This window comes from Lissotriton vulgaris, chromosome 7, assembly GCF_964263255.1.
Source record: "Lissotriton vulgaris chromosome 7, aLisVul1.2, whole genome shotgun sequence".
NCBI classification, from domain to species: domain Eukaryota; kingdom Metazoa; phylum Chordata; class Amphibia; order Caudata; family Salamandridae; genus Lissotriton; species Lissotriton vulgaris.
The window spans coordinates 1,741,312,492-1,741,600,849 of NC_141695.1; the positions used below are offsets into that span (position 1 = coordinate 1,741,312,492).

Genomic DNA, 288,358 nt, shown 5'->3' on the forward strand with positions numbered 1-288,358 from the left:
AAGCAGTACTCTATGATCGCATCTCCTTCACTGATATACAGTAAAGTCGGTCCCACTCTGATACTTAATGACCCACCGCCACACTGCTTCCAGTACATATCTCACAAAGTGGTGTAATGGACGTATCACACCCACTGCTACGTGACGCAATATCTCTCACACCGCTAACCAAAGAAATACGCAACATTGCTACACAACGGCATATCCCATTTACTCCCAAACAATGACATATCTCCCACACTGCTGCAAAACAAAATAATGACCACACTGCTGCCCAGGAAATATCCCAACACACAACACAATATCCTCTACACTGCTACACATTAGCATATCTACCACACTGCTATACATGAAATATCCCACACACAACGCCATCTCCTCCACACTGCAGCAGCGGCTCCTCCACAATGGCGGAGGAGCATCGCCTCACTGCCTGGCTCAGAGACAGCAAAGGAAAAAAAGAACAATGCTCTTGCATCCTTTCATTTGGTACTTGCCGGCTCTGAGCCAGTGCTGTAGGGAGGTCCGGGGCTGAGGCATAGGAGTGGGGAGGAGAAGTGCTACATGCACTCCTTAAGTGCTCATGTGTGTTTGGCCAACAGTCTCAGGCCGACCAAAACAAACATTTGCACTTAGGTTTCTCCAGCCTGGCTGCACTGAGCATTATTAGGACCTCCCTAACAGTATTTGTGTAAGACAGTCATGCTGCTCTTGAGTGGTCAGTTATTAAAGATAAAGTGCAGGAGAGCTCATCTGCACGGACTCCCTGACTCTTCACTGGTGACTTTCTCAGGTCCTCTCAGTGTGCCTGCACCCACGGTTCAAGCAGCCGGAAGACCCCTGTGATCCAAGTCTGTGGGACTGGTGCTGGTGAGCCGACTCTTCACCTAAATCCACAAATCCACCAATGAGGAGATATAAGTGGAATCTCAAAGTACCAAAACAATAGTTATTGGTTGGCATTTGACAAAAGGATAATATTCTAATTATTCCTAATCTTAAAGAGAGATCAAATTCTATATTTTCAAATATGCCCTGAACACCCTTCTGCTTTAACAGAAAGATCTCCATCCTTTACCCCACACACACCAGAGGGACAGGGCTCGATTCTCCCGACTCACTTCCAGAATTATCTGACATCTCCGCATAGACCTGGATTTCTTACTTGATGTCCACCTAGACCTCACAGTTGAAGTGCATAATCACGATCCATTATTCTACCCAAAGTCTGACAATCTACCTATCTTGACTCTGTCCATCCCTTCCTAGTGCTCTGAAGTGGCCACAAGATGGAATGCCAACACTATGTACACCTGCTTAAATAAAACAGACACAAATCTGTGTGGTATTCGACGACTACAAGGCTCTGGTGGCTGGTTACCAAGCACAGTCCTGGGGACGTGTAGAGGCCACAAACTGTCAGAACCCCCCAAAACAAGTGCCAAACACAAAACAACATGACACCCACATAGGGCAGAGGTATCCCAACTAGTTTGAGAGTGAGCATGTTCCTATAGCAACTTAGAATTTGTAGGTCATAGATTGAGTCAAATACAGGTAGGACGGGTCTATCAATGAAAGAGTCTCTTGTACACATGGAGGAATCCCAGTGCTCCTCTGAGGCTGGAGAAAAAAGAAAGAGTAATCCAAAAAGACAAAGGCCTTTGTACTCGTTCAATACTGTTTCTACCGCTGTACTTAGGAGGTATTAAAAGAGCCTACTCAGTAGTACTCAATGTACTCACCTTGGAAGGATGGAAGGCTGATTCATCCTTGGCAGGATTTGAACTCTTGGCCTCCAGCTTACCCCATGTTACTGCAGCTGGTCTACATCTCACTGTTAACCCAACAGATGTTCAAGACCACTGAACTATCTTACTGGATATTCAAGGCCATGGCCCCTGTCCACCACTGGGTCAGGGGATCATAAGGCAGATTTAAAGAGGGGCATTGTAAGGGGCAGTGCACAGTCCTGTCTCTCTGGCAAATCCTTGACCCATTTATGAAACAGTTTATGAAACTGCCAATCAGCACCAGTTCTGGACAGCTGGGCGCCAGATCTTCCTGGTTTCTCAGAATGCTCGCTCCTTCAGTCGGGCCTCCACACAAGTGTCCATTACCTGGCCATATGCTCTGCCTCTCTTGGCCATCAATTCTCCTGTCCACACCATAGCAGCGTTGAAATCTTCCTCCTCCAAGCTAGAGCAGCAGCTTCTGCCATCTCATCTGGTCCTAGGCTTAGAGGGCCAGAGAAACGAGTAATGACCGCTCTACTGAAACATCTTTTAAGGACTTTAAGATATAGAAAGCATTGTGTTGGTTACTCCAAAGAAGGGTGCTGTCTCGAAATGCATCACGTTGCATATAACAGAGGTTTAACATAATTAGTAGTACTACAGTTGTAATACTCACGTACTACAAAATGTTATCCACTGTGGGAAATTGGGTTACTTGTTGAGGGGGTGAAACCAGGGCCGGACTGGGAACAGAAACCGGCCCTGGCAAACTGCTCAGCTGCCCCTCCTGGGGTGAGGGGGAGTGCAGCCGAGCAGTTTGCGAGGGCCGGTTTCGGCCGAGTTTGTTACCGGGGGCTGAAATTGCCGACCCCGGTAACAAAAACGGCCCCCCAGAGGCCCGAAACCGGCCCCCACCCTAGCGGCCTACCGGGGAAACGCCCGGTGCCCGCTATGGCCAGTCCGGCCCTGGGTGAAACCCTACTCAAGCAGCAAAGACAATCATTGTCAGTGTGAGGCACAAGCGAACCCCACAATAACATGTGCTCAGTAGAACCAGAGATATGAATTTTTAAAGATTTGAGGGAACAATTGCGCCAAAATGCACAAAGCGACACTAGCGGCTATCTAGTTGTGCGAGACCGGGGGAGAGTCACCAGTTCAGGCTGATCACTATAGTGTGCCAGTCAGACACAAAGGCCAAAATAGTAGAGCTGAAAAGTTAGCTTTTCAGTCCAGCACCAAGAGTCCTGTTCACGGAGGAGAGAGCAGGGAGGTGATGCAGATTATCGTTGCTGTAGCGAAAAGAGCACGCTGGGCATTGCGGAAGGCCGTTGCTGGAGCAGGAAGATATTTTTTTAATCACAAGTGGTCACCAGGGCTTCGTGTTGGTGCTCCATGTGAGCTGTCGGTGCTGTAGCACGTAGAGTTGTACTATTGGATCTTCACGCGCCAGACTGTGCGAGTGAAAAGGATTCAGCGCCAAGTGACCTATCCCCGGTATCTGAGAGCCCAAAAACTTACATTCCGCATCTCTGAGGCCACACCAAGGGTCCAGAACCTGAGGGGCATCACTTGGGGGGCCAGTGGCTTGCTCCAGATGTATCTGGGTGCTGGGACAGGTGGTTGGGATCCTCTTATGTCCTTGTGGCTCAGAACAGAAGGCAAACAGACTAGGCCTTAGAGTAATCCTGAGAGTCCTGGTTTCAAGTGCAGATCCAAGTCCCGCTGACTCAAGCCACAGGGCTGCAGGGCATCAGGGCAGAAATCCAGCAAAGCAGTAGTCCAGCAAGGCAACAGTCCAGCAGGGCAACAGTCCAGCCGGGGGGGGGGGGGGGGGCAATGCTTTCAGTAGCACAACAATCCTTCTTCTTTCCAGATTATCCACAGGTCCAGAAGTTTGCCAAAGAGTTGGTGTCTGAGGTCTCTATTTACACCATATGCCTATGTTGACGATGGAGAACCTTCTTGAGGTTTCCACCCCCTGAGGTGTCAGGCATACCCTACCTCCCTGTCCTGGCCAAGCCATGTCTGGGGTCACAATGAACTAGTGACAAGCCCTTTGTGAGAGTGCCTAGGCACAGTCATTTTGATGAGCAAGTGTGGCAGGTGACAGCTCCTCCCCCTTGTTAACTCAGAGTGGCCCATCCTGCCAGCGCCTATCTTCCCTTTGTGTCACTGACTGTCTGAGAGCCTTACACGAAGACCAACTGCTAGCTCCACCCAGTCATGTGACCCAGGATCAGACTGCAGGCCATAAATAGATAGAACAAGAAAATACCAACTTTCTAAAAGTATTATAACAACAAAATTAACTTTGCCACTTTTACAAAGTTATCTGTTCAAGGGGTTTGGTCTAAATACAGACCGCTAGAAAGTGCCTAACAATATTGCATTTATCGTGGCCAGCAGTTGAACCGGTTTATTACTTCCCTTCCAAATGGGTTGTATATCCTTTCAAGTTTTTTTCTAGAAACAATAAAATGAACGGTCTGAGTGATGTCACTTCTTTGAGCAATTCCCAAAAGCGCTCACGTTTACGTTTTTTACACTGACTCAAAAATCTTTTGAGTTACATCCTTTAAAAAGACTAAATGAATAGTAAATAAATATTACAGACCATAGAATTCATTGAAGTCTGTCTAAGTGAAAAGCAGCAGTTCAAATGACAGTTAGTTAATTTTTTTATTGTAATATTGTTAGGCCCTTTCTAGCTGTAGGTATTTGGACCTATACCCTAAACGTGACATTTTCAGGATTGTGATTAAAATCCCGACTTTACCATTAACGAGGGCTCTTAATTACGATTCTTTAGATGCCAATTTCGACCTGTCTACCTGATCCCAATTGGAAATTAAAGCTTACTAAATGTAATAAGGCAATTCCAATATTATCCGATGGGAGAGGTAGGTCTTGCTGTAGTGAAATACAAATGTAAGAGTTATTCACTACAAGCACATGTAAAACTTACAAGTACTTATCAAACCTTTAAACGCTCTGCACTCTTCCCTCTGGTCTGTCCAGGTCCTACTATAGTGCTGACTGATATGTATTAAAAAGGAAGGTTTGGGCCTGGGAAGACCTCATCCTGGGATCATCACCCTCCGCCTGGGATGACTCCTGGTGGCCCCCAGCCCAGGGCACCGCTCCCAAACCGACGGACCACGCACGCAACCTGGGCTTCATCCTGGACTCCTCCCTGTCAATGACCAGACAAGTCAACGCCGTCTCATCCTCGTGCTACAACACCCTGCGCATGCTCCGCAAGATCTTCAGATGGATCCCCACGGAAACCAGGAAGACCGTCACCCAGGCACTCGTCACCAGCCAACTGGACTACGGGAACACCTTCTACGCCGGAACCACCGCGAAACTTCAAAAAAGACTCCAACGCATCCAGAACGCCTCCGCCCAACTCATCCTCGACATCCCCCGACACAGCGACATCACCAGACACCTGAGAGACCTGCACTGGCTCCTCGTCAGCAAGAGAATCACATTCAGACTCCTCACCCACGCACACAAGGCTCTCCACGACCTGAGCCCCAAGTACCTCAACGACCGCATGACCTTCTACACACCCACCCGCCAGCTACAATCGAGTGGCCACACACTCGCCACCGTACCACGCATCCGCAGAGCCACCGCCGGAGGAAGATCCTTCTCCTACCTGGCAGCCAAGACGTGGAACTCCCTCCCCACCCACCTTGGGCGAACCCAGGACCATCTCACCTTCAGGAAGCAGCTAAAGACCTGGCTGGTCGAGCAGTAACTTTCCCCTCCCCCAGCACCTTGAGACCCTCTTGGGTGAGTAGTGCGCTATACAAATGACGTGATTGATTGATTGATTGATGGAAAAAGGTTTATTTTGTCAGCTCAACATGGCAGTTTAAAACACTCAGAGGCTGCACATTAGGCCTGAGGAATGTTTAAAGGGCTACATACGTGGGTGGCACAATAAGTGTTGCAGACCCACTAGTATCATTTAATTTATGAGCCCTGGCCACAGGTAGAACCGCTTTACTAGGGACTTACCAGTAAATTTAATATGGCAATTTCTCACAAGCCAATTCTACCGTGTTTAAAGGAGAGAGCACAGGCACTTTAGCACTGCTTAGCAGTGGTAAAGAGCACAGAGCCCCAAAGGTAAAAATAATTCATCAAATATAGGAGTAGTGAAGGCAAAAGGTTTGGGGTGACCCTGCAGAAAGGGCCAAGTCTAACATCCAGTAACCCATTTCTCTATAATTTATCCTGGGGATCAGTCTGCAACATAGAGGAGGTCTCTGTCAAGTGTGCTGAATGTCAAATACGGTGACATAGTCAAAATTAATAGACAGCATACCACGTGGTAGACTCATAGGCGCCAGTGCTGGTAATTAAGTGCCAGTGCTGAGCACCGTCAACCGCTGGCTCAAATTAAGCACTGTCAGTAATGGACTGTGAGCCACGTCATTGTATAATCCTACGTGCCCCCCACTATATGTAAACCAGAAACACTCTCCCTGAGCGATCACATGTATGTCTTCCCAAAAACTCAATGCGACTTTCTATGCCATGTTGATGGAAAGTCCCAGGGCTCTGTCCATCAGTGCATCACTCTCTGTGTCGCCAGGTGTTTGATGTCCTCAGCAGCCTGCAGTTCAGTTTCCTGTTCCCATAGGTCTTGGGAGCATATAGTGCCCTATGGATTCTCCTACATGGTCTCCTGTCCACCTGGGATATTTGCACAGATCCTCTTCAAGTCCTTCTTGTGTGCAGGACCCCTGGAAATAACCATCCTATTTTTAAGTGAGCGAATTTATATTGCAAGATTCCAACTAAAATAAACAGAAAGTGCACGAGTGGAGGACATTGTAATAGAGAATAAAGCCACAGCCCATGAGAGTCAGAATTGACGGAGGTTTGAGACCCAAGTTTACAGTAAGGGCAACACGAGACCCCTGTGCTAACCTTAATTTTATTTCTGGCTTAGCAATAGACCAGGTACACTCAGGCCTTAATTTGTAATAAATAAATAAATAAACACATATGTAAATGCATACAGTGCTGGACAAGCCTTTTTATCTACTAGGCATTTCCCCGGTAGGTTGGAGGCCGGGTTTGAAAGCCTTTTATATCTTAAGCATGTAAAAGCACTAAGCACTATAACATAAACCTTTGTTTGCCCTGCAAATGTATACACATTTTTGCTTTTTTGCATGTTTTCTTTAATTTTACAGTTGAAAAAGCACCCTTCATAATTTATATATATTCACAGATATTTTAATTTGATTTTACATTAAAAATGTTTTCCTCATTTGTTATGATCAAAAATCCTCTTTCTTTTACAGATTTTGCCAACACTCTTTTTAATGGGCTAAGACATGCAGGCAGCAATACTGCATGCCTGCCTCTCCATGCTTGTGCTTGCAAGCACTAGCGTACTAAACCCGGTCCTATTGGTTTTGCCAGTGCTTGTTACGTTTACATTATAGTACGCTTTGTACTTATTTTTGTATGACTTCCCTTTCAGGATAGTCACCCTCGACAAGAACTTCTTGCCTGCAACTGACAAGGTGAGTGATGTGTCTGTGGTGGGTTTATTTGAACAACCGGGTTCAGGACACTGCGTGGTCCGAAACAGCTCACATCATACCTACTGCTGCCATCCGGTATGGAGTACCCTTCCATTGTCTTAGAGTAGAAAGGAAATCTGTATTGAGTGCACCACTGTAGAGCAATATGGATTTATTCTGAAAATTTATAAAGCGCATGGTTATCCCAAGGCATCCTAACGCTGGGGAAGGACCGAGGAACAGTTAGGACAGAGACGTCTTGTGAGAAATGTGTATGCAGGCACGCATGCTCAGTTCCTATCAAGATGTATGGCGAAAAGGAGGAGGGCAATCTTGGGCCGCAGCAATACAGGTAAGTGGGTTTAGTGACTAAATTTTGAGGTACCGAATATCGACTTACCAAAATATCGACTCCAAAATATAGAGGGACAGAATATAGAAAGCCTATCTACAAACAGGTAAGTCCTGAGATATCGATTCCAAAATTTAGAAAGTTAAAATATAGTTAACAAAAATATCGAATTTTTTAATGTATTAAAAATACTATAAAAGTAAATAAATAATATACACAATTAAATAAAACATAGTTAAAGTAATGTGAACAAGCTTAAAATGTAAAAATGATAAATGTAATGTAAAATTTATTTTTTAATATATATTTACTTAATAATATTATACAATAAATAATAATCTTAATTATAAACTATTTAGAACATTATGAAAGTTATATTGACTTATATATATAAATAAACATATAGTAAAGTTAGGATTTTGTCTTAAATTAGAATTTTGTCTTAAATTAGGAATTTGTCTTAAATTAGGATTTTGTCTTAAATTAAACTTAAGTTTGTCTTATGTTTTGGTCTTAAGACAAAATCCTAATTTAAGACAAAATCCTAACTTTACTACTACTAAATACCTTCTGTGAATACCAAAAGTAGTAAGTTTAGGATTTTGTCTCAGATTAGTTCTGTGAATCGTCCCCGCGGTAAGTTACTTTTTGGATAACTTTTCTTACAGAGAGTACTATACCTAGATACTACTCAGGGACATTTCCTATAAACAGGTAAGTAAAATCGTTTTAGTTAAACAGTACAATTTTAAATAATTTCTTTCGTTTTTCAAACTCCACACTTAAAAACATTTCCCAAAAAAACAGTCAATGTTATCCTATGGAGGAATATAGTATTATCGGTTTTAAGGTAAGTATTAGGTAGTGGGAGTTGAGGTTCTGGGGGTAGACTCACTGGTCCCCCAGGGTCAATGATGCACTCTTGTTACGCCCTCAGCGATACTAGGGAGGCCAGGTGCAGAGTACTGGGACGCAATGTTATCCAATGGGGGATAGGGGGCCTCCAGTTGGTGGTTGCTGGCTGCTGGCGAGCAGGACAGTTGGTTGTGGTAGCAAAGCTCTTAGACTTTAGCTCAGGGCAATGGGGATCACGGAGAACCTCCTGAGACAGCAGCTCTTGTGGTGTGGAACACTGAGGAACAGCGCAGAGGAGAAACTTCGCTTGATCCTCTAGGAGCATCTGTATAACAAACTGCACTTAAACTAATGTATGTGTATCATGTGATGTGTGAGTGTGTGGTGTGTGACAACATGTGGTCTAACAGGACAGCTGCTGTGAACTATCGGCAAGATCTAAAAATGGATAGTAGACGCAGGATATACAATGCCAAGGAGGAAGTCCACAAACTGTGACAGGTGGCAAAGAAGCCTTGAGTGCAGCACCCCATGCAAGCTGGTTCCAGACCTTGGGGACCACTTCTGGCATGGCCGGCGAGGGGTGTCAGAAGTGGCATACGTTCATGGTAATGCAAACTAGCATCAGATGGCAGTCCACAAGTGAACCTGCCCTGGACTTCTGGCAAGTGCTAAATGAGACATCAATGCTCCCACTCTCTCTGCCAATCATAATTCACAGATCTGTGGCAGCTGCCTAGAAGGACCTTCCCCTTTACGTCCTCTGTGGCAGCAGGACCCCCTCCAGACTCTTGAGCTGTGAGATTCTTGTTAATGGCCTATCACGATGCCACCAACACGGCATGGCAAGTTGTTGAGGCTACTCATTGTATTGTCACCTGTTGTGAATGTACCCTTTAAACAGGCAGACTTGTTTCAACACACCAATCATGCATTGAGCCCCCTCCTGCTGACCAATAAAGAGACACCCTGAAAAGGAAGTCCCAAGCCAGGTGGTCACAGACTTCTGGGCAGGGATCCCTCACAATTAGAGTGTCATTCCAGGCAGTGCTTGGTTTGTAAAATAATAAGTTCCAGGGACCCGACTAGGAGGTCAAGGCAGCTTGCACCACCTTTTGCCCCTGTCATCGCTGCCAATAGCGGTACAATAACATCTACTAACCATCTCTCTCGCCTGCAAGTGTGACAGTTCAATTTATTCCAGGTCCCTAAAGCTGAAGGAATGGCTGGGGAGGCAGGTATTAGTAACTTTTTATGTCTATTGTATTCATAAATAACTGTTGTTCTGTTACGCTCTAAATTAGATGAGCAGCGCCACCATGTGTAGTGTTGACAATTAAGTGCTTGTGCAGAGCACTGGAAACCAACTAAGTGCTGGTTCTGAGCACCGGAAACCACCGGATCAAATTAAGCACTAATTCCAGGGCCTGTGCTAATCCCTATGTCAGTGGAAACCGGAGTTTCTGCCCAAATACAAATCACAAGAGCGTGCACCTTGTTCACCCCAAAGGTGTGAGTTGCTATAAATGGCAGGTAAACCTGGTGGTTACCTGGACACATGAATAGCACATATTCTATGAATGTGCCCTTTGCCACAGCGGAAGGTGCATCCTGTTGCACTTGAGCCTCCATTCTGAGAACCAAAACCAGAAATATTGTAATTATTGCACACCAGGTACACATTACACCTGGCACAATCGGTATTTACCACATGTGTCGTTACCTTCCAGGGTGGGGCTGCTCATGGGATGAGACCCTTGGAGACAACACCAAGCTTGTTCATTGAGACCCTTTTTAGTTCTGGCCTGGAGACAGCTTTAGCTATCTTGCCAGCCTCATATTTTCCAAACAACTCATATTAAAATCACATTAATATATATGTTCATACAGGGGATTTTGGTCAGCCTTCATCCATTGGTCTAGTGAAGCGCCAATCAAACTTTGCTTCAACCCACCACATTATGTAACATGGAGCAACAGTTCAGCCCATTTCAGCCATTGGCTCTCTTCACTGTGAGTGACTGCAGCTTGCACAAGTGTACATCTCTCTAAAAAGTAGTTCAAGGCTGAGGGCAAAACTGCCTTCATTTCTGGCTTACATTCTTGTGTTAGTTGAACAACAATACGACACTTTGTGTATATATATATTAGTAACATAGTCAGTATATTGCCCTGTTCGTACACCCTGTGTCCTGCCAGCTTTATGTACCCTGCATCTCTGCCTGGCGTTGCTTGGGGCAAGAGCTGCGGTGAGATGCTGGAGGGCTGCGGTGAGATGCTGGAGGGCTGCGGTGAGATGCGGGAGAGCTGCGGTGAGATGCTGGAGGGCTGCAGTGAGATGCTGGGGGGCTGCGATGAGAGGCTGGGGGGCTGCAGTGAGATGCTGGAGGGCTGCGGTGAGATGCTGGGGGGCTGCGGTGAGATGCTGGAGCGCTGCGGTGAGATGCTGTGGGGCTGCAGTGAGATGCTAGAGGGCTGCGGTGAGATGCTGGAGGGCTGCGGTGAGATGCTGGAGGGCTGCAGTGAGATGCTGGAGGGCTGCTGTGAGATGCTAGAGGGCTGCGGTGAGATGCTGGAGGGCTGCGGTGAGATGCTGGAGCGCTGCGGTGAGATGCTGGAGGGCTGCAGTGAGATGCTGGAGGGCTGCGGTGAGATGCTGGAGGGCTGCAGTGAGATGCTGGAGGGCTGCAGTGAGATGCTGGAGGGCTGCTGTGAGATGCTAGAGGGCTGCAGTGAGATGCTGGAGGGCTGCTGTGAGATACTGGAGCGCTGCGGTGAGATGCTGGAGCGCGGCGGTGAGATGCTGGAGGGCTGCGGTGAGATGCTGGAGGGCTGCTGTGAGATGCTAGAGGGCTGCAGTGAGATGCTGGAGGGCTGTGGTGAGATGCTGGAGGGCTGCGGTGAGATGCTGGAGGGCTGCGGTGAGATGCTGGAGGGCAGCGGTGAGATGTAGAGGGCTGCAGTGATGAGATGCTGGAGGGCTGTGCTGAGATGCTGGGGGGCTGTGGTGAGATGCTGTAGGGCTGCAGTGAGATGCTGGAGAGCTGCAGTGAGATGCTGGAGAGCTGCAGTGAGATGCTGGAGGGCTGCGGTGAGATGCTGGAGGGCTGCGGTGAGATGCTGGAGAGCTGCCGTGAGATGCTGGAGGGCTGCAGTGAGATGCTGGGGGCTGCGGTGATGAGATGCTGGAGGGCTGCGGTGAGATGCTGGAGGGCTGCAGTGAAATGCTGGAGGGCTGCAGTGAGATGCTGGAGGGCTGCAGTGAGATGCTGGAGGGCTGCGGTGAGATGCTGGAGGGCTACGGTGAGATGCTGGAGGGCTGCAGTGAGATGCTGGAGGGCTGCGGTGAGATGCTAGAGGGCTGCAGTGAGATGCTGGAGGGCTGCGTTGAGATGCTGGAGCGCTGCGGTGAGATGCTAGAGCACTGCGGTGAGATGCCTGAGGGCTGCAGTGAGATGCTGGAGGGCTGCAGTGAGATGCTGGAGGGCTGCGGTGAGATGCTGGAGGGCTGCGGTGAGATGCTGGAGGGCTGCGGTGAGATGCTGGAGGGCTGAGATGAGATGCTGGAGGGCTGCGGTGAGATGCTGGAGGGCTGCGGTGAGATGCTGGAGGGCTGCAGTGAGATGCTGGAGGGCTGCGGTGAGATGCTGGAGGGCTGCAGTGAGATGCTGGAGGGCTGCAGTGAGATGCTGGAGCGCTGCGGTGAGATGCTGGAGGGCTGCGGTGAGATGCTGGAGGGCTGCCGTGAGATGCTGGGGGGCTGTGGTGAGATGCTGGAGAGCTGCAGTGAGATGCTGGAGGGCTGCCGTGAGATGCTGGAGAGCTGCAGTGAGATGCTGGAGGGCTGCGGTGAGATGCTGGAGGGCTGAGGTGAGATGCTGGAGGGCTGAGATGAGATGCTGTAGGGCTGCGGTGAGATGCTGGAGGGCTGCGGTGAGATGCTGGAGGGCTGCAGTGAGATGCTGGAGGGCTGCGGTGAGATGCTGGAGGGCTGCAGTGAGATGCTGGAGGGCTGCAGTGAGATGCTGGAGCGCTGCGGTGAGATGCTGGAGGGCTGCGGTGAGATGCTGGAGGGCTGCTGTGAGATGCTGGGGGGCTGTGGTGAGATGCTGTAGGGCTGCCGTGAGATGCTGGAGAGCTGCAGTGAGATGCTGGAGGGCTGCCGTGAGATGCTGGAGAGCTGCAGTGAGATGCTGGAGGGCTGCGCCACGATGCTGGAGGGCTGCGGTGAAATGGTGGAGAGATGCGCTGAGATGCTGGAGGGATGCGGTGAGATGCTGGAGGGCTGCGGTGAGATGCTTGATCGCTGCATGGAGATACTAGAGGGCTGCAGTGAGATGCTGGAGGGCTGTGGTGAGATGCTGGAGTGCTGCGGTGAGATGCTGGAGGGCTGCGGTGAGATGCTGGAGGGCTGCGTGAGATGCTAGAGGCCTGCGGTGAGATGCTAGAGGGCTGCAGTGATGAGATGCTGGAGGGCTGTGGTGAGATGCTGGGGGGCTGTGGTGAGATGCTGTAGGGCTGCAGTGAGATGCTGGAGAGCTGCGGTGAGATGCTGGAGAGCTGCGGTGAGATGCTGGAGGGCTGCGGTGAGATGCTGGAGGGCTGCGGTGAGATGCTGGAGAGCTGCCGTGAGATGCTGGAGGGCTGCAGTGAGATGCTGGGGGCTGCGGTGATGAGATGCTGGAGGGCTGCGGTGAGATGCTGGAGGGCTGCAGTGAAATGCTGGAGGGCTGCAGTGAGATGCTGGAGGGCTGCAGTGAGATGCTGGAGGGCTGCGGTGAGATGCTGGAGGGCTACGGTGAGATGCTGGGGGGCTGCAGTGAGATGCTGGAGGCTTGCGGTGAGATGCTAGAGGGCTGCAGTGAGATGCTGGAGGGCTGCGTTGAGATGCTGGAGCGCTGCGGCGAGATGCTGGAGCACTGCGGTGAGATGCCTGAGGGCTGCAGTGAGATGCTGAAGGGCTGCAGTGAGATGCTGGAGGGCTGCGGTGAGATGCTGGAGGGCTGCGGTGAGATGCTGGAGGGCTGCGGTGAGATGCTGGAGGGCTGCGGTGAGATGCTGGAGGGCTGAGATGAGATGCTGGAGGGCTGCGGTGAGATGCTGGAGGGCTGCGGTGAGATGCTGGAGGGCAGCAGTGAGATGCTGGAGGGCTGCGGTGAGATGCTGGAGGGCTGCAGTGAGATGCTGGAGGGCTGCAGTGAGATGCTGGAGCGCTGCGGTGAGATGCTGGAGGGCTGCGGTGAGATGCTGGAGGGCTGCGGTGAGATGCTGGGGGGCTGTGGTGAGATGCTGTAGGGCTGCCGTGAGATGCTGTAGAGCTGCAGTGAGATGCTGGAGGGCTGCCGTGAGATGCTGGAGAGCTGCAGTGAGATGCTGGAGGGCTGCGGTGAGATGCTGGAGGGCTGCGGTGAGATGCTGGAGGGCTGAGATGAGATGCTGGAGGGCTGCGGTGAGATGCTGGAGGGCTGCGGTGAGATGCTGGAGGGCTGCAGTGAGATGCTGGAGGGCTGCGGTGAGATGCTGGAGGGCTGCAGTGAGATGCTGGAGGGCTGCAGTGAGATGCTGGAGCGCTGCGGTGAGATGCTGGAGGGCTGCGGTGAGATGCTGGAGGGCTGCGGTGAGATGCTGTAGGGCTGCCGTGAGATGCTGGAGAGCTGCAGTGAGATGCTGGAGGGCTGCCGTGAGATGCTGGAGAGCTGCAGTGAGATGCTGGAGGGCTGCGCCACGATGCTGGAGGGCTGCGGTGAAATGGTGGAGAGATGCGCTGAGATGCTGGAGGGATGCGGTGAGATGCTGGAGGGCTGCGGTGAGATGCTTGATCGCTGCATGGAGATACTAGAGGGCTGCTGTGAGATGCTGGAGGGCTGCAGTGAGATGCTGGAGGGCTGCCGTGAGATGCTGGAGAGCTGCAGTGAGATGCTGGAGGGCTGCGCCACGATGCTGGAGGGCTGCGGTGAAATGGTGGAGAGATGCGCTGAGATGCTGGAGGGATGCGGTGAGATGCTGGAGGGCTGCGGTGAGATGCTTGATCGCTGCATGGAGATACTAGAGAGCTGCAGTGAGATGCTGGAGGGCTGTGGTGAGATGCTGGAGTGCTGCGGTGAGATGCTGGAGGGCTGCGGTGAGATGCTGGAGGGCTGCGTGAGATGCTAGAGGCCTGCGGTGAGATGCTAGAGGGCTGCAGTGATGAGATGCTGGAGGGCTGTGGTGAGATGCTGGGGGGCTGTGGTGAGATGCTGTAGGGCTGCAGTGAGATGCTGGAGAGCTGCGGTGAGATGCTGGAGGGCTGCGGTGAGATGCTGGAGGGCTGCAGTGAGATGCTGGAGAGCTGCCGTGAGATGCTGGAGGGCTGCAGTGAGATGCTGGGGGCTGCGGTGATGAGATGCTGGAGGGCTGCGGTGAGATGCTGGAGGGCTGCAGTGAAATGCTGGAGGGCTGCAGTGAGATGCTGGAGGGCTGCAGTGAGATGCTGGAGGGCTGCGGTGAGATGCTGGAGGGCTACGGTGAGATGCTGGGGGGCTGCAGTGAGATGCTGGAGGCTTGCGGTGAGATGCTAGAGGGCTGCAGTGAGATGCTGGAGGGCTGCGTTGAGATGCTGGAGCGCTGCGGCGAGATGCTGGAGCACTGCGGTGAGATGCCTGAGGGCTGCAGTGAGATGCTGAAGGGCTGCAGTGAGATGCTGGATGGGCTGCGGTGAGATGCTGGAGGGCTGCGGTGAGATGCTGGAGGGCTGCAGTGAGATGCTGGAGGGCTGCGGTGAGATGCTGGAGGGCTGAGATGAGATGCTGGAGGGCTGCGGTGAGATGCTGGAGGGCTGCGGTGAGATGCTGGAGGGCAGCAGTGAGATGCTGGAGGGCTGCGGTGAGATGCTGGAGGGCTGCAGTGAGATGCTGGAGGGCTGCAGTGAGATGCTGGAGCGCTGCGGTGAGATGCTGGAGGGCTGCGGTGAGATGCTGGAGGGCTGCGGTGAGATGCTGGGGGGCTGTGGTGAGATGCTGTAGGGCTGCCGTGAGATGCTGGAGAGCTGCAGTGAGATGCTGGAGGGCTGCGGTGAGATGCTGGAGGGCTGCGGTGAGATGCTGGAGGGCTGAGATGAGATGCTGGAGGGCTGCGGTGAGATGCTGGAGGGCTGCGGTGAGATGCTGGAGGGCTGCAGTGAGATGCTGGAGGGCTGCGGTGAGATGCTGGAGGGCTGCAGTGAGATGCTGGAGGGCTGCAGTGAGATGCTGGAGCGCTGCGGTGAGATGCTGGAGGGCTGCGGTGAGATGCTGGAGGGCTGCGGTGAGATGCTGTAGGGCTGCCGTGAGATGCTGGAGAGCTGCAGTGAGATGCTGGAGGGCTGCCGTGAGATGCTGGAGAGCTGCAGTGAGATACTGGAGGGCTGCGCCACGATGCTGGAGGGCTGCGGTGAAATGGTGGAGAGATGCGCTGAGATGCTGGAGGGATGCGGTGAGATGCTGGAGGGCTGCGGTGAGATGCTTGATCGCTGCATGGAGATACTAGAGGGCTGCTGTGAGATGCTGGAGGGCTGCAGTGAGATGCTGGAGGGCTGCCGTGAGATGCTGGAGAGCTGCAGTGAGATGCTGGAGGGCTGCGCCACGATGCTGGAGGGCTGCGGTGAAATGGTGGAGAGATGCGCTGAGATGCTGGAGGGATGCGGTGAGATGCTGGAGGGCTGCGGTGAGATGCTTGATCGCTGCATGGAGATACTAGAGGGCTGCAGTGAGATGCTGGAGGGCTGCGGTGAGATGCTGGAGGGATGCGGTGAGATGCTGAAGGGCTGCGGTGAGATGCTGGAGGGCTGCATGAGATGCTAGAGGGCTGCGGTGAGATGCTGGAAGGCTGCGGTGAGATGCTGGAGGGCTGCAGTGAGATGCTGAAGGGCTGCGGTGAGATGCTAGAGGGCTGCGGTGAGATGCTGGAGGGCTGCGGTGAGACGCTGGAGGGCTGCGGTGAGATGCTGGAGCGCTGCGGTGAGATGCTGGAGCGCTGCGGTGAGATGCTGGAGGGCTGCGGTGAGATGCTGGAGGCCTGCTGTGAGATGCTAGAGGGCTGCAGTGAGATGCTGGAGGGCTGTGGTGAGATGCTGGAGGGCTGTGGTGAGATGCTGGAGGGCTGCGGTGAGATGCTGGAGGGCAGCGGTGAGATGCTAGAGGGCTGCAGTGATGAGATGCTGGAGGGCTGTGGTGAGATGCTGGGGGGCTGTGGTGAGATGCTGTAGGGCTGCGGTGAGATGCTGGAGAGCTGCGGTGAGATGCTGGAGAGCTGCGGTGAGATGCTGGAGGGCTGCAGTGAAATGCTGGAGGGCTGCGGTGAGATGCTGGAGGGCTGCAGTGAGATGCTGGAGGGCTGCGGTGAGATGCTGGAGGGCTACAGTGAGATGCTGGAGGGCTGCAGTGAGATGCTGGAGGGCTGCGGTGCGATGCTGGAGGGCTGCAGTGAGATGCTGGAGGGCTGCGTTGAGATGTTGGAGCGCTGCGGTGAGATGCTGGAGTGCTGCGGTGAGATGCCTGAGGGCTGCAGTGAGATGCTGGAGGGCTGCAGTGAGATGCTGGAGCGCTGCGGTGAGATGCCTGAGGGCTGCAGTGAGATGCTGGAGGGCTGCAGTGAGATGCTGGAGGGCTGCAGTGAGATGCTGGAGGGCTGCGGTGAGATGCTGGAGGGCTGCGGTGAGATGCTGGAGGGCTGCGGTGAGATGCTGGAGGGCTGCGGTGAAATGCTGGAGGGCTGAGGTGAGATGCTGGAGCGCTGCGGTGAGATGCTGGAGGGCTGCGGTGAGATGCTGGAGGCCTGCTGTGAGATGCTAGAGGGCTGCAGTGAGATGCTGGAGGGCTGTGGTGAGATGCTGGAGGGCTGTGGTGAGATGCTGGAGGGCTGCGGTGAGATGCTGGAGGGCAGCGGTGAGATGCTAGAGGGCTGCAGTGATGAGATGCTGGAGGGCTGTGGTGAGATGCTGGGGGCTGTGGTGAGATGCTGTAGGGCTGCGGTGAGATGCTGGAGAGCTGCGGTGAGATGCTGGAGAGCTGCAGTGAGATGCTGGAGGGCTGCAGTGAAATGCTGGAGGGCTGCGGTGAGATGCTGGAGGGCTGCAGTGAGATGCTGGAGGGCTGCAGTGAGATGCTGGAGGGCTGCTGTGAGATGCTGGAGGGCTGCGGTGAGATGCTGGAGGGCTGCGGTGAGATGCTGTAGGGCTGCGGTGAGATGCTGGAGAGCTGCGGTGAGATGCTGGAGCGCTGCTGTGAGATGCTGGAGGGCTGCTGTGAGATGCTGGAGGGCTGCGGTGAGATGCTGGAGGGCTGCTGTGAGATGCTGTAGGGCTGCGGTGAGATGCTGGAGGGCTGCTGTGAGATGCTGGAGGGCTGCGGTGAGATGCTGGAGGGCTGCGGTGAGATGCTGGAGGGCTGCAGTGAGATGCTGGAGGGCTGAGGTGAGATGCTTGGGGGCTGCGGTGAGATGCTGGAGGGCTGCGGTGAGATGCTGGAGAGCTGCAGTGAGATGCTGGAGGGCTGCGGTGAGATGCTGGAGCACTGCGGTGAGATGCTGGAGGGCTGCGGTGAGATGCTGGAGGGCTGCGGTGACATGCTGGAGGGCTGCGGTGAGATGCTGGAGAGCTGCAGTGAGATGCTGGAGGGCTGCAGTGAGATGCTGGAGCGCTGCGGTGAGATGCTGGAGGGCTGCGTGAGATGCTGGAGGGCTGCGGTGAGATGCTGGAGGGCTGAGGTGAGATGCTGGGGGGCTGCGGTGAGATGCTGGAGTGCTGCGATGAGATGCTGGAGCGCTGCGGTGAGATGCTGGAGGGCTGAGGTGAGATGCTGGAGGGCTGCGGTGAGATGCTGGAGGGCAGCAGTAAGATGCTGGAGGGCTGCAGTGAGATGCTGGGGGGCAGCGGTGAGATGCTGGAGGGCTGTGGTGAGATGCTGGAGGGCTGCGGTGAGATGCTGGAGGGCTGCAGTGAGATGCTGGAGCGCTGAGGTGAGATGCTGGAGCGCTGCGGTGAGATGCTGGAGGGCTGCATGAGATGCTGGAGGGCTGCAGTGAGATGCTGGAGGGCTGCAGTGAGATGCTGGAGGGCTGCGGTGAGATGCTGGAGGGCTGCAGTGAGATGCTGGAGGGCTGCGGTGAGATGCTGGAGGGCTGCGGTGAGGTGCTGGAGAGATGACCTGAGATGCTGGAGGGCTGCGGTGAGATGCTGGAGGGCTGCGGTGAGATGCTGGAGGGCAGCTGTGAAATGCTGGAGGGCTGCGGTGAGATGCTGGAGGGCTGCAGTGAGATGCTGGAGGGCTGCGGTGAGATGCTGGAGGGCTGCGTTAGATGCTAGAGGGCTGCGGTGAGATGCTGGAAGGCTGCGGTGAGATGCTGGAGGGCTGCAGTGAGATGCTGGAGGGCTGCAGTGAGATGCTAGAGGGCTGCGGTGAGATGCTGGAGGGCTGCGGTGAGATGCTGGAGGGCTGCGGTGAGATGCTGGAGGGCTGCAGTGAGATGCTGGAGGGCTGCGGTGAGATGCTGGAGGGCTGCAGTGAGGTGCTGGAGGGCTGTGGTGAGATGCTGGAGGGCTGCGGTGAGATGCTGGAGGGCTGCGGTGAGATGCTGGAGGGCAGCTGTGAGATGCTGGAGGGCTGCGGTGAGATGCTGGAGGGCTGCGGTGAGATACTGGAGGGCTGCAGTGAGATGCTGGAGGACTGCGGTGAGATGCTGGAGGGCTGCAGTGAGATGCTGGAGGGCTGCGGTGAGATGCTGGAGGGCTGCAGTGAGATGCTGGAGGGCTGCGGTGAGATGCTGGAGGGCTGCGGTGAGGTGCTGGAGGGCTGCGGTGAGATGCTGGAGGGCTGCGGTGAGATGCTGGAGGGCTGCGGTGAGATGCTGGAGGGCAGCTGTGAGATGCTGCTGTCTTTGTCCTGAACTCACATCTCATTATCAGCGCGTTTCTGCTGCAGACACATTCTTTGCAGGTTCCTCTGTGTGCTCTTGGGCGGATATTTGCGCAGCACGTAGAATTGTGTCCATGCCAACAAACCTACAGTTGAAAGTGTGCTGTGCGCCGGATTTCTAAAGAACATCCTGCTGACGTCACTGAAGCTGCTCCCGAGTCTTCCAAGCGCTAATACTTCAAAGTAGTTTCAGTCTAAACTTGAGAAGGCGCATTTGGAACAAGGCAGCTCTCGTCTTCCTTCTGGGCAAGGCGGTGTTTGCAGTCATGGCTCAGGGCCTACAGATCTGGTGCAAACATTTACACGAGAGAAAGTCTGTTTCTTAAAATGGAGGTGAGACTAACCAGAAACAGACCCAGATGCAGTGCTTAATTTGCAAAAAAATAAGTGCATGGGCTCTCATCAGGAGGCCACTGCACCTTGTCCCACACATTGACCCTGCCAGCGCCGCCAATGATAGTAACAACACAAAAGCTATAAGAATGGCTTGGGTGGCAAGTAATAATCATTTTTCATGTATATTGAGTTAATAATTAACTGTTGTTGTGGTCTTCTCTAAATTAGCCAGACACTGCCACCTTGTGACAGACTGTCACAGGCCCCGGTTTTGACAAGTAAGTGCCGGTGACGAATCGCTATTTTGGACTCACTTCGCCGGCGTGTCCCAGATGCGGCCTCCTAGACTCAGACTTCCTACACGCACTCTGGAACTGCGCCCACCTCGCCTCGTACTGGTCAGCGGTCACTGACATACTGACGGCGGCTGCAGGCGAAACTCTCCCCAGGACGTGGGAAGTATGCCTACTGGGACTCTACAAGAGAACCAAGCAGATCAAGCTGCGGGCACGCTTTTGGGACTTAGGCCTCATTACGGCTAAGCGCCTCATTACGAAACGGTAGAAAAACGCCACTCCACTGCGCCCTGCGGACTGGCGTCGCTCTTTTGGCAACTGGGCCTGTGCGGAGAGTGTGTCACTACACAGAGAGGAGACCGCTGGCCTGCGGAAATACCCGATCGCCCAAGACTGGGACGCTGCCCTGATCGCGTACCACCGGGCGTATGCCCAGGCCGGTATTGATTGCCACCTCGACGCGGACTAGAAGGGGCCCAGTTACTTGCTATCCATGTAGGACACGGAATTTGCCCCCCCCCACTGCCGCGCCCCCCCGCCGCCTGCCCCGACTGCTGAGATCTTGCACAATGAGAGCTGTCCCCTGCCGCTCCCCGCCGCTGCCCTTCCCCCCCCGCTTCCCCCCCTCCTCCGCCCTGCAGCCGCAGCGACACCACATCCTCAACCACCCCCGCCCCTGCGCAGCCCATACAGGGTGCACCACACATAGCTAGGGATCTAGATACATTACCACACACACGTATACTAGTCCAACAGTTGTTGAGATGTTTCTCCCTCCCCCACTTCTTTTATTTCCCAGTTATATCTTTTGGATGACGCAGAGACTGTTGATAGTGTACACTCGCTAATACTCGATCCCCCCTCCTCACTTCCGTATCACACCATGTCAACTGGATGCTTCCATGTACAGGAGGCGGAAACCCAGTGACCCATATGACTACGGGGGATATGATCCTGCACCAGCTTACTACTGTGCTAAACAGGGAACACAACTTAATACAAGGACTGTTAGATTTCTTAAACACCCTGGTCCTTGCGCAGTGCTACGAGCCGCGAGCACTGCGGCACGAGACATTTCCTAGCACCGCTACTTGTGAATTAATGCATTTCCACTGGCTACTGTTTATTTTCACTCGTATATAATTAACATGTCATTATGTGCTGATAGCCAAGTACCGTTTGTAGTAATGATTCCTTGTTATGACACTGTGTAACTACTGCTTAACTCATCTGTGAAACTAAATAAAGTTTGGGACCATTGGTCTTAAAAAAAAAAATTTTAAAAAAAAAAGTAAGTGCCGGTGACGAGCACCGGAAACCACCGGCTCAAATTAAGCACTGCCCAGATGCACATTGGAAAATCAATCCACAGCCTCCCACTTAGTGATAATCATTATAAAGTTATTCATAACATAAGCAGGCTATTACAGCTGGAAGCACACAGCAGGAGCACCACACCGTTAGCCAAAACGTAAGTGCATTGAAAGCCATGTAATGTTACATGCTCTCTTGATTTTTTTCTTAGAGAACTTTAGGAAACTTTTTACTTAATCAGTGCCATGTTAACTTCTTGGGATCATGGGAGCACTATGGTCTGAGTGCCAACCCATTAGCCCTAAAATCAAATCCTAGCTTCCCTGTCAGACAACACTATGATGCTGGGCAATTACCTTGATTCCAAGTGTGTCACTTCCCATTATCTGGCATGAAGTGCTACATAAGTAACTGGAAATATAGGATAATAGTACTGTGAGACATACTGAGTACTGCGAGGCTACACAGCAACAGCGCTCCACGGTCAGGACTTAGCAGTGACATCCACAAATATAGTGCTGTGAGGCCAATCAACGATGTAGCTCACACCCAGAAACACGAGACCTGTGCACAAACAGCACTGTGAATCCACAGCTCCTATGTTGGGGATCAGTACTTTATTCAGTTGTCTTTTTATGTGCATTTTGACACTTATCGTTTTATTGTATAACGTGTCAAAAAATGCACTTACAGAATAATTTGAAGGCTGTGCATAAACTCCACACTGGGCTGGGTCATAGACAAGTCTCTGAGACATGTGTCCCAGGATCACGGCGAGGCTTCCGCCTAAGGAGCAGTGTGGGGCCTGTGCAGAAGCGCCCCCATGAGGCCAGGCTGTGCATAGACTTGGGTTAAGGTGGCGCTGTCACTTAAACACTTATCGCTGAGACATGAGGTGACCAGCACTTCACAACTTCGAATTCAGGCTAGCCCACTCAGCCTTACATTCTTCAGACGTCAGTACATTGGATATTAATACATTGTGTAATGGTAACATCTGTTATGCACATCTATAAAGGAAGGCAGAAGTTTGCTTCTGAAAGCTCTATAAAACAAGCATTTGCAATGCAATTGGTCTCGCCTTTGGGACCTTATATGTATTTAACTATGCAGCACATTAGCATGGGTGCTGAAACATCTACTGTTCTTTAACATGGAGGGAAAGTAAGCACCAAACTGCATGACACAACAGGTATGGGAACACATCGAGAGAAATATTGCCTTTCAGTATAGTCCAAAGCTCTGTTTTTAGTATAAAATCAGGGCCTTTGGTGGTCATATCACTGAAAATACAAGATTTGAAAAATATATTGCTGTCTACGGGTGCTTGTGGAAGACAATTTCTATGAACTGGAATCTAGAGAATGCTAAAGGGATTCTGGGATTTTACTGCCCTCTGCTGGTTGTTGTCAGAAAAAGAAAAAAAAGAAAGTCCCTCAGCAGAAAGCTGTTCTGGTACTTACTGACCTCTGTTGGTATTTTTCTAACAAGACAGTTAAATAAATGCAGTTGAACAAGCAGAAAGCAATTATGGTATTTGATTGACCTCTACTGGTCGTTTTCTATCCAGGAAGTTAAATAGAGGCAGTTGAACAAAAAAATAAGTGCGGAAGCAAATAAATCCTAGGGCTGATCTCCAGAGCCCACAAAGTACATACACATACAAGTATATACTAAAGTATATACAAGAGGTCTCGAATGCTCCACCTAAAAATAACTTACTTTAAACTGACCTGGGAGGCCTGTGTCCAAGTTTCACTATGATGTTTGCAAAAAAAACAAGACTACAGTTCCTGGGTACACAAATGCAACACTGTGATGTCTGCATTATAAGTCACATTAATCGCATGTTTTAGGTCGAGCCTGAGTCAGCGCGCATGCGCTACTCAGTGAGACTGCTGTACTAGAGTATGGAAGAGAAGCTACGACCACTCTCCGCCATTGTAGAACATCTATATTGTGGCATTAATTGCTCATTATATAATGCAGAATTTTGTAAACCGCCATGCTTTCATTTGAAACTGAAACTTGTGGGTGATGTTTTGATATGTGTCCTGTCTCATAGTTGGCAGGAAGTACTGCCATATTTAGAGTCATTTGCAGTGCTTTAAATGGACAGGCACGGGCAGGTACTCAGTATCTGCACTTCTATAATTTTGAAGGGTGATTATGGACACTTCTCCGAAAAGGACTAATGGTTTTAATGCGTGAGTTTCAAGCACTTTCAATAAGAAACGCGTACTCTGGGATAGTGAGTACCTACACTCAGGGCTTTAAGTGGGCCGGTTCTCACCGGTGCTGAGCACCTGCAGTTTTTTAAAGGGGCCTCGAAATCGGTCTCTATCGGGCTATGTTTTGTGCCCTGGCACAGGCAGTCCGTTTTTTTCCAGACTGCAGTGACAGCAGGCACATTGATGTGCGCTGCTCACACTGCTCACTTCTCACTAGTGAAGAAGTTACAGAATGACGTCATGCCAGGTGAGCGTTGTACCGGAAGGGAAGTCCTTTAAAGAGAGTCATTTTCTCTCTGGATTTCCCTTCTCTTTTTGAAAGGTGGCTTGCACTCAGTTGCAGTTCATAGTTATCGAGCTCCTGGCAAAATAAGTAGGAGGACGCCGTCCACCCGCGTGGTACCCCGACTCGGGCCCTGATGTTAGGCGTATCTCCTGTGCCTTGTTTGCCCGGACGCAAGTCCCCTCCAAAATCACTCTCGGGAAGATGTTCTCTACATGAATGTTAGGATTGTCTCCTTGTGCCTTGTATGCCCGCTCCCTCTGGTCTGAGATTGCTGCTCCTTGCCTCTACGTTTAAAGATAAAATAAAACAAATAACATCAAACTACCATAAGACAGGCGCTTGTGTTTCTGTCTGTGTACTCTGTGTCAATTCAAAGGTACATGCTGGGACAAGTAGTATTCCCGTTGGACATTGGCTGAGGGTTGCAGCATGATTTTTAGTATTTTCTCAGCAGCTTTGTACTTTTTTTTGCTCTTAGGTGGGAAAAGCAAACACTGGGGCATTCTCCCAGATAAACATACAGATGATGTAGTGGTTGTCTTGTTTGCCCTGCTGGGTGTCAGGCATTGGTGGTCAACTTCTTAAATTGGTGATGTAGGGTGATAATAAAGAGAACAGCAACTTAGTTGCTCCCCAGACACAGAAAGAAGTGTGTCCCTTCATTTACATTTAATGAGCTTTGAATTAATATATGGGAAATGCTGGTTACCAATGGCTATTGCAGGATGGGACTCTGCTGATGCCAAGGCGGCTTATGTTATCCTAACCTGGCTAACGAATACACTTGTGACAAAATACTTTACACACCAGCAGTGTTTGTCAGTGATTGAAGTCACCATGCAGGCTAACCATGCTGACAAGTCTATTCCTCTTAATATGTAAGGGTGGCAGTGCTCAGGTTATTTACGGTTGTGCTGTTTCTGCAGAACTTACATACAAGCCATGCTTCAGTGAAACATACTGCATACCTTTATTCAGGTGTGCTCTAGATGACAGAATAAATATTATAACCGAATTAGGAATGGAAAAACCAAAAAACATATCATGATTGTTTATCCTAAAGGATTTCTAATGTGTTTGCAGTATGAAAAACATTACTTTGGTGCTGTAGGTGAAAAACATTGGAGTGTAACCCCCTTCCAGAAAAAAAAATAGGACAGGAAGAAGCATGTGCATTCACCGGAATTGATTTGCATTCAATTACATACAAGCACTACATGTCTCTAGGATATGTATACTCTCTCTGTGAGTAAGGTATGTTGGACTAGTTTGTCACTACATTTATGTTGTAAAACATACAGTTGCCATCACATACATCCACTTCACTCCAAAACACAAAAGTAAAACACATTTCCATTGCAACACCAATAGCTCTAACTCTAAAAAAAAAAAAATGCGAGACCTATTGCATTGCAAATGCTTGTTTTTTTTAAAGTGAGACTTACACATTGACTACACTATTAGGCCAAATTAACAATGGGATTCTTATGTCCAAATAGAATTCTGAACGCTGTGAGGGCTGTTCACGAGTAGCATAGCAAAGTGTGTGCACTAGTAATAGTGTGAGCCCAGAGCTTCATATCAGGGGTGAGCTGTTAATCAGTTCAATTTTTTTATGCAATCAGACTTTTGTCCAATCTTGTCTCTACCACTGTCACACCATGATTTTTCCTCTCTGTACCTCTCCTTCAACGTCTCTCTTCATCTCTGTCAATATTTCCCATCACTAGCATGAGTGCATGAAGAAAGAGTGACAGAGGGGCATATTATCAACAGCTAACGATATTTATCTCTAAAGAAGCTTAGCGACATTTTTTTATCACCAAGCATCGCCGGATTTTATCGCAGAGATAACGTGCTATTTGCAACGTTTATCTCCAATGCAAAAAAATATCCGGCGATAGCGGCGAAATGCGTGAATATCGCTGGAAAACCCACGATATTCATGTATTAACGCCAATAGGGTCTTAACCTGAATATCCACCTCCCATTGGATATACAGGTTAAGAACTGGTCTGAGCAGGCGTTCGTTTTCAGCGATATTCGCGCTTAGCATGAATTTTTTATAGGCGTAGGGACGTTAGCGACAGCTTTCCGTCGCTAACTGGTTGGGTACGCCTACTTTACATGTCATTAGCGATAAATATCGCTGACATGCAAAGCGGGCCCCAAACCGCTCGCTATCATCTAAAAGCTGTCGCTAACTGGTGTTAGCGACAGCTTGCTAATAGGGCGATGAAATTATCGCCGCTTTGCAGCTGAAAACGGCTGCAAAAGCGGCGATGATTTCATTTTGCCCGCCTCAAAAATATGCCCCATAGTGCCTGTGCCATATGCACTCTTTTTAGACTCTTTTTAGAAGACACAGGTACCCACGCGCCCTTAACTACTCATCTGCGCCAAAAACTGAGGGTTGTGCCAGCAAACACCCTCCCTGACATTAATTGCAGGGATAATCCGTATCCCAACACAAGAGAGAGCGCCACAGACTCGAAAGAAGAGCCCCAATCCTACGAGGCACATAAAGGACACCTTATTAACTGGAAAAACCTGTACTTGGGTTATGAAACCTGCAAAAGTGCCGTTTTCTTTTTAGGGTTTTAAAATCAAATAAATGCTTGAGGCTAAATGAAGCATTTCGTGTTCCTGGTTTCACTGGGGGTTTGATAGACCGTATATTCATGACGTCATGAACTGTGTTCAAGTTGTATGGCTTTTATTCAGTGCAAATGGTAAATTGCGTTGCAAAAGGCACTCTTTTGCTACAGTTTAAAACACCAAGGCCCTCATTTATGAAGTCCTTGCGCCACTGGTGCGTCACTTTTTCCTATTTTCAAAGTGACGCACCGGCAGCGTAAGACCTTCATAAATAAGGCCCTATATGCAGAGGGAGATTCTTTCTAGCGCCTTGCTGTAATATGTGGATGTAGGCTGAGAAATGTTTCCAGATTACTTTCAGGGGTAATGTGCCTGGTGCCTCAGTAACATATAAATCCTCAAAGTTACCTACTCACAGACTAATGCATCCATCCTCACACTCAACCATCCATCCACCTACCTACCCATCCTCATACTCACTCATTTATCCATGCACCCTCTCACCCCTTCATCCACACACCCAGCTGTACACTCATAAACCCATCAAGCCATTCACTTGGAGATACGTCCACCCATCTATTTACTAACCCACCCACTAGCCTACTCATACATTCACCCATCACCTCACCAATTTACCCATCCACCAATCGATCTTAGCTTCCACTCACTTACTCATCCATCCACCCACCCACTCAGGCATCAAAAATCCATCTGTCCACTCCGTCCCACATCCACTCACTCTCCGATCTATCAATTCACCTGTCTACATCCCCACACACTCACTAACTCACCCATCCAAAAAGCACCTTTATCGGTAACAAAGACCAAGACGTACTTCATTTATGAATGCTTATTCTTATCTTTAAAAGTGGTACATAGGCAATATTTGTTACGCTTTGGAAAAAATGCTACACATATGTCCTTAACTTTGTTGTATTATGAGCCATTATGTGAGGTCACACGAGGCACGTCATGCGCCTCCTTTACAGGATCCTCACAAAATATTTCGTATTTAAAAACTATTAATATAAACATAAGGGCCAGAAGTTTTTAATTGCATTATGAAGGGGCCTGAAATGAACAACTAATTGGCGCAGATAGCAAAGTAAACGAAACTGACCAGACTTTCATTTCTCTGGTGTTTACTTCTCTGGGTCCAGCTCATGGAAACATGTCTGTGGCACCCCACTTCCTGCAAACCTTGCCCTGTGCTTCAGAATACACACAGGCGCGAACACACCATGAGCCACAACGCCAGACCACATCCAAGCTGGACAGATGCACGCCTACTTCACACTGCAGAATGTAGGTCACAGAAAGCTAGGGCCATATTTACTACAAAGTGACGCAGCGCTGCGAGGCAGGGAAAGGGCAGGAACGCACCTCATTGAAAAGAATACAGCGCATTCCTGCCTTTGTCCTTGCACTGGCGCTGGTTTGGCTGCCTAGCGCCAACGCAGGCCCCCATGCACCATGGTGCAAGGATGGCTGCGTTGTAAGGAGGATTGTTTATTTTTGAAGGAAGGGGCACCTTCCTGCACAAAAACAACCCCTAGGGCATTTTCCTCTTTCTATTTGGCAGATTTATGGGGATTAGTCCTAGGGCAGTGCAGCCAGGCACCTTTATGGGGGCCCTACATCAAAGTGAAAGGACAGGAATGCACCGTATTTATCCAATACGGCGCATATCTGTCTTTTCCCCCTGCGCTTCCACCGTTTCGGCAGCCTAGGGCTAACGCCGGCACTCTTACACCATGGTGCCAGGGTGCTTGTGTTGTCAGCAGGTTTTTTTATGTGTAGGAAGGGGCACCTTCCTGCACAAAAGCTCTCATGGGAGGCTTTTTACTCTTTCTATTTGTGCTATAGAATGCAGCATGCAGGGAAAGAGGAAAAAACGAGGAGAGTAAATATATTTTTCCTTGTTGCACCTCCACTTGGCAGGTGTAAGGTTTTGGCGAATCCCCAGGTTTACATGGTATTGTAAAGCTAGGGAAGAGTCAAAATCCATGGCTGTTGCGTGGGAACACCCACCACAATGCCCATGGAATGCCTCCTCTGCACTGTCATACCTCACTCCATATATATGAGGCCCTTCAAAACCACGCATAGTGGCTTTACGTGGCCTTATACATATGATTTTGTGGGTTGCCCCACCGGAGCGTCACAAAAGGTGCTGCTTAGGTGGCACAAGTGTCTCAGAAATGTGCCTCTATGGGTGCTGCAGAATGCAGCCCACATAGAAAGAGGAAGTCATGGGGAGAAATAAAGATATTTACACCTGGGAAGGCGTGGCATTTTGGCACATTTTCAGGTCTACCACTTTCATTAACCTCATAAGAGCGTCGAACATTCAGCGCCCAGTGCTGAACGTTCGAAGAACGAATGCTGGCCCGTCGGCCAACGGTCGTGCGCAGCACTGGCAAGGTAGTGCTCCCGACGACCGTTGGCCGACGGCAGCACTTAAGGGGTTAACTTTGGGAATGTGTCAAAATCCATGGGTGTTGTGTGAGAACACCCAAGCAGCACTCATGGAACGCCTTCCTGGGGCAGAGTAACGCAACGCAGCGATTTGAGTTGTGTTGCATTACTCTGGATTTATCAAACCACTCAGCTTGCATGGCTAAATAAATCAAATTTAAGGCTTGCGTTGCGCATGCATCATGTAGCGTGGTACAAGAGCGACACAACCTCACTCATAATATGGCCCCTAATGTCTAAACGTGCCTAGTCTCTGATGCCTGCTGGTATTAAAGAAGACTGCGGAGAGGTTTCTGGAAATAATTGTTCAAATAAGACTAGATCTTGTGTAGGTGAAATTATAATATAGCTGACAAATGTCTGCAATGCAGAAAAAACTTTGCAACATCACAAGTAACAATTGTAGCAAACACGTTTTTGTGGGACATATTTTCCCTGCTTTTAAAGTTTGTAACGTTTTAAATGAGAAGTTCACGAAGCTGGTGTAAACTATCTTTGCACTCCTTTATCCTGAAGTGTTAATAATGCTATGGCAGATTAACACCACCAGGTATACCTATTTGGCACAATGTTCTGTGAGCTCATCGCAAACCAATCATAAATGGTCTCCTTTTAATCCTTAGGTTGAAATCATCTTTGCTCCCACGTGTCAGAATTCTTTATGAATTCTTTCAGTGTTTTCTGTCTGCCAGGTGTGCTTAGAGTTTGCACCTTGCAGTCACCGCTGAAAAAAACTATTTCCATTAACCGCATGCGCGCTAGCGGGTTTTCCCGCTGCACGCTGAAAATTTAAAAAACCAGCGTTACGTGACAAAGCCAGCTCGTCATGCGCGCAGGTAACGCCCATGAACAGCTGGCTTTGTCACCAGCATCGAAGGGGTTAAACGTTACTGCTAGACCTGACAGCCTTTGGGTGGCCTTCCCCCAACTTTTTCCCTGCTTCTCCCCTTTTTTCTGGACTTCTTTTTGCTGGTATTCATACTCTGATCACGTTACCACTGCTAACCAGTGCTAAAGTGCATGTGTTCTCTCCTTTAAACATGTTATGATTGACTTTCACATGTTTGGTATACTTTATTTACCTTTAAATCCCTTGCCAAGTGGCTTAACTGGGTCCATATACCCAGGGCCTGTAAATGTGATTTTACTAGTGGACCTGCGTAGAAAGAACAATTGATTGAAATAATGCTGAAATGTCAGGCCCTCCCTAGACCAGAAACAAGAATCCTGTGACCGCTTTCTGGATATCACCCCATATCAGCCAGACTGGCGTGACTCCAGTGGCATGGAGAGCACAGGACCCATGTCTGTGCATGCCCATCCAGCACAGGGGGACAAATGCAAAAAGAATAATTGATGACAGAATGCTGAACAATGTCAAACATATATCCCAGTACAGAGATCGGGCCTAAATCCATTGTTTGTTTGCTCCCCATGCCATTCCAGTTTAAACCCAGCCAAATGCAAATCAGACTTTACCCTTCTCCCCGTGGGAACAGTCCAGCCCGAACTGCGTGGCCAGGTCCTCCCTGACACTGCTGCACTGATTGTGCCACCCACACCAGTAGCCTTTGAAACCTGTCTCAGACCTGCCATTACAGGCCCTGCGTGTGCGGTTTATTTTCACTTTGACTTGGCATTTAAAACTACTTTCCAAGCCTTAAACTCCCCTTTTATTACATATAATTCACCCCTAAGGAAGACCCACGGTAACCCAAAGGGCAGGGTGCTAGGTAAGTAAAACATAGGACATGTACATTCATGTGTTACATGTCCTGGTACTACTATGAGGCATACTCCACTCATAGGCTAGCATTGGGAATTTTGTAATACACTTTTAAGATATAATTCCTGATCAGAGAGGAGAAGCTTTTTCATGTTTCATATGTTTGGAATGGTCTTGATAAATCCTCTTTCCTGGTGAAGTTGGATTTAACATTGCTTTTTTAGAAATGTTTTAGAAAGTGGACATTTCTCTGCTCTTAGCTCTTTTTGTGCCTTACAGACAGACTCCAATACACATCTGGGTTGGGTGACAGTCAAAATGTCATGGTTTATTAGGCTACCTTACAAGATCTTTCCCCAGGTAGTGCTACCCCAGTTCCTTGCCTGTGTTTGCCGTCATTGGGTTGTTAGAAAGTGGCACCACTTACAGTTTTGACGATTTGTCGACACTTGACTGAATACAGTAAATTTTAATATATGCATCCTTAATTTCTTAATATATTTTATGTATGTTATTTTTTCTTACTTTACCAGGAGACTCTCATTGTACTGTCAATTTTTAGATGTGTGAATTAATACTCCAAGGGTACAAGCAACACTAGGACACTAACCCCTCATTTGGAAGGTCATATCTTGGTTCTGACTGGAGGCGAGGGTCTGCAAGTGTGAAGGACACACAAAAGGACCTCGAGGACTTGTTTGAGCTTTGGGAAGCAGCTGTTGAGTAGGGGTCTTTAGAGCTCCCAGCGTACCTAATTTAAGATGTGTACGAATGGGTGTGAAACCATCAAACAATCTCTTTACATTGAGATGGGAAGCGGTGTCCCTACCATAGTGTCTGCTGATGCACAGCTACTGGATACCCAGTGTCAAGGTCCAAGCACAGCTGCAGCTCATCGGCTCCTCAGTGTTTTCCATGCAACTATTGGAAACACCATGATGAAAAGCAATTTCCGGCTGATCCGACGGCAACCCAGGATGTCACATTCAAGTGTAGTGCTGGCCAGGCATTTTAGTTCATATCAGTTGCACAAAAAAGGTAAAAACTATGTGGATTGTTCTGAGAAGTAACAGCCTGTGTTTCCAAGAGCTGCATTTTTTAATTTAATCGTGGAAATAACCAGAGATCACAGAAAAACGTGCCTGCTAATGAGGACTGGCATTAGTCCGTTGATGTCCGAGGTCCCGATTACAAGTTTGGAGGGCCGGTTTCCCCATCACAAATGTGACAGATATCCCGTCCGCCATATTACAATTTGCATTATACTCCATTGGATACAATGGAACTCATAATATGGCCGACAGGATATCCGTCACATTGGTGATGGAGCAACTCATCCGCCAAACTCGTAATCAGTACCTTAATGTTTCTGGATTGGAACCAACCTTTACAACATGGACATTACACCGCGATACCGTCACAATGCTGTAATTACAACGACCGCGTTGTTACAACACAGTGCCATTACAAGGCAAGTCGTTACAACGACTTGCTCTAGATGGTGCTCTAGACTAAGGAACTGTATGATTTAGGATTCCAACACCTTCTCTACTGTTGCACACACTGGATTTGGAATAGTAAATCATACTATTCCTTTTCTTTTTTTTTTTTAGTCCTCATCTCACCTTTCAAGCCTCTGGGGGTCTTACGAAGCTGCTCTTACAATCTGTGGACCTCCAGGCTTACCACACTCGCTTCGGTCACCCGACCGATCCCTTTGGTGAGGGAGCTAGGTGCAATCATTGGATCAATTTATATTAATCTTAAATTACGGCCCCAACTCACAAGCGGATGCCAGATGTTTAATGGCTCATCTTCCACACCCTCATATTCCAGTCGAGCCATAGCGAATGAAGCCTTGAGCCAGTCCTCCCTTTTTGGTGGCAGGGGATCTTTCCATTTCTTGCAGATTTCTCTACGAGCTAATAGTATCAAATAGATTAATAAACCTCTGTTTATCTGTGAAGCCGTCTGACAGAATTGGCCATCGGCCCCATAAAAGACCAATGACGAGTTGATAACAATATTGGTTTTAAAAATATCCCGGATAGAGCCGTCCACCTCTTTCCAAAAAGTTACCAATTCTGGACACTCTTGAAGACATGTACATCGTTGGCTAGGGATAGTGAACATCTTGGACATTTAGGAGGTGGCGCTGGAGCAAACTTGGCAATCTTGGCAGGAGTGTAATAGAGTCTATTAATTACAAAAAAATTATTCTTTTTCAAACAAGCAGGTTTGACATATTTATATAAAACCTTTAGTGAGGGCTCATATAGGGACTCTATTGAGGGCCCAAGGGGGGTTTGGTTCCATACCGCCAATAACGAAAGGATCTCAAGGTCTTCAGATTCCATTAAATGGTTATATCACACTGAGATTTCCTTCTTTTTTGGGAGGGTGGATTGACACACCCTTTCAATCTCCCCATTCCCTCTTACTTCCCCTTTTTCTGCATCATACCATGACACCAACTGTAGATATTTAAATCTAGAAAACCCTGGACCGTTCCTTGCTCTCAAGTATTCCCATGGATGAATTCCCTCAGGGCCCACCAACTCTGCCCAGGTAGTGATGCCCGCCCTCCTTATTGGTAACGCCAGACTGTCTCTGAGGCAGCCCGGTGTTCCGGGTGCATCCCAGATGGGGGCATTGTCAGAATAATAGCCTATGCCCCAACTGTGTCTAACCCTATACCACAGCTCCAAGGCTACCCTGAAAACCTTCAAACATCCCCGCTTAAAAAACTTTGGAGACGCAAACTTATATAAAAATGCCTCACCGCCTCCCCCTCCTTCAGCTCTCACCATTTCTTCTAACAACCTACCCCATGCTGACTCCTCTGGTTTCACAAGTAGCATCCAAATGCTTTTAAACTGGAATGCTACCGCGTATAGACTAACATCAGGAAGGGCAAGCCTGCCTTTCTTTAATCTGCGTCTGAGTTTCCTCCAAGCAAGTCGAACCTCTTTGTCCCCCCACACAAAACTCCCGATCTTAATCTGTACTTACTTAGGCTTTTTTTCGTAAAGGTTAAAGGTATAGAGGTAAACAGGTAAGATAGCTTAGGGAGAATGACCATCTTTACCAAATTGGTTTTCCCGTAGATGCAAACCCTTTCTGATCCGTGTGTACCAACTTCGGAACCAATTTTGCCAACCTCCATGCCAATATGCCCATAAAGATCTTATAGTCAGCATTCAGCAGGGAGATTGGACGGTATGAATTCGCCTTTTAGGGGCCTTACCAGGTTTTAAGATCAGAAAGATTGTTGCCTCCTTCTATGACTTGGGGACCCTTCCAGTAGGGGAGTAGACAGAGTTAAAAATAATACCAATAGCAGGGATCAGCACCTCTGCAAAAAGTTTATAAACTTCACTCGGGAGTGAATCTGAGCCAGCAGTTTTTTTATTCTTAGATATTTAAATTTGCTCTGATATCTCCTCCGGAGTAAAAGGAGCATGTAGTTCATTCCTGCTTTCTTCCGACAGGATGGGCAGATGTTTATTAATAAAGAATGACTGAATAGAGCTCGGGGAAGGTGCCAGATCCTCTCTGTAAAGATCTGAAAAAAGGGAGAGAAGACAGGATTGCATATTCTCCATCCTGCTTGAAATCTCCCCACTGTTATTTATGATCAGTGCTTTGATGTTATTCCTGGCACGATCAGTTCTAGCTTTCCAGGCCAATAGGGCTTCGGCTTTCTCCCCATATTCAAAGTTTTGCATATTTTTGGTATTCCATTGCGCTCTACATTTTGCATCCAACTTCCCTCTATATTCCAGTCTTACCTCGACTAAGTCCTTCAGGACTTGCGAGAAACGCTCAGAATCCCCACTACGTAACCTGTGTCTCTCACTCCCCAACTTGCTTATCTTTCCCTCAATACTCTTTAGTGCCTCTGCCTCCACCTTATTCTTAAAACAAATAATACCATGGAGCTTCCCCCTTAAACAAGCTTTATACGCGTCCCAAATAAAATCCATAGTCGTAGAACCCATGTTTAAAGGAAAAAATTCCAAAGAGGAAACCTGCACTGCCTCAATAACTTCAGGGTCAAGAAGCTTGGCCCTATTTATTGTCCATCTCGGCAGCTGCTGCGGCAACCCTTTGTTCTGATATGTAAATTGTACAGGTGCATGGTAAGAGAGGTGGCTTGGCAAGACAGAAATCCCCTCTAGGCTCTCCAAAGACGATCTATCTGAAAATATATAATCAATTCTCGAGGAATGACTGTATTTTTTACTATAAAACATAAAACCCTGTTGTTCTCCTCTTTGGGCCCTCCATAGATCAGCCAGATCCAAATCATGTATCATATTCAATACGGCTCGACGTATCTTTATGGCTCCTACATAGCGACTCAAATTGGATCTGTCTTTCGACGGATCCAACAAAACATTAAAATCCCCCCCAATAACATAAGGTGGTGATTCCAAAGTCAATATTGACTGTAATTTATATATGTAGGTCGGGTCATCTACGTTTGGGCCGTAGAATGAGGTACACACTAAGTCTACGTTCTCAAATGCTAATTGAGCCACCAACCACCTCCCAGAAGAATCTGATTGTGTTTTTTTACAGAACAGAGGACGCCTTGTTTGACCAGGATCGCCACACCTCTACTCTGAGACGTCTGATGCGACACGCTAAAACATTTTATCCAAGGGACCTTGGAGAAAATTGAACTACTTTCTATGAAGCTGAGGTGCGTTTCTTGTAATATACAAACTTGGGTGGCGGAAAGCTCCTGATACTTAAAAATTAACCTCTGCCTTCGAGGGCACCTCAACCCATTTACATTCCATGAAATAAAAACGGTCTTCCTATCCCCTAGGCCTTGATTTCCTACCATTCCCCTGCTCTACCTGTAGAACTAACTCCCCTACATGGCGTAATATTCCATACCTGCGGTTGAGATGAGGTTGATTTTTTTTCTTTTTTCCCACTGCTCCCTACCCTTGTGCCCCCTGCCCCCCTCCCCAAACCCCCAGTGCCCCAGTACCTTCTCTTCCCATGAGGAACCCTCCTTTCCAATAGGCTGAGCCTATTCAGCCCTCTCGCCCCCGTGGGAAAAAAATAAGAACTTCTAAACTAACTAGACTCCTACTAGACGCGTAATTTAAGGTGCAAACTAGGAACTTCTCTATAATCCTACTTCCCCCCCGCTCGTCCCTGATCTTTACTATAAGGCCGTCCGCCTCCTCGCCAGTTCAAATCTGGTACATATGGTTATTCCACATCACCCGAAGCAGCGCTGGAAACTTCAACTGTGCCTTGGCCCCGATGCTGTTCAGCTCTTCCAACCTTTTCCCCAATTTCCACTGCCTGGTTACGGTCGTGTGAGAGATATCTGATCTTATTTCAAAGGAGAAAGGGTTAGAGCTATTAAAAAGTATGGAACCTACTTTCAGAGCGGAGGACAGGATCTGCTACTTAACAGAATATTTTAAAAAATTAACCAGGATCTTTCTGGGTTTCTGTTTGGTGGGATTCCTTCTAAATGGATCGCGGTGCACTCTTTGAATTTCATGTACAAGATCTACTTCTGGCGATCCCTTTAGCACTGTCCCCATCAAAAGAGATATTATAAACTCCTTGATGTCAGAACCCTCCAGAGCTTCCGGAACGTTCAGGATTCTTAAATTGTTCCGGCAAGAATAATTTTCTAGACGTTCAAGATCTTCTTTAAGTTCTTTATTCTGAGTAGAAAATTTAGCAAGCTTTACTTCAGTAGCACACATAGTGTTCTTAATATTAGGAATTTCCATCTCGATTGCCTCAGTCCTTAAAGTAACATCATCCAATCTCTTAAATAGCGCTTCACAGGAGGCTTGAATTGGTGCCTGATTGGCCTCAGAAGTTAAAATTCTATTGGCCATCTCCGCTTGATTAGCCTCAGACACCGTAAATTTGCAGGTGATTTCATCCTTCATAGCAAGAAGTATGTCCGCCAATGAATGTGAGGTTGTACCGGATTTACCTGCTATATCTTCCGAATCTGCATTCTTAGTAGTGACAGAGTTGTGCGCTATATCGGGTTGTGCTACTTTAGAAACATTGGGGTCATTATTTGGTTCCCTAGAGATATTTTCTACTTCTGCTTCATTGCCAACCAGTACTGAATATATATTTGACAGACGGACTTCTGGATGCATCTCGACCTCAACTGTATCTGATGACGTATCTGAACTCCCTTCCTTAGCAGGATTCAACATACTGAGAGCCCCCGAGGAGCTCCCCTGATTCAATGTTCCCGCGGGATTAACTGCAGGGATGAGCTGAGAAGAGCAAGTAGTGAATGCAGTAGTGGAAATAACTTTATAAAAGGTTTTGAGCTAAGGGGTTACTTTTATTTTAGGGAGATCTCCTTTTTTACCTTTGCCCTTACCTTTACCGGTGTCCCCCTTTTTTGTTTCAGTGCCTATACCCTCGTCAGAGGTACTCCCCTTTGTTTTACCCTGTCTTGCGTGAGCCCTTACTTCAGAGACCGAGGGGGAGACCCGTGGAGGATATACAGGCTTCTCTTTAGTTGAATCAAAAACCGCCCTAGCGCGTAATGTGTATCTATTTATCTTGGGGGCTGGGGTCTCTTCTGACCCTAATATTGCTTCTGCACTACTGGGACTAATCACACTGTAAGCACTGAGTATTCCTTCTGTATCCATACACTTAGTTAGTGCCCTATTAGTTGTTGCCCTTACTCCTTGTTGCAGGGTCAAACCCCCATATTCAGGAGTATGCACGTTATGGTGGGTTTGGTCCCTGAAGCTGATGTCCTCAATAGGTGGGAGAGATAGAGACTGCCGACTCCCTATCTTTATAGCAGCGTCTGTATTCAAAACCGCACCGCACTCCTTCGTCCTCACAACTCCCCTTGCTGGCTGGAATGAGCCGACGCTGACGCTGCCGCAAGCTCTCCCTCCTGCAACCTGGAAAAGGAGCAGGGCCGAGTCGCGTCTCTTCCGCGATCGGGCTGCTTCCTCCCAGCGCCAGCGTTTACCACAATGCGCGCCGTCCCGGTCACTCCTCACGCCACCTGCTCCTGAGGTTCGCGGGGGTCCAAAGCGAACTCGGTTAGCATCCGGAGACATACCCATCGGTACTCCAATTAGGGGGAGGGGGGATCTAAGTAAGGTGCACCGTCTGGTTATTTTTAATGGAATAAACGAGATGGAATCTTCATTTCATTGTCCCACGGGGAGCTGAGCCGCGGGTGTTTAGCTGGTGCCGCCATGTTCCTCCAATCCTGTTGTTAATCATACTATTCCTAAGTCCAGTGTGCCATCTAGAGCGAGTCATTGTACCGACTTGCGTAGTAATGGTACTGCGTTGTATCAACATGAAGGTTGTAACAGCCGCGTTGTAAAGGCACGCAATGTAATGACTCGCATAGTAAAGAGTCATATTCTTTCTGAATATATCAACCATAACAAATAGGGGTCAACCACAAACATATGAAAACATCAGGAGAGATGAAAAAGTTTTTTCAGCTGGATCACACAAGAGAAGTAGTGATAAGTACTAAAAAAGATACAGAACAGGGCACACACGCCCCAGGGAATGAGTGGGAGTACTTTGATATCTCCATGCAATGTTCTTTGCTTGGGCTGTTTCAGTATTTTGCTTGCATTTTATTTTTATTTTTAAAGTTTTATATAGCGCTAGCTCGACCCCCGTAGGTATCAGAGCGCTTTACATACACACAGTAAAACAGCAGAAGGACAATACATTACATAGTAGGCCGGCAGTAAGGAAGCCAACCACAGACAAAAATACAGCAAGGGAATATATATGCAGTGCAGCGGAGGGGAAGAAAGCAAAAAGAAAGGGCAAGAAAGACATAGTCCGGTCACCCACTATCCTTAAAAGTCCAGGGAGAGGGGAGACAACTTGGATAAAGAAGGCTAGGGTAGTTGACGTTGGTCATGAAAGCACTTGTTTAGGAGATGGAGTTTCAGGTCCCTTTTGAAACAGGAGAAGGAGGGGTTGCATCTGAGGACTCCAGGAAGAGCGTTCCATATCCTGGGAGCGATGCCAGAGAACGATCGGTATTGTTTTTCTTTTTATTTTTCACTTTCGGAGGAATAAGAAGGAGTGAGTTGGAGCTTCTTAGTGTTCTGGATTGGCCTGCTATAATCAATTTGTTGTTTAAGTAGTTGGGGGCAGGAGAGTGAAGGGTTTTGTGTGTGATGCAGGCCAGTTTATAGATACATCTCCCTTCCATGGGAAGCCAATTGAGGCAGTTGAGGGCTGGAGTGATGTGTTCAAATCTTTTAACTCCAGAAACTAGTCGAGCTGACATGTTCAGCACTGCTCTTAGAGGGGCTATGTGAGCTTTCGGAGTCCCTGTAAGGATGGCGTTCCCATAGTCGATTTTGGAGAGAACTAGGGATTGGACTACTGTCTTGAGGTCATCATGGGGTAGAAAAGGTTTCAGTTTCTTGAGGTGTTTTAGAGAGAAAAGAGCACTTTTTGCAACGTTATTGATGTGGGCCTCCATTGATAGGTTCTTGTCAAAGGTGATGCCTAGAGAATTAACTGAGTTGGATAGGGTAAGGGGCAGTTTAGGGCAACCAGCTTCTTGAACCTCTCTTGGATTGGGCATGGTCACTTTTTGGAGAGAATACGATTAGTTCCGTTTTGTCTGGGTTGAGCTTTAAGTGGTTAGCGTAGAACCACATTTGCATCTTGGTTAGGGTGGTATTGAGGAGTTGGATGTCACTGGGAGACTTGATCCTGAAATAGATTTGGGTGTCGTCCGCGTAAAGGTGGTAATTCACTCTGGCTTTTTTCAATATGATTGTTAGGGGCTCCATGAAGAGATTGAAGAGGAACAGGGAGAGGATCGAGCCTTGCGGGACCCCAAGTGTAACTTTATTTGGTTTTGAGAGACAGGAGTTAATTTTAATTTGCTGCGAGCGGTGTTGAAGGAAGGAGGTGAACCATTTAAGTACTGTGCCATTGATGCCGGACCGTTTCGACAGGGTCTCCAAAAGGGCTGGATGGTTTACTGTGTCGAATGCAGCAGATAGGTCAATAAGGATGAGTAGGCAGGCATCTCCTTTGTCTAGGACCTTGTGAATGTCGTCGGCGACGTTGAGCATAGGTGTTTCATTGCTCAGAAGTACACTTCTGAGAAACTGAGGTTTAGGAATATTTAATGAAAATTGACAGGTTTGACAGCATAATGACTAATGTTGGACACTGGGAAAATGTGGTATTTTCTTTTTGGTGACTTGTGCTCCATTTAACTTAGTAAAAGCAAACAATTTTAATATGTGGAATAAAATAGAAGATTGTCTGTTCAGCATTTTTGATAGGAAAGGAAAGAAACTTGGCCACACGTGTGAAGGCACTTCATCCGAGGGCCAACAGTCGAAACGTGAGAAAAGTCAACAGAAATATATTTTTCTGCAAAACACAGAGATGGAGTGGTGTGGCTCACTGGTTAGAGGCGGCAGACCTGGGAGCAGAGGACGGCCCGGGACCAGGGTTCAATTCCCGACGCGGCAGGGTCGTTGACCAGGTGCAGTGGACTCGATAATTCTCACCTCGGTGCCTAATCTAACCAGGGATCACACTCGGCAACTCTGGGCATTAGCTTGCCTCATCTCCACAATGGCCCCCCACATATGCCGGGGATGCCTGGTTTCACCTTGGAGATTCCCAGTGGGGACTACCTCACAGGGAAAGCCAGGACGGGTTCCCCAGCGGTCTATTGCGCAGAGATACTCCTTCGGGAGTCGATTCTAGCACATTGGAAACCCACAATTAATTAATTAATTAATCGCCAGGATGGAGACCATCTGGTGGTCCTGTGAAATTCCATAAGTATATTATGGAAATACCAAATCATTTTGAATTGCAGTTGATGACCTGCAATTTGCTAGGGGCACCTTGAAAAGCTGCCTGGAAGTGGATTCTGGACAACTTATCCTGAAATTTCCTGAATACACTGCAGAGGGCACTTTGAGAGATGGCGCCTGTCACAGGTATTATACATTGGTGTTACCTGATCCTGGCAGATGCACTGAACATAGGACCTGGACATGCGTGGGGATTACCTGGCTATGTTGTATCTGCTGCCTAGCACAGGAAGTCTTGTCTATGATTACTCTCCTACTTCACCTTTACCTACCAAAGCCCTCCTACCATGTTTGGCCAAAGATTGTAACTCTCAGCATACAAATTCTCTTTCTTCTCCTTCATCTCCTCCACTGGGCTGCCACAATTCAGCAGCCTTGAGATCTGCAATTTTTGAATGCTTACATTGCATTGTGGGTCTGCTTTTGTAGTTTGCACCAGGATCAATCCGCTTCCAATTGATGATATTTCAGAAGTGCAAATTTTCTGTTTCTATGCCGTTACAGTTTGCAACTGGTTTGCATTTATGTTTTGTGTTTTTATTTTTGGAAATCGTAATTCCCCGGCACATTTTGCAAATCTGTTATTTAATTGTCCTACTGCGATATTCAAAACAAAAACATGTTTTGCAAGGTTATTAACATGGCAGTGAGCAGTTTTGGAGATTGCAAAATGGTCTGTGACGTCACCGTTCCATTCATAATTCACACTGATTACCAAAAGTGTAGCCCCCTACCAACCTTTTGTAAGCCAAAAAGATGACCTAAGAGTTGGGTGGAGCCAAAAGGGTTGCCTTTGGACTATAATTGGACCTGAGAGTGGTGTTGTACCTCCAGACAGTCAGTAAAAGCACTTTGTCCTTGTGTTACCATTTTCAATGCAAGAGTTTTTCTGCAGCACGCAGGGAAAATGGAAAATTATGCTGGAAATTATCAGGCCTCAATTTGCTATCAGAAGATAAACGTTATCCTGGTCAAAAGGGCCCCACAGCCACGCTACACAGTTAACTACAAATGTAAGAAAGGGACGCTTTCTTGCTAACCCAACACATTTGATCTGACAAAATACCAGATATCTGGAATGGAATATTTGGTCATTTCAACATTACTGGTTAAAACCAGTGAGGCCCTGAGGAAGCCACGTGAATAATAAATAAGTCGCGAAACACGTGTTGGCCAAGTGTCGAAGTTTTGATAGTATCCAAAAGAAAAAGATATTGGATCCTTTACCTCAAAGTGTAGAAAGTTTGATGGAACAAGCAGTTTGCTTTGGAATTCACAAATATATATTTTTAAAATGTAAGCTTTCTCATTGACGAACTAAGTTAATAAGACCTTAAACTCCTTTTGTCTTTCTACTGTAGTCTCCTATCCTACCTTCCAATTGTCATGAAGTTTTCAATTTTAGAAAGAATCTAACCATTATTAGTAATAATTTCCAGGTACTCTCTATTACCTATTAAGCTGGACTAGATGTTGTGAGACCACAGGATTCAACAAGCCTCCGTGAGCATCTTCTACCTGCAGGAAGTGGTCTCACAGGCTTTTGATGTGGTCAGACACAGGGGTTGCATCAGGTGGGCGGGAAGTGTTGTTCAAATGCACAGGATATGGGGGGCACAGTGGGCTGCCACAAACAGCGCTCAGAGTACGGGGCCCTGGAAGGAAACGCAGTGTAGCGCCAAAGAAATGAAAGTGAGCGGGTTTCGTTTACGCCTTCGCCAAGGCATAAAGCATCTATTATGTTTGTGAAAAAAGCAAACAGAAGCTGAGACAATGAAAAGAAACCCTGCCACCCCACTTTAGAACCATTTGCTTTTCTAAATCGAAATAGCGCGTGGAAATGGCTCAGACTATAAGCAAAGCCTAGTGAATATTTGTATTCATGTGCAATCCCCCCCTCCCCCACAATGGTGTAATGTTGCACGTGAGTAAATATGACTTAAAAGATGGGGCATCGATATTCAAGGACAGGGTTTCCCTGGGCAGTGTGGGAACACCCAGAAATTCGAGAGAATGTGTGCTATTAGCGATGTTTATCTCAAATGCGATAAAATAGCGGCTTAATGCGTGAATATCGCTGGAAATCCAGCGATATTCAGGCATTAACGCCAATAGGGTCTTAACCTAAATATCCAACTACCATTGGAAATACAGGTTAGGAAGTGGTCTGAGCAGGCGTTAGTTTTCAGCGATATTCGCGCTCAGCGCAAATTATTTTATCGCTACGCCTGCATTGATAATAGGCGATAGCGATGTTAGCGACTGCTTTCAGTCGCTAACAGGTTGGGTACGCCCACTTTGCATGTCATTAGCGATAAATATCGCTGACATGCACAGCGGGCCCCAAACCACTCGCTATCGCCTACAAACTGTCGCTAACTAATGTTAGCGACAGCTTGCTAATAGGGCAATGAAATTATCGCCACTTCTCGGCCGAAAACGACCGCAAAAGCGGCGATAATTTCATATCGCCCGCCTTGCTAATAAGCCCTGTGGTTCTCCCAAACTCCTTTCCAGCTGCTCCCCATTTTGGGAATGGTCAGAGTCCATAATCTCTTTCCAGATGTGTTCGCCTAACAATGTGCTGAGCACACATACCCTTGTTAGCCACACAGCTGTTTTTTCTGAGCTGTAATATAGTAGATGTTATGTTATGTTATGTTATAGGTTGTTTTGTAGCGCGCTCTGCTACTGGGGAGTATCCTGGCGCGTTGCGGAGGTGACCAAACATAACACAGAGAGACAGCCTAGACCTAACAAACAAACAGATGGGTCTTGAGATCCTTCTTAAACTTGGATAGACACTGGGCGGTACGCAAATGAAGAGGGAGAACATTCCAAGCCTTCGCAGTTACCACAGAAATAGATTGGCCGCCCAGCCTAGCCCGCTTATAGCGGGGAAGAGTCAGTTTGGCCAGCGAGGCTGACCTGAGACAGCGAGAGGGAGTGTAGAAAGAGAAGCGCTTCCTCAGGTAGCCGGGGCCAAGCTCGTGGACAGCTCTAAATGACAGCACGAGAGATTTGAACATAATTCTCTGAGCTACAGGAAGCCAGTGAAGTGCGCGCATGTGTGACCGAACACTCTGCCATTTCGGAATGCTAAACAAAAGGCGGACCGCGGCGTTCTGGACAACCTGCAGTCGTTTGACCAGATACGCCGGGATACCACAAAACAAAGCATTAGCATAGTCCAATCTGGACAAGATGAGGGCACGCGCAACCAATTCCCTAGCTTCTCTGGGCAGCAGAGGGAAGAATTTTCTTAAAGCCCTTAGCGTAGCAAAACAGGTCCCTGACAGCTTCTTGATATGGTTCTCAAATCTGAGGTCTTCTCCAAACCAAATTCCGAGGTTCTTAGCCGGGCCTCCCATCACCTTGGGACTAGGAAAATCAGGGGGCCACAACTCATTCTTAAAGTTGGAGGGGAAGGACCCATAGAAGAGGACCTCTGACTTATCCTCGTTGCATTTAAGCTGGGCCATCGCCAGCCAATGAAACACCGAGGAAAGACAGAGGTGAACAGCCGTTGTATCCAGCTGGTCATCCGGCCAGGTAAAGAGCAGCTGGGTGTCATCAGCGTATCCGATTACCTTAGCCCCAAGCTGTTCGGCCAGGTATATCACAGGGGTGATGTAGGCGTTAAACATCAACGGGCTCAAAGTGGAGCCCTGAGGGACCCCTGTGCAGAGTGGTTTGGCCTTTGAGGCAAACGGCGGCATCCATACTTGCTGCGTCCTATCAGAAAGGAAGGATGACAACCAAGCCAGTAACCTGCCGCCAATGCCAATCTCAGACAGTCTAGCAAGGAGGAGATTATGGGGGACGGTATCGAACGCGGCAGAGAGGTCTAAAAGAATCAGGACCGCTCTGCCGCCACCATCCAAGCACTCTCGAATGGCCTCCGTCACCTCCACCAAAGCTGTCTCTGTGCTAAAGGCCGCTCTGAACCCTGACTGCGCCGGGTGCAGGGCATTGGATTTTTCGATAAAGCTGTCCAGTTGGCGAAAAGCCACCTTCTCACAGATCTTCGCCAGGGCAGGTAGCAAAGATATAGGACGATAATTCCCCGGTACCGTAACCTCAAGCCCTGACTTCTTCAGTAAAGGGAGCAGCATAGCTTGCTTCCAGCATCCCGGAACCGTGGCAGAAGACAGTGAAAGGTTCACAATCTGGGTGACCTCAGTACATACAGTAGACGCCACTCCAGAGAGAACCCGGGCAGGGCAAGGGTCAGAAGGTGAGCCCGATTTCAGGGACTGAAGGAGAGCCTGGACATCAGGCTCCTCTGCCTCTGAAAAATCCAGAAACTGCTGTGCGGGGCAGTGGACTGTTTGAGAGGCAGTAGTCATCAGAATATTGCCTGTGGGCAAGGCAGCGAGCAAATCCCTTTGAATTTTTTCAATTTTTTTCACTGAAAAAACAGCATAGCTCCTCGCACCATTGAGAAGAAGAGGGAAGCAGTGGTGAGTCTGCCACAGGGGATAAAAAGCTTTTGACAATAGAAAAGATCTCACGGCTATTGTTACTAGCTTTAGCAATCCTCCCAGCATAGTAACCGCCCTTAGCTAATCTGATGGCGGCATGATATTCCCTCTGGGCAGTCCTCAGGATTGCTTTAGCCTCTGGCTGATAGTCTCGTCTCCAAGCCCGCTCTAATTTCTTACAGCCACGTTTCAAATCCCTTAGATCGGGCGAAAACCATGGCTGAGAAGGGATGCAGCGAGGTCGGGACGGGGCATTATGCTTTGTGGATTCTTTGACCGCACATTCCATCCACCCATTAAAGCCACTAACCGCCTCTACCAGCTCCCCGCTGATTATTGGTCGGGACTCAATTAAGGCTCGCTCAAAGGAGGCAATGTTGATCTTTGGAGGGAGGTCCAGGACCGGACCCGTGCTCACTCTATCGAGTCCATCCACCTGCCAGGCAAAACGGACCAGTTTGTGGTCGGACCACGTCACTCTATCCGATCTAAGTGCCACAATGGGAAAGTTGTCAGCAGTAACTGTAACACTAGGTCCCAAGGTCCGCTATGGATGGCATTTATTTAGTTAGGTGAGTGAATACCAATAAGACAAGCATTTGCAATGCAATGGGTCTCGCCTTTAGCACCTTATATGTATTAAGCTATGCAGCACATTAGCCTGGGTGCTGAAACATCTACTGTTCTTTAACATGGTGGAAAGTAAGCACCAAATTGCGTGACACACCAGGTATGGGAATACATGAAGAGAAATATTGCCTTTCAGGAGGAAATGGTAAAGTCCAAAGCTCTGTTTTTAATATAAAATTAGGGCCTTCGGTGGTCATATCACAGAAAATACAAGATTTGAAAAAATATTACTGTCTACGGGTGCTTGTGGAAGACAATTTCTATGAACTGGAATCTAGAGAATGCTAAAGTGATTCTGGTTCTTTACTGACCTCAAGAAAGTTAAATAGAGGCTGTCGCCAGAAAAATGAAAAAAAGAAAGTCCCTCAGCAGAAAGCAATTCTGATATTTTACTGACCTCTACTGGTCCGTTTTCATTAAGACAGTTAAATAGAGACAGTTGAAGAGAAAAAAAGTCCCTAAGAGGAAGTAGACAAGTCCTAGCTAGGGCAGATCTCCAGAGCCCACAAAGTACATACACATATAAGTATAACCCCGAGCATCCACAAATCAATCAAATCGATTCTGGACCTTAAGCACCTCCTTCACATCACTGAACTCTCCTTCTCTAATCTACGGCTCTCACAGAATGCAACCCATATCCCCCTCACGATGCCCCTCCTCCACCCTCTACCACTGTCCCTGAGACACTTGCGCCCTCATAAGCAACCGTGCCACCTCTCTGAGCAGAAAATCCTTGCTCTCCTTCACACCTACAAACCCACCCATGGCACGCTTAATCCCTCAGAACTCATGGAGGAAGAAGTGGCGGACCTCCTCAGTAGCTACGACTCGGCCCTGAAATCCCCATGCCCCTTAAACCTGAGGGGAGAACACCCTATCTGCACGGTTGCAATAACCCTAACAGATCTGCTAACCTCTGCATCAGAGGGGTGGTCAATAGCAACGTAGCTAAAGTTCCCACCTCCACTTCTACATTCGACACCCACTCCTACCCCTCCCTAGCCGGCCTCCTAATTAACTGACGGAAAGCTGTAAAGCATGCATCTGATGTCGCCGACCTCATCCTGAGTCATAAATCCAACCTAGCGGTCTTAACTGAATCTTGGCTCAAGGACTCCTCATCGCCCTACCTCGACCTCTTAGTCCCGCCCAACTATAACATCGTAAGGCTGGACCGTCGGTCAAAGAAAAAAGGGGGTGACATTGCCTGTATATACCGTTCTAACCTCCTTGTTATGGAACTGCCAGTGGTCCCCTCGGACTCCTGCGAATATGTCGCACTCTGGATTTCAAATAACACCTCACAGCTGTGCAAACTTCACATCTTTTACCACCCCCCTGGCAAGAACGACACCTTTACGGACCTTCTCATGGAAATCATCACAGCCAAGGTGCCCCCAAACTCTAATGCCATTTTCCTTGGCGATTTTAACTTGCATTGGAATGATCCTAAGGACCCTCAGGTCAATGCCATCAGAGACTTCTTGGATGACAAGCCCTTACCCAAGCCTGCTCCCTTCCCACTCATTCGAAAGGTGCCACCCTAGACTGGATCATTGATAAGGAATCTCCATTGATCCTTGTGATTGGTATGATCACCACGCCATCACCTTCCTCCTGCCCAGCACCCATAAATCATGGACACCTCAACCTGTGATTCCCAAACAATGGGTTAGGGACACCAAAAACCTCGACCACGAGAAACTGGCAGCGCGTTGTGAGTCTGACCTCCCCCCCCTGCACATCGGTCTCCAATCTAGCGGACCATTATTCCTCCACCATAACCGACATTCTAGATGACCTGGCACCTCTAAAATTAAAAAGAACCCAGATCAAGGACCGGTTCAATGGATCCCTTAACAATAAGAGGAGATCCCTTCGACAGATGGAACGAATATGGAAACAACACCCATCTGCAGCACATCTTAAACTCCTTCGACAGGCCAGAAATACCTACAATAAGATATTCCTTAACACTAAAAAATAATTTCTCAGGACTGAACTGGAGAACGCCAAAAATCGACCTCGCAAGCTGTTCGACTTGATCAAACACCAATCCAACAAACTAACAAAAACTGCCAAAGAAACACCCAAACCCCTAATACCAAGCGAGGAATTCTCCACTTTCTTCTGTGAAAAAATCTCTGCTCTAGGAAATGAACTTAAATCCCCATCCCATCGCCAAAATCAAAATCAGCCAGCTCCACCTCCTCTCTCCGCATTGTCCTCCCAAACCTCACCACAAAACCGAGCGCACTGGTCCAACTTTAAAGTCTATGACAATCACTCTATCTCGCAAATTCTTGCCTCCTTAAAACCGAACCATCACTTTAATTTCCTCTCCCCTCTAACTGCCTAGCTGTCGCCTCTCAGGCTATCATCCCTTCCTGGACCGCAATAATCAACTCCTCCCTCCTACAGGGCTCAATCCCTGATTCGCTCAAGACTGGCCAAGTTGTTCCCATCCTAAAAAAGCCCACGCTGGACCCTGCCGCCGCTGAGAACTATAGACCCATATCTAACATCCCACTCCTTGCCAAAGTTCTGGAAAATGTGTGCAACAGCAACTAAGTCTACATGTCAACAACTTTCACTTGCTAGATGACTTCCAATCAGGGTTCAGACCTGGGCACAGCACGGAAACCACCCTCCTCCACATTGTGGATGACGCCCTCCAAGTCCTAGACCTAGGCAAAACCTGTCTCCTAATCCTTCTAGATCTTTCCTCCGCCTTTGATACGGTGAACCACGAAATTCTCCTAGAACGCCTCAAACTCAGGATGGGATTGGATGGCACCGTCCTTAAATGGTTTAGATCCTTCCTCTGAAACCGCTCACAGAGAGTCCTCATCAATGGTGATCTATCCGCCCCTTCACCCGTTTCTGTTGGAGTCCCACAAGGATCAACCCTCTTGCCCACCCTCTTCAACCTTTACCTTGAACCGCTAACCGAGGTGCTACATGACGCCAACATCTCCTACCTTATGTACGCCGACGATACACAGGTCTACATAAAAACCTCTTCCCATGAGGACATTCTCTCCCTTAACGAGGCCCTGAAGCCGACAGTCCATTGGCTCACTGCCAACCAGCTGACACTCAATGCAAATAAAACCAAATTTCTTCTGATCTCCCCTCCCAAACCCAATCCAGACATCCAGGAATTGATCTAGACCATCACGGCACTAAACTGCCCTCCTACCATTGTTGATTCAGCGAAATCCCCTGGAATAACCCTTGAAAGCAGCTTGAAAATGAAAGACCATATAAACTCTATGGCCAAAACGGCTAGATTCCACCTGAGCTACCTAAGAACCCTAAAACCCTTCCTTGATGCGTCCGAGCTTAAAACGGCAACCCAGGCCCTAATCATTTCCAGACTTGAATATAGATGCTTTACTCTTTCAGGGCTTCCCAAGAACTCTCTGGCCCCATTGGAAGCCTGCCTGAAAACCGCCGCCAGACTCCTAACAGGCTAAAAAAAAAAGTGACTACATCTCTCCTCAACTCAAAGCACTGAACTGGCTTCCCCTAGAGGCCAGAATACAATTTAAACTGGCCTGCATTACTCACAAAGCTCTGTTCTCCATTTCCCTTCATTTCTCGCACAAAAACTCGTGATATCCAGAGAAATCAGAAACTCCCGATCTGCCAAAGACCTACTGCTGCAACCAGCACACTTTGGGAAGAAAAAAACCTACAATCGGGCCTTCTCTTGGGCCACACCAAGAATCTGGAACTCTCTCCCACCCTCCATCAGAACACTTCCGTCCTTGGCACACTTTAAAAAGGAGACCAAAGCGTTCTTAATGAGAAAATACCTCATCTAATGAATACCTTTCAATCAACCCCTCAATGAGTATGTTCTACCTTCCTGCTTTAATTATTTAACTACTTGCATATTGATCCCACACGTAGCTTGGACCATTGACGGCACGCACCTCATGTATAATGCAGCCCCTTGTATTTTTTATCTATTTGCTTTTTTTCCCACTTGTAGCTTGAACTATATACTGCGTGCTCCTCCCTTACAATGTGTCCCAAACTTTCCCAATGTGATCCCTCCTATCCTATGCTTTGTATTCCTCCCCCCTTAATCCTGTAAAGCGCTCTGATACCTTCACGGCTCTGGTTGGCGCTCTATAAAACTATAAAATAAAATAATAAATAAAATGTACCAATATATAAGTATATTACTTAGTATATACAAGAGGCATCGAATGCTCGACCTAAAGAGAGTAACATGCACCAGGTTTTGGTGACTTCACAGATATGCTATGTGTCCAGCAAGTGGGAAAAGCTTTTGTTCATGATCGCTTGGTCGGTAATAAAAAATGGGGTGCAGGCGTAGCTTGTTGAGTTACTTTAAATCCGCAAACCCTATAGGGTGATGTCACGATGACTGGATAATGTCATGAGTGATGTCCTCAATGGGGTCATTTAACATGTCATGAGTGATGTAATGTGTCAGGGCCTAAGCAGTGCATGACAGTGGAGCACGCTATAGTTAGTTCACTAAACTATGTCTGCCGAATTTCAGTGGTTTTCTAAGTGTTAGTTCTCATCTCATTTCAACAGCTAATTATAACGTCACTTTAACACATGTTTGTTTTCATTAAATTTCAGTTTTTTTGATGTAAGGTAAGATCTTACTACCATACCAAACTATAATAGCATTTTAACCTTTTCCAGTAAATAAAAATAAACAGATATATAGATAGATGGATGGATGGATAGATAGATAGATAGTGGCACTATTAAGTGCAGTGGAATGGTGTAGCCAGTTTTAAAAACTGTGGGAACAATTTTCAAACAATATGAGTGCTCAATTTACAAGCACAAATAACGTTCTCTTCTATTTTGAATCAACCGAATTCATTGACACAATATACATTTTTTACTTGTTAAAGTATTTACTTACACATTCTGCTCCACGTGAATTAGGGCCAGATGTAGGTAAAGTACATTTACCGATTCCAAAATACCGAATTTTACCGATTCGGTATTTTAGAATCGGTAAATGCTATGTAGCAAAAAAATCAGTAATAATTGTAATTACCGAATCGGTACGATTCGGTATTTACCGAATCGGCCTGGAGGCCCATAGGAATGAATGTGAATTACTGAATCGGTAAATACCGATTCGGTAAAATAGGGAAACATTCAAGGGTGGCAGGGTGTCACATTGACACCCTGTTGTACCCCAGAATAGTGCTTGTGTGCACATGTGGCACACATACATGCCCTAAGGGTATGTATGTCTACCACATGGCACTGTTGAAAATGCACAGATTTGCATTTTCAAAGGTATTCGGTATTTACCACCAACTAATAGTTGGTGGTAAATAACGAATCCCTAAAGCACAACAACACTCTTAAAAGTGCTTCCTACATGTCATTTACCGATTCGGTAAATACCGAATCGGTAAATGATGGTTCGGTAAATACCGAATCGGTAAATACCGATTCGTTATTTACCAAATCATCCCCTACATCAGAAATGGCTCGATACCAGTCGGTAAGCATGAAATTTACCGAATTTCGGGTTTAGCGACCAGTAATCTGCCACCTACATCGGGCCCTTAATCTCTAAAGAGGGAGAATTCAGAGGCATTTTAAGGACTTTGGGGGCAATGGGCCAAATGTATTTTGGGGCCTCTGTTTGAAACAACTTTGAATTTGTGATCCAATTTGAGCTCTTTCATGTCCTTTTTGGCCACGTCACTGACAGTGCACAGGCACATTGGTCCAAATTCTAAATGTGTCCACATCTAATATTCAGAGAAAGTGATGTATGTTTTTAATATTGTAACACAGAAGCAGCTCGCTACATTACTGCAAATAAGCTCCGTGACACCCTCCCATTCCTCATATGTGAGGTCCTGATTTTATCTAAATGAAACTTTTTAATGGATGTTGCATGAAACAAAGACAACATTTCTCTGCAAAATGTCGATATTGCACTACCAATCCTTACCCACATTAAAAAATAAATAAAAGGAAAACTGTACTGAAAACAATTTGTTTGAGAATTATTCAAGGTCATCAGGCTAAGCCTTTCAGCCGAACAGAGCTGGCTCTGTTCAGGGCCCCCCTGAGAGGCTGGGGCCCCCCTGAAAGGCTGGGGCCCTGGGCCAGAGCCCACTTTGCATTGGAAATTTCTCATCGGGACTGCCATGAAAGACATGGTAACACCCAAAATCATACTTTTTTGTGGGAATTCATTAAGTTTTCCACAGCCTATTTTACTCCTGGAAATAAAACCTTGATTCTGGTAAGACAGAAGTAAATCAGTTTCTAGGCTGGTTATGGGAAAGATATATCTTCAAAATTGGTGGGTGTAAAATGGAAGGGGTTTTGCAGGGGGAAATGTTTTTTGATAATTAATCAATGAAAGGGGGTTGTTGGTTCCAACATGAAGGGGGATTTTGCTTTTAGTGAGATGAGTTTTAGTTCTAAATGTTTCAAAATAAACGAAGCTGCCAGCCAAACTTTCTATCATAGTTCAGGACATTTCAGGCCATTGCGAAAAATGTGTTTGTGGTGCACCACCTCCGCCCACAACTGATGCACATCAGATCAAGCGTGCATGCATGCCTAGAGCCAACCCACTCTGCAAGACCACATCAAGGGCCACTGAGGCTGCTGCAAACTGCCTCTGAAGCGAGGAAGGACAACTTTCAATTCTGGAAAACATGACCTGTGTTCTTCTAGGTTTTACAGGTTGTACATAAAAGGACAAATAAAACATAATTTGGAGCCAGATAAAGCACGCCAACCAGGCTTCCTTTCCTTCCCTGTCTACTGAAAGCTAACAGACAATGCTTATTCTTCAAATTTTACCCTTGTTTTTGGAGTGCAGTGACTTAAATCGGCCCAACATATGGCTAAGTTAATTACATTATCTGTCTACTACTGCGTTTCAAGAATCTCCGGGCCCGATTCACAGAACTAACTGAAGACAAAATCCTAAACTTAATACTTTTGATATTCACAGAAGTTAGGATTTTGTCTTAAGTTTGTCTTAAGTTTGTCTTAAGACAGACTTAAGACAAAATCCTAACTTAAGTCTGTCTTAAGACAACCTTAAGACAAAATCCTAACTTCTGTGAATACCAAAAGTAGTAAGTTTAGGATTTTGTCTTAAGTTAGTTCTGTGAATCGGGCCCTCCCCCTCCAGTCTCATATTGTGATCTCTAGTTGTAGATTTATTTACTCTTCAGTGCAATATGCAGTTTCTTACTCTTTGCTGTGTTCTGGTGGGTCTCTAGACTACTTCCATATACACATACTTCTCTTTGATACCAGTATATACATATTTTGATTTCTGTGCCTCCCAAAGTGTGATGGAAATTAGACACATGACAAAGGCCTCTGTATCTACTGTCTCATTAGCTTTGTAACTGAGAGAAGGAGGTGTCTAGATTGTGTATAAGAATGGGGCTGATATGTATACCTAAGTTGTTTTGAAAATGTGGCAGTGGTGAAGCTGAACAACAATGTATATTAATTTGACATTTACTTAGCTCTTTAAATAAATGGAATACACGTCTTATACATATCTCCTACAAGTTCTCAACAACACATTAGTTCTAAAAAGGTCATAACCCATATTTAGTTATTGCAGGGGCTGATACACACTATACACCACTTGTAATCAGTTCAAAGGAATTACATATTGTGGAAAAGACTTGACATCGATGTTGCATCTATCTAGATAGAACAACCTGAGCGCAAAAGTATAAGAACCTGCTGCTTTTTTCTGGGTCCTGGAAGATTAAATACATTACAAGTGACCACCCAGTCAATGCTGCTCTATATCAACTAATTGGGAAGTATTAGCCTAAAATGTTAAGACATTCCCAGTGTCTACAAAAGTAGACTTGTTTACTGCTTAGCACGGTATGGCCCGCTGCTGCGGTAAGTGCCCTCCCTCTCACTTAGTGCGGGGACACGCCGGGATGGCGTAACCATGCGCTTTATAAAGGTCTTTATTATTATAGAATATTTTAGCTCCATATGTATTAATTAATCTTGATTAAAAGCATTTAAAATGTATGTTTGATTCGTTTTGATTGATTCTTCATCATATTAATTTGAAATGCCATCAAGAAGTACACATACATGTATCAACATACATCCAAAACCTTTGAACAACATTTTGCTTTTATGTGTAATACCCTTATTATCTAGAGTGTTAGCTTGAAATATCTTCCATTACCTAATGTAATCAAGTTTTTAGTCTATTTACCTAAGCCCCTTTGTCCACAGTGCTTGAATGGGAAACAGCCATTACAACACAGCCCGAACCAAGCTGTGCCTTTACAACGCGGTCCAAACCACGGATGTGTCTTTACAAGACAGTCCTCTTCCACGTAAGGTGTTACAATGACTTGCCCTAGGGAAAGTGTTGTTGGAGTGATGTTGGGCTTTAAGTTCAACACCTTGCCTACTGTCGCGGAGACTGGTGTTGGGATAGTAAACTATACCATTCCAAAGTCCAGAGCTTTCTCTAAGGCAAGTCGTTGCCATGACTTGCATGGTAAACAAATGAGTTGGAAGAATGCATTCGTGGTTCGGACCGCGTTGTAGAGGCATGTGTGGTTTGAACATACAACTTATGTAAATAGGTTTAAAAACTAGCAGATTAAATATAAAGCAGGAACCATCAATATGCAATGAACTTTCAAAGGGAGGCAAAGGCTCCGACAACACATACTGCTCGTTCAGTGCTTCATACGGTGTTGGGTTAAGTGAAAGATTTCCCTGAAATGGAAGGCTACTCAACAGCTTGGTGTTAGTTATGAAATGAAGGGGAATGTGCAGGGGAGGAGGGGGCTGATTAATGTATAGGAAACATTGGAATTCTTAATGAGAGAAAACCTTCCGAAAGTGGCACTGGGAGATAGATAAATTAAAATATTTTAAAATAATATAAAAAAAGTATAAAGTTAGAACTGGTCAGTATGGCTGAGATACCCGCCACCCCCTCTCAACACAATCCCCAAGGATGGGAAACCGGAAACGGTTCTGAACTTTTGGAAGGCGGGAGGGAGTGACCCTCCCGGCCGTATTTATTAAAATATGAAACAAAATCAAAACATTAAAATAACAGTTTCATATTATGTACAATTTCATTTCCACATTACGATGTTTGGCTAACCTTAACAGATCTCTAATACAAAGGTTCTCCTAGCCGAACTAACATCCTACAAAACATTTGACTTGAAATTGTACATCCTAACGTTAAGGGCCAACGGCAAGGTCGTAACCGGTGTCAGATCCCTAAACCAGAAATACCCCCTTCACTTGTGAGGGGAGCGACCGCACAGAGGCGTACCTCAAGTGCATCTACCAATTTCCCTTGGACTTGACGGGGGCCCCAATGAACTCAACGCCATTTAACGGTCGTCCGAGGACTCGTGTGAGGTGTCTAAAAGGTAGCGTAAACCCCCTCCCAAACCCCACACAACTTACCCCATCTGCCGTCGCAGATGTCCTGGCCCCGGGAAATTCCCCAGGAGGGCCCATAGCCCCTCCTATCAAGGAAGGGGCCTTGACCGCCTTTCCTTTCCTTCCGGCGGCCCATCCTTAGAAGGGACCGCCTCCCCGTTGAGGGGCCAATGGCCACCTCCCCCGAGCGCTCCCATCCGTAATGGGTGACGCCCCCCCATAGGGATCTTCCAATTACTGCTCACCGATCATGACCTTACCGCCCGACCAAAATAAATACGACAATTTACCTAAAATACTAAATTACAGAACAACCATAACTATTACAAGCATGATTACTGATCAACACTAGTGCAGAATTACTTTATTTGAAAAACATACTGAAAATGACCATTCTTTATTGCATACTCAAAATATCACGACAATCATCACAACCTGCAAGAAATAGAGTTACCACATCGAAACTTTATTCAAAACAACTCGCTGTCCTCAGGGGCTGGTGGGTGGGTCAAACTTGGCTCTTCGTTCCGTCTCGAGCTCACGTGCAGCGGGAGGTGCAGCTTCAGAGCACAGGAACAAGAGGATGCTTTCCTGGCTTGTTGCTCCTTTTATCCGTCTTCGGGCGGGCGTAAACCCGCCCCCGCCTGCCTCAGAGGGCGTGGCCGGCCGCTTCAGTGTCTAGGACAACCCACTCCAGGGCGGGAAAAGGCGCGCCCCGGCTACGCCGCTTCGGGCATACCAGCCGAGACTCGCCTCCCGCCCAAGATGGCTTCCCGGGGGGATCGGGGTACTCCACCATACGTTCGGGGGGACCGAATGGTCGCCCCTTTCCATTATTCTGATACAAGTAACATAACCAAAAAAGGTTGGTCTGAGAGTAGAACATGTGAGAGCATAGAGAAAGGTCCTGGAGCAGAGCAAAGAAAAAGCTACAAAGACATAGATTATATATTGTGGTAGACAGTATAATGCCATTATTTATCATTCGACCTTAAAGCAGCTGAAGAACATGAATGTGGAAAAATAAAGTATATGATGGTGTCTATAACAGGTCTGCTAACAGAAGCCATGCATATATCATTGCATTTCTGCTACATGATTTAAGATACATTGATGTCTAAAGTGGAAGTGACAAATTGTATATTTTAGCTACCACCCTCTTAATCCAGTCTTGGGGTTGGTGGAGTACATTTGAGAGCCTTGGGTCTGATTTCGAATGCGGCAGATGGGTTATTCCATCACAAGCATGATGGCTATCTCATTCCCCGTATTACATGGGTCTAACATCCTGACATGTGGAACAGGCAGGAAAGGATATCTGTAGCTTTTGTGATGGAGAACCCACCTGTCAAACTCCTAATCAGGCCCTTTACACTCTCATGCAATATTCTTAATTTATTTCAGTGTATTCGGTGGGGAGAACCTCCTGCTTTCAATGGGCCTTCTCACTCTTTATGTATTGGCCGGCTGCTGAAGCTTTGCAGTCATATTTCTGGCCTATCTATTTTTTTTCTATTTTCTCAACTACAATACTACATGTTTAAGTACAGGTCTTAGCCTGTTTGACTTTGCACATGTGTTCGACCTGGCCCTCTCTTCAGGGTCACCTCCAAACCTTTTGCCTTCTCCCCCCCTGTTTTGCCGAGTTAATATTTGTTAGATTTCTCAACTCTGTGCACATTAATATTTCTAACAGGTGCCAAAGTGCCTTTGCTCTGTCCTTTAAACATGGTAAAAGTGACTTTCACCCAATAGGTGCATTTATTTACTTGTAAGTCCCTGGTAAAATGGTGCTACATGTACCAAGGGCCTGTAAATAAAATGCCACTAGTGAGCCTGCAGCACTTGTTGTGCCACCACCTTAAGTAGACCTTTTAAAAAAATGTCTCGGCCGCCTATTGCATCCAGCTTCTGCAGTTTTAAATTGTCTTTTTGACCTGGCAAAATAAACCATTTGTTAGGCCTAAAACCTCCTTTTTAACACATATACGTCACCCCCCCAGAGTAGACATTAAACAGCCTATATGACAGGATGCATTGTTTTTAAAAAGTTGAACATGTACATTTAAGTTTTACATGTCCTGATAGTGATAAACTCTTAAATTAAGTTTTCGCTATTGCAAGGCCTACCACTCCCATAGGGTAATACTGGGTTACCCTATTACATTTAATAAATGATAACGTTTGTTAGGCAGCGGGTTGAAATATCATGGTTGGTGTCTGAGGAATTGCAGTTTAAAAACCTCTTTAATGATAACGTCAGATTTTAAGTCACTGTTCATAAAATAACACTTTTGGAAAAGTGGCAGTTACTTAACCTAAGCATTTGGTGCCTGCAGCCTGTTTTCTTGGTCACATGATGAGGTGTAGTTGGCAGTTGGCCGTTGTGTATTCCTCCCAAATAGTATCATGTTAAAGGACCCGGGTGTTGGCAAAATGGGCCATCCTGACTGAATGAGGGAGTTAGAGCTGTCACCTTAAACCCACAACCACCAGATTGACTCCAAGGGATTGCTTATTGGCCTCCTGTTCGGAACCACGGGGCCATAAGCTCCAGAGACATGCCCAGCTGCCCAGGCTCCACTGGACCTGGGTTTGCCCTGCTGCTGACCTCTGCTGGAATGAGTCATGATCCCATAGCGGGCCCTCCAGGTCCTAAACCCTTTGTTGGCATCACAACCGACATAGTGTGATGCAGCTTAATGTAGAACCTCGCATTACAGCCCTTGCAATTCCTCATCAGACCTGATGCAGTGAGGCCTAACTGGATACAGGACCTCACATCACAGCCCTCACAGCTCCTCATTGGAACTAATGCACTAGGACTCAACTCGATGCAGGACTTTGCATGCCAGCAATCGCTGCTCCTTATTGGAACCCACGCAGCACAACGCAAGGCTCCACATCAAGGACATGAGGTAAAATTCTCAGTGGGACATACCTGGGCCCAGTATACGGTCCCGACTAGATAGCCACAGGTATTGTGCATAAACGTTGATATTACATATCTCTGGTTTTACTGATTGGATTTTTGTCATTTTTATATCAAATAATGTATTAAATGCTACTCTATTGTTCTAAATTGTTCGGATATTACTGTCTGATTATTGTATACATATCTTATACATTGCCTCAGAGTTAAGCCTGACTGCTATTGTGCCAAGCTACCAGAGGTTAAGCACAGGTTAATTAGTGACTTTTTGTGGTTCACTTTGACAAGTATTGAGGCTGCTACACTCAACCAACAGCACAATTCTTCACAATTCAGACAGTGGAGAAGTGTGGCTCAATGGTTAGAGGAGGCATACCCGGAAGCTGAGGTCAGACCCGGGGCAAGGGTTCAATTCCCGACGCGGCAGGGTCTGAGCCCAAGTGTCCACGGACTCGATAATTCTCACTTCGGTGCCTGCTCGAATCATGGGTTCACACTCTGCAACTCTGGGCATTAGCTTGCTTAATCTCCACTACGCCCCCCCCGCGGCGGGATGCCTGGCTTTCACCTTGGGGATGCCCAGTACGGGTTATCTCACAGGGAAAAGCCAGGACGGGTTCCCAATGCAAGCGCCGGGACACCCCGTTGGGGTAGCCGTGCGCTATATAAGACACACAAAAAAAAAAAATTCTTAACAGCATGTCTGCTAGGGGATACACAGGCTCCCCGTATAGTCACATATCCATGCCATCAAGCCTTTTCTCAACCTCACTTTATGCAGAGACGAAGCTAGATTTTAATGGTATGGAGGTTTAGTGTGCCACTTCTGGATCCTTAACTAGATACTCCATCTATCGCTTTCTTTTTGCTCCCACGTCTACTGATTCATAAGAACAGAAAAAAAAATGGAGAGGATAGACAATTGTAACAGTCTGCTGACTTGCAGTAAAGAACATTACTTACTCTCATCTATAACAATGTATTGAAGATGTATGCATGTAATTTCACCTGTCAAAATACAGTTATTTGCTAATATACATACTCATTCTTAATTGTTCTTGCATCTTTGGCGGTAACCTTTGAATACCAGTCAACACACTGCCTTATCAAGTTGAAAATACCAGAATGATGGGTCAAAATACCCTTCAATTATTCCAAGAAAGAGATTGACCCTAGTTTTGCTCACTGTTATTAGTTGTCCAATGGGTTTTAGTGAAGCAAATGTTTGTGATTGCATTTACTATAGCCTCTCTGACAGTGGCAAATTTCTTATTGTCCCAAGGGTTTGGCTCAGGTCAATTGGTGTTTGTCTGCAACCTATCTTGGGCCTTTCTAGGCATATTAACATGCAGCAATTGTTTTACAACGAGCTGGTTGTTAGACGTGTCATCCTTAGAGTGGTCTTCCTCCAAACTGTTTGCCTGATACCTCCTCTTTTCACTGATTCTTTTTGTTGGCATTAGGACTCTGAGCACTTTACCACTGCTGACATATGCTTCTCCCCTAAACATGGTAACATTGGTGTATACACTATTGTCATATTTAGCTTACTTATACGTCCCTTGTAAAGTGGTTTGCCATATATCCAGGGCCTGTAATATAAATGATACTGGTGGGCCTGCAGCATTGATTGTGCTACCCACGGAAGCACCCTTTCAAACCTGTCCCAGGCCTCAGGCAGTTTACGGCCACATTGACTTGGCATTTAAAACTACTTCATCAAAAAATTAGAGCAATAGAGGGATAACGGCCAGGTCGCCCTCCACTCACTGACCCATACACAAATGGCCTGATTAGATAGAATACTGCAGCCTTTCAATGTTATATCTACAAAGGAAAGGGGCGGGTTTTCTTTAAATCGATCTACTCCTATGTCAGGCTACGCTTGTTCAGCAGTCGTGCCCAACCCCAAGTGTTCTTTCTTTTAATTTTTTTTAATAGTTTGTCAGTCCACCATGCACATTCTCACCAATTACTGAAAGGAAAAAAGGCGTGAAAGTCGGAAAGTACCTCACGTAAACATCACCTGTAGAGCTGCTGGTTGGTTGGTACTCACCAGGATGCTCATGTTGTCATCATTGGTAACTTTCATGACAAAAAAAGAAAAGGGGATAGTGAAAATTGTGCCCAAATCTTGAAATCATGGTGGAAAAGGTGAAGGAAAATAAGGACCCCTTAAAGTGCAAAAGAAACCACTTTTCTGAACTAAAAAGAGTTGTGGTTCACTTTCTGTTTTATATACTTTAATTTCGACAGTGTCCACACTCAGATTAAAAAGGACGGCATGTTTACACCATGGTCCCCATCCTCCACAGATTGAAAAAAAGTAACTTGGATCCCCTGGAACCCAATAGCTACAGACCCATCTATAGGCTTCCATTTCTTGCCACAATACTTGAAAAGGCACTAAATGCTGAATTAATGACCTGTATTGATAATAATAAGGAAATTAGAGGAGTTGCTTTGACCTTACTACAAGATTTCTTAACAAACAGAATAAAACCATGTTGCATTGGGCAATTGCACTTCTGAACAATGTAGTCTACCATGTGTATGTTGCTCCTCAGGTGAAACTGATCAAAGTCCCTGGGGTTCTTGGTGGTGTCTTACGCCGATGGTACTCAAATAGTGGTGTCTTTACCTAAAGACTCTACAGAGGCGGGCCTCAGGTTCAGCTCATGTATGACGTAAGTTGATCATTGGATGAAAGCGAATTGCCTAAAGCTAAACTTGGGCAAAAGAGAGGGGTTAGTTTTCGGTAACAATAGATCTGTCTTGTTTCCTAGCTGGTGGCCCCAGAATATGGGACCCTTGCCTATTCCAACTCAACAGGGAAGAAACCTGGGAGTAATTTTTGATGGTAAACTCCTCTTCAATCACCAAGTTGAAGCCTAATCTTCTTCAGTTGTCTACACGCTAAAACTGATAAGGAAAATTAGACCGTTCATCCCAAATGAATTTCAAAAACTGGTCGTCACTTCTCTTGTCTGACCAAACTGGATTATGGAAGTTCACTATTTAATGGTATCAGCAAAAACCCCTCCAGAAACTACAAGTATTACAAAATGCGGCAGCAAGACTTATTGCTGGAATTCCTAAACATAAGTCAGCAGCCCAAACCTTGAGCAATTTACACTGGCTACCTATAGCAAAATGCCCCTAGTTTAAAACACTATGCATAACCTTCAAGGCCCTGCATAATTGTGGACCTAACTATTTTCGTAGTATATTAGCCTGGTAGGCGCCGAGCAGAAAGCTCAGATCCTCAGAAGCAAGGCTACTATCCAACCCTAGATCTAAACTCACGGCCTGGGGTGGCAGGAGTTTCTTTCTGAAGGCAACCACTCTTTGGAACTCTCTACCTTTAGCCATCAAACGCTGTTCTGTCCTCCTGACTTTTCGGAAGCGAGTCAAAACCTGGCTGTTCTCTCACTGACAACTAAGAATCATTCAGTCAGAACACCTTTGATCATAACATGCAGGGCGTCACTGAGGATCTGGAGTGAACGAATAGAGTACCTCTTTCAAAAGCATCCATCTAATAAAGTATTTCTAGGACCCAATGTAACCATGCCAACACTCTGGAATATTGCTGAAACCTTTGCCCTACCTACCTAAACACTGTATTTCCATCATCTCATACCCGATGACTTGTCTTAGCTTTTAAGGCAACAAACTATCTAATGCAGAATCAATAAATACAATCCAAACCCTCATATTCAAATTGAATGGCATATGGGAGTCATACCTGCTCAGCTGGCTGTGAAGTGGGTTGTCCTCCAAGTCCCCCTTGAGGGGAAATCTCTGCTTTACCTTCTTGCTTGGATTGTCCAGTAGCGATCCAGTCCGGCTGCTGATCCCAGTCAAGAGGTTGTGATTCCGGATCCACACACCACTTTCTGTTGAAGAAACTAACAAGAGGAGTAAGCTACGACCCCCCTCACAGTAATGGAGACAAGCTCTATGAGAGAACACAAAATGAAAAACTATGCCGTAACAGTAGTTTATAGTATAAAATAAAATGACCTGACTAAACTCTCACCAAGAATACAAGCAGGTGCATAGAAAAGCACATGAGAATGCCTGCAGAGTGCCTTTAAATGGATCAACAATGTTCATGGTTTAGGTCGAGCAAGCTAGTTTCCCAAATTTCGAGTCTCTGGTCACAAGGTGCGCCTTGTTTCCCCTCAGAGACGGACACATGTGGTGAACCGAAATAGCAAAGGCAAGAAAATATGGTTTTTACAGAATACTCTAGTCATAATTGAATGAATTGATTGATTGGAACTCAACAATTTCTAATTTGGTCCCCAATGGTCACAATCCAGAAATTGAAATATTCAATATTTTTGGTGATAACTATAATTTCCTTGAGAAAGTTGAAGCATGCCTATCGATCCAACTGGACATGTTGATGACTTTTAATAGTCTTGACTATGACCTATGGCTTATAACCTTCTGGAAGTGATGTAGTTGCCCAATCATTTACAGCTTATGTATCTGAAAACTAGTAGATGATCAAACTGAGCTGCATATTTCATCTGTCTATTCCAACATAATTTACTGTGCTGTAAGGCTAAATATTTTCACCTGTTACTTTCAATCTTTGCTGAAATCACTTAGGAAACCGCTGGAAAAACTGGGTTCTTGCAACTTACATGCACATGATAGCCAGCTATACATTAATTCAGAGACATTGATTAACCATATAATTATTTTCGTCACTCAAATGCAAGACTGTATAACTATTGGAACCCATCAGAGAAGTAAGCTTAGGTTATCTGGTGGGAGCAGACAGCTATGGAGCTCCAGCGCTCTCCATCTCATGCCCATGGTGGGAGCGGAGAGCTATGGAGCTCCAGCGCTCTCCATCTGGAAGCTCCTGATGGGAGCAGACATCTATGGCGCTCCAGCGCTCTCCATCTGGAAGCCCATGGAGGGAGCAGACAGCTATGGAGCTCCAGCACTGTCCATCTGGGAGCCCATATCACACTAACATCAAGGATGGAATTTCTTGGGATCTCCATTGAGAGGAGGGGACATTCCTGTGGACATCCGTCAAGTCCCCTCTTTCTCCAGACTAAAGAAGCTCCTACATTGGAAATCATCTCATTAAGTCTTGATTCCTTGATAGCAAATCACAACCAAGCACACTATTCCATCCTGTGCACTTGAATCTCTTCTTTTCCTACTGATGTTACCCTTTGCCCGTCCTTTCTTCTCTACATTCATTTTCTCTTTCCGTCAATCTTTCCTACCTCGCTCTCCTCTATCCCTTGTTCCTGTCTACTGCGACCTTAGACTCCACACAAGATTTCATACCTTACATCAGAATAAATCCCACTTTACTTCTGAGGCAGTGACGTGCTCATGGAGACTGTCTCCCCTCGATAGCTGTACATAATAGGATAAAAAACATTAAAGCCTGCTTATGTATTTAACACTTCCTTTTTAGGTCTCGCTACGACGAATACGCTAAGCGCGTTCTCGCAGCGAGAACTATAGTCGGCGTCTCAGCCAAAAAACCGACCAGGGGAGACAAGAGCTGGCCGCGCGCCCAGCATTCCCTATGGCGACGTCGGATTCCGACGCGCACCTTTGGATCGGGTCGCGCGCGTGAGCTTCTACCGTAGACAGCTCACGTGAGGTCACGCGGCCCAATCCGAAGGCGCGCGTCGGAATTGGCTCTCGCAGTCCCGCCCCTTCTCGCCGACCGGCACTCGGCCTGCACGTCTTGTTACTTCAGTTGTTACACGGTACAGCTTATTTACTCTCTAAACACTATTTTTTTTAATAGTTTCTCCCATTGCAGGCACAACATGCCTTCAATAGGGTCACTATTCAACTCTTCTGACTTTCTTATTATGCGTGGCGTATCACCCGGTCATAAAGCTTTGCCGACTTTCTTTTGTTTTGCACTCCCCGGTGTGCTCATTCAAGCACTTTCCCCCCCCCCCCGCTTCGCATTAAGGGCCCTCTCCACCCCACTCAGTATTCTTGTTAGTGTAAGTAGGATGGTGGGTCCGGTCCCTTGCCACAGCTGAGGAGGAGTCCTCAAAATACACACTAGGACGCCTCTCTAATCAGGGAAACCGGGGCTGCCTCACAGCCATGCTGGCCCAGCAGCTACTTGGCACAGCGGGCGTCACCATAAACACTCCATCTGCCATGGCCCCAACTACGGCAGAAATCGTGTCTTCCCCCAAAACTGCATCCTATCTGAGTCTGCCTATTTCATTAAAAGGTAGGCAATCCTATATCCTCTTTCTCCCCCATGTGTTGAAAGCATCGGGCTGCGCATGCTGCTTTTTTAACTTAAACAATGGCAGACGTGCAGCTCAATAGTCTTCCTCTCCCAAATCAGTCCATGGCGCCCGCTTTCAGTATAGTGGCTACACCTACATACTTACATTTACATACTTATTTCCTTCTGTTTACTAGTGCCCATGCAGCGCGTTCACATATATAGAGGCCGAGCCTCTTTCTTTACACAAACTGCGACTAAAGAAAGGTGTGCGGCCCACATTAAAGTAAAAGTGCGGCATGGGCACTTTTACCAGAAAAAAACAGCTGTTTGTCAACTTGCCAAACAGATGCTTTTTTTGTCAACGCCCCCATGCCGCGGTTTCACTTTAATGTCGAACACGCCCCTTTCTTTAGACGCGGCTTGTCTAAAGAAAGGGGCGCAGGCTTCATGAATGTGAAAGCGGCTTATGGGCGCTAGTAAAACTAAATATTTGCAGTGCAATAGGTCTCGCAATTGTGAGAGTTCAAGCTATTGCATTGCCAATAGCTTAAACTCTCGTAAATGCGAGACCTATTGCATTGCAAATGCTTGTTACGAGATGTCCCTGACCGCTCATGGGCCTAGCCTCATCATCTGTTGTAAACTTAAATGGCCTGTGCTGTTGTCATGGCATCTCTGTAAAGCGCTTTCTCGTCCTTCTAGACCACGCAGGGCTTTAAGTGGGCCGGGTCTCACCGGTATGAGCACCTGCAGTTTTTTAAAGGGGGCCTCGAAACGGGTCTCTATCGGGCTCTGTCATGTGCCCTGGCACATGCGGTCCGTTTCTTCCGGACTGCAGTGACAGAAGGCACATCGATGTGCGCTGCTCACACTGCTCACTTCTCACTAGTGAAGAAGTTACAGAATGACGTCATGCCAGGGGAGCTTGTAGGGGAAGGGAAATCCTTTAAAGAGAGTCATTTTCTCTCTGGATTTCCCTTTTCTTTTTGAATCTCAGGAGCATCAACATTGTCGTGGTGTCACCAGGGCTTTGAGTCGAAGCTTTTTCAATACTATAACAAGCCATAGTTGCTGCTTATTTATCTTATGCAACTAACAACCATTGACAAAGCCAATAGTCCTGACTTGTTGTAGGTATGATGTTACTTGTTGTATCATATATCTGGATGCAATGACAGAAACAGCAAACTACAAGTCGGGCGGCACAACAAGCTAAGCACAGATTTTTAACGTATTTGTTTGTAAGCCACGCCCCTAATTATGTTGGTCACGCCCCTTTGATAGACCCCCCCCCCCCCCCCCCGCCCCTCAGTTTTTTCATCCCACTTAAAGCCCTGAGACCAGGTTTATCAAAAACAAAAATAAAAAATATACAAATCTGCCTTCAAAGGCTGGTGCGCTCTCATTAGCCACTACTCCTTTCCATGAGGAGATTACCTGTTGAAACAACCTGTTACCCTTGTCAGATTTGTGCGCTTTTATAGCGCCTCCTTGACCTCCGGTAAGAGGGCGCTCCAGCATCACCATGAATAAAGTTACAAATAAGCGAAGTCCCCGCTTCTTGAGGAAGCAACACGTTTCTATGAAATTGGCGCCAGTGGGCGTAGCGCTTCCCCTTCTCGGAGCCCTTCTAGCGCTGTCGTCGTGTCCCCTGGTGCAGACGTGACTTCGACTCTTGGCAGGAGGTGTGTCTGCAGATCGAGCCGGCCATGGCAGGGGAGGTGGTCTACGCTGACATCAAGGTGCCCGGGGGAGCGTCACACAGCGGGCCCCCACGGCCAGCGGCTAGAAGAGCAAGTAGGTGCTGGAGGCGCTTTTTCGCCGAAAGTGTATGCCCTAAAATTGTGTTGTAGTCTTATTTGTTTGCATTTAATTGTGGTTGGATATAGTATAGCATGAACCAGACTTAAAGGCGCCGCCTGTGCTTTGCAAGAAAGCCAGTGGAACAAATGCACAGTTACTTCAATAGATTTTTATGAGGATTGCAGAATACCGTTGGCTGTGCTCTCATAGAATGCATTTTCAGTAGAAGAAGGCTTCATGCAGATCACCATGACAACTGCTTTGGAATTCTGCAGCTTTAGTGTAGCTGGCCGTGGTCTTAGTTTGTTTTGTATTTAGTTTGCTTATTGGGCGCTGCAAACATTGCTTATGTCAACCTTGTTTAGTTTTTTTTAATAGTTTGACAATTATGGGAGACACGTCAATTGGAAGATATAAACCATAAAGGGAGGAAAGGCTGCAAGATGTTGCTTGCTTGTGTAAAAACAGCAAAAGCTCATGATATCCACACGTATATGTGTATAAACCATTCTGGTACGCATGTTTCAGTCCTAAGAGTATATACGTTCATGGCCACAGCCTGTGAAAAGCTATAACTATAGGTTTACAGCCTCATAGACCGGTGTAGATTTACTTATTTTTCAATTTCACATAGTTTCCCACAGGAAGCATGAGAAGTTTGAGAACACGAGACTATAATTGGTTTCCAGACTCACTCCTGGAAAACCTTTATGCATTTCCAACTGAGAAGAGGTAGCGTCATCACATGCAAAACTCTCATAGTGACAAGTAAGCAGACGGAAATACCATCTTATTTGGGCAATAGTATTTTTTCTCTACATAGAAAATATTTTTGTCTTTAGGGAATTGGCTTCCCTCACAGTCCCATAAATGTTGGGACTTTCGCCTTCCTTTTCCCAATAAAGAAAGGGATTTAGTAAACCAACTATATTTTGGGCGGGAATGACCTGTGGTGAAGCATGAAGTTGTACAATAGGACCCTCATATCTTGTGACTCAGGAATACTGAATTATGTAGATATTGAATATTTCGTGGTATTTTGAGTCGCACCCTGATCTGCCCTTGAGAAATGGGGAATTACCCCATGTATTGCTATTTTGAATCTTTCCCCTCTATAAAGTGGCATTTTTAGGTCGATTACTAACTGGACATTTTGGCAAATATTTGCTCCTGAAATGGCCACACTGGGGAAAAAAGTCATGATTAGTTTTAATTTAGATTTTGAAAATTGACATAAGTTAGTAGCTAAACTGGGTGTTATAGCCCATTTGGTCAAAGGGCCAACATTGCAAGGCATTGCAGACCTGGAACTCCTACCACCCACCACTGTAAATTGTAAATGTAAATTGATACTTGTATAGCACACTACTCACCCGCAAGGGTCTCAAGGCGTTTGTACGAATACCACTGTGGAACCCATCCTGGCTTTCCCTGTGAGGCGTCCACTCCTGGGCACCCCCAAGGTGGAGGCCAGGCATCCTTAGCGTTGTGGGGGCCGTTGTGGAGATTAGGCAAGCTATTGCCCAGAGTTGCAGAGTGGGACTCCATGATTGGAATAGGCACCGAGGCGAGAATTATCAGGTCTGTGGAATTTTGAGCCCAAGACCCGCCGAGGCGGGAAATTGAACCCTGGCTAGATCTCTGCATCAGGGTCTGCCGCTCTAACCATTGAGCCAAACTTCTTCACTGGGAACAAATTTACTCAATAACAGTAATATGTTGCACATAAATAAACTCAGGCATAGAGGTCATAAGCTCCCCCTTTTTGTCAGAATTTAAGATTGCATTGTAGACCTGATCAAATTCCAGCTCTTTGTTTATTATGATTGTTTAAGGAAGTTTGATTTGCTGCCTTTATGCACAATAACGTTTTTAGAGCACACATGTGGAGCTTGCTTCTCAAAGAAAAAAAGGTTTGTGAGTGGAAACTCCCTGGTCCTGACTTACAGAATCAGAATCACCGATTGCATGTCCCTGGAGATTGGATTTTATCCGATGGCATTCTCCATTATTGTAGATTATCCTCAATTCTTATCACAGTGGACTGAAATGTTGATGTTCCATGAAATGTCCTTGATTGGCTCCCTGGCAAGCCAAGGGACGCACACTTTGCTTTTGGTTCTAGTCTCCATGAGCAGGGCAAAGGTGCTTGGAATCCTGGTCTTGTTGTCATGGAGTTAATATTTGCATCATTAGCATCTTGATCTTGACCGTGATGAGGGATACAGTATTAAAAACAAGTAGCAAGCTCATTATGCTTGGTGTTATATAGGTCTTTAACAGGGTTTTAGGTCCTGGCCAATGTTTGAGGTTTTGACTAAGGACAGACAGAATGGGATTTCATAATAGTCTAATAAGTCCATCACAGAAGGCCATCAACACATAAAGTCTTTTTTGGTGATAATCAATCCAAGGTAGCAGCTTTCATACATGCATTTTAAGGGAATGTTGAATCAAGCCATGATCGAGTAGAAAGTAGAAAGAAGGAGATCAGTGCATGAGAGACCTTTAGGGATTCCCTGATGAAAGTTGAAATCATCAACAAAAATGTGATTGTTTAGGCACATGTTTTGGGATTGCCCCACGATACAACACTACTGGCATACAATTCACAGGGCACTTCGAGCGACGACAAATCTTACGGACATATCCACTTGGAAAGCGTGTGCCCTCGGTTTATTCCGCAGGCGGAAATCTGAGAAGGTACAGTGCCGTTTTGCATCATTAGCCCTCCTTTTAGCGAAGCGGGGATCGGCAATGTATTGGCGAGCCCCGTCAGAGCCACCCGAGCAGCCTAGGTAGGGGCAGTTAAAAAGTGGGGCAAGGCATAAGAAGAAGTACTGAGGGAGGAAGAGGTCAAAGGAACACGAAAACATCCCATATCATTGGAGTGGGCACAACTGCTACACCAATACACCCACGAAACAACACAAGCAAATTTGCCTAGGGCCTCCCAGGCACAGTCCCCATGCTCCCCTCTCCCGGGATCAAATGGCCCATTCGCCAGACGAAATGTAAGCATGTAACTATGGGAAGGTACTACCTAGAAGCCCCGAACACTAAACTACACCGAAGGAATGCGCCAAGAACAAACCCCCCTCACCCCTCACCAGCCCCTATACATCAACACATCATGTAAAGACAGTATAGCTGGCTTGCTTCGGGACATGCCAGAACTCAGCGTAGCCACTCCCCACCCGCTTTCCCAGTTTTACCCCCACATGTTCGGACCACCAAAAGTACATCAGTAGTTGAAGAACCGACACCAACACACGTAAACACAGGCACCATAAATTAAACGCCATTATATTGCGATGCTGATGTGGGAGCGAAGTAGCAACTCCCGGGTAGTGGCCATCCATCAGGTCACACCCCAGTATGAGAGCCACTACAGATGGGACATCAGACCAGTATGATGCATATAACAAATATTGTTGTATAGTACATACCGTGCCTAACCTGCAAGGCCTCTGAAAGCTTAGCGTTACATTGTAAGATGTAACATTATTGCGGGTGTACATCAATATACATGACTTGTATCACTCTAACCTGTGTATTTTCTGAAAATGTTCAAATTCAATAAAAAATATTAAACTAAAAATGTGATTGTTGTAGGACAAAGTGATCTATGAGGTGAAGTGATCCATGTTGTGGTTGACAAACATGTGGATGACTCTTTCTGGGTGATAGATGATACTTAATCTAGTAGAATTAAAGAGAGTGTCCTTGATTTCTTTTTCATTTTTTACATTGTTATTTAGGGCCAAACTGTAACATTTATTTTTATATTTTATGCAACAGGTTGTATATTACTACATCGTCTATATCAATGTCACAAATGTCAACATACTTAAATCTTGTATCCACAAAACGGACTACCAACATTGTAGGAATATAAATATATAGATAGACGTATAGATTTACAATTCTACATTTACTTACCTAGACAATATGTTGCTAGTCGATATTAAGGAAAGTATATTATCGGCATGTGCATATCTCGTGGAATATATTATCCACCTCACCTGGGCATATCAATCTCAATTTAAATGTGAAACATTGTGGCAGTGCCACAATAAAAGCGATCTCACATAAATATATAAGTACTATAAAAGATTGTCACCTTTATCAGTATTAATACTTCCATTTTCAAGAACACTAATTTCATATCCACTTACAGATACATTATTTTTAAAATGTACTTTCGACTGAGATAACCTGCACTAATTAAAAAAAATATTTATCCTAAGAACCCATTCTGAATCTACACTATTTAGTCTTCTCACCTTGAATGTTTGTTATATGAATGCATCCTTAATTTCCACAGACACACAAATTAATCCGAAGGCACAGGGAAGCAATTACATTTACATTAAATTGTTGTTACCAATGTAATGCATTTCCCATTTCTTAATATTGTAAAAATAGTTTAATTAATTCTGGATTTGTGATAGAGGTCCCACTCTGTCACTTTTTTTCATAGTAGCAAAACTTGCCAATCTTCATTTTCATTGCCCTTCTGATGGTCTCTCATTTTTTATCTCCAATTTAAGCTATATTCCCAACATTCAAAATATAATTACACATACATTTTGTGTGATTTGTATTCTATTGCTTAGAAACCTTTAATAATGACCTGTACCGGCTGTATATTAAATATAAAATTTAATGTGTTCGGATTGACACAATATCCATACAGTTTTGATACAATATTGGTAAAACTCGGGCTGCCTGCATAACGTATGAGTCACATTTCCATTAACACAGAGTATTTTAGGCAAAGAGAAAACATTAGTTGAACACTGAACATATCATGAGTGATGAAATATATGCGGTCATAAGAACATCTAATGAGAGATGAAATATGTGAGGTCGTAGGTATTGCAAGGCAGGGGCTCGCGCTATAGGTACCTAAATAAAGTATAACTGGTAAATTTCAGTGCTTTAATATTGTATTTTAACGGATGTTTTCACCTAACCATAACCCCACCTTAACCTTTGTTTTTTCAGTGAATTTCTATGGTTGTTTTTTAACGTAAAATGAGATGTTATGTCCATCCTTAACTATACCATCACTTTGTTTGACTGTTTGGGTGTGTGAGTGGCTGTTTGGGTGTATATGTAGGTATGTGTGTAGCTGTGTGGGTGAGTGAACGCTGTGTGATTGGCTTTATGGGTGAGTGAGCGGCTGTGTGAGAAGTTGCATGGGTGGGTGAATGGGTATGTATGTTACTGTATGGGTGAGTGAGTGAGGGTCTGAATGGTTGCATGAGTGAGTGACTGGGTGTCTAAGTTACTGTATGGAAGATTGAGTGGCTGTTTGAGTGGGCGTTTGGATAAGTGAGTTGGTTTGTGAGTGGCTGTATTGGAGCGTGAGTGTGTGTGAATGGGCTGTATGGGGGAGTGAGTGGATGGGAGTGCTTGTATGGATGTGTGAATGGGTACGTAAGTGGTTGTGTGGTGTGTGAGTGAGTGTGTGAGTGCTTGTATGGGTGAGTGAGTGGCTGTGTTGAGAGGCTGTATGAGTGAGTGAGTTGGTGTGTGAGTGGCTGTATAGGTGACTACATGGGTGTGTTAGTGGCTCCATGGACCAGTGAGTGGTTGTGGTAGTACGTCTATAGGTCTGTGAAGGGATATTTGTGTGATTGTGTGGGTGTGTGACTGGGTGTATGAGAGGTTGTATGGGGGTGTGAGTGGTGTGTGAGTGGTTCTGTGCATAATGTCATCAGTGATATCGTCAGTGATGTAATTTGCAATGTCATCAGTGATGTCACTGACCATGTCATGAGTGATGTAATATGTGATGTCATAAGCAGTGCATTGCGAGGGTATAAGTTGTAGTTAGCTGAGGTAACTATACCTGCTTAATTTCTCTGGTTTTGTTGAAGTGAAATGTGAACCTAAATTTAACATATCTGTAACCTTTATTTTTAGGTTTCGACCTGGCCGTAGCACTGCGAAGCAGTGCTCCGCCCAGGCGAAAACTTTTGTTTACAGTATGGGGGACTTGAATCCGCTCCTTCTTCCATTGGCTAGCTCCATAAATGGAGGCTAGCCATTGGAAGACATCGTTGTCAATCAGTCTTTCCCAGTCAGAACGCGATTCGGGGGCGTTTCTGGGTCTTTTTTTAAGTCCCGCCCTCTCCTCTTCCCATTGGCTGGAATTTTACCTTCTAGCCAATGGGAAGGGGGGAGCACGCAAACACGCCCCCGAATCCCGAAACGACCTGTTGCTCTGTTGCAGACTTGTTTTTTGTGTGCCCGGGTTGATTTTTAATCCCAATCCGACCCTGGTGGTGATGTAGGTAAAAAAAAAGCGGCCAGTTGGCAACGTTATAATTCAAGCCTCGCAAAGAAATAACAATATAAAGCATTTCTGTGGTGTCTCATTTTGATGTGAACAGTGTAAAAAATATAATGAAACGCAGGCATTGTCATGTCTTCAAATGCTATGGAACAGCAGTTCCGAGCATGCACAAACAGCAGTGCATAAATTAATGTAAAAACATTGAAAAGGCTGCTCATGTGTAACACGAACGCGCTCGGTAAAATCTGGCATCTGCTGCTTCTGTCTCTAAGCACACGATGGGCGGACCTTATTTTCCATAGACTAGACTGCCGTAGAGCAGGGATGTTTAATCACACGTTTCCGTCCACGGTTTCCTTTTTAACTTCAATTGTATGGGTCATTTTACTCCAGGTCAGGTACCGTGTGGGCATTTCTTTAGCGTTAACGCATTTCTTAGCAATGCATGCTTCTAGGGTCGCCATTAATCCCCGTTTGTCTCAATGATAAGGAACCCAAATCGAAATCATGTCTTTCTTCCCTAAAGCCAAGTTCATGGGAGAAGTGGAAGGCTATCTCAGAAATGTGTTTAGAAATCACGAGGTATGTACTGCTCTGGCCCTCAACTATCAGTTTAATGCCTCTGCATACTTGTATCGAAACATATGCTGTGTTTGCAGCGTTTTCAACGGATAGCTGCCAAGGTTTAGTAGTGTGGCTCACTGGTTAGAGGCGGCAGACCCGAGAGCAGAGGACGGCCCGGGACCAGGGTTCGATTCCCGGCGCGGCAGGTTTCTGGACCAGGGTCAGCGGACTCGATAATTCTCTCGCCTCGGTGCCCACTCTGATCAGCGAACACACTCGGCAACTCTGGGCATTAGCTTGCCTCATCTTCACTAACGGCCCCACCAGACCGCCGGGGATGCCTGGTCTCACCCTGGAGATACCCATTAAGGGACCATCTCTCAGGGAAGCCAGGAAGGGTTTCGCAGCGGTCGAAGCGCCTTGGGACCCTACGGGTAAGTAGTGCGCTATATAAATGCCTATACAAGGTTTCAGATTGCTATGTGTGACATTTTTATCATTTCATTGCAATTATGAGTGACATTTAAATGACTATGAGTGACACTTCTCGCGATCAAAATCAAGCAACAGAGATGAGAAAAGATATAAATATCAGACATTACACCCATTGGAGCAACGAGACAGTCCAAGAAGACTTTAAAACTGCAGCAAAGCAACAGAAGTAGATGGGAATGTGCGAAGCGCTCTGCTTCTGAGCACCTCATGCCACTGACCCCCAGGAGTTCCAGCCCTCCCTGAGTTCTGGGGGGCGCCGTCCGCCCTATCATGCCTTTCACACTCCTAAGAGGACACCCAGGCTGCAAGCACAGAGAGCAGGTGCAGCTTGTGACTTTGGTGTAAATGTGAGAGGGGTTCTGCTTCTAAGCACGTCATGGCACTGGTCCCTGGCATCTCCAGCCCTTATTGAGTTCTGAGGCGCTCCCTCTGCCCTATTATGCCTCTCACACTCCTAAGGGCACACCGAGGCGACAGACACACATATAGAACTCATGGAGGGTCATGCTACATGTGTGAATGTGTGTGCTACTCTGCCTCTTAAACACACCAGTGCCAACCGGGAACTCTAGCCCTCCTTGGGTTCACTTCTGAGGCGCTCTCTCTGCCTTACTGCGCCTCTCACACCCCTAAGGGACACGCAGGCTCCAGGCACAGAGCTGCCGAAATGTAAAATTAAGAGATGAGCTGACTAAATGTAAAAGATGAGCTGACTAAATTTAAAATTAAGAGATGAGCTGACTAAATGTAAAAGATGAGCTGACTAAATTTAAAATTAAGAGATGAGCTGACTAAATTTAAAAGATGAGCTGACTAAATTTAAAATTAAGAGATGAGCTGACTAAATTTAAAATTAAGAGTGCTGACTCGTGGACCAGGCCCAGTTCTAGAGGGTGGGCCGGATGGGCCAGGCCCACCCAAAAATGAGCCTGGCCCACCCAAAAACGAATCTTGGCCTTTGCAGCGACGTCAAGAAGGCAACAGAAAAGTTGCACTATAATTAAAAAAGTTCCTCTGAACGTAATTTATCATCTCCTTCTAGGAGTTGCGTGATTGGGCCTTGGCGCTCTCTCAGGCACCCCCAATCACGCATCTCCTTTGGAAAGGTGAGTTGTGTCCCCGCCCACTTGTGGTAGAATAGGGACATGGTGAAGGGGACAAACCCCTTCTTTGGCACCAGGTGACCTTTGCGTGCTGCATGGATATTTACTTCTTTTCAGTGCTGGAGGAAAGGAGTTTGTTTATCCTGATTCACCTTTCCTAACCCCCTTCAGCTGCTTATCAGATCGGGCTGTGAGACAGATTTCCAACCCAGCGGGCAAGAGAATGTGTGGCTATTTCGTTTTTTAAAAAACCTGCAAAGGCCCAACAAGATACATACTTCATGTATGCTCCGAGAATGTGTGGCTATTTTCATATTTTTTAAATCTGTGAGGGCCCAGCAAGACACATACTTTGTGTATGCCGTGTATATTTCACTTAAATTACTTGTATCATTTTCATGACTGGCTCTGCCACAAATGCAAGACAACAGTACAAATGTCCAGTTAACTCTGGTGATTAATGGTCCTGCTGGATAGAAATCTTTTGTCTGTTTGTAGTTTTGGGATGCAGATAAACTGTAGTTTATGTGGATAGCTCAGTGGGTTACTGCCTTTGTCACAGAGATCCTTTAGTTACTTGCAGTTCATAAGTTACAGATCTAACATAGGACAGTGACATATGAACTGTATTCTAAGAGCTGCATACAAACCTGAATGATATAATTAGAACGTTTTTTGTGTATTGCGATATAGTTAGAATGTCCCCACTCTTTCATTATTCTAATGTTGCTATGAAGAGTTCGTTTTGGCAGATGTACATTTTTATCAGTAAAGACAAACCCTAACCACTGGGGTATGCTTTAAATCCTGAGTTTGTGCTTCTCCAGACCTATCCCTCTTAACACATACTGCCCACCAGTATGGCTGGCATGTGAATCCTACACCTGGTAATCCTCATTGGCTTATGTGACATTCCCTATAGGCTGATTTACATATTTGTATGATTCATTGTCTCTGCATAATGTGTGAATGATATAAAGTACTGTGAAACCCTACACTATGAGTAGCGATATACCACAAATGAAAAGCATATGAGAGTGGCTACGGAGAGATGATGGGCACTGTTGGAGGGTGGCAATAAGGGCATCCGAGGAGGAAGTGAATATGGGGAGAGTCTATGTAGAGAGGAGGGCACTGTTGAAGGGTAGCAGTGAGCTAAACAGAGGAGGAGGTCATGGAGGGCTACGCAGAGATGAGGAGCACTTTTGGAGGGTGGTAGTGAGGGAGTCTGAGGAGGGAATCATGAGGGGGAGAGGCTACAGAAAGATGAGGGGCACTGTTGGAGGGTGGTAATGAGGACATCCGGGAAGGAGGTCAATAGGGGAGAGTCTAGGGAGAGATGAGGGGCACTGGTAGAGGGTGGTAGTGTGAGAGTCTGAGGAGGAGGTCATGAGGGAGAAAGGCTACGGAGAGATGACGGGCACTGTTGGAGGGTGGTAGTAAAGAGGAAGAGGTCAATGGGGGGGCACCAATAAAGACTTCCACACCAGCGCTAAAGCCAACCCTGTCATGGCCTTTCTGTTTTTGTTTATTAAATTAGCAGTGGGGCTATTAGGGCCACTCATTTATTTATATATTTATATATTTATTGTTTTAAGTTTGAGGGGGATTTTACTCATTTTTTTTACCAATAATAATGAAAAAGGATCCGGATGGTGGCTGATATGGGGCTGGGGCCCAAGGTCAGCTGTGAGATAAGGTGCACAAGAGATGGATGGTAGAAAATGGATAATCAGGGCTGGAAGGGAGAGTGCTGCAGAGTCCGGGGTTAGGTGGCGTTAGGAATGAAGAGAGATTCTCTCTGAAGGCTGGCAACGAGGGAGGCTGAGTAGTGTTACTTGCCTGATACTCCCACCTCAGAAACCTCCTTTTCACATCAAAGGAACCTTACATGGGATGCATTTTAAAAAAGAAAAATGAAATGTCAGTTTCATTTTTTTTAGGAGCAGGCAGCAGTCCGTGAGACCACTGCTTGCTCTTAAAAAATATTTTCACATCCTTTCACAAAGGGGAAGGGCTCCCCTGGTGACCCCTTCCTCTTTCAAGTGGATTACTACCTATTTGGAGTAGGAGGTAAACTGCAAGTGTTTTGTGACTTTAATTGTGGTCGCAAAACAATGATGCATACAAATGCGGCTCGCTATTAGGAAGGGACGACCCTTGTTAATACCGTCTTGCACAATAGCGTTTGTACATGCGAGCAGGGCAGGGCCACATAGGCCCCTGGCTGGGTGGCATACTGACCAATCACAGCGCTGCTTAGAGCATTGTGATTGGCTTAGGGGAGGAAGCCTGGCTGCCTGCTTCCTGTTTTTTTTAATGAATATTATTAAATTGAACCCCTCCCCACCAGACCTCTGTGCGCGAACCCCCGCCAAACCACTATTCCTCTCCCCCACTCCCTCCCGCGAGTCGTGACTGCCGCAGTGGCCCACCCGAATGCACTCTTGGCCCACCCAAATGCACTCTTGGCCCACCCAAATAAAAATTCCTGGAGCCTGCCGGGCCTGTCGTGGACTATGCCACACACAGGCTTCTGATTTGGCAAGAAGTAGCACTACGCCACTGAGGCATACATGTCACTGACAGCCGGCAGCATTATTAAACAAATTAGGCCCCGGCGCTCCGCTTACTGACACCAAAAATAATTATATCACTGGCGTTGCCCAAGAAAAACAATTTAGTAAATGCTTGCTGTGTGACTTATGTCTCTGGATGCAGGCTCTCTCCACTCCGGGACTCCAAAAAGTACTGTAGCCTGTAGTACTGTACACTGCAGCCAGACAGATATTACTATGAGAATATAGAAAAGTGAGGGGCGCCGGTTGAGACTGGTGTAAATGCTGAGCTGAATTGCGCTCATTTCCATGATCCTGAGTGATGGCTTGAGTGTGGGTCATGTGAGAATGGCGCAGTGCGAGGAAGTTTCCAAAACTTGGCAGGAGTAGAGCCAGAGAGGGGATGGGGGGGGGACAACGCATCACGCTTCAGGTGCATCGTACTGCTTCAAGCATGCTGTATGTTTTGTACAGTACGTAGCTGTTTCTTTTTGTTTTATCGGAATACACCTAAGGCCTTTTATTTATCAAACAGCCTTGTAAAGCAGTGCAGTATTAGAAGAACTGCTCAGTACCTTTCTTGGAACCTTCCAACCTCAGCAACAAGCATTGATTAAGTCAACAAATTTGACTTTAATTTTCCAACATGTGCAACACCACCTAGGCCATTTGTACCGGATAGTTGCGAACTGTCTCCTTTTTGCAGGGACATTCCCGGTAAACTGGAGACTGTCCCGGGTTATATTCAATGTTTTAAAGGTCGGCGTCGGCTCCGCACTCTGTGACCCTGGGCAGATCACTCAATGTCCCGGTATGAATGTGACTGGTGCCAGCATCAAGCGCCCTCGGGTCGGGTTGGCGCTATATGACTGATGTGCCGCCTCTCTTTTATCACACCTGTAGACCAAGAGAAAGTGAAAGCAAAGAGGAGCCCGCAGTGTCATTTCCTGTCCGATCCACAGTCCACAGTGCTTCGAAGCCCTCGGTGCCCGTCCTGGTGCAGACCAGTGAAGCGTCTGTCCAGGGGTGTCACCCCCTCTTTATTTGTTTGTTTCGCTCCCTGTGTTTCTGTTGCTTTGATGGGCGCTGCCTGTAGTCTGACTTTAAAAGCGCTTAGAAGCCCTCGCTGTATTATTGGTTGAGGAGAGGATGTGCCGTTATGGCCAGAGCTGCCGACCTTGGAACTGGGGGCCAGGTTCGAGTCCCAGCGTCCGCTCCGCACCCTGTGATTCTGCGCAGATCACTTCACCTCCCCGTGTCCGATATATGCATGTGTACTCGTGGCTTGTGTAATGTGACCGGTGCTCGTGGAAAGCGCTTCCTGGGGTCGATTTTGCGCCCAATAAAACTGCAAGCAAAACTGATTTTCCGCCTTCTCTTGTGGCAGCTCTGTTAGTGCTTAGAAGCCTCTGAGGTGATGGACTTAAGGATCTGGAAACCCCCTGCTTCTCTAGGAGGATGAATGCTTTGGCTTCCCCTGCGGTGCTCTAGCGCCTCCAGCGGACGGATAGCGCCTCGATGACAGGAGAGGAGCTGATTTCCCAGAAAACGGAGGATTTGATGCAGAGCGGGGGGGGGGGTAACCTCTGATGTGAACTGAACAAGTCTGAGCTCAGCCCATCCCAGAACTTTAAGGCTGAGAGAAAACCCACCAATCAGAAGGCAGAACAACAGCGCGTCATCACTCCGCAGGTAGAGCCAGGCCTTTGCGTTCCCTTTTGATCCTTTTCTCAGCGCTTAGAAGCCCCCCTTAACTGTTTTTAGGTTTCGCCTTTTTTGTAGGTGGCTCTGTGTGTGGGTGGCTCTGTGTGTGGGTGGCTCTGTGTGTGGTGGCTCTGTGTGTGTGTGTGTGTGGGTGGCTCTCTGTGCGTGTGCGTGTGGGTGGCTCTCTGTGTGTGTGCGTGTGGATACAGATGCAATAGGTCTCGCATTTGCGAGAGATTACGCTATTGGCATTGTAAATGACAATGCCATTTATTTATCTGTTTTCAAAACCAACACATAAATAAAAAATTTGTCATTTACAAGGCCAATAGCTCTAACTTTTACAAAGGCGAAACCGTTGCATTGTAAATGCTTGTTTAGAAAGTTTTTGAAGTTTTTAAATTCCATTTTCTAACTATAACGGCCCTGTAACCTTTGTTTTTTTTAATTAATTTGTAACGTTTTTTGATTTTATTTCCTAAGTTTAACAAGTACATCTTTGAGAGTGAATGTGTGAGTGAGTGCATGAGTGCCTCAGTGAGTTTGTAAGTAAGGGTGAGAGTGTCACAATGGGTCTGTCAGTAGGTGTGTGAGTGTCTGAGTGGGTCTGGGAGTGGCTGCATAAGTGCCTCACTCGGTGTGTGAGTGGGTTCATTAGAGTCTGTGCGGGTCTTTCAGTGGCTGTATGAGTCTCTCACAGGCTCTGTCACTTGACACATGAGTCTCTCAGTGAGTCTCTGAGTGTGTGCATGAGTGTCTAAGTAGATCTGTGAGTGGATGCATAAGTATCTGAGTGGGTCTCTGAGTGAGAGCATCAGTGTCTGAGTGGGTCAGTAAGAGGGTGCATAAGTCTTTGAGTGGGTCTGAGACTGGGTGCATGAGTGTCTGAGTAGACCTGTGAATGGGAGCGAAAAGTGCCTGAGTCTCTGATTGGGTCTATGAGTACAAACATAAGTCACTCAGTGAGTCTGTGAGTGGGTGGATGAGAGTCAGAGTGGGTCTGTGATTGTGTGTGTGAGTCTCTGAGTAAGTCTTTGACTAGGTGCCTAAGTGTCTGAGTAGGTCTGTAAGTGGGTGTGTGAGTGTGTCACTGGGTCTCTGAGTGGGTGCATCCATGTCTGAGTGGGTCTGTGAGTAGGTGCCTGAGTCTCTGACTAAGTCTGTGATTATATATATATATATATATATATATATATATATATATATATATATATATATATATATAGAGAGAGAGAGAGAGAAAGAGCGAGAGAGAAGGGATAGAACTTTGTATGTTTTTCATAGACGAACAATTTCATTAGAAAAGCATGTCAGAGAAACATACATTTTCGTAATGGTAGTCTAAAATGGTATATTTCGAAATTTAGGCTATGCTGCTGTTTCCAGTTGTTAACATATACTGAATTGCAGATTTTACATACTTTCTGATTTCAACGTACAGTAAAATAATGTTGTTTAGTTATTCTAGGTTTTATTTTAATATAATTTTTATTTATTTATATTTTGGTAAAATAAAATTTGCTTTGAAATGTTTCTTTAAAATTGTTATGTACCTGTATTCACATACATCAGGCTAAATTGCACCAGCTTCTTTGGATATTGGCACATCTCAAAACACCAACTTTCCTATAAATCTCAGCGAGATACCAAACAAATGCCACTACAAAAGACCAAAAGAGGCTACAAGGGTGCAACAAAAGTAATTGTTTTTAGTAAAGGGGTGCCATCCAGAAAATAAAATGTGATTTTCCGTGCTTAATTTGTAAAAAGAAATACTGCCCGGGCTCATGTCAGGAGGCCACTACAGCTTGCACCACACATTGTCCCTGACATGCTGCCAAAAATAGTAACAACACAACTACTAACCATCACACTCCTACAAGTGTGACAGTTCTGTCTATTCCAGGCCCCCAAGCTATAACAATGGTGTGGGCGGGCGGAAGGTGATAGTCATTTTGAATGTCAATTGAATTAAAAATAGACTGTTGTTGTGGTCATCTCTAAATTAGCCAGACCGTGCCACTGTGTGGCAGGCTGTCACAAGTGCCATTGTTGACAATAAAGTGGCTATGCTGAGCTGTACACCACTGGCTCAAATTAACCACTGGTTATTTTGCCTGACGCTCCATCAAATCCTTGCCCACAAGTTCTATAAAATATTATGGGGCAGATTTATGTTGCCTGATGCATCTCTGCAAATCAGCAGCGATACGCCAGGAAAGATGCGGCACGCAAGTTTATCCTTGCGCCACCCATGATGCGCCGCATTTACAATGCGGCGTACCATGGCGCAGGAATAAACAGATGCGTGTCGCATCTAGGGCGTAAAGTTGGCGCAGTACTGAAGTTGTGTTGCGTGCGGCACGCAACTCCAGCACTTTTCCAACTTGCCCTGTCTGTAACGTGGTGCGTCAAGCCTTACGTCTGCTTCAAGCAGGCGCAGGGGTTTGACGCATCAGCGTTGGTAAAGTGACTCAGTGAAACTTGGTAGATTTCACTGAGTCACTTTTCAAGGGTGTTCCTGCGACGGAACGCCCCCCCTGCGTGGAAACGCCCACATGAAACCTGACGCAGGTTTCATGTGTCGCAGGCCTTTACAACATCTCCCAGATGCGTCACGTTGTAAATACCCCGCACCATGGCGCTTCTTTTGCACCGCCGCTGCATCACAAAAGTGACGCAACGGCAGCGTAAAAGAGGCGCAAGGGGCTTGTAAATCTGCCCCTTAGGCTTTTAAATCAATTCTTTGCTGTACATTTGCTGACTATTTAAGGGCAGTGGTCATAATAGGCAACCATTATTGATTCAATTGAATATTTCCTGTGGACTATCTTTAAAAAAAACTTTCATGTCTAGACATGCATCCAAAAGAATCAACAACTTAACAATTGAGCTGGCTACAACTCGTTTATTGCGGTGCTACAGCAAAAACTTGCAAAATAGCTAAGATGCATTTGTACATATGTTTCAAATACTGATGTGTTGTTATGTCAAACTTTCAATTTCACAGAGCGACAGCCATGTCCCCCATGGCACAGACCTTTGCTACGGATCAGCGGAGTACTACATATCATGGTGGTTTTTGTTGGTTTTATAGGATTTATTGCTTGGGGTAAGTGCAGATCTATTGGCTTTGCCATTGCTTATTGTTGTTCTCAGTGACATTGTCTACACACAAAGGGTACAGAAAGAAAAAGACACTACATTCCATGACCTGTATAGTCAGTAATATATCATCTTCATCCCAAACAAGCGTACCAACGCACTTCGACCTTGCTGGTCTTTCTCATGGTTGGTGACTCCTTTGATAATTTCTATATTTATATATACCGCCCGTCCTGCCTATTATGAGGCATCCTGGGATATGTAGGAAAACAATAAAATCAATATACCAAACAAATGTACAACTTAAACAAATTAAACCCCCTAATCACCAAACATCTACCTTACTGGGTTGTTGGTAGCAATAACAGTGTAGTATAATCATTATAAATGTAAAATGTCCAGTATTTGTAGAGCAAACAATTACCCGAAGGTGTCAAGGCGCTGGGGGCCGCCGGGAAGATTAAGCGAGCTATTGCCCAGAGTCACATGGTGCTGGGCAGACCCCTGCCACCGGAGCCGGCCAGGGATCGAACCATGATCCCCGGCGTCCAGCGTCAGTCGCCTTGGCCGCTGCGCCACACCTCTTTGATTATATTCAATACAATGCATTTACCAACGACCAAGATGGTTCCTTCAGGATTCTTAAAAATCATTACCTACTATTACATATAGTATATTGTGAACTGTGACCAGATTGCAATATGTTGTTATAGTTATATCTCAGGCTATATCTCAACAATATTGTCAGCCTGTCCTGTGGCTTCGCTTATCACATATATCGCATTAAATCTCACCAGATTATGATATGTTACAATTGCATTTCATGCTATCGACAATATTGTCAGACTTTGGTGCATGGTTAACCTTGATTATCACCAGAGTGTAACATATCATTAAAGTATAGTACTCTTACCCACTCAACATGTCTTAGTAATTATTTAACCGGTCCTTAAGTTATTCTGCAATGTTCTAGTTTGTTCATCATCAATACAATATCAATAATTAAGACCTTGCATCGTAACCATCCTGTCTTTATGTTACGAGAACTATCTAGATTGGAATAATATGACACTTTTTTATCACTAATGTCCTAGTCCTCATTCAAACACCCCAAGGACAGTTTTCCTAATGTCACAATACTCCTGAAAGGTGTACAAAGAGTTTTTCATCATTGTTCCATGCAAATGGGATCTTAGGGCCAGATGTAGGTAGCCCAATACCGGTCGGTAACGGCCGTTACCGACCGGCATTTAGGGTTTGAGATGCAGGAGGCAGGTTTAAGGATTCGGTAATTTACCGAACGGTAGTTTAAATACCGATTCAGTAAATTACTGAATCCTTAATGTAGGGAGCACTCAAGTGAGTGCATTTTTCATTTAAGGATTCGTTAGTTACCACCAACTACAAGTTGGTGGTAAATATCGAAAACCTTTAAAAAAGCAATTTTGCGCTTTTTTAAAAGTGCCATGTGGCAGACATACATGCCCTTAGGGCATGTATGTGTGCCACATGTGCCCCCTGCACTATTTAGGGGTGCAACAGGATGTCAATGTGACACCCTGCCACCCTTGTAAGTCTTCCCCCCATTACCGATTCGGTATTTACTGAATCGGTAATTCCCATTCATTCCTATGGGCCTCCCGTAACATTTACCAAATCATTACCTACATCACATTTACCGATTCCTAATACCGAATCAGTAAAATTCGGTATTTAGGAATCAATAATATGTGATTACCTACATCTGGCCCTTAGTTCATAGTCGAATGATGTACTCCAGTCTACGCAAAGTCCGGGTTCGATTACCTCCACGTTCATGATTCAGTACCATATCAATGCCGTAGTATCTCAATGTCCGCCAATCATCATCAGGACATTCAACCTTATGTTTTGCAATTGCATACGTCATGTCTTTATTTTTCACTGCTCTGATATGTTCCAATATCCTGTTGTTTAACATGCATGTGGTACTGCCCACATACATGAGGCTACAAGCACATTCAACTACATACACTACAAACTGTGTCCTGCAAGTAATTTTATGTTTAATTTTTATCACTTGCTTTTGACAACCCAAGATTTTCTTTATATCGATTCTGACTTTACACCCTTTACAGCTGTTACACTTGATAAAACCAAGTTGTAAACCGTCCAACCAGATCTTCATATATTGGTTAGAAAAATGGCTTTTAACCAATTTATCCTTGAGTGATGATGCTCTTCTAAAAGTTACTTGAGATTCTTTTCCCACTCGAGGACCAATATCCGAATATTTAGAGATTAAACACCAATGGTTTTTTAATATATTGCAAAGGGTTTATCCAGGCATAGGTTTTTTTTTTTTTTACAGAGTTTTATATAGAGCAAATTTGACCCGGTATCGGGTATCAGAGTGCTTTACATAGTACCAGTTCCGTTACATGAGGACACACATTCATTTTTGTTAGGCACAGGGGGCTGATTCACAGAACTAACTTAAGAGAAAATCCTAAACTTACTACTTTTGGTATTCACAGAAGTTAGGATTTTGTCTTAAGACAAACTTAAGACAGACTTAAGACAGACTTAAGTTAGGATTTTGTCTTAAGTCTGTCTTAAGTCTGTCTTAAGACAAACTTAAGACAAAATCCTAACTTCTGTGAATACCAAAAGTAGTAAATTTAGGATTTTGTCTTAAATTTCTTCTGTGAATCCGCCCCAGGGAGATTAAGTGATTTGCCCAGAATCCCAGGATGCTCAGCGTCATTGCCTAGACTCGAACCCAGTTCCCCAGATTCGAGGTCAACCACCCTGTGCTAACTGTGCTATAGGGATTAAGCTGGATCCTAACGATGAGACCCAATAGGCTAAAATCTATCTGGGGTTGAGTTCTCCTTCAGGCACAGTGGTGCTGGAATAATTTTCAGAGTGGGGGTGCAGCCACCAGTAGAGTGGCAAAGATGTGGTATGTAGCCGGTATTGCATTTTGGAAGACGCTGTTGCGAATATATTGTGAAAGCAAGTGCACTCTCATTTACAAACAGCACATTTTCCATTAAAATGGCCACTCAATTTGCACAAGCATGCAGTTTTACTTGTAAAAATATTTAACGCAGGAAGGATGATGAGCGGAAATAGGGTTCAGGGAAGATTCTCATTTGCGCATCACCAAGTACAGTGCCATGATTTTTAATTTGATTAAAATCTTTGTTTCCATCACATTTCAAAATTACAAAAAATGTATGTTCCTAAATGTTGATATATTTTAAAATATTTGTACAGTTTACAAGAATTAAAATGTTGCTGTGGTTTAGAAAGAAATGACTTTTTTCATTGTTTTCTTTCACTCTCCCTATACACCAGCAAGATTGTAACAAAGTTCACTATACAAAACCCTCTCACTTTGTAGTCAGAGAAAAATAAGTAAACACAAGCCGCCATGTTAAAAGAATAACCAGCAATTTGTCAGAAGACATAGCCTGACTCTTGACTTCTGTCTTTGAACTCAGAGCAAATTTGACAATATAAATCCAATATTTAAAGGCATCTTTAATGCTGCTTCACCTTCTGAACTCCAGTATGGTTATTGTGGGGGTGCTGCAGCACCCCCCAAACTCCTATTCCAGCACCTATGCTAAGAAGACACATGGCTTAGCAGTTCGAGCTGGACTCTTCTTTGTATTGGAAAAGGAACAAAGCCAATGTTGACACTTGTCTGTAGTGGCACATTGGGCACAAAATTGATGGACTGGAATCTGGAAAGCAGTGGTTGAGATTAATCCAAGGATTGCACTCAATACTTTTTTTCTTTAACTCAGTGAACTTCATTTATTTGTTTTTGAATTTATAAAAGCACATAAATCCCCAGAGGAAGTACTGATGCTAATATGAAGCTGACAAAGACTGAAAAGGTACAAAGAGACTACTGATAAAAAACACAGATACTTAGTTGCTTCTGAAGACTGACTGCTAAGTCTGGCTTTGGTGATAAAGAGGGAGGTGTTCCACTTAGCAGGTACCTGGAAAGCAAATGCATACCCCCATTGACGAGAAGTTTTGATCATAGGGATATGAAGAAGATAAGCCGAGGCTGACAGCACAGGGAGATTAGCGTGTGAACAATTAAATAATTAATGCAGGGCGAAGATTGTGTAGAGATTTAAAGCGATGCAAAGACTTTTAAAGATGACCGCCTTCCTCATTGACAACCATTGAAGTAATCGCGAATGTGAGCATGACAAGGGAGCCTGCAAAAACAATTTTGGACCAACGGGAGTCGATGAAGCTGGTAGACAGATAGGCCGAGTACAGAGCATCAGCATAACGAAGTAGAAGTCAGGAAGTGGGTCGGGGTAGGAATAAAAAGGCTACATTTCTCCCAGGATCTTAATTTTATGAACAAAGGAAGCAGTAATATTATCAATTTGTGGGGTAAATGATAAGGTGTCATCCAGAATGTCTCCCAGATTTCAAACACCGTGCACTGGGGAGGGCTGTGACCCGAATGTGGCCGTCCCCCTGTTATCAGTCCAAAGAAAAGATGAACCTCCTAGGATGAGCACCTCAGTCTTATCAGAATTCAGCTTCAAGCATTTAGTAGACATCTAGTAGGCCACTACTCCTCGTTCTGATAGAAGGTTTGCACATGCAGGGTCTCCATTACCATCTATTTGCAAAATAATCTCACTGGCATCTGACACAGGTTTTATGTGGCGCAGGGCTTTACAACGTGACGCATCTCCCTAGATGCATCACGTTGTAAATACCCCGCAGCATGGTGCTGGCTTTGCGCCGCTGCTGCGTCACAAAAGTGATGCAACGGCGGCGCAAAAGTGCCGTACGGGGCTTGTAAATCTGCCCCATTGTGTTCCAAAACTGCTCAACTGCAATGCTGAGGCCTTCCAAGCCGCATCCTTGCAGGACAGTTGAACTTACAAACAGTGCTGAAAACTGACTCTAGGTTCATTCCTCTTGCACCCCTAGCTATGACCCAATCAGATGTGAATCCTCCCTCAAGCTTCCATTCTCACTTACCTGTCCTTTTTTGTACCAGCCCTTAGGACGGAAGACAAAAGCACCTCAAGAATCGATTGTGCCAAACCTCCAGGTAAACACAGAATTATGTTTTATAATATTTCTATGTTAGTATTATGTGTTCCTTGCCACAGTCACACAAATTGTTAGCTCTCACAAAGCTTATGAATCTACACTTAGAGAGGCCCTGTTCTCAGTGGAGCAGATTAGATTTTTCATTGGTCCATTGCAACCAAACATAAAAAACTGTCCAGTGTACAGTGCCCGCCATGATGGGGTCTCCTACAGATACAGCGAGAAATTACCCCAACATAATCTCTGTACTGGACAGCGTCTGCTAATAAAGAAAATACCAACCGTGAAAAAGAACCGTGAAAAAGAAACACGTTTGTTTTAACCACATGGGTGCTCATGACGAGCTCAGCTCCTCATGAGGCACGGTTGCTGAGCTCGTCATAACGGCCGCAACGCTCGCACGCGGGGCTAATTCCCCTGCTGTGTGAGCATTCCACAGAAACGGGTGTGGCCATGACTAGCTCAGCTCATCATGAGCACACGGCCACCGTGCTGTGTGACGAGCAGAGCTTGTCACGAGCAGCGGGGCGTTGTGCACGCCCCCCTACCCCCAGCACAGCGGGGGAATAACCCCCGCTGCGAAGGGGTTAAAGCCTTCCCACGTCTCTTGGTTTCCGCCTGACCACCCACAAAAACCTTTGTGACAGATCCTGATTGGAGGGGGTGAGCCAACAAATTAACAGGGAGAGCCGAGCCTGAGCCGAGCCAAGGGTCTGGGTCAAATCTTAGAGCCCGTGCTCGAGCCAACCCCCTGAAAATATGTTATAAAAACCATACAACAAATCCCGTAAAATCTTCAAAGTTAAAAAAAAGTGTATTTTTGTAGCTTATGAAAGTTTTGACATTAATAGGGCACGTTATAGCACTGAACTGATAAGTATTTATTAAATGTGATTGTACATCTGGCAGTCTGATCTCACATCTTCGAAAGTGCTTTCATAAACGCATGTTAATGCAAAAAAAGAGATTAGGTGAAATAGACAATTTGCCTTAGATCACACAATGCATGTTGCAATGTATCCAGGTTTTCTGTTTCATTCTGTACAAATCAGCAAATAAATGGGTATCTATTTGTCTTTCCTTATGTTGAGGCCTTGGGGCATATTTACAACGACGTGTCTGAGTGTGGAGCTGCGCACAATTTGGCAGCATAGCACTCTGACATTTCCAATACGCAGGGATGTCAGTATTTGCAACAATACAGCACACCGCTTTGTTTTCCCTAGCACTGGCACTAAAATTAGCTGCCTAGTGCCAATGCAGGCCCCCTTGCACAATAGTGCAAGGGGGCCTGGGTCGATGGGACCATCAAGGCACAACGGCCCCAACAGTGCTGGGATGCCTGGCTTCACCTTGGGAATGCCCAGGAGTGGACATTTCACAGGGAAAAGCCAGGAAGGGCTCCTTAGCGGTATGAGTACAAGCGCCGGGAGACCCCGGTCCGGGGTAGCTGTGCGCTTTACAAGTACAACACATTTACATGTGCAAGGGTGCCTGCGTTGCAGGGAATGATTGTTTATGTGCAGGAAGGTGTCTCACCCAATCCATAATGGCGATTTGTTATGTCTAGGTGTGCAGCAGAATGCAGCACACATGAAAGCAACAAACCGTCATTATTTAATGATTGTTTATGCGCATGAAGGGACACATTCCTGCACATAAACAATCATTAATGGGGTTTTGCTCTTTCTATATGTGCTGCAGAATGCCGCACACATAGAAAAAGCAAAAAAGAGGAGAAATAAAAGCTATTGTCCTCGTTTCTCCATTCTAACGCCTGCCCATGCACCTCCTTGTAAATCTGGGGCAGCGTCAAAAAAAAAATGGGTGTTGCAGTGGAATGTCCACAGCAACACCCACTGCACGCCCCGTCCACGCTAAATGATTTGTGTAAAGGGTCTGTATTTAGAAGGCGGCGTTAAGCCTCAAAAAGTGGCTTAACGCCGCTTTGTTAATATGGATAATGGCATAGCGCCACCAGAATGTCGCTAAAAGGGATGTTCTGGTGGCGATATCCCCTTATAAATATGCCCCTTTGTTTTTACATTTCAGTGCATTCTTCTGCAGTTTTTAAAATATACCGCAAACTCAACCAGAAGGTATTGGAACATTTTACATGAGCACCAGTGACATTGCAGAAGGTAACATGCATTATTTATAGGCAAGGGGAGATGACATGATTTGCCCAGAATGATCTGAAGCGGAGACTCGACTTGGCTCCCAAGTTTCATAGTCGCCAGCTCTGGGTGTAACACCACAAAGAGGAAGCGCAGCAGAAGCAAAATGAAAGCTTGGCTTGTTATGGGCTCGAGGTTCCAACAGGACCTCGAGCTGTGCCAGAGCCAGGCTTCGGGTTCAAGTATGGCTCGAGCTTTTAGTGCTTCGCCCACCTCTAAGCTTAATACCCTTCTTGGAAAGTGAACGAAATGTATCAGCTGACCTGACATGGGGGTAAGGCATTAAAGGTAGATGTCCTGGGCTCTCTGAATTTAACACTGAGGGCCCGATTCACAGAACTAACTTAAGACAAAATCCTAAACTTACTGCTTTTGGTATTCACCGAAGTTAGGATTTTGTCTTAAGTTTGTTTTAAGACAGACTTAAGACAGACTTAAGTTAGGATTTTGTCTTAAGTCTGTCTTAAAACAAACTTAAGACAAAACCCTAACTTCTGTGAATACCAAAAGCAGTAAGTTTAGGATTTTGTCTTAAGTTAGTTCTGTGAATCGGGCCCTGAGTCTCTGTAGACATGTCTCCCAACATGGCCCAAACTAACAAATCTGTGATGTTTAGTAATTCCTATTTTATTTTTAAATTAACAGAACATGTCCAAATGCATTTTTTTGTACACTTGTCTCGTAGTACACACTCAGTAAACATATCAATAATTTCACACTCACCGGGCATAACCCTTCACTCACACACCATATACAACAACTCCCATCACCTGTTAGAAAGATACCTAGAGTCTACAGCTCATTAGAGAAGTGCTCATAGTCTTCTGAATTAACACCTGTTAATCTGTTAAAACTACAAGGAAAAGCAAATGAATGCAATAACTGTAACATATCATCATATTTGGCACCATAAACTAAAATTACACTGAGTATTGTTTGGAAGTAGTATTACCTCCAACAGATAGGATTCTCACCACAGTTAGTAGAAGCAAAATTAATTTAGACAAGTGTTTCTTAACTTTTGAACTTCTGTAGACCCCTACTCAATCATTAATGGACCCATCACAGAATCAATATTGGAACCCCCACTGAGTTATCATTGCAATACTGGGACCGCGGCCTAGGCAATTTTGATGATTTGAACCGCAAAACAATGCACAAAAATACCAAAACAAGCATTCTTAAAACAAATACAAAAATGATGATCTATTTTATTTAATTCAAAAATATTTTTAAAAATCACAATTTTAAATTTAATGGGAAAGTTGCACCTTTTCTAACTTTAATTAAGGCAGCTCGTCAACCATAATAGACTCTGTTTGATGCAATCAGTCTGAGGGTACCAACTTAATTTTTAGCCTCTAATTTCAAATTTCTTTATATTTACACTTTAAAATTTTCAATTTTACATTTTGCTTCTTCGTATATATGCACCCTATTCCTTTGATATTATTTTATTTTCTAATCCGTTGCAGACCCCATGAGTAGGCCTCAGAAGGCGTCACAGAAGCCCTGGGTTTCTGGATTACAGGTTTAGAACCTCTGATCTAGAGAGTGTGAACTGATCCAGCACTCAGAGATTGATAAATTTGCAATAAACAAGGCCCAATTACATTACCCAAACAAGTCTCTTCACGCTGGGTTCAGTGTAATGCAAAGTTCATACCTAACTTACCAATTTCCAAATGAACCTGCATTTCTCATAGAACAATAATGTGGCAATGACAACTTTTTATAGTTGAAAAGGTATAGGCAATAATCAATAACCACACCCTAGATAAAAGTCGAACACAGTGTGAATAGTTATATTATTTTATCTGATAAAGTGAAAAAATGCTCATCAAGTACCAATACATAGTACAAACCATGGAATATCATTGAGTAAATTATTAGCAAAGAGAAGGACAAAACTCACATCACAATGATTATGCATTGACGGAGTGGAAAGCGAAGAGAGAAAAGGTTCAAAGACAAAATACATTTGCAAATAATTATGCAAATTCAGGTTTCTATCTATACTAACTCAGTAGGAACAGGACATCTACTCTTTGGCACAACAGCAGAAAGACCCCTCAAGAAGATTTGAAAGGGCAAAGACCACTCAGGAATTGGGAACAGGAAACAGGTAAGCCTCTACAGCAAACCGATGACAGCGACGATCTCCCAAGGATCTGCCTAAACGCCTCCCACCAGCAAGCCCCTCCCTCCAAGCACCTCAATTATACCCTAAGACCCAAATGTCCAACCCACATTAGCTTCAAGTACACGAGAATGTTGCATTTGATTGGTCAGGGAAGGGGGTGTGCTGTCACACCATACTCAGCACGTCCATCTTACTCAATGTTCTATTGGTTTGTTTTTCAAACATCATGACTACATCATCCCGGGAAATACAAGTAAACTAATATCAGGCTGAAGGTTCCTTCTCTCCGCTAATGTTTCCAGTTCTGTTACTCATACGCTTCAGGAGGAAACGTTCATCACTTACTGATTGTTTTTCATCTCCACGTTTTTAGTTTTTGGCAGGCACACATAAGTTTGAAGGTCACTTGCCTTTTCCTTCCCTCCACATTCTCTTTTGCTTTTTCCCATGCTTCTACGAGAAATAAGACAAGCATTAATACTCCTTTTGCAATGCTTTTCCTTTACGCACCCTCCAAAAGCTGCATCTAACCATGCGCATCCATGTTAGTATTTATTCCAAGCAAACGTTATTAACATGCACAAAAGCAGCATTAATCTCTTTATTTTCATTAGTCAAGCATTTGAGGCCAGGTTCAGTGCTTTATTACGTGCTTGCGAAGTGTTATTTTCCCTCATGTTATTTTCGTAAAAACCACACATTTATCACTGCAAACTATTAAGAAATTAGAAAATGTTACTAGGGGTTTTCAATCCGAGCAGGTTTCATTTTACGTAAACCCTGCTCCATCAGATTCAATAGCCCATACACTATTTTTAATAAAGGCGCATTAAGGAATGAGTTGTGTTTGCTGCAGACTGATATATTATAATGCTCTATTACTTACCGGTAATCTTCATTACTCCTGGTCCCGTTGTCCTCGGCCCATTCAGAACTTATGGAGATAACCATCTCCTGACAGAAAATAAAAACAAGAGGAATGCTGGGATATCCCTACTGCCCCTCCCCCCGGGAGTACAAAGGTAGGATCTACCCAGCAGCCCTCCTGTACAAACAAGCCCAGACAGGAAGGCCGGCCGCCCGGGAGGGAGGGAGGGGCGTATGAATGGGCCGAGGACAACGGGACCAGGAGTAATGAAGATTACCGGTAAGTAATAGAGCATTACCCCCAGGTCCCTTATGTCCATTCAGAACTTATGGAGAAATACCAAAGCAGAAAAAGCCGGCCTTCCCAACCCAACAGAAGCCAACCCAGGAAACCACACCAAGGCAGCAACCGCAGAAGGAAAAAGGAAGAACCGGGGAAACCCCAGGCAGAGCCCCCGACAAGAGGGACCCCCACCAGACCAGCAGACACCCAACAAGAGCAAGGGCGCACAGCCAGACGACCAGACCGGCCACCACAGAGGCCAACCAGCCCACCGCAGGAACACCCGACAGCCAACCAGCGACAGGGAGAGCACAGCCACCCAAGCCACCACAGGCAAGGGGACAACAGCAGAAGAGAGGCCCAACAAGAGAAAGGCCAAGAGCCACCAGGCCCACAAGCCAGAAACGGGCAGAAGAAGACAACCCACGCAAGAACAGGCAGGAGACAAGCGGACCAGAGGAACCAAAGGCCCAACAAAGAAGAACAGCGGAAGCCCACCAGAACCCAACCCGGAAGGCAAGACCGAGCCCAAGGCCAGGGAAAGAGAGAAAACCCAGACACCAGGGAACGAAAAGCAAACCCCAGGAGGCCAAGCCACCAGGTCCCGCAAGACGAGGACACAAGGCAAAGGGAACCAGCACCTCCAGGAAACCCGAGCAGGAATAACCAACAAGGGCAACCAACCAGGACAAAGAGACCCGGAAAAAGAGGAAAGGGAACCGAAGGAACCCCAAAACAGAACACCAGCCAAAGCGCAGGAAACGGGAGCAGGAAGCAACAGCCCGAAGAAGGCAAACCTGAACACCAAAGCAGGAGTGCAACCGGAAGGGCCAAGGACCCGGAGGACCCAAGACAACAGCAAGGGAACCACGAAGGACACAACAACCACAGCCAAGCCAAGCCAAATCAGAGACAGGCCAGGCACAAAGACCCCAAACAGCCCAAGCAAAGGACCGGGGCAGAAACCCAGAGGCCAGAGAGACAGAGGCAAAACCACCCCAGAGGACCTCACAGAAGCAACCGCAGCCAGGGAGGAAAGCACAAGCAAACCACATCCCACAGCCCGGCAAGACCCAAGGCAGGGCACGCACAGGGGACGAACCCCGCACGGCGAAAGCCGCAACCAAGGATACAGACAGGAAGCCAAAGCCGAAGCCAAAGCAACCCGCAGAACCAACCCGAAACAAGGGAAGGACAAAAGAGGGCAAGACCCCAACAGAGCACAGGCCCGAGAGCCAACAGCCCCGCCGAAGCCCCAATGAACCCAAGAAGAGGCAAGGAGGGAAAACAAGAAGGCAACAGCGTGACGGCCAGAAACAAGAATCAGACCGGAACACACCACACTCACAAGCAACCGGAATCCCACGACACAGGGACCAGCCACCCCACAGGCAGACAGGGCACCCGCAAAGAAGAGCCAAGCCACCCATGAAACTCCCAGAAGAGACTCAACCAGGCAGCCCAGGACCGCATAAAGAGCACAACCAGGCAACCCAGAGCAGGACGCACAAACAAAAGGCAGACCAGTCCAGAACAGGAGCCAACAGGGAGGAAGCCCAAGGCAACAGGCCACCACAGAAAGCCACGGCCGAAAGCCAAGCAGAAGCAAACGCAGGCTACAGCAACCAGCGCAGCGCGCCTCCCACACAGCCAAGCCACGGGGAGACGCGCAGAGCGACCCGGAAGAAACGGGGAGGCGGCGCCCCCGCCCCAAAGGGCCGAGAAACCGGAACACCGGCCAGGAGGAAGCCATGCCGCCCAGCAAGCCCGGCAGGCTGGGAGGCAGACCCAGCAGACAACCTGCGAGATAAAAACCCACAGGCCCAGGAGAGGCAACAACAACGGCCACCCCGCACCACCACCAAAACCAGAAGAGGCAGGGAAGAAAACCAAAGGAAGAAGCCAACCGCACCCCGCAGCTCCAGGCGGCCAGGCAGAAACCAACCAGGCCAGACCAAGCTACCGAGCAGACAGCGGAGCGTGGGAACAACACACCAACCCCGAGAACAGGAGGCATGACAGGACCCGTCAGCCGCCAGGAGACCCCAGGCAGGCAACACAGCAGACACAGGAGGGGACGCCAGGAAACAGCAGCACCCAGCAAAGGGAAGGCCACCGCACCAGAAGGACCAAGCAGGCCCCCACCACGCACCACGCCCAACAACAGGCGCAGGCCGGGAGGAACCGAACAGCCGGACCCAAGTCAGCAGAAGCCCCCCAAGCAGAGGCAGAGGGGTGAGAGCACCCCAAAGAACCCACGGCACCCACGAGAGGAACCAGGCGCAGCCAAGGCAAAGGAGGGATAGGACCAGGAACCCGGAAGGGAAGAACCAGGACCCCCAAGCAGGGCAGAGGCCACAACAGCCAGCCCGCAGAGGAGGCAAGACCACCGAGGAAGAATAGGACGGCAGGCCAACCTGAACGAGGGGAGCCCCCAGGACCCACCGCGCAGTGTCCCAAGAAGCAGGAACAACGATCCACCACCAGACGGGGCAGAGAGCCGGAGCAGAAGGCAACCCAAACAGGCCGCCGAAGCAGAAAAAGAAGCGATACTGACACCAGAGCACCAGAGGGTAAGGCGCAATCAAGCAGGCAGGGAAACCCCAACCACACAGGGAACCCACGAGCAAGCAAAGGCAGGAGCAGCAAAAAGAACCAGCCACCACAGAGGCGACCGGAACACAAGCCAGAAACAGAAAGGGCAAACACCCCCAGAGGCGCCAAGAGCAGGGAAACCCCCAAAGACGAGAACCAAGGGAACAGACCCACGGAACGTCCACCACCGGAGAACCGGGGCCTGCCGAAGGTAGCGCGGACCCCTGAAACAGAAGCAGCAGGAAACCCCAAAAGGGAAGGCAGCACAGAGCCCACAAGCAAGCCCCGACACCAAACAGAGGCGCAAAACCGCCAGAGCGGAGGCCAACCAAACGCCGCACAGGGGACCGGAGGACCAACAGAGGGCAAAGCGCCAACCAACACAGCAAAAGGAAGCGCCAGCCAAGGCAACCCAGGAGGCGGACGAGCAGCATCACGGCAGTGAGGAGCCCACAACAAGGAGAAAGGCACCCACACCCAGCCGCAGCGGAACAGGCAGGCAATGAGAACAAGGAAAGCACCCCGCACAGCTACTCACACAGACCCCCGCACAACAAGTGCACAGGAATGCCAAAGGAAACCGCACACCCAGAAGGGAAGAGGACCACAGAGCCACCAGACCCAGAACAAAACAGGGGCCAAAGAACAGCCCAACCAGCCACCACGGCAGGCAGCAGCGCACACACCCCTCCAGACCCGAGCCCAGGAAAGCACCCCAGAAACCGAGACCCAAAGCCCAGAGCCCCACCAAGAAGCGTAGCGAGTCGAAGGGAGGCACGAACCAAGGGTGGCAGCACCAAAGACGGCAGAGGCAGCCTACAGAACACAACCACTCCCAGACTCCGAGAACCCTGCCAAGTTGGAAGGAACCCTGAGAAAAGGAGATCCGCCGAGAAACACCAGAGGAAGAGCGCCCCCGCCGAGACCAGAACCTGGACCACCCACCGCCAAGTCGTCCGTCCAATCCGAAAGGGCACGACAGGCAGAGCGTCAGGGACAGAGCAGCCCCACCACAGAGGTAGGTAGCACCCCTAACCCCCCCCCCCCCCCCCCCCCCCCCCAGATGAGAGTAAGGGACAGAGCACCGGCCCAGCTGTCACGCAACTGTAGCAGCAAACACGCTCCCAACAGTGCATAGCCACATAAGTGTGTAAGTACAAAGCATATCATCTGTACAGTGCGCACCCTGGACAGAAAGCCACAGGCCTACATCACACTGACGTCGGGAGCAGAGAGTGTCATTACACAGTTAACCCTGTCAAAATGCCAAAAACGCTTGACGGAGGGAAAAAACATCACATTGTAAACAGTAAATCACAGGATGTAGAACCAATGCTCCAGCTCCAAAGTCGGCAGCAAGTGCTGTAACGCCACAATCACAGGCACCACATGGAAATACCGGAACAAGAAATGCCGCCTCCGAGCACCCTCCGGGGGAAGCCAGGGAACTGCAGCCGGAGACCGAGCACCACGCTCCCAGGCAGGCCTCAGCAGCAGCGGCAGCCTCGAGACATCCGAGGCAGGAGGTTTTAACACAAGCGCTCCAGGCAAGCAACGATCCTCAACAAACAGCATAACAGAGGAAAAACACCGCAAAAGCGGGACTCACCCGGAGCGGGGGCCTGAGCAGCACCAGCAAGGCCCCCACACACCAACAGCCGGATCCGGGATCGACCATCCAGTGCAGCGCGTCTCCCACCCGGCCAGGCTCGGGGAGACGCGCATAGCGACCCGGAAGGAACCGGGAGGCGGCGCACCAGCCGCAAAGGGCCGGAAAACCGGAACAACAGCAGCAAAGAAGTCAATCCCCCCCAGGAAGCCCGGCAGGCCGGGGGGGAGACACATCAGGAACCTCACCCCTGCCCGTGAAGCCAGGCAGCCGGGCAGGAGGAGCCAGAAGAGGACTGCACGCCACTCAAGCCCAGCAGGAGCCGGTGCAGCCCCTATCATCAACAGCATCCATCAGCCATTCTGTCGAAGACAGAAAAAAAGAACAGGAGAACTGCTGGGTAGATCCTACCTTTGTACTCCCGGGGGGGGGGGGCAGTAGGGATATCCCAGCATTCCTCTTGTTTTTATTTTCTGTCAGGAGATGGTTATCTCCATAAGTTCTGAATGGGCCGAGGACATAAGGGACCTGGGGTAATGGTATTGTCCACCAGACGCTCACAAATATTGTATGGTAAGAGAGCATCAGCATAACAAGCCACACACAGCAGCAGGGCAGTGAGGTGAGTTGATGTTAGGCAGTTAAGGACAGTATTGAGTCCTCAGACTGTGATGAGCCGTATTGCTCTCATGTGTAATGAAAGGCTAGCTACAGTATAGGCACAGCTACTTCCTGGTAGCCATAGGAACCGTATTAACCACAGATATTGATGAACAGCATTATTTCGAAAGCAAAGCATCAATGCCCTATGAGCAGTATTGACCCCTGGTGTTGATGAGAGGTACTGTCCCGCAGGGTCGGCTTTAGCGCTGGTGGCGCCCGGTGCGACAAACACTTTTGACGCCCCCCAATCCCCATGACCGCCTCCTTGGATTCTCTCATTACCACTGTGCAAAAGTGCCCTCATCTCTCTAATCATAAAATATTGCTAAATACAGCGCCCCTCCTGAGGTCGGTGCCCCCCTCCACAGGTCAGCGCCCAGTGCGGCTGCACCGGTCGCACTGCCCTTGCTATCCCAGATAATGGGGCATTATTAGAGCCAATGACTATACAGAGTACTGACACACTGAATTATGAGTATCAGTGTCTTAGAGCTGTAACACATAGTGGACAAAATTGACAGAGCAATATTGAGCCACATTGTGATTTCCCCCCAACAAAATGTATAAACATGGTAGTCTATAAAATCTTAATTGAATTGCCAAGCCAGAAAGAAAGGATTCTTTTTTTTTCCAACTCTAGTCTCTGTCAGTGTAGTCTACCCCTGTGGCTGAGAAGGACCAGTTTGATGTGAGCAGACACTAGTATGTTCTCTCACCGGTGGATCGCTGATCTTCTTAGTTCCTGGTCTACCTGCAGGGTAACGATGGTGGTGCCCCGTGCAACAATTCTTTGACGTTGTCCCTAATAGCTTCCTTCTCCACGTATTCCCTCACTACCACCCTCCAACAATACCCCTCATCTCTCCATAGCCCCCCTATCTCACCTGCATTTAATTTGTTTTATAGCACCTTTCATACCAGTGGAGGGTGTCAGAGGACTTTAATTCAAATGCTTATTACAGAGAGACATTGAATCATATGTGTGTCAATCAGTCTATAGGAAATGTTACATAGGACAACGAGGATTACCAGGTGTAGGAATCACATGCTATCCATACTATTATGCAATTAATTATAAGAGTGTTTGGTCTGGAGAAGCACAAACTCATGATTTAAAATGTACCACAGTAGTTGGCGTGGACTTTACTAATAAGAACATATTTCTACCGAAACCAACCCTTTTAAGCAACATTAGGATAATGAAGGACTGGAGAAAAAACATAAGATTGCAAACTATAACATGCAGTTGGAAGCAGTGCTGTGATGGGAGTTCATAGGCCACTCTGCTATATAAGGATTGTAACTTATGAACCACAAGTAACAAAAGGATTTCTGTGACAAAAGCAGTAACTCACTGAGCTATGCACATAAAATGCTTTATGGCAAGTCAAAACTGCCACAAGGCATAGCTGATCACTTTCCTGCAGGAACATTAATCACCAGAGCTATCTTGACATTTTTATTGTTGCCTGAAAAACTGCTGAACACCCAAGGATCTCTGCAGCAAGTGGTTTTAAATCCATACCTTATTTCTAAACACTGCTCTCCCCATCCCCCTCCTTCCTGAGCTCAGTGCCAGATGTGGCTGCAGATGCCACACCACCCTAAAACCAGCCTGGTTTCTGTGAGACTCGTGTGGAATGCAAGTGAAAAGAGATCTTTGTTTGTCATCCCTCTGTATCAGCAGCTCCACACCACTTTTATCACAGACTATCTGTAACGTAGACACAGATACTCCTCTAAAGCTCATTTAAAGATACAAGAGCTCCCCACCCACCTCAACAAATTGTGGGAAGCCGCGGAGTAAGATCACTCACGACATCACAGGGTTGACTCTTTGGGGTATATTAACAAGGGAAAGGGCAAATTAACGCTAAGGGCGCTTAGTGTTAATTTTTTGAACGCCTGCTATCGCTAGATAATATCGCCTGGTTATCGCGTTATTAACAACGCTAACCGCCTAGGCGATGAAAAATCCAGCAATAGCGGCATTTTGGTAGGTTATTGCTGGTAATGCAGCGATAAAACTACAAGGATAGGGGTATCCTTGTTGATAGCCCATGGTGGATTTAGCCATGTAATCCACCTCCCATTGGATTACATGTCTAAGTCTGAAAATTAACAGACGTAAAAAAGCAGCATTAACCGTGGTTAGCAATGCTTTTTTAGTCTCTAACAGGGTTAGCGTGAAGCTTGATATTACGAGAAATGTCGCTTAGCGACATTTCTTCTATTATTTAGCTCTGGAAGGCCCACTTTGCATCTCATTAGAGAGAACTCCCATCCCAGCACTGCTTCCTACTGCATGTTATAGTTTTCAATGTTATGTTATTTTCCCCAGTACTTTTTATCCTAATGTTGCTTAAAAGGGTTGGTTTGGGTAGAAATATGTTCTTATAAGAGATGCAAAGGGAAGCGTAGAGAAAAAGGGTGCTAACGTGCGATTTTGTATGCTAGCACCCTGTTGTTGATAGGACGACATTTTTATCTCCGCTTCTTTGGCTTGAAAGCCAAAAATGCAGAGCTAAAGCCCTTGTTAATATGCCCCCGAGTTCTTCCTCTTTGACCCATAACAGCCTCTGATTTGCTAGGAGTCGGGACATGGGCAAGTAAAGTAAATGGCTGCAAGAGCTCAGTTTTCTCTCGGTTTCTTTCTGCTTCCAGGAGTAGGAAGGGGCACTGCTGCAATGTGGCGGGTCTAAAGGACAGGATACATCTTGCTTGCCCCTCATTTACGCCCATGGCTCTTCGTGTTTGCTTTTATACCTCATATGTATGTGTCTGCTGCATGGGCAGAATGTACACACACACCTATGTAGACAGATGTGTAGCCTGGCCTGGAATTCATAGACAAGCCTACGAGTTTTAGCCCACCTTAAGAGATGTCCCTCTCTCTCATGAATGAACACACCACCACCCCATGCCCTACAGTGGTGTTTAATGGGCCACATTGCTCCACTGAGGGCCTTAGCAGTTGAGGGAGCAGAGCTGGATAGGACCTTCCAGAGGATGCCTCATGTCACCCTGCTGTAGAGCTGTAAGTAAATGTAATGGGGCACTTCCAGTTGTAGGGCAGGATTGAACATCACAGATACCATACAGTGTCCCTTCACAGTCACTACTCTACTGTTAACGTATGTTGAAATGTACCATGAGTGAGCACAAAAGCAGCACATCCAACTGTCAATCAAAGGTTTTTAGGTTTTAGGTGACGTCACCTAAAAGGCAATGCTTATATTTCAGCAAGCATGGATTCGTAATTTGAGAGTGTATTTGTGCCATCTCGAAAAAATACCTCATCTAAGTTGTTTCAGAATTTCTTATAAGAGAAGGAAAACACAGCAAATTGGTTATGAAACGGTATAAGTCTCCTTTATGTGTCTCAACCAGTAGTACACATTTTCTTTTCATGCTCTCTTCCAACAGGATCTGAGACCCCTTTTTGTCCTACAGAGTGGCTTCATCATGGAGGAAAGTGTTATTTTTTCTCCGAACAGCAGAAGACCTGGAACGCGAGCCACGAAGACTGCTCCACTAGGGGCTCCCGCCTGGTGGTGATAGAGGACAGGGAAGAGCTGGTAAGGCATCAGTGATACAGAAGCAGGCTGAGCTGGTAAGGCATCGGTGATATAGAACCAGGCAGAATAATAAGGCATTAGTGATACAGAAGCAGGGGAAGCTGGTAAGGCATCAGTGATATAGAACCGGGCAGAATAATAAGGCATTAGTGATACAGAAGCAGGGGAAGCTGGTAAGGCATCAGTGATATAGAACCGGGCAGAATAATAAGGCATTAGTGATACAGAAGCAGGGGAAGCTGGTAAGGCATCAGTTATGCAAGAACAGGCGGAGATGGTAAGGCACCAGTGATACAGGAGCAGGCAAAGCTGGTAAGGCACCAGTGATACAGGAGCGGGGAGAGCTGGTAAGGCACCAGTGATACAGGAGCGGGGAGAGCTGGTAAGGCATCAGTGATACAGGAGCAGGTAAAGCTGGTAAGGCATTTGTGATACTGAGCCAGGCAGAGCTCGTAAGGCATCAGTGATACTGGAGCAGGCAGAAATGGTAAGGCATCAGTGATACAGGAGCAGGCAGAGCTGGTAAGGCATCAGTGATACAGGAGCAGGCTGAACTGGTAAGGCATCAGTGATGCAGGAACAGGAAGAGCTGGTAAGGCATCAGTGATGCAGGAACAGGAAGAGCTGATAAGGCATCAGTGATACAGAAGCAGGCAGAGCTGGTAAAGCACCAGTGATACAGGTACAGGCAGAGCTGGTAAGGCACCGGTGACACAGGTGCAGGCAGAGCTGGTAAGGCACCAGTAATACAGGAGCGGGGAGAGCTGGTAAGGAAACAGTGATAAGGGAGCAGGCAGAGCAGGTTAGGCAAAAGTGATACTTAGTCAGGCAGAGCTGGTAAGGCACCGGTGATACAGGAACAGGCAGAGCTGGTAAGGCACCAGTGATACAGGAGCGTGAGAGCTGGTAAGGGAACAGTGATACGGGAGCAGGCAGAGCTGGTAAGGCAAAAGTGATACTTAGTCAGGCAGAGCTGGTAAGGCACCAGTGATACAGGAGCAGGCAAAGCTGGTAAGGCACCAGTGATACAGGAGCGGGGAGAGCTGGTAAGGACACTGTGATACAGGTGCAGGCAGAGCTGGTAAGGCAAAAGTGATACTTAGTCAGGCAGAGCTGGCAAGGCACCAGTGATACAGGAGCAGGCAGAGCTGGTAAGGCACCAGTGATACAGGAGCGGGGAGAGCTGGTAAGGCATCAGTGATACAGGAGCAGGCAGAGCTGGTAAGGCACCAGTGATACAGGAGCGGGGAGAGCTGGTAAGGGAACAGTGATACGGGAGCAGGCAGAGCTGGTAAGGCAAAAGTGATACTTAGTCAGGCAGAGCTGGTAAGGCACCAGTGATACAGGAGCAGGCAGAGCTGGTAAGGCACCAGTGATACAGGAGCGGGGAGAGCTGGTAAGGCAACAGTGATACAGGAGCAGGCAAAGCTGGTAAGGCATCAGTGATACAGGAGCAGGCAAAGCTGGTAAGGCATCAGTGATACTGAGTCAGGCAGAGCTGGTAAGGCATCAGTGATACAGGAGCAGGCAGAACTGGAAAATCATCAGTGATACAGGAGCAGGCGGAGCTGGTAAGGCATCAGTGATACAGGAGCAGGCAGAACTGGTAAGGCATCAGTGATGCAGGAACAGGAAGAGCTGGTAAGGCATCAGTGATACAGAAGCAGGCAGAGCTGGTAAGGCATCAGTGATACAGGAGCAGGCAGAGCTGATAAGGCATCAGTGATGCAGGAACAGATAGAACTGGTAAGGCATCAGTGATACAGGAGCAAGGAGAGCTTGTAAGGCATCAGTGATGCAGGAGCAGGCAGAGCTGGTAAGGCATCAGTGATACAGGAGCAGGCAGAGCTGGTAAGGCATCAGTGATACAGGAGCAGGCAGAGCTGGTAAGGCATCAGTGATACAGGATCAAGCAAGGGAGTAAACCTTCAGTGATACAGGAGCAGGCAGAGTTGGTAAGGCCTCAGTGATACAGAAGTAGGCAGATCTGATAAGGCATTAGGAATTCAGGTACAAGCAGAGCTGTTAAGGCTACAGGCTTCAGGAGCAGGGAGAGCTGGTAAGGCATCAGGGACACGGAAGCAGGCAGAGCTGGTAAGGCATCAGTTATACAGAAGCAGGCAGAGCTGGTAAGGCATCAGTGATACTGAGCCAGGCAGAACTGGTAAGGCATCAGTGATACAGGTGCAGACAGAACTGTTAAGGCATTCATGATACAGGAGCAGGCAAAGCTTGTAAGGCATCAGTGGTACTGAGCTAGGCAGAGGTGGTAAGGCATCAGTGACACAGGAGCAGGCAGAGCTGGTAAGACATCAGTGATATTGAGCCAGACAGAGCTGGTAAGACATCAGTGATATTGAGCCAGACAGAGCTGGTACGGCATCAGTTATACAGGAGCAGGCTGAGCTCTAGAGGGCTTCAATGATACAGGAGCAGGAAGAGCTGGTACGGCATCAGGGATAAAAAATCGCTGGTCACCTATTACTGATAAAGAAATGGCAAATTGGGAAAATCCACGATAAAACTGCAGGAGCAGACGTGGTAATGCCTCGCTGACATTTTGTGGGGACTTCTTACCCCAGTGCGGGTCCTGGTGACATTTTCAGAGCAGTAGCACACTACACCATGGGAAGTGCTTAGCTGTAACAGTTTGACTTTTGTTGTGGGCCTATGTGGGAAGCACTTTGGTGTTGTGTGACGAGAGAGGAACCTAAACTGTCTTGGGATGCAGTGCTTAGCGGTGTGTTGGAGAGCGAAGTAAGAGACAAAATAATGCAAAATATGACCCTTATTATGCAAATGGCATTCTTGTATTTTAAACTATATTCAGCACAAATTATAACAGATATGTGAGCCACTATGAGGCCTTATGGGTCAGAAGGATTGCCCGGCAGAGAAAAGGAGGGCGCTTCAAACTCTGCTGGTATGGTCTAGAATACAGTGAGAAATCCCCTGTGAACTAGTGACCATGAGATGTCTTGAGATTCATCCTCATATGTGAAGGCCAGACCTGCAAGGATGGATTGCAATAGAATCCTTCAGAGCTAGCAAATTACTAAATTGGTGAAGGGGTAGTGGATACGGGCCTGCTGAGCAGTGCTGCCAACACGCCATGTAATGTAATGTTCTTTAACATGGATTTGTAGAGCGCAAAACTTGTCACCTGTGAGGGTATCCAGGTGCTCAGTAGAAACTTGTTCTGCAAGAACGATTAGTTGAAGAGCCAGGTTTTCAGTTTCTTGCTGAAATCCATAAGTGACGTGGCTGTCCTGATGTGCTGGGAGAGGTCTTTCCTGGATTTGGCTATTAGGTATTTTAGGTTTCTTTTATGGGTGGGTGGGCTGCTCTGCTAACAGAGCAGGGCAGGGGAGGAGCGGTTTGCCCACTCTTTAAGTGCACCAAGACTGTTTGGTCAGCCCTCTCAGACCGCCCAAAACAGTCATGCACACTTTCTCCTTCTCCTTACGGGCTGCATTACAGCCTGCATAGAGAACATGCCCACCCCTCCAGGCCCTGGCTGAGTCCCGTGTCACGGTGCTCAGACCAATAACAACGCTGCATTACAGTGTTGTGATTTGCTTAGGGGAGGAAATCTGGCTGCCTCCTGCCTGCTTCCTGCTTCCTGTTCCTGTTTGAGTCGAGGCAGGAGAGAAAAAGCAGAGAAGAAGTGGGGCCCGGCCTCAAGGTAAGTTTTTTATTTTTAGGGCTCGCCTATCACAATCCGCAAGGAATGGATAGGGGAGAATTTTAGTTGGCAAAATAAGTTCTCAAACCATCGGGCGGATTTCCGACAGTTCACATGAACACAATCACGCACTTTTCCCTCGCTCCCGAGCCGCCTGCCTCTGAGAGCTTCACTTCAAAGGGCCCCCCCGCCCACTGCTTCACACTTCACGGCCGCCAGGCCGTTTCTCGCAATTCTCCTCCCTCCCTCCCCACAGCAATGCCAAGAGCTTGTTTACCATGGTGCCACTTCACTCTCGAAAGACATGGGTGCCATACTTTCTTTCAGCCTGGCACCCATTTTAATGCAATCTTTTTCCATGCATGCTCCTTGATTCAATGCTCCCATCACGGACGCGTTACTAGTGTGGGCAAGATATGTGACCCATGGCCTCCCAGCGCATTGCTGTTCTTTACCTGGCCTACCAGCGCCTTGTTTAAATTGCGGGTTTACCTTCGTGCCCGACATAGCGCCAACATGTAAATGTACAGATTTTTCAGAGCGCTTCAAACCAATATTCTTCAAGCACGCTGAAACAGAGTGCACCTTCGAGAAATTGTAAACAAATGCCAAATTCAACGTTTATCAACCACAATATTATCGTGCATAACAAGTAATACGATGTGCTTCTGAAACCAAATCATGCCTTTGAGTTGAAAGTAAACAATAGATGTTAGTTACCATTTGCTACTTAACAGGAATAGTTTTAACATGCTCTGAAGATAAGAGGTGCAGCCTGACTGCAGAGATTCCACACACAAAATCTGCAGCATATGTAGAACCTACTCAGACATTTCAGCAGAGGATAATGCGAATAATACATTTTTCAATTTCTTGCAAACAATTGATTAGGAACTGATTTCCGAATAGTGTTTAGTAAAGCTTATCCGAAAATGTTCGTACATAGAAAGCGTCCAGGCACCTATCTTTTCACTACAGCACTCAATGGTTCTCTCTCTCTGTCACTCTCTCTCTCTCTCTCTCTCTCTCTCTCTCTCTCTCTCTCTCTCTCTCTCTCTCCCTTTATTATTATTCCCATACACACACGTTCCCTTTCTATCGCACCCTCCACCTGTGACGTCGCTCTCTGCCTCTTGCTGTCGCTCTCACCCTGTCTCCTTATCCTGTGTCTCTTTCTGTCTGCCTGTCACCCATCTCACAGTCACACCATCTCACTGTCTCTAGCCCCTGATCTCTTTCTTCCTCCACCCCTCGCGCTTTCCCTTTCTTTTTCTCTGTCCCCTCCATTCTCTCTCTACCCCGCTGTACTGTCCACTCTTTTTCCCTCCCCCTCGCACGCGCTTGCCCGAGCCTCCTGCCTGCCTCCTGCCTTTGAAGTGAAGCTTAGCTTCACTTCAAAGGGATCCTTTCCCCCGCCCACTGCTTCACACTTTTCACGGCTGCCAGGCCGTGTATCGCATTTCTCCTCCCCCCCTCCCCACAGCAATGCCAAGAGATTGTCGAACAGTGTGTGTGCGTGTGTGTGTCTCATATTTTTGCTCTGGCAGCGCTAAAGACTCGCCTTAAGCAATATCACGCTACAATATCAGCCATTTGAAGTGCTACATCGTGAAAGGGGAGTTCAATCCTCATTCAAGTACTCCGAGTAAAGTGTCATGCTGCCACAAAAACACAAGGGAAATTGTGATTCTCAGAGTTGTAATGATATAGAATTTCTGTCAAAGCTCAATATATCTCGCTTGTACCGAGTCCGACGCTAGGAGGTTGAAGAGTGGAACCATCGAGAATTTTAACCTGCACTTCCGCATATTAAACACAGACCTGCAGCAGAGCATTATAGCGCCGTCCACAACTGAGCTATATAATTCAAATAAACCCCATATGTAGATTGCGATGTGCTCTTCCGTTATCATCCCATGAGATGATTTCCAAAGACAAACTGCATCATGAAAACCGTTTTGCCATAGGCGATTTTTTAAATTGCGGGTTTACCTACGTGCCCGACATTGCGCCAACTTGTAAATGTATAGATTTTTCAGAGCGCTTCGAACCAATATTCTTCAAGCACGCTGAAACAGAGTGCACCTTCGAGGAATTGTAAAGAAACGCCAAATTCAACGTTTATCAAGCACAATATTATTGTGCATAACAAGTAATACGATGCGCATCTGAAACCAAATCATGCCTTTAAGTTGAAAGTAAACCATCCCCCCACTCCATCCATCCATCCATCCATCCCACTCCATCCATCCATCTCCATCCATCCCACTCCATCCATCCATCCTCCCCACTCCATCCATCCATCCATCCATCCCCCCACACCATCCATCCTTCCCCCCACTCCATCCATCCATCCATCCCCCTACTCCATCCATCCATCCCCCCTCTCCATCCATCCATCCCCTCCACTCCATCCATCCATCCCCTCCACTCCATCCATCCATCACCCCCACTCCATCCATCCATCCCCCCACTCCATCCATCCCCCCACTCCATCCATCCATCCCCCCACTCCATCCATCCCCCCACTGCCATCCATCCATCCCCTCACTCCATCCATCCATCCCCGCACTCCATCCATCCATCCATCCATTCCCCCGACTCCATCCATCCCTCCCCACCTCACACTCCATCCCTCCCCCGCCCCACACTCCATCCCTCCCTGCCCCACACTCCTTTCCTCCCCGCCCCACACTCCTTCCTTCCCCCGCCCCACACTCCATCCCTCGCCCACACTCCATCCCTCGCCCTCTTGCCCTGCCTCTATCTCTCACCCTGCCTCTATCTCTTGCCCTCCCTCTATCTATCTTTTGCCCTCCCTCTATCTATCTATCGCCCTCACTATCCATCGCATCACCACAGCATCACTCAGGGGCACCACAACATCACTATGCGCTACCACAGCATCACTGAACGCCACAGCATCACTCGTCGCCGCCATACCATCATTCAGAGCCACCACAGCATCAATCTGTGCAACCATTCAACAACAACTGATTCAAATATGTTCTCTCAATGTTTCAAACTTTATTACAAATGTCACAAAAAATGTTAATATTTTACTTCTGTTCTTGTATTTTCATCAAAATAAAATACAGTAAACATAATCTTCCAAAAAGTTATTTGCAAAAGTTTAAGCTATTGCCATTATAGATTACAATAACTTTTATTTAAGTATTAATTATTGAAAAAAATACAACCCATTGTTATTTTTAATATTAATACATCTGAGTCATGTAAATACAACACATATTGCATTATAAATGCTATAGGTGTCACGTTTGCAAAAGTTAACACTATTGGCATTGTAAATGACAAAGTTATTAACCGGTTCCGTGCTGATGACGGAACCGCTCCGTCATCAGCCGCGGTGGCGCTGTGCTGATGACGGAGCGGTTCCGTCATGGCCTGCCCGACGCGCCTGCGCGGCGCGTTCTATTGAGCGGGCGGGGCCATGACAGAACCGCTCCGTAATGAGCACAGCTCAACAGCGGCTGGTGACGGAGCGGTTCCGTCACCAGCATGGGCCCGCTGAGCGGCCCCCCGCCCCCTTAGCGCTGCGGCGGAATAGCCGCCGCAGCGATGTGGTTAATTTCGCTATTTTCAAAACAAAAACATAAATACAAAATTTGTCATTTACAATACTAATACCTCTAACTTTACTAATGCGAGCCCTATTGCATTGCAAATGCTTGTTTATTATGCTCCCTCCTGCATGACGCACCAGCGCGACACCCCCCGACTCCACCGTGCCAGCCCCACCACCCGCAAGCAATGCCTGGCCATAACTGGCCCTACCTTCTGTCTTTCTGGATATCTTGTGTGTGGGCGAGCAAAAGTGATGCAGAATGGTAGTTCCTGGTTGGTTGGGAGAAGTGTAGACGGTGGTTGAGGTAGGTGGGACCCTGGTTGTGAAGTGCCTTGTAGGCATAAGTGAGCATCTTGAACTGGCACGGTTTCTGAATGGGGAGCCTGTGGGCTTTTCAGGGGTTAGGTGTGATAATGCGTGTGGTTAGGAGGGTGAGGATTAGTCTGGTGGAGACATTTTCGATAGTTTGCAGCTTGTGTAGCAGGTGTGCGGGGATGCCGTAGTATAGGGCATTGCCATAGTCCAGTCTAGTTGTGGTGAGGGCCTGGGTCTTTGTGGTGGCAGGAGGGTGCCATTTGATGATTTTTCTTTGCATGGAAAAGAAATACTACAACCCTGCTGAGAAGTGCTCGTACAGTCCTGTTAAGGTTTAGCAGCCCTCCTAAGAAGTGGTGGCACTAACCCATTAACAGCAGAAAAGTCCTGCTGAGAGGTACTGACCCTGTTCCTTAACATGCACATTACTTCTGGCAAGAAATGGCAGTGCTGCCCCATTAAAATCACATCAACCCTAATATTATGGTTTAGTCCTGTTAAAGTTTAGAAGCCCTTTGTAGAAGTGAGTGGTGGTGCTAAACCAGAACATTCTCCAGCAGAAAGGCACTGATTGTGTCCTGTGAGAGGCTGGTCTGGTATATGATGTACACCTATGTAAGTGGACACCCTACATTAGTCCAGATAACCCTTATGGTGATTTAGGAGGTTTGAAAGCTCTCTAAGTGGTAGCGGTGGAGAGCAGCCTTCAGGCTTAGTCCAGAAGGAGTGTAAAGCAGCTTGTTTTACCAGAATGCAATCTTACGGGTATTGATTGAATGAAAAAGAACCACACAAGGTATTTATAAAAATATATATTTATTATATAACACTCATTAACACATATATATATGTTCGACCCTGAGTTAAGCACAATGCACACAATACTGTGCATAGAAATCAAGCACATAGCACAGAATACGCAGTGGACCCTAGGGGGGAACCAAACCATATACTAAGAAAGTGGTATAAGAACCACGACTCATGTCAGGACGATGCCCAGAGGATGTAGAAGTGCTGGGGACCCAAGGAGCCACCTGAGGTGAGTGACTTGGAACCCCACGGAGAGCATGTGCAGTGTGGGAACACAACTGTGTTCTCTGTACAAATCAACGTGTGAGTCGCGGTTGGAATTTTAAACATTAAGGACCCTTCCTAGTGGACGCAGAAGAAACTTCATGGAAGACAGAAGGTTGGAGAGCCACCCCATCCAAGGATACCCTAGTACCCACGTTACCTACACCAGGGAAGCCAGGTGCATAGGTGTGAAGTAGTGTCAGAACCCGCGGCAAAACCCAATAGAGGACTTCAGGAAAGTGCAACTGTTGGAGTAGGATAAAGTGTCCAGTGGAATTCAAAGGTGGATTCAGGATGAGAAGTACCTACAAGCAGAAGGGACTGAGTCTATGTCACTCAGGAGTGACCAGGAGATATGGAAGATGAATGTCCACCAATGTCAGAAGTTGCAGGAGAGTTGACAGTGACATTGACTCTGTAGCTGTACCAGGTAAAACTGAGGAAGACCAGGAGCCATGCGCAAGTTGTCCCATGTCGGATGTCGAGAATGGAGGGGTCGGTGTCCAGCGGGTGCACCAACAAGCCGTGGCAATTGCAAACAACGTTGAAGTCAAAGAAGCTGCAATGTCGGGACCAACAAGGTCTAGGGGACTCACCACAAGCAGAGAAGTCAGGGCAGGCCCGAACAATCAGGGGAGCCCAAAACAAACAAAGGTGACCCTCAACAAGACCCACAGGCCGGATGCACTGGAGTCCCAAGAGGACCTCGAGCAGCTCACCAAAAGATGCTGGCCATGGTGCAAAGGAGGCGATGTGGACAAAGACCTTAGTCACTGGAGATGCTTAAGGTTGGGGCTACTTGGAGCCTGAAGATATTGTTGGAAGCAATCCAACAAGCCTTTGCAACTGCAAGTCAATGCGGTGCACAGGGTTTCGATTCCAGCGGCTCCGACAAGGGATACTGGCCTCAAACTTGGTGAGAGGGCAGGTAGACCTCGAGAGCTGTGGAGAACCACCACCTGTATTGCAGAACCTTTTGGAGTCAGTAGGAGCTCAGGATCAGCAGACCGGTCAGCTTAGTTGCGGTGCCTGCGAATGCATGGAAGTGACTTGTACACTTCAAAGGAGATTGCTTCAGGTGTCTTTGATGCCCTCAGGCCATAACAGGTTCCTGTATTGTGCACAGGCACAGGCGATGCAGCACACTTGGAGGGAGATGAAGTCGAATACAAACGAAGTCCAGCGAAGTCCAGAGCGCCCAGACGGTAGAAGTTGAAGTGGTGTCTGAATTAAATCGGGTCCCACGACGAATCTAGGGACCTACAACCAGGTAAGCCCTTAAGTACCCTAAGGAAAGGGTTGGGACGATTCAGGGGACCAACCAAGGGAAGAGTTTGGACAGGGGGGAAGTTACTCCCATGCCCTTTTTCCAGTTTCGCACCAGAGCGGGAGCCAACGGCTCCCAGAGCTGGTTTGAATTGGAGTATGCAAGGAGGGCACCAAATGTGCCCCTCATGCAGACTGAGTGGCGCTGGCAAGCGCTCTCTCCCGGCCCCAATACGCTAAATCCTGTCTGGGTGGTGGTCACACCTCCCTGTGACAGGATACCTATTGTTCTGCCTTCCCCTGCTCAAGCTTGGCTCAGCAGCAGGAGGGAAGAATCATGTCTCTGGTCGGCAGCAAACATGTTGTGCTGTCCGGGTCTAGAAGATTGGCACCAGGAACACTGAGAGCCTAACGGAGGGCTCTTCCTGTGCTCGGAATCATACTCTCACACCGTTTATGGTGTGGGGTATGATTCCAACATGTTTAATACCAAACATGATAGGATTAGTTGCAGCCAATTTTGAGATGGTCATCACGTAATTACGCAGTGCCCTCTATATGGTATATGGCTGCTTCACTTACAACCTGGGAGAATGGACTCCGTAGGCTGTAGGGGTGTCATGCACATACAGGGGCGCCCTCACACTTAGAACCAAGCACCCTGCCTTCAGGGTTGCAAAGGCCTACTATACAGTTGACCTTTAGATTTTAAGTGCAGTGACCCTAGATGTAGGAAACCTATATCTTTATGAGCTGTGGCAGGCATGTAGTCGCATTTTGAAAGGTCTCCCATGGGTGGTATATTGCATGCTTCAGCCCGTGGGTGCCCCAGGGGTACCTATGCCCTGGGTACCTTAGCACCATATACATGGGACTGATAAGGGTACCCCAGTATCCAATCTGGGATGTACCTAACTACTTATGATAACAATTTAAGAGAGAAATGAGAGAGACTGGGGGGCTGATTAGCAAGATCCCAGTCAGACTAGTCAAAAACAGCTTAGCACCAGGCAAAAAGTGGGGGTAACCATAAAGGCAGATTCTACTTTCCTACATGTCCCTTTAAGTGTATAGTACTCCTACGAAGAAAATCAGGGATGCCCCATTAAAAGCTTATCAGCCCTGCTGGTACTGTCTTCTTAGAAGTGCAGAAGTCCCTCGTGAGGTCTGCCATTCTTTTATTACAATAGGTCCCCGTATTCCCTGGCTGGCCCCTTTGTGATTATCATTAACATTAGAGTGTTTTAGCAGAATGAACTGTTCTACTCAACCCTGACAGAGCCAAAATTGCAGCATTTTGTCAAATGACAAGAGCAGAACAGCAGCATATCTATTAAAAGAGGCAGCAGAATCCATTTTTGCCAGCACTGGTTCAATTTAGGGTGCTTTGCCCCATGCACACACCTGAGCCTCATAGTGCAAGGGTAACTGTGTCATGTCAAGCCAAGGTTTTCTACTAGATGTGTATCTTTCCAGTACAAAATACTGTTAAACTTAAACCTTTTCCAAGTTTGTAAGTGTGCTGTCCAGTGCGGTCCACATGCAAGCTTGAAAACGATTGGAGAACACAAATCTTTTCTCCAACTTTAATGTTCTAGGATAACTGTAAACATTTTAATCGAAATGTCTTTTTTCTATATAAAAGTCCTAAACCTCTGCAGCAACCTGTCTAAAAGCATGAATTCTGATTTAAAGTTTACTTACCTTGAAAGGTATATGATTGCCGACTTGCATCTTGTGTAAAAACCGAGAGCAATTTTTAGGTCTGGCCTTTTATTTGTTAATAAAAAACTATATATATATATACTTTATGCATACTTACATACAAAGTCTTTCACGTTGGCCTCTTTATCCATTAATCTGCTGCAGTGTCCTTCATATTTTGCTTCCGCCCACAACAGCATACACATGGGGTAGAGGCTCAGCCTTTGATTTATCTGACTGCGAATGATGACATTCCGCGCTTGCACAATGTGCATATCTGCACAATAAGTTGTCTCTACGTTGGCAGGGGCTATTGGTTCAATGTGTGCTTTTTTGTTAAAAAAAGAATATTTTGGCTTTTAGAGAATGCTTGTTTTATTTAGGCGAGTGCCCGATACCTCCTCCAACACTACTATAGGGCCAGTTGTTTGTTGTGTGTGTTCATATAAAAAAAATATTCACATACAAAATAAGAATTGGCAAGTCAAAAGGTGGCAATCGATGCCAGTCCTATTGGCTTTGACAGTTCTTGTGTTTACTTATACTGTTTAAGGGAAAGGTCACAAGCCAAGTCAACTATCACAAAGTGTATTATTTCAATCCTATGGCTATACATTTAAAATGTATGTAATTTAGATGTAATTTTATTTTATTTAATTCAAATTTATAGTAAAGGTTTTAGAGAAAGGCACATATATTTTCCATGCAGGAGTGGCTTCGCTGGTAGATAAAGCTTGGATGTATGACGGTTTGATTGTCTAGCAGTGTAGGACAGTGATTGAAATCATTGGACATTTGACAATTTTCAAGTAATTATTTTAGTTTCCATTAGCAAAAAGTCAGATTGACATAAAAAATAAATTATTGATTGTGCACTAAATTGGTGTTTCGTCCTCTTTATGTCCCTGATGTATGCCAGGAAGTAGTAGATCTGGGCCATGTTCAAGTATAAACACTGATATCGACACTTGTAAGTTATCCTTTCCTGTAGTACAAACTGCACTGAAAGTCGCTCAGGTAGTCTGCCAAGAATCCTCATCACAATAAATAAAGGAGATGAATTCTACCAGAGCTAAAATGAAAGATCTTGAAAATCTATCTTACAGATTCAGCCTAAGACTGGTCGGTGTGCTGGAAAAATGTGAGAACAATGTCAAAGTGATTGTAGTAGCTATGAAACTTATTTCTACTTATGTCATAAAGAATCATAGACTGCCTTACAGTTGACAGAACCCACAGAGTTCAATTCACTCCCCCATAAGAGCGTGCTAGTCCTCGAAGAATAGTGGTCTACTCAGGTCTTTACATTGAGACAGAAGAATTTAAACAAGGTGATCCTATTCAAGACTTTTAAGGTTACGTATGACTTTTCTTTTCAAATTTTCCATGATAATTCTTCTGAGTCTTCACAGCGCCACTTGGAATGGAAACACATTTCAGAAAAGTTGTGTACATTAATTGCACAATACACAGAAGGTTCAACTGGTTAGATTGCAGTTATGATGGTATAGACGTTTCCATGCCTGTTCTGAAATGGCTGAAGCAGAGACATTTTTGGCTTCAATGAGAAACCTTGCAATCACAACACTTTTTTTGTGTATATATATTTATTCCAATTTACTCTAATCATTCAGCAGTATAGAGCCTGTAAGCAACCATGGATGCACGTTCAAAACACACACAATAACTAGATGTCATGTTTATTTATTTATTTATTATGCAATTTGTATCGCGCAAACTAAACCCGAAGGTGTAAAGGCGCCTATCAAAAAAGGTCAAAATTGCAAAGCACCACTACAGGTACGCACGTACCAAGAGGAGGGTCTTTAGGGCAGATCTAAAAGCTTGGAGAGTGGGGAGAGACCTTACTTCAAGAGGGAGAGCATTCCACCATTTAGGGGCCAGATTGGAAAAAGCCTTACCCCCCCATCTGGTCTTCCGGACACGAGGAACAGAAAGAAGAAGTCTGTTTGAGGAACAAAGGTTCCTGCCAGGATTATAGTGGGACAAAATAGATCCAATGCCAGTAGGGCTGCTTTTAGCTAAAGCCTTATAGACCATACACATGGTCTTAAAAAGGATACGGTCCACAGCGGGAAGCCAATGAAGCTGCTTCCGGGCAGCGGTGGCGGAGGCACGTCGGGGTAGATCGAGAACAAATCTGGCTGCTGCGTTCTGGACCACCTGCAAGCGCTGTAGTTGACTTTTATTCAGTCCAGCATACAGCGCATTGCAATAGTCCAGACGAGAGCCCAGGAGGGCAACGGCCAGTTGCTTTCTTGCCTGTAAAGAGAGATAGTGCCTGATTTTCCTTAGTATATGGATGATACCCCAACAGGTCGATACAGTCCTGTTGACCTGTTGGCACATGCTAAGGGTAGGATCGATAATAACCCCCAGGTTTTGGCTGAGGAGGTAGGATCAGGGCAGGCACCCAGTGAATCCGGCCACCACTCAGCTGGTCATGCACAGGTGGACTTAGCCACTAGGGGCTAGGAGCATCCAGAAAAGCATGAGGGAGGGAGAATGAAGGCATAGAGAAGGGTTCTAAACAATAAATGCAAAAGGGATGCATGCTTATACCAGCTCTATCCGACTATTATCCAGTTTCCCGGAAACACACTTTATCAGTGGTAGAGAAAAAGATAGGTTTACATATTGTAATTGTTATTTCTTATCATCCAATTCCATACATGAGTGGACAACGATAGTAGAAGCATTTTTTTATGATTTTTATAGCCGCCTGGATATTTGTGGTGTAGGAGATTAATTAACTCAATCATCAAATTATATATTTGCTTTTCAAAACAGTACAGATCGGCATAATCAATTAATCAGTTTTTAGCATTTCTTGCGCTTCCTGATGTTTTAATTAAATATTATGCAGGAATCTTCTACGATCCCTCAGCAGTCGCTATACAATTTTCTATCAGGCTTCCCACAAAACCATATCACTGGGTTAACGATACAACTTGTTTTTATCTGCTGATATGATAAAAACTATCAATATGGAAATTAAATATGTTTTTTTCCATAACCAGTCCACAGCAGTTAGAGCTGTTGTATGGGGAGCCTTTAAGGCTACTAGCATGGAGGTTTTCATATCATTAACTGCACACCATAATAAAAAGAAAGAGAGATTATAAACTCTATTCAGCAAGAAGCAGCTAAAGCACATGGCACAACTCTCCTAGATAAAGCTGAATGTGCTCTCCAAAATTGGAGGAAAAATAATGAAAAAATTGGAATTTGTTTCTTAGAAGCCAGATTGGTAACAATCAAACATTTGAGCGCCAGTTATTTGAAGAAGGAAAAAGAGTAGGGCATTTCTTGGAATAGAATATAAAGAAAAATCAAAATGTGTTAGTTTGTGTTAAAAATGTAGGACTATATTCAGAAGAACGTGTGATAACTACTGCAAGAGTAGCGTAACGTAACTTTCAACATCGCAGCCCATCGAGGTAAAATAACCCTGTGTCAACGTTTAATTGAGTGGAAGCAACAGTGGTCCTATGCAAGGAAGGAATATAGACACAATGGAAACTATATTGAATATTGACTTGCCCAGCCGGGCAGAGGTCTATTTTATCATTTTTAACACAATTTTTAGAGAAATACCTTCAACAATTTCTTGGAGATGGGCACAAGCTTGTGCCCAAACGTTTACAAATTGCCATGGTTAGCAGAGGGGATAGAGGGTAGAAAAAGGTTTTTAGGCAAAAGCGAATATATTCTGTGCATATAGCAATAACAGAATTCACATTCACACCATTACTTGAGTTATAGTGATTAATACACAACACAGTATATGGTGTAGTAATTGTCGACGGCGTTTCGATCCCATTAGAGGGTTACAGGGATCATCATCAGGACTGAATAAAGCCTAATTATTCCTAGCCATGATAGCCTAAAGGAAAAGGGAGAAAAATAAAGAGGCTTGTCCAAGGGAGGACGCATATTAGAGATCGCTACAAGCTTACATTTGTCCATGATCTTAATATAAGACATAAGTGACATTCAGTGTCGCCTTAAGGGCCTATGTCAAGGAATTGTGCACAAGGAGTGAAGTGAAGTTTAAAAATTAAGAGATTTAAGAGCTTAAAAACTACCGTGGTGACAGAAGCATTTGTTTATGGCAGCAGCATTCATGCAGTACCCACGTTTTCCATACGGATGTTGATGTACCAGGTATAGTCAATGATGAACTTCATGATGCCCTGTGCCCTGTGGGCGTGCAAACATACGATAGTTACAAGATATTACGGCGATTGTGAATGGCCCCGTTAGCGATACTACATTGGTGGTAAAAAGGTTTGTGATGAAATGTGGGCGATTGGCGGTGGTAAAAAGGGTCGTGATGCGACGTGTGCGGCTGGCGGTAATAAGTGAGGGGTGATCAAAACGGCGCTTCAAGGGATTTGAAAGTGCCTAGAGGGCCCGTGGAAACATGCAGCGCAAACTTCAGCCTTACCGCAATGGGTAGGAAGCACGCAGTTGGTGCCCGCCGGTAAGGGTAAGGAATGCAGTCGTGACCTACAAGAGACCAGGAGGTCTGTGAGTAGTCACGTACACAGGGAAGGAAAGAGCTGAAACACTCGGAAAAGCGGGTACTTACCCGTGATGGAGCAGAGTGTTCTATCTCAATCGGGCAATTTACAATAGAAAATAATGTTCGGGCAAAATTGCAGCGGTAGGGCGGGGAACAATCTCCTGAAAAGCGGGGGGACAGCCAATAAGTGTTGGCAATAGAAGGGCGGACCGTGCAAGGTGAGGCGCGCAGGCAAGGAGCTTACCCCGTTTCAGAGTAGACGCGCCAGCGATGGGCTTGGTCGTCAAAAGGAGCCTAAGGGGATAAAGGGGGAGGCATATTAAAAGAAACTGGGTAAATACCAACCCGAAGGAACGAAGAAGGGAACAGCCAGGGGCTTACCTTCACGTAGGACTGCAGATGCTTCCCGGGCCGGTGCAGTGGCAAGCCAGCCAGGAAGTGAATTATAGCTTAATGATTGGCGAGGGCGGTCACATGATTCGGGTAAAAATAAACGAAGGACATGCTTCCCGGGCCGGTGCAGTGGCAGGCCAACCAGGAAGTGAGTTTGGATTCAATGATTGGGGAGGGTAGTCACATTATTGCTTAATGATTGGCGAGGGCGGTCACATGATTCGGGTAAAAATAAAGGAAGGACATGCTTCCCTGGGCGGTGCAGTGGCAGGCCAACCGGGAAGTGAGTTTTGACTCAATGATTGTAGAGGGTAGTCACATGGTTTTGGTGAAAAAATAAAGGAAGGACATGGGGGTGGCCATATTGAGTGAGTGAGAGTCTCATTGAATTACTGTGACAGTGATTGGGATGACCGGGTGACAGGGTGAGATCATGCCGTGGTGGTGAACAAGTGAAAGACGTGTTTAAACATGCACAAATTGATGCTCCACACATTCCACTTAAGAATTGACTGTAAAACCCAAATTACAACAATCTATTTTAGGTTGGTCCAGTCCTCTTGCTGGTTGAGTCCAGAATTTAAACTATCAGTTCGTAGTATCCATTTCAGTTCTACCTTATTGAGAAGCTTGGACAAATCTCCACCTCTGGGGGGTAGAATAATTTGGCTGATCACAGTCCATCTTAGATCATTCTCGGTGTGCCCTTTGTCAATGAAATGTTAAACGAGAGGGGCTTTTTCAGTTTTGCATCTGATCCTACTGCGATGCTGTGAAATACTCAGTTTGATCTTCTGCTTGGTCTGTCCCACGTAGATCAGATTGCACGGGCACAAGATAGCATATACCAAATTACCGCTGTTACAATTGGTAAATGTTCGCAAAACATTTTTCACCTCACCAAAGGCAAATTCTTTTGACTCAATGCAAAAATCACACACCACACAACTACCACATTTAGAGTGTCCTTTAAGTGGGGGAAGTTCCCATAAGTCTCTGAGAGTGTTTGCTGGTTTGGGCAAGGGAAGAGCAGCCCTTACCAGATGGTCCTTTAGATTTTTGCTTCTCTTAAAGGCAAACATGGGGGCTTCAAAATTTAGGTCTCCAGAGTTAAGGATGTGCCAGTTTTTCTTAATACTTTTGCGAATGTTATTGGACACTGCAGAAAAAGTTGTGACACATACTAATTGGTCTGTAGCATGCGATAGACACCAGACAACGCGGCAAATATCCGCCTGAAAATCAACGCACACCACAAAAATGCGATACACAAATGCAAAACTAAACATGCGATGAGGCCAACCACGGTTAAAAAAGCAGCAAAAACCGGCAGCAGGACTGCAAATCCCATGGGTCTGGTGGGACAATGCACCATAAAAACCCCGGTAAACATATACCAGAGACAAGCCAAAGCACCTAGCAACATGGATGCACTCTGACCAAGCGCAGAGCCCAACTCGAACCCCCCAACCCCCACAGACTACCAGCAAGGAACAACGGGGTCGGGGAAGGCCAAGGAGAAGAGGGAGAGGAAGACGAGGTGCAGAATGCAGGAAAAAAAGACCAGTGTCACGAAGGTGACAGAACACTATCAGCAACTGACCCACAAGCAGAGGAATCCAGCACCCCCTAAACAGTCAGTGATTGTTGTGGCCCTCTTGCGTGTCCATTCTGCATGTTCAGTTGCTCCATGGCATCTGTTGCCCTTCCGATGACTACCTGGGCAGGGCTCCCTGTTGTGGTGCAGGCTGCCGTCCGACTTTACAGCACGTCAGAGCAGGTGTAAAATTCCTGCTGATAACGTGCCTTATCGCGTGTTTTGTGTTCTTATTGCCGATCTGTCTGGTAGTTGTGAATGTTGAGAAGTAGTGTTGTCGCGGCTTTTGTCACGGGAACGCCTACTCTGCATCTCATTAGCGATAGTTGCGGGGGTCCTCTGTGGGGATGTTTTTTGCGGCTGCTATCCCGGGAAAAGTGGTGCTGTGGGATGTTAGCACCAGCTTGTAAATGACCATTTATAACGACTTTGGCTGGGATAAAGTGCAGTTAATTCGGTGATAGCTCCTTGTGAATATGCCGTCTGTGGGCAATTTATTTTAGAGATTATCGGAGGTTAAATATTTTTTTTAAAATTATTACACAGCACATTTAAAACAGTAGCCAAATTTTAAAGCCCCAGGAGAAGACAGTTTCGGTGCTGAATTTTATAAAACGTTTGTCGCGCCCAGTTTGTTGAAGGCCCTTTAGACTCTGTTTAGCTCAATATTGAACGGAGCACTGCTTCCCTCTTTTTTTGGACAGGAGTTCCTATAATTACCAAAAAACTGGTAAAAAGAATACAGAGTCCATTTATAGACCGATAGGGCCACTTAATATTGACTATAAAATGTATGCAAAATTATTAGCCAATTATATAAACAGTATTAAACACAGTGTTATTCTTTATCAGGAGGATCAGAACAGATCTGTAGTAGGTCGAAGCTTACGCATTAACACACACTACATGTCTGAATTTATTGACCTACTAGTATCATATAATATCCCAGCTGTATTCAACCTGCTCGATATGGAAAAAGCTGTTGACGTCATGAGCAGTAGGTTCTTCTTTAAAATCCTGGAAAAAATGTAAGTTCCCAGCCCAGCTCCTGAGATCAATGACAGCAGTTTATGGATGTATGTCGTTACAATGCATACTTTTACAACGCATACCGTTACAACGCATTTTTTACACGCAACATCCATTACAACGCATTCCATTACAACGCATACCATTACAACAAATTCTTTGAAACTACCTTTACAACGCATTCCACTACAACGCATACTACATTTACAACGCATACCATTACAACGCATACCATTAAATTGCATGTATGGTAAGTATTGGATAGTGTAGGGGTAAAAATTACTATTCTAACTCCAGGGGGTGCAGCAGTAGGGTAAGTGTTGAATAGTGTAGGGGTAAAAATTACTAATCTAACTCCAGGGGATGCAACCGTAGGGTAAGTGTTGGATAGTGTAGGTATGCGTTGTAATGGTATGCGTTGTAATGACTGCGTTGTAATGACATGCGTTGTAGTGGTATGCGTTGTAGTGACATGCGTTGTAATGGTTGCGTTGTAATGGTATGCGTTGTAATGGATGTTGCGGTGTAAAAGTTTTGTTGTAAAGGTAGTGCATTGTAAAAGTTGCGTTGTAAGTGTTGTTTCCCGCAGTTTATCATAGCACATCTGTACAGGTAACAATTACCATTCGGCATGCTAGATTATTTTTTCACCAATAGAGAAACACGTTAGATTTGACACCTTCCCCCAATTCTCTTTGCTCTTTTCATCAAATCTTCGGCTTAATATATACCCTCTTACAATTAAATCTCTGCTCCACCTCTGAAACTCTCTAAGATAAAGCTGCACACAGATGACATTGCTCTATTTCTGACACCAGACATTAGGGATAAAAACGCTGTTGGAAGCCATAAATAAATATACTATATTTGGGGCTACAAGATTATTATATCAGAGACAGATTCCCTGTTTTTTAAGACAACCCCAAGATCTTGCCTTGAAATTTAAGGAGAAAATGCAATAAAAATCCATAGTAGTATTTAGGGGACTTTTTTCAGACTATCACAGGAACATTTTGACAAATAATTATGTTCCATTAATGAAAAGAATGCATAAACATTTACTAATCTGTGAATACCTTCTCCTGTCAATTGCTGGAAGCATTGATTTAATAAACATGTCTATCCTTCTATTTTTGTTTTATTTTGTTATTATTGTTTTGTATATTTGATGCTAGTTTTTTCGTTATCTTAGAAAGGGCCATATTTTCTTTCAAATTGAACTACAGGTGCCCACAGGCTAATATAAAGATTTTACAATTGGCCAAAGAGCAAGATGGATTCGGGCTACCAGATTTCCATATGTATTTTGTTGCATCCTTTGCACATCAAATTCACAATTTTCCTATGAGTTCCTATCAATTTAGTAACTGCTTATTAGGCCTGGGCAGTGAGCTCCGCTCCGTTCGTGGAACTTTCTGCACTCCATGCTCCATGGAGCTCACGGAGTTCCAAAAAACTGTGTTCCGCTACTGGTTCTCACTTGCCAACATTAGGTTGGTGAGCACGTGTGAGGAAAATCCAATGCTAGACCACTTCTCAAAGAGATTTCTCAGCGCGGGCGGTCATGGATGGTTGCTACCGCTCACATTAAGAAATCTTCCATTCGTGTTGAGGAAGCTACCACTCAAGTAGAACTTCTGCTCGAGTTGCAGAAAGAAACAGCGCCCTCATGCTCCGCGTGTGATGCGGTTTGTGCTGATTTTGGAGCATGGGACAAACACAAGGCTCTAAAATCAGCGCGAATGGCGCGAGGTAACACACCCGCTGCTTGAGGAACTCCGCGTAGTGTGATGGAGTTTTTTGTTACTTAACGGAACTCCACCCATGCCTACTGTTTATAAACATGCTGAGGAATTATGACATATGCACCTTACATTGTTCTATCAAAAATCTATATGTGCCAAACAAATTTGATCTAAAAACTTACACTACATTTGTAAAATGAGGCAGAAAGTGTTTTTCCCCAAAAAAGTCCCAGCGGTGTATATCATTACCCCTAATCAATGCTGGAAGCATTTACCTCTGAGATTCACAGAAGGGAAGATTCACAGATGGTCACGTTTATTCATGACCAGAGTAGGCAACTTTTTTGAGGGTTCTACATGCAATCATTTTCACAAGCTTTGCTCTCCAAATATTCCTAACAGACATTTCTAATATTTTTCTTTTTTAAAATATCCTCTGTGCTTAATAGCAATGGCTTACCAGAGGCCCCAGCAGCCCCAGCAGTGTGGGGGGGGGGGGGGGGCATGAGCTCCTGGGGGGCCCTAAGCATAGCACCTTGGCCTGAGCACTCCTCAGTAGGTCCAGAGGGGGGGGGGCTCCATGTACTTTGCAAGGGGGCCCTTCAAGTTTCATTACGCCACTGCTTAGTGGTCTCTCAAAGAGAAGATCCTGCATAGGGGTCACATGCCCCCCCCTCGCCAAGCTTTCCACAGGCCCTGGAGACCCCATCCCTCAGGGCTGTCATAATAATAAAGGGTATGGGGCACACGGACCACCTACAAGAGCCTCATAAGGCCCCAGGAACCCCAATCCCCCAGTGCCAAAATGCTTTACAAAGGGAAGGGGGTTCGCACAGCCCCACTCCCCAAGCCCAAAGAAGAGCCTGGGGACCCCATCTCCCGGGGTGGGTAAATATTGAAGTGAGGCCAGTGCACGTCTCCCTCCCTGAGCCTAATTAGGCTCTTAGAACCCCATCCCAGGGGCCAAAATGTAAATAAAGGGGAGGGGAGCATACAGCCCCCTCCTTGAGCCTTAAAAAATCCCCGGGGAGCATATCCCCTGGGGCCTTCACACTTATTAAAAGGGATGGGGTTGCGTGTCCCCCATCCCCAAGTCTTTAAAAGCCCACCCAAAGATGGGAGTCTGCTCCTGTGGGTGAGAGATTTTAAAATGCTCCCGCTGGCTGGCCGTAGACTGGTGTTCTGTTTTAATACCTGCAATCCTGCAGGCAGGGAAACAAAACACATGTTGCTACTGCCCGGAGTCAAGTCAAGTCAAGTTAAGTCAAGAGATTTATATAGCGCGCTACATACCCATAGGGTCTCAAGGCGCTTCAGGAAGGGTGGGGAATTACTTGTCGAATATCCAAGTTTTAAGTTGCTTTCTGAATGCTAGGTGGTTCTGAGTAAGGCGAAGGTGAGTGGGAAGAGAGTTCCAAGTTTTAGCTGCCAGGTAGGAGAAGGATCTACCTCCCATGGTGGTTTTGTTGATGCGAGGTACAGTGGCAAGGGCTTGGTTGGAGGATCGTAGCTGACGGGAGGGGGTGTAGAAGGACAGTCGTGTGTTGAGGCATTCGGGTCCAAGTTCGTAAAGTGCTTTGTGTGCGTGGGTTAGGAGGCGGAACGTAATCCTCTTATTTACAGGGAGACAGTGGAGGTTTTTCAGGTGACCAGAGATGTGTTCTTTACGCGGGATGTCTAGTATGAGCCTGGCTGAAGCGTTCTGGATGCGTTGGAGTTTTTTCTGGAGTTTTGCGGTGGTACCGGCGTATAGGGTGTTTCCGTAGTCTAGGCGGCTCGTGACCAGTGCGTGGGTGACCATTTTTCTAGTTTCGGTGGGGATCCAGCAAAATGTTTTTTTGAGCATGCGAAGAATGTTGAAGCAAGATGATGAAACAGCGTTGACTTGTCTGGTCATCGAGAGTGAGGAGTCCAGGATGACGCCCAGGTTCCGTGCGTGGTCCGTCGGGATGGGTGCTTTTCCAAGGGCCTCTGGCCACCAAGAGTCATCCCAGGCGGAGGGGGAGGGGCCTAAGATGAGGACTTCTGTTTTGTCTGAGTTCAGTTTCAGACGGCTGTGCTTCATCCACTCGGCTACTTCTTTCATTCCTTCATGTAGGTTGGTTTTGGCGGTGTTAGGGTCTTTGGTGAGTGAGAGGATCAGTTGAGTGTCGTCAGCGAAGGAGATGATGTTGAGATTGTGTTGGCGAGCGATGGCCGCGAGGGGGCTCATGTATACGTTGAAGAGGGTGGGGCTGAGTGACAATCCTTGTGGCACGCCGCAGATGACTTCAGAGGCCTCTGACTCGAATGGTGGGAGGCGGACTCTCTGGGTTCTTCCGGTGAGGAACGAGGTGATCCATTCCAGTGCTTTTCCTTGGATTCCGACGTTTCTGAGGCACTGTAGAAGGGTGCTATGACAGACTGTGTCGAAGGCAGCGGAGAGGTCGAGGAGGATGAGGGCGACTGTGTCTCCGTTGTCCAGTAGAGTTCGAATGTCGTCTGTTGCTGCGATAAGTGCGGTCTCAGTGCTGTGTTTGGCTCGGAAGCCGGACTGTGAGGAGTCGAGGGATTTGTTGGTTTCGAGGAAGGTGGCGAGCTGGTTGTTAACAAGCATAAACAGCTGCTCCCTCACTATGTTCCAGGGCCCCTGTGGCCCCCAACATGTTGTTTGTGGTAGCCCTGGGTGGGCACTGGGGCATCACCTATTATATAGAGAGACCCGGGGATGGGGTCCCAAGGGCCTATAAAGGCACAGGGAGGGGTGGCCAGGTGGCCTGTCTTTTTTTTAATAAAATACAGCTCTTGTGAAAAGGCCAACCCTGCTTCATGCATGCCAAAGGCTGTACAAGGCATGGGGTTGCCAGCCTGCAGGGGGTTTGGCTGCAATCGGATGGTATCACCACAGGGCCTAATTACAGACACAGAGCAGTCAGGCTTAACTTAAAGGCAATGTGCAAAGTTTTTGTGCAACACTTCAAAGAGTAAAACAGGGAAAACACCCCAGAAAAAGATCTCACACCAGGTTTGTTGAATAGTGTAATTTCTAATAAATTAAAAAATACCAAAACCGCAAACATCCAATCAGTAAAACCGGAGATATTGAATTTGAAAGTTCTAAGTTGAAATAGTGCCTAAAAGCACAAACCACCCACATGGGAGATCTGGCCTTGCTGGATTAGGACAAAGTCCCAAATTGAGGCCAACGGCGATGGAGCACTGGCCGGCTACAGTGACCCAGTTAGGTCCGCTGAACAAAGGACCTTAAATCCTGGTTGTGGAGCATTACGTGGATCTGAGTCGAAGAAGTGATGCGCAGATAAGGCAATGTGTTGGTTCCAAGATGCAGTGAGGCTGCAGTGTGAGGCCCTGTTGCGTCATCATCGAGGATCCCGTCTACTGGGCGTGCATTGCATAGTCCTGGTGTTGGGGATGTGGAGCGTAGCTGGCGATGCATTGGTTCCAAAGAACTATGAGGCTGCGATGGGGAGTCTGGCGTTGTTGTCTTGGCTGCCTTCAGTGAGGGATGAGAGGTCTTGGGCCTGAGATGCACTGCGCCTTCGGTGATGCATCGGTTCCAAGAGCTGCGCGGGCAGCGTCGGGTCCAATCGATGCAGCAGCAGAGATGCACCGGTTCTGCTCAAGGCTAATGTTTATAAATTATTTATAGAGAACACGTTCACCAGCGGTTTCTTGGCGCTTGAGTGGAGGGTCTTAAGACCGAGGCAGTGTGTAGGAGTTAGTTGTGTGCCTGGGAGAAAAGCCAAGTTTTAAGCAATTTCCTGAATTGTGAATAGGAGGGTATTTGGCGCAGTTCCGGAGGGAGAGAATTCCAAAGAAGTGGTGCTTGGGTCCAGAATCTCAGACCACCATGTTTTTTTTGTTCAGACTGGAGGAGCGTAGGTCGCGGGGAGGGACATAACGATGGATTCAGGAAGCAATAAAAGAGGGTACATGGGATGACAGGGCTCTATGGATCAGGCAGCCAAGTTTGAAGAGGCTGCTCTGGATCACTGGGAGCCAGTGAAGGCTCCTAAGAAGGGGTTTAGTGTGGCTAAACTTCGTCTGGTCATGGATTAGCGTGGCTGCTTGATTCTGGACCAGTTGAAGTCGGTGGGATAGGTATGCAGGATTTCCGGCATACAGTGAGTTTGCGTAGTCGATGGGGGACATGATTAGAGCCAGGGTGACTTGGACAAGAGCTTCATGTGATAGAAATCTACTGATTTTCCTAATTCTGCGTAGATGTAAAAAAGCAGACAGAACCCACCAAGTTGATTTGGGCCCTCATGGAGAGGTCGCTACTGATGGTGACCCCAAGGCTCTTGACTGAGTTGACTGGGTATGGCGGGCGGCCCAGTGAGGGGGGCCGGAAATTGGAGTTCCAAGGGTTACCTGGGGGCCCTGTAAGGACCAGCTCTGACATATCGGGATTAAGCTTTAGCTGGTTTGCGTTCATCCAGCTACTTATGAAGGTCATAGTGGATTGAACGTTCTCTATAGAGGAAGGAGAGGGATCTTTGTTGAGGATGTGCTGCGCAACCGAAGAGATGCATTGGTTTGGCACAGCGATGCACCGTTCACCCGAGGAGATCCAAGACTGGGTGGCATCACTTGGCAGGGTAGACTCACAGATAGCAGAGTCCAGGTGCAGATGCAATGTTGTAGGAAGCCTGTTATGTCCCTGAAGCTTCAGATCAGGAAGTCAGCCAATTAGCCCTTGGAGTCAAGCTGGGTTCTGGGTTCAAGAGAATTAGCCCCAGTCCTTCCCACCCAGGCAAGAAGGCAGCAGGCAACAGGTTAACACAGCAAAACAGGAGTCCGGCAGAATAGTAGTCCACCAGATTGGCAGTAGTTTCAGCAACACAACAGCCCTTCTTATTGACAGAGTTTACACATGTCCAGGAATGTACTGAAATAGTGGTATCTGAGGTCCTGTGCTTATACCCAGTGGTGCCTTTGAAGTGGAAGAGACTTCAAAGACATGCTGTTGAAGTGCACAGATGTACTCACTTCCTGCCCTGACTCCAGACTCCCTACAGGGGGGGAATGCATCTCTTAGTGTGTGGACAGGACACAGCCTGTTCGGGTAAAAGTGAAGACGTCCCCAGCTTCTCCTTCCCATCCTGTCATAGATGGCATATTGAGACACCCCTAAGCATCAATTGTGTAAGATTGTCTAGGACGAATAAACCGAGACCAACTACCAACAACACCCAGTCATGTGATCAGAGATAGGCTACACGCACCAAATGGCTAAAACAAGAAAATGCTAACTTTCTAAAAGTGGTATGTTCAGAATTGTTATTTAAAATCCAACTTCACCATAAGGTAGGGTTTTAAATTAGGATTCCAGAGATGCACAACTTAAAGCAGTTCAAAAAAGGGGGTGGTGATGAACAGAGTGTCTGAATTAAGCAGACCACTCTTACCCAGTCCAAAGATCAGGGCTTGATCCATCACCGTTTTTTAGCTCATTGCACCATCCCAGCTCAGAACTAGGCTATATGCAAATTAGTCTGACCCTGGCCCAGTGCATCATGGGAACAGGGCAGACCAAACTACCAAGCCAATTCTTATACTGGGAAGGAAACAAGCTTCCGGGGACCGGTTTCTGACATTTCAGCCGTCTTCGGCCCGGCTTGCTTGAATCCTGATGGTGCAAGGAGCAAGAGACTCACATCTGAGTATACCCTTCCACGCTTATGGTGGACAAAAACGATTCAGAAAAGGGGGTGGTGATGAACAGAGTGTATGAATTAAGCAGACCACTCTTACCCAGTCCAAAGATCAGGGCTTGATCCATCACCGTTTTTTTAGCTCACTGCACCATCCCAGCTCAGAACTTGGCTGTATGCAAATTAGTCTGACCCTGGCCCAGTGCATCATGGGAACAGGGCAGACCAAACTACCAAGCCAATTCTTATACTGGGAAGGAAACAAGCTTCCGGGGACCGGTTTCTGGCATTTCATCCGTCTTCGGCCCGGCTTGCTTGAATCCTGATGGTGCAATGAGCAAGGGACTCACACCTGAGTATACCCTTCCACGCTTATGGTGGACAAAAACGATTCAGAAAAGGGGTGGTGATGAACAGAGTGTCTGAATTAAGCAGACCACTCTTACCCAGTCCAAAGTTCAGGGCTTGATCCATCACCGTTTTTTTAGCTCACTGCACCATCCCAGCTCAGAACTTGGCTATATGCAAATTAGTCTGACCCTGGCCCAGTGCATCATGGGAACAGGGCAGACCAAACTACCAAGCCAAATCTTATACTGGGAAGGAAACAAGCTTCCGGGGACCAGTTTCTGGCATTTCAGCCGTCTTCGGCCCGGCTTGCTTGAATCCTGATGGTGCAATGAGCAAGGGACTCACATCTGAGTATACCCTTCCACGCTTATGGTGGACAAAAACGATTCAGAAAAGGGGGTGGTGATGAACAGAGTGTCTGAATTAAGCAGACCACTCTTACCCAGTCCAAAGATCATGGCTTGATCCATCACCGTTTTTTAGCTCACTGCACCATCCCAGCTCAGAACTTGGCTATATGCAAATTAGTCTGACCCTGGCCCAGTGCATCATGGGAACAGGGCAGACCAAACTACCAAGCCAATTCTTATACTGGGAAGGAAACAAGCTTCCGGGGACCGGTTTCTGGCATTTCAGCCGTCTTCGGCCCGGCTTGCTTGAATCCTGATGGTGCAATGAGCAAGGGACTCACATCTGTGTATACCCTTCCATGCTTATGGTGGACAAAAACGATTCAGAAAAGGGGGTGGTGATGAACAGAGTGTCTGAATTAAGCAGACCACTCTTACCCAGTCCAAAGATCAGGGCTTGATCCATCACGACGTTGAATCGTCACACTAACGTCGATGTAATGTAGTGCAGGAATTCGTAGATTGTCAATTTGTACAGCATGCTTTTATTTTTGCCTCACGTTTGAAAATCTAAAGCATAATATTGCACTATCAGCGTTATAGATAACATCTACCGGAGGGTGGGGTATTCAAGCTAAATGCTCAGGGAGTTCAGGAAAATAGGGGGTGTGTCAGTGTAATCGACAGGGGCGGCTAAAACATTACATCGACATTAGTGTAACGATAGACGCAGTGTGGTATGGGACTTGTAGGCAAAACAATAGTGCAGATTAAAAGCTAACGGTCTGTTGGTGGGGCGGGGTCACTTCACAGGAGTTTATAAGGCAGAGTAAGTAGTGAGTGGATTACAGGGAAGGTGGAGATCATGTTGAGAAGGTGATTACACTGATAGAAGTTGAAGGTACGGGTTAATGTTAATGTTGTTTTTTGATGGGTGGCAGCCAATTCGGGAGAGTGATTAGCATTGGCTTATGAGAAACGGCCTGTGAAGGTTTCAGATATGTAAGTAAAGGTAAAATGAGGGAGAGTATTGTAAGTAGAGAGAGGTTGGCCTGGGTAAACTTTTTGCAGTAGCATTTTGATACGGATTAAGAGGGAAAATGTTGATTAAGGAGTGAGTTCTCATACAAGGCATGGCTTTTGTGTGGTATTGCATAATAGTTCAAATGTACAGAGGTTTGAATACACAATCTAATATCGATGCTTTAATTTGCAGTAAACCCCTGATGAAGGGCCATGTAAGGGCCCGAAATGCATTTGGTAAAATGCGACCAATTACTGAGGATGACTTATGTACACTTCGTGTTTCAGAAAAAGGCCAGGATTGGCATAGCTGCCACATTTAGAAATTTGTGAATGCATAAGCGCCTCTCATGTGACATGAGAAAAAGAAATAAGAATTGTTAGAAGGATTCAGCTGTGCATCCGGCACTGGTGTGTTACCTCGCTCCAGTCTTGCTGTGTTGATAAGCGCATGGTTGTACGGCCGACCACGAATCCGGGTTTACATGCTAATTGTCTAAACGACAAACTAACTGTATTGAGTGAATTTGGAAGAAGTTGGTGCGCACTTTGTTGCACCCCTTTTGTGAAAAGGTGAATCTTACCAGGTTGACATGGCAGTTTAAAACTGTACACACAGGCTCTGCAGTGGCAAACCAGAAACATGTCTAAAGGGCTACTTAAGCGGTTAATACAATCTGTGCTGCAGGCCAGCTAGTAACATTTTCTTGGGCACCTGCAGTGCACTTTACTAGGGACTTATAAGTTGATTAAATGTGCCAGTTGGGGATAAGTTATGTTACTGCATTTTAGGGAAAGAGCATAAACACTTTAGAAATGATTAGCAGTGGTAAAGTGTGCAGAATTCTAAGGCAAGCATAACAAAGTAAGCAAAAACATGAAATCTGACAAAACGTCAGGGCGCACCACGCCAAGAAAGCCAGGTATCTCAGTAACGTTATAGCTTGGTGAAATGTTTCGTAACAATGTAATGTTTTATACTGAAAGAAGCACAGAAATTCACCAGTTATAGTTATCTTAACTAACTTTAACTTGTGCCGTAAAGTAGCTATAACTCGTGCCCTTGCCATGCACTGTTAATTGCGCCACATATTACATCGCTCATGACATTTTCTATAACATCATGGATAATATCACTGCAAAATGTGCAATAAAATTATTGATGAGAAAACTGTACATGTCAGGGGTGTGAATTATAGTTACCTTAGGGCACAAGTTATAGATACTTGAGATAACTATGAATATAACTGGTGAATTTCTATGGTTTTTGGAGTTACTGAACACTTCACTGAACATTTCACCTACCTATAAATTTAATGTAACCCTTGTTTTTCAGCATACATATATATATCCATATCTATATATATATATATATATATATATATATATATACTAGCAGCCCGCCCCAGCGTTGCCTGGGGCAGAAAGGGGCTGGGGGCAGTACACCCACTCCCGCCGGACCCCCTCCCACACTGACTCCCTCCGGCCCCGACTCACTCGCGCCCCCCTCCCGCCCAGACTCACTCGCGCCCCCCTCCCGCCCAGACTCACTTGCGCCCCCCTCCGGCCCGACTCACTCACGCCCCCCTCCCGCCCCGACATTTTTATTTACTGCTGCCTCCTTCTTTCCTCCCCCTGCATCACAGTCTCACTTTCCCTTTCCTTACCTGTCCCGCCGCTAATCACTGCACAGCCGCTTGTCATTGCACCGCCCTCCTTCTTCGTCGTCATCACGCACGTCGTGTCGCACCCAGCGCTAGGTCCCGGCCAGCGCTACTTTCAGGGGACTACTTTGTTTACTAACGTAATTTTTTTAATTTACTTTTTAAAAAAATTTATATAGCCTATGTCCATCTACACACCCTGACATTTTCATAGATGTATCGGGTGTGTAGATTGGCGCTGTGGTTCCCAAGTTTACCTGGCCAAAAGGTGCAAGTTCTCTCTTTATAATAGTAGTATAGATATATATAAAAAACATATAATATTTTTCACTGAAAAAAACATAGGTTTCAGGGACGTTAAAGTTAGAAATTAGCATTTAAAAAACCTTAGAAATTCACTGAAAAACACACAGGTTTCAGGGACGTTATAATTAGTTGGACATTTCAATCGTACAAAACCAGAGAAATTTGGCCCTTATAGTTAGTAGAGCTAACTATAACTCATGCCCCCGCAATGCACTGCTGATGATGTCACATAATAAATCACTCATGACATGGTCAGTGACCTCACTGATGATATCGCAAATGACATCACTGATGACATCATCCAGTGACTGTGTGTTTCTGTAAAGTTTAAATATGTTTTATATTTATATATGCCAAGGTGTATTGAAGAATGTGTGGGTGTATTGGTGTCTGAATGGATGATTTAGTAGGTGCGTGACTGACTGTATAACTGAGTGATTAATTGTGTCTAACTGAATGCATGGGTTAGTGACTATACTGTGTGAATGTCTGTATTAGTCTGTCATTTGGTGTGTAAGCGGCTGCATGGCTTGGTGAGTAGCTACAGGAGTGTCTATATTGGTTATTGATTGGTTGTATGAGTATCTGTATGAGTGCCTGAGTGGCTCTGTGGGTGGGTGAGGTGTGTGTGACTGTGCATAGATGTGTGAGTAGGTGATTCATTGGGTGTATGGGTTCAAGAGTGCATATGTGAAGGGCTGCATGGGTGGGTGAGTGTGTATGGGTGTGTTGGTGAGTGAATGGATGTCTCAGTGGTACATGTGTGAGTAACTACATATGTGAAAGGCAGTATACGTGAGTGTTGGAGTATATAAAGGACTATATGTGAGAGTGAGTGATTGTGAGAGTGGCTGTATGGATAAGTGTGTGCTTGTGTCTGTGATTGAAAAAGAGAGTAAGTAAGTGTTAGTGTCTGTATGAATAAGTGAAGTGGTGTGTGTATAACTGTATAGGTGAAAAAAATGGGAGTGTGATTGATTATTTGCATGACTGACTAGGTGTGTGGGTAAGTCTATAGGTGAGTGGTGGTGTGTGAGTGTCTGTATAGGTGTATGAGAGCATATGATAGTGCTGCATTGATGAGTAACTGCATGTATGAGTAACTGTATGAGTGAATTAGTGGACATGTGTGTAGACCTAGGAATCAGTGAGTGGGTATGTAGTAACTGGTATTGGTGTGTCTATGGTTTCAAAAATGGTAGTCTGCATTTTAGAGTGGGTGTATAAAAGGTTATATTAGGGTGTGAGGAGGTGCATCAGATTATCATGTGGATTATGTCATCAGTGATTTCATCAGTGATGTCATTTGAGATGGTATCAGTGATGTCATCAGTGATGTTATTGACCATGTCATGAGTGATGTAATTTGTTTTTTGATAATCAACTTTATTGAGTATATAAAAAACAAAAGAGAATTCATTGGTTGCAGCTCAGAGATCAACATATACATTGGAAGTAAATCAATAGCACATGGTGGCGGGTGCAGTCCAATCCAGCCCAGCATCCCATCTTGCATTACAGTAACGGTGGAGCATAGAGGATTAGACATAGTAAGAATTATGGCGGGATCATGTTGAACCATTTCCCCCATATTTTGTGGAACAATTCTGGGGAGCCTCGGGATTCAAACAGGGCCTCCTCCTGGGTGCCGCACCAGTCCACCCCCCCTCCTCCACCCCCCCCACAGTAGGAGCAGTGGCATGCGACCAGTACTTTGCTATGTCCCTGTGATGTCATTTTTTACGCCATCAGCAGTGCATTGCGGGGCACGAGTTATAGTTAGCTCTTCTAATTATAAGGCCGAAATTCTCTGGTTTTGTACCAGTGAATTTTCCAACTAAGTATAACTTCCCTGAAACCTGTGTTTTTTTTAGTGAATTTCTTAGGTTTTTTAAATGCTAATTCCTAACTATAACGTCCCTGAAACCTATGTTTTTTTCAGTAAATTTCTAAGGTTTTTCAAATGCTAATTTCTAACTATAAAGTCCCTGAAACTTATGTTTTTTTCAGTGACTTTCTATGGTTTTTTAAATGCTAATTTCTAAATATAATGTCCCTAAAACCTATGGTTTTTACAGTGAATTTCTAAGGTTTTTTAAATGCGAATTTCAAACTATAACATCCCTATTAAGTCTCCTTTGATCCTGAGGGTCCGTGGGGGCCACTGAGCCCACCAGGTACCTCCAATAAGCGCAACAGAGCTGCGTTGCAGAGAGGTGTATAAAGGGGCGTGGCCTCTGACAACCTCTCTGCAACGCTGCTCTGCGGTACTTACTGGAGGTTCCTAGTAGGCTAGTTCGCCCCCAGGGACTCTCAGGATTGAAGGGGACTTAAGCCCCCAATTTACAACGCTCCAAGGGGTGCGTTTTCACACTTGTTATGTTAGGTCCTGCCCCCTCCATGCACCACTGTGCAAACGCGCCCCCCTGGCGCATTGTAAGTTGTGTGATTAAGTCCCCTTAAATACCGAGTGTCTCTGGGGGCCAACTAGCCCACCAGGTACCCCCAGTAAGTGCCACATAACTGGGTTGCAGAGAGGTGTAAAAAAGGGGCGTGGTCTCAGACCACATCTCTACAACGCAGCTCTGTGGCACTTACTGGAGGTACCTGGTCAGATTCAAGGGGACTTATTCCCCTAACTTAGAATGTGCCAGGGGGAGCGTTTGCAGAGTGCTGCAAGGAGGGGGCAGGGCCTCCGGCGAGTTGCCAGTTTCTTTTTTTTTATTCTTATTTTATGGGAGGTGGGCTGCAAGGCCCCCCTTTCCTGGGCCTTTTAAACTAATGGGAAGGGGGCAGCGTGGCCCCTTCCCTTGGCCACTATTGGCCTGGGGACCCCATTCCCTGGGGCCTGGCCTGGGTTATTTAACATTTATTTTATATTTGCGGGAGGGGAGCTGCATGGCTCCCATCCCATGGGCCATTTCTGGCCACAGGGACCCCATCCTCGGGCCTGGCCTGGTTTATTTATTTATAATTTCCCAGGACGGGGGTTGTGTGGCCCCCTCCCGGGCCACTTCTGGCCCTGTGGACCCCAGCCCCGGGGCCTGGCCTCTCCGTTGGGTACTGTGGGGGGAGCCCCAATGCCCCCATGGTCCTGCTAGCTCCCCATCTCCTGCGGGAGCCAGCATTGCTTTTGCACAAGGGGAGCTGCTGACTGTTAGGGTTCAGACATCATACATCGTGTTGTGGGACCGGATACAGGCAGAGTGCTAATGCGTGTCAAATCCCTGTCAGTCTGCTATTTGTAGATCTCCCCTTTCCACTGCAATAGGGGATTAACTCAGTAGAACCTCTGACATGATCCCTAAATCATTTAAAGGGACGCATCAGCAGACAGCCGTTGCTTGGCTTACGGATCATTTCATGTGACCACGCCCCATGGATTGTTCCTTTTGTCAGAGTAGCAAAGTTGTATCCTGTTGTGAAATCTCCAGGGTTTATCTTAGAGGATTTATTGCCGGAGAGTTACATAACAGACCCAATTCACGTTTGCTTTTCTCTTCGCGTGTGTGTTACACACCTACGCATGTCAGCTCAGCTGTTTTCGATCCTTCGAGCTGACTTTGCGTGCGTGTTGTGCAGAGTCTCCCCCGCTGCATTGCCTTTTTCCCCTCCGCTCTTGCTGCATTATCAGACCTTTTCCTTCGCTTCTAGGGTAGCGCGCACCCTTTCCTTCCCAGCGCTCTTCCACTCCCCACCATCTCGAGTAGCAGGGTAGTTTAGGCTAGTTTTTTTCTCCCACCCTCCCGATATACATTCACTCACTAACACACACATACACACACTCACCCACCCATACAGTCCATCACAAGTGCACTCTTGAAACCATGCACCCAGTGAATCACCCACTCACACATCTATGCAGAGTTACACACACCCCACCCAAACAAGCATTCAGGCACCCATACAGATACTCAGACAACAAATCAATAATCTACATGACACTCATGTAGCTAGTCGCAAACCCATGCAGTCGTTTACACACCAACAGACACACGGATACAGACATTCCCACAGTTTACTCACTAACCCATGCATTCAGAAAGATATGTTTAATCACTCACTTATAGAGTCAGTCACGCACCTACTAGGTCAACCATTCAGACACTTATACACCCACTCATTCTTCAATACGCCTTTCCCGATATATATTAAAAATATTTAAACTTTACAGAAACACACAGTCACTGTATGATGTCAGAAGTGATGTCATTTGAGATGTCATCAGTGATGTCATCAGTGATGTCACTGACCATGTCATGAGTGATGTAATATGTGACGTCATCAGCAGTGCATTTTGGGGGGGCGTGAATTATAGTTACCTGAAGTAACTATAATGGGGGAATTTCACAGGTTTTGTGTGAGTGAAATGTCCAACTAACTATAACGCCCCTGAAACCTATGGTTTTTCAGTTGAATTTATATATATATATATATATATATATTTATATACACCTAAGTATTGGGTTACCAACATTATAGTCTGATCAAGGTTCTGTTTTCATTGCCTTGTCATCTGAATGACAATGATTTTAGGGAAGCTGCATCTCGCCTTGGAAAGGTGGACTCCTTTGAATTCTATATTTAAGACAGAATAAGTAATTTATGACACGCATCAGTGGTCTTGTCCATTAATTCATTTAAGTTGGTTCATTTGATGCATACTAGAACTGGCAAGTTATGTAGTTTGAATTATTTTTCGGGCATTATTTAACATGTTAATCTGCATCTACATCCTTTGAATAATAATATCTGTGTATTGACTCTGTCATGGAATATAAAATGTATATTTTTGTTACTAGATACAATACACAATAAAGCAGACCAGGTCCTAGAAAAAGGGGAGTGTGCCTTAACTGGACTGTGATACAGTTGGATGCCCGTGTAGGAAAAGTACCGTTGAAGAAAAAATGTGATTTAAACACATAATGTTTGTTGAAAGCACAGAGGCTAGGATGATTCCCATCAGACCACCATTGTGGTGGAAGTTTCGTCATGTGGGAAATCCTGAACAATCCATCGCGCCACCGACCGTGTTGTGCCGGTGCGGGAGTGGATGTCAGTAGTCCAGCTCTCATGTTTTCTTAGACTGGTATAAAGAAAGTGCAGTGCTCAAATGATAATAAACATAAAATAGACTACATAGATCCTTATAGTATTAAAGAGGACATCTAGGTGTCTAGGATTAAAAACACGCTGGGTAGTAAGAATACCCTGTTAGCGCAAATGCAGAACGGTCGACATGTTTCAGCCATAAGGGCATTGCCCCGGCTTTCTTCAGGACCTTAAAAAAGACTAGCTACTGCAGTTACACACAATAAATTCAGTGAAAAACCATCAATCTAATTGGAAAAATTCATCAATAAATGTACTTAAAAGTTACATATCTGCCAGGAGCCTTGAGTGTTTAGTCTTGCCCACTGGAGGAAGAAAGATATGGCTTCTTCCTAATAAAGATACAAAAAATCATATTACTTCCAACAATACTTATATACACAGAGCAAGCCGCGTGAATACACAGTGGCCAGTCAAAGACACACACACATGCTAGAATAATTGGCATTCAGCATATTTAAGAAAAGCATATTAGCTCAATCACATGGAGGCATTTCCTCAATGTGATACTCACCCAGCTTTGTGTGGGTGAAGGCCTCACCTCACCCGGCGACCGCTCGGGAGTAGGAGGCCCCGCTCTGTGGTGTAGAAAAGGGACACATTTAGCACATGACTATAAAGTGTCCAGCCTAATAGCTCTACACTCAAAACCCAACAAAAGTGTGTTAGAAACCCACTCAAGGACCCAGAACCCACTTCTCACAGAGACTTGTAAATGATGTTGCCAGAATAAGCATGGAACACAGTCTAGACACATAGAGGTGCCTCTAACCATATATTGGTGGAGATGTTACTGGAGAACGTTTATAGAACCCCAACATGAGGGTGGAAAAGGGCACCAGTGAATAGCCTGCTCTGAGGTGGTTATTACTTCAATGCCAGAAGATTTGAGGCATCAAAGTCCTCCTGTAAAGATAACTAGGAGTGAAAGGAACCTTCAAAGCTAGTAACTCTCCTCCTTCCTCCTAAAGGGTAGGTAAATTCAATCCCAGGCACAGGAACCAAATAGAACGTTAAATCGGCAGAAGCAAGTAGCCAAAGCCAAAGCCATCGGAAGCTCACCTGTCCGTCGGTGCCCCTGTTATGCGTCCAAGCGGAAGTGGAGGTCACGGCGATCCCGCCTCTGCCCCTTTTATATGCTCAGATAATTGGGTCGTTGCTCCTTCATATTGTCTCGAAGGAGAGAACGCGGAAGGGAACGGGAGAGCGGACGCTTCTCCCTCGCGCATGCGCAATGGAACAAAATCGGCGAGTTTCTTGCGCATATCTTCTATTTAGAAGGGAATAGTTTGTGACAATTCCCATCATCAATCCCTCTATCGGTCGCCATAGGAGACATCAGTATAACTTCCAAACCCTTTTTAAAAGCGATCCGTCTTCAGCTGACACGCATGCGCCCACGGGGAACACTGGTCCCATAGGCATGCGCGTAGGGACGGCCCTCGAACCGAGCCCAAACTAGCTGTGTGAGGTAGGGTCATTGTAAGTATATGTAAGATCTGATCGATAAAAGAACACACAGATACAGGGAAGAGTATCTTAGCTGTGCTCTTAGTAATTAAGACCTGTCAGATACAATTCCAAATACAGGGGTACACCCATCAGGACGACAGTAGCAATGCCCCAGGTGCAGAAATGTTAGCTGTAGGCAATATGCAGGACATAATGGCCTAGAGTGGGTCTCTATGTGATAGGAGTTTACTTCCCCAAAAGAGAACACAGTATCATAATGCTACATTCAGTCTGAAAAAATGCTCCACATGTTGATGGAGAGTGTGCATAAAGATGTCAACACCATGTGCCAAAAGGAGAAGTGGGTAGGGAAAGGTGGGAACCATACACACTTAGGTTGGGTGAGCTAATGGTGCGAACGGGGATTCGTTCGCATCCTGACAAAGACCCGCAACTGAAAAGTTGCTCAAATACTAGAAAATACACAAAGGTGTGGGGGGTCCAGGGGAATATTTAATGACCTGTCTGCTCATACCCCTATTCACAAGATACAATACACAATAAAGCAGACCAGGTCCTAGAAAAAGGGGAGTGTGCCTTAACTGGACTGTGAGATACAGTTGGATGCCCGTGTAGGAAAAGTACAGTTGAAGAAAAAATGTGATTTAAACACATAATGTTTGTTGAAAGCACAAAGGCTAGGATGATTCCCATCAGACCACCATTGTGGTGGAAGTTTCGTCATGTGGGAAATCCTGAACAATCCATCGCGCAACATTATGTGTTTAAATCACATTTTTTCTTCAACGGTACTTTTCCTACACGGGCATCCAACTGTATCACAGTCCAGTTAAGGCACACTCCCCTTTTTCTAGGACCTGGTCTGCTTTATTGTGTATTGTATCTTGTGAATAGGGGTATGAGCAGACAGGTCATTAAATATTCCCCTGGACCCCCCCACACCTTTGTGTATTTTCTAGTATTTGAGCAACTTTTCAGTTGCGGGTCTTTGTCAAGATGCGAACGAATCCCCGTTCGCACCATTAGCTCACCCAACCTAAGTGTGTATGGTTCCCACCTTTCCCTACCCACTTCTCCTTTTGGCACATGGTGTTGACATCTTTATGCACACTCTCCATCAACATGTGGAGCATTTTTTCAGACTGAATGTAGCATTATGATACTGTGTTCTCTTTTGGGGAAGTAAACTCCTATCACATAGAGACCCACTCTAGGCCATTATGTCCTGCATATTGCCTACAGCTAACAGTTCTGCACCTGGGGCATTGCTACTGTCGTCCTGATGGGTGTACCCCTGTATTTGGAATTGTATCTGACAGGTCTTAATTACTAAGAGCACAGGTAAGATACTCTTCCCTGTATCTGTGTGTTCTTTTATCGATCAGATCTTACATATACTTACAATGACCCTACCTCACACAGCTAGTTTGGGCTCGGTTCGAGGGCCGTCCCTACGCGCATGCCTATGGGACCAGTGTTCCCCGTGGGCGCATGCGTGTCAGCTGAAGACGGATCGCTTTCAAAAAGGGTTTGGAAGTTATACTGATGTCTCCTATTGGGACCGATAGAGGGATTGATGATGGGAATTGTCACAAACTATTCCCTTCTAAATAGAAGATATGCGCAAGAAACTCGCCGATTTTGTTCCATTGCGCATGCGCGAGGGAGAAGCGTCCGCTCTCCCGTTCCCTTCCGCGTTCTCTCCTTCGAGACAATATGAAGGAGCAACGACCCAATTATCTGAGCATATAAAAGGGGCAGAGGCGGGATCGCCGTGACCTCCACTTCCGCTTGGACGCATAACAGGGGCACCGACGGACAGGTGAGCTTCCGATGGCTTTGGCTACTTGCTTCTGCCGATTTAACGTTCTATTTGGTTCCTGTGCCTGGGATTGAATTTACCTACCCTTTAGGAGGAAGGAGGAGAGTTACTAGCTTTGAAGGTTCCTTTCACTCCTAGTTATCTTTACAGGAGGACTTTGATGCCTCAAATCTTCTGGCATTGAAGTAATAACCACCTCAGAGCAGGCTATTCACTGGTGCCCTTTTCCACCCTCATGTTGGGGTTCTATAAACGTTCTCCAGTAACATCTCCACCAATATATGGTTAGAGGCACCTCTATGTGTCTAGACTGTGTTCCATGCTTAATCTGGCAACATCTTTTACAAGTCTCTGTGAGAAGTGGGTTCTGGGTCCTTGAGTGGGTTTCTAACACACTTTTGTTGGGTTTTGAGTGTAGAGCTATTAGGCTGGACACTTTATAGTCATGTGCTAAATGTGTCCCTTTTCTACACCACAGAGCGGGGCCTCCTACTCCCGAGCGGTCGCCGGGTGAGGTGAGGCCTTCACCCACACAAAGCTGGGTGAGTATCACATTGAGGAAATGCCTCCATGTGATTGAGCTAATATGCTTTTCTTAAATATGCTGAAGGCCAATTATTCTAGCATGTGTGTGTGTCTTTGACTGGCCACTGTGTATTCACGCGGCTTGCTCTGTGTATATAAGTATTGTTGGAAGTAATATGATTTTTTGTATCTTTATTAGGAAGAAGCCATATCTTTCTTCCTCCAGTGGGCAAGACTAAACACTCAAGGCTCCTGGCAGATATGTAACTTTTAAGTACATTTATTGATGAATTTTTCCAATTAGATTGATGGTTTTTCACTGAATTTATTGTGTGTAACTGCAGTAGCTAGTCTTTTTTAAGGTCCTGAAGAAAGCCGGGGCAATGCCCTTATGGCTGAAACATGTAGACCGTTCTGCATTTGCGCTAACAGGGTAGTCTTACTACCCAGCGTGTTTTTAATCCTAGACACCTAGATGTCCTCTTTAATACTATAAGGATCTATGTAGTCTATTTTATGTTTATTATCATTTGAGCACTGCACTTTCTTTATACCAGTCTAAGAAAACATGAGAGCTGGACTACTGACATCCACTCCCGCACCGGCACAACCCGGTCGGTGGCGCGATGGATTGTTCAGGATTTCCCACATGACGAAACTTCCACCACAATGGTGGTCTGATGGGAATCATCCTAGCCTCTGTGCTTTCAACAAACATTATGTGTTTAAATCACATTTTTTCTTCAACTGTACTTTTCCTACACGGGCATCCAACTGTATCACAGTCCAGTTAAGGCACACTCCCCTTTTTCTAGGACCTGGTCTGCTTTATTGTGTATTGTATCTTGTGAATAGGGGTATGAGCAGACAGGTCATTAAATATTCCCCTGGACCCCCCCACACCTTTGTGTATTTTCTATTTTTGTTACTACCCATATAAGGTCTCAACTCTTGATTAACAAAGTTACAATATACAATGTTTTCAATGTTACTTAGAAAAGCAGAAGAGAAAGCCAATCACAGTTGTTCATAGATACCCCGAGCTATTGTAAAAGGGCAAAGGCATGTGCAGCAATATCCTCTTTACTGAAATCTGCATTGCATTTGCACTATGTAGAGGTGAATCGACTCTTGAGACAATGCTTGGACCAGTGACATATTTCACAATTTCATATTTAGTATGTGTGCATTGATTTTCAATGCTCTACGGGCATTTGGTGAAGGAATCAGCAGACTAAGAAAAGTGTAGTCATGTTGCGGATTTTAAAGGCTGCAAAATAACACCATGTGCATGGTATGGTTATGTCCTTGGAAATTGGTATGGAATTACTCTTTAAATGTATATCTTTTTTTAAAAGATCCACTTAACCCTTCCATCCTTGGAACAAGGTGTTATGTTTCCTCCATCTGCTCCTAATAGGTACGTAATATGGATACAGATGGAGAGGATAGAGGCGTTTACAATACATTTAATCATGTGAAAGGTTCTGAGTTCAATGGTTCTTCTAAGTCATCAAAGTAAAGAAAGGTGTTCTGGCTCATATGCCACTTGACTGTACGTATGACATACATGATAGAGAACCTTTGTAACAGATATGTGATGTTTTGTAAACACTAATGCATCAAAGAAAACATATTTATGGCTTAACTGAAAGTCAACAATGAAAAGAACCATACTCAATCATTCCTTCTTTGTATATTACATGGATTAAAGGATTTCACGAAGTCTCGTTTGGAAGCCACTGCCTGGATAGGACTGTTTAATACAACACCCGGAAAGAGGTGGACCTGGGTGAACGGATCCGCGTACAATGGAAACACGTGAGTTTATCAGTCATACCCTTTGTATTTCATGTGATTGTACAGCTCTATCCAGATAAAGGATCAGCCATAGAAATCCTTGGAGCACAAGCCAATAAGGATGCGTACCGGTAGAGGGGGATTATTCTTCCACACTTTCTCTCTGAAAATTCCATTTTGATAAAAAGTTCACTATTGTAGAAAAGTAGGCGGAGTTTACTAGATGAAAATACATACATAATTGTACAGTGCTCCCATAACTGGATGGAAGAGAAATATCCATGCTGCAAAGTAGCTCATAGATTACCTAAGTATCTGTCCTCTGTTCGTCCATCCTTCTGTCTGTCTGTCTATCTATCTATCTATCTATCTATCTATCTATCTATCTATCTATCTATCTATCTATCTATCTATCTATCTATCTATCTATCTATCTATCTATCATGTAAAAGAGACCAGCACACCAGTTTTCTTAAACAAACATTTGTTTCAAAATCATTGCAAATTGGTGGATTGTGATTCAATGTTGCTTGTAGTGGAGGAGAGTTGAAATATAATCATATGTTCATATCATAGACTAACTTGGTCACATCAACACCTCGATTATTACAGGCATACTTTACTCCAGTAGAACCCACATCCCACAGAGACAGAAAAGAGAGGACTAAGAGATTTGCCCTTTTATGAAAATGTAATTGAACAGCGTAATGTTGTTAGTGACCTCCTGAAAGAGGCAGTGCGTAAAGTAAGATATATGCGCAAACAAGCAGAAAGTGTATATTCACAGATGTGTTATATGTTTTATATACCTATGCAATATATACAACTAAATGTTATATTCCACTTTACAACATTATACATGGAAAGATTTGGGAATACAGTAGCAAGATTTAAATCAAAGGTTAAGGACATTATTTTCCCAATCTACTTGCATGAAGTCTGGGATTTTCGGGGAAAATTAATGCTTAATGGACCTTTTTTTGGAGTTAATATTGTGAGTCTCTTGCCTAAAGCAGGAGGTTGGATATGCAAGCAATGCAATAATACGATTACCAAATGTATTGAACTTATTCTAAGTAAGAAAAGCAAGCATTTATGCTTTTGAAATGTGTTGGTACATACCAAGGAAATGAGAGTAGTAACTAGTGTTGCCTGCTTTGTTGCATAAGATCTTTGATAGTCTGGAACACCAAGCGAGCAACTTTAGAAATGAGCTGAAACCATGTAGCCCTGATATAAGTTCAAAAAGAACACCACTCTGAGTCATGTATGAAACCAGTGCTTCAAGTGTTTGCCTCTTCTTTTACTCTTAGCTTGCATGTCTCTTCCTCATGTTTCTGCTTTCACCCTATATTTTCTTCCACCTCATATCTTGGACTGCAGACTGTTCCTTTGGGTGCTTTTGCTGACTTTCAATTTCTTATACCCTGTTGTTCTCATCCTCTGTTACTTTTGAGAAATTCCTTGTCTGTCCCTAGTGCTTACTTTGTAAAAGAAAGAGCACAGGTACCCAAAGCTCTGCTCAGAAGCCTGCGGTCGGTGCAACTGAATGCCAGTGGACCGAATACCAAGGCTGCATAGTCTTAAATCCAACGTATGCCTTTTTTTTAAAGTTTTAAGTTAAAGTTTATTGAGAGTATAACATATAAAGAAATAAACTGCTAATAAGCAAAATACACTATAAGAAGCAATGTTATACATTGTAGAATAAATTACACAGGAATCCTAGGAGAAGAAAGAGAGAGGGAAGGTGGGGGGAGAAATATCACTAAATAACAGTACAGGCAAGAAACAAATATTACCTGAATCCTAAAAAGTAATGCAACATGAAAAAAGTACAAGCAAATATCATCTAAATAGAATATAGTATAAAAATATAATATTTGAAAAAGGAAAAATATAAGAGTGGAAAAAAGGAGGGAAAGGGAGTTACATCCAATCATATAAGCATAAAATTATAAAAGCAAAGAGACAACACAAGAATTTATCAGGACTATTAATTGTATTAGGAAAAGGAGTAGTAATATCTGTGAGATAGGAAGAAAGTGGTAACCATAAAAGATCTCTTTTAATGGACAGAGATATAGGAGTGACATTGGCAGTATCTAATCTATGATGAGAACACACAGCATTCCACCAAGCTCTAAAGGTGACTTTATCAGCTTGTTTCCAGTTTGGCGTAATTAAATGTAGAGCAATCGCCAATAATAGGTCAATTAAGGAAGGGGTGGAAGATGAATGAGGCCAAGAAGGTGACAAGGAACCCAAAAAGATATTGGAAACAGAAAAAGGAATTTGGGTGTGAAAAATAATATTAATTTGGGACCAAACCATGGGGCCTATTAGGATGGCGGACGGACCTGCGTCTGTCCGCCACCCCAGAGGAGAGGGGCCGTCCACAGGGGCAGCGGCGGTCCCTCCATGCGAATTAGGATGTGACCGCCACCCTGGCGGTCACATCCTGTATTTTTAACATTGCGGTGGGTGCTGCTTGAAGCAGCACATGCTGCAATGTTAAAAAATGCATGTTTACCTTTGCATGCACAAATCGGCAGGCACCGCATGGTGCCTGCCGCTTTGTGCACGCAAAGGAAGGGGGGTACCATAGGTACCCCCCATGTGCACCACCCACCCCCCCTTCACCCCTGGGGGCCCCCAACGGGCCCCCAAAGAAAACACTGTATGCCTTTCCACAGCAGAAATGCCGCTGTGGAAAGGCATAGGAGCGCCGCCATCCTAATATGGCTGGCGCTGTCTGATAGACACCACAAGCCAAGTTAGAGCTTTTCTGCCGCGGTCGGAAGGCGACCGCGGCAGAAAAGAGGCAGACGGAAAAAAGATGCCCCAGCCATCCTAATCTGGCAGGGGGTCTTTTACCCGTCGGCAGCGGTTAATCCGCATCCTCCAGGCCAGCGGTGACTTCCGCCGGCCCGGAGGTTGCGGATTATCCGCTCTCATAATCGGCCCCCAAATGTCAAAAACAGGAGAGGGAAGGACATTCAAAAAGCATATGTTTGAATTCAGCTAAATTACTATTGCATGACCAACATGCAGAAGAAAGGTCCGCAGAAAAAGAAGCTAATTTCAGTGGGGTAAACAAAAGGTGTTTGTAAATAAAATACAGAGTTTGAGAGATATTAGCTGTTCTTGAAGTCTTATATAGTTTCATCCATAATTTGTCCCAAAAAGGAATAGGCCAACTTTTTCCAGGCCAATTCAGATTTCCTCTTAGCCCTATCAGAGGAAAGAAACAGAATTCTATATAAAGAAGAGGCTGAAGTAGTAGTAGATAATACAGAAAAAAGAGCAGAAGATTTGGGGGGAATGACAGGATTCGTCGGCAAGGAAAGGAGATATTGTAGGAGAGGAGGAAGGAGAGAATCGTATTGGGGCTTACAGGACGAAGGCAAAGAAAAACGCTGTTGAAGATCAGAAAAGGATAAAGGAGAGTTATCCGACACTAATTGTGTAATCCAAATTAAACCATGAAGTCTCCAGATTTTCCAATAGACGGTACGACCTTTAATGCGTAATAAGTGGTTATGCCAGATGGGTTGTCGGTCCAATGAAGAAGAAGAGGGAAATGAAGATGGAAGAAGAGGAGTCAAAACCTTACGAGAATGAGAGATCACTTGAGAGCGAAAGGAAGAAATAGTATGAGTAAAGGCAAGAGATTCATCAAAGTTAAAAGGAGCCATGAAGTGTTTTCTCAATATTCAACCAAATAGGAGGATGAGCAGATATATCTGGAGAAAGCCAACGAGAAGATTGTCTCAAAGAGAAGGCAAGATAATAAGATTTAAAATCAGGAAATTTCAGACCACCAGAAAATGTGTCTGCTTTAAGGGCAGCAAGAGCTATTCGAGGAGATATATTTTTCCAAAGAAATTTGGTTAATAAAGAGTCAATTTTCCAAAAATAGAAAACAGGAATGTATACCGGAATCATAGATAAAAGATAGAGAATAAGTGGAGAAAGCATCATCTTGATAGAATCTAAGCGGCCCACCAAGAAAGAAAAAGCGGATGCCAGCGATCAATAGACATGGATAAAGTTTTGGAAAGGTGGTCAAAATTTTCTTTCAAAGTTTCAGAAATAGTGAGAAAAAACCATAAACCTAAATATTTAATTTTAGAAGTTTGCCAGGAAAAACCAGTAGAGAGAACATCCTGTTTCAAACAATGAATGTTTAGGGGAAGAACTTCACATTTATCGGAGTTAAGCCTATATCCGGATAATTGAGAAAAGGACTCAACCTGAGCAAGAAAAGCTGACAGAGATGTGGAAGGATTGGAACATAAGAGAATGTCATCCGCATAGACAGATAATTTAACGTGAAAAGTGTGAAGTTTAAAAATAGTAATTTTATCATCCAACCTAAGTTTTGTTTAAAAAGGTTCTAAAGCAATTATAAAAAGAAGAGGCGATAGAGGACAACCCTGCCGGACTCCCCTAAAAAGAGGAAAATAATCCAAAGTCTTTCCATTAACAAAAATAGATGCCCTAGGGTTAGAATATAACAAAGAAATAAAAGAAATTAATTTGGCAGGAAGGCCAATCCATTTAAGTGCCCGAAACATAAAATCCCAACCAATCCGATCAAATGCTTTCTCAGCATCAAGAGCGATTGCAGCAATGGGATAATCCAGGGAAGACGCTTTACTTAAAATGTTAAAGAAAACTCTGGAATTATCAGAAGATAAATGACCTTTAACAAAACCAGACTGCTCTGGACCAATAATGTCAGGCAAAATAGGATCAAGACGAAGAGCAAGAATCTTTGCAAAATGTTATAATCTAAATTAACTAAGGATATTGGGCGATAATTTTTACATAAAGAGGGTTCCTTATTATCTTTGGGAATTAAACAAATTACAGCTTCTTGAAAAGAGCCTGAAGAGGAACCATTCTGAACAAAAGATTGAAAAAGTAATAAGAGTCGTGGGAGTAAGAAAGACGCAAAGTGAGTGTAAAATTCAATAGTAAAACCATCTGGTCCCAGGTGCCTTACCTCTTTTCAATTTCGACACAGCATTTTTGATTTCGGGAAGAGTAATGTCAAATTCCAAAGATGTAAAGTCAGTGTCACGAGTAGGAGAAGAATGTATCAAATGAAAGAAGGAAGAAAGCGCATCTGGGGAAGGGTGTTGTTCAGGAGTGTATAAAGTTTTATAGAAAGTAACAAATTCATTCAGAATGTCATCATCTTTAAATAATAAATCGCCAATATTGTTACGGATGGATTCAATTTTAGTTCTTTCACGCCGGATCTTTAGATAATTAGCAAATAATTTACCCATTTTGTTCTGGCCACCATAATAACGAGCACTGATTTTCAAAAGATAAGAAGATGCAGCTTCTGTGGATGACTTATTAAAAGAAATCTTTGCATCAAGGAGATCTTTTAATGTTGCTTCAGGGATCGGTAATAGCAATATTCAAGACATTTAATCTTGGCTAACAACTGAGCATTTTTAGCTGCAAAAAAATTCTTTTTCCCTGATACAAAACCTATGATAAAACCTCTAGCCCCTGCTTTAAAGGAATCCCAGACCATTACTGGGGAAGAATCTGGAGTAGAATTGATAGAGAAGAATTCAGTGGCAAAAGAAGTGAATTAAGTCAAGTCAAGTCAAGTCATAAAATTTGTATAGCGCACTACATACCCAGAGGGTTTCAAGGCGCTTAGGAAGGGGAGGAGGATTATTTGTCAAATATCCACGTTTTAAGCTGCTTTCTGAACGCTAGGTGGTTCTGGGTGAGGCGAAGGTAAGCGGGGAGTGAGTTCCATGTTTTAGCAGCCAGGTATGAAAAGGATCTGCCTCCCATGGTGGTCTTGTTGATGCGAGGTACAGTGGCGAGGGCTTGGCTGGAAGAACGTAGTTGGCAGGAGGGGGTGTAGAAGGACAGTCGAGAGTTGAGGCAATCTGGTCCGATGTCGTAGAGTGATTTGTGTGCGTGGGTAAGCAGTCGGAAAGTGATCCTCTTATTGACGGGTAGCCAGTGGAGGTCTTTAAGGTGACCAGAGATGTGTTCGTTGCGTGGGATGTCTAGTATGAGCCTGGCTGAGGCGTTTTGGATTCGTTGGAGTTTCTTCTGGAGTTTAGCGGTGGTACCTGCGTAGAGGGTGTTTCCGTAGTCCAGTCGGCTCGTGACCAGAGCGTGGGTGACTGTTTTCCTTGTTTCGGAGGGGATCCAGCGAAATGTTTTTCTGAGCATGCGAAGAATGTTGAAGCAGGAAGAGGATACGGCGTTGACTTGTCTGTTCATTGAGAGTGAAGAATCCAGGATGACGCCAAGGTTCCGTGCGTGGTCTGTCGGGATGGGTGCTTTTCCGAGGGCTTCCGGCCACCAGGAGTCGTCCCAAGCAGAGGGGGATGTACCTAAGATGAGGACTTCTGTTTTGTCTGAGTTCAGTTTCAGACGGCTTTGTTTCATCCATTCGGCAACTTCTTTCATTCCTTCATGTAGGTTAGTTTTGGCGGTGTTGGGGTCTTTGGTGAGTGATAGGATCAGTTGGGTGTCATCCGCGTAGGAGATGATGTTGAGGTTGTGTTGGCGTGCGATGGCCGCGAGGGGGCTCATGTATACGTTGAAGAGGGTGGGACTGAGTGAGGATCCTTGTGGTACGCCACAGATGACTTCAGTGGCCTCGGACTTGAATGGTGGGAGGCGGACTCTCTGTGTTCTTCCGGAGAGGAAGGAGGTGATCCATTCAAGTGCTTTTCCTTGTATTCCGATGTTTCTGAGGCGCTGTAGAAGGGTGCTATGGCAGACTGTATCGAATGCTGCAGAGAGGTCGAGGAGGATGAGGGCGACTGTGTCTCCATTGTCCAGTAGAGTTCGAATGTCGTCTGTTGCTGCGATGAGGGCGGTCTCAGTGCTGTGTTTTGCTCGGAAGCCAGATTGTGAGGGGTCGAGGGATAGGATCTGACAAGAAGGAATTATTAAAACGCCATCTACCTGCAGGGGGAGTAAATGGTAACAAATCAAAATCCACACAAACAGGGGCATGGTCAGAAATTAGGATGGAGCCAATTTCAGCATGGGAAAGAAATTGAGATAAAGGTTTACTAAAGAAAAGGTAATCTATTCTGGATTGTGAATTATGAGGAGGGGAATAAAAAGTATATTCCTTTAAATCAGGGTTACAAAGTCTCCATGTATCAATTAAAGGCTTACGGTGTATGGCAGAGGAGAATTGCAAATGCATCTTGGAATTAGTAAATTTAACAGAGGAGTGTCTCTCTAAAATAGGATCAAGAATTTGAATACAATTGTCACCAAAAATAACATAATCCTCCTCAAACAGAAGGAGCTTATCTGCGATCTGATTCCAAAAACATTATCAACTGTATCAGGTGCATAAACGTAAACAATATTAAAGGTATGTTATCAATAAGCAATTTAACAATAATCCAATGACCATCAGAGTCATGTTCCTAATATACCACAGAAAGATAGGGGGTCATTAGGATCGCGGACGGACTTGAGTCCGTCCGCGACCCCAGAGCATGAGGGAACGTCCGCATGGGCTGCGGCGTTCCCTCTGTGCAGATTAGGATGTGACCGCCAGGGTGGCGGTCACATCCTCTATTTTTAACATTGCTGCGGGTGGAGCTTCAAGCTGCACCCGCAGCAATGTTAAAAATGCATGCACAGCATTTGCGTGCACAAAGCGGCAGGCACCGCGCGGTGCCTGCTGCATTGTGCACGCAAATGCAGGGGGGTACCATAGGTACCCCCCATGTGCACCCCCCACCCCCCACTACACCTAGGGGGCCCGCAAAGGGCCCCTGCAGTGCAGTTACACATGCTTTTCCACGGCGGAAAAGCCGCCGCGGAAAAGCATGTTTCCATGCACATCCTAATCTGGCTGAAGGTGTCTAAGAGACACCTTCACCATTTTAGTGCTTTTCCGCCGCGGTTGTAAGCCAGCCGCGGCGGAAAAGCTGCGGACCTAAACCATGACCCACCAGCCATCCTAATGTGGCGGTGGGTCCTGGTGGGTCCGCAGAGGATTTTCCGCATCCTCCGGGCCGGCGGTGGCTTCCGCCGGCCCGGAGGATGCGGAAAATCCTCCATCCTAATGACCCCCTTAGTGTTTTTATGACATAAGATAGACGTGCCATTTTTCTTTCCCAAAGCTGGAGAAGAAAAAACATGTCCAACCCAACTTCTTTTCAATTTGGCAGCTTCAAGATCTGATAGGTGAGTTTCCTGAATAAAAGCAATATCTGTATTCAATTTAACTAAGTGTGTTAATACATGTTGTCTTTTGATAGGATTGTTAACTCCCTTAACATTCCAAGTTACTACTCTAAGAGAAAATTACTAAAACAAACATGTACAAACTACATAAAGGCAATAAAATAGTATGAGTCTAATAGAGTGCGAATAGTTATTAAGCAAATGATAATAGAATTTAAAATTGCTACTAATTGATAGAACAAAAACAGAAGAGAAAAAAGTACAGGAAGGATCCAATGATAAAGAGATGAAAGAGAGAATGAAAATAAAAGTACTGTTAAAAATATAGAAGTAGAGAAAAAGAAGAGGAAGGAAGAAAAAAGTCAAAAAAGGGAAAAACAGAGGAGAGGAGAAAAAACAAAAAACGAGAAGACACAACAAAACTGACAGTTGATAAGAAATAGAAAAAATGCATCACGAACCAACAAGAAGACTGGGGGTGGTGGAACCACATAAGGAAGGCAGCACGTCGGACCGGAGACTCCACAAGGACACAGCAAAGGGAAACATGCTTCCAGGTGTAACGGAAAGGACACAGAAAAAACAAGGGTCTACGGAATCGCATCTAAAAAGAAAACCAAAAAGGAAATACTTTAAACTAAAATTACAACAAAACAGAGCACATATTACAATATACAATAGGGAAGATACAGTAACAAACAATCAATCATCTCAAAAGGATAGTATATCATTACAGAAAACCAGGTCGCTCAGGTCTCATGGTTGAGGCACATCCATTGAGTAAGGTCTACATGAGTTCAGGAATTGTTGAAGCAACGCTGGATCTTGATAGTTCGTCGTTCTGTTGTTGCAAGTGACTTTAAAAAGGCATGGATGGAAAAGTCCATAATGAGCATTCAAGGAACAAAGAGCAGGTCTCACCTCTAGAAATTTCTTGCGACGATCTGCTGTGGATTTGGCATAGTCTTGAGCAAAGTAGAGATTAGAACCATTCCAGGTGATCTTCCCTTTCTGTTTGGCAGCGTGAAGAACTTTAAGGAGATCCGTGTACTCCAAAAAATTTAAAATAACGCCTCTAGGCTTCACTGAGGAAGATGATGAGGTAGACGGGCGAGAGGATGATCCTAGTCGATGAGCCCGCTGTATATTTAAAGGTGGAGAAGGAGGAAGACCAAGAAGGGTGGGCAGAAAAGACTGGAAAAAGGAAATGGGATTGGATCCCTCAAGGCCTCCCCAAGACCATAAATGTGTAGGTTATTGCGTCTGTTCCTGTTTTCCAAGTTCTCAACTTGCTGCTTAAGGGTAGCGATTTCCTTATGATCAAAGGGAACTTGATCGATAATCGGTTTAGCTGAGGCAAGTTGACTTTCAAGAGTATCCACCCTTTGTTCAGTGTGAGACCAATTGACTTCGAGGCTTTGAAGACGAGAATTTGTCTCAGCCATGTAGGGTTTAGGGGCACGAATCTCCTCCAATAAAAGTTCCATAGAGATAGAAGTAGCTGAGTTGGTAGGAGGAGGATTTGTTTTGACTCGTTTCCCAGACGTGAGAGTGGATTGAGTTTTGACTGAAGATTTTGATGAAGTACGAGAAGAAGGAGAAGAGGCACCATTTACAATCTGTGAGTCAATTAGCGTATCATCTATGGAATCCTGCAAAACACTGAAAGGATTACCATCTTCCAAAGGAGGATTAGGTGCAATGCGTTGCTGGGTGGTATTGCGATTAGCGCGTGAAGACGCCATGGTAAGTTTAAAGAAACACCAAAAGAGCTTCAGTAAATAGAAGAAAACTGCTGATGATATAAACTGACATTGTAAAAAGGGTAAGGAAACAGTATGTCACTTGAAAAAATAGTATCAAATGCCAGCAGTGAGAAAATTGGGTTGTCAGCAAGCACGAAAAAACAAAAATGGTGCGTTCATCTCAAATAGCAAGTTTCCGTGAAAACATATGGTAAATAATTCGAGTATCAAGCAGGTAAAGTGTGCAGACATGAAGCAAAACAAAGAAGAGAGGAGCAGAGGATCATCCGTGAAAAATATGCTCTTAAATGACAAGCATGGCAGGTAAGAAGAACATATGGTGCGTGATATATGGCAAAGGCAGGTTGTGTAAAGTCATATAAATCTTAAAGAGGCTGCTGTATAATCCATTTGCCAAACATGTCCTTTTATCAGCGTTTTTACAGCACTCTGGAAGGATTATGGGAAAGCATGTCCTTTTATCAGCATTTTACAGTACTCTGGAAGGATTATGGAAAAGCATTCAAGAAATAACGAGCAAATAAGCCTGTCTCCAATGAAATCCTACCGTGGTGGAGTGCCTGTGAGGAAATGTCGCGGCAAATGCGTGCCGGCAAATACAAAATGGCGGGCGCGCCTCAGACGTTCTGCGCCTGAAGGGAAAATAAAGATGCTGGAAGAAATGCGATAACGTGTGGCCTCAAAAATTTCATTTTCCGAAGCCGCCAAGCTTCCGACGATATTTCCCGCAGCTACAAAGGACTGGACAGCACAGTGAAGACCCTAAGCAGCTCCCGTTCCATCACTGCTCGATGCAGCTCTCACAGATCGCGGCCATCTTCCTTGGCGCTGAGGCCACACCCCAACGTTTGCCTTTTTAATCCACTACCATATGCTTCCTGCCCCTTTGTCAACTATTGTACTTATTTATCTCCCTATGTATGCTGCACATTATCCGGCTGAATCGGCTGCCCTTGCCCAGCCTTGAGCTGAGTACTCCTGAACTTTGATCCGGGTCCCAATAGAGCACTATTACCCTTTGCGAAATTGTGAAATTGATTGGCTTAACTGTGGACCTTGCACAGCATGGTACAGTCTGTAGACCTTGGACAAATTACTTTAACCACATGTGTACAACATCTGTTTACCAGCAGGGAACAAACCACAAAAGCAACAAATAAAAATAATAAAATGCAAATAAATGCTTATATTTGTAGAGATAGAGACAATCACACCACTACAGAGGCAGGGCAAGAGGAGCTCTATGCCCCCCTCGATTCATGACCAGCTTCAAAAAAATAATTGAGAGGTTGTTTGACAATAAAGTCTGGGCACCAACCCCAAAGTGGTCCTCAAACTATGTTTCAGTGACTGCCAAGACCTGAAACTTACTATGAGACATCATGAAATGAACATTGTAGAATGTGCCCTAGTAGGCCGGGAAGATGGAAAGAAAATTACCCTCCACCGCTCACACTCTCCCACTGTACACTCCTTGGACTGCTTTCCCCCTCTTACAACTGGCAAGGTGGAGTCCTTAATGAAAATAGTAAAATCAGGCTCCCCTCATGATATCCTACCTGCTAAAGTATCTTTGCTACTTCACAAACAGCTGGCACCCATGATCTGCCCCATTCTTAACTCCTCTCTGAACAAGGGCAAACTACCCTCCGAATGGAAGGCTGACCAAATAATTCCTATAAGAAAGAAACCTAATGCCCCTCAGAAAGACTTATCAAACTATCGTCCTATCTCCCTTTTACCACACCTGAGCAAGCTTTTGTAGAAACATGTTAATAAATATCTCTTGGGGTACATGGAAGCAACAGGTGGCCTTGATCCCTTGCAGTCTGGGTTTCCTCCCAGATTTAGCAAGGAGTCAGCACTTATTGCAGTCACAGACAACCTTAGGTCTCCGGAGTGGTGGCACACCAACCTGGGTGCTGCACAGATCCCAAAAGCAGTGGTAAAAAACATATGCATACATTTAGACCAGAAACTCACAATGAAAGAGAAAGTCGTAACCACAGTGAGTTCCTACTTCCACTCATTAAGTTGTTTGAGGAAATTCTTCCCTTTCCTCCCTATGACAGTCTCAAAACACTCCTTCAGGCACTAGTAGATTCAACAAGCTTTATTCGAATTCAGTAAAAAATTCATAAAAGCATACAGGGTAAAAACACAATAAAAGCAGACATCAATTACATTCATTACAAGGTCACTATCTGTACAAAGTTAACAACAAATCATTATACTAATAAAATCATTTTTACAATTCATCATAAACAAACCCTAGCAGCTTTGTTACAAGGCGTGGTCGTAGCAATTTCAATTAAGTCAGTTGCTTTAAAAAATAGGGTATGTTTACATGTTATGGTGACACGTTTAAAAATAAGGCAGATATCCTTCAGGGGGTATAAGGGAGAGAAATACATAAGTTGTTCCTTTGGTAAAGACCATCCACGGATTTAGTGTGAGTCATTATCAATTTCAGTTACTTACGAGAGCCCTTCTGTAAAAGGATTTAACAAGTCAGGGAACCAGGCCTATGCCTTAGAATAAAGGAAATCGGTTATGGGTGGGTAGAATATGCTTGCTAGATCCAGGACCACTACTACCCGTCCCAAAGTTATTTTGTTTGTATGATCTTGCAGGGGGCAGATATGTAGTCCTGGGGTAAAAGTCATGCAGTTCCCATGTTCCGATTGGGCCATCACCCATTTGTGGCTGCCAACTTTGGAGATGTTAGATGACTCGAGGGTCCCTAAAGTTGACCAAAACCAGGTCTCCCGGTATGTCCTTGGGGATAGATCCCAACCACCCTACCTTCTAACATTTAAGATCGTTCCATCGATATTGGGTGGTAAGGGTCTATTCTTTGTCAGACAGAAAGACACCTTGTTTGCCAGGTCTGCTGGTCTTTCAATTTTTCTATTAATGAGCTCGGGCACGCCCGAGAGAATGGACACAAAGGGTGCTGCCTCCGGCGGTAGATCTATATGTTTAGCCCTTCTTTGCATGTTACCATAGTTTTGGAACTTCCCCTTTTTCGGCCTGAGTGGTTTAATCTGCCCGTCTCTGAGTGCAGGATTCTGGGTTATTGGGGGGTTTGATATGACTAATGTTTTAGATGTTTTGGGGGCAAGTGCATGAGTTTGTGTGATATTTCTTTGTACAGGGAGGATGGGGATACCAGTAGTGACTAGGGTCTCAACTTGATAATTTCCTTCAATTCTTTTTATGAATGTTAGGTTTGCCCTGGTGGTTTCCTCTATGGAGCAGAGCTTTTCCCCTATAGCCTCAATTCTTTTTTCCAGTGGGGAAATTAAAGACCTGACCAGGAGTTCAATCTGGGCCAGTAGTTCAGATGGTGTAGTATTTGCTGTCGGCTCCAGATTTGAACGTACCTCAGATGTTTTTGGGGTGTTGTTAATGCCTAAAAGGGGACTTTGATGCAATCTTTGTATTTTAGCTAATCTTCCCCTCTGTTTAGGCTCTTTGCGCTTTCTATTTGAATAGGGTACCTGAACATTTACTGGCTGTTGTGTAGTGTCTGTGGGTGTTGATAGAGAAGGAGTACCAGGATGGCTTGAGTTTCGTTGAAATGTGGTAATAGACAGGGGACTAGTATTTTGCAATGCACCTGCAGGAGCATTTGTTAAGTCATTCCCGTTTTCAACATTGACATACACAGTTTTACAGAGCAGATTTAGTTCATCCAGTAAAGTAAAATGTTGTGTTTGGTCTGATGGCTCCATAGCTGAGTGGTTGCTGGATGTGGATTCTATACAGAGACTCTTTTCTACTCTTTCTATAACGGACTCGATAGCCGATGTGGTCCTAATTAAATAATTGTCCAATGTCCCTTTCCGTTGCCCCCCCTGGGGGTTGTTATTCGTGCGAAGCCCTTTATCAGTCATAATATGGATAGCTTTATGGGAATATATGTATGACAGGGGGCTAAGCAAAAGCGCACGTACACCAATAGTCTGACAACGGGGAGGTAAAGGGGTAGTCCAGTAGGGGATACCGAAGAAAGTATAATGACAGTCACTTTAATGGATTAGTTAGTTTATAAAACCTCTCTTTTACATTGAGCAAAAGGCAAAAATCGAAAGGGGGTGGCCCGTCCCGTCCTCCTCAGACCTCTGAGGGCCACAGAGGGCCCGCCATTTGCCCGGGCTTAGCCCGGCGCGTTCACGCACGCGTCCCGCGACGCGGAGGGAGCCTCCTCTTTTTCAGCACCTCCGGGCGCGCAGAACCAGGAAGTGACCCGCTCGGCCTGCTGGGAGCTGTAGTTCCCCGGCACTAGTAATAAGTTGTCTTGACTATTGTAATGTCCTCTTGATCTCACCCAACGAATTCTCCCTCAACAGACTCTAGGTGGTAAAAAAACGCAGCTGCCCGCTTAGTTTCCAATGCTCCTGCCAGGTTTGCCTCCTCTACGCTTCTCCTTGGACTACACTGGTTGTCCATTCACAAGCGGATCCATTTTAAAATCTGCTGCATAGTGCACAAGGCACTACACGCCAACACCCCCAGCTATCTTGCAGATAGACTCATACGATACCAGCCTTCCTGAACCCTCCGATATGTCTCCAAATCTGTCCTCCTCATACATTATGTAAAGAAATCTCACACTAATGGAAAAGCCTTATATCATCTGGCCCCCTCCTTCTAGAACCAACTTCCCTTACACCTTCGTGAATGCACTAACTATCTGCAATTCCACATGCTTCTTAAAACCAAACTCTTCTGAACTCCCTCATGAGTCTGTAGCACTCCTGTAGCGCGGAGATACCCCTCTCGGGCTTATTCATGTACTTTATAAGACAAATAGATAAATAAATAAACAGTGAAGAGATGAACTATCCGAGTAAGAGGAAGAAAACTTCTAGTGTACTTCTCACGCAGAAATATGATAGGTAGCAAAACCACTTCTCTCTCAGTGCCCTTAAGCTATATCTAGGACTGTGCCAAATTCACATAATTTGCTCCCGTGAAATTACACGAAATGCAAATCCGTTGCTCAGCACTATAATATAGGATAAAATGTGTCCTTGGATCAATTTTTGTTGCGTGGACACATTTTGAGGAAAAAGAAATTGCGATAAAAACCCAAGTGCTGCGAGCAATAGCCGCTCATGTTCTGGCCATTTGTTTTTTTTCCTGTGTATTTTGCTGCAAAGAGTGCATAAGTACGAGATGTGGCACAATGGTGGAATTTCAGGAATTTCGCGTATCGAGAGTAATCCGAAATTCCTGAAATCACGAAAATTACTGTGGCATAATTAAAAATGTCACCAGCGGTTAGCTATATCCTCCTAGAATATGATTGGTTAGGAACTGGAAATTGCCAGCTATGATGGAGGTAGCAACCACTCTCCCAGGGGCAGCATCTGCTATTCCTGGCTACCCACCATTCATTATCATCTTTGCCATTTCATGCTGTGCTTAATAAACGCTGACCTCAGTATCCCATGACTTTGAATCAGGCAACAGATGCTGCATTTGGAGTGGCAGTGTTGACACGTAAAAAGCTGCCTCCCAAGTACATTATTCAAAGATGATAATTGATGGGTCATCGGGGACTTTAGGGAGAGGGCAGAGTCCATGTTTGAAAATTATTGTCACAAGTGGAGCTCAGTCTACAGCACACATGAGCAAATATATCAAAATGTCAAAAAACTGGAAAACGTCAAGATTTAGTTTACTAACAACTTGAATCTGATGTAAGAGTTTACGGAGTAATGTGAATAGCAGTATCATCAGTGATGTCATTTGAGATGTCATCTGTGATGTCATCAATGATTTAACTTATCATGTCATGAGCGAGGTAGTATGTTACGTCATAAGCAGTGAATGATGGGCACACAAGTTATAAGTGGTTTGCCAAACTACAACTGGTGAATTAAAAAAGGGAAATTAAGTATTTATACATTAGTACTTATCTGATTTCAACACAAAATTAAAGATGATTTAATGCGTGTGGTTTTCAGTGAATTTCTGTTAACATTTCAATGTAAACTTAGATTTTTTTACCCTACCCACCTATAATATCACTTTAGCCATTGTTATTTCAGTGAATGTATGTGTTTTTTTGCTCCTATTCAATGTCGAGCATAGACCGAACCCCCTCAGGCTACCTGCAGCCAACCCACCCACTGGGCAAGGCCTTTGGTTGTGTGCCACAAAGAGTTCTCAAAAAGTCAACCTGACCCTAGCCCGAGCCCAACCACCCATGAGTGCCCAAACCATCTGCTATGCACAATCTTCGGCCATGCTCAAAGATGGATTGGCCCTTCGCCCACCCCACTGGAGGCAGCTGGTACTGCAGTTCTAAGGATGGCCACAGGGTCTGGCCTCTGACTACACCAAGCCCCAACTCCCTGCAGCTGAACAACCCCCCTCAGGGGCTCATCCTCGGTGCCCATCACCCATGGGTGTTTAGTCCCCCCATCGGTGCCAAGTGTCTGAGCTCGGCAATGGCTGCCACAATATAATGATCAAGTTGTGTCCAGCCATTTAGGATCCACCCAACCACCTTGACTTGGCCAATCAGAGCATATCTCGACAGCAATGCCCCTGATACCTCGAAATCTCTACCAGCTTTAGCCCCTTCATGTCCATTACGAGCTTTGTTTTAAAAGCTAATTATCTGAAAGTGGCGGAATGAATTTACATCAAAAAGCACAAAGTGCACTTACGGTGGATATATATCCTTAAATCGCCTTGTAATTTGTAATATGTAATTTGTAACTGGGTTTTGTATCGCGCCAACTCACCAACAGGTCTCAAAGCGCTACTGACCAAGTACAGCAACAAAGATGAAATAAGAATATAGAGGTGTCTGATCTAGTAACCGACTATTGAAATGGGAATGCGTCTTTAAAGAGTAAGGTTTTCAAGGACTTCCTAAAATGGAGAAGATTGGATTCTCTGCGAAGCGCCTCCGGTAGCTTATTCCAGATGGTAGGAGCCTGAACTGAAAAAGATCTGCCTCCTTTTGTTGTTAGCTTGAAACGTGGACAGGATAGCAGAAAAGATCCGGACGATCGCAGGGCGCGCTTAGGTTCGTATATTTTGAGCCTTTCTTTTATGTAGGCTGGCGCCTGTCCATGGATTGCTTTGTGGCAGATACACATACTCTTAAATTCGACTCTTTGCACTATAGGCAGCCAATGTAGCCTATAGATCAGAGGGGAGGCATGAGTCCTCCTCGGCATTCCAAAAATCAGACGTGCTGCGTCATTCAGGATAACCTGAAGACGGTTGATGGAGTTTTTTGGAAGGCCGAGGTACAACGCATTGCCATAGTCTATTCTAGACACTATTGTGGCTGAGACAATGGTTCGCAGCATATTCCCCGAGAGCAGGGGGGCGAGTTTACGTAGTTGCCTGATCAGGTTGGTGCAGGAACCAACTACGGCGGATACTTGGTTGGCCATCGAGAGTTCCTGATCGATTTTCATCCCAAGACTCTTGACACTAGGGCACGGTTTTGGAGTGGGTCCTAGTTCTTATGGCCAAAACAAATCATTCCAGGGGGAAGTAGAGGTCGAGACTACGAGGACTTCCGTTTTATCTGGATTGATTTTCAGCAAATTGGACGACATCCAGTTCACTGTAAATCGTAGTATGTCTTGGGCCATGGACTGAGCCGATGGTGTATTGTCGATACTCAGCAACAGCTGAGTATCGTCGGCATAGTTAAAAACTTTACAATTCATGTTTGCCAGGGACTCTATCAATGGTTGTAGGTAAAGATTAAATAAGAGCGGAGAGAGCGCTGATCCCTGCGGGACTCCACAGGCTAACATGCCCACGTCTGAGCCTTGGTGTGGATCAACAAGACTCAGTGGAGCTCAAACATGTTATGGGGATGAATGAAAGCCTTTTTCAGCATCAGTTCCATCAATGAGCATGATTTTCTTGGCCTCGCCAAGGCGATTTAAGGATTTATTTTACGGGGTTCCACAATACACCACTGTAGGGGTGAGTGGATGGATGGATGGATTGATAATATTTGAGGAAAGTGACAGGAGCCTCATGACTATTAGACGAATTGTTTGCCTATGTACAGAACAGTTCCATGTATATTCAACCAAACAGTGAGACATTTCTCCTTTGTTTGCTATCATTTTCAAGAAATATTTGAATTGAAAACTAATATTCCCAAACACCCAACACCACAAGATATTTTTGAAACCTTGCACTACTACATGATTCCTTGCTACCCTGCCATTTTCCCTTTGTTTTTCATCCTTTCCAGAAGAGGCAAACAGTCTACTGCAGCTTTGCATTTTAGGAGAAACCCATTTAACAATTGTTTACTATTTCCGGATGGCATATCTTTTTTTATGAACTGGACTGCTACGCTTGTAATAAACTATGGACCTTGAGTAGAGTTTGGTGGATGGGATACTCCATCACAAATGTGACAGATAGCCCTTCCGCGTACACGTGCTGTAGGCTATACGGCACTTGTAATAAGGCGAATTGGATACCCGCCACGTTAGTGCTGGAGTATCCTGTCCACCAAACTCTAAATAAGACACTACATCTTTAATCGTGTGTATGGGCCCAATTCACAGAACTAACTTAAGAGAAAATCCTAAACTTACTATCATTTTGGTATTCACAGAAGGCACTTACTCATTGATGAGTAAAGGCCAGGTTCTTCAACATTTTTTGCAAACCTACATCTAACCTTGTGTGGAAAAATACATTTTCCAGGTTAAAAGCTCCATTCCCAAATCACAAAGTCAGGAATGATGAACTTGTCACTATTGAGATTTCTGCCAAAATAAAAATTCTGCCTTGTTGGTGAAATCCCCATTCCCACATTGATATAGCCAGGGTCAGAAATGTGTTTGTGTGAATTGACTTTGATCTCCTTGGAAATGCTGGTGAATTCCTTTCCACTGGTGGGTTTTCACCACCAATTGTCAGGCAGTTTTCTACCCAAAAAACATTCCCAAACTGTCTCTTGTCCGGGACCACAGTAAATTGTGCTTTCATGCTACTAATGGAGACTGTAGACCCTCGTATTTCACAGGTGCGCCATAGGGCTCTTTACTTCAATATGTAAGTTTCTCTTTTATTTCTATATGCAGAATTGTATACGTGGTTATAGCTACGTATAGAAAAAAAGTTTAGCGTGTGATTATTCATGAAAAACTATTTACAGAAACACTCCTGGAATTGTTTGAGAATTTCAAAAAAGTCACTAATTTGCTACAAACATAGGAGTAATCATGCAGTTTTTTTTCTTTTTTTCTCGAACGTTTGAGAATTCTCATCAAAATTACCTTGGTAATTTCATAACATACAACTATTCTTGTAGAACACATGACATACATGACAGTATTTATGATTTATTCAACCACCAAAAATACTCAAGTAGTTCAGTCACTATATTTGGGTGTATTTCTACTCATCCGTCTTGTTTAAGACGCACTTTTCATAGCTTCACTGTTGCAAATGCTGATTTGCATCAAAATCTTTATCTACGAGGAGCCACTAGATACACAGTTGAATAGTTAATTAAGGAATCTATTGTGTGATGAACATAATGCACATTAGATATAACATTTCCATCCATCACTTGATGCCTTATCTATTGACATATCAAAGAGTTTTCCAAACATTTCTTATCGAGCCCAAAAACGTAACTTTATTTGTGAAGGTTCTTTACTTTTTATCTTCACTATGATCAGTAGGAGCTGTCTGTGCACCTAGGGGAGACAAATTCAGGGAATGAGCAAATCAAATGAGGCAAAGTCTTTTTCTGCAATAGAACCATGTCCATTGCAACAATCATCCTGTGAATGCAATGTAAATCGTAAATCATACGTTCTTATATAGTGCCTTTCACCGTAAGGTCTCAAGGTGCTTGCTTTGGGAACCTGTCCTGGCTTTTCCCTGTGAGATAACCCCTACTGGGCATCCCCAAGGTGAAAGCCAGGCATCCCATTGCAGTGGGGCCGTAGTGGAGATTAAGCAAGCTATTGCCCAGAGTTGCAGAGTGTGAACCCATGATTCGGGTAGGCACCGAGAAGAGAATTATCGAGTCTGTGGACATTTTGAGCTCAAGACCCTGCCGCGTCGGCGATTGAACCCTGGTCCCGGGTCTGACCTCTGCGTCCGGGTCTGCATCCTCTAACCGGTGAGCCACACTTCTCCACTGTGCTTCATGAAGTGAGTGGACAATGTTCTGACACTGCCTACAGATTCCAGCCTACTGCTGTTGATGCTGAAGTTCAACAGCTTTGCAGGGACCTCAACTGATGTGCAGTAGATTGATTGTTATTGAACGTTAGCCATCTTATGGGTTTTTATACCACTATATTTGGTTTGTTGTAAACCTGTTTACTCGTTTTTGCAAAATTAACGGCAGATAAGTGATCTGACCTCTCAATTTAAATAGAGATATACTGTTTGCACAAGCAAACTTAAGAAAAATACTAAAATTTGGTTGGATGATCAAAACATTTTCTCCTGTCATCCATTTTGGGTCTGCAAATCGCAACGTCATGTTTATGGGCTTGAAGCACAATGATTGACTGGTCTCAGTTTGAAAACAAATGTTCCAGCTCCCATTACTTGGCCCCTATGCCTAAAAGAAAATGAAGGTGCCACATTGTGCCTACTCCAGAGGAGCACAGCCCTCAATTGCCATGCTCATACCCATCCTGAATGCCTCCACCTCTTACGGGACCTTCCAAGATGATTAGAAATAACGCAACAATCCTCCCCTTACTGAAGAAACCCATTGCGGATCGTTCAGTGCGAGTCAACAACAGACCGATCTTCCTGCTACCATTCCTGACCAAGGTCTTAGAAAAACCATCACCTGATGCATCACTGACTTGTTGACACCACTCAGTCTCATTTCAGACCCAGCCATAGCACATAAACTGCCCTCATCACCATCATGGATGATGTCTTTCATGATACTGGATGGAGAAGACACTGCAGCCCTAATCCTCCTGGCCTCTGCACCATTTGACACGCTCTTCCACCCCATCCTCATCCAACGGCCACAAAGCATCAGAATCCAAAGACACATACTCCGATGGACCTGCTCCTTCCTGATTGGAAAGACCCAGTCAGTCTGCCTGGCACCATACACTTCAGACACCCACAACCTAATCTGAGGAGTCCTGCAAGGATACCCCCCTGAGGCTGACCTTCCGGGGTACATGATTTTTCAGCCGGCATAATCCGCTCTTAAAATATCAATGTCCTCTCCTACGCTGATGACACACAACTCATTCTCTTCCTCGTGAACAAAATGCTCAGTACCCGGATCAAGTTCAATGCCCGCATGACTGAAATCACTGACTAGATGAAGACCAACTGCCTGAAGCTGAACACCATCACAGCCGAAATTGTGATCTTTGGGAAGAGCACTTCACAGTGGAACTCCATTGTGTTATAATAAATAATAATCCACATTTGTGAAGTGCGAACAATCACCCTTAAGGGTGTCTAGGCGCTGGGGGCCGTCGGGAAGATTAAGCAAGCTATTGCCCAGAGTCACATGGTGCTGGGCTAACCTGCTGCCGGCGCCACACCGCAGATTCCAGAGTCAGTCGCCCTGGCCGCGGCGCCACACCTCTTCCTTAGCGTCTTTGTTAGCCTCTTGTTGGCTAACAGAGCTCGGACCAACTCCCACCCCACCACTCACGCCAAAAACCTCAGAATCATCATTGACAGCAAGCTCGAAAAGACTGCCGAGGTCAACTCATGCCAGAATGAATAAGAAACTCACCAGAGGGCTGCAGACCTTTCAGAACTGGGTGACCAGAATGAATTAGTGGCTCCTATAGTCTCCAAACACAAACAAGTACAATTCAGACTCTGACCACACTTTCAAGGAACATATTACACTGGCTCAGGATACCTCAATATTCACATCTGCTTCTACAAACTTTCCAGACACTTCCACTTGCCCGAACTCCACCTTGAACATATTCCGCACTTATGGAAAACCAGATCCGTCAGTCAAGCCTTCTCCTGGAGCGTGGAATGACCTGCTGACACACATATGAGCCTCCTGATCACTTACTGAATTCTAGAAAAGTTGAAGAGCTGACTTTTGAAGTAGTCATACTAGGCCCTGGGTTTGGCTAGACTCTCACCTGCTCAGTGGCAGCATATCTCCCGGGTGATAGCGCACTCTATAACTCTGCATAGCATAACAACACAACACAAATGGGGGGCAAATGGTTCCCCTAGTTTTAAAGTGAAAAAATGTTTCTTTTACTAAGTGGTTCACTGACATTGAGGCTGTGTTTGCAGGCCCCTGTTTATCCCCAATGGTCCCAATACCCTGTTAAATGGTCCACAAAGTTACAGCAAGGATTCCTGGACCCTTGTTGGGTCTGGTGCAGGTCTCTTGGACACAGCATTGAATCTGCAAAGAATACTGGATCAACAAGGAGGGTACAAGAGTATGAAAGGGTTTGACTTGGATCAGGTGAGAGATGGGGGAGGTGAGACATGACAAAGCAGAAGAGTGAGAGAAAGAGGCTCAGTGATCAAGAGGCCAGATGAATCATAAAGAAGGGGGAGAGAAAAGCACCTGAAAGAATTAACATGGGAGCAGTTGGAGATGGGAGAGAAGAGCTACAGAGAGAGGAAGAATGGCAGAAGAAAATGAGATGGGAGAGAGAGCTAGAGAGCAAGAGAGAGAGACAAGAGCATGAGATGCAGACATGTTCTTTCGCAAAAGTACAGGCACAATCTGACCGAGCATTAATAGGATTTAATGTATTCTTTGCTACAATATAATAGATGTATCTTCCTCTAGTGTGATGCGCTGGTCCTATATTTTGGAGAACAGTGGGGCATATTATCAAGGGAGTTTATCTCCGCTTTTTTGACTTTAAAAGCCAAGGAAGCGGAGATAAAATGATCTCCCTAATACCTAGCTGTCGCTAACACCAGTTAGCGACAGCTAGTAGGAGATAGCGATCATCTTGGGCCCCACTTTGCATGTCAGTGATATTTATCACTAATGACATGCAAAGTGGGCGTGCCAAGATGTTAGCGACTGGAAACAGTCGCTAATATCGCTATCTCCTATTACCAACTTTTGAAGATATTCGCGCTAAGCGCGAATATCTCCAAAAGCTAACTCCTGCCCTGATCAGTTCTTAGCCATGTTATCCAATGGGAGGTGGATAACATGGCTAAGAGCATTAGCTCGGTAATGCATGAATATCGCTGACTTTTCAGCGATATTCATGCATTGCGGCCGATTTTTATTGCTTAGGAGATAAACCTTGATAATAGCAAGGTTTCTAAGCGATAAAAATAGGCGACGCACGGCCATTATGCCATTGCGCCATTTTGTGTATTCATGCGCCACTCGTGGAAAAAGTTTACAATGGATGAAACAAACAAAGAGACCGAGCTCAGAGCTAAGCTCTAAATAACTCAGGGACAGGAGAAAAACGACTCTCTTGCAGGGAACCCATTAGCTTTGTAGAAGAACCCTCACCCGCCAACCTAGCTGGTGACATGCTTCATCATTGGGTTCCCAACCAGGAAGCCGAGTGCCTCCTAGGTGAGCTTTGATGCCTGATTACAGCGGAGCAGGTTCTTTGTGGTTATGTTTCGTTTATGTGAGTAGTGCATAATGTGAGAGTGAAAAGTTAAAACTACGTCAGGGGTACTAAATTCTTTATTGTATGGTCCCTGGGGTAGGGTTAAAAATCAGTTATTTGGACGTGAATGAGAGGATTGATCTCACACGTCTCTTCAAGGATGTGAAAAAATAATAATCCAAGTGAAGTGGTCTACATGTCTCAGCCAAAGAGTTTCCAATTGATTGGCTTTCTTCAGGACCCATGCTTCAGAGTGAACCCTGAACTCACGTGAACTATGCACACGCCAAGGTGTGCATAGGTGTGTAAGGTGCGTAACCTATGGCTTTCAGCTTCAGATTTTGTCATTTCTGCAAAAGAGAAAGGAGACACAACTAAATTATGAACAATCACAAGGTCCCCCATACATGTGTTCCCAAGGCAGCATCTTATCCTTTACTGACAAGAGCGTCCGGGAGTGCAGTGGAAACTTTGTCAGGCATTCAATACTAAAAGCAGGATATCTCTTGCAGGCCTAGAGCCAAGTATTGGGCTCAAAGACCGGAGAACAAGTCCAGCACAACATAAACAATCTAGCGGTTCTCAGGGAGTAATCGTGTGGTCAGACATTTGTGAGAAGCAACATTTTCAGATTTCAATTGTTACTAGTTCTTGCTAAAAGTAAACAGTAAGGTCTTTCAGGTAAGGTAAATTCTTTATTGTTTGATTATTTAAAATCTTACAATTTTTCCAGTTCAAAAACATATTCAATAAATACAATAGAATAAAAGCAATTATATCATAAAAAAATTCTTTAAAAAATATTTATAAAAACAATTTTTCTAATTTAATCTCCCAGTTTTGTAGATGCAATCTTTAGGAACTTTACAAAGGCAGCGTTCATGACTATATCATTCGAATGTAGACAGACTTTCAATGCCTGTCTACATGTCCTTGTTCAACGCATATTAAAGTGAGGTTTAAGTATTGCACATCTTTCTTTACGGAGTCCGGGACAGATACATAAGAGGTGGACAATATTCTCTTCTCCACCTTTACAAAGTCTACACAATGTGCTACTGTTGGTTTTTTTCCACGGCGGGGCGTGACTAAGGCCTGGTAGAATCCCAAATCTTGCTCTCACCAGACATTGTTTACTTTTTTCAGACCAAGGTATTTCCAAGTGTTCCTGTACTTTCTTTTTTTCGTATCCATTTATTACTGACCACAAACGTTTTCTTTTTGCCAGCGAATCTTTGTCGTTTACAAGTGATAGGTGGTTTGTTGTTCTATTTATTATTTTTTTAAAGGATCCATTGTTTATCATATTGTTCCAGATTGGCGTTAGTGCAAACTCTTCCAATGCATCATTGAGATATTTCCATGCAACTGATCTCGTGTTCTTATTTATTTCTTGCCAAAGTAACTGAGATATATGGTTATTGTGGTCATTTTTAGGTGAGTTGGTAATTTCGGGGTTTTGAATTGTACACATTCCTGGGCCAGAGACCATTTTCATTTTGATGTTGCAGCTGGTTTTATTTATCTATGTATTTATTTATTTATGTATTTTTGGGACATACTATAACCCCAACATGTAGGTACTGATTTACGTGCTCAAGACTTAGGAAATATAAGAATTTTATTTTTTACATAACACACGCCTTTTCTCCATCGGGAAAAATTACCCCACTTGGCATTGTGGTTTTAATCTTTGCCTGATTCTAATGATGCTAGGTTTTAATAGAGGTTATGTGATGAAACATTTGTGTATATATGTAATTGAGGAATATATCTGCCATCAAGCTCATGTTTCTGTGATACTAGCTCTGAACCCCTAGTCTATAGTGAAACCTAGCAAAACCAACAGGATTTTATTTTATTTCTTTAAAAAAAAAAATTATTCAGTAAAATATAATTGTAGAGGTAGACATCCCAGTCTGACCAATCTGTAGATCTTGGAAAAATCGGTCTTTATGAACCGGGATCCAATGCTCTCTAGTGAGCAGCTCTGGCAGCTATGCCACATCCTCTCCACTCATGATACTTGTAAGGGAGCTCTTTCCTTCGCCTCAGATGGTGATTGATTAAAACAGCTCATTATTCATTATAGTCAAAACCGATGCATTAGCAAGGCTTGTTATACTGTTATTATGAATTTTGATTGATTCCTAATGTCATTTTGTGCACTCACTGCCTTGCTAACTATGTAAAGTGCTATATGCATTTAACCTGTATCTACCTCAAAACTGCATCATCAGCATATGCTGATGTCTTCTGCATACTTTGTCTATATGCTTTCACCATGTATTTATATTCATTCAAAATGTACTCCAGTGTGTTTGCTGCTATGCAAACTCTGTGAAGTGCTCTAATACTTCGGGTCTTATTTGCGCTATACAAAACTCAATAAATAAATGCAAATGATATGGTCCATCAGGTAAACATGAACAAAGAGGCTGAACCGTAGTCTCTACTTCTTGGGGAATTTCAATTGAAGTTAACGGCAAAACATGAGGCTGGCAAAGTGCCTTGCTCGATGTTTAGGCCACAAACAGTCACTGGGAGAACGTCCCAACACAAACCAAGCTAGCTTATTTCGACTATAGTTGAGAATGGGCCCAAAGACATGCCTCGCCAAGGAGCATCTACGCCACTGATATGGGCGCCATTCCATTGCCTGGTGATTGACTGCTACTGCTCTCCCATTGCCAATTTGAGTTCACGACCATGAACTTTCCATCCTGCTTCCACTCCTGTACCACTCTTGTAGCACCAGGTTTGTGCATTTTACAAACCAGAATGTTTAGACATACATGCATGCATACATACATGGTGCAATACTGTTCTCTTGGTTGCTTTTTTGTTTGTTTCTGTACCTTTATAAAACCGGTGTTTAACCCCTTGCATGCTGATGACGGCCCCCGTCCGTCATGCAGCACGGTGGGCGTGTGCTGATGACGGCTGGGGGCCGTCAAGAACCCACCCACTCTTTAGAAGTGCCCGCACAGGCGCAGAATCGCGGCCGCACGCAAGGGGTTAAAGCATGGTGTATGGAGCAAGTTACGCACTCGCCCCCTCCAGGCAGTCACCTGACATCGCGCTCTCACCGGGCAGCCATCAGACTTGGCTCAACCACTACCTACCTCTTGCCCTCTCCCCGAACTCTCAACCACTGGGTCGGCACTGCTAAGAGAAAATGACAGCATAAGACTTGCCTCCTCGAGGCTTTGAGACTATCTCTTGACCCCTCTACGTCATGGCTTGGTCTCGGATCCCTCGACCTCTCTACCTCTTCGACACACCTTTGACACTCAGCAGAACTGTAAATTTGGACTCTTCTATATTTGCCATCCTTGACACTGTTCTGTATTTTGCCTCCTCTTCATCATGTTGTAAAGCGCTCCGATACCTTTGGGTCTGGCTAGCGCTATAGAAAACCTCTAAATAAATAAATAAATTAAAAGGTATGTTGTGAGTGTTGCTAATCAGCGAATTTCAGTGATTTGACAAGTTTGGCCCAGAGCCATAATTCATTTTTTCACTGTGTCTTTTTCTGTGAATTTCATTGTTTTCTATAATTTACTAAATTTTCAACCCCTGATCAAACCATGCTGCTTAGAGCCTGTGGTTATAAGCCGCGGTGGTTGGCTGCAGGGCCAGGCCCAGTGCCAAAACTGCTGTGGCATCCCATATCCGCAGCGCACACTCTGTCGTGTACCCATTCTGCACTGTCACAGCCTTTGGCCAGGATTGTACCCAACTACCTTTGGCTGTGTGCAGCAAGGGTGGTTGCAGGGTTTGCCTGGTCTTTTTTCAAGGATTCATTTTTTTGCTAGCTACCAAATTTCATGAAGATCAATGGAACATGACTAAAGTTATATGTGAATGAAGCTCTTAATTCCCCCCCTTTCATCTTTCCTCCCCAGACGGATCGGATCAAATCTTCACATAACCAAATTAAGCTATACCCACTGAAGTCTGCCAAATTTTGTTTGGATTCATCAAAGACTGTTGCCATTTTGAAATCTCCCCCCCCTCTGTTGATAGGGTTCCATAGAATCAAAAATTTTTGATTTCCTCTTTAACTCCACGGCCCCCCACCTCCCTCCCCCCTGGGATGTGTACAAAACCTGCACTGGGTTTAACTTGCAAACTGTCTGCCCCACGTAACGCACTTTCATGAAAGCGTGCTAGGTTGTAAGCAATTTAAAACAGTATAACCCCTGCCTCTTTGAAGTCTGCTGTCCCATTTTCCTCTCTTTTACCTAATTTTCCTATGGAGTTCAAATGAAAATGATGTTCTTTTTTCACCCCTTTACATTTTGTACTATTAACGGATCTTCACAAAATTTATCTAGAGCAACTGTGGCAATAAATGCATATTCCCGCCTTTATTAATATAGTTCAAAGATCAACATTTGTGTTCATTATCTCTGTTCAGCAAAATTGACATTTTAAAGACAATGGGGCATATTACCAACAACTAGCGATAATTATCACTATGTTGGCTTAGTGGCAATATTATTATCGCCGAGCTGCGGCGATTTTTATCGCTTAGGAACCTTGTTATTATCAAGGTTTATCTCCCAAGCGATAAAAATCGTCCGAAATGCATGAACATCGCTGAAAAGTCAGCGATATTCATGCATTACCGAGCTAATGCTCTTAGCCATGTTATCCACCCACCATTGGATAACATGGCTAAGAACTGCTCAGGGCAGGTGTTAGCTTTTGGAGATAATCGCGCTTAGCGCGAATATCTCTAAAAGTTGGTAATAGGAGATAGCGATGTTAGCGACTGTTTCCAGTCGCTAACATCTGGGCACGCCCACTTTGCATGTCATTAGTGATAAATTTCACTGACATGCAAAGTGGGGACCAAGATGGTCGCTACCTCCTACTAGCTGTCGCTAACTGGTGTTAGCGACAGCTAGGGAATAGGGAGATAATTTTATCTCAATGTTTATTGCCTTACAGAAAACATGTAACAATTGCTTTAACCAGGGACACAACTCTCCTGAATGTTAGCAGGGTTCTTGAATGTGATTTTACCTTCATGAACAAATGTAAATGCTTGAATCCAAATTTTGGTTAAATACATTTTGTTAAAATAAATACACATGAAAAAATGCCGTTCTGTGCCCCTACCATAGTCAAGAGGGTGTTCTAATGCGAGGATCGATTGGGGGAAAATATATATTTCAACTGAGGTGGAGCCCTCCCATAGCACCTGGGACCAATGTACGTCAATTTGCCACCCAGCACGCCACCTCTGAACGTAGCTCCGAGAAGCAAACCGGAGGGATAAGGAGGACTGGTCAGAAAAAAATAAAAGAATTAAAGCATTCCGTAAATCAAACCCCTAGGGCCTTTCAAAAGTCACCAAATAGTTGGCCATATTATCAAGAACGGCGATAACATTATTGCCGCTTTAGCGGCAGGAAACTGCTGCTAAAGCGGCGATAAGGGGCTTGATAATATGCCCTTGTGAATTCCCATAGAAGCCCAGGTTCTGGTGTGAAGGACATCAAACTGGGCTTCTATGGGAATTCACAAGGGCATATTATCAAGCCTATTATCACCGCTTTAGCGGCAGTTTCCTGCCACTACAGCGGCGATAAATGGTATCACCGTTCTTGATAATATGGCCCCAAATAATTATTCCTTGAAAGTCACAGAGATAAAAGTTAGGACTACCTGTAGAAAACGCAGGTACTGTCTCAATAGAGAGGCTAACAAAATGTCAGGGCCAAACTTCTGCACGATTTGAAAATCAACAAACATGAGAGATTCTGGAAAACAGTGATTGACTTAAACAACCTCTACAAAGAATATAACAACATGAAATATTGAGGAAGAACGCTGACACAAGTACCTCTGAAACCACTTCCCTCATAAATCGAATCATTTACATGGCATGCCTCAGTAACAAAGGAGCCTGCTCAGCTCACCTGTCTACGGCACCCCAAGAGACTCAAAATAACTCCAGTGAAGGTGAAGTTAAGGAGAGGGACAGACAGAGAGAGAGAGAGAGAGAGAGAGAGAGAGAGAGAGAGAGAGATAGATCCCTTCAGACTTAGAGTGTCACATAAATTATGTAAAACAGGAGCAAGAAATCTGGGTAGTTCCCAAGGTTAGCTGTAAAATATCAAAAGCCTTTTACCACTCCAAGCACAGTATTACAGCTTTGTATTGGTAAAATACCATCCAAGTCAAACTGGAATAAATAAAAACAACCCCTGACACATGTGTGGTTACTGTTATAGCTCTTCAGAGAGGTTTAATTGAGTTCAGACACAAGGGAGCATCCAGTGCAAGTCAAAACAGTACCTTTCAGGCTTAACCCCTTTCATGCGGCCGCGATTCTGCGCCTGTGCGGCAGAATCGCGAGTGGGCGGGTTTATGATGGCCCCCAGGCGTCATCAGCACACGAGCACTGTAGTGCATGACGGCTGGGGGCCGTCATCAGCATGCAAGGGGTTAAAGTGCCGCATAAATTGTGCAAAAAAAAGAGCAAAGAACTCTGGGTATTTCCCATGTTTTGGTGGAGAGCTGCTCCTGTATTGTCATTTTACAGCTCGGCGTGGATGGCTCTGCACTCATCCTAAGCTTAAAAACTTTGCTAGAAAAACAGACATTTTAGCTGAGCAAATTCAGAGTGTCACTGGTGTTGTAAGGTGCTCTATACAGGAGCTGCTCTCCACCTAAACTTGGAAACTACCCATGGCTCTCCGCTCTGGTTTTGTGTGTGTATATATATATGGATAATAAATAAGAAAATAAATAATCCATCTAGCCGTACCAATAAGACTAATGGTAGCTGTACCCTGATGTATGTAGGGTCTAGTGGTGCAACCCTATACTTCTTCTCTATTCTAGGGTTGATGAAACGTGCCCTAGCAGTGTCTTTGAAGATGTAATTTGCGTGCTTTAGAACGCCCTTTAACATGGGGAGTGTTTTGACACTTCTTTCTGATGTTGCCAGCGTATCAAATAGAAAGTCTTCTTCTATAGCATCAGAATGCATGTCTACATTATGGTAGCTTGCAGCTCTGTCTATTAATGAGATAAAAGCCACTGTGTCTTCTGTGGGTGATGGATTAGCTGGGTATACAGTAGGGTCTGTAATGGGTAGTGCCCCCTCATTGTCTGGCTCACCTCCACCCCCCCATGGTTCACTATTGGGGTCTACATATGGGTTTTGTACATCTCCAAAACCCACATCTGCATCCTGATCTACATCTTGGTTATAATCAGAGTGTGCAGGTGAGCATGGTGTGTATGGAGTAGCAGGCATAGCTGGAGAGATAGGTTGGAAAAGAATAGGAGAGGTAGCACAGTCTCTCTTCTTTTTGAGTGGAATTTTAGAAAGGCCTTCTCTAGGCACTGGTCTTTTCTTCCTTGTATAAACAGTCACTTTCCCAGTATTTGGGTCAATATATAGTTTTGACTGATCTTCTCTGGATGGGTCTGGATGGATGATATCCTCTTCCACAGTTTTTTGCCTTGGCACCGTAGTTTTGGGTTTGACCTTCTTCGGTTCGATGCCTTTACTTGGTTCGACCGCTTTTGGTGCCTGGATAAGTTTTTGCGGCTTGCCGACGGGTTTTGTCGGACCTACGTCTTTTACAGGTTTCACCACTGTTTTTGGACCAAGGGGTTTCGTCGGTTCTGTAACGTTTTTAGGTGGTAGAGGTGTCTTCGGAGCCATCGTCTTTGGCTCGATGCCCCTGTTTGAATCAATGGTCTTCGGATCATAAATATGAAAATAAATAATCCATCTAGCCGTACCAATAAGAGGAGATAGAGAGAGAAATATTGCTATTCTCTTTTCCTGTGCAGAACAATCCCAAATCTAGTAAAGTGCCAGTGCCTAATACAGATAAATACTGTATCATTATTCTGGAGGAAACCAAGTTGTCCAATCATGGGGAGACATAAGACAAAAATAAAGTGCATGAACTACTTATACCTTTCCCTCCTTAACCTGCCCTACTAAGCAAGTCTAAGAGAAGGTAATATGGATTCAAGATAAGATGATACATTTTCTTACTTTCGGGGATATCCCTGTTCCTAGCAAGTTGTGTCAGTAATCCCCGGGCTATAAGACGAATGGGGCTCACTAATTCAGCCAATAGCAATATTACTTGGAGAAAACTCTCACTTCATCCATCACTGGAGCCAGCCTCATTCAACCATGTAATGAGCAGAGTCCAGATCTTTCGTCTCATAGCCTTAGTGGGTCATGAGCTATTTGGTCGATCTCTGGGTACCTGTAAGTAGTTTTCTTGTGTGCAGCTCGCACTACTAAATTTGAAGCCTTTACTTTGTTGCATTATTATATGTATACTAAAAATTAGAGTGTATAGTTGGGACGAAAATGTGTTTATTTCCAGAACTCGTAAGCTGATTTTCAAAAAAGATGGCTGACTATCTCAAAAACATTTAAAACTCATATTTGAGTGATAAATCATGTGGTACTGTGAAGATTTGTTTTTTCCCAAAAGTTATTACCGTTGCGCAAGAGGCTATCGAGCTATGGAGTATATGGAATATGCTACTTACCAGTTTGCATCTGTTCTTGGCAGGTAGGGCTGGTAAGTAGCATATTCCGTTCGAGGCATGTGGGCTGCTGAATTCATATCTGTGCATAGAATGTATAGCAGTATCTCCCTTAGCGGTGGCTGCCTGTGCCAGCTGCAGCAGTCTGAAAAAGAGTTTTGAGAACAGCCTGTCGTACAGCAGCTTGCTGTTTGGAATGTACATCTACACAGTAGTGTTTGGTAAATGTATGTATGGTTGTCCATATGGCTGCTCTACAAATTTCTTGTAAAGGAATATTTCCCAGGAAAGCCATGGATGCCCCTAGTTTGCGTGTAGAATGTGCCCTAGGGGGAACGGTTAAGGTGCGTTTTGCCTTTAAATAACATATTTGAATGCACTTAACTATCCATCTGGCTAAATAGGGTTGCCTTTGTGTTGTGGTGAGAAAGCAACAAACAACTGTTTTGTCTTTCGAAATGCCTTAGTTCTATCTATATAATAAAGCAGGGCTCTTTTGACATCTAGAGTATGCAAGGCCCTTTCAGCAACTGTCTGTGGGTTTTGAAAGAACACGGGCAGGTCTATTGTTTGATTTATATGGAAATGGGATACCACTTTTTGGCATGAATTTAGGGTGTGTTCTGAGAACTACTCTGAATGAATGGCTCCTGAATAGTTAGTGCTTGCAGCTCACTAACTCTTCTAAGTGAAGTAATGGCAATAAGGAAAGCCACTTTCCAAGTAAGAAATTGCAGTTCGCATGAGTGTAGTGGTTCAAAAGGTGGTCCCATAAGTCTGGTTAAAACGATGTTCAGATTCCAGGCTGGTGAAGGTGGGTGCCTTGGGGGAATTACTCGTTTAAGTCCCTCCATTAATGCTTTAATTGCTGGCCCTCTAAATAGTGAAAGGTGTTGCCTATTTTGGAGATATGCTGCTAACGCAGCTAGAAGTATCCTGATGGATGAGTAGGCTAAATTGCAACGTTGTAGGTGCAAGAGATAGCAAATGATGTTTTGTGTGGACGCATCTAATGGGTTTATGTCGTTGTTACTGCAGTAAATGACGAATCATTTCCACTTACCAACATAACATGCCCTGGTAGTGGGTCTTCTTGCCTCTTTGATAATATTCATGCAGTCTAGAGGCAAGTTCAGGTATCCAAACTCTAGGATCTCAGGAGCCAGATCGCTAGGTTCAGCTGTTGCGGGTCTGGGTGTTGGATTTCGCCACGGTTCTGAGTTAGAAGACTGGGTGTTATTCGCAGTCTTTGATGAGGCACCACTGACAGTTCTAGGAACTTCGTGTACCATGGTTGCCTTGCCCATGTGGGACCAACTAGGATAAGCGTCAGCGAGTGTTGGCGCATTTTGAGTGCCACTAGCGGTATTAGTGGAGCTGGGGGAAAAGCGTACGCAAATTTGCCTGACCAGTTCATCCATATCGCATTGCCCTGCGACTGCGGATTTTGGAACCTGGCAGCAAAGCACTGGCATTTTGCGTTTTCGCTTGTGGCAAACAGATCTATCGCCGGTTGTCCCCATTTTTGGAAAAATGGTCGGAGCACCTTGGGGTGAATCTCCCATTCGTGCATCTGTTGACTGTGCCTGCTGAGCAGGTCGGCTATCTGATTGTCTTTGCCTGGGAGGTGTTCTGCCAAAAGAAACATGTTCCTTTGAATGGCCCATTTCCACATGCTTTGAGCCAGATGCGACAGCTGTGGGGAGTGTGTTCCTCCTTGTTTTTTAATATAATACATCGCTGTCATGTTGTCCGTCCGGATCAACACAGTCTTGTTGCATAAGTGTTTTCTGAACGCTTTTAGTGCTAGGAAGATCGCCATCAACTCCAGAAGGTTGATGTTCTGTTGTATAGTCCAGAGTCCCTGAACTGTGTAATGCAGGACATGGGCTCCCCAGCCTTGCAGGGATGCGTCCGCTGTTATCACTATTTGTGGGACAGGCTCTTGGAACAGTCGTCCTTTGCAAAGGTTTTATGGATTCAGCCAATGCAGAGAGTTGTATGCTCGACTGGTCACCAACACTAGGTCCTGTAATTGCCCTTGAGCCTGATTCCACTGCCTTGCTAGGCACTCCTGAAGCAGACCCATGTGTAACCTGGCATGAGGGACTATGAATATGCACAAGGCCATCATGCCTATGAGTTGCATAAACACTCGAGCTGGTATTGAGTGTTGGGGTCTGAGCCTTTGGATTAACGTTTGCATCCCGTTTATCCGTGCTGCGTTGGGATATGCCTTTGCTGCTAGTGTATCTATTGTAGCTCCCAGGTACTGTTGTACGTTGGAGGGTTGCAGGTGCGACTTCGGGTAGTTTAGCGAGAAGCCTAGGCTGTGCAGGAGCTGAATGGTCTTTGACATGTGGCTGGCACATTGCTGGGCTGATGGCGCGTGTATTAGCAAATCGTCCAGATATGGGTACACATGAATGTGTTGTCTCCTGAGATGTGCTGCCACTGTTGCTAGGCATTTTGTGAACACCGGTGGAGCTATTGTTACATCAAATGGTAGGACTTTGAACTGGTAGTGCTGTCCTTGAATAGAAAATCTTAGATACTTTCTGTGAGCAGGGTGTATTGGTATATGAAAGTATGCGTCTTTGAGGTCTAGAGTTACTAGGAAGTCTCCCTGGCGAAGCAGTGGTAAGACTTGTTGGAGGGTGAGCATATGAAAGTGCTCTGACAAAATGTACAGGTTGAGGGGCCGGAGGTCTAATATTGGTCTGAGAGAACCGTCCTTTTTTAGAATGAGGAAGTATAGTGAGTATTCTCCCGTTCCTTGGTGTTGTAGTGGGACTGGTTCTATGGCCCCCTTTTGTAGCATACTGATGACCTCTTGCTGCAGTAATGTTATATGTTCCTGCGACATTGGACGGTGCATGTGTGGTATGTTGGGTGGTGTTGACGTGAGCTCTAGGCAATAGCAATGTTGGATAATTTGCCTTACCCACCTGTCTGTAGTGATGTTTAACCAGACTGGCAGGAATTGTTGTAGTCTTCCCCCGACCGGTGTTATATGGTCTGGGGGTAGCGCCAAGAAGTCACTGTTTGGTGTTAGTGGAGTATCTATTAGCATTGCCTCCACGACCCCTGCCCCTGGTATTATTTCCTCTGTATCCACCCCTGTTTGTGTTTTTATTGTAGGTGGATTGCGTATTACTTTTGTAAGTGGAGGATTGCTGCGATGTGTTACCTCGCGCACCTCCTCTATAACCTGAGCGACGAAAGGAGCCTCTGTGTTGTTGGGATTGAAGGGCTCCCATGGACTTTGCGTTTCGGTGTCCTTTTTCATTTTGTCCAGAATTGAGTCAACTGCTGGACCAAACAAGAAATCTGGGTTTATAGGCTGGTTAAGAATTGTGGCCTGTACTTCATTTTTGAATCCAGATATGCGAAGCCATGGGTGCCTTCTAAGCAGTATGGTTGTGTTAATAGATCTATTAACAGAGACAATGTCCCTAGATGAAAAAACCAAAAATGAATTCCAATAAATATAGACTGAATAGTTCTATATCAAATGCCCAGCCGGACAGCTTAATTTCCAATGCATAAAGTACATAAACATTAGGTGAAGACAAACAAGAGAATATTTAGGCAAATTGTGGCAGTCTGAAGCTTCCCACGACTTACAAGGACCCACATTGAGGACCTGTATCACTACTATCATTGAATTGCCCGTTACTTTGACACCGCAGCAGCGGCTACCGGGAGTGGTTATTGCAAAATCGCATTGCGCACCACTGAGCCTACTCCGGCGTCCCCGGCATAGGTATTCTGTATATATGTATTTGTTAGGCAATCTTTTGTTGTCCTGAGGATGAACCTTGTATTGTAATAGGGTTCGAAACGTCGTCAACCTTAATACACTAAATGCATATTTATCTTGTGATTTATCATTTGCATATGTGTATATTTTGGATTGTCTGTGTATGATTTATGATATTCAGACTGCCACAATTTGCCTAAAAATTCTCTTGTTTGTCTTCCCCTGAGTGTGTTAGTTGGGCACCGGCTGGTGTCTCACTTGTATCACACCTAATTTTTATGTACTTTATGCATTGGAAATTAAACTGTCCGGCTGGACATTTGATATAGAACTATTCAGTCTAAATTTATTGGAATTCATTGTTGTTTTTTTGTCTAGGGACATTGTCTCTGTTGATGCATAACCACCCAAGGTCCCTAGCTTATTGCACCTTTGGGTACCCTTGTGTCGTATATATAATGTGTTAATAGATCTGGCAGCTGTATCTGCCGCGTCTAGAGCACACTTAATGGAGGCATTGGTGATGAGCTTTCCTTCTTGTATAAGTTCATCTGCCTGCTCTTTGTAAGGCTCAGGTAAGTGTTGGAGAAGTCCTTCTAAACTGTGGTAGTGCGCTCTGTCATATCTGGCCAGCAAGGCCTGTGTATTGGCAATTCTCCATGAGTTTGCTGCTTGAGCTGCTACTCTTTTGCCTGATGCTTCTAAAATTTTAGACTCCTTGCCAGGAGGCGGAGCCTCTCCAGCTGTTTGTGAATTCGCACGCTTTCGTGCGTTGGATACCACTAATGAGTCTAACGGTAGTTGTACCCTGATGTATGTAGGGTCTAGTGGTGCAGCCCTATACTTCTTCTCTATTCTAGGGTTGATGAAACGTGCCCTAGCAGTGTCTTTGAAGATGTAATTTGCGTGCTTTAGAACGCCCTTTAACATGGGGAGTGTTTTGACACTTCTTTCTGATGTTGCCAGCGTATCAAATAGAAAGTCTTCTTCTATAGCATCAGAATGCATGTCTACATTATGGTAGCTTGCAGCTCTGTCTATTAATGAGATAAAAGCCACTGTGTCTTCTGTGGGTGATGGATTAGCTGGGTATACAGTAGGGTCTGTAATGGGTAGTGCCCCCTCATTGTCTGGCTCACCTCCACCCCCCCATGGTTCACTATTGGGGTCTACATATGGGTTTTGTACATCTCCAAAACCCACATCTGCATCCTGATCTACATCTTGGTTATAATCAGAGTGTGCAGGTGAGCATGGTGTGTATGGAGTAGCAGGCATAGCTGGAGAGATAGGTTGGAAAAGAATAGGAGAGGTAGCACAGTCTCTCTTCTTTTTGAGTGGAATTTTAGAAAGGCCTTCTCTAGGCACTGGTCTTTTCTTCCTTGTATAAACAGTCACTTTCCCAGTATTTGGGTCAATATATAGTTTTGACTGATCTTCTGTGGATGGATCTGGATGGATGAGCTCCTCTTCCACAGTTTTTTGCCTTGGCACCGTAGTTTTGGGTTTGACCTTCTTCGGTTCGATGCCTTTACTTGGTTCGACCGCTTTTGGTGCCTGGATAAGTGTTTGCGGCTTGCTGACGGGTTTTGTCGGACCTACGTCTTTTACAGGTTTCACCACTGTTTTTGGACCAAGCGGTTTCGTCGGTTCTGTAACGTTTTTAGGTGGTAGAGGTGTCTTCGGAGCCAGCGGCTTTGGCTCGATGCCCCTGTTTGAATCAATGGTCTTCGGCTCGACCGATTTGTTATGGTCTACCTTAGGTTTTGGTTTCGGTTCGACGACCACCTTGGGCGTAGCCCTTTTGCCTTCGCCGACAGGCTTCTTTCCTTTTTCAAGAGTCGAACCCGATTTGCTTGAGTCGAGGTGCCTTGGCTTCGAGGTCGATTCGACTGGTTTTGGTTTCGAGGTTGATTCGACGGCTTTTGGTTTTGAGGTCGATTCGACGGCCTTTGTCTTCGAATGTGTCAATGGAACGGTGGCCTTCGGGTGGGCGCCCTTTGGTTTTACGACCCTCGGTTCGACGATGTTCGGTCCAAAGACTGTTGTGTCGATGAGTTTCGGTTTTGATGGAACCGGTCTTGGATGACATGTCTCAGAAGGCTCTTTTTGTATGTTCTTAGCCGGGCGGTATGGCGGGGCTGTAGAACCAGTCTCTTGATCTTGGCTAAGGCCTGTTGGCGACGCCTCGACCTGAGTCTCTGATATCGGTGTAGTGTCTGTATGGGGCGGTGTACTCACGGTTCGCCCCTCGTCGTCATCGGAGTCGTCTTCGACAGCTACGATATCTTGTTCATAGTCTTTGACCTCGACGATCTGTTCTTCGTCGTCGAAATAATATTCAGAGTCGTGCTCGGAGAATTGATCTCCCTCTTGATACGAGTCTTCGGCGTCAACCAGTTCTTCCTTGTCGTCGAAGATATTCTCAGGCTCTGGTGCCGACCTCTGCATTCCTTGCTTTGCCGCCCGTCGATTCCGGATCGTCTTTTTAGACCGGAACTGGGCACAAGCTAGGCCATTGTCTTCATTATGATCTGGAGACAAGCATTTGTTGCACACTGGATGTTTATCGGTGTGCGGGAACTTCGACATGCACTGCAGGCAGTACTTGAATGAGCTTCGTTCCATCAACCGTCGGTCCACGTGGCGTCGAGAAGGCCTAACGGCCCGATTCGATGACCGGAGTGCAAACTAATGTTAAAGAAGGTTATCGTTACCGATCGCGAACAATACCGACGAAACCGAAGGCCTTTTGGCCTTTAGAGAAGTTTAACTTGATTCCGAACTTGGAGTGCTGGAAAGTACATCCGAACCCAATGGCGGAAAAAAACAATCTGAGCATGGAGAGGATGCCCATGCGCACTGTAGTCCAGGGGAGGAGCCACCTATTTCGTGATACTTCGAAGACTCTTCCAGGACAACAATGTGCAATCATCTGGACCCAACACTAGGCGGCGATCTATGAACAGATATGAATTCAGCAGCCCACATGCCTTGAACGTATTAAACATGTATAGGCGTTCCATATTGACAAAACCATTTATGAATTAATGCTGGCACCCATGCCTGATGCACAGAGGTGATTGCTGGTAGTAATCTTGTAGCCAGTATTGTAATCTTGTCTGATGTGGTCACTGTTACATCAATAATAATAGTAGTTCACGATGAGTTTCATTAAACGTAAGTAGCTCTTATTACAGAAAAAGTTAGAGATCCCTGCATTATAGGATGTACGACAATTATAAAGGATCTATGTTTTATTTATTAAAACTGGAAAAGTATAATTCATCGTTTCAATCGTAAAATATACACCACAGGGATAGAAGTAAAGAGGGCAGATGAAAATAGTCAGAAAAGAAGGTGCGAGGTATTGGAAACCATCGAATATCCGTATTATAAAATATTTTTGGTTGTATAATAATCGTTTTTTTGTCTTTTCAAGGTGCCTCGTGAATCTCTGACCACATGTTCCCTCTGTCCACGCAGGCTGCAAGTATTGAACAGAGAAGATGAAGACAGCTGTGGCTCCGTGAGAGCATCTGTGATTAGATCCAACAGCTGCAATGCTGAATGGAGATGGATTTGCCAAAAGGACATGCAGAACACAGTGTGACCTTGAGCCTGGACATCTCACCTGCAGCAAGGAGTAACATCAACAATACCTGTATATCTTCACCTTAAAGCCACAGCTGCTTGTGCCATAGGCCTACGCCTATTGTAAAGATGTATTAAGTTTTTGTTCAAGACTCTGCGATATATTTTAAGAAAGACATGAGGAGACTTTTTTTATGTTAGAAGATGGCATCAATGTTTAAACACCCCTAGTTGTTGTTGTACGTCTACATAAGAGGACTAGAAATACAAAATCTGTGTTTTTCACGGGGACAGTTTTGTACAGTCTCTTTATTGTTTTGGAAACAAAACCAACGGATGGTATGTGTTTCACCCACGCATCCTTAGTGTTCCGAAAGGAGTGGAGTTGAATTGTGTCTTCACAAGTATATCACTTTTGTAGCATGTACACAGACTATCAGCACTTTCCATCCTTCTTCTTTCCATCCTTCGTCTTCCAATCCTTCTCCTTTCCATCCTTCTCCTTTCCATCCTTCGTCTTCCCATCCTTCTTCTTTCCATCCTTCTCATTTCCATCCTTCGTCTTCCCATCCTTCTTCTTTCCATCCTTCTCCTTTCCATCCTTCTTCTTTCCATCCTTCTCCTTTCCATCCTTCTTCTTCCCATCCTTCTTCTTCCCATCCTTCTTCTTTCCATCCTTCTCCTTTCCATCCTTCTTCTTTCCATCCTTCTTCTTCCCATCCTTCTCCTTTCCATCTTTCCCCTTTCCATCTTTCCCTCCTTCTCCTTTCCATCTTTCCCTCCTTCTCCTTTCCATCCTTCTTCTTCCCATCCTTCTTCTTCCCATCCTTCTCCTTCCCATCCTTCTTCTTTCCATCTTTCCATCCTTCTCCTTCCCATCCTTCTTCTTTCCATCCTTCATCTTTCCATCCTCCTCCTTTCCATCCTTCTTCTTCCCATCCTTCTCCTTTCCATCTTTCCCCTTTCCATCTTTTTGCTCCTTCTCCTTTCCCTCCTTCTCCTTTCCATCCTTCTTCTTCCCATCCTTCTTCTTCCCATCCTTCTTCTTTCCATCCTTCTCCTTTCCATCCTTCTTCTTCCCATCCTTCTCCTTTCCATCTTTCCCCTTTCCATCTTTCCCTCCTTCTCCTTTCCATCTTTCCCTCCTTCTCTTTTCCATCCTTCTCCTTTCCATCCTTCTTCTTCCCATCCTTCTTCTTCCCATCCTTCTCCTTTCCATCCTTCTCTTTTCCATCCTTCTCCTTTCCATCCTTCTTCTTCCCATCCTTCTCCTTTCCATCCTTCTCCTTTCCCTCCTTCATCTTTCCATCCTTCTCCTTTCCATCCTTCTTCTTCCCATCCTTCTCCTTTCCATCTTTCCCCTTTCCATCTTTCCATCCTTCTCCTTTCCCTCCTTCTCCTTTAATCCTTCTCCTTTCCATCCTTCTTCTTTCCATCCTTCTTCTTGTCATCCTTCTTCTTTTCATCCTTCTTCTTTTCATCCTTTTCTTTTTCATCCTTCTCCCAACCTTCTCCTTTCCATCTTTCCCTCCTTCTCCTTTCCATCCTTCTTCTTTCCATCCTTCTTCTTCCCATCCTTCTCCTTTCCATCCTTCTTCTTCCCATCCTTCTTCTTTCCATCCTTCTTCTTCTCATCCTTCTCCTTTCCATCCTTCTGCTTTCCATCCTTCTTCTTCTCATCCTTCTCCTTTCCATCTTTCCCTCCTTCTCCTTTCCATCTTTCCCATCCTTCTTCTTTTCATCCTTCACCTTTCCATCCTTCTCCTTCCCATCCTTCTCCTTTCCATCTTTTCCTCCTTCTCCTTTCCATTTTTCCCTCCTTCTCCTTTCCATCCTTCTTTTTATCCTTCTTCTTTTCATCCTTCTTTTCATCCTTCTCCTTTCCATCCTTCTTCTTCCTATCCTTCTTCTTCCCATCCTTCTCCTTTCCATCCTTCTTCTTTCCATCCTTCTTCTTCCCATCCTTCTTCTTTCCATCTTTTCCTCCTTCTCCTTTCCATTTTTCCCTCCTTCTCCTTTCCATCCTTCTTTTTTCCATCCTTCTTCTTTCCATCCTTCTTCTTCCCATCCGTCTTCTTTCCATCCTTCTTCTTCCCATCCTTCTTCTTCCCATCCTTCTCCTTTCCATCTTTCCCATCCTTCTTCTTTCCCATCCTTCTTCTTTCCATCCTTCTTCTTTTCATCCTTCATCTTTCCATCCTTCTTCTTTCCCATCCTTCTTCTTTCCATCCTTCTTCTTTTCATCCTTCATCTTTCCATCCTTCTTCTTTCCCATCCTTCTTCTTTCCATCCTTCTTCTTTTCATCCTTCATCTTTCCATCCTTCTCCTTTCCATCCTTCTTCTTCTTCACTCACGGTCGGACCAAAAATCGGCCCTAGCCACAAAACCGGCCCCCACCCCATCCAGCCTACCGGGGGATTGCCTGGTGCATGGAAGTGCCAGTCCGACCCTGGTCCTTACTGTTTATTCGATTAAACATATAGACCTTTTCAGGTTCCGATGAGCACAGGGCTGTAATCACTGCTCATGCAGTCAGAGGTTTGCTACAGCACCATTGTCCTCAAACAAACTGTGCTCATCTTCGCGTTGGTGACAGTAATAAAGTAAAGTCACCTTAAATTATCTGAGGCTCACTACCTGGTAGCTCAGCGAACCTCAAAACACCACATTGGAGAATGTGGAATTCAAGAAAGAAAGTATACAATATAATAAAGATTTAGGCCCTCATTATGATGGCGGACGGGCCGTCACCGACAGGCCATTGGTGGAGGTTCGCCGTCCATCTAGGGCATCGGTCCGACCGCTGCATTACAATGGAGCCAGTCAGACGGCAGAGGTAGGGGGTAGGACCACTGCCTCCGACAGGGTCCAAGATCCCATTGAGACAGGGGTCGGACTCCTAATCCCTACAATGGGTTCAGTGCCTGTGCAGGCACTGCCTTAGGGACTAGGATTTCCCTTTTCTGACTGCCTGTCCATGGCGGTCCCACAGCAGTGAAAAGGCACCCAAAAAAGGACTTTGGGGGCCCTTAGCAGGTTCCCGTCCAGCCTCGGCCTCCGCTATGTGGCCTGGTGGGCACATGTGGTACCCTCTTAACAGTACTCCTGTTAACTTGTTAATAATGTGAGGCGATCCGTTTCCTGATGCTCATTTTAAGAATCCAACAAATGCATTTGGTGAATATGGCCCACTTCTTGTGTGATAATTATAGAAATACAGGGGCATATTATCAAGGGGGTTTATCTCCGCTTTTTTGGCTTTAAAAGCCAAGAAAGCGGAGATAAAATTATCTCCCTATTACCTAGCTGCCGCTAACACCAGTTAGTGACAGCTAGTAGGAGATAGCGACCATCTTGGGCCCCACTTTGCATGTCAGTGATATTTATCACTAATGACATGCAAAGTGGGCGTGCCAAGATGTTAGCGACTGAAAACAGTCGCTAACATCGCTATCTCCTATTACCAACTTTTGGAGATATTCGCGCTAAGCGGGAATATCTCCAAAAGCTAACACCTGCCCTGAGCAGTTCTTAGCCATGTTATCCAATGGGAGGTGGATAACATGGCTAAGAGCATTAGCTCGGTAATGCATGAATATCGCGGACTTTTCAGCGATATTCATGCTTTGCGGCGATTTTTACCGCATTTGCGTTAAACCTTGGTAATACCAAGGTTTATTTGCGGTAAACATTGCCGCAGCGCTGCGGTAAAATTTTGTCTCTAACCAAGCAATAGCGATAATTATCGCTATTTCTTGGTAATATGCCCCACTGATTTTAATTTTTTGTGAGATCTTTGCATGTCTCAATCTGCCTTTGCTGAAATTGGGAAATTTGATTGCATGCATACGTTAATACTAAAAATACACTTGATTCTGAAGCACAATATACTTATTTTGCAAATCCATTGTCCGGACCGTATGGCATGAAGAGCTAATCCTAACTCAGCCATTTTAGAGCAGAGTAGCAAGTAGTGAGTGCAGAGTAGCGAGAAGTGAGTGCAGAGTAGTGAGTAGTGAGTGCAGAGTAGTGAGTAGTGAGTGCAGAGTAGTGAGAAGTGAGTGCAGAGTAGTGAGTAGTGAGTGCAGTGAGTGCAGAGTAGTGAGTGCAGAGTAGTGAGTGCAGAGTAGTGAGTAGTGAGTGCGGAGTAGTGAGTGCAGAGTAGTGAGTGCAGAGTAGTGAGTGCAGAGTAGTGAGTAGTGAGTAGTGAGTGCATAGTGAGTAGTGAGTAGTGAGTGCAGAGTAGTGAGTAGTGAGTGCAGAGTAGTGAGTGCAGAGTAGTGAGTGCAGAGTAGTGAGTAGTGAGTGCAGAGTAGTGAGTGCAGAGTAGTGAGTGCAGAGTAGTGAGTAGTGAGTGCAGAGTAGTGAGTGCAGAGTAGTGAGTGCAGAGTAGTGAGTAGTGAGTGCAGAGTAGTGAGTGCAGAGTAGTGAGTAGTGAGTAGTGAGTGCAGAGTAGTGAGTAGTGAGTGCAGAGTAGTGAGTAGTGAGTGCAGAGTAGTGAGTAGTGAGTAGTGAGTGCAGAGTAGTGAGCAGTGAGTGCAGAGTAGTGAGTAGTGAGTGCAGAGTAGTGAGTAGTGAGTGCAGAGTAGTGAGTAGTGAGTGCAGAGGAGTGCAGAGTAGTGAGTAGTGAGTGCAGAGTAGTGAGTAGTGAGTGCAGAGTAGTGAGTAGTGAGTGCAGAGTAGTGAGTAGTGAGTGCAGAGTAGTGAGTAGTGAGTGCAGAGTAGTGAGTGCAGAGTAGTGAGTAGTGAGTACAGAGTAGTGAGTAGTGAGTACAGAGTAGTGAGTAGTGAGTGCAGAGTAGTGAGTAGTGAGTGCAGAGTAGTGAGTAGTGAGTGCAGAGTAGTGAGTGCAGAGTAGTGAGTGCAGAGTAGTGAGTAGTGAGTAGTGAGTGCATAGTAGTGAGTAGTTAGTAGTGAGTAGTGAGTGCAGAGTAGTGAGTGCAGAGTAGTGAGTGCAGAGTAGTGAGTAGTGAGTGCAGAGTAGTGAGTAGTGAGTGCAGAGTAGTGAGTGCAGAGTAGTGAGTAGTGAGTGCAGAGTAGTGAGTAGTGAGTGCAGAGTAGTGAGTAGTGAGTGCAGAGTAGTGAGTAGTGAGTGCAGAGTAGTGAGTGCAGAGTAGTGAGTAGTGAGTAGCGAGTGCAGAGTAGTGAGTAGTGAGTAGTGAGTGCAGAGTAGTGAGTAGTTAGTAGTGAGTGCAGAGTAGTGAGTGCAGAGTAGTGAGTAGTGAGTAGTGAGTGCAGAGTAGTGAGTAGTGAGTGCAGAGTAGTGAGTGGTGAGTGCAGAGTAGTGAGTAGTGAGTGCAGAGTAGTGAGTAGTGAGTGCAGAGTAGTGAGTAGTGAGTGCAGAGTAGTGAGTGCAGAGTAATGAGTAGTGAGTAGTGAGTGCAGAGTAGTGAGTAGTGAGTTCAGAGTAGTGAGTAGTGAGTGCAGAGTAGTGAGTAGTGAGTGCAGAGTAGTGAGTAGTGAGTGCAGAGTAGTGAGTAGTAAGTGCAGAGTAGTGAGTAGTGAGTGCAGAGTAGGGAGTAGTGAGTGCAGAGTAGTGAGTAGTGAGTGCAGAGTAGTGAGTAGTGAGTGCAGAGTAGTGAGTAGTGAGTACAGAGTAGTGAGTAGTGAGTGCAGAGTAGTGAGTAGTGAGTGCAGAGTAGTGAGTAGTGAGTGCAGAGTAGTGAGTTCAGAGTAGTGAGTGCAGAGTAGTGAGTAGTGAGTGCAGAGTAGTGAGTAGTGAGTGCAGAGTAGTGAGTGCAGAGTAGTGAGTAGTGAGTAGTGAGTGCAGAGTAGTGAGTAATGAGTGCAGAGTAGTGAGTAGTGAGTAGTGAGTGCAGAGTAGTGAGTAGTGAGTGCAGAGTAGTGAGTAGTGAGTGCAGAGTAGCAGAGTAGTGAGTAGTGAGTGCAGAGTAGCAGAGTAGTGAGTAGTGAGTGCAGAGTAGTGAGTAGTGAGTGCAGAGTAGTGAGTAGTGAGTACAGAGTAGTGAGTAGTGAGTACAGAGTAGTGAGTAGTGAGTGCAGAGTAGTGAGTAGTGAGTGCAGAGTAGTGAGTAGTGAGTAGTGAGTGCAGAGTAGTGAGTAGTGAGTGCAGAGTAGTGAGTAGTGAGTACAGAGTAGTGAGTAGTGAGTGCAGAGTAGTGAGTAGTGAGTGCAGAGTAGTGAGTAGTGAGTGCAGAGTAGTGAGTAGTGAGTGCAGAGTAGTGAGTAGTGAGTGCAGAGTAGTGAGTAGTGAGTGCAGAGTAGTGAGTAGTGAGTGGTGAGTGCAGAGTAGTGAGTAGTGAGTGCAGAGTAGTGAGTAGTGAGTGCAGAGTAGTGAGTAGTGAGTGCAGAGTAGTGAGTGCAGAGTAGTGAGTGCAGAGTAGTGAGTAGTGAGTGCAGAGTAGTGAGTGCAGAGTAGTGAGTGCAGAGTAGTGAGTAGTGAGTGCAGAGTAGTGAGTGCAGAGTAGTGAGTGCAGAGTAGTGAGTAGTGAGTGCAGAGTAGTGAGTGCAGAGTAGTGAGTAGTGAGTAGTGAGTGCAGAGTAGTGAGTAGTGAGTGCAGAGTAGTGAGTAGTGAGTGCAGAGTAGTGAGTAGTGAGTAGTGAGTGCAGAGTAGTGAGCAGTGAGTGCAGAGTAGTGAGTAGTGAGTGCAGAGTAGTGAGTAGTGAGTGCAGAGTAGTGAGTAGTGAGTGCAGAGTAGTGAGTAGTGAGTGCAGAGTAGTGAGTAGTGAGTGCAGAGTAGTGAGTAGTGAGTGCAGAGTAGTGAGTGCAGAGTAGTGAGTAGTGAGTACAGAGTAGTGAGTAGTGAGTACAGAGTAGTGAGTAGTGAGTGCAGAGTAGTGAGTAGTGAGTGCAGAGTAGTGAGTAGTGAGTGCAGAGTAGTGAGTGCAGAGTAGTGAGTGCAGAGTAGTGAGTAGTGAGTAGTGAGTGCATAGTAGTGAGTAGTTAGTAGTGAGTAGTGAGTGCAGAGTAGTGAGTGCAGAGTAGTGAGTGCAGAGTAGTGAGTAGTGAGTGCAGAGTAGTGAGTAGTGAGTGCAGAGTAGTGAGTGCAGAGTAGTGAGTAGTGAGTGCAGAGTAGTGAGTAGTGAGTGCAGAGTAGTGAGTAGTGAGTGCAGAGTAGTGAGTAGTGAGTGCAGAGTAGTGAGTGCAGAGTAGTGAGTAGTGAGTAGCGAGTGCAGAGTAGTGAGTAGTGAGTAGTGAGTGCAGAGTAGTGAGTAGTTAGTAGTGAGTGCAGAGTAGTGAGTGCAGAGTAGTGAGTAGTGAGTAGTGAGTGCAGAGTAGTGAGTAGTGAGTGCAGAGTAGTGAGTGGTGAGTGCAGAGTAGTGAGTAGTGAGTGCAGAGTAGTGAGTAGTGAGTGCAGAGTAGTGAGTAGTGAGTGCAGAGTAGTGAGTGCAGAGTAATGAGTAGTGAGTAGTGAGTGCAGAGTAGTGAGTAGTGAGTTCAGAGTAGTGAGTAGTGAGTGCAGAGTAGTGAGTAGTGAGTGCAGAGTAGTGAGTAGTAAGTGCAGAGTAGTGAGTAGTGAGTGCAGAGTAGGGAGTAGTGAGTGCAGAGTAGTGAGTAGTGAGTGCAGAGTAGTGAGTAGTGAGTGCAGAGTAGTGAGTAGTGAGTACAGAGTAGTGAGTAGTGAGTGCAGAGTAGTGAGTAGTGAGTGCAGAGTAGTGAGTAGTGAGTGCAGAGTAGTGAGTTCAGAGTAGTGAGTGCAGAGTAGTGAGTAGTGAGTGCAGAGTAGTGAGTAGTGAGTGCAGAGTAGTGAGTGCAGAGTAGTGAGTAGTGAGTAGTGAGTGCAGAGTAGTGAGTAATGAGTGCAGAGTAGTGAGTAGTGAGTAGTGAGTGCAGAGTAGTGAGTAGTGAGTGCAGAGTAGTGAGTAGTGAGTGCAGAGTAGCAGAGTAGTGAGTAGTGAGTGCAGAGTAGCAGAGTAGTGAGTAGTGAGTGCAGAGTAGTGAGTAGTGAGTTTAGAGTAGTGAGTTCAGAGTAGTGAGTTCAGAGTAGTGAGTGCAGAGTAGTGAGTAGTGAGTGCAGAGTAGTGAGTAGTGAGTGCAGAGTAGTGAGTGCAGAGTAGTGAGTAGTGAGTGCAGAGTAGTGAGTAGTGAGTGCAGAGTAGTGAGTAGTGAGTAGTGAGTGCAGAGTAGTGAGTAGTGAGTGCAGAGTAGTGAGTAGTGAGTCCAGAGTAGCAGAGTAGTGAGTAGTGAGTGCAGAGTAGCAGAGTAGTGAGTAGTGAGTGCAGAGTAGTGAGTAGTGAGTGCAGAGTAGTGAGTAGTGAGTAGTGAGTGCAGAGTAGTGAGTGCAGAGTAGTGAGTAGTGAGTGCAGAGTAGTGAGTGCAGAGTAGTGAGTAGTGAGTGCAGAGTAGTGAGTGCAGCATAGTGAGTGCAGCGTAGTGAGTAGTGAGTGCAGCGTAGTGAGTAGTGAGTGCAGCGTAGTGAGCAGTGAGTGCAGAGTAGTGAGTAGTGAGTGCAGAGTAGTGAGTAGTGAGTGCAGAGTAGTGAGTAGTGAGTGCAGAGTAGTGAGTAGTGAGTGCAGAGTAGTGAGTGCAGAGTAGTGAGTGCAGAGTAGTGAGTAGTGAGTGCAGAGTAGTGAGTAGTGAGTGCAGAGTAGTGAGTAGTGAGTGCAGAGTGAGTGCGCAGAGTAGTGAGTGCAGGTGCAGAGTGGTGTGTGCTGTTGAGTGCAGAGTGGTGTGTGCTGTTGAGTGCAGAGTAGTGAGTAGTGAGTGCAGAGTAGTGAGTAGTGAGTGCAGAGTAGTGAGTGCAGAGTAGTGAGTAGTGAGTGCAGAGTAGTGAGTAGTGAGTGCAGAGTAGTGAGTAGTGAGTGCAGAGTAGTGAGTAGTGAGTGCAGAGTAGTGAGTGCAGAGTAGTGAGTAGTGAGTAGCGAGTGCAGAGTAGTGAGTAGTGAGTAGTGAGTGCAGAGTAGTGAGTAGTTAGTAGTGAGTGCAGAGTAGTGAGTGCAGAGTAGTGAGTAGTGAGTAGTGAGTGCAGAGTAGTGAGTAGTGAGTGCAGAGTAGTGAGTGGTGAGTGCAGAGTAGTGAGTAGTGAGTGCAGAGTAGTGAGTAGTGAGTGCAGAGTAGTGAGTAGTGAGTGCAGAGTAGTGAGTGCAGAGTAATGAGTAGTGAGTAGTGAGTGCAGAGTAGTGAGTAGTGAGTTCAGAGTAGTGAGTAGTGAGTGCAGAGTAGTGAGTAGTGAGTGCAGAGTAGTGAGTAGTGAGTGCAGAGTAGTGAGTAGTAAGTGCAGAGTAGTGAGTAGTGAGTGCAGAGTAGGGAGTAGTGAGTGCAGAGTAGTGAGTAGTGAGTGCAGAGTAGTGAGTAGTGAGTGCAGAGTAGTGAGTAGTGAGTACAGAGTAGTGAGTAGTGAGTGCAGAGTAGTGAGTAGTGAGTGCAGAGTAGTGAGTAGTGAGTGCAGAGTAGTGAGTTCAGAGTAGTGAGTGCAGAGTAGTGAGTAGTGAGTGCAGAGTAGTGAGTAGTGAGTGCAGAGTAGTGAGTGCAGAGTAGTGAGTAGTGAGTAGTGAGTGCAGAGTAGTGAGTAATGAGTGCAGAGTAGTGAGTAGTGAGTAGTGAGTGCAGAGTAGTGAGTAGTGAGTGCAGAGTAGTGAGTAGTGAGTGCAGAGTAGCAGAGTAGTGAGTAGTGAGTGCAGAGTAGCAGAGTAGTGAGTAGTGAGTGCAGAGTAGTGAGTAGTGAGTGCAGAGTAGTGAGTAGTGAGTACAGAGTAGTGAGTAGTGAGTACAGAGTAGTGAGTAGTGAGTGCAGAGTAGTGAGTAGTGAGTGCAGAGTAGTGAGTAGTGAGTAGTGAGTGCAGAGTAGTGAGTAGTGAGTGCAGAGTAGTGAGTAGTGAGTACAGAGTACGGAGTAGTGAGTGCAGAGTAGTGAGTAGTGAGTGCAGAGTAGTGAGTAGTGAGTGCAGAGTAGTGAGTAGTGAGTGCAGAGTAGTGAGTAGTGAGTGCAGAGTAGTGAGTAGTGAGTGCAGAGTAGTGAGTAGTGAGTGGTGAGTGCAGAGTAGTGAGTAGTGAGTGCAGAGTAGTGAGTAGTGAGTGCAGAGTAGTGAGTAGTGAGTGCAGAGTAGTGAGTGCAGAGTAGTGAGTGCAGAGTAGTGAGTAGTGAGTGCAGAGTAGTGAGTGCAGAGTAGTGAGTGCAGAGTAGTGAGTAGTGAGTGCAGAGTAGTGAGTGCAGAGTAGTGAGTGCAGAGTAGTGAGTAGTGAGTGCAGAGTAGTGAGTGCAGAGTAGTGAGTAGTGAGTAGTGAGTGCAGAGTAGTGAGTAGTGAGTGCAGAGTAGTGAGTAGTGAGTGCAGAGTAGTGAGTAGTGAGTAGTGAGTGCAGAGTAGTGAGCAGTGAGTGCAGAGTAGTGAGTAGTGAGTGCAGAGTAGTGAGTAGTGAGTGCAGAGTAGTGAGTAGTGAGTGCAGAGTAGTGAGTAGTGAGTGCAGAGTAGTGAGTAGTGAGTGCAGAGTAGTGAGTAGTGAGTGCAGAGTAGTGAGTGCAGAGTAGTGAGTAGTGAGTACAGAGTAGTGAGTAGTGAGTACAGAGTAGTGAGTAGTGAGTGCAGAGTAGTGAGTAGTGAGTGCAGAGTAGTGAGTAGTGAGTGCAGAGTAGTGAGTGCAGAGTAGTGAGTGCAGAGTAGTGAGTAGTGAGTAGTGAGTGCATAGTAGTGAGTAGTTAGTAGTGAGTAGTGAGTGCAGAGTAGTGAGTGCAGAGTAGTGAGTGCAGAGTAGTGAGTAGTGAGTGCAGAGTAGTGAGTAGTGAGTGCAGAGTAGTGAGTGCAGAGTAGTGAGTAGTGAGTGCAGAGTAGTGAGTAGTGAGTGCAGAGTAGTGAGTAGTGAGTGCAGAGTAGTGAGTAGTGAGTGCAGAGTAGTGAGTGCAGAGTAGTGAGTAGTGAGTAGCGAGTGCAGAGTAGTGAGTAGTGAGTAGTGAGTGCAGAGTAGTGAGTAGTTAGTAGTGAGTGCAGAGTAGTGAGTGCAGAGTAGTGAGTAGTGAGTAGTGAGTGCAGAGTAGTGAGTAGTGAGTGCAGAGTAGTGAGTGGTGAGTGCAGAGTAGTGAGTAGTGAGTGCAGAGTAGTGAGTAGTGAGTGCAGAGTAGTGAGTAGTGAGTGCAGAGTAGTGAGTGCAGAGTAATGAGTAGTGAGTAGTGAGTGCAGAGTAGTGAGTAGTGAGTTCAGAGTAGTGAGTAGTGAGTGCAGAGTAGTGAGTAGTGAGTGCAGAGTAGTGAGTAGTGAGTGCAGAGTAGTGAGTAGTAAGTGCAGAGTAGTGAGTAGTGAGTGCAGAGTAGGGAGTAGTGAGTGCAGAGTAGTGAGTAGTGAGTGCAGAGTAGTGAGTAGTGAGTGCAGAGTAGTGAGTAGTGAGTACAGAGTAGTGAGTAGTGAGTGCAGAGTAGTGAGTAGTGAGTGCAGAGTAGTGAGTAGTGAGTGCAGAGTAGTGAGTTCAGAGTAGTGAGTGCAGAGTAGTGAGTAGTGAGTGCAGAGTAGTGAGTAGTGAGTGCAGAGTAGTGAGTGCAGAGTAGTGAGTAGTGAGTAGTGAGTGCAGAGTAGTGAGTAATGAGTGCAGAGTAGTGAGTAGTGAGTAGTGAGTGCAGAGTAGTGAGTAGTGAGTGCAGAGTAGTGAGTAGTGAGTGCAGAGTAGCAGAGTAGTGAGTAGTGAGTGCAGAGTAGCAGAGTAGTGAGTAGTGAGTGCAGAGTAGTGAGTAGTGAGTTTAGAGTAGTGAGTTCAGAGTAGTGAGTTCAGAGTAGTGAGTGCAGAGTAGTGAGTAGTGAGTGCAGAGTAGTGAGTAGTGAGTGCAGAGTAGTGAGTGCAGAGTAGTGAGTAGTGAGTGCAGAGTAGTGAGTAGTGAGTGCAGAGTAGTGAGTAGTGAGTAGTGAGTGCAGAGTAGTGAGTAGTGAGTGCAGAGTAGTGAGTAGTGAGTCCAGAGTAGCAGAGTAGTGAGTAGTGAGTGCAGAGTAGCAGAGTAGTGAGTAGTGAGTGCAGAGTAGTGAGTAGTGAGTGCAGAGTAGTGAGTAGTGAGTAGTGAGTGCAGAGTAGTGAGTGCAGAGTAGTGAGTAGTGAGTGCAGAGTAGTGAGTGCAGAGTAGTGAGTAGTGAGTGCAGAGTAGTGAGTGCAGCATAGTGAGTGCAGCGTAGTGAGTAGTGAGTGCAGCGTAGTGAGTAGTGAGTGCAGCGTAGTGAGCAGTGAGTGCAGAGTAGTGAGTAGTGAGTGCAGAGTAGTGAGTAGTGAGTGCAGAGTAGTGAGTAGTGAGTGCAGAGTAGTGAGTAGTGAGTGCAGAGTAGTGAGTGCAGAGTAGTGAGTGCAGAGTAGTGAGTAGTGAGTGCAGAGTAGTGAGTAGTGAGTGCAGAGTAGTGAGTAGTGAGTGCAGAGTGAGTGCGCAGAGTAGTGAGTGCAGGTGCAGAGTGGTGTGTGCTGTTGAGTGCAGAGTGGTGTGTGCTGTTGAGTGCAGAGTGGTGTGTGCTGTTGAGTGCAGAGTGGTGTGTATTGGCAATGTAAATGACAATGCCATTTATTTATGATTTAAAGAAAAAAAAGAAATGTCATGAGCAATGCCAATAGCTCCACCTTTAATGATGCCGAGACCATTGCATTGTAAATGCTTGTTTAAATAAATAGCCGAAGGGTCCTCCTGTTTCCGGTGGCAGGGAGTTCCAAATTCTCTGGGCAATACCTGAGAAGGCTCGATCATAAGTTTTTGATTTACAGAATTTCTGCTGCTTTAGCAGAAGGGTGCTGGTACTTCTGGAGGACCTGGAGCCACCCAATAGTACAAGTTTTCGTGTGAGGTATAGTAGGGTGTTGTAGTGTAAGGCTTTATGAGGGCAAGACCTCGAAAATGCAAACATTTCACTAGTTTTTGCTAAGAAACGCCTATACACCATTTGGGTTTTTATTAATTATTTTTAGGAAACTGTGTTGTAAAATGGAATGCTCAGCCCATGTTCTTAAAAAATAAACTATCTTGGTGGTGGGACCCTGAAAGCAGGGGCGGCCTTAGGCATGTGCAAGCTGTGCACCTGCACCGGGTCGCCAAACCCCAGGGGCCGCCACGCCAATATATATCCTTAATATAATAATCCTCTGAGGATGGATACATATTTGCGTGGTGGCAGCTGGCAGGGATTTGGCGGCCTCCGGCTCTGTTCCACTTCCAAACACCCTGACCCCCCTCTTCACTGGCCTCTGCGCCTTCGTTCCTCCGGGGGACCCCTACCTACGCTCCCTGCCCAGGGCCGCCATGAGCCAAGAGCCACCCCTGCTGAAAGCCTTACTAGAGAGGTCGGGCTTGCATGCCCTGCCTTACTCCATGCAGTATGAGGTGGAACTCACTCCCCCTTCATATTCGGAAAGAGGACAGCTACATAAAATTCCGGAAACACGTAAAAACCTGGCTGTTTCAGAAACAATTGTGTTAAAATATTAATCCAGCATTTTCCTTGACCATCCATATGTCATAGGCGCCGGGAAACCCTTGTTGGGTAGCTGAGCGCCATACAAATACATAAAATAAAATAAATAATAAAATAAATAAATATTAAAACACTGTACAGGTGCTCGTAACTTCCACTCCAGATCTACCTTTGACCCAGTGAACTCACAAGACGTGACGTTGACTGACTCCCCAGGGCTGCCAAGCACACACAGCAACAGTTGCCTTCCTTAGATGAGAGCTTTGGAAGCCTTCGGGACTCCTCCACCGGTAGAGTTATTTTAATTTAAAAGCTTCAAAATAGTTAAATGAATGATTTTATCTATTCTGAGTAATTCATTCTACACAGAATATATTTCCTATTTTGAATTTCTCTCCTGTTTTTTTTGTTTTCTACCAGCTTACAGTGGATGCCAGGCAGCTTACAGTGCAGGCCAGGCAGTGTTCCAGAGCCCTCGTCAGGAGGCCACTGCAGCTTGCCCCACCTACTGCCCCTGCCAGCGCTGCCAAAGGCGGTACCAATGCAGCTACTAACCGTCACACTCATACAAGTGTGACATTCAGACTATTCCAGGCCCGTGAAGCCAGTAGAATTGCTTGTGTAACAGGAATTAGTCATTTAATGTATATTGAATTAATAAACAACTGTGGTGCTCATGTCTAAAGTAGTAAAACAGTGCCACTGTGTGGCAAACTGCAATAAGTGCCGTTATTGACAATTAAGTGCCGGAGCCGATCACTAGAAAGCCCCAGCTCAAATTAAGCACTGGTGGAGGATGCCCCCACCTCAGCTTTAGGTGTCATTGAATGGATGAATGAACTGATTAATGAATCAATGAAAGAATAAATGGATGAGTTATTGAAGAAATGACTGAATTAAAGGGTAAATCCATTCCTTCTGTCATTCCTTCATTCATGCACAATGAACTTTAACTCACTGGGCTATCTGACGGAAAGGGGTAGGTGCAGATTGCACAAAGGCTTCTGCGTCTGGTACATTAACCGTCTGGGTTCTCTTACCTACATCTCTTGCATTCTGGAGAGTGAGGGAAACTCCCTTCTTTGCTTGTGCAAGGTGCAGGTGTGGGGTGGGCCCCCTGCCGCCGCCCACTTTCAGAGGGACACATACTCTGTGAAAGCAGGCACTGGCTTCAGATGTTGTTTTTTTAGTTATAAGGGATGCTCTGTCTCCAGGGAAACTCCCCCAGCCTCGATATAGGCAGTGTTTGGAGGTCTATGAAGGACCCTAAACCGTCTCTGTGTCCAGATGTTACACAGGGCACGCTCTGCTCTCTGGAGCAGCTGTCGCTCAGCCCTTCCATGGCAGTCTCCCGAACCTTAGTCTCTGATCTTTACTCACTCCCGTTCTCACTGCTTTATGCAGCGCCTCCTTCTTGCCACTCTTTTGTCTCTTTCTCTGCATATCTTTCCCCTTCTTTCACTCTCTCTCTTAGCCTCCCTTCCTTTTATGTTTCTGCTCATACTGGGGTATTTTGCCTTACCGCGCTCCTCTTTTGTTTCCTCCTTCTTTCTTTCGTTCCCCCTTACATTGTTGTTTCTTCTCCCTGCTGCTCTCTTTGTTTGTCCTCTAATATCCCTCTCCTTGAGTCTTTGCTTTCTCTTCCCACCTACTTGTCTCTTCCTCTCTTGTATCTCTCTCAGCTCTGTTTCTCGCTGTCCATCTCGGCTACTGCTTTGTCACTCTTTTTCTGCCCCTTCTCTTTCACTCTTGACTCTCTGTCCTTTCTCCTCCTTCATCCACTCTGTTTCCACCCCACCCTCTCTCTCAAGTCTCACTGTTCATTCCTCCCCCTTGGCTCTCTCTCCCTCCCTCTGCCCTCACTCGTTCACCCTCATCTTCACTCACTCCCTCTGCCTCTCTCGCACTAGCCTGCTCCGGGACCCTTTCCTCCGCATATTACATGCTCCCTTTCCTTCTTTCTCCCCCTCTCCCCCCTCCTGGTCCCCCCTCTCAGGCAGAGTGCAGTTTCTCCCTCCAGGGGCGTAGGAGACACTAAGGGGCTGATTCCGATCTGGTAAAAAGCACTCTGAATAGCCGTTCGGAACATTTTTCCCGTACAAATCGTACCCTGCAACGTCCCCCGTACGTACGACGAAGTACGATTCGTACCAGGAGCTGGACTCCATACTAATCGTACAGAGGCCGTACGACTCTAATCTCCATACGATTCTCACTCGGAACCCGCTGTACGCGACATATGTACGGTTCAAGGCTGGTTTATACGACCCAGCAAGTACGATACATGTCGGGTACGCACCGTATGACCTTTTTTCTACGGGAGCTGAAAACAGCAGTAAAAGCAGAGTTCGCGATGAAACAGGTACGGAACGGCCTCGTACCCCCCATGATCGGAGGGGTACGGCGCGTACCCCTGCGATCATGGGGGGTACGCACTGTACACCCAGCGTACTTGGGGTACGCACCATACCCCATGTACGCTGGGTGTACGGCGCATACCCCATGTACGCTGGGTGTGCGGCACGTTCCCCCATGATCTCAGGTGTACGCGCCGTACTCCTCCGATCATGTAGGGTACGCGCCGTACGGTGTGTATGTGATTGTGTGCTTTTCTGTATGAATTGCCCTTACCTGACGAGGACCATACGACTTGCGTCCTGATACCCCGGTCCGGATCGTACTCGTCGGGTTGTACGGCATGTGTGGTCGTCGTACGGTTCACTGTTTCAGCCTTGCAATACGTACGGATCGCGACGATTCAGACGGATTGACGGAATACGGATCGTACTACTTGAATTGGACGGACGGGTATGATTCGTACGGCGATGGCTCCGGATGAAAATGGTACGGATTCGGAATCGACCCCTAAATGTCTGGGGGGGACAGGGACAACCTTTTGGACTTTCCAGTGTCCCGAGACAAATCGACCGTTGTCTGGGAACTGTAGACTCTGTTAAAAGAATACAATTGCATAGTTTTGTAGTGAAACATTGATGAAGGCAGGCATGTAGTCACAGTTTGCAAGTATGCTTCGATTCATAAAGTAATTAGACCAAATGTGAAAAAACATGTTTTTGAAACTTACATCTTCATGCACCAAGCAAACAAAGATGGGACGAAAAAGGAAGAATACATTGAATGCTCTTTGCGACCTGTGCATGTTTGTGAGGGACTGTACAATTTACTTGTGAGGAAGCACATCTTTAACAACTGTCAAAATCAGCTATGACACCAGTACATGGTGGGCTCGGATCTGACCTCTCTCTAAGACAGTATTGGGAAAGAAGGCAGACTAGTGGGGCTGTACCATAGTGCAACAAAGGTCTCATGGTGGTGCTGACCAGAAGAAGCAAGATTATTCTAAGGCCCAAGAAAAGGTGAGAAATCTAAAGAAAAGAGTCTTCGGAAGCTCCTCAAAAATCTTTCTCTGGGGTTGGTCCCAGTCCTATACCTACTCTAACAAGAAACCCTGGTGCTATTTGTGTAAGGAAAAAGGGCAAAGGATGCTGATTGCTCTAGCACCAATACTGCTACTACTACTCCTAAACTTCCCAGTGCCCCTAGCAATAGCACTGGTAGTAGTAGGGTCCCCAAGAGTTTAGCTGGGTTAACCTTGTATACTAAAGTGGGTTCTAGTCAGGACACCCACTCAGGCTGTTTTAGTCTGTGATGGTGGCACTGAGCTCGCAACCCGTATTGTAAGTCCCACTAACTTGGGCAAATACAGACAACTGCTTCTCATCAATGGCCAGGAAGCTGTGGCATACAGGGACACAGGGACCAGTGTCACTATGGTGACAGAAAAACGTGTGTCTACTGAGCAGATTCTACTTGGACAGATTTACCAAGTGACCAATGCTAACAATATCAGGACAGATCATTCCATGGCAGATGTGAATCTCAGCTGGGGAGTGGTAACTGGCCCAAAGAAAGTTGTGGCATCCCCCGACCTACCTGTGGACTGTCTACTGGACAATCATTTAGAAAGTTCAGCCTGGTCTGAAGTGGAGTTCAGGACTCAGGCAGAAATGATGGGAATTTCAGCCAGTGTCTTTGCTGTCACTAGGGCTGAGGCCGAGAAGTTAGGCACTGAGGGAACCCTGGATACTGAAGAAATGGACCAGCCAGCTCCCAAGAGAAGGAGCAAGAAGGATAAAGATGTATCCTCCTCTCAGACTTACAAGGATAATGAGCCTCCTCAGGGAGATGATCTCAGTACTTGTTAAGGAACTGTACCAGAGGAGTTTGGGTCTGACGAGGCAGAGCAACTGGGGTCAGTGGTCCTTCAAGGGAAGGCTTAAGTCTGGAGCAGAAGGCGTGCCCCTCTCTTGAACAACTCTGACATCAAGCTGCTGCTGAGGAAGCAGGACATTTCAGTGAGTCCCACAGGACTTAACAGGAAGAAGGGCTCCTGCTTTCTGAAAGTAGAGACCCCAAGTCTGGTGCCACCAGGAGGTTCGTCATACCTAAGAAGTTTCAGGGGTTTCTTATTGACCCTGGCACAGGACATTCTCCTTACAGAACATCTTGGGCAAAGCAAGACTTGGTGCAGGCTTGTCCCTTACTTTCATTGGCCCCACATGTCTGTGGACACTAAGGAGTTTTGTCAGTCCTGTGTCACCTGCCAAGCTAGTGGTAAGTTAGATGGACTAAAAAGGCCCCCTTAATCCCACTGCCAGTGGTTAGGGTTCCCTTTGAGAGGGTAGGGATAGACATGACAGGTCCCTTAAACCCTCCAACAGCATATGGACATGGTTTTATCTTAGTGGTGGTAGACTATGCCACTCGATATCCAGAGGCTATTTCCCTTAGGACCAATACAGCTCCTGTAGTGGCCAGGGCTCTCCTTGGAATCTTTTTCAGAGTTGGGTTTCCTACGGAGGTATTGTCAGACAGAAGTACTAACTTCATGTCTAGCTACATCACTGCTATGTTGAAAGAGTGCGGTGTAAACTATACGTTTTCCACACCCTACCATCCACAGGGCAATGGGGTTTTTGAAAGGTTCAAAAAGACCCTCAAAGGTATGTTCATGGGACTCCTAGAAAAGCTGTGAAAATGGGATGTTTTACTTCCTTGCCTTCTCTTTCCCTACACAGAGGTTCATCAGGAGGGGTGGCTACAGCCTATTTGAACTTCTGTTTGGACATCCAGTTAGGGGTCCATTATGTATGCTCAAAGAAGGATGGAGCAACCGCTCAAGCCTTCTAAACAGGACATAGTAGACTATGTTCTGGGCCTGTGTTCTCTCATGGCTGAGCATATGAAGGCAGCCAGAAAAACCTTTGAGGCCAGCCAGGAGCTTCAGAAAGCTTGACATGATCATAAGGCTGTAATTACTGTTTACCGGCCAGGTCAGAAAGTGTGGGTGTGGGTGCCCGTGCCCCCAGCAGCTCTCTAAGACATGTTGAGTGGCCCCAAGTTGACCTAGGTACTCCAAGAAGTCCCCACAGGGTAATCCATGTGATTTGCCCGAAAACTTTCATTAACAGGGCTAACATGAGCTTGCTCATGGCCACTGATGTGGGACAGGAGGAAGCGAGTGATCTACTCCCTAAGCTCCTCTCTCAGGACCCTGTTGATGGATCAGTTGAAGGAGTAGCCAGACAGCCTCACTGATCAACAGCACACTGATTATCGATAGGTTCTCAGTTTTCTGGTCTCTTTTCTCTGACACTCAGTCAAACCACCTGGTGTACCCTTGAAGTGGACACAGGTGGCAGCATGCCTGTGAAGAGTAAAATGTACAGACAGCCTGACCGTGCCAGAGTCTGCATCAGGACAGAGGCCCAAAATATGCCAGAGTTGGGAGTCATTGAGGCTTCAGATAGCCCCTGGGCTAGTCTTGTAGTCTTTGTACCAAAATCTCACAGCTAGGAAGGAAAGAGATGAGTTTTTGTGTTGACTATAGATGCCTCAATGCAGTCACTAGGGCTAATGCCCATGCAATTCCAAGGACAAATGAACTGATTGATACTTTGGCCCCTGCCAAATATCTCAGTACATTTGACCTGCCTGATGGTTATTTGCAAATCAGACTCAATGAGGATGCCAAACCTAAAACAGCATTTGTAACTCCCAGTGGACCGTATCAATTTATTGTAATGACTTTTGGTTTCAAAAATGCACCTACCACATTTCAGAGGCTGGTGAATAAAGTCTTAACAGGTCTGGGAGCTTATAGTGCAGCATATCTAGCATTTAGCTGTCAGAAGGCATTTGATAACCTGAAGCAAGTAATGTGCTCTGCTCCAATTCTGCAAAGTCTAGACTACTCAAAACCATTCATTGTCCATACTGATGCCTCTGAGATAGGGATAGGTGCAGTATTGTCACAGTTTAATGCAGAGGGTCAGGATCAACCAGTATCTTTTATAAGCAGAAAGTTGACCCCCAGGGAGAAGCGTTGATCAGATTCTGAGAGGGAGGCCTTTGCTGTGGTCTGGACCTTGAAGTTGAGGCCATACCTGTTTGGCACTCACTTCACTGTTCAGACTGACCATAAGCCCCTCTTATGGCTTAAACAGATGAAGGGTGAAAAACTCAAACTTTTGAGCTAGTCCATTTCCCTACAGGGGATGGATTGTTTCAGTGGAACATAGACCTGTGAGTAACCATGCCAAAAAAGATGGACTTTCCAGATATTTCCACTAAGACAATGAAGCCTCAAATGGTCAAGGTTAGCCTCATCCTTACGTTTGGGGCGGGGGTGTAGGAAAGTAGGATCTGCTTTCATGGTTACCCCCACGTTTTGCCTGGGGTCAGTGAGTTTTGACTGTAGTCTGCTGGGATCCTGCTAATCAGGATGCCAGCAACTGTGCTCTTTGCCCTAAATTTGCTTTGGTAAGTACTTTGGTACATCCACAATTGGCTACTGGTGTACCATTATACGTCTCTAGTATATGCCACTAAGGTACCCAGGGTTTAGGTACACCAGAGGCTCCAATGGGCTACAGCATGTATTTTGCCATCCGTGGGAGACCACTTAAACTGACCACAGGCCTGCCATTGCAGCCTGTGTGAGATGGTGCTTGCACCTCTCACAACAGCTATAAGTTCCTTATATCTGAGGTCACTGCACTTAAAAACTATGTCTCCCCTATGGTAGGCAGGGTGCTTGGTTACAAATGGGATGGTGCCCCTGCATGAGAAGGATACCCCTAAAGACCCCGGAGTTGATTCTCCAGGCTTTGTAAGAGCTATCAGCCATTTTAAGGTATATAGTGGACATCAGTTATTATGAGATGTCTAACTAAATAATGGCTGCACTGGACCTGGTCATGTTTTGTATCAAACGTGTTGGAATGATACCCCAACATTCACTCTGGTGCTAGAAGAATGATCCCAAGTTGTGGGGGGCTACTTAGATGACCCCCCTGTACTCCAAGTAACAGCCTTTCAGGGTCTTCCAGCAACCTAGCGCTGCAGACTACAGACACGATTCTGCCTTCCTGCTGCTGAGCTGAGCTATAGCAAGGGAACCGCCAGCATCAGTTCTCTAATGTACTTCTCCCAACAGGGCACAAGTTTAAAAAAAAGAAGTGGGGCACTAAGCAAGTTAGGCCGTATCCACAGCGCATGACATCGCACGTCACATCACAACACATGACCTCACAGGAAATGATATCACAAAAAATCACATCAGATTCTAAGACTGTGCATATGTTACATTCGAGCGCGTTACAATATTTAACAAATTAGAGTTTGCATCAAAGTTGTGTCAAAAAGTGATGCAACCCTGGTGCAAGGACTAGGCCTCGACTTATACATTTATTTATTAAAACTCTGCCAGAAAGAGATTGGCAACAAGGAAAAACATGGCTGTATATCTGTTCTGCTTAATTGGTTAGAAAGTCTGCATTTTAAAATATCTTAAGGGGTTAAGGCACCTGGTGCAAGGATCTTTATGTACCGAGTAAATCTCAGGAAATAATGATAATAATGGTAAGATAACTCTGGAGGTGAATGCTCCTGCTGGAGAGACAGTTGTTTTATCTAGTCCCAGTTTTTAATCAACGTAGCATAGAGGCTTAATATGTCTCACGCAAAGCACATCATACAATATATAGATGACGGATTTTTCTTTTATGGGTTATTGATTTTAACACAGAGATCCTTTATTTACTTGCAGTTCATGAATTGTAATCCTTATAACATAGAACAGCGAATTATAAAGGAAGGGACATGGGACTCCTACACCTTGTAACCCACATTATCTAATGTAATGCATCCTGTAAATTGATTTACACACATATGGTTTATTGTGAATGTAAAATGTGTATGTGTTATTTAAAGCACTCCAACATACTGGATTGGGTTGGGTAGCGCTATAAAAGAAATATGACAAAATAGTGGTATTTAAATAGTTACTTGTGTAAATATTAGGACAGACCAACACATCTGACATAACATAATGCAAGATAGCTTAGACTGTTTGATGCTAATTGTTCTCATGTTCCAGGGCAAGATTTAACTGCTCAAAAAAACATTCCAACAAAACATTAGGCTTTGAGTTGCTGAATTGCGCAGTGTGAAACAGTCAAATGAGGTAGGGTTTGGGCTGAGGAGGGGCAGGATGCAGTCAGCCAGGGCCACCTTTAGGGTGGTGCGACTGGTGCCACTGCACCGGGCACCAAGCTCAGGTGGTGTTCTTTGCCTCTGACCAAAATGCATGCACTGTCCTCTTCCATTTTCACAACATCGTGAAAATAGAAGATGGCCAAATGTGCTCACGTGGTTGCAGATGGATGTACACGGACAATAAGTATGACCCTCTGAGGATGCTTTCTCTGCCGCTGCACAAGCAGCAAGCGCTGCTGGTGGGCCCCAAGTCCACCACTATACCAGTGCTTGCGCTGTGCACCAACAGCTAGTCTGAGCAGCCGTGCACCCTTGGGCTTCTGACAACAAACCCAAGGGCCCTCGCAGGAGCAGCCCTATGATACAGGAGAGGAACATCCCTGGCCTTCACCCAAGCGTCCATCACAGGAAATTGAGGCAAAGCGATGTGGCTGTAAACACAGCTCGTCTTTTGGTACGCACAAGCCTTCTTGTCTCGCCGTTTTTCAGGCCTTTACGTTTTATTGTGATGAGTCTGCTTGTCAATGTTTTTCCTTTACAGCCGGCCCCCTTTACAGTGCTGCTGTGATCCACACTGTCTTACTTTACAGGAGTGGACAGTCTCCCCGTTCCTATTTACCCAGCTCTGCTTCTACCAGAGGCCTATCAGTGTGTCGTGGACCCCAATGCAAGAAATAAAATGGTCCCTTCAGGCCAGTGGGTCCCAGCGACCCTATGTGCGTGCTGTGTACAGTATGCCCTCATCTCTCTTCACGCTACACTGCTGGTGTACAGCCTACTTGCTTTTCTAAACTGCTATCCCTTATATGGAGTCTATTTTCTGACCCTCTTTACACTGTTGTGGCTTGTCTTCATTTAGACTGCTGTTCTGGTGTGTACAGTCTGCCCCGTACCATTTTTCCACTTCTGGCATGGTGTGTACAGTCTGGTATGGACTTTATGTTACGCCCCTTTCCAAGCATATACAGTCTGCCATCCAACGAATTCAAGTGGCCAGGATACCAGATGTGGCCTAACGCATAGAGCTTCTGACTTTGCAACTGGGCACTCAGGTTAAAGTCCCAGAGTTGGCTCACTATGCTGTGACTCTGGGCAAAGCATTTCATTTCCCCACACCTGGAAAAGACATGAATCTGATATTGTGTACTATAATCTGGTGTTCACATGAAGCACTGTGATCCCCTTCGGCCAAGTTTGCGCAATATAATAATAATAATAATAATAATCTTTATTCGTTTTTTTAGCATTTGCAAAACCATAAAAGATGTCATAGTATACAAACATTCACAATAAAAAGGTACAATTGAATATACAATTAAAAAGTGAAGATGCCAACAGTTTACGTGGAATATGAATTGGTCCTTTGTTTTACAGATTATTTCTGTGCCTCATGATGCACTTTAAAAAATTTAGTACATGGTACACAGTGGATTCAGAGTCCAAAGATTGAAGTGCCAACATAGCTGGACGACATTGTCTGTAGCCCCATTTTTTTAAATAAAGGGATAAGCCATATTTTTCGATGGGTGTGGAAAAACTTGCAAAACAGTATTGTGTGCATGGTGGTCTGTTGGGAAAGATCATCACATGGGCACGGGTCCATCTGAGTATTCCAGTTATTTTTTTCCGGAAATGTCACTAGTCTGAAGAAAAGGTTCATTCTGAACCTTGTTAGGAGCATCTTTTCATATGCGGTGATCTCTAAGGTCAAATATAACTGAATTTTCGGAGACTGCTGTATCATAATTGCGTGCATAACAGATTTTTTTGCAATCAACGAAGACAGTCTCAGGGATTCCAGGTGGCTCAATGCGGTTTGTTTCAGTTCTTTTTTGGATATATCTTTTAGGTTTTCTGGTTTGTAGTAATATTGTTGTAGACCCAGGTCGGAAAAGAAATGTCTTACATAGGAGAGCCAAGCTATTTTGTTGGCGTGGTCCAACTCCATGGTATCCTGTAGGATGCTTTTGGTCAGGCTATTTTTTTCCGACAACCAGACTCGCCTCCAAAGCATAAGAGGTTGAATTTTAATTAAATCTTCGATATATGAGATTCCCAATTCTATGTGTGAGGCATAAGTGGAGGTGCCTCGTGGAGTTGATAAAAGGAATCTCATGAAGATATTTTCCTCTTTTTGTATAGAGCCAGTGGGTGTATGTCCCCAGATCCCTGCACCGTATAGTGCGATGGCTTGGCATTTCGCAGCGTAAATCTGTAGCAGTTCTACTGGAGGTCTTTTTCAGAGTTTATTTGAGAATTTCATCAGCGCCATGATCGCTCGTTTAAATAGATGTCTCCTGGCCTCAACCGCCGCTTTCCAGTTTAGGGCGTCATCTATCATAATACCTAAGTAGGGATATTGTGAGGTCTTTTCAATTTTTTGATCTTTCAGAAAGATGGACTTAGTTGCTTTTCTCGGTCCGCCGACTACCATGACAAAGGTTTTTTTGACGTTAATGTGCAAGTCCAAGGCACCCATAAAATCTGCATATTTAGATAAAGATTTCTGCAGTTCAATGGGGGTTCGAGCTAAAATGACTGCGTCGTCCGCATAAAGTAGCGCGGGGATCAAGCGATCTTTTGCTCTTGGGAGGTCCCTCCCCCCTCTCAACATGGTCTCTTCTAGGCCGTTGGTATAGAGAGAGAAGAGGAAGGGGGCCAGGACGCAGCCTTGCCTCACTCCCCGCTCTACTCTGAAAGGTGCCGTCAGTTCTCCTCTTGTCCCATACCTCACTCTCGCCGTGGCTTCACTGTAAAGCTCCCTTAAAAAGTCCAAGAGAGGAGGATCTACCCCCATTGCGCTCAGCAGTGACCAAAGCTTAGCATGCGAAACACAATCGAATGCGGAGGACAGATCCACATATACCATATAAATGGCACCAGGTTTAGCGTGGGTGTATTTGGATGTTAACAGGCTTAGGTTTAGGGCCTGTTCGACAGTTCCAAAGCCCTCCCTGAAGCCGAACTGTAGGTCCGAGAGGATGTTTTTGTCTTCTACCCATTGTTGTAGCTTTTCAAGGAGGACTCTGCCAACTACTTTGCCCAAGGAGTCGAGGAGCGAGATTGGTCGGTAACATTTAGTGTCTTGTCGATCCCCCTTCTTGAAGATTGGGACCATGATGGAAGATGACCATGAGTCTAACAGGCCGAGTTTCGTTGTTGCTATACAAACTCTTGTAATTATTGGTACCCAAAGGTCAGGAAGATGTTTAAATAGGTCGACTGGGACCCCGTCAGGGCCGGGGGCTTTCCCACACTTGCTTGAAGATAGCGCCATTTCGAAGTCCTGCAGATCAACCTCCAGTGATATAGGATAGACTACTGGATTGATGTTAGACTGGGGTTCTTCGCTATTGGGTGTCAGTTTGAAGATTTTCGAAAAGTGGTTCACCCACGTATCCTCGTCAATAGCCACGTCTATTTTTGGGCCGTTGGAGTCGGTTAGCAAGGGGGATTTGACTATTTTCCAGAATGCCTGGCTGTCTTTCAGAAGTGCACTCTTGTGCAGAGCATTCCACAAGGATTGTTTTAATTCTTTTTTCCTTGTTTTTCTGGCAGTGTTATACTCCCGTCGAAGAGCTTGGATGTTTGTTTTGTCTCTGTTTGGATTTCCGAGAGCTTTCCTCAGATTGGTCTGCGCTTTGGTACAGTCTCGGTTGAACCAACCTATGGAGCTTTTCTTGTTTTGATTAGGTGTTTTGGTTAGCAGTTTTTTTACTTGTTCTATTATTACATTGAAATTTTCCAAGATTTGATTCGGCTCCGCGTGAGGGTCGAGACAGATCAAAATGTTATTATAGGCAGATGTTACTAACCGTTTTGTGAGAATATTGGGGTCCACTTTTTCCCATTTTATTGTAAATCCGTTGCTTTTACCCAGTTCAAGCCTATTCTGTGTTAGCGTGTTTGCTATGGTTGCCATCAATGTTCTTGGTTGGTTTGTTTGAAGATTTAGGCTTAGAGCGGAGTGATCACTGAGATTGTTTTCCAAAATTTTAATGTTATTGATTTGTTCTTTCAAGCCTTCTGCGACTATTACATAGTCCACGGTAGTCTCGTGGCCCCTTCCTCTGTAAGTGGGTTCTAATTTATTGTTTGACTGTTGGATGGGGTTTATGATTTGCAAATCCAGATCGGAAAGTATTTTGTTCATGGCTGGCCCCACTCCTGAATGGATAAAGTGGACTAGGGAGTTGTCATGTTCGTCCACCATTCCACAGGTGCCGTTGTTGGGGCAGGGATGTAGGTTAAAATCTCGTCCCCAGATTACATGGGCATTTTCCGTTTTCTGTTTGGGGTGGCAATGTTCGATTATTTTTTCTTGAATTAGGGAAAGAACGTTCAAGAATTTATCATCCTCTAGGTTGTTATATATATTAATTATTGTGATGAAGAGTTTTTTCCCAATTATGAAAGTGAGGATCTGGAAGTTCGATAATAGGTCTGCCTTGAAGATCTTCATGTCAGCGATTGTATTTGCCAGGTAGATTACCAGTCCCCCTTTAGGTCTACCTGAAATGCTGGGAAGGGCGGGAGATGTGAATGTCCTGTACCCCGCAAGGTGAAGGGGCGTCGTTGCCCAGGTTTCTTGTAGGCAGATGATTTGAGTGTCCTTCAAGAAACCGGCGGCCGAACCGTCCTTGATTTTGTTTCGGAGGCCAGCCACATTCCAAAAGATCACAGAAAGCTGAGTGGATGTGTTATCTAAGGCTGTGTTTTTCAATTGTGGAGGGGGTGAGATAGAAATGCAAGGTGCCGAGGTTATTTGTGAGGGCTCCGGGGATTTGATTATTGGTCAATCGACCATTTCCAGGCCGCTAAACCGGTTCGTGGTCGGTATGCCTAGCCAGTTTTGCCCATTGATGGTATCTCTATAGTTGGGTCCGTATAGTTGGTGGGGTGGTCTCTCCCACTGCTCCCAGTTTCTAAATCTGTTTTGTGGGCCCATAATCTGCCATGGTACTTCTCTCTGCTGGTGATTCTGATTTACTGACCACCAGGAGTTATTGGGGTCACTATGTCGCGGTGGTAGTTTTGGACCAGCGACATCTAACTCCCACGGCTGCGGGATTGGTTTCCGCCAGATGTTATCAGTGTCACGTATATAATTGTTGTTATTATACCTTTTTGGGTAGAAGTAAGACAAAGATCTTGTTGCGATCCCCCCTGTGGTGTTATTATATTCCCAGGAGCAGATGTACTCAGCTATGCTGGGGTCCTCAAACGTGATTACTATGCAATCTCCCCGGATAGTTCTTTTCCTGTAGCCTACCCACGAGGTCCGGCATACTGATGCTATTCTGCTTTTCCAGGGTGGCGGGACGGGGCGGTTTGTATTCAGCCAGTACTGGACTTTGTTCTTTAATGACCAGTTGGGTTCCGTCCCCTCACCTGTAAGTTCGGGGACCCCCGTCATGACTACCACGTATGGAGATGCCTCAGGTGGCATATTTAAGGTAGGTCTTTGATCAGTAGTCCCTCTCGGGGCACCTTTTGTTTTTGGTGGATTTGTGTTTGTTGTGGCAGGGGTTTTAGGAGCAGGTGTGTTTATAATTGGGGTATTTACTGTTGATGTCGATTGGGAGCTAGTTTGTGGGGGAATGGTCAGGGGCTTGGGAATTGGTTTTTGTGCAGTGGGAGGGTTTGCTACTGTTGGGAGTTTTACTGAAGTTTGTTTTTTGGTCTGTGGAAGAGGTAGGGTTACAGGTTTCTTATGTACAGGAAGTGTGGTCGTGGAATTTGGGGCTGGTTTTGGATGGGGTTGTGGGGGTATAGGTTTAAGAGAGCCGGAAATTTTTGTTAATTGACTCTCAATATTGCTAAGTCTGGATTCTAGAGGGCGAATGTAGGAATTTAGGAGGGAGGCTATCTCCTTGATTAGCCTTGCTGATTCTCTTTCTCTACCTGATTGTTGTGGGCTTGGGGGATCTGGGATTGAGGAATCTTGAAGGTCATGTGGTAAGTGGTGTATTATTACGACATTATTGGTTGGGGGGGCAGAGTGATGGGGTAGCACTGCCGGGTTTGTATCACCGACCAAAACTGTGTGCTCGGTCGCTTTGGTGTTTTCAGTGTGCTCTGGGTTTTTCCTAGCATTCCTTTTCTTTATAGCTCCCTCCCGCCTCCCTCTCATTTGCCTTATTTCTTCAGGTGTTGGGTCAGGGAAGATATCAGGGGTTTTTTCTAGGTCGCTTTCTGTAAAAGTTACAGAGAGTTGAGATGCTGAAAGGTCTACGTTATTTGGAAGACTAAGTCTATTTGCGGTCACCGTGGTTTGGGTTGGCGCTGACTGTACTTCTGGGGTTCTTGCAGTTGCTAGTGATCCCATTGAGGATCGACGTGCGATTGCAAGTTCGGTTGAAACTCTCCCCTCGATTAGACTTATGCTTTGGTCAATGAATGTGTTTGCTTTGGCCAGAAAGTCATCCATTGGACCTAATAGTTTTTCTCCTATCCCGTTCTTTTTAAGTTTTTTCTGCTTGCTAGATCTCGTATTCATTTTCCAACGCTGACAAAGGTGTTGTTAGCTACTCCTGTAGCAGGGGCGGTGATTACAGGGCTCCAAACAATCCGTGGCAGCAAAGTCTATTCGACGAGTGGCACCCGCGAAGCGGGTGCCGCGAGAAGTTGTAGGGCTTGGCTGGGGGCGTGGCACTGTGAGGGGGCGCGGCTCTCACGGGAAGAGGACCAGCTGGAGCTGTTGTATGCTGGTCCTCACAGTCCCGGGGCCAGCGCCTCGTCCTCCTCTGCGGCCTCGCGGTGGTGACAGACTCCCAGCAGCGCTGACAAAGGTGTTGTTAGCTACTCCTGTAGCAGGGGCGGTGATTACAGGGCTCCAAACAATCCGTGGCAGCAAAGTCTATTCCACGAGTGGCACCCGCGAAGCGGGTGCCGCGAGAAGTTGTAGGGCTTGGCTGGGGGCGTAGCACTGTGAGGGGGCGCGGCTCTCACGGGAAGAGGACCAGCTGGAGCTGTTGTATGCTGGTCCTCACAGTCCCGGGGCCAGCGCCTCGTCCTCCTCTGCGGCCTCGCGGTGGTGACAGACTCCCAGCAGCGCTGACAAAGGTGTTGTTAGCTACTCCTGTAGCAGGGGCGGTGATTACAGGGCTCCAAACAATCCGTGGCAGCAAAGACTATTCCACGAGTGGCACCCGCGAAGCGGGTGCCGCGAGAAGTTGTAGGGCTTGGCTGGGGGCGTAGCACTGTGAGGGGGCGCGGCTCTCACGGGAAGAGGACCAGCTGGAGCTGTTGTATGCTGGTCCTCGCAGTCCCGGGGCCAGCGCCTCGTCCTCCTCTGCGGCCTCGCGGTGGTGACAGACTCCCAGCAGCGCTGACAAAGGTGTTGTTAGCTACTCCTGTAGCAGGGGCGGTGATTACAGGGCTCCAAACAATCCGTGGCAGCAAAGTCTATTCCACGAGTGGCACCCGCGAAGCGGGTGCCGCGAGAAGTTGTAGGGCTTGGCTGGGGGCGTAGCACTGTGAGGGGGCGCGGCTCTCACGGGAAGAGGACCAGCTGGAGCTGTTGTATGCTGGTCCTCGCAGTCCCGGGGCCAGCGCCTCGTCCTCCTCTGCGGCCTCGCGGTGGTGACAGACTCCCAGCAGCGCTGACAAAGGTGTTGTTAGCTACTCCTGTAGCAGGGGCGGTGATTACAGGGCTCCAAACAATCCGTGGCAGCAAAGTCTATTCCACGAGTGGCACCCGCGAAGCGGGTGCCGCGAGAAGTTGTAGGGCTTGGCTGGGGGCGTAGCACTGTGAGGGGGCGCGGCTCTCACGGGAAGAGGACCAGCTGGAGCTGTTGTATGCTGGTCCTCACAGTCCCGGGGCCAGCGCCTCGTCCTCCTCTGTGGCCTCGCGGTGGTGACAGACTCCCAGCAGCGCTGACAAAGGTGTTGTTAGCTACTCCTGTAGCAGGGGCGGTGATTACAGGGCTCCAAACAATCCGTGGCAGCAAAGTCTATTCCACAAGTGGAATTCCCATGGTGTCCCCCCGGGTGGAGGGCGGCGGTTCCCGGTGTGCAGAGAAGGCAGCAGAGAATGGCAGCGGCTGCGGAGGAGAAGAAGTTTGCGCAATATGAAAACTGCAAAAGTGGATAAAATGGTGGGTGGACCCATGGGACATGCCTGAGTGCCCAGACTTACCCTCGCAAGCCAGGACCTCTGTCTTACAATCTCGGCTTTCTATCCACCAGTACCAGGCCTGTCACCCAGTCGTTGTCTAAGCAGGCACCCTGTTAGGCTATTAGGCAAAATGTTACTGCTAAGTAATCATAGCAACCAAACATATCCTCCCACTCAAGAAGCCACTCTCCATTCATATCACCTCTGGGCATCTGTGCTTCTTTTCTTCGTGAAGGTCTGATACACAAGGGCCTAAACTGATAATACTTTGTCTTCTTGTCTTATAGATTTACAAAAGGGGGTGGTGATGAACAGAGTGTCTGAATTGAGCAGACCACTCTTACCCAGTCCAAAGATCAGGGCTTGATCCATCACCGTTATTTATCTCACTGCCCCATCCCAGCTCAGAACCTGGCTATATGCAAATCAGTCTGTCCCTGGCCCAGTGCATCATGGGAACAGGGCAGACTAAACTACCAAGCCAATTCTTTACCAGAAAGGAGACAAGCTACCGGGGACCGGTTTCTGGCATTTCAGCCTCTTCGGCCCGGCTTGCTTGAATCCTGATGGAGCAGTGAGAAAGGGACTCATGTCTGAGTATACCCTGCCACACCTATAGTGGCCAAAATCGATTTACAAAAGGGGGTGGTGATGAACAGAGTGTCTGAATTGAGCAGACCACTCTTACCCAGTCCAAAGATCAGGGCTTGATCCATCACCGTTATTTATCTCACTGCCCCATCCCAGCTCAGAACCTGGCTATATGCAAATCAGTCTGTCCCTGGCCCAGTGCATCATGGGAACAGGGCAGGGCCCGGGAGCTTGTTTCCTTCCCAGTGTAAGAATTGGCTTCTGTAGTTTGGTTTGCCCTGTTCCCATCATGCACTGGGACAGGAACAGACTAATTTGCATACAGCCAGGTTCTGAAACTGGGATGGTGCAGTGAGCTAAAAAACGGTGTTGGATCTAGCCCTGATCTCTTGACTGGGTGAGAGCTTTCTGCTTAATTCAGAGACTCTGTCCCTCACCACCCCTTGTTGTAAATATTCTTGTCTTATAGAGCATCAGATGTCATTTTTGTTTGCATTTCATTCTAGAAGTCTCATTGGTTTAAGCACCATGCACTAGCTGTGCTTCATGTAGCCTTGCACCTGTCACTGTGTGTATCGCACAATGCCTTGCAGCAGTGTGCACCTATTGCATTCTGGGCACCTCTTTCTATTTCCTTACTTTGTGTGCCTCTAGCCCAAATACATTTCTTGTTTTCAGGAATGCAGCACATTTTACATCTCATGTGCTCAGAGCACCCTACATCTGAGTCCCTTAACAAGCATTACACCAGCATTGTTTTCCCGCATAACTCAAAATAAAAAAGTTTGTATGGGCACCCACCGAGATGGTCGCACTGAGAGCCACCAACTCTAAAGCCGGCCCTGCAGTCAGCAATCAACAAACTACCTCTCTTCCTTGAACTGGAAATGAAGACTGCAAGCAGGGTGGCGGCGAGGGTGGGGTGTGAAAACATTCCTGTAGCTTTTGCAGCACAACAAAAGGGAAGGTCACAGGTCAAGTACAGGGCCATTAGCACATCAAAGCGATCGCGTTTTGACATACCAATTGCCCTGCCACAGACAGAAGAGGGGAAATTCTTTTGTCCCCTCGTCCCCCCCACCCTTGTCCCCCCACTTCAAAATCTGGGGGGGATATGTCCCCCGCATCCCCCACACTTCCTACGCCCCTGTCGCCCTCCCTCTCTCAGTTCCCTCTCTATTCAGCATTCCCCCACCCCCTCCCGCTCCACTCCTCCCCCCAAACACACACACTCACTTCTCTATCCGAGAGCAACTCCGAGGAGTGGAGAAAGGCAGGCTCTCCGGTACTCCTTGAACCCCAAAAACTTTCAGCGGATCCGAACCGCAACAGCAAACCCCGAGTTGCATTGGGGGTTGAACATTCATCAAGGTTGGTTTCTCTAAAAAGAGTCCCCAACCCAGTAGAAGAGTGAGGGTACACCTCCCTCCCTTCTCCAGCCCCTGCTCTACTTAATCACCCCACAAAAAGGCACCCGGGAAAGGCAGGGTGCAAACTTTTCCTGCCGTCCATGGGGGGCGCCAGGGCACAAGTCCTAAGAAAAGAAGTGGGGGGAGGCTGTCACCGGAAGTGACGTCACGAAAGGTGGATTGCACCATCGGGCTCATTGACTCCCCTCGCTCACCCCTTAGATGCGATTGCATCAGAGAAGTCAGCGCCTGAGCAGCGTGCTGTGAGCTCCGAGCTCCTCGTCCCAGAGAGGCCAAAGAGTGAAGTCCAGCTGTTTGGCAGGGTGGACCGTCGACCCAGTAAAATAAGTGGGGGGACGCCGTCCACCCACGTGGTACCCCGACTTGAGCCCTGGGGTGAGCGCTGAAGATGGTCCAAGTCTCTGTTTTTTGGCATTTTTTCGGAAGGGGCTCGAAGGAGAGCATCGCCCCGCAGGGCCACTGAAGGATAACAAGACACCAGCACCCGTTCTCTGAAGAAAAAAGCATGCAGATTTTGAAAGTGATTTCTCTTGTCGGTGGTGGCTCTGCAATGGCTCTGTGGCGGTCTCCGGGGCTTGGGGGTTCCTTTGAGGCCCCCCACCAGCCACGGCCCGTGTAGGGTGTGCCAACGGGCCGTGAGGTGGGGCGGGGAGGGACAGGGTGGGGGGTTGTAAAATGCAGGAAGTGGACGATTTCAGGTAAGTACAGAAAGAAAAAAAACGAATTTCGTGGTGCGCGCTGCATTGCCAAATGTGATGCAGCACACGCAACAAAAGTCTTTTTATTTATTTGTTTCGGTACTTACCTGAAATCTTCTGTTTCCCGCATTTTACAACCCCCCACCCTGCCCCTCCACATGTCACCACCCGGTGGCACGCCCTAAATGGGCCGTGGCTGCCCCCCACATATTTAAACAGAAGCCCCGGTTGTCCCCGGGGCTACGGGAGCTCTGAGTGCCCTCCTGCACATCATTTCAACTAAGCCCCGGGGGTGGCGGTCCCTGGGGCTGCGGGGTCCCTGGGGCTGTGCGGCCCCCGTGGCCCCGCATATATTTTCAACAAATGCCCCTGGGACCTGGCCCACCCGGGAGCCTCAATTAAGTGCTTCATTTGTTTAAAAATTTCACAAGGACTACCTTCCAATTACATGAGAGGCCACCGCGGTCTGTGGGGTTGGTTTGGTAGACACAGGGATGACATTTTGAAAACAAAACCCGGAATTAAGAGCAGCGCTCATTGCCACTGCAGCCTCCCACAATGTACTTCCTTCCCAGGAACTGCAGCTACCCGCTCAGGTCACATCGGGCGGTAGCAGGACGTTACATCCAGCGCCCTTACGCTGTGTCCGGAAAAGAATGGTTGTTACAGTGTCGCAGCAGCTTCTTGCAGCAGCTCCTTGCAGCAGCTCCCAATCATGCCGGGATCAGCTCCAGGGCGCGCTGCCACTGCAGCTTCAGCTCTGCCATTCCAATGATGCGTGAGTAGCAGTGCTGGTATGGGGCTTGAAGTCCTAGGAGGCACTATGTAAATTATGCGTGACTTTGCATTTCAGTGCGGTGAGGCGGATCACCACACTGAAATGCGTTAGTGTCTCTCCTGAAGCGTGATACTTGGCAGGCGTTATGGAGACCACGTTTCCTGTCTCCTTGGATCTGCTGTTATGCGGTGGGGCTCTCCAGATATAAATATATATGTATGTATGTACGCAGAAGCATCAACTAGTTCTCTCTGTAAACATGAAGGACTTTGACATTGGTGTTAAGTTGGTATCCTCAGACTGATTAGTGGGACAAGTGCAAGGGCATCACATTTTTGTTTACTAAGGTCGATGGGTGGCCTCAATTGAATTTTGAAAAGCCTCAACCTGCCCATTGAAATTTAGTTTTTTTAAAATATTTGTTTGAGAATTAAAATACAATATTTCAACATTTGAATATTTGTTTAATGAATGCTTGTATCTGTATTTTAGTGTGTTGTTTTGCACATCAAATTATATAATTGGGCTGGGTTCCCCGGCTTTTAGTAATGACAGGTGGGGGTCCCTGGATTCCAATAATGATTCAGTGGAGGGCCACAGAATTCAAAAGGTTACCAACCAATGGTGTAAAGCACTTGAAATAAATGATCAAAACAGTTTAAAAAACAACACCATAAAAATACAACTCTAATTTATAAAAATTACAGTAAATCTTTTATTAACAAAATGACACCAATGAGAACTGTTCACGTGTGACCGGGACCTAGGTGCAACTTCAGGTTGAGTGCAGGTTATATACATCAAACATATTTGTCCGGTCAAAGATTTTACCCTGGGACCTAATTGTGTAATCCAGACTAACATTGTCATTTCTCTGATCATATTACTCCGTCACGTATTCCCATAGTCATAGCCATAGTCCTTTCTCTTGCTGCATAGGCATCTCTGTACGTCGTGACATCTGGAGGTGCTGACGCCATTGCTATTGAGGTATGCACAAGCAGAGTCCCCTCTAACTGTAAACCTGCAAGAAATAGAACATTAGTGCTTTGCATACCATGTCCACAAGTTAAGTATTAGATGCGTTAACAAATTGGAGTAGCCACAAGAATGCCTTTCTACTGATTCAAATTTCTGTCTCTCATACTTAAGAGGAAGGCTCTGGAAGGGCATTATTGCTCCCTCAGTATTTGGAACAACGATTGGTGGGGTATTGCACACTGAGCTGCCAACCTTTGGAAATTATCCACAGTATGATCCTTTATCAAATTGTTGGAGTTGTATGCAAGTGTAAGTGAGATGCAACATGTAGGTAGCTGGGGGTGGTATTTGAAGACCTTAAGAAGAACTGTTGATAAATTTCTGGTTATAGTGCATTTTAAAAACTATATATTACAAATATAAAGCCGGATTCACAGAACTAACTTAAGACAAAATACTAAACTCACTACCATTTTGGTATTCACAGAAGGCACTTGCTCATTTTGGTATTTACAGAAAGCACTTACTCATTTCGGTATTCACAGAAGTTAGGAGTCTATTCCATTAAAATAGTAAAAGGATAATATATAAGCTGATATGAATACAGTCAAAGGTTCACAGAAATCGTAAATAGCAACATATGACAGCAATACACATTTATTTTTCTTTTTAAATACATAAATGACTAAATAGTATATATGTATACATAGATATATTATAAAAGATGATAAATCAAACATAATTATAGACAAATTGTAGAAGGTCAGGGAGGGTTGATAACTTCTTGCTGTGAAGGAGCGGGTAACTCCATTACTTTTTAAAGGTAAATTGACAAATAAACTAATGCAACGTTTTACTACTTGATATGCTGACACAGTGCCTAGGAACATTATCTTTCCACAGCAGCACAACTTGCATGTGACAATCAGAGAAAAATGTGACCCAATGGAAACCTGACCTGAATAATAAAGCACTGAACCCGGTAAAGAAAAATCACTGTTCTACCTGCCGAGCAATGATTGTTTTACACTATGAGTACTTCCTGATTGGAAGGCTGGTGGGATTAGCAGAAAAATCCCATTTTCAAGCACCAAAGGGTCTGTCACTGCACAAAACATTCACATTTGGTCCCAGAGTTTGCCCTTGATGTATCCTGATATATGTCCATTCCCTTTAGCTCCAGCTGCACTGTGTAATGAGTAATGAGTAATGATTTTATTTTGCATAGTTACTTAAAACCATTGCAATACAAGAATAGGTTAAGAACAGAGAATAATACAAGTACAATTCTAATAAAAGAGAATAAAACATTCACATTTCCTTGGTTCGAATGTGCACGCAGCAACTTCGTAAACAGTAAAAATATATATATATATTTTTTTTTTAAGTTCAACTTTATAATTGTAAAATATTTCTACTTTATGTGTGGAAGGAAGGTGTGAGGGTGCCCAGCTGTGTTCCCCCATGACTACCAACGCCTACTACTAGCCTGGTGAGCTCAGAAGGAAGGCCTTGACAGAATACCTGGGAGCCCTGGCCACCCTTCCCAAGCTGCACAAACAAAACCATCTAACTGTTACAGCTAAACAGACCCATGGGAGCTTAAACAACCCAAGGCGGGTTTAAAAACCCTCTAAATGCGAGATTGGAACATACTCCTATAGAGGGCTTACAGCTGTCTGTGTCTGCACAATGAGCCCCTCTGAAGAATGCTGGTGGTGGGTGGCACACGGTGGCATTCTGTGTGCTGGGTCTGGTGGCTCAGTGGACTAATGCATCAACTGTAGGGACCTGTGTTCGACCTCATGGTCACAGGTTCAAATCCTGGTGGGTCCACTCAGCCTTCTTTCCATTTGAGGTCGATAAAATGAGTACCATTGAGTTGGTTAACAATATGCATCTGGTATTTTAGCTCCAAGATGCCCCGTTGCTGGACTGAATGTGCGCTTTACAAAAACACCTGTTCTGTGTGTTTGCAGGTCTGTGCAGTCACATGTGGGCTACAGAAAACAAACCCCCAAATGTAAGGAGGCAGTGAACAGTATATAATATTCAACACCTGGAGTGCAGAGGGAAGTATCTACTTCACTTTTTTAATCACTTTTATATTATTACAAAGAAACAATATACATTTTAGAAAATCGCTGGAGAGAAATTATCAAAACAAAATTCTTACAATCAATAACATATCAGGATCAGATACATGTAACATGACCATGGGCCACCTTTCGCATCTACAATGTGAAGCCTAAAATATGTTTAACTTCAGCTGTGCCAAACATTAAAAAGAACAAGAAGGAATGGAAGGGTTAAAGCGTGTTGCTTCCTGAAGGGTGGGGTGACTGGCTTGGGAAAGAGTTGGCGAATCAGGGCTCTATGAAGGAACGTTGCTGCTAAAATCGAAGCAGAACAGAAGGTTCCACTTGACAATCAGCATTCAACAATCTCAATTATCCCTGGGTGGTACTTGGGTGTTGTGGAGGCTAGGCCCACATGCTGGACAAAGAACCACACAGATGCATAGGGGCAGATTTACAAGCCCCTTGCGCCGCTTTTTTTTCTATGTTAAAAATGACGCAAAAGTGGCGCAAGGGGCTGGTAATTCTGCCTCATAGTATGTGGAACGGGAACTGTCCCAGGGCCCGTGCGCTTGGCCCCTTTTATTTGCAGGGTCACCTGACCGGTGACGCCTGTGGTGGGTGGGTGTACAGTGGGGTTACAGCACAAGGCTGAACACTAGAACGTGTCCAGGAGGACTCTACACTACTCGACACAAAGAGGCTCACCGCATGCCAAAGGTAGTAAGGGCCATATTATCAAGAAAGGGCGACACATTATCGCTGCTTTTATCAGCAGGAAACCGCCGCTAAAGCGGCGATAATGGGCTTGGTAATACGCCCTTGTGAATTCCCATAGCAGCCCCGGGTAACACCAGAACCTGAGCTTCTATGGGAATTCACAAGGGCATATTATCAAGCCAATTATCGCCGCTTTATTAGCGGTTTCCTGCCGATAAAAGCGGCGATCATGTATCGCCCTTTTTTGATAATAGTGCTGTATAAACTGATGGTATGCATTCAGTTTTGGGTACCGATAAACGAATGACCTTTAACTGCACTCTCTTCTACCAGCATTTATAAGGATCGGACATAATACATTTCATAGCTTTACATACACGGCGTTCAGCTGCCACCATTTGTCCACTTATGGTAATACGGGCATTTTCCACGTTGATATGTCAATAAAGCCCGTTGGTAGTAGTAAAAGTTTTTTTTTTTTAACTTGGGGCCATCCGAACTGCGCACGCGCGTCAAATTCCGCCGCGTCGAAGAGGTTAAGAGAACAAGCATTGGCATAGCCAATAGGTTTCACCTTTGGGACATTATAAGTGTTTACCCATGCAACAGTTGACGTTGCACCAAGGATATTGTGGTGCACAATTAAATACTTCGCGGTAGCAGCGTGTGGAGCATTGTTTGGGGCTAGTTGTGTACCGGCAGGGCTGCGAGGGTAGAGCGGGTGGACTCTGTGTTCCAGGAGTCCCCGCGCGCCCCTGTCAGCTGGGCTCCTCTCCCTGCCGGCCGCGCCCTCAAACCCCAGCGGTATTTAATTACCAGCAGCTTTCACACCAGCGGGAGCATTTCATTTCATACCTTCTTTCAACGCCACGGACTGGGAGCCTCGGACCTCTGCTGTTTCCTGTCTGCTACCGCTGCTGCTCGCCGGACCCGCTGCGCGGGTCCCGCTTCGCGGTAGCAGCGTGTGGAGCATTGTTTGGGGCTAGTTGTGTACCGGCAGGGCTGCGAGGGTAGAGCGGGTGGACTCTGTGTTCCAGGAGTCCCCGCGCGCCCCTGTCAGCTGGGCTCCTCTCCCTGCCGGCTACGCCCCCTTGTTCACCTTAAAGGAAGTAGTCGTTCCCGCTGCGCGGGAGCGCGCGGGAGAAGCCCGGGACAAGGGCGGGACCGTCTGTGGCCGTCCGGGGCCGCAGGAGGCCGGGCTGGGCCAGACCCCTTACATTTTGCGGTTTGGAGGATAGTGTCCCGATACAAGAGGGACATGGCAACAGAGGAGGCTACTCCGGGTAAAATCCCTAAATTACGTAATGGCTCACTGGAGAATTACTTTTCTAAGAAGACTGAGGGGGAAAAGGACGCTACCTTAGCTGAGCGCAGGGCAGAGCGGCGCCGCTCAGTTGAGAATATGAAATCCAGACCCCTCTCCGATAGTCTCCATGTACTGAACCGGGAAGGTGATTCGACTGATTTGATTGATTTGAGCGAGGTTAACACTAGCCAAGACGGAGTACCCTTGTTATTTCGAGACTTTGTAGCTACCCCCTCTTTGCCCTCAGAGGACATTGTAAGTGTCTCACCCACCCCTAGCAGTAGCCGTGTTATAGAGATTTCTAAACACAAACAACAAAAAAAAAAGTCCTTATCTGTAGTCCAGATTCACCGCCCTCCCCCCAGTAAAAGAAGGAAGAAACATAGGGTGGCATTAGGCACAGCCAAAACATCGCACACCGATTTTGGTAAAGGGCCTAATACTCTTTCTATACGTGAGGCCCCAGCAGTTGTAGAGCAGGATCAAACACCACAGGGTGAGGCTATACCGACTCTTTGCCCTGCTGTAGTGGATACACATGACGTGGCTCCAATTGACAACAATGGTGCAATGCCATCTGCTATTTCACCCCAACTTCCCTCTCCAGCAACAGGGAATTTGGAATTTTTGTTGAGATCTCTTCTCCGCCCTATTAATGAGTCTATCAAGAGGGTTGAAATTAGATTAACCATCTTGGAAGCTGCTATAACTAGTTTGTCCACTGCCACTGTTAACAAAGGGAATGGGGTGGTGCAGTCTATATCCTTGACAGGGCCCCCTCCTATTAAACCCTCAACGAAACCTGGAATCTCTTCTGTCCCCGCCCCGATTAAGCAAACTAGTCAGCCCCAGGGTAGAGTTGACCCCCCTCCACAAAACTTATTGCCGTCTAAACATTCAAAGGCAACAGCTACTGCATCTGGTGCCGCCCCCTCTAAACCACTCTTAAAGTCTCCGATTAGCAACATCCAAAATACAGTCAAGGGCGGTGAAAATAGTAGATCTGCTCATAAAAGGGTTCCACAAGTCGAGATCCCCCCAGAAGCTGTGCCCTACGTTGTGGTTTTATCGGGGGTGCCACCGCTAATAGGTAATAAGAAGGAGGGTTATGTTGACCTTAAGAATAAAATCATCCACTGGTTGAGGATGCATATTCCGATAGCTCCGAATATAGATGGGGACATAGTCCATGTCAGAAGGATTAATTGGCTGGGGAGTACTACGAAAAATATAGAGGGGGACTTAGTAGTGGTTAATTTTAGAGACCCGCGGGCAGTTGATTATATCTTAAACTGGCCACCTGGGAATGGAGAAACTGGCATCACCCCACGGGCTTTAACATTCTTTTACCCCAGGTTTGATGTAACTAGTACTAAATACGACAAGAGATCTCGGTCGTTCAGGCCGCCCCTTATAAATTCCTATACTAATAATTATCCCCAGTATGGGCACCAGTCCATCAGGATGCCCGACCTTCATACCGCTTGGTCTACGGTTCCTAATAGATATTCACTGAACATGGGCTCTAGGATGAACCACCTAATACCTTTTACCCCGTTGGATACTTACAATCGGTTTTCTCAGCTGTCAGGGCTGGAAGACTGCGATTGAAGTCTGGGGCTCGGGGGGGGTGAGTATGAACTTTCGGGAGCAGAGGATACTGGATTAAACGGAGGGTCCACAGTAGCAGGAGTAGTTAGTTTACCTACCGCCCATACGGCAATACCCAACGTAATTAATGAAGATTCTGGGCTAGCCGGGCCTCCACCTATTATGGATGGTTGCCCTATATCCACTACCTCACCGGTTAGTGAGGAGGGGAATCATACGAGTAGGGCGGCTGATGAGAGTCCGACTGTGGTGGGTAGCATTTCTTTTCCCAGAGGACAACGGGTAATAAACCTTCTATCATGGAACATTGCCGGGTTAAAGAGGAAGCTCGACATCCCGGAGTGGCATACATTCATTGAGCAGTTTGAAGTTTGCCTCTTCCAGGAAACATGGAGCTTAGTCCCGCTGCACAAATCGGGGTTTTCCACCCACTTTGTGCCTGCTGTAAGTAGAGGTAAGGGCAGACCAGCGGGTGGGCTCATTGTTTGGTTAAAAATAGACCTGAACTGGGGGGTCACACGCCACAATGTGGACTGTAATGACATACTCCACCTTTCGGTGAGAGGACGGGAGGATGCAGCCAGGCTTGACCTATTCAATGTTTACGTTAGAGGGACACCGGGTGACTCTACCTCTTTGACTCTATCAGCCCTTGAAATGGCCTTAGCCAACTGCTCTTGTTCGGCTAAAATCCTTGTGGGGGGTGATTTCAACTGTACTTTTGAACCCCTCCTTGGGGATGACCCTTTGGGAATTGAAGAGGAGGATTCGAAATGGTCCATTCCAACGCTCTCCCTCCCCACTATTAAGAAATGGTCACCTAAGGTTATTCAATTGAACGCACTGACTAGGGATTTTAAACTAAGAGCCCTTAATGGTAGGACTTTATCCGACCAGTCAGGGGCAGTGACCTTTAACAGACTATCAGGCCCGTCCCGAATAGATTACATCTTATTGAATGTTGGATTCTGGGCGGACCTCATTGACATGAAGGTCTCTCCTAGTCAGGATAGTGACCACAACCCCTTGTGCTGTAAGTTCAATTGGGGGGGTCTTGATGTCAGGGGGGTGAGTGACTCCTTAAAAATATCTAAAGAGGTGGTCCCATGTAGTAACAACCGCAGATTAAAATGGGACAAGGCCAACCTAGGGGAGGACGAGATGGATAGTATTAGGACCCTGATTGAGGGTCTGTCCTCTAAATTAGAGATCTGGGAGGGAGACAACCGCCCTACTGATCACCATCACCCCTTACTTGATTCTGTCTATAAATCAACAATAGACCAAGTGGGCCAATTCTTTACTTCCAAGGGGAAAGGTAATAGGGTTCCGGTTATGCCGTCTACTCTTTGCAAACCTTGGTACACTGAACATTGTAAGAGCTCTAGGAAAAATCTGACAAGAGCTCTGCTTTCGGGTGACCCTTTGCTGGTTAGAGCGGCCAGAAGGGATTATCTGAAAGCACTAGTTCTGGCCAAACGGGAGTGGGAGGAACGGCATTGGCAGGAACTCTCCTTGGCTGTGAGCAGTAAGAACTCGAACCTCTTTTGGGATTTGATTAACAAAACAAGGCAGGGTAAATCGCAACCACTGGCTGTACATATAACTAGCCAGCAATGGTTTACTCACTTTTCATCCCTATATGGCGGCATAGAGGAAATATCTAGTTTGGGGGTGAATGGGTTGGGTGATGGGGTAAAACTGGACGATACAGATCTGTTATTTTCGCCCTCAGAAGTATTATTGGCAATCAGACGCCTTACCCCTAAGAAAGCCGCCGGGCAGGATGGGATCCCCGGAGATCTGCTGAAGGCTGAGCCAGAAGTTTGGGCCAAACTAATTGCCAGTATTATGAATCTGATCACGAGGGGTCATCAAGTACCAGACTCCTGGAAAGGAGCCGAGGTAGTTACTGTGCACAAGAAGGGGGCAAGAGATGACCCTGCGAACTACAGACCCATTAGTCTGATTGACATCATCCAGAAAGTGGTTGGCAGGGTCATCATCTCGAGAGTTGACGACTGGATAGAGGAGGCTAGTGTTCTCTCCCACTTGCAGGCGGGGTTTAGAAAGAAGGTTGGCACGATGGACCAGGTCTTTCGCTTTTTTGCAATCTATTGGAAGGCGGTTACCATCAAGAAAGGCAGTTTGTATATGGCCTTCATAGATCTCAAGACTGCTTTCGACCTGGTCCCTCGTGCAAAACTCTGGCAAATACTTGGCGAAATGGGGTTTCCCAGTAGCCTTCTGCATATAATAACGAAGCTGCATGAGGGGAATTATGCGCGGGTTAGATGGGGATCGCAGGGACAATTAACAGATAAGATCCCTGTGCGGAGAGGAGTACGCCAGGGTTGTGTTATGGCTCCGACCCTCTTCTCCCTATTTGTAAACGGAGTTGTGGATCATCTGAAGGGGGAAGAGACGGATGCCCCATCCCTGGCGGGGGAGAAAATCCCCACACTTCTCTTCGCGGACGATACCCTATTAATCTCTAAATCCCCGGTGGGCTTACAAAAACTCTTGAACCTGTTTAGCTCCTTTTGTACTACTCGAGGCTTAACCATTAACACTTCAAAAACCAAATTGATGGCTTTTGCCCCCTCCAAAAGATTTAAAAATCACCTCGTGCTCAATAGTGCCCCCCTTGAGCTGGTCACATCTTTTGATTATCTTGGAGTCCGGATAAACAGCCGTATGACCTGGAAAGATCATCTTTCCAAAATGCTCCTTAGTCATCATAGAGTTTCCGGGGTGACGCTGAAGGAACTCCGGGAATCTTCTAGTAAACCGGTTTCTCCAGTTATGGCCATCTATGAGGGTCAGATTCTTCCTTCAGCATTATATGGCTCCGAACTTTGGGGGTTTGAAGGGGTTACAGATTTGATGGTGGCAGAAAATAATTTCTTTAGGAAAGTGGCTGCTCTCCCTGCTTCAACACCAATGATCCCCCTAAGACTAGATTTGGGCAGAAGAACGTTAAAAGACCTGGTGAGGCTTCGCCCGCTGCTCTTCTGGTCTCGACTAAGAAGAACTGAGGAGCTGGCTAAGTATGCAGAAGGGATGGATGATCTACTCTTGCTGGACACAGGTAATAAAATAGGATGGCTAAAAAAACTGAAGGATTTGGCCATCAACCTGGGTCTAAGAGAGGCATGGGAGTCTCAATCCCCGCCACCCAAAGCCGTTATTAAAAAACTTTATTGGGATTGGGTCCAGAGTGAGGCCACGAGGGCTACGAATGTGGGTTCACTTACGGACAAATTTTTATCAATTAAGAGTGTAAGGAAATTGGAACCCTTTTTAGACCTAATAACTAAACCGTGGGATCGATCGCTGTACCTGAAACTGCGCTATGGGACGCTTCCAGTACTTGATTTCACGGCAAGTTGGTCGGCCTCTGATGCCCTCTCACGTACATGCCCCGGCTGTGCGGCCCCCAAGGAATCGGTGGCCCACCTGTTGTTTGCATGCCCAGCCTATAAAGGGGCGAGGAAGCTTTGGCTGAAACCGGTCTGTAGGGAATTAGGGCTGAGGTGCCATAAACAGGCACTCCGTGTCCTCTCTACAGACTCTTCGTCTGCCCTCATGATCTGTGGGGTGGCCAAATTTTTGGGAAATGCATGGCGGATACGCTCCCGTTTATTAAAACCCCGGGGGGCCCTACTGGTCGATACTAATCTGGTTGTGTTGTAAATCTATCAAAATGAGATCTCCCTGTTCTTATGTATTTTACAAATTTTTATTGGTAAATGTGAATTGTACATGTATATGTGCTCTTTTATGGTGATAAAATTGCCGAATAAAGATATTTCAAAAAATACTTATAATGTCCCAAAGGCAAGACCTATTGGCAATGCTTGTTAATACTTTGCTGTGATTATTTTAGATGGAAACCCGCTTCTTCTGAACATTTCTGAAAAGTGCAAAAGCTTGCAACATCCTTGTTGTACATAGCACGTGGGATTATGTTACACATTCCAAATACAACATTTTAGGATTCCCACGCAAATTCCACAGTAAATACCAGTTATGAACCATACTAACAAAAGGAAGAGAGGGCGGGCACGAACGTGGTTTGCATAACTGCCAACAGTAAGGCTGATTCCAACTGGGTACTTTCTACTAATGCTTTTCATAAGATGGGGACTTCATTTAACAGGCCGATTCAGTGTGCTAATTGCTGCAAAAAGTACGCAACGGGGAGAAGGCAGATGTTTTTACAACACACACACACATTGTAACTGTGAGAAAAGACATTGTATTATCATTTTGTCTGGAAAAAGAATATTGCTTCAATTTGTCCCATTCCTCAAAGACAAAATAGAAGAATTCAGGCGTTGTTTCGAGTGTGTAGCTGTAATAATGACTTTTATTAAAACAGTTGGGAAAATGCACAGAGCACAAAGATCTTTCTACAGTGGCAAGGTCATTAATTTCTCATTGATATGCCCTGTAAGTTTCTTCCTTCCCTGTCTTAATGGTGACTAAGACACTTCTCACTGCTTTTAAGCCTGAGAATGTTTCCACTTCCACTAAAGTGCAAAACTATAAGGGCCTATTAGCAGAGATTAGACAAAACGAAAGAGTAATAGTTGCACTGTGGAATGTGCCCAATTGAGAGCTTTTTGTACATACAAATATGAATTGTGCAAAATGCATACATTATGTGCATGCTGCATGAAATTCTTGTTCATTGGTGAGTCACGCTCACTCTCCTACCCCTACATTTGTGTAATGCACACTAGGCAGCATTGAGTTACAGAAATACATTAAATCCAGAATGATTTTCAAATTTGACCTTAAACGTCACCCCCTCTTGCAGACATCTTATGAACGGTGCATGTGTTGGTGCTCTTCACTGAAATGTCTGTACTAGGCACATCCCGTCCTGGGATGTCAGTGATCAAGAGGTGCAGCGCGAGCATTCTTAGGCCTTCCTGAGTACCTAAAAGGTACTAACTATTGGGTGTACAATGCATTTCCATTGCATGTTTAGCCAGTGTGCTGACAATTGTGGTTACAATATCACTTCTGAATTGCATTTGCATTGTAATCGCATTACATAGGGGAACTACGCAGAAGTAGCCCGCAATTACTTGCGCACATTGTCACATTTTTATGCTTTTTTTGTACAATATATTTTCCCATCGAGAGTCTACAATGTATTTAAATATTTCCCACTTTTAAGGGGTGTGTAGTGGAATATGTTGCTCTAAAGTTTTCAAAAATACCATCACAGATGTGTGTTTCTCCTTTTGTTTGAAACATCCAGTGTGAGCTGTGTAAGGGTGTTTATTTAATGCAAAATAACAGGGGAGGGACAAAAGGCTGTACATTTAACAAGTAGGAGGGGTGATGGGGCACAGTATAAGTTGTTGTAAACCGAGGCGCCATTTATACAATTCCATTCCACGTGCAATATATTTCACAGATTTACAATTTTATGTCAAAAATCACACTTTGTTCGGTTAAGTGGAAGAGACGGGATTCCAACACAAGTTCCCTGGTTTCAAATTTAGCACATTAACCACTAGGTCGCATGTGAGTGTAGTGATGCTTTTTTGTATCTTTCTAAGTTTAATTAGTATGGTAAACTCGGTGGAGTGAATTTTATGGTAGTTATTTTTCCTTGTACTGTCATTTTGTTTTTTACTTAAACCCAAAAAGTAATACAATGGTATCGTGAGACATTAAACAAGTCAGTAAGACAGCCTCCCCACCCTCAAACACTCCCTCGCTTTCAGGTCAGGACAGCAGGCATGCAGAACAGCACTGCAAACAAAGTGAGGGCCGCGGAGGGATTATCAGTCCCTGAAAGAAAGGCGTGATCACCAATGAAATCATCGGGTTAAACATCGAGACCAGTTTCTGCCACCGACTCGGAGCAATAGGCGATACCAGTAGCTAGTGAGGTGAAGAGGTAGGGGCGTCGGGGTGCCTGTGGTGGAATGAAGAAGAATGCTGTGTGTAGAATGAAGACTCGACAGCCTTGGTATTTGACAGCACGACCTTCGAAAGCGCCGTCCGTGGACTCCGGGAAAACTAAATTGGGCCCCAGCAATTTTTCTCCAATAAAGAACTGACAAGCCATGCATTGGGCAGGCCTTGGAAAGAAAATCTGTAAACTCCTACAAAGGTTATTGGCACCACCATTTGTCGAAATCTGTTACCATGATGCTGCGAAGGTGTGAACTCTGAGGAGTGACATTTCTTGCAAGCCATGCCAGTAGTCCCGCAGCAGTGAAAGTGAAAGCGCATCCGTGAGACGCGCTCTGTGGTAGGGGAGGGGGAGGGGCAGGGGCTGTTGTGAGAGGAGCGACATCAAAGGAAAGGCAGGAAAGGCTGCCCTTGAAGCATTGGGCAGCGCGGTCCCGTGGTTGCGCTGGAATGAGGCAGTGAGAGAGTTCCAGCGCTGCAGGTCAGCTGGCCCAAGACGGGCTGTAGAGTCAGCACAAGTCAGGCTGTAGGGCGAAGTTCCCTACAGCCTTTGGATGCAGACAGTAGCAACCAGTCTTCTCCATTAGGGGACCTGAGGTGGGGAGAATGGACAAATAACCACAGTAACAAGCATTGGCAACGAAAGTCATAGCGATCGCGATCGCTGTGAAAGCAAAAGTGATCGTAATGACGCTCTAAAACACGCAAGGGATGGGCACGCAAGCGCGCGTCCTTGTGCGCGTTCTAGCAAGCTGGTCGGCTCTTTGGGAGCATTTCCCAAAGCAGCTTCTAAATGTCTCTCCGCGCAGCGAATGTGCGCTGACTCAGCGAGACCTAAAAAGTGGGTTGAAAAAGTAAAGAACCAATGAGAACTGTTCACGTCTGGTCAGGACCTAGGCGCCATTTCAGTTTGAGTGCAGGTTGAATACATCAAACAAATTTGTCTGGTTGAAGATTTTACCTTGGGACTTAGTCTCTGAAACAGAAGTCAAAATCCTTCAGCTTGGCAAGCCTGTAGCAGCTAAGCTGTGGAAAAAGCTCGGAGTGAAGGAAATTGCTCAAAGCTTTCGTAAATTGGTGCAGAATTGTCCTCAGAATGAAGAGTCAGCCAGCTAAGAGGTGCCTGGTAATTTTGTCTGCATAGTTATTTCCCACTGCTGGGACAATAGCTCATAACTGTAGAGTGCAGGGGTGAATTACAGGCCAAAATTGGTAATCAATGAATCCAGATCTTATGGTTATGTCACCCTTGCTCTATGCAAATTTTAAGTGAATCTTTATGCTGATGTCTATTCCTGATTAGCTGTCTATGCCAGTTGCAGAGAGAGAATATTGGGGAATACTGCGAGTGCCTAGTTTGTTTGTGGAACGGGTACTTACAATAAGGGTACAAGAGAACAGTGTGTGCTTTAGGTTTTGCAAGTGCAGAATATACTTTAAAAAAAGCCTTGCTACATATATAAATGGATATCTGAACGTCAAGCACAACCTGGCTAGGGAATAGAAACTACGATATTGGGTTCTGTGTAACCCACGGAGGAGTGTGGGCACTTGGATGTACTTACTGTCTACCCTGAGCCCTATTGGGAAATCAGATCCCATTACATGGATTTTTAGGGGGATGAATTATGCCGTTCTGCCTTGCTACGCAGTGGAATCAGTTACGCCCCATTGTGCAGGAAAATTAGGGCAACCATATTTTCGGATACAAAAAATGCTCCAGTCAATTCTGGGATGCTGGATTTGCTCTCACAACGTATGTCACTTATTCTTCTTTAAATGAATAAAAACAGGCACAAAAGAATTAGCTAGTTGCCTAGTCTTTGAGATGCAGTGAAGGGACCCACCCAAAGAGCCATCATTGTTAGGACTGTAAAACCCATATGTGCTAACTGCAAAAATGTTTAATGTCAAACTCCTTTGCAGTTGTTGAAGTTTGCAAAGCTTGTATGTAACCTTCACCTGCATGAGTGAATTCCAACAACCTGAATTACACCCTTGCAGCTGTCATCAATTTTACAAAGCATATGAAGCTTTTAAATCTTCATGAATAGTGCAAAGGAAATCCGTAAGTTGCAGCAAAACACAATAAGAAAGTAAACACAGCCTTCTACACTTGCGGTGTTGTATGTTATGCTCAGAATTCTGCATAGAGATGACAGCAAGGATGTAGACTTACCACTTATTGAAACTGGTCCCATCAACCCATCTGTGGGCGCCATCTTGTTCATTTCTCAGCCCAATCCAATACTCAAGAGTTCCTTTGTGTTTCTTCAGGAAGTCCTTAAAAAGAAACCAGATAAGGTAGACCATCAAACATGGTGAAGAAGGACTTGAAAGACTTCCATCAATTTACTTTGCACAAATCTGCACACAAAACATTCACCTCTGTCCACCCACATTGGCCTGGCAGAGTTTTGGCAGTGGACTTGGTGCAGGGTATGCCCTTATGGTCTTCATCATTTATATTGTTGCCACTCAATAAATATTTGTAAAGTTTCCTGTTACCAAAAATGGCATAAGGATGCAGAAAGCAGTTAGCCTTAAATAATGGAAATTTATCAGAGTCCAAATAAGCCCCAATAACAGATAAAGAAGGGTCTTAAAAGGAGAGGGTAGGGAGAGGCCCGCAGAGATTACAAGAAGCAGCAAGATGCTGCCTGATTGATTTGGTGGGGTAATGAGTGCAAATGATCCAAAATGAACTCAAGTGTTTTTGCAGTTTTCACTGAGGTAGATGGGACCAAATCCTATGGGCTACGTACAATAATACTAAATGGATGAGGGCCCCAGTTCTGTCATGGTTCTGTCTTAAACTGATAGATGTCATAGAAGATGAGAAAGCCATCAAGCAGGATCAAAACTTTCCAGGGGCAGAAGCTGGATCATCACTGAAAGAGCAATGACCTGGGTGTCATCAGCTTTGACATTAATGAGAAACCAAAAGAAAGCAAGAGGGGGAGCGGGGCATCACAGCCTCCTTGGAGCTTTGCCTCTTATGAGTCAAGCCCCACCCACACTCTAAATTGTAATAACTAATAGATCAATCTCTGCACATCTGCATAGAATCTATCTATCTATCTATCTATCTATCTATCTATCTATCTATCTATCTATCTATCTATCTATCTATCTATCTATCTATCTATCTATCTATCTATCTATTGATGTATATACACACCTAGGGGCCAATTTCAATGTTTGATGTCAGGCAAATTGCTTTTGCCCAACACCGACTCGGTCCTAGAATCGACTGACACCTGGTTGGCAGTCCCAACTGGCTCATTACAATGTGACCAAACACTGTTCGGTCGCATGCTTCCTTTTCTCAATTGGAGCTTGTGTTAGGGCCGAAGCTTGTGTTAGGGCCGTAAACCAGCCAAAACAGAAGCCCCCATTAATAAAATGGTGGTGAAGTTCATCCGTGCAACCTGTGCTTCAAGGTGCCTGTCACAGGGTGCAGGGATCAACGGGAGGCTGCATGCACAAGGGGGCCCTGCTGGGGGCCCCCGAACATAGACCTGTATGGAAACTATGCTGCAAACCGTGCATCGCAATTTCAAGGGCGGAAAGGCCCGCCCTTGAGATTACTGGCTAGCTTCTGAGAGGCCGCCGGGCTCCTCGAGCCCATCAGAAGCCAGACGGAATGACTGGCAGGTTTAATAATGAGGCGGTCAGAAAGTAAACTGAGGAGACCATTACGATGCAGTTCGGAAGGCTCTGACTGACATTCGGAGCCTTCCGAGCCACATCATAATCGGCATCATAATCGGCCCCAAAGTATGTATTATGTAGTGGCGGTTGCCAGTAGGTAGTTTTAGTTAGGACTTAGTTTCCATAGGAAAAGTGTTTTTTGTTTTGCTAATAACTTTGGCAGCATTTGACGTGTCTTCACAACATTTCCAAAACTAGTTTGCCACTGAATCCAGCTGCTGTCTGGAAAGTTTTGGGGTGATCGCCAAGCATGGGCGAGAAAAAAGAGCGGGTGCCAAGATGCTTTTTCCCAATGCAATATCCCAAAGGAATTTTAGACATTACTGCAGCCCTAAATGCTGAGCAGAATTACACTGCGATCAGGAGCGATGGCAACTTCTGCTGGATGCAGGGAGCCGGCTGGGGCAGGGAGGGCCTTGGGCTCCCCCGCGGCCACCATCCAGGATATAGTAGGTGCCCTGGGTGGGTGTCAAGGCACACCCCACTTTATTGGACAGGCTCCGGGGAATGGAGGGGCTACATACCCCTCCCCTAAAGAATGCGTTCGACCCTGGGTATGGGGTCCGCAGGGCAAAAAATCAGCCTAGGGAGAAGTACACAAGCCCCCTTTCCCACAAAATGTGCAGGGCCTGGGGCCAAAATCAGCCCAGGGAAGGGGGCTGTGTGCCCCCCCTCTAAACATAGTGCTGGGCCCCAGGGGATGTGGTCCCTAGGGCCAAATGTGGACTGGTGAGGGAGGGCTATGTGCCCCCCAAAAAATGCACTGGGCCCCAGGGGATGGGGGTCAAAATGGCGCCAGTAGGGGGCCCGCAGTTTGGCTGACTTTAGGGGGTTGGCCACAGGACTTGGCCGCAGGCCAGGTCTTGTGGCCGACCTCCTGCTAAGCACAGCCAAAGTTCATGTGCAGGGTGGGGTTGACTTCATGTGGGGGGGTTGGCCCTGTAGCCAACCCCGCACGAAGGTTGCCGGGATGTTATAGGTAGGAAATAGAAATGAAAAAAATATTAGAAATTCACTAAAAAAACAAAGGTTGCATGAAGGTTATAGTTAGGTTCATATTTTACACACATAAAACCATAGAAATTTAGCAGTTATTGTTATCTCAAGAAACTATAACTCATGCCCTAAGGTAACTATAACTCGCCATGCACATATTACATCAGTCATGACACCATATTTACCATTATTGATATCACTGCAACATTTACAGGAAAATTATTGATGAGAAAACTGTGCATGGCACGTGTTATAGTTGCCTTAGGGCACAAGTTCTAGCTTCTTGAGATAACTAAAACTGCTGAATTTCTATGGTTTATGTGTGTAAAATCTGAACCTATTTACATCATCCAAGTAACCTTTGTTTTTTTTGTTTTGAATTATATATATATATATATATATATATATATATATATATATATATATATATATATATATATATATATATATATATATATATATATATATATATATATTTCACACAAAGAACATCCAATATGGAGCCCCCGACCCTTCAGGGCGGCCTCTTGCAACGGGTATGGAGAGACCCGTCAAGTCTCCACAAGCAGCAAACATAAGAGGCCCAATTCTGAGGAAAAGAGGCTTTATTCGAGGTCATGCGGCATTTAGAAAGCTTCCCTTACTCCAACATGTTTCGGCGGGTGGGCCTTGGTCACGGAAGGAAGCCAACCACCAAGTGCGTGAATGCGCGCAATTTGAATGTTTCAATCACGTGACATAATTAGTATCAATATACAGACACAGACATAAAATGATGTTATAGCTAGGTATGGTAATATTATCATAAATGTCATTTCACGCAAAACGTGTTTAACTATAAAAACCACTGAAATTCACCAGTTATAGATATGTGAATAAACTATATCTTGAGCCTCGCCATGCACAGTGTTGTCATCAATGGTGTTATTTCAGATGTCATTAGTGATGTTGTAGGTGAAGTCATCCAACACGTCATGAGAGCTGTGGTATGTGAGGTCATAAACAGTACATGGTGAGGGTATGGCTTATAGTTTCCTTTTGTTTTAACTGACATTGTCACCTAACTATAGCGTTACTTCAACCATTTGGGTTTTTCAGAGTATATGTAAGATTCACAGATTCCCCACTAAGGTACCACAGCGTGAAATATGCATAAATATACATGGTTATAGACCTAGCTTTTTGCCAAATTTGTTGTAATTCAATTTAGCCCCTAAACATTCCAGGGAGGAGTTCATGTGGTTGAGACTTTTCTGGGAAAGTTGTGTGAAGATTTGTCAAATGCCACCACTGTTATTAGCAAACCAAGATAACCAAAATCTATGGAAATATAGTTCCACCTAGAACTACCCATTGTAGACTGCCACTAAGATATATATCTTACACGTGCATTGCCGTTTGCACGAAGGATGCACCCGCCTAAAGCAGTTCAGCAGGAAAGCGGCGTTTGTTAAGGCATCTGTGGATTGAAAGCCTGCGTGAACCGCCAATGAAAAGGAATCCCGTTATCTGGTGATGTGACTAACACAGGTAGCACCGATGACTGACATCGTCTACATAAAAACGGGATCCGAAATCAGCGGCTGGCGAGAAAGGGATAAAGCGGACCAACAAGCTCCATAACTTACCCCAGGCAGGGCCAGTGTGTTGATACCCAGAACAATGGAAAACAACTCAAGTGGAATTTAGCCACGAATCTGGTAAATGGCACGAATCTTAAAACGCCTAACAAACACACTAAAAGATGGCAGCCACAAGCAGAGTGATTGAGAAGGGGGAGGAACATAAAAATAGTCCCTCTTCGCTGTTGCCAGAAGGGGTGGAGCAAGGCTGACTTTTAAAACTTTGACAATGTGAAGCTTCTAAATCTGTGCACACAGCGTCTGAGGAAGTCGCAAGACGAAACGCGTCATGCTGTTTGCATTAAAAGCTTTGAAATCCCAGTCTGCTCCAGTGTGTCTTTGAAGAGGGACACTTCTTGATGGTGATACTTACACGTGCATTGCCGTTTGCACGAAGGATGCACCCGCCTAAAGCAGTTCAGCAGGAAAGCGGCGTTTGCTAAGGCATCTGTGGATTGAAAGCCTGCGTGAACCGCCAATGAAAAGGAATCCCGTTATCTGGTGATGTGACTAACACAGGTAGCACCGATGACTGACATCGTCTACATAAAAACGGGATCCGAAATCAGCGGCTGGCGAGAAAGGGATAAAGCGGACCAACAAGCTCCATAACTTACCCCAGGCAGGGCCAGTGTGTTGATACCCAGAACAATGGAAAACAACTCAAGTGGAATTTAGCCACGAATCTGGTAAATGGCACGAATGTTAAAACGCCTAACAAACACACTAAAAGATGGCAGCCACAAGCAGAGTGATTGAGAAGGGGGAGGAACATAAAAATAGTCCCTCTTTGCTGTTGCCAGAAGGGGTGGAGCAAGGCTGACTTTCAAAACTTTGACAATGTGAAGCTTCTAAATCTGTGCACACAGCGTCTGAGGAAGTCGCAAGACGAAACGCGTCATGCTGTTTGCATTAAAAGCTTTGAAATCCCAGTGTGCTCCAGTGTGTCTTTGAAGAGGGACACTTCTTGATAGTGATACTTACACGTGCATTGCCGTTTGCACGAAGGATGCACCCACCTAAAGCAGTTCAGCAGGAAAGCGGCGTTTGTTAAGGCATCTGTGGATTGAAAGCCTGCGTGAACCGCCAATGAAAAGGAATCCCGTTATCTGGTGATGTGACTAACACAGGTAGCACCGATGACTGACATCGTCTACATAAAAACGGGATCCGAAATCAGCGGCTGGCGAGAAAGGGATAAAGCGGACCAACAAGCTCCATAACTTACCCCAGGCAGGGCCAGTGTGTTGATACCCAGAACAATGGAAAACAACTCAAGTGGAATTTAGCCACGAATCTGGTAAATGGCACGAATGTTAAAACGCCTAACAAACACACTAAAAGATGGCAGCCACAAGCAGAGTGATTGAGAAGGGGGAGGAACATAAAAATAGTCCCTCTTCGCTGTTGCCAGAAGGGGTGGAGCAAGGCTGACTTTTAAAACTTTGACAATGTGAAGCTTCTAAATCTGTGCACACAGCGTCTGAGGAAGTCGCAAGACGAAACGCGTCATGCTGTTTGCATTAAAAGCTTTGAAATCCCAGTGTGCTCCAGTGTGTCTTTGAAGAGGGACACTTCTTGATAGTGATACTTACACGTGCATTGCCGTTTGCACGAAGGATGCACCCGCCTAAAGCAGTTCAGCAGGAAAGCGGCGTTTGTTAAGGCATCTGTGGATTGAAAGCCTGCGTGAACCGCCAATGAAAAGGAATCCCGTTATCTGGTGATGTGACTAACACAGGTAGCACCGATGACTGACATCGTCTACATAAAAACGGGATCCGAAATCAGCGACTGGCGAGAAAGGGATAAAGCGGACCAACAAGCTCCATAACTTACCCCAGGCAGGGCCAGTGTGTTGATACCCAGAACAATGGAAAACAACTCAAGTGGAATTTAGCCACGAATCTGGTAAATGGCACGAATGTTAAAACGCCTAACAAACACACTAAAAGATGGCAGCCACAAGCAGAGTGATTGAGAAGGGGGAGGAACATAAAAATTGTCCCTCTTCGCTGTTGCCAGAAGGGGTGGAGCAAGGCTGACTTTTAAAACTTTGACAATGTGAAGCTTCTAAATCTGTGCACACAGCGTCTGAGGAAGTCGCAAGACGAAACGCGTCATGCTGTTTGCATTAAAAGCTTTGAAATCCCAGTGTGCTCCAGTGTGTCTTTGAAGAGGGACACTTCTTGATAGTGATACTTACACGTGCATTGCCGTTTGCACGAAGGATGCACCCGCCTACAGCAGTTCAGCAGGAAAGCGGCGTTTGTTAAGGCATCTGTGGATTGAAAGCCTGCGTGAACCGCCAATGAAAAGGAATCCCGTTATCTGGTGATGTGACTAACACAGGTAGCACCGATGACTGACATCGTCTACATAAAAACGGGATCCAAAATCAGCGGCTGGCGAGAAAGGGATAAAGCGGACCAACAAGCTCCATAACTTACCCCAGGCAGGGCCAGTGTGTTGATACCCAGAACAATGGAAAACAACTCAAGGGGAATTTAGCCACGAATCTGGTAAATGGCACGAATGTTAAAACGCCTAACAAACACACTAAAAGATGGCCGCCACAAGCAGAGTGATTGAGAAGGGGGAGGAACATAAAAATAGTCCCTCTTCGCTGTTGCCAGAAGGGGTGGAGCAAGGCTGACTTTTAAAACTTTGACAATGTGAAGCTTCTAAATCTGTGCACACAGCGTCTGAGGAAGTCGCAAGACGAAACGCGTCATGTTGTTTGCATTAAAAGATTTGAAATCCCAGTGTGCTCCAGTGTGTCTTTGAAGAGTGACACTTCTTGATAGTGATACTTACACGTGCATTGCCGTTTGCACGAAGGATGCACCCGCCTAAAGCAGTTCAGCAGGAAAGCGGCGTTTGTTAAGGCATCTGTGGATTGAAAGCCTGCGTGAACCGCCAATGAAAAGGAATCCCGTTATCTGGTGATGTGACTAACACAGGTAGCACCGATGACTGACATCGTCTACATAAAAACGGGATCCGAAATCAGCGGCTGGCGAGAAAGGGATAAAGCGGACCAACAAGCTCCATAACTTACCCCAGGCAGGGCCAGTGTGTTGATACCCAGAACAATGGAAAACAACTCAAGTGGAATTTAGCCACGAATCTGGTAAATGGCACGAATGATAAAACACCTAACAAACACACTAAAAGATGGCAGCCACAAGCAGAGTGATTGAGAAGGGGGAGGAACATAAAAATAGTCCCTCTTCGCTGTTGCCAGAAGGGGTGGAGCAAGGCTGACTTTTAAAACTTTGACAATGTGAAGCTTCTAAATCTGTGCACACAGCGTCTGAGGAAGTCGCAAGACGAAACGCGTCATGCTGTTAGCATTAAAAGCTTTGAAATCCCAGTGTGCTCCAGTGTGTCTTTGAAGAGGGACACTTCTTGATAGTGATACTTACACGTGCATTGCCGTTTGCACGAAGGATGCACCCGCCTAAAGCAGTTCAGCAGGAAAGCGGCGTTTGTTAAGGCATCTGTGGATTGAAAGCCTGCGTGAACCGCCAATGAAAAGGAATCCCGTTATCTGGTGATGTGACTAACACAGGTAGCACCGATGACTGACATCGTCTACATAAAAACGGGATCCGAAATCAGCGGCTGGCGAGAAAGGGATAAAGCGGACCAACAAGCTCCATAACTTACCCCAGGCAGGGCCAGTGTGTTGATACCCAGAACAATGGAAAACAACTCAAGTGGAATTTAGCCACGAATCTGGTAAATGGCACGAATGTTAAAACGCCTAACAAACACACTAAAAGATGGCAGCCACAAGCAGAGTGATTGAGAAGGGGGAGGAACATAAAAATAGTCCCTCTTCGCTGTTGCCAGAAGGGGTGGAGCAAGGCTGACTTTTAAAACTTTAACAATGTGAAGCTTCTAAATCTGTGCACACAGCGTCTGAGGAAGTCGCAAGACGAAACGCGTCATGCTGTTTGCATTAAAAGCTTTGAAATCCCAGTGTGCTCCAGTGTGTCTTTGAAGAGGGACACTTCTTGATAGTGATACTTACACGTGCATTGCCGTTTGCACGAAGGATGCACCCGCCTAAAGCAGTTCAGCAGGAAAGCGGCGTTTGTTAAGGCATCTGTGGATTGAAAGCCTGCGTGAACCGCCAATGAAAAGGAATCCCGTTATCTGGTGATGTGACTAACACAGGTAGCACCGATGACTGACATCGTCTACATAAAAACGGGATCCGAAATCAGCGGCTGGCGAGAAAGGGATAAAGCGGACCAACAAGCTCCATAACTTACCCCAGGCAGGGCCAGTGTGTTGATACCCAGAACAATGGAAAACAACTCAAGTGGAATTTAGCCACGAATCTGGTAAATGGCACGAATGTTAAAACGCCTAACAAACACACTAAAAGATGGCAGCCACAAGCAGAGTGATTGAGGAGGGGGAGGAACATAAAAATAGTCCCTCTTCGCTGTTGCCAGAAGGGGTGGAGCAAGGCTGACTTTTAAAACTTTGACAATGTGAAGCTTCTAAATCTGTGCACACAGCGTCTGAGGAAGTCGCAAGACGAAACGCGTCATGCTGTTTGCATTAAAAGCTTTGAAATCCCAGTGTGCTCCAGTGTGTCTTTGAAGAGGGACACTTCTTGATAGTGATACTTACACGTGCATTGCCGTTTGCACGAAGGATGCACCCGCCTAAAGCAGTTCAGCAGAAAAGCGGCGTTTGTTAAGGCATCTGTGGATTGAAAGCCTGCGTGAACCGCCAATGAAAAGGAATCCCGTTATCTGGTGATGTGACTAACACAGGTAGCACCGATGACTGACATTGTCTACATAAAAACGGGATCCGAAATCAGCGGCTGGCGAGAAAGGGATAAAGCGGACCAACAAGCTCCATAACTTACCCCAGGGAGGGCCAGTGTGTTGATACCCAGAACAATGGAAAACAACTCAAGGGGAATTTAGCCACGAATCTGGTAAATGGCACGAATGTTAAAACGCCTAACAAACACACTAAAAGATGGCAGCCACAAGCAGAGTGATTGAGAAGGGGGAGGAACATAAAAATAGTCCCTCTTCGCTGTTGCCAGAAGGGGTGGAGCAAGGCTGACTTTTAAAACTTTGACAATGTGAAGCTTCTAAATCTGTGCACACAGCGTCTGAGGAAGTCGCAAGACGAAACGCGTCATGCTGTTTGCATTAAAAGCTTTGAAATCCCAGTGTGCTCCAGTGTGTCTTTGAAGAGGGACACTTCTTGATAGTGATACTTACACGTGCATTGCCGTTTGCACGAAGGATGCACCCGCATAAAGCAGTTCAGCAGGAATGCGGCGTTTGTTAAGGCATCTGTGGATTGAAAGCCTGCGTGAACCGCCAATGAAAAGGAATCCCGTTATCTGGTGATGTGACTAACACAGGTAGCACCGATGACTGACATCGTCTACATAAAAACGGGATCCGAAATCAGCGGCTGTCGAGAAAGGGATAAAGCGGACCAACAAGCTCCATAACTTACCCCAGGCAGGGCCAGTGTGTTGATACCCAGAACAATGGAAAACAACTCAAGTGGAATTTAGCCACGAATCTGGTAAATGGCACGAATGTTAAAACGCCTAACAAACACACTAAAAGATGGCAGCCACAAGCAGAGTGGTTGAGAAGGGGGAGGAACATAAAAATAGTCCCTCTTCGCTGTTGCCAGAAGGGGTGGAGCAAGGCTGACTTTTAAAACTTTGACAATGTGAAGCTTCTAAATCTGTGCACACAGCGTCTGAGGAAGTCGCAAGACGAAACGCGTCATGCTGTTTGCATTAAAAGCTTTGAAATCCCAGTGTGCTCCAGTGTGTGTTTGAAGAGGGACACTTCTTGATAGTGATATATATATATATATATATATATATATATATATATATATATATATATATATATATATATATATATATATATATATATATATATATATATATATATATATATATATATATATATATATATGTGAGAGGAGGTATCACCAGCTGATAACAAAATTAAAACAAGAAAATAAAGTGGTGATAAGAAGCGCAGACGAAGGTGGAAACATAGTTCTACGTTCTTTGGAGGAGTATTTAAAGGAAGCACACAGACATTTAAGTGACCAGGAATGTTACAAAAAAAGTTCTACACAAAAGTTCAAAGAGACACAAGATCGCTTCTATGCGCAATTGCTTGCATGAAAGAGCATGAGCCTGTTAAACTGGGATGAATAGGAATATCTCAAAAAGGAACATCCGACTAGCCCAGTCATTTACTTTGTGCCAAAAATACACAAAGATATACAGAGACCACCTGGAAGACCGATAATCGCGGCATACAATGGACCCTTGGAACCCATGTCGAGATAGATTGACTTTTTTCTGCAAGGACATGTTAAAAATCTAAAATCATATTTACAAGACACTGGTGTTTGTATATGCAAAATTGGAAACATTCAACGGAAACAGGAATATTTCCTGATAGCCCTGGCTGTGTCATCACTTTATACTTGCATTAGAAACATAGATGGCATCAGGGTGGGGCAATACTTTTTATCCAATATACCAATCAAATATAAATAGCACAACAAAATGCTGTTAAAAATGTTGCTTCTTTGCCTGAAAAATAATCTTTTTATGTTCCAAAATCTAATGCACCAGCAAACGCAAGGGCTAGCAACGGGGACCAGCTTCTCTCCCAGTTATGCCTGTTTATTTATGGGCTGGTGGAAGGAGCTTGTCCTCATGAGAAAGTTTGAACAAGTATATACATCAAATGTTATCTCCTGGCTGAGATTTATAGATGTAAATGTAAATGTAAATGTATGTATACTTGTAAAGCGCACTATCACCTGACAGGCATCTTGGCGCTGTATACCGCTGTGGAACCCGTCCTGGCTTTCCTTGTGAGATGCTCCCTACTGGGCACCCCCAAGGTGAAACCAGGCATCCCAGCGCTTTAGGGCCATTGTGGAGATTAAGAAAGCTATTGCCCAGAGTTGCAGAGTGGGGACTTGCCTCTATAAAGCGCCTCCTCTTCCGGAGGGAGGTGTATGACAATCTTGCCTGGTTTTCATCGATGTAGTAGAAGGTATACCCCGCTGGATTTCCTGGATTACTTGCGGCTGGTTAGCTGGTTTCCCAAGGAGAAGAGACGTCGTTGAGCACGGCATTGCTCGTTGCCGTCCTCACTTCTTGTTCCCAACTCCCAGCATGGGGAGTTCTCAGGAACCATAATCTCGGTCGGGGGTGAAGCGCGCTGGGGTATGTTTGTTTTTCGCGTCTACTACCTGCAAGCACCTCCACGGTGAGTTTGAACTTTTGACTGGTGCACTTCCGCTGTGACTCCAACAGCGACTGGGTGCATTTGCAAACAACTACTTCCAACGGAAACAGACGCGGTGTACGCGCACTCTCGCTGTGATCCAAAACAGCGGCAGGGGGCACCACTCCCTGCACTACTCCCTGAAAAGTTTGTTTCATTTCCTTGCTCCTGTCATTTCCTCACTGTGAGTCTAAACAGCGGTTGGGGGCATTGCCTTGTTGGAATTTACTTGACCACAATCCCTATCTCTGAAACAGGGGCACATTGTAGAGAGCCACTCGGGCTCTCCACTACAATGTTGCTTTTCCCCCACGCACGCACGCACAACCCCGGGGCGGGCTCGCGCCTGGGTATAAATAAACAAGCGGAAGACCGCTCGTGGTCTTTCCGGCTAACTATCACCCAGTGTCTGTGTGCCATTATTATTCCCATTATACCAGCACGTGGTAGGCCTCACCTACCACATTACATTGGCGACGAGGCGGTCGTATGCCACGCGTGCCCACCGCCTCCTGCACGTCCTGCTGCGTGTGCTCTGGCTGCGGTGCCCAGCCGCTCCTGCTCGCTGTGCCCTGAGACCGAGACCCGCCCACGCGTCACCCGTGAGGGTGCGCCTTCAGCTGGCGGGACTCGCGGTGCTGGTGCGCAGCCTTCGCCTCCTGCGGGTGAGTGATCCTTCTGCCCCGCCTGCGCGCGCTCACCGCGCCCCCCTCATCTCGCCGGCCGGCGAGAGTCAAGACACCGGCAGGACCACGTGTTCGCGGCCTGGAACAGGCCCGCCTCTCCCTCTCCTCAGGCAGCTCCAGGGAGACGCCTCTGCTGCGTGTGCGCGCGGGGCTCCGCGCTGCTCTCTCTCTCCCTCGTCATTCTGGCCCTCGGCCCAAACAAGCATTGGCGACAGCAATTCCGGCCTGCTACTGCCTGGAATACGGGACACTTCGGAGCCAACAAGCATTGGCTAAGGCAATTCGGGCCCCGCTCCTGCCTGTAATGAGGGGTATTTAGAAAGCCTGCAACCCTGTGGACAAGGCATAATCAAGGCGAGGAGAAGACACTAGAGTCAGTCACTGCAACCAAGGGCACCAGCTAGCAGCAGACCCCTGGCACCCTACTTTGCGCACCGCCACGACCCCGGAAAGCACCATACCTCCTCACACTCAGCGTCACCATGAGTCAGGACGCCGGCGCAGCACAAGACGGCGTTGTCCAGCCGCCGCCACCTGCAATCATCCCACAGGCCAACGCCCAGGCGGGAAACCAGGCCCCTGCCGGGCCCACCACTCCTGCTCAGCCTGCCCACCTGCATGCCGGCGCAGCGCCCATCCCGCCGTTCAGCGAAACGTCGGATCCAGCAACAGCCGCTCTCCGATGGAGGGCGTGGGTCGGACGCCTCAATCTTTACTTCAAGGGAACTAGAGAAACTGATGGAACGGTGAAGAGATCACTACTCATCCTCTATGGGGGACAAGAAATCTACGACCTATTCGAATCGCTCCCAAACACCGGATCCGAGGACGACTACGACGCCGCGGTCGCGGCCCTAAACGCCCACTTCGACCCACAGCTAAACAACGACTTCGAGAAATTCAAGTTCAAGCGCGCCTGGCAAACCGAATCTGAATCCGTCGACATGTATTATGCTCGGCTCCGTCGCCTTGCGAGCACGTGCCCGTTCACAGACCCCAGGGAAGAAATCAGGGATCAAATAATTGTCGGATGCAAGTCGAAGCTGCTAAGAAAGTTAATCCTCAGGCAGCCAGGGATTTCGCTCGACGAGATCCTCGTCCTGGCCAGATCACATGAACTGTCGGATGCGAGGGCTGAAGAGATGGAGGTGGCGTTGCGCACTCCAGTCATTGCTCCAACGATGGCGCGAACCCCGACCATCAAGGAAGAGCGAGTGGACGCCATTCACCGGCGATTCCCACCGGTAAGGCAGCGACAAGGCCCTCCACGGACCAACCGCTGTGGGTACTGCGGAGAAGATCACCCGACCGCCGCCACGTGCAGCGCCAGAGGCAAGACATGCCTCAAGTGTGGGCGCCTCAACCATTTTGCCGCCGTCTGCCGGGGAGGCAAATTCAAATCAGCAGGGCCACGTGCTCGTGCGGTGACGCAGCGGATCCATCAGCTATCACTCGATCAAGAGCGCCCCCCGCCGGACACCGAAGCACAAGACCGTCGGCCCAGGTACGAGGACGATGAAGATGACGAGGTATATATCATCTCCTACGTACGCCGAGCATCTACGAAACGAAGGCCGCCGCCCATGTGCTCCATCACCGTGGACGGGACGAATATCAACCGTTGATAGATACCGGAGCGTCCGTCAACGTCATGGACTCAGAGCAATATGACAGCATGTCCCCGAAGCCGACGCTGACACCGTCCACGGCAAGAATATACACTTATGGAAGTACGGAACCGCTCCCTCTCCGAGGGGTAATACAAACCACAGTCGTCAACGGGGAATACTCCACCGAGACCAAATTCCACATCACAGAAGGCAAGAAAGGCACCCTCCTGAGTTGTCACACCGCGGAAGATCTAGGCCTGGTATTCTTCGCCAACCAGGTGCACCAAGCACACGCGGATTTCATGCTAAAAGACTTCCCAGAGCTGTTCAAAGGCCTCGGCAAACTCAAAGGGCGGAAGTTCAAACTTCACATAGACCCCACCGTGAGGCCCGTCGCACTCAGGCATAGGCGGGTGCCCTTCAATCTCCGGCCACAAGTAGAGGAGGAGCTGCGGAAGCTTGAAGAGCTGGGGGTGATTGAAAAAGTGTCGGGACCGACACCCTGGGTCTCCCCGTTGGTCGTCGCCCCCAAACCAAAGCAGCCAGGAGCCATTCGCCTATGTGTGGATATGAGACTCCCGAACACAGCAGTCAAGCGCGAGAGGCACATCACCCCCACCATGGAGGACATCATAGCGGACCTCAACGGGGCGAAGTGGTTTTCGAAGCTGGACCTCAACTCCGGATACCACCAGCTAGAGTTGGAGCCAGCCAGCCGATACATTACCACCTTTTCGACGCACGTTGGGCTGCGTCGCTTTTCCCGGCTCAGCTTCGGCGTATCTTCGGCAGCCGAGGTTTTTCAAAACGCCATCCGTGAGGTGCTGTCAGGACTGACGGGTGTCATCAACCTGAGCGATGACATCCTTGTCTATTCATCGACCCTAGAAGAGCATCACACCAACCTGAGAGCGACCCTGCAGAGGCTTGCCGACAGCGGGCTGACCTTGCATCGAGCCAAATGTGCCTTCTACCAGGAAGCAGTGGACTTCTTCGGATACACGTTCACCAGGGAAGGCCTCAAAGTGGACCCAAAGAAAGCGGAGGCGATCAAAGCGGCCAGCACACCTAGGAACCCAACGGAAGTGCGCAGTTTCTTGGGCATGGCCACGTACTGCGGCCGGTTCATCCCGAACCTGGCTGCCATCGCAGAACCCCTCCGAGCTCTCACCCGCACGGATCAGAAGTGGGACTGGACCGCGGCCGCAAACAAAGCGTTCCAAAGCGTCAAAGCCGGTCTTCTGGATAATACCACCATGGCCTACTTTCAGCCAAGAAGGAAAACCGAACTGATTGTGGATGCCAGTCCCGTGGGACTAGGAGCCGTTCTTTTGCAAGAGTATGGTCCGGAAGAATGGAGACCAGTCGCCTATGCCAGCAAGGCGCTGACAGACACGGAAACCAGATACGCACAGATAGAGAGGGAGGCCCTGGCAATCAAATGGGCCTGCCAGCATTTTCATCTCTACCTCTGTGGACAGGAATTCACCGTGGTCACGGACCACAAGCCTCTCCTACCCCTCTTCGCTGGAACCTCAAGACTAGCTCCTCCACGGATCGAGCGGTGGGCCGTCCAGCTACAGGGCTATCGCTTCAAAGTGGTGTTCCGGCCTGGCGCTCATAATCCCGCCGACTACCTGTCACGGCATCCGGACGTCGCCTCACAACTGCCGTCCAGCGAGGACGGAGAGGAAGTGGAGGAGATCGTGCACATGGTCACGCAAGCCGCGTGTCCCGACAACATGACCCTTAAGGAGATTGGGGAAGCCACGGCGGGAGATGAAACCCTCACGAAAGTCCGCCGAGCCCTCGAGGAAAATCAATGGGCCCGTTTCCTCGATGGCGCCGCGAGCCTCCGTCCCGAAGTCAGCCATGCGAGACAGCAGCTCTGGCACATTCGCAGTGAACTCAGTGTGGGAGAAGAAGGAGTAATCCTGCGAGGACACCTCCTCGTCATGCCGGAAAGCCTTCAACAACGCGCATTAAGCCTAGCACATGTGGGACACCAAGGCATGGCAAAGACGAAGGCGCGCCTACGCAGCAAGGTGTGGTTCCCAGCGATGGACAGCCAAGTGGAGGCAATGATACGGTCCTGCCATGCATGCACGATCACCGGGGGCGAACCTCTTCCAGCACCAGTGATCACGGAAGATGCGCCCCGGGCTCCCTGGACCCAACTCAGTATTGACTTTGGCAGCTTCCCAGACGGAAGGCAGATGTTGGTGCTGGTAGACTCTTTCTCGAAGTTCCCCATCGTGGAAGTCATTGCGTCCACCGCTTTCCCACACGTCAGAAAGGTGCTAAACAAAGTGTTCGCAACCATGGGGCTTCCTGAGGAAATTAAGTCAGACAACGGACCTCCCTTTCAAGGGCGAGAGTTCCAATCATAACTGGAATCTCTCCGAATCAACCATAGAAAGATCACTCCGTGTGGCCTCAAGCCAACGGAGAAGTGGAGAGACTGATGCGGACCATAAACAGAGCCCTTCGGATAGCGGTGGACAACGGGGAAGATCCGGAGGCAGCACTGGATCAGTTTCTAGGAGCCTATCGGCAAACGCCGCACTCGACGACAAAGTGCGCCCCAGCTCACGTACTGTTCAAGCGGGCCCCCAGAGACGGCATACCCACGGTGAGCGAGTGGATGCCGGCAGAGAGAGATGCAGAGGCCACGCAAGCCAGGAGACTGGTCACCAATGCCAAAGCAAGCCTGCACCGCCACGCCAAAGAGCCGGGCATCCGAGAAGGTGACGCAGTGGTCGTCAAGGATCGCTACCCAGGATGGAAGTTTCGAACACCGTTTGAACCAGAGGTGTGGAGAGTTGAAAAGGTGCATGGGACAATGGTCACGGCCAAGAGAAACGGGCAAACCGTCACATGAAACGTATCCTGCTTCAGAAAGGCAACCGAAGCAGCCGTTGGACACCAGCGAGCGGAGGAAGTGGCAGAGGAAGAGCTGGTGCTGGAAGAGCCAAGCTGCCCTAGGTCCCCGAGTCCTCTGCCAGGACCGGCACGCGGAGAGAGTCAACCGAGGCCAATGCCACCCGGCCTCGGCACCGAGCGGAGTCAGCCAAGGGCCTCTGAGTCGAGCGAAGATCCGAGAGCAACCCCGGCTGGGGCTGCCGAACCATCAGGGATCCGGAGTCGTCGCTACAGCCTGAGGCCCAATCCGGTGCCCAGCCAACGGCTGAGGGACTTTGCATGGACATCTCCGTGAACTGCCATTCGAATGTCCGAGGGCAGAAAGAACTAAAACAAAGGAGGGATGTAGAGAGCCACTCGGGCTCTCCACTACAATGTTGCTTTTCCCCCACGCACGCACGCACAACCCCGGGGCGGGCTCGCGCCGGGGTATAAATAAACAAGCGGAAGACCGCTCGTGGTCTTTCCGGCTAACTATCACCCAGTGTCTGTGTGCCATTATTATTCCCATTATACCAGCACGTGGTAGGCCTCACCTACCACATTACACACATGACTATCGGGATACTGGATCATACAGGGTCCTGGTATTGGGTGATGGTTCTCTGAATGTCATGGTGTTTGCAGGATTGTGTTTGTAATCCAGGAGTGACGTGAACAGCTTCATTGGCACATGTTACTGAATGAACAGTTACGTAATCAGTTAGTGTGTATTGATGCCCCTTCCCGTATGGTCTCTCACACCATTCTCTCTTCCTTTCTATGCAGCAGTCTCACGAGGAGTGATCAGTGAAGACATTCAGAGCCCCAGACCAGACTCAGGGAGACGAGGAGCCATCTCCGCAGCAGTATTTGTTATTTTATCCCCTTCCCTTTTCCCCAAAGTGCTCCCTTCCATAGTAGTGTTCATTGCTCTGGGAGGGGTTGCGCCCAGGGGAGTAGGGAGGCTCCTCAACCAGCCGTCGTCCCTGCTGGCCGATATCCAAGGTTAGCAGCTTTATTTTTTCTTCTTCAGTTGCTGACACATCCTGACACAATGATTTTAATCTAAATTTTACCTCGATCATAAGTAAGGAAGAAGTGACATTCTTAGATGTGCAGGTCAGAGTTGTAGAAAACAAATTATCTACATCCTTGTTTAGAAAGCCTACTGCTGGAAATACCTTATTGAACGCAACGAGCGCACACCGTATTCATCCTAAAGATAGTATCCCCTATGGGGAAATGTTGCGCATCGGGCGTATTTGCAGTGACAGGGAGTATTCTGATAACAAACAAACTATGGAGCATATTATCAAGGGGGTTTATCTCCTCTTTTTTGGCTTTAAAAGCCAAGAAAGCGGAGATAAAATTATCTCCCTATTACCTAGCTGTCGCTAACACCAGTTAGCGACAGCTAGTAGGAGATAGCCACCATCTTGGGCCCCGCTTTGCATGTCAGTGAAATGTATCCTGATGACATGCAAAGTGGGCGTGCCAAGATGTTAGCGACTGGAAACAGTTGCTAACATCGCTATCTCCTATTACCAACTTTTGCAGATATTCACGCTAAGCGTGAATATCTCCAAAAGCTAACACCTGCCCTGAGCAGTTCTTAGCCATGTTATCCAATGGGAGGTGGGTAACATGGTTAAGAGCATTAGCTCGGTAATGCATGAATATCGCAGACTTTTCAGCGATATTCAAGCATTATTGCCGATTTTTATCGCATTTGTGATAAATCTTGGTAATACCAAGGTTTATCTGCGATAAAAATCTATGCAGCTCAGCGGTAAATTTTTGTCTCTAACCAAGCAATAGCGATAATTATCGCTATTGCTTGGTAATATGTACCTATATGCCTTACTTGTTTTTAACCAGAGGCTATACCACCGATATGGATCACTGAAATAATATCGACTGACAAAATATCGACTTGCCAAAATATCGTGGACAAAATATCGACAGTCAAAATATCGAGTTTGTATCTACAAACAGGTAAGTACAAAAATATCGAGTACAAAATATCGTTAACAAAAATATAGATGTAAAAAATATCGACTTTATTAAAAACAGTGTTAAATTAAATTAATATTAAATTTAAATTACTAAAATATACTTAAAACGACTTAAATTAAATTATAATAATAAAATAATAAATGAAAATAATAAAATTAATTTTTTAAAATCTTATTTGTTGACCCTGAACCCTAAAAATACCCCTTTACCCAAAAACCCAAAACTGACCCTGAACCCTAAAAATACCCCTTTACCCAAAAACGACCCTGAACCCTAAAAATACCCCTTTACCCATGACCTGAAAACTGACCCTGAACCCTAAAAATACCCCTTTACCCATGACCTGAAAACTGACCCTGAACCCTAAAAATACCCCTTTACCCATGACCTGAAAACTGACCCTGAACCCTAAAAATACCCCTTTACCCATGACCTGAAAACTGATCCTGAACCCTAAAAATACCCCTTTACCCATGAACTGAAAACTGACCCTGAACCCTAAAAATACCCCTTTACCCATGAACTGAAAACTGACCCTGAACCCTAAAAATACCCCTTTACCCATGACCTGAAAACTGACCCTGAACCCTAAAAATACCCCTTTACCCATGACCTGAAAACTGACCCTGTACCCTAAAAATACCCCTTTACCCATGACCTGAAAACTGACCCTGAACCCTAAAAATACCCCTTTACCCAAAATTTATCAATATTATTTAATTACCAATTAATTATTAATTAACAATAACAATAAAGTAAATATATTAGAACATTAGGTGTAAATATTTTAATAAATAATATTATTTTATCAAAATTAATTACTTAAAAATAACACACAATTATATATATAAAAAATGTACTCTAATTAATGTAATTAACTAATTACAATTAATTAATTAACAATTATTTACTAATACAAAATATATTCAAAATTATATTAATTAATTAATTAATTATTATTAATTAATTATCAATTAATTATTAATTAAAAATATTAACAAACATATATTAATTAATTAATTATTATTAAATTACTTCCCACCCTATTCCCCTATAAACCCACAACCCGCTACAGAATTACATTACGCAAATATTATCAAAACAAAATTCATGTAATAAAATATTTAATAACATTAATACACACTATTCACACATATTATTACATAAAAATACACTATAAAATATTATATATTATTAAAAAATCGATATTTTTGCTATCTATATTTTATACAGTCGATATTACTTCACTTACCTGAAAAACGATATTTTTGTAGTCGATATTATGTCCAGTCGATATTTTGTCCAGTCTATATTTAAAACTCGATATTATGTCCAGTCGATATTTTGGAGTCGATATTTTGTCTCTATACCCACCGATATAGTAGATGCGGCAATAGTTATATCCAAAAAAAGAACAAGAGAAGATTTATTGGCGTACACTGCTAAAAGCAGGAATAAAAGAAATCCAAACAATAAGACCCAGAAACCTACCAGACTTATCCTGGCTTTCTCCAAACAGGAGAAACAATTGAGAGCGATACTTAGATGTAACTGGCCCATTGTACGAGACGATCCTGTCATTGGCAAGCTTTTACCCCCAAACCCAGCCATTGCTTTTTAAAAGACAGCCAGTATGTGATATGTTCTGGTTAAAAGCAATATGGAGGAATCGGCAAAAGGAACATGGTTGACAACGAGAAAGGGATTTTTTAAGTGTCTTACTTGCAAAGCTTTCCAATGTGGTGTACATAAAACAGCACTTAACATGCAAATCAGACTATGCTGTATGTGTTTTAGAACGCAGTTGCAAATTGAAATACATAGGCAGCAGAAAATTTGCTATGCATAAAAGAATATTGCAACATATAAGGGCCATAACAAACAACGACCCTACCTAGCCAGTGGCGAGGCACTTTAAAGAACACCATACAGTGACCTAAGGCAACTTAAATATTATGTAATTGAAACAATACCGTCACAAAAAAGAGGGGGAGATAGAGAAGCCATGTTAAGACGTCTAGAGACCAAATATATCCTTGAATTTGATTCCAAACAGATGGGGCCTAAATACTACTGAGGACCTGCACACATTCCTATAGTAAATCAGAAATGTTATCAAACTTTATGAATTTATTTACAACTATGAAAAATCTATTTTTAAATAGAAAGTGTGTTCCCACAATCATAAGAGAGTATGCATGCTAATATTAAAGTCTTTTAATTATGTATTTATTTATTCATTTTCATTAGGCGATTATTTATTCCATATAATTATTTTTTTTTTATGTATGACATGTAATTTATATATGGTCAAAAAATCGGCTGCTATTTGAAGCAATGTATTCATGAAATAACAATTTCTCATATTAGCCAATCAAATCCCTTTGAGCTTTTTTGCATATATTTCACTCAAGCACTTCCATATTTTCCGCATGAAACTAAAAGTTGCAATAATTGCAGTATAAATCTCAAACTAGCCATGAAAATGTTAAGCATTAAGCACTTTACTCTTTTTATTATTATGCACCATATATATGAATATGAAAATATTTTTTCGTTTTTTAACATGAGTTTTATTATTAATTTTGAATTAGGCACATCGTCACTTTAGGGGCTATGAATATTGTATAATAGCAGATGGTGATGATTTTCACTTTTATTATTATGGGGATTTGCACTTAAATTTTTAAGCCATCAGATTGTTTTAAATTAGGACCATTCATGCATTTAAGCTGTAATAGCTGTCCATTGGATGGAGAGAATATATATGGTTCATTTATCTGCTGACAACGTACTTTTAACATAAAAAGAAATATATAAGTTGATTTTATATGGTATATAAAAATGTACTTAATTGGATCCTTAACACATTATGTGATCATACTGATTATTAGTAGCAAAATGGGATTTTATCAGTGTTATAGTATGTTGCTATATGTTGTTGTTATAGTAATCCCCCGGCGATTCGAGCCCTCAGGGATCGGCTTTCCTTTCGCCGTGCGGTGAAAACGTTCTTATTCCCTTAGCTTTAAAATTTGTTTGATTTATTGTTTCGTTGTGTTGTGCTGCTACCTTGTCGGGCGCCAGGACGCTCCTTTGCTGGAGCATCTGTGCGCCTAATAAAAACGCATAACATAACATAACATAACATGTTGTCTATGTAGTGAGTATTTTGTGCACATTGTCAAAATTATCTTATCTACTCACAATTCATCTTAACTCTTACTTACAAAATTCTATCTGTCTACCACCAGAAACCTATTGCCTTATGCAGTGTAGTTTGGGTGCTAGGTACAGCATTTCTTGTTGAAATGCTAATTTCGTGTACAATTCTTAGATTAATAAAATTGATTTGGATTTCCCAGGGTGTATTTCCTATCCTTTCATCAATATGAGTTTTATGTTGAGCCATTTAAGCATCTCCAGTATCTCCCACCTTACTTTTGGTAAGTATTTATATTACTATTATGACTTCTTACCCATTTTAAGATGGCCGTCCAAGAGTGCAAATGGGCACACGTTTACGGATGGCACAATTAATGTAATTTGCATTACAGGAACAAGCACTTAAAAGATGGCCCCTCCAGGTGAGCATTCAGTCACAGCGATTATCTTTGAATGGGTCTGATCAAACATTACAAATTAATTTGAAGATGGCCACGCCAGAGGTGCACACATCCATAGTTACCATCTTTGAATGCATTTGTATTGATTTTACAAACTCATTTAAAGATGTCTAATTTACGTGTGCGTGCATCCATGGGGCTTCTTTACAACAACAAAAAAACACACATACATTGGCAAAATCAATAGCTCCACTGCCAAAACCTACAGGCTTTGTCACTTCCTATTTTTTTTCTTTTGTACATTTTTCACATTTCTACATTCCTTACCAATTCGGCTTCTGTTTCAATTACAGCCAGGGTTGAATTCCACGAAACACAGATGTCATTGCAAGACGTCCAATTGCCTTCTTTCTTAGAGAAATTGTAACATTTTCCCAGGTACCAGACCCACATTTTAGGACAAGGGGGAAGGAGAGTAATATTGGCTCTGAGAAACTGATTACCGTTGACCACTCTCTGAGAATCAGAATTCTTTCCCCCTAGAATTTGAAAGATAATGGTTAATATGGTGATGGTGCAGCAATATTTGTATGTCAGGTTAAATATGATTTAAAAATTCCCCAATCTGAAAACAGTCTAAAAGAGCTGTTCAGTAAACAGGGTGAGTCACAGAATTTTGAAACAATCTAAGAAACAACAAACAACAAATTTGAAAGAAAGGCATAACAACGTACACTTCTAAAGAATGTTTATTAGAAGTTAATCAAAATGAGTTGAGGAACAGCAACATACAGAATAATCTTTCATGAAGCAATGAAAATACCTCACCATTTTGTTGTGGCACATTCACAAAAAGTAAAAGAGACAAGAAAGAATTGTTCAACCCTCCATTAAAACAAAAGTAAATATAGCAAAAAAGAATGAACTTACCTAGTAACAAATTCAAAATTGAGTGTGCAAAGCTAATAAACACAAGAGTATGTAAAGAGTATTTGCTTTCCCTCAGTCTGTAGATTGCAAAATGTAGGTTTAAAAAACCCATGAATTATTGAATTTCTATTTTTGATTAAAAAGAAATTTGGTAAAAAATATTTTAAACTTTGTTTAGCATTATATTTGCATTTTGGAGACTTTGACTTGAAGGGAACTTAACAATGATAAAATGTACTTAAAATAAAAATGAAAGTGAGACCGATCCGATTGGCTAACATAATTTTTTTAAAGCTCTTGTGTGTTGATACAGTAGTACCAACGAAATACATCGTATAACAAGAAAGGGCATCCAAAAACACCCACAAAAAGCAAAGGTAAGAGTGACTCTGAATGCCCATTTATAACATAGAGTTAGGGCTGCCTTCTCCTTGTCTCTGTAGTACCAGTGTGTTTAGCAACATTTTACCTTTGCTTACCTACAGTAACCTGTGGTTCATGCAGAAATGGATGGATACCTGCCCTCTCTGTAGATTGGTTACTGAATCCTTCCACAGACAGCCATGCTGAAGCATTGTCTAAGACTGGCAAACCAACACATGCATACAGATGCTAAATAAGACATGGATGTATGTGGTATTTATATAGCACAAACATAGCCAAAAGGAAGCGGAGAGCTGTAGAGGACCAAAGGCAAGGATACAATCAAAGATGGATAGGAGAGGTAGCTGGTATGTGGATGGTTAATACATTGGGCGGTAGTGTTCTTTAAAAAACTGCGTCTTCACCTTGTTCAGCAGCATTGGGGCAGTTCTGATGGATACAACGATGTTGCTGCGGATACTGGGATAAAGTTGATTCTTTCTGGACTAGTTCAACACCCTGTTTGTGGGCACCCACTGCGGTCTAACTTGGCTCTTGTTAGTATTGTGGTGTCATTTACTATATTAAAGGAGGCACAAAATATGTAGGAAAGCATCACAGCACCTAGCTTTCTCTCTTCTTCCCAAATTATGAAATATTTTCATTAGGGTGGGCTGTGTACCAGCTAGAATCCCAACGTCCAGGCACCAGGACTGGAACAGTGATACCAGTCCACCTGCAGTGGCCAGCAGCAAATCTTTTCCAAAATCTTAGAACATTTGTGAAGCATAATCATGCAAGGTCTTAAACAGGCCACTTAAAGGAAATGACAGAGCATCCATTTTTCTGGGAAGGAACCAACAAGCATCACATATTTGTATTGGACATTCTCTCACTTAACTTAGTGCATATCAAGACAGCTGCAACACAGATGGAGCATATTAATTGGTCCTCACATTCATCACCCACTGTCTTGATATGGTGTAGTACTCTAATATTCAATTTTTAATATCTATCTACGTGTATATTGCCTCCATAATATCCAATTCCACTGAATCCATAAGACGATTAAATGTGGAGTTGGGAGAGTAAACTTATACACCCATATGTAAACCTATCTATGGGGATATGGTGATAGTCAATATTTTGTACTCCATATATGTGTAGGTCGGCATTTCTGCACTTAATATTATTCCATAAGATCCTCTCGTCCAAACATGCATGCTCCTGCACAAGGTCTAAGACAAGGTAACAAAGCAATACCAAAGGGGATGATGGACGGAGCGTTTGAGCAAATCAAACACTCACCCCCAGTCAACTGATCTGGGTTTAATCCATCACCACTCTGGTGAGTGTTTGATTTGCTCAAACGCTCCGTCCATCATCCCCTTTTGTATTGCTTTGTTCGCCCTAAGTTGGCAGGGTATGCCCAGACGTGGGTCCATTGCTCACTTTGCCACTGGATTCAAGATAGCCTGGCTGATGAGGATTATGAACCCGAAACCGGTCCCAGGATGCTTGTTTATGGTCCGGGGAAGACATGGCTTGGCAGTTTGGGCTGGACTGTTCCCATGAGGCACAGGGTCAGACGGATTTGCATATGGCCATGTCTGAACTGGGGTGGCAGAGTGGGCTAAAGAATGGTGATGGATTAAACCCGGATCAGTTGACAGGGGGTGAGTGTTTGATTTGCTCAAACGCTCCGTCCATCATCCCCTTTTGTTTCGCTTTGCTCGCCCTAAGTTGGCAGGGTATGCTCAGACGTGAGTCCCTTGCTCACTTGGCCACTGGATTCAAGATAACCTGGCTCATGAGGATTATGAATCCGAAACCGGTCCCAGGATGCTTGTTTCCGGTCCAGGGAAGACATGGCTTGGCAGTTCGGGCTGGACTGTTCCCATGAGGCACAGGGTCAGACGGATTTGCATATGGCCATGTCTGAACTGGGGTGGCGGAGGGAGCTAAAGAATGGTGATGGATTAAACCCAGAACAGTTGACTGGGGTGAGTGTTTGATTTGCTCAAACGCTCCGTTCATCATCCCCCTTTTGTATCGCTAAAACAAGGTAACAGCATGAAGAGGACACATCCCTGGTGATGGTCCACTCTGTGAATGCAGTGAAAGTCAGAGCTGCTGTCAGTGTGGAGCCCGTTTTAAGGCATTGCAAAATACATCCGGTAATTCCACCTACAGTCATTTACACCGCCCAATTACCGCGCTCACAAGCAAAACGGTCTCTTGTGTTCAGATTACAAAAGTAATGACAGTGACATAATGCAAAATGAAAGGGACCCTCTGCACAATGTGATGAGGAGCCCTGGGTCTCCCATATCTCATCCATCGGCATTAGACTCAAGAAGGGCCTCCTAAAGATTGGGGACCTCTTGAAGAGAGTTGTGGACCACCATGTGCCAAAGGGGTTGCGGGGGCCTGCTTTATGCTCTTGACTAGTGCACTGCATAAAGCAAGGACCAGTAGATTCTAAAATGTGTTCCACCTGATTTTCTGCCTGTCAGGCTATGAAAACATTGACTCATCTGTGCCAACGTTATATGCCAGCTGGGAAATAATTGACCATGCACAGCTGGGTGTGAGCATAGAGCCTAGAGTTTGGACAGTCCCTGCAGCCACACGCATGTCTTCATGATTGGACGCAAGGCCAGGCCATTTGCCATGTCCCCTATGCTGAGCTCTCATATAGAAATAACCCACTGTGTTCAGACTTTGGCCAAGCACAGCAGGGGTTGAGCACAAGGCATTGCCTGCAGCAGCCCCTCCAGCAAGCCTCTGAGTCAACATGCCCCAATACTTGTGTCCTTTAGCATTGTTCAGTGGAGGGCCATGCCTTTATTCACATGCCAAGAACTCAGTGCACTTAGTTCATTTGTGCTATAGATACTTATTCTTATATGTGGACCCATTGCATGTACAGTATGCATCTATTGGTTTCAAAATGCTGCTCCATATATGCGAATTAGGTTTGTGAGTGAATGGATTCAAAATGGTGGCTCCGGCAAAGCCTCAAACCTCCTATTGGTGTAGATTTTTAATTTTTTTATTTGCATCTGTGGGTGTTCCACAAAAATGGGTTTGTGGGCCTCTGCAGTCTAACCATCCAAATATTTTCAAGCCCACCACAAAATGTTTTCAAACTCTAATTTTCCGAAAGAGAGTGAACGGATTACAGCAAAACAAGCTTAGGCACTTCGCTGAGTAAAGCTCTACTTTCATTCCAAATCTGGCGCAATTTCTTTAATTGGTTTTTAAGTACAGGCAAGCAAACATTCCTGGTATTTAAAATAGAAGTGTCACTTTCTTGACCAACTGCCTTTCCTTCTGCCACTTGATGAGATCTGCACAAAACATTTCCTGAAAAACTCATACTGATTAAACTCTGTGTTTTTGGAAACATTACACATCAACGTTATTAAGAAAATAAAAATGCCTTTTCTTACCTAATTATATTTACAAGGTCGCTACATGTCTATAGTTACATAGACAGAAATGTAGCACATAGCTGCCAGCCTGCCTCAAGCCATGAGGATTACTTTCATCTCTCAGTTTTATTTTAGCTGCCAATACACAGTGAGCTGGCCTTTGTAGTTGTACTTGTTTTCATTATGAGTAAAGGGTTGCAGGTCCCACCATGAATAATGCAGTTGGCTAGAAAGCCAGAGCCAATGGGAAGCCTCTGTCATAGTGTGGGGTGAGTTGAGGCTTCTACAGTGTACAACTTACATACTTGCAGGCCCAAGAATTGGGCTGTAAAAATAATTCATGCTAACTAATTTATGTACGCGGTACAAAAGGGGGTGGTGATAGACGGAGCATCTGAACCAATCAAACACTCACACCCAGTCAAGAGATCTGGGTTTAATCCATCACCGCCCCCTTTTGTACCGCTTTGTTCGCCATAAATTGGCAGGGTATACTCAGACGTGAGTCCCTTGCTCACTTTGCCACTGGATTCAAGCAAGCTTGGCTGAAGACGGCTGTAATTCCAGAAACCGGTCCTATGAAGCTTGAATCCGGTCCAGGGAAGGTATGGATTGACAGTTAGGGCTGGACTGTTCTCATGAGGCACAGGGTCAGACTGATTTGCATATGGCCATGTCTGAACTGGGGTGGCAGAGTGGGCTAAAGAACGGTGATGGATCAAACCCAGATCTTTTGATTGGTTCAGCTGCTCCGTCCATCACCACCCCCTTTTGTACAACTAATTTATGTAATCCGAATTCAGATAGCTCTTACAATACATTTTAAACCTACACATTGCTGAAGGCTGCAAATATTTAATTGTTTTAATCTACATTGATCTTAAGCGGTCAAGCACTATTTGTCTCTTTACCTGTTAAATAAAAACATATTTAGCACATTTGGGGTCCATTATTGGTCAAAATTATTATTCTTGCATTTCCCCCTTATTAATATACTTAGGGCTAGATGTAGGTAATTTTATTTTACCACTTATTAAATACCGAATTTTACTGATTCGGTATTTAAGAAGTGGTAAAATAGAGGGGGGGGTGTAGGTATTACAGAATCAGTAAATACCGAATCGTTAAGATTCGGTATTTACCGATTCTGTAAATACCGATTCGGTAATGCCCATTGATTCCTATGGGCATTGAAGCCCATAGGAATCAATGGGCATTACCGAATCGGTATTTACCGATTCGGTAAATACCGATTCCAGCAAGGGTGCAGGGGGTGTCACTTTGACACCCTCTAGCACCCCAAATACAGGCTTGTGTGACATGTGGCACACATGCATGCCCTAAGGGCATGTGTGTCTGTCACAAGGCATAGGTGTGCATGCACACATGTGCATGCACACCTGGATTCGGTATTTTACCACCCAATTGGATTGGGTGGTAAAATACCGAATCTGAAAGGCCTTTGGGACTCAGAAGAGTCCCACCTACATCTGGAAGTTACCGAATCGGTAAAAATACTGATTCTGTACTTTACCGATTCGGTAAATTTACCGAATTGTTAAAATTGGCCTTCTACATCCCAAAAACCCGGCCAGTAAATGGCCACCTACATCGGGCCCTAATGCTTATTGTAGCACGTATTGCACTGACATTGCACGCACCGCTGTTGTAGGCATTATATACCATATAATAATATGAGTGCTTAACCTACAGGAGATAAACTAGCACGATATAAAACAACAGTAAAAAAAAAAAAAGAATTGATGATGATAACTCACCTACAAAGAGACCAATCAAGGTGAGACAACAAAGAAGCAAAACTATTGTAAGTGCAGCATGGAGTTTTTCTCTGGTAGTTTTACAGCAATCTGTCCGTTCGAGACCTAGAAAATGTAAATATACATTTATTTATTTATTTATTTATTTATTTATTTGAGTTTTATATAGCACTGGCTAGACCCGGAGGTATCAGAGCGCTTTACATGAGGAAGTTAATACATCATTGGGCAGCTTCGCTGCTTCTGTACCAAAAAAATCCCCTCCTTGAATTGTCCTTATAGCCTGCTCCCTCCCTCGTGCAATGACTGACTCTACTAAACATTGTCACTCTAAAATTCACAACATTAAGACGGCCATCTTCATACGTCCCCCTGCCCTGCTCTCTGCTGTGTTTGCCCCTCCTCCCCAAACCAACGCCCCGCCCACTGACCTCATTCCTATCGTCAAAACCGCCCATCCCTCTTGAACTCTTTTCTTGCATTTTTTCCTCCCAGCATTAGGCCTTGATGGCCAAGGTTTACTAATATTTGATGCAAGGCGTTGCAGCGACTCATGTTGCTGCATTAAATCAAAGGGAGAGAGAAAACATGTGCCTATCAACTAAAATGGGACACCTTGTTTACTCCTGTCCAGTGCTGGCTCAATTCTAGCTGCCATGCTCGAACGCACACAACCTTCCGCTATGATGCAAGGGTGTGTGTTCTCTAACGCATAGGTTTTGTCCTGGAAGAGGACCCCTCTGATCTAAAAACAATTTTAAATACTTTTCCCATCTTGTACATGTGCTGTGCAATGCAGCACATATGGAAAAGCAGTAGCGGTCGATGGTGAGAGCGCTGCCAAATGCGATGCAGTGCGCGCAACAAAATTATTTTTATTTATTTTTATGTTTACTTAACTGTATTTGGCCGTATTCTGTTGTTTACTACCCCTTACCCTGCCCCTCCCCCGCCCGATGTCACCGCCCGGCAGCACTCCCACCACCGACCCCTACTGTGAAAAGGTGTAAAAACTAGGAGAAATGAAAACATTGCAACTTGTTATGCCTGCCTCGAGGCGGTGTAAGGATGTGGCATAAATCCCATCTACTTATGGTAATGGATAGGGATTCGCATCGAAAACCATGGGTGGTTGCATGGGAACGCCCATATCAAGGGGGTGTAACGCACACCCCTGAAGTCCCTGTGATGCAGAGTGCCTCCAATTCAGCACAAAGACCCTGAAGATCGGTGAGATATGGGATACTGAAGGACCCCTCTTTGTATTTTGCGGGCAGGGCCCCATTATTCTGCATTACGCCACAGGCCCATGTACCAAGCATGGAACACCCCACTGATGCAAAGTAGAGCATAGGGCAACTTTGCGTTACTTTGGGATACTTTCCAACCCAAATCCGGATTTGCGTTGGATAGAAAATCCCACACCACCATTTTACGCCAGGGATGTGTAACCAAAGTGATGCAAACGCGGAGCAACGCAGTTAGTAAATCTTCGCCTATCACCTTCCCATGTGAGATTTTATCCCTTACTTGTAGCTTCATATTCCCTTTTTACAGCCAATTAGCCCCAAATGCTTTAAGTCAAAAGTGGTGCTATCACTATCTCGGAGTTATTTTCCTTCTCTGACGTTTTTGCATGACTGGCTTTGATAAGACTTACACTAAAGTTCTCTAGTAATAACCTATACAATATCTAGATTTCAGGCACTCCCCTTACTTGAACCTGCCCTGCTGAATGTCTCTAACTTCATCACCTCCGCGCCACACATACCTGCACTACAGGATCCGCCGGCTGTCTTTCACTGTTGACTACTCAATTCTGAAGAATACCCTTGTTTCTCACTCAGTCCCTAACTCAATCCATGAATGGCTCCGATCCTACTTAACAAACCCCATATTCTATCTTCCAGAGCCTATATCTAACCTGCCCGACCGCCTCCTGCTCAGTGTCTTCCACGGATGTGTCTATTTTCATGCTTGTATCTATTTTATTCTTTGTCCAACTCAGCGCTCTACAAAATCCCAAAATAAATACCACTTCTTCCTTCAACTTCTCATACAATTTTCTGAGCAGGTGGTGCACTTTTCTATCTCCACCACCAGCATCCATCACTCACATTAAGCACTTTTCTGTCTCTACTACCAGCATCCCTCACTCACACCAAGCACTTTTCTATCTCTACTACCAGCATCTCTCACTCAAATCTAGCACTTTCTGGTCTCTACCACCAGCATCCATCACTCACATCCAGCTCTTTTCTGTCTCTGTCACCAGCATCCCTCTCACATTTAGCACTTTTCTGTCTCTGTCACCAGCATCACTCACTCGCACCAAGCACTTTTCTGTCTCTGTCACCAGCATCCCTCAGTCGCTACAAGCACTTTTCTGTCTCTACCACCAGCATCCCTCACTCACATGCAGCACTTTTCTGTCTCTGTCACCAGCATCCCTCAGTCACTACAAGCACTTTTCTGTCTCTACCACCAGCATCCCTCACTCACATGCAGCACTTTTCTGTCTCTGTCACCAGTATCCCTCACTCACATCCAGCACTTTTCTGTCGCTGTCACCAGCGCCCCTCACTCACTACAAGCATTTTCTGTCTCTACCACTAGCATCCCTCGCTCACATTCTGCGCTTTTCTGTCTCTACCACCAGCATCCCTCAATCACATCCGAACTTTTCTGTCTCTCCTACCAGCATCCCTAACTCACACCAAGCACTTTTCTATCTCTACCACCAGCATCTCTCACTCACATCTAGCACTTTGTAGTCTCTACCACCAGCATCCATCACTCACATCCAGCACTTTTCTGTCTCTGTCACCAGCATCCCTCACTCACTCCAAGCACTTTTCTATCTCTACCACCAGCATCTCTCACTCACATCTAGCACTTTGTAGTCTCTACCACCAGCATCCCTCACTCACATCCTGCACTTTTCTGTCTCTGTCACGAGCAACCCTCACTCACTCCAAGCACTTTTCTGTCTCTATCACCAGCATCCCTCGTCACTTCAAGCACTTTTCTGTCTACCACCAGCATCCCTCACTCACATCCAGCACTTTCTGTCTCTGCCACTAGTATCCCTCACTCACATCCACCACTTTTCTTCCCTCACATCCAGAACTTTTGTGTCCTCCCATCCAGCACTTTTCTGTCTCTGCCACCCGTATCCTCCCACTATTGCAGACAAGCCGGCTGGTTCTCTGGCAGTAGAGAAGCTCCATTTAAGTTCCTCTTCATGATGTTCAATGACTTCATTGTCAGAGGGCCTGATTCACAGAACTAACTTAAGACAAAATCCTAAACTTACTACTTTTGGTATTCTCAGAAGTTAGGATTTTGTCTTAAGTTTGTCTTAAGACAAACTTAAGACAGACTTAAGACAGACTTAAGTTGGGATTTTGTCTTAAGTTTGTCTTAAGTCTGTCTTAGGTTTGTCTTAAGACAAACTTAAGACAAAATCCTAACTTCTGTGAATTCCAAAAGTAGTAAGTTTAGGATTTTGTCTTAAGTTAGTTCTGTGAATCGGCCCCTATGTCCCCACGTGAGTTGGATCAGACTTAATTGCCTGTGCCCCAGCCGCAGGAGTCGAATCAGACTTCATTGTCTATGCCCAGCCACAGGAGTCGAATCAGACTTCATTGTCTATGCCCAGCCACAGGAGTCGAATCAGACTTTGTTGCCTGTGCCCCAGCCACAGGAGTCGAATCAGACTTCATTGTATCTGCCCAGCCACATGAGTCGAATCAGACTTCATTGCCTATGCCCAGCCACAGGAGTCGAATCAGACTTCATTGTCTACGCCCAGCCACAGGAGTCGAATCAGATTTCATTGTCTATGCCCAGCCACAGGAGTCGAATCAGACTTTGTTGCCTGTGCCCCAGCCACAGGAGTCGAATCAGACTTCATTGTATCTGCCCAGCCACATGAGTCGAATCAGACTTCATTGCCTATGCCCAGCCACAGGAGTCGAATCAGACTTCATTGTCTACGCCCAGCCACAGGAGTCGAATCAGATTTCATTGTCTATGCCCAGCCACAGGAGTCGAATCAGACTTTGTTGCCTGTGCCCCAGCCACAGGAGTCGAATCAGACTTCATTGTATCTGCCCAGCCACATGAGTCGAATCAGACTTCATTGCCTATGCCAGCCACAGGAGTCGAATCAGACTTCATTGTCTACGCCCAGCCACAGGAGTCGAATCAGATTTCATTGTCTATGCCCAGCCACAGGAGTCGAATCAGACTTTGTTGCCTGTGCCCCAGCCACAGGAGTCGAATCAGACTTCATTGTATCTGCCCAGCCACAGGAGTCGAATCAGATTTCATTGTCTATGCCCAGCCACAGGAGTCGAATCAGACTTTGTTGCCTGTGCCCCAGCCACAGGAGTCGAATCAGACTTCATTGTATCTGCCCCAGCCACATGAGTCGAATCAGACTTCATTGTCTCTGCTCCAGCCACAGGAGTCGAACCAGACTTCATTGCCTATTCCTCAGCCACAGGAGACGAATCAGACTTAATTGTCTACGCCCAGCCGCCGTGTTGTAATATGGCAGCGATCAGGGTTAGCATTTAGCTGAAGCCATCTTGGATTTGGCAGCCATCCTGTCTGCCATGTGCTCACCATGTGCTCTGTCCTACCCATCTGTCATCTGCTCTTGTACTCTGCCAAGAGACAGACTATATTTAGAATCTGCTACTCCGCACATGCGCAAAGGACACTGTAACCATTCACACATGTTCTTAGATGTATCTGTCAGTGTATTTTTATCGTAATTAGTATTCTGCTAAGCTCCACCCTATTGTTGATTGTGCGTTTCTACATGACCTTTTATGTATGTAAACCTTTGGTTTTGTATTTGTACTGTTTCTTCTGAGCCCCTGTGTGGGTATAAAAGGAGCATGTTCCTTCTGTTCAGCGTGCTACTTCATACACTATCGAAGGGTGTTGTGTGAATGTTGTTCCACCTCTTGAGGTTAATAAAGTACTTTGTTTTGTATTGCAGTTTCCGTGCCAACTTCTTCCTATTGGTCTAAGGACTTTGTGCAGAGAAGGGCAAACCCCTAGCACTGGTAGGCCTAGCTGAGGCTCACCATGACAACCAGAGTTGAATCAGACTTTGTTGCCTGTGCCCCAGCTGCAGGAGTCGAATCAGACTTCATTTTCTCTGCTCCAGTCACAGGAGTCGAATCAGACTTCATTGTCTTTGCCCCAGCCACAGGAGTCGAATCAGACTTCATTGTCTATGTCTCAGCCACAGAAGACAAATCAGACTTCAATGTCTACGCCCAGTCACAGGAGTCAAATCAGACTTCATGGTCTATTCCCCAGCCACAAGAGTCGAATCAGACTTTGTTGCCTGTGCCCCAGCCGCAGAAGTCGAATCAGACTTCATTGTCTATGCCTCCGCCACAGAAGTCGAATCAGACTTCATTGCCTCTGCCTCAGCCACAGGAGCCGAGTCAGACTTCATTGTGTCTGCCCCAGCCACAGGAGTCGATTCAGACTTTGTTGCCTGTGCCCCAGCCGCAGGAGTCGAATCAGACTTCATTGTCTATGCCTCAGCCACAGAAGTGGAATCAGACTTCATTGTGTCTGCCTCAGCCACAGGAGTCGAGTCAGACTTCATTGTGTCTGCCCCAGCCACAGGAGTCGAATCAGACTTTGTTGCCTGTGCCCAGCTGCAGGAGTCGAATCAGACTTCATTGTTTCTGCCCCAGCCACAGGAGTCGAAACAGACTTTGTTGCCTGTGCTTCAGCCCCAGGAGTCGAATCAGACGTCATTGGCTAAGACCCAAGCAGTACAAAAGGGGGTGGTGATGGACGGAGCATCTGAACCAATCAAACACTCACACCCAGTCAACAGATCTGGGTTTAATCCATCACCGTTCTTTAGCCCACTCTGCCACCCCAGTTCAGACATGGTCATATGCAAAACAGACTGACCCTGTGCCTCATAGGAACAGTCAAGCCCGAACTGCCAATTTGCATATGGCCATGTCTGAACTGGGGTGGCAGAGTGGGCTTAAGAACGGTGATGGATTAAAACCAGATCTGTTTGTACCGCTTTGTTCGCCATAAGTTGGCAGGGTATGCTCAGACGTGAGTCCCTTGCTCACTTTGCCACTGGATTCAAGCAAGCCTGGCTGAAGATGGCTGTAATGCCAGAAACCGGTCCTAGGAAGCTTGTTTCCGGTCCAGGGAAGGCATGGCTTGACAGTTCGGGCTGGACTGTTCCCATGAGGCACAGGGTCCGATTGATTTGCATATGGCCATGTCAGAACTGGGGTGGCAGAGTGGGCTAAAGGATTAAACCCAGATCTGTTGACTGGGTGTGAGTGTTTGATTGGTTCAGATGCTCCGTCCATCACCAACCCCTTTCGTACCGCATTGTCTCAGACCCAGTCACAGGAGTTGAACCAGGCTTCATTGTCTCTTCCCCAGCTACAGGAATCGAATCAGATACAGAAACAGTTCGGTAGGTTGCGCTCACACAAACCACTTTCACTGTATATAAGGCTGACGTGCTGGTTACTATTGAGTTTCCTGTGTATTCTGATTCTTGCTCCAGGGCGTTGATAGAAGTGTTGCAGCCAGTGCAGCGGCACCGGAGCCCGGAGGTGGCCCAGTCTGCCCTGAAGCAGCTCAAGTTATTTTAGAAGCTGCCTGTTCAGATGCTTTAGACAGAGAGTATACCTGGAGCCTGGCTCTGTGTTTCGCTTTTAGGGAAGATGAGAGGCAAAGATAAGGGAGAAATATATAAGCAAGATGAAAGGGATAAAAGAAAAGAAAAGGAGAGGGTGAAATGACAGTGAAAGAGAGAAAAAGTGAATGAGCGAGAAATTGGATCAGGATGAGGGAAACGGGCAGGAAAGAATGGGTCGAAAGGGACCAGAAATAAGGATGTTGCACCACAGTCGATATGGATGAGAGAGGGGACAAGTGAGAGAGAGGAAGGGGCTAGTGAGGACAGTGGGAAAGGGATGAAGGAGATGAGTGGAGAGAGGGATGGAGATTGGGAGGTGAGAAGGTAGGGCTGGTAGAATGTGGAACTTGGAGACCTGTAGGCAGTGGTCCACCTATCATTAGTGCAGCGGATGCAGTTCTACCAAGGTTTACAGATGGGGTAGCCCCACTGCACCTCATTACATCAGCATTTTAATTGTGACCCAGGGGGGCCTAGTTTCCTTGCTTGCATTGAAGCACATGACGTTCAGGCTATGCAAATTTTCTTGCTGTATTTTACATAACAGTTTGGAATATTGCTTTAGTTTAAAATTGGTATCAATTTGCATATTAGCAATCTGCTTAAATGCATTTCATAGTTCTTCCTGGTTGTCAGAGGAGCTATGATTTACAGCAGTTGCTTTGCCTTCAACGCTTCAAACAGTAGGAAGGAAATGCCTTCGGTCAGAAGCAAGGACGCATCACCTTGGCACAGCAGGGTTGTGAAGCCCCTGCTTCGTCAGCAGGGGTTGAGGGTCCATACTGGCCCATTGGCATGCCAGCGCATTGGTCAAAAAACCCATTGGTACTGTCAGAGTTTGTGCTGACAGATAACACCAGCATGGTTTGCCCATAACATTACTCAGGACACTGCTGTGTTATGGGGGTTGTAGTTCAAAGGCCTATACATTATGCTGATGACTGGACTCTTCTGAACTGCACACCCCAGAGGGCTTTGCCAGGGCTCCTTTTAGAAACATGTGAGACCTATAGCAGACTCCTTATGGCTGCAGAAATAGTGATTTAAGTAAATTGCCTGCCACATCTGTAACAATGACTGTATTCCTCTTTCTGACAACACTGCCCTCTGACATTTCAAAATGCAGGGATGCGCCATATTTACAAAAATATGGCGCACCCCTGCATTTCCCCTATTTATTTATTTATTTATTTATTTATGAAGCTTGTAGAGCGCACAGCTACCTCCGGCGGAGGTGTCCCGGCGCTAAGATTACATAATTGTCCCCATAAAGAGTAACCAGAGTCATATCCCACTGAGGGACTAGGAGAATGCGAGAGTCTGACAATGCCAGGCCCTAACGCTTAGTGAGCAACCAGGTCTTGAGTTTGCGTCGAAAGGCTGGCTCAGATTCGCAAAACCTGAGATCAAGGGGGAGGCTGTTCCAGAGCTTAGCGGCAGTGACGGCTCTGGAACAGCCTCCCCCTTGATCTCAGGTTTTGCGAATCTGAGCCAGCCTAGCACTGGTGCTATAAACGTTGTCTAGTGCCAGCGCAGGCACCCTTGTGCCATTTTGCAAGAGTGCCTGCGCTAAAGGTGTCCCTTCCTGCACATAAAGAATCAATAATCGTGATTTATTTTCTCTTTCTATGTGTCCTGCAGAGTTCAGCACACATAGAAAGAGCAAAAATCTAGAAGAAATTAATAATTTCTCCTCGTATCGCCATTCTAAGACCAGGTATTACCCTTGCCTTGTAAATATAAGAAGGAGTGAATTTCAAACACGTCACATCGCACTGCAATGGAACTGATGGAAGGAAGACAGGGCATTCAGGAGAAAGAATCTTGCCTTCAGAGTTTTTATTTTGTTTAACTTTTCTTATAACTGATACCCCACAACCGCAAGAAAAGCATTAGACTCAGTTGGGGGCCACCAAAGGGAGTGACCTGGACTTAAGACAAACTTAAGACAGACTTAAGTTAGGATTTTGTTTTAAGTCTGTCTTAAGTCTGTCTTAAGTTTGTCTTAAGACAAAATCCTAACTTCTGTGAATATCAAAAGTAGTAAGTTTAGGATTTTGTCTTAAGTTAGTTCTGTGAATCTGCCCCCTGAAATCGATCATAAGAAAATAGGACAGCAGTTTCAGAGCTCTATCTTTGGTTCACAGTTCCTGCAAGTGCTCCGTCAGCAGGGTTGGGGAGATGGTGCCAAAGGCTGCGAAAAGATCTAAAAGGATTGGAGTGGCAGTCTGCCCTGCATCGACTAATCGTCCAATGCTATCCGTCGCAGATACCAAAGCTGTTGGAATGCAGAAGAACCCGGACTTACAATGACCTGTTTGAAACAATGATGCAACAGAATGCTTTGTCAGAAAACAAAACAAATTCACATATCACAAATTTGAACAACCTGTTAAGTAGCTTCTAGTAAATTAAAGTAGGTGGGCCTTATTCCTAGCCTGAATTGTAAGTGCTTGATTATGACACTAAACTGCAAATCAGCAGGCCTATTTGTGAATCATAAAGGGATGTAAAAGGTTTAAGAGAATACTTTGAACATTGAAAAAAATAGCAGCAACCTAAAAGAATGTAAAAGGTTTAAGAAAATACTTAGAACATTGAAAAAAACAGCAGCAACCTTAATCAAATAGCAAACCAATATGTCATTTAAACAATTTCTGAGGAAATTGTGCTGCTAAAACATTGTTTGTCACCATCTTTCCTTGGCTGGAAACCTCCCAAAACACATGAGGAAGGAAGGTCAGCAAACAGGACCTTGTTTCTGGATTCTTTCTTGATGGCTGCCAAAGAAAGGTTTGGAAACAAAGCAAGGAGCCTTTAGTTCAAATCTATTGGAGATTGCACTGTCCACAACTCAATTTCATGAAAAAGAGGAAAGATGCCCTGAAGACCCCCTGTCAAATAATGCACACACCTAAAGAAGCACAGGGTTCATCCTATCTGAAAACACCAGTGGGGGCAGATATGCCACTTGGAAATGCCAGGCGCTCACCCACATAGCTGTGGCATGCTTCACCATTGGAAATTCCCACACTGGAACTCATGTAAACTCAATTGGGCCACTGGCACCTTTCATGGGAGCAAGAGTTTTTCTTATTATTTAGGGGGAGAGAAGACTTCTCTCTCCAAAAATAATACCAAAAAGGTGTTTCTCACTTGAGTTATGATTAATGCTCCCTGGTTTCTGTTTTTACTGATTTTTACAGATAAATACATTTATTTTCTTGTCTGTATTTATTTTTAAATGAGGATAAAAACTGAAATTGGGTTTCTTTTTGAGTAATTCGTAATACTGTCTGCCATGACTCCCAGGCCAATAGCTGTCTGGATCGAAGGGTAAGGGGACTAAAAAAGAAAGGAATTTTAGTTAAGAGGCTTTAACAGTAGTAGATATGCACAAGGTTGATAATGAAATGTGCATGTTTTCTTATAAGTGCATTGATTTATCTTCAGTGGGTGTACAACATTGAAACCTATTCAGCATTCAAGCATGAGTGCATATTTATCAATTAAATAAATGTGGAAATATACTAATTTCAGATTCATTTTTCCACAAAACCCAAAATAAATATGGATTAATACGGACAAAATTTGCAAAAAATAAAGATGGATAAATACAGACGAAAAATGTCAAAAAAATAAATACCATAAAACCGGGAGCCCTAGTTACCATTAGCCTTGTTCTTCTTTAGTTGTGCATGGAAGACTGCACTGTAAAATTCAACAATTGACCCCATTTTTATAAGAAAATATATTGGTGGGGGATTTCTCCTACCCCGCATGACTCCTAAACACAGTAGTGATATCTGAGCTTGCTTCACTCCACTACATCAATATTGGATGGGCTTTAAGTCGGGGGGAGGGTCAATTTCTTATTACTTACTCCCCAGTTTCTATGGGATGAGTAAATAAAATGAAAGTGAAAGTAAGGATGTTCCAATGCCGCTCACTCCTGAATGTGTGGCATTGGACACACTGCCGTTCTGCCCATCTGGGCCATGTCTTCTTAATCAGCTAGATGGAGTAGAAAGAACCCCACTGCTCATGGGCCTCGACTCACTGCAAATAAAAAAGAGGCCTCAGGCACTGTCAGCAAAACATGAGTTATTTGGTTTTTTTCATTTTTCTGGTTGGGCTTTAGGAGCCCCCTCTGCCCTTTAAGCTTCCCCTTCCCCACGCACCACAGGGGCTTCTGTTACATCCCAGGTATTTGTTGCCTCTCTGAACCTATATGTATGGCATAAAGGCATATTACAGTGTAATGTACGTGCACCCACAACAACAAAAAAACTATTGGCTTTGCAAATGCTTGTTAGCTCAGATAAATTACAACCATATTTTTGTTGTTAATAGTGAGAATTTTAAATGTTTACATTCTGAAAATATTAGACTGTGAATTGAACTTTACTAAGTTCTGAAGGGTTCGGTGTCTTCATAATGTATCAGTTACTCCTGTTCTTACACTCACACCACTTTCCCCTGCGGTCTCTCAGAAACGTTTGTCATATCCATATTTCGGCAGCAGTGTAACTCTTTCACACACTTTCCCGTAGAATCAATACAATTACAATTGGCACATATGACCATTGTTTTGTACCCTCTGCAGAGAGGCCAGGATTGGGCATGTCTTCTGAACACAATTCTTTGTAAGGACTGAAGGCTCCGATTATGCTTCTCATTTTCTTTACTGAAAATTCTCAGCAGCCAATCAGAAAAGTAAAAACAAAATACACACTACAATACCCATCAACCCTAGTGGGTATCACATGACAACCATAGAGTATATCCTATAGAAGGAACACAACAGAATACTACATCCTCTTTCTTTGCTGCTCCGCAGCCAGTTAAGTGCATTATTGTCTTCATGTTAATTTACATTTCATTGAGCTTTCTTTCATGCTTATTCTGTTGAGCTATGCATTTACTAGCCTGTTTCTTGTCTATTTGATGCTTTGTGCAGCGCTCCTCGTGCTCTGCTACTTGCTCCTGCTGTGAGCCTCAAGAGTCTGGACCTTTTGCCTGTTCTTTCTCCCGGTGCGTTGTTGTCATTCCTGGCGGGGGGTGTTTGCTCGCTAATGCGGCTTTATTCCATGTTGCCGCTTCGGTGTCTTTCTGCCTTTAGCGCTGGTACTGCGCTTGGCTTTGTGCGGATCTGTTGCTGCGATTGTCCGCATATTTTGTCCTGCATTTATCGCGCTTTTCGCGCTTTGTTCAGTATTTTGTCGGTGGGAGCGCTCTTCGCCTCCCCGGCCGGGTGCTGTGCGCCTGAGTCGTTTAGTGGGAAATGGGGAAACAAGGGAACCCTACTCACAACGGAACCAGGGCAAAGTGTATATCCAAAGAACAATGGTTCCTGTGGCATACGAATTTATAGAATATACAATACTCAACAGCTTAAATAAGCAATATTCACTTGTAGCAGAGAAGGGTTTGGCAGAAAAAGAAACACACATATGCAAAATTTATAAGAAAGACTTCTTATATTTCAACTCATGAAAAGTGTCCATATTTACAACAGCAACACATATACAAAAGGTTGTATGTACAGTGTAAAGTGCAGTGCGTCCCAAGTGATTTTGTGAACAAAAACAAAACAAACACAAATAATAAATGATCTATACAGTTTTGCGTTATGGGTATTAACACAGGGAAATTACCAAGCAATATGATACAATAATTGCTAGCAGTGACTATATGAAATCACAAATCACTGTGCTAAATGGGTTCCTTCCCTATAGCGTCGACGGCGTTTCGACCTGCTTGATGGAGGTCTCGTCAGGACTAAGCAGTGAGGGACATCTAGGGAAAAGGTGAGAGTGGTTGTTAATATGTGTGGTTGCTGTACTCTATAGTATTGTGTGGACTTAAAAATGGGGATTATAATACCTCGTAGTGTCTCGACTTAACGCAACCCATGCGTGATAAAATAAATTAAATCGGACTTACAGTGTACCCAGCCGGGCACTGTTGAGAAAAAAGATAGAACATTTGTTAAGACTCACGAACGCTGTGGGGCAACGTTACCATTGGGCCAGTCATGGTATAGTAAAGCCACTTACCACTGTGGTTGCTCGTGGTAATTGAGTCTGGTGGCACTCAGGTTGCAGTTGGAGAAGCAGGGTAATACCTGGTGAAAAAGGGCCATGTGGTGAGAATGATGTATTATCACGGGAGAGGGTGGTGTGGGACAGGGTGTCTCAGAGCTTACCTGCTCTTCGGACGAGGAATCGCTCGATCGCACTTTCCCGGTCGGCTGTTTGGTAAACAGTGGAGTTCCGGGTTTAGTGCGTCAGCGCGTCTATAACGTGACATGTGCGCGCGCATCTAGAGGGGCGGGAGTAGTGCTAGCGCGTCATTGTTGTAAACTTACGAGCAATGTGGGGGCACGAGCATGGGAGCAGTTTTTGCTCCAAATTTGGCAAATATTTACATGAACAAAGTGGAGAATGATCTTGTACTGTGTGAGAAGAATCCTTTCTATGCCAGCATTAATTGCTGGTATAGATATATAGACGACATTTTTTTCATTTGGAGAGGGAATGAAGAGGAGTTTGAGAGTTTTGTTTTATATCTGAACACCATCCAAACACATTTGACCTTCACATCTACCATACAGAAAGATACCATCCCATTTCTGGATTTAAACATCCAACATGATGAGAACAAACTATACACATCCCTTCATAGAAAACCTACTGAAAAGAATACTTTATTGTCTTATAAAAGTCAACACCCCAGGGCATTGAGAGATGGATTGCCCTTTGGACAATTCCTGAGGATCCGTCACAATTGTGCCCGTAGAGAGGATTATCTGAAGGAAGCAGAAATATTGAAAAATAAATTACTCACAAGAGGTTACCCCAACAAAATAGTCAAACAATCGCTCAAACGTGCCTGGTATTGCCCCCGAGAAGAACTTTTGATCACCAGACCAAAAGCCAAAATGGAGAAAATAGTATGCGTAACTACTTTCGGAACTCATACCAACAAAATCCGGAAGAGTATTACGAAAAATTGGGATATTATACAAAGCATTGATCCCTCAATTGAGGTGCCCTTGTTTGCGTACAAAAGAGGGAAAAATTTGAAAGATCACCTAGTCAGATCTTCCAATGAAAAGACCACTAAGACAGGGGGCACATTAGAAACACTTTGGAATCTTCCACCAATTCTAGGCCACCATCCCTGTGGAAATTGTGTGATCTGTCCATTGACAGAAAAGACAAACATCTTCAAATTTGGAAACTTTGAACATACACTCAAGTTATTTTCCAATTGTAATACACGCAATGTTGTATACTGCATTTGGTGCCCCTGTGGTCTGTCCTACATTGGACAGACGCAACAATCGGTTAAGGCGAGAATAGGACAGCATCGAAGTCGCATACGAAAGGCAGTTCTGACAGCTCCATTGGTATGCCACTTTCAAGAAAAAAATCACTCTGCAGACCAGTTGAAATGGCAAGTCATAGACATTGCTACTGTACCTGAGAGAGGTGGTGACATTTCACAAATATTACAACGTCGTGAATGTCACTGGATTGACAGAGTCAATTCCATCAACAAGGGGCTTAATTCTGCTGATGAATGGAGAGGATTTGTGTCCAGTTTGACAAACTAACTGTGACAAACTTTCTAGCCAAACTTCCCTGTACCAACATGAGGTAGAACTATGTATTGTATGGTGGTTTACTGTATGCATGGGAGAATCATTGTTCTGTGACGAGTACATCAATATGATTGGTATAGTTGTGAACTTTACATAGTACGCTGACTTAATCATGCTTAAAATAGCTTGTAAATGTGGTAGCACATATTACTGTTATAACCTTTATGTGCAGCTTAATTTTACTAAAAAGCGATAAGTACTGTTTTAAATTTGTATATAGAGAAGATAAATGGAGTGTTAATCTATGATTCCTAGGTTGACATAAGTTGTGCATTTACGATACAACATCCTAATACCCATACAAAGGCATACTTCATTACCAGTGCGTGGCGAGTTGCCTTGGGAATTGATACATAGCACACGATCTTGCGCACCCGCCTCCCTTGCAAAAACGCTAGTTTACAACAATGACGCGCTAGCACTACTCCCGCCCCTCTAGATGCGCGCGCACATGTCACGTTATAGACGCGCTGACGCACTAAACCCGGAACTCCACTGTTTACCAAACAGCCGACCGGGAAAGTGCGATCGAGCGATTCCGCGTCCGAAGAGCAGGTAAGCTCTGAGACACCCTGTCCCACACCACCCTCTCCCGTGATAATACATCATTCTCACCACATGGCCCTTTTTCACCAGGTATTACCCTGCTTCTCCAACTGCAACCTGAGTGCCACCAGACTCAATTACCACGAGCAACCACAATGGTAAGTGGCTTTACTATACCATGACTGGCCCAATGGTAACGTTGCCCCACAGCGTTCGTGAGTCTTAACAAATGTTCTATCTTTTTTCTCAACAGTGCCCGGCTGGGTACACTGTAAGTCCAATTTAATTTATTTTATCACGCATGGGTTGCGTTAAGTCGAGACACTACGAGGTATTATAATCCCCATTTTTAAGTCCACACAATACTATAGAGTACAGCAACCACACATATTAACAACCACTCTCACCTTTTCCCTAGATGTCCCTCACTGCTTAGTCCTGACGAGACCTCCATCAAGCAGGTCGAAACGCCGTCGACGCTATAGGGAAGGAACCTATTTAGCACAGTGATTTGTGATTTCATATAGTCACTGCTAGCAATTATTGTATCATATTGCTTGGTCATTTCCCTGTGTTAATACCCATAACGCAAAACTGTATAGATCATTTATTATTTGTGTTTGTTTTGTTTTTGTTCACAAAATCACTTGGGACGCACTGCACTTTACACTGTACATACAACCTTTTGTATATGTGTTGCTGTTGTAAATATGGACACTTTTCATGAGTTGAAATATAAGAAGTCTTTCTTATAAATTTTGCATATGTGTGTTTCTTTTTCTGCCAAACCCTTCTCTGCTACAAGTGAATATTGCTTATTTAAGCTGTTGAGTATTGTATATTCTATAAATTCGTATGCCACAGGAACCATTATATGAGTCGTTTAGTGGAGCGGTAGATAAGGGAGAGGACGCACGTCGTTCCGGCGCTCAGTCCTCTTTTTTTCTGGCATTGCTTCTGGCTGTTCCGCGCTGGCGTGGTGGCCATTTTGTTTGTTTATTTCCCGATTTTGCCGTTTTTCGGGATTCAACGAGCGCAGGGGCAGCGCTGAACATTGCTCTATCCCACCAAAGCATGCCACCCTCACATGACGCTCAAGTTTACATTTTAAGGACCTGGGCTGTATACTACTGCATAGGCTTTGCCTAGAGTGGTGCTGTTAGGCAAGCCCTCCCTCCACATTCAATACATGTTGCTCACAGGGGTCTTGCGTCCCTGTGTTGCTGTGGCTTGCCTGGGGTTTCGCCACTCCCCCTTATTGTATGACTGTCTGCTTACTGACTTTTCAGGGTTCTTCTTTTTTCTGTGCAGTCAGTGCAAATATTGCTCCAAATTTTCCTCTGGTGGATTTATCTGTCACTTCTACGTGGCATTATGTATGACTATTATTATGAGGATGAATACTTTGAGAAGGACCCCTCTGAGTCTTTGGAGCATGAGCTGGATGAGGCTCTCTGTGTAGGGGTCCAGCACTCCATCAATAAGGCCATGGCCAGGGCTGTTGAACCCTTAAAACAGCATTTGTGTAACTATGCCCTGCAGCAGGGCTGGCTTCCAGGGTCTTCGTCCCGTTCTGCATCTGGCGGGAAAGGATCTAACAACCCGCATTCTTCAGATTTTGCCAAGTTAGCCAAAGCGTTGGCTACTGACCATTCTTATGGCTCTTCCTCAAAGGATACTTCTTCTAGCTCGCCTCTCAGCGATGATGGTAATACCACCTCTAATACGGCGTCTGAGCTGGAGGCGTACCCTCCTCCAGCTAAAAAGAAACACAAGGAACGTTTTGTGGATGCTCCTTCCCATCCAACTTTGCTTAATTTTGATCCCATGGCTATTGTCCACCCTAATTCCTCCTCCTGGCTTTCCTCTACCGAGGTTGCAGAGTATGTACAATCACATCTGTGTCAAGCCTTTGATAAAGATGTCCGTGCGAGGCTGCGTTCCGAATGCCCCAGACCAGATTTAGCAGACAAAGTGGCAGACACCCCAGAGGTGGATCCATCCATGCTTACATATTTAAGGAAATACACAAAGGATCCTAAAAACGGAATCGATCGTGCATGGCGATCCTGTCAAGATAAACTACTTGATTTATCTGGTCCCCTTACCAAACTTCTGGACTTGAGTTTAAATCTAAAACCTCTGGGCAGATCATTAATCCTGACGATCTGATCGGATGGGCTCAGCGCGCCATCTGTCAATTGGGCAATGTTAATTGTGCCATGTCCTGTGAGAGTCGCCGCTCTATCCTTTTGAAACTCGACCCTAAGTTGGCAGAGTTGTCTACCTCGGAGTCAGGCCCCTTGGCAATAGGTCTTCTCTTCAGGCAACCTTTTTTTGAAGGAGCTGACTAAATTTGTCTCAACTTTCAGTGGTCTTGACAAGGTGCAAGGTTCTCTAATGCGGGCTTTCCACTCAGTTTTTGGCCAGGTCGGACGACATTGGGGCGGTCGCTTAGCCGCGGTTACCAGCAAGGCGCCTAGCGGGGTTATAACTCCGGCGGCGGGAAGTATCAGGACTCCAACTCCTCCTCCTTCTATCCTACCCGTGGTTCCCGCAATAACAACAGGAAAGGTTGCTATGGAGGCAACCCATTTACCGACCACATCAGCGTTTTCTTCAGTTCCAATGGCAGGGCATCTGGTATGAGTACAAAGTCCTACCTTTCGGCCTCTCGTCAGCACCTTGGTGCTTCACAAAGCTTCTGAGGCCTGTAGTCGAGGTTCTTCAAGCCCGAGGCGTTTGCCTCATAATCTATCCGGACGACATCTTCATCATTGGTCAATGTCCTCGCCTAGTAAGGCAGCATCTTGCCTGGACCATAGATTTCTTTGTTGCAACTCTGGGTTTCTTGGTCAACCCTCAGTAATCACTGCTGATTCCGTCTCAGTCTATCGAGTTCCTGGGGTTTCTAGTCAACTCCATGACTTGTCAACACCTCTTGCCCAATCAGAAAATCAGTTCGATCAAAAGAGAGTTGAGGTTCATTTTGAACAAGCAGACTGTGTCCTTGAGGTCTTTAGCCCGGGTCGTCGAGTTGTTAGCGTTTTCTATACAAGCGATCTTCCCGGGTCCCCTTCATTACCGAGCACTTCAACGGCTCAAGATTCGACATCTCTGGAAAGGCCTCAAGTATTCCGATCAGATTCCTCTCTCAGAGGAGGTGAGGTGGGAGATGTTGTGGTGGCTCGAACATATGGAGTTGTGGAACGGTTGAGCCCTATTCGGCACTACTCCGGAGGTGGTGATCGAATCCGATGTCAGTCGGTGGGGTTGGGGAGCCCGGTGCGGTCAAGTATCCACAGGCGGCCGCTGGTCTCCGGAGGAATTGGATCTCCACATGAACTGCCTGGAGCTTCTGGCAGGCTCCTTTGCGATCCGGTGTCTCTCGCCCCGTCAGACGAATTGTTACATCCTTCTCTGCATGGACGTGTCTGTGAACAAGTTGGGCGGGACCCAGTCCAGACTTCTAGCGGAAATTGCAAAAGACTTTTGCCACTTTTGCCTTCAGAACAAATTGCTTGTGGTGGCGGAGTACCTTCCAGGGTACAGCAACCAGGTTGCCGATTGGAATTCCAGACATCTCCGGGATTTCAGCGATTGGAGGCTTCACCCTCAAGTGTTCCGATAATTGACCAAGATGTGGGGTCCTTGCCAGATCAATCTGTTTGCCTCCAGACTCAACAAACAGATTCCAGTGTTCTTCAGCTGGCGTCCGGATCCGGAAGCTCTAGCCACAGATGCTTTTCTGCAGCTGTGGCCTCTAACGCTTTGTTATCCGTTCCCTCCGTTTGTGATGATTCTGAGGGTTCTGGCCCAAGCCAAGTGTTACCAATCAGACTTGATTCTGATCGCTCCTCACTGGAGGGCTCAGGCCTGGTTCACTGTACTTCTGGGAATGTTGTGTGCGATACCGGTCCTTCTCCCTCCGAGGTGGAATCTGTTGTTAGACCCTCTCAAATCTCCGCATCTGTTGGTAACCTCAGGCCAACTCATGCTGGTCGCTTGGCGAATTTCGGGGATCGATGGAAAGTCCCAGGCCTTTCAAGAGACGCTACCAGATTTATCAGCGTGGCTTGGTTGCCTAACACACACAAACGTTATGCTACAGCATGGAAACGATGGTGTGATTGGTGCTCTCAACAGGAGGTGGATCCCACTGCAGCAGATGTCTCCTTGGCAGTGATTTTTCTTGCATCCTTAGCTGCTTCGGGCCTAGCTTATCGCACTGTCAATAATTTCCAGTCAGCCATCTCGGTGGGTCCCGTGGCCATTGAGGGCAAGCCACTTGGTGAACATCCATTACTATGTAAATTACTCACGGGTATTCGGTTGGTTAAACCGCCGTGTTCTAAATATTCGGAGCTTTGGGATGTCTCCATTGTCTTACGTTTCTTGGTCTCCTGGCCAGTAAATCTGTGTTTGTCTCGTAAGCAGCTTTCTGCCAAACTCGCTATGCTACTTTGTCTAGTATCCTGTAAATGCGTTTCTGATATTCGTGCACTAGATCTAGCGGGTCGCAGATTCTCGCCCGAGGGTGTTACTTTTTTGGTCACCAGGTGCACTAAATGTAACACCACTTCTGTCACTTATCCTGTGTTTCCTGATAATCCAAAATTGTGTGTGGTACAATGTATCCGGGATAATGAGGTGAGTACTGCAGGTTTTCGTCAAGAAGTGGCAGGCCAATTGTTGATTGCTCTGCAGAAACCTTTTCGCCCAGTGACCCCAGCTACACTAGGAAGATGGGTGCGTTGGCTCATGGGCGAAGCGGGTATTGATGTTTCCAAATTTGGTGCTCATTCTGCTCGTGGTGGTATGGCATCCACGGCACTTTCTGTGGGAGTCAGTTTATTGGACATTATGAATCTAGCTGATTGGTCCTCTGACTCTACATTTAAAAGTTTTATTATAAACCTATTGTGAATGTTGCATCTGTTGTGGTGGCGCAGCTCTGAACTAGCAAAATCGGAGCCTCCGGTGCTGACATAGAATTCAAAATTTGCGAACATTTGTGACAAGAATTTTCAATTCTATTAAGGACACGGAGGCGAGGATTATCCCACCCGCAGCCACGGCTGGTAGTAGGTGTAACTGCAGGGCGGGGACGTAGGGAGGGGCAGGGTGGGGGTTGTAATGTATGGATTACGGACTATAACAGGTAAGTAAACATATAAATAAATAAAACAAATTTCGTTGTGTGCACTGCATCGCATTTGGTGATGCAGTGCACACAACAAAATTAATTTTATTTATTTATAAATGTACTTACCTGTTATAGTCCGTAATCCATACATTACAACCCCCCACCCTGCCCCTCCCCCTCCCTACATCACTGCCCTGCAGTTACACCTACTACCGGCCGTGCCTGCCCACCCGTAATTCAGTACTGTAATGTCTGCCTTGCATTGTTTATATACTACAATGTATATTTATGCTGTTTTTAGGTCTCGCCTATTATTATATCCCGCAGGAATTATTAGGTGAGTATATAGTAGGCAAAACAAAATCTCTACTAAGTGCGGATTACATCCAGTTCATGTGATGCACTTGTGTGAGACACGCGTGCACGTCAAACCCATCAGCCTCGCACCCATTTGCTTCCCGAGCCAGGCATCAGAAGCATCAGACTTCAAAGGAATCCCTTCCGCTCCCCCCCCGCCACACCAGCCACGTCACAAACCACCATTTGTCGCATCATCGCATCAGACCCGCCAAAGCAATGCCGAGAGCTTCAGACTTCAAAAGAATGCTCTCTCCCGCCCACTCTGCGCAATACCAGAGGTTTTTTTTAATCATTTTTGCGCTCCACTAGCAGGCTGTTAGTGCTTTACAATCCCTCAAGCACTCACAAACGTCATGTCCATACAGTTGTGGCTCCGACTTGTTTTCTCGAGCATCTTTCATTTTCAGTGTTGTTTTTAATGTGTAGCCAGCTGGGGCTGAAATCAGAATCATTTTCAGTTTGGCATTCACACCATCGCACTTCAGACTTCAAAGGAATGCTCACCCCCGCCCCCCTCTGTGCAATGCCAGAGCTTTTTTTTAAATCATTTTTGCGTGCCACTTGCAGGCTGTTAGTGCCTTACAATCCCTGAAGCACTCACAAACGTCATGTCCATACAGTTGTGGCTCCGACTTGTTTTCTCTGGCATCTTTCATTTTCAGTTTTGTTTTTAATGCGTAGCCAGCTGGGGCTGAAATCAGAATCAGTTTTCAGTTTAGCATTCACACCATCGCCTGGGGGATGAAAGCATAGTAAAACGTGCAAATAGCAGCAATTTTGTGCGGGCACTTGAAACCCGACCAGTCTCGTTTTTGTTGTTGTTTGTTTTCATTCAAGCTAATTACAGTGGATGAATAAAGGTGATTCAGTCTATCGACTTTGTCTGGTTTAGACTTTTGTTTTAAAGTGCATGTAAAAAAGGTTAAGGTAATCTATGTCATTAGTATTTATATTCCTGCCTTTTGTTGTGGCTCATGGCGCCTCTCACAACTGCCCCTCCCCCACCCCCACCCCCACCACAGAGCGCGTCTCACGGCTGCACGGCCGTGTCATCGCTTTCACTTTCACAGCCGCGCAGCCGTGTCTCTTTAAACTTTTTTTGTATTGCTATTGAGTTCTATTTATTATTAGGCAGACAGTTTCACCACTGGGTATGACAGAAAGTAAGTTGCATGCTGTTCGTAGTAAACACGAAGGCCTATACATGTGATGAATATGGCAGGATGGATAATGTGCGTGTTGGCGGGGATGTGTTCATCCGGTGCTGTGTATTCTATTAGTAAAACAAACGTGAAATCTGCCCACTGCGACATTGCGCTCTCCCTAGAGCTTCTACATAAAAGGAAATGTATTAACTACAAAAGTGTACATGCGAACTTCCTGACAATTAACTCACAAATAACCTGTAAACACCAACAAGTAATGACACACTGTCTACACTAAAACTGTCTACACTAAATGTACAATGACTCATCTATCCACTCATATTATGGGATCATATTAATCTGCTTTACACACTCGCTGCAAAGCAAGCACCACAGTAGCTTTTTAATGAAGTCACTGTGCATCTATTCTAATTAAGCACCGCTATTTAATGTATATATTTGTTTCATGCACGTAGATTTTTTTTCATATAGGCGAGAGAGTATATCTGTGTGTAATACGGGAATACTATTTTTGGTTTTGATGACAATGTTATGTTTTACTGATCAGTGTTGTTTTCGGAATTATTTTCCATGTTCAAATAGAACTATGCAGCAACATAAAACTTAGAAGGCTATTCCATTTGTTGTACAGCGTTTGTTGTTCTATACACCGTGGTCCTCCAAATCCAACTCCACCCTCCAAATCCAACTCCACCCTCCAAATCCAACTCCAACTCCACCCTCCAACTCTACCCTCCACCCTCCAACTCCACCCTCCACCCTCTAACTCCACCCTCCAACCTCCAACTCCACCCGCCAACTCCACCCTCCACCTTCCAACTCCACCCTCCAACTCCACCCTTCAAATCCAACTCCAACTCCACCCTCCAACTCCACCCTCCATCACTCAGGGGCACCACCACATCACTCAGGGACACCACCACATCCCTCGGGGACACCACCACATCACTCGGGGACATCACCACATCACTCAGGGACCCCACCACATCACTCTGGGACACCACCACATCACCTAAGAGCACCACCCCAATTTCTCAGGAACACCACCACATCACTCAGGAACACCACCACATCACTCAGGGGGTATACAACGGTTACCATGCATTTTTTACAACGCGGTACCGTTACCACGCTACTTTTACCACGCAGGTCGTTACAACGAAATTCGCTGGGGGGCGTTCCAGGATAGTAAATACTTTAATTTACTATCCAACTCCTTTCCCTAGAGTCCACGGGGACTGGAGTTGTAATAGTAAGTTAAATAATTTACTATCCAGCGCCCCTCCACGCAAGTCGTTGTAACGACTTGCGTGGTAAAAGTAGCGTGGTAACGGTACGCGTTGTAAAAGTACGCGTGGTACCGTCATACATCCCACATCATCACTCAGCACCACAACAGCTCTGTCCTTGCTTGCTACCAACAAGCATTGCCATAGCCAATAGGGCTCGCATTAGGAAAGTGTAAGCTATTGGGGTTGTGAATAACAATGCTATTAATTGTTTACCCTTCCCTAATGTTATATATCTTTTTCTGGAAGTGTGGCATTACGGCTTTGTCTTTCAATTTCAGGTTCTGATCTCAAGTGAGGTTTGCTGATTTGTACCTTTTGAAGAGGATTTCGCCATCTCCAGGGAGATACTGTTTCATTGAAGCTGCCTCAAGTTTATCTTTTCTGCCCATTGGCCTGTGGTTTTACTTCTGAAGATTGTACTCTTCTTTCCAGTGATTGACACATTTCAGACTGTATTTATTTTGGACTTAACTGTTTTTTCACACAAAGACAGAGGATGTAGTATTCTCTTGTGTTCCTTATATAGGATATACTCTATAGTTGTCATGTGATACCCACTAGGGTTGATGGGTATTGTAGTATGTATTTTGTTTTTACTTTTCTGATTGGCTGCTGAGAATTTTCAGTAAAGAAAATGAGAAGCATAATCCTCGCCTCCGTGTCCTTAATAAAATTGAAAATTCTTGTCACAAATGTTCGCAAATGTTGAATTCTGCATTGACGGGTTCTGTGAAAACTCGTTCTACCTTCAGCCTTAGAATTAGATCCTGAGTTCTGATAAGTGCACCGTTATAAACACCCAACCTCGAACGCCCTGCTTGTATTATACAACAGTAACATACTTCATAAAAAAGAATACAGAAAAATTAAAAAAGCAAGATTAAGTAAACCACGTGAAATGTAAACAGGAGCTGCATGCTGACTCGAATTACCTTAACTGTTTTTAGAAATATTGTTTAAAAAAATGACCCCGTGTTTTTGACTTTAAAGGTAAGGACATAAAGATATGAGCCCTTTCAATGCCTGTTTTTGATTTCTGCCGAGTCTGAGATCCCGAGAGACCCGCCCCACTTAAAGCCTTGAGGGATTCCGCAACCATTTTGAAATAGAAAGATGTGCGGAGCAGTATGCTGCGCCTTTCTAGGTTCCAAGCTGTAAGAACCGTGGGTAGGAGGAGGAAGAAGAAAGCGCGAGACAAAGGATGCCTTTTAAATGATTAAAAGGCATGAGAGCTCAGTGCGCAACGGGTGCTTTTTAGGGCACGGAATGAACGAGTCATGTGTCTTGAATAACAGGATGTTGAGCCGACGCCGAGTTTCGAACCGGTTTCAGTTCTAAAGTTTGCAAAGCTCTCCCGGGGAGGGGGCACTGCAAACACATGACGTCTTGACTTAGGGCACGCTGCTAACATATTCTCTCCTGAGTTAGGGTACACTGCTAACAACATATTCCTTCCTCTAACGGAGCCAGTTGTACCCATGTACGCAGGGCTTTAAGTGGGATGAAAAACTGGGGTGTCTCTCAAAGGGGCGTGTCAATGTAATTAAGGGTGTATCTTAAAAACACATAAGCTAAAAATCTGTGCTTAGCTTGTTGTGCCGCCCAACTTTTATTTTGCTGTTCCGGTCATTGACACAACAAGTCACGTCATACCTACAAGTCAGGACTATTGGCTTTGTCAATGGTTGTTAGTTGCTTAAGATAAATAAGCAGCAACTATGGCTTGTATATAATATTGAAAACACTTCCACTTCCACTTAAAGCCCTGGTGACACCACGACAATATTTGCTGCTCCTGAGTTTCAAAAAAAGAGAAAGGAAATCCAGAGAGAAAATGACTCTCTTTAAAGGATTTCCCTTCCCCTACAACGCTCAGCACACGCACATGGATGTTGTGCCTGCTGTCACTGCAGTCCGGAGGAAAAAAACGGACCGCCTGTGCCAGGGCACAAAACAAAGCCCGATAGAGACCCGCTTTAAAAAACTGCCGGTGCTCAGCACCGGTGAGACCCGGCCCACTTAAAGCCCTGCGTGTACGCGACCTGCGATGGTTTACAGGTGTGCTGGGACTCGAACCTGCGGGCGCCAGGGCTCGGAGCCTGTGGTACTCACCGGTCCGGGCTTTAGGCTCGCCTTTGACTCCGGCCTCCAGGGCGGGCAGGAGCCCCTCGTCGGACCCGCGGTCCTCCTGCCCCAGCGCGCTCTCGGGCGCATGCGCGGACTTCTCTCCCTTGCCCATGGTCAGAGGGTCCCTGCGCTGCTGCTGCCGCACTGAGGTTGGACGGGTAGATGTTTCTGTAAATACTTTTCCAGCCCTGACACACAGAGGAGGCGTCGCCCAGGCAGCGACGGCAAAGACGAGAAACGAAACCCAGTCCCGAGTTGGCAGAGAGCCACAGGGTACACAGGCGCGTTCACCGCCCCATGACGCGCGCATTCATGAGCTTGCAGATTGCTGAAAAGTGACACTTCTATGGTTCAATGTGGATATGAGTGACGTCACTGACGTGCTAATGTCAAATGAGTGACACTTTCCCTGGGGTAAACTAAAGCAAGCCCAGACTTGAGAGACTGTGAATTTTCTGTTCCTGTATACCTCACCCAGCAATCAACATATGCAGGGACATTTTATATATATATATTTTTTTTTGGGGGGGGGGGGGGGGGCTAGTTGTAACAGCTTTGAATTTAGGATACCGTTTCATCTCTTTCATGCTCTCTTTGCCCATGCACAGGACAGTGATCCACATTCCAAATCTGTTTGCACCGCAGCTAATACTCATTGCCAGTGACGTGTGGTTTTAAAATTATAATGCAGCAGCTGCTCGCTAATATTGCAAATAGCAGCCCATCCCCCCAACCCAGTTCTCAAATGTGAGGTCCTCTTTTGATCTAAAACAAGCATTTTTAAGGATGTTGCATAGTCACATCTCTCACATGAAAGGAAAGCAGTATTTAAAACAAGCTGTTTAAGAACTGTTCAAGGACATTTGGGCAAGACTCTCTGCAGAGGAGCTGGCTCAATAGGGGGGCGGGGGGGGCGGAGCTCTATTGGGGGGACGCCCTGAAAGGCTGGGGTCCTGGGGCCAGTGCACACTTTACCCCTGAATTTAAACAGCTCTGAACATATGCCTAAGACTACCCAGCCCAATTTCTTGATTTGCTAATGCTTGTAAGCAGTATCAGATCAATAATTAGAAACACTGTTTTCTCTATTAATAATTAGAATTCAAAGTATTTGAATGCTGAGATTTTTAGACTGTGAATTGGAGACTGCTGGGAGTGTGGATGGAATCTTGGTCTTCAGAGTGCCCCAGTCACTCCTGTTCTGAAATATAAACAAGGACTGAGTCAGCACGCAACTGTCCGGCTACCTCGAGGACAACAACATCTTAGACCCGTCCCAGTCCGGATTCAGAAGAAACCACAACACCGAGACAGCCCTCATCGCTGCCCCAGACGACATCCGGCTCCAACCAGACAATAGCAAAACATCAGCCCTCATCCTCCTGGACCTGTCAGCCGCCTTCGACACGGTCGGCCACCACACACTAAAGACACGCCTCCAAGAAGCCGGAATCCAAGAGAAGGTCCTGGACTGAACATCCTTCCTCTCCGGCAGAACTCAGAGCATCCGCCTCCCACCCTTCCGATCCGAAGCCACCAACATCATCTGCAGCATACCCCAAGGATCATCCCTCAGCCCAATGCTGTTCAACGTCTACATGGCCCCCCTCACACACGTCACCCGCCAGCACAACCTCAACATCATCTCCTACACGACGACACCCAGCTCATCCTCTCCCTCACCAAGGACCCACACACCGCCAAAACCAACCTCCATGAGGGAATGAAGGCCGTCGCCGAATGGATGAGGAGCAGCCGACTAAAACTGAACTCTGACAAGACGGAGGTCCTCATCCTCGGACCCATCCCCTCAGCCCGTGATGACTCCTGGTGGCCGACCACGCTGGGAACAGCACCAACACCCACCAACCATGCACGCACGCAACCTAGGAATCATCCTCGACTCCTCCCTCTCCATGTCGAAGCAGGTCAACACCGTCTCCTCCTCCTGCTACAACACCCTCCGCATGTTCGGCAGGATCTACAAGTGGATCCTTACCGAAACAAGAAGAACAGTGACACAGGCCCTCGTCAGCAGCAGGCTGGACTATGGCAACACACTCTATGCAGGAATCCTGGCCAAACACCACCGACGACTGCAACACATCCAAAACACCTCCGCCCGGCTGATCCTCAACGTCCCTCGCCGCAGACACATCAACCCCCACCTGAGATACCTTCACTGGCTCCCCTTCAACAAGAGGATCACCTTCAAACTCCTTACCCATGCACACAAAGCACTCCACAACACCGGACCAGCCTACCTCAACATCAGACTCGGTTTCTACACCCCCACCCGCCAGCTCCGCTCCGCCAGCCTCGCCCTCGCCTCTGTCCCCCGCATCCAAAGAATGACCTCCGGCGGCAGATCCTTCTCCTTTCTCGCCGCCAAGACCTGGAACACCCTCCCTACCCACATTCGACATACCCAAGACCTACTGGCCTTCAGAAGACTCCTCAAGACCTGGCTCTTCGAGCACTAGTAGCACCCCCTCCCTCAGCGCCTTGAGACCCTCACAGGTAGGTAGTGCACTCTACAAGTACAATGATTGATTGATTGATTGAGTCACTGACATGGATTAATGGAAGGGAAGGGTTTCCTGTCTTTCTGTGCACTCTTTAGAGAGGCCAATGATTGAATGAACATGTGGTCTGAACATCCTTTGAGGCTCCAGCAGGCACTGTCAGAAGTTCTCACTGCATAAATCCCCACCTTAGAGCTTTCGGTCATGCACACCACCCATAACATGAAAATACACAGACATATAGAGACAACTTGGTTCACCTCTTATGCACGAAACGTCTACAAGAGTCACACATTGAATGGAACTAAACTACAGAAACAACCCGGTTAAAATATACATATCTCTGACATGGATTACCCGTTTAAAAATGATAAAATCTACCTGGGCCACTGTGCTAGTGTCTACATATCCAAGTGGCACTCTGGGTGCGCCGGCCAGGCTGCGTCTGTGTGGGTGTCAGAATCTCAGACAGCAGCAGGGTTGGACTAGGAGAGAAAATAGGCCTAGGCTCTAAAATAAAATTGGAACCCACCAGCAGATTAAAGAGCTGAAAAATTGACCCACATATGCAAATCAGGTCTGTTTTAAACTTGTAAGGACAAGCTGTATAGGTGTCTTGCAATCTATGGGAGTCTACATGCTTTTGGGCTTGCTTCAGGCAATAATGTAAAACAAGCATTTACAATGCAATGGTTTTGCCTTTGTTAAAGTTAGAGCGATTGGCATTGCTCTTGACATTATTTTTATTTATGTTTTTTTTTAACATAAATAAATGGCATTGTCATTTACAATGCCACTAGCTTTATCTCTCGCAAATGACACACACCAACACCCACAGAGAGCCCCCCCAACACACACAACCCCCCCCCCCCCACACACACCCACACAGAGCCCCCCCACACACAGCCACACAAAGCCCCCCACACACACCCACACAGAGCCCCCCCACACACACACCTTCTGGCCCATTATCTTTTCTCCTCATCAAAATAACTGCCACACCCCTTTCTTTGTTCTGAAAGTGGTAGGTAGCAAGCCATTTCAAATCTAGGGGTCTGTGGCCTAAAGAGAACTTTCTGAGGGCATGGAAAGAACAGCAGTCTCCTTTTTCATGGATGAGCATCCCCTAGCTCGGTTCTTATGCTCCACCTGTCTTTCTTTGATACTTCCTCCATTCTTTCCATAGTGTCAACAGTAACAGACTGATATCTTGTAAAAACAGAAGGGTAACTGGATTAAGGCCAGTACTGCTTGCTCTATCTTTCAATCCCTAAACATGACAAATTAACTCCTAATTTGCCAATTGAATGTATTCTACATTTTTGTGTTACTGTGTAGTACATAAAAGTGACAATACAAATGCAAAGTATTGATTACATGTGTGTAATACAGCACTTCCAATATGGACTAAAGCTTCTTGTTTGATACCCATTTTGGGTGGGAATTAAGGTATTTTACATTATTTCTGGGAATATAAACACAAAAAGACATTCAAAATTTACAAATATAAAAACCCTAAAGGCAATGCATGTTCATTTGTAAAGCGAAATGTCTATTTTGGAAGTACTTGCTACAAAATTGGAAAATAAAATCATTAATCGTGGTAAACCAGTTTTAAAAACCATGTAGAAAAATACACATCCATTAAAATGGTATAAAAATGATGGAGAAATGGATCTTTTGGGCCTAAATGATGCCATCATGTCAACCTATCGATTACCAACACCCCTGAAATATGTTTTTTTAGGATTTGTCAATGGGCAGTCCATCATGGCAAGACTCCATTATGCTCAATAATTGTCAATGGTACATGTTATATTAGCGATATGCGAATAGCTAGCAATACACATTCTTTTAATATATACCATCTAGTAGCCAGTCGTACCTTCCCGTGACATTGAAGGATTCCATCATCGCCCGCACCAACCCCTCCATGGTGAGAGACCTGCCCGGTCGAGGGGGGGAGGGGGGGGGGGTGTATGTGCCTACATTGGGCCATTGGCCCCTTTTATCCCCCCCCTCGCCCTAACTAGCCTACCCCTTGATTTGGTGGAGGTTCGCCTCATTTCAGAGGGTGCCAATCCTAGTCTGCATGCAGATGGGGGCGGGGAGAGCCTCCTGCCTCGGACGGCGTTTTACTCGGCCTGGGGCCTTTATCTTCATAGTGTAACAGGCCAAGTTCAGGAAAGCTGTTTTCTGGAATGGGTTGGGCCTCCGAATCTGACAAAAGTATCCGATCGGGCATTGAGCTG

The 288,358-nt window shown here is 45.8% G+C and overlaps 2 protein-coding genes across 2 annotated transcripts; one reads left to right on the forward strand and one right to left on the reverse strand.

Annotated features, from left to right (window-relative positions):
- The first annotated feature begins 65,971 nt into the window (after nt 1–65,971).
- On the forward strand, nt 65,972–181,746 carry LOC147706546 (killer cell lectin-like receptor subfamily B member 1B allele A). The gene is made up of 6 exons (XM_086929095.1): nt 65,972–66,106; nt 81,854–81,955; nt 86,981–87,034; nt 100,800–100,951; nt 141,898–142,004; nt 181,349–181,746. The coding sequence occupies exons 1-6, from the start codon at nt 66,019–66,021 to the stop codon at nt 181,473–181,475; spliced, it is 630 nt and encodes a 209-aa protein (XP_086785221.1). The 5' UTR covers nt 65,972–66,018; the 3' UTR covers nt 181,476–181,746.
- A 33,679-nt stretch (nt 181,747–215,425) lies between these two features.
- Nucleotides 215,426–283,775, reverse strand: LOC147706547 (C-type lectin domain family 2 member B-like). The gene is made up of 5 exons (XM_086933009.1): nt 283,567–283,775; nt 258,561–258,665; nt 252,380–252,591; nt 229,793–229,896; nt 215,426–216,001 (listed from the first exon to the last, which is right to left on the reverse strand). Exons 1-5 carry the CDS (start codon nt 283,691–283,693, stop codon nt 215,869–215,871), a joined length of 681 nt encoding a protein of 226 aa, XP_086789135.1. The 5' UTR covers nt 283,694–283,775; the 3' UTR covers nt 215,426–215,868.
- Nucleotides 283,776–288,358: the final 4,583 nt, after the last annotated feature.

Coding starts and splice junctions, on each gene's coding strand:
- LOC147706546 (XM_086929095.1), top strand. CDS start 66,019: ATGGCAGGGGAGGTGGTCTACGCTGACATCAAGGTGCCCGGGGGAGCG. Junction 87,035..100,799: donor CGATTGTGCCAAACCTCCAG/GTAAACACAGAA, acceptor CTCTTCCAACAG/GATCTGAGACCCCTTTTTGT. Junction 100,952..141,897: donor TAGAGGACAGGGAAGAGCTG/GTAAGGCATCAG, acceptor CATGGATTAAAG/GATTTCACGAAGTCTCGTTT.
- LOC147706547 (XM_086933009.1), bottom strand. CDS start 283,693: ATGGGCAAGGGAGAGAAGTCCGCGCATGCGCCCGAGAGCGCGCTGGGG. Junction 252,592..258,560: donor CTTGATTGGTCTCTTTGTAG/GTGAGTTATCAT, acceptor TTCAAATTCTAG/GGGGAAAGAATTCTGATTCT. Junction 216,002..229,792: donor GGGACCAGTTTCAATAAGTG/GTAAGTCTACAT, acceptor TATTTCTTGCAG/GTTTACAGTTAGAGGGGACT.